This window comes from Callospermophilus lateralis, chromosome 12 (genome assembly GCF_048772815.1).
Source record: "Callospermophilus lateralis isolate mCalLat2 chromosome 12, mCalLat2.hap1, whole genome shotgun sequence".
Lineage (NCBI taxonomy): Eukaryota > Metazoa > Chordata > Mammalia > Rodentia > Sciuridae > Callospermophilus > Callospermophilus lateralis.
The window spans coordinates 64,945,351-65,233,708 of record NC_135316.1 but is presented as its reverse complement, the minus strand read 5'-3'; the positions used below and the strand labels follow the sequence as shown (position 1 = coordinate 65,233,708).

Sequence of the window (288,358 nt, the reverse complement as noted above, 5' to 3'; positions counted from 1 at the left end):
TGCTACGCTGCTGAGGTACCCTTGTCTGACTCATAGCACATTTCTCTTGAAGGCCTTGTGCCTCCCTGAGATTCTGTTCATCAGTAAGTACAGGACCCCTGCTCTGGGGCCCAGAAACATCCCTTGTGTCTTCCGTCTCTTTTGTGTTCCCTATCCCTAACCAGAAAAAAAAAAAAAATTCCATTCTTCAGGGAAATCTCTGTTCTTAAACTTCACCCCATGAGAACATTTAACCTATGCCAAAGGTCCTTCTGAGTCTTATAAGAACATTGAATTTTTGTAGTAGAATGCCAAAATATTCCTTTTTCTCCTTTTCTCTGCTTTCTACCTGTTTCATCGGCCCCCTAATGTGACGAGTATTGACTGGTCTAGCTGCTTGAATAGGGAGTAGTGAATAGGTGGAAAAAAGCAAACCACCCAGAGCAAAACAGAAAATCAATGAATAATTCCAAATATTATCCTGTCACACGGGGATAATAACATCCTCCCCGTAGCATTGTTGTAGAGTTCAGATGGGAATGTGAGATGCATGTACTGAGATACCAAATAATAGATAGGTGCCACTCGCTGTCCATGCCATCTCCACTTCCCCTTAGTTCCAAAGGAGTGTGAGAGGGAAGTTGGGTTCAGTGTCTCTCCTGCTTAAGCCTCCTTTCTCTTTTTGTTTTCCATATGTCAGTGTCCTTTATTTTTATGTCAGAAACTGGGGAATAATCTTGAACACCTTTCCTGGGCCTCCCTTTTTTCTAATCATCTCCCCAAATCCAATTAACTGCCAAATCTTGATCATTCAATCTCTTCTATATTTCTCTCTCTCTCCTATTTCCCTAGTCCTGGCTTCTACCATCTGTTTACAGAACTATCATCCCAGTCTCCCCAATGACATCCCAACCTCTGGTTTTGGCTCACCATTAATTTTTTTTCCTATATGGCATCAGAGAATGTTTCACAACAATAAAACCTCTCCCTGGCTTAGCTTCTTGTCCTCTGATAAGAATGAAAGTGTACTTCATGTCCTACATGGTCCTGTAGAACCTCGCCCTGGCTCTCTTTTGAGCCTTATTTTATTCCTGTCCAGCCCAGATGGAGGGCCCCTAGAGCTGATGCCTCACAGTGCCTATTGGTCACCCCCTCCCTGGTTGGCTTTCTCTTTCTCCCCATTTGATACTGTTTTCACCCTCCATCAGATGCCCATACTGACCTCTGACTTGCCCATACTCTGCAGACGACCTAACTTCCATCTTTGAGAAGGTAGGAGGCACGCTTTCCGAGCTCCTTGAATTGGTTTCGTGTTCTTCAAAGCTTTGTCTTCTCTGCTCTCTCTCTCTCCTCTCTTCCCAGAGCAGACATTTCTTACATCCTTTCCCAGACTTGTCCTTCTTCCTGGGCTCCTGGTCCTAGGAAGACACTTGGTTAAATTAGAATTTCAGATAAATGGTGGACTAGATTTTTATTCTAAGTGTGTCCTGAATCTCTCATGAGACATACTTATGCTAAATAATTACTTGTAATTTATCGGAAATTCAAATTTAATGGAGCATTCTATAGTTTGACAAACTTGACAACCTTACCACTCCTTCCTTGGAAGTTTTTCCTTCTCTTTCTCCCTTTCTACTGGGTGCTCCCATTCAGTTTTAAAATCTGGACAGAAAGCTAATCATTCCTTTCCTTCTGTTCTCCTTTAAGCTACTATCACAACTCTATCATCCACCCTCTATTTCAACTTCTTTACTTGTCTTTCATTCTTTAGGTGTTTTTTTGTTTTGTTTTGTTTTTGTACCAGGGATGAACTCAGGGGCACTTGACCACTGAGCTGCATGCATCCCTAGCCCTATTTTGTATTTTATTTAGAGACAGGGTCTCACTGAGTTCTTAGTGCCTTGTATTTGCTGAGGCTGGCTTTGAACTCACAATCCTCCTGCCTCTGCCTCCTGAGCTGCTGGGATTATAGGCATGTGTGTGCATTCTTTAAGTCTTTACAACAGGATTTCCAGTTTCCCACTCAGCTGTCATCTTACATATCACAGGTGTTTTCCAAATTCCTTCTTCAGTAATTTTTATATCTTATTAGATTTTTAATCTCTCCTGTCCATATTTCTCCTTATATACTCTGTGTTCCCAATGTCCAACAGTTACCTTCTAACTGTTCTCTTGCAATTTATCCCCCTTTTAGTATTCATTCCCTGGCAGAGATTGACTGACTTTTCTCTACCCTCAACCAAGGTCTAATTGCTATAATTCAAAAGCATCTACACAGATCTGGTCGCCCAGGCTAGAACCCATAGAGTTGTATTCAATTCCTTCCCCTTATCCATCGTTCCCAATACAGTAGGTCACCAGGTTTATGGAATCTTTCTCAGGAATAAGTCTTTCTTGGTGTTGTCCTCTTTACCTCTCTCTCCCACATTAGGTTAAGCCTCTATCATTTCTCCTCTTAATTAATACCATTGCTGAATCAAGGGCGATGCAACATTTTCTGTTTGATGTATATGCCAAATAAAACTTAGGATTTTGCCAAATTACATTCTTGTCATTAAGAGATACTATTGTTAATTTTAAAGAATTATTGCCAAGCTGAGCACTGTCTATAAAAACAACTTTGGCAATCTGTTAAGTAAAAAGACCATTTTGATGTTCTAATTGCATCACTAATAAGGTTGATTTTTGAAAAAGCCTCTAGTTCTTTTGGAAACTCAAATCTGGACCTGCATAAAAATCTTTCATTACCACGGGATGAAATATAAAATCCTTAGGATGGCATTTAAAAGTTTTCACTATTTAGCCCCAAATATTTTATCAAATTTTGTTACCCATTTTTTCCTCCCTGCCCCCACTGAGTGAAACAGAGTATAATAGTATAAAAGGGGAGTTAGATGGTAATTTCCCTGAGCCAGGGCCTGTGGCTTTTTTTTTTTTTGTGTGTGTGTGTGTGTGTGTGTGGTGCTGGGAATTGAACCCAGGGCCTTGTATATGGAAGGCAAGTACTCTACCAACTGAGCTATATCCCAAGCCCAAAATAGTAACTTCCATTGCCTACTCTGAGGTTCAAACTCAGAACCTTCAGATTATAAGACTGATGCGCTGCCTACTGCATAAGGAGACAACTTGTGCTTTTTCTTTATCTCCTACTGTGATTCTAGTTCTAGCACATAGTAGGTGCTTAATGAGTAGAAGGGTTACAGGTGAGAATGAGTTGAATGAAAGTTTCCATGAAGAGAAGCACAAAGAGGCAATAAGACCTGAAATAGCATGAAGCTGGTAGATGGGGTGTCAGACATATCCAGGGGTTTATGATTCCAAAATGTCCTTCATGAGGCTACTGTAACAGTTTGAATATGAAATGTCCTCCAAAGACTCATATGTTGAAGGCTTGGTCCCCAATGCAGCCATATTTTAGAGGTGGGCCTTTTGGGAAGGGATTGGATCATGAGGGCTCTGACCTCATCAGTGGATGGACCATTGATGCATCCCTAGCTGAATGGACTAGAGGGAGATGGCAGAAACTGTAGGAGGTGGGCCCTAGTTGAGGGGAGTCGGTCTTTGGAGGATTAGATCTTGTTCTCAGATCTTTTATTTTTCTTTCTTCTTCCCAGCTACCATGAACTGAGCAGTTTTCCTCTACCGTGCCCTTCTGCCATGATGTTCTGCCTTGCCTCAGGCCCAAAGCAATAGAATCAGCCAACCATGGACTAAAATCTCTGAAACCATGAGCCAAAATAAATCTTCCCTCCTTTAAATTGTTTTCCTCAGGTATTTTGTCACAGTGATAAAAACCTGACTAATACAGCTATCCATCCATGGAAGCTATGAGATAAAAGCAGATCGGTTAAGAAAATTCAAAAAATGCACACACAGTTGTACATAATAATATCTTTAGCAATATACCTGAAAAAGAGAGGGAGTTCCTTCCTGATTTTCTTACTTCCTTTCCTCTAGGACTAGGGATTGAAACTAGAACCTTGTACATGCTCTGCCAGCGCTCTGCCACTGAGCTACAAACCCAGACCTTCTTAAATTTTATTTTGAGAAAGCGTCTTGCTAAACTGCCAAGGCTGGACTGGATTCTCCTTCCTCAGCTTCATGAGTAGCTGGGATTACAGGTGTGTGCCACCTCACCTGGAATAAGTCATTTTCTTGGAGCTATAACATCAATCCCTTCACCAGTAATCTTAGGACAGGCCCTGTTAGCTGTCTGGACCACCACCCCTGCTTTCTGGGCCTTCAAACCTAGTCATTCCCTGGCAGAGATCTGCTGACTTTTCTCCATCTTCACCCAAGATGTGAGTGCCTAGGCACCATGCTTTGCACAGACCCCATTTACAGCTCTCCTTAATTGCTCCTCTTCATTCGGACCCCTGGACAGCTAGCTACCTTTCTGTCTCCTCCACCCATAGAGGGCAGCTCCTGGCATCGTCCCTGCTGCGCCCTCTAGTGGCCAGCAGGCTGTTGCACAACTGTTAAAGAACAGCTTTCCAGGATTGAAATCCCCAAATAACATGTGTAATCCTAAAATAACGCAAAGCATTAGCTCAGCTCATTTACTCTTCCCTGGACCAAGGCTCTTATTTCCTGTATGCCTCAGGTAGGATCTGAATCCCTTGTCATGGAGGCTTGGCAATAATACCTAATCCCCCCCTTCTTGTCTTAGGGCACCCTTATTTGCAAATCAATTCCAGGAACATCCTTACATATAATTCCATAAACAAGATGTGTGAATTCAAGTCTAACAATGATCTTGAATTCTATGGATGATTTATAATCTGTGATGAGATCACCAATTGGTACATATAGCTGTACCAATCACAATAGAAGGGAAACACCCAGAAATTCAAAATGGTAGGATTGCAACTGACAGTCCTGATTTTATGAAAACAAAAAGCAGCATGGAAAAGCCATCTAGCCAATAACCTTTGTATTCTGAGTCTGCTCCCATTTTTAGGCTGACTGACTCTCATGCTTCATGCTTATTTTACTTAGGGGAGGAAAGAACAACCCTGACATACTCAAAGAGTCTTTCCCTAAACTCCCAGCCTCGCTGCAGCACAACCCATGCTCAAACTGTCAGTCTGATGCCCAAGTTGTCATTTTCTTCCTGCTGCCTCTCTCCCCAGAGCCTGATGGAGTCTCCTTGAGGCAGCCGAAGGAGTGACAGATAGGCGTGTTGTAGAGCGGGGCCATTTGAGGCAGCCACGTGAGGTGTGGAAAATGTGATTTATAGGTATTTTTTCCCTAGGGGAAAATGGATTTCATTATTTTCCACCTCAGGTAAGGGGTAAACCTCTGGGCTTGACCTTGGAAGGTTGTGCAGCTATAATAGTGCTGGCTGAAATGCTGATATAGAGCAAAACCTCATTAAATCAATATTGGTTATTCAAAATCATGCTTGATTGGAGGCAACTGCTTTTCCTCAGCTGCCTGATGCCCCAATCTTCCTTGGGCAAAAACATGAGATACTCTAAAGCTGTTGAAGTTTTTTTTTGGTCCTTAGAGTTTCAAATTGATAAGGTTTTATTATTTTCTAAATTGAAGACAGTTCTAAAACACAAAGTCCAATATTGATGATAATCTCCCGCTGTCACATGTACATTTATTAATAAAAATCCTGTCTGTTCTAGTAAAAAAAGTCAGGCATTTTACTCTTTCCATTTACACAGGTGTACACTTTCAATTTATTGGAATAAATAAGCTTATGAACCCGTAGGCAGATAGAAGTTATGTAAATAAACAGCCAGTGGCTAATTATCCATGGCAACGGGCAACTGGGACTGCAGATGGATGAGTTCCGTCGTGGATCTTACCACCAACCCTCTTAGCCAGAGTGAGACGAGGCTGAAGGAACTGGAAGATGAGAAATCCCAGGTGATTTTGGATAGTTTTGTACTCTGTATTCTCACCAAACCAAACCAATTGGTAGTAGACAGTAGCACAGGTCACTTGGGTTTTCAGTAAAAAAATATAAAAAGTGCCTCAGAAGAGATTACACAGGCAGTAGAGGACTGGCTCATCCACAAATAAATAGATGTCAGGTGTGTATTTATCTTCATGATCATCCCAGAAAGTTTTGCTGGTGCCCGCAGAGTCCAGATCACCAGAATGCTAGGCACTCTGAGGCCTTTGGAGGTGATACTGCACATTTGTGTTTGTCACCCATTGACTAAAGAGTTTTTAGGGTTTAATTGAAGCAGGCCGTTGGATTGAGTGTCTCCTTCATATCATGACTTTCTTCTTCCTTTGTTCTTCTTCTGGTTGAAGCCAGGAAAGTATCTGCTATTTATATCTTTCATATACCTCTTTCTTCTTGAATCCCTCTGAATTCCCAGATCTCCACTGTGAGAAGTGGGAATGGGTCCACGTGGCATTAGGGAACTCTTCTGGGAGGTTATAAATTAGGTCTGTTTTCAGGGAAGTCTTAAAAATGGATTTCTGATTCTTTAGGGTCCTGGAATGGGAACCCTTGCTACCAGCCAGCAAACCGGACAGGGGAGGAGGGGCTGTCCGTGGTTGGGGATCATATCCTAAGTTGTTCCTCTTACTTCAGGGACAGTACGGTTATTATGAAAACAGGATATAGGGACAAAAGTAGGCACTTCTTCCCAGAAATGCAAATGCTTGGTGACCTCATATGACCAAGGGCCATGGCAAGGTATCTGACTTGCAGCCTCCCCTGGCCCCTGCCCCTTTATCCCAGCGGGGACTCTGGGCAATGAGACTCCTTTTGTTCATCCTGGGAAGGCTGCTGACTTGCCCATGTGGATGTGGCCTTAGAGGTAAAAATATAAAAGTGAATATAAAATAAAGACAAAACATACAAAATAAAAAATAAGCCTAATATTTTAAGAAAACCTGATACACGTAAAGTGGAGTTTATAAGACTACTTCCATGACGCAAGCCTCCCTTCCAGATTCCTATAAGGGATGAACTTCCCTAAGAGGTTCTCATTGTTCCTCAATCTGCTCACCACACTTTCCAGGAGCAAACAGGACAGAGTGAGCAGGGCAGCCCTCAAGACAGCACAAGGGGGAAGCTTGCCTAGGGAGAGTTCGAGGATCATTAGCCTGGTCAGGAAGCCCATGATTCAGGGTGACTGCGTTGGAAGAGCAATTGAGGACACTCAGCAAATTAAAGACATTTCTCTTTTATCCACTTCTTGCCCTCATTAATTTTCCCCAGTGCATTGTTTTCCCAGGATTGCAATGAAATGAACCTTGCTCATGATTTGTCTAGTCATAATTAGAATCTTCCTTTCTCTCGTTAGACAGTAATGCCAATAATGACTGCAAACATTTTGTCTCCTTTTAGAAAGGCAAAGAGCCAAAATCATTGTATCTGTGAGTTGATGTCAGATTTAAAAATGCAGAGATGCAGGCTTCACATGCCACATGTGTGCCAAATTTTCATTAAGCCTTTGGAAGGCTTAAACCGTGCATTAAGAAGAGATCCTGTTTTTTTTTTTTTTTTTTTTCCTGATGAATTTTTTTGTCCTATTTATTTGCACTGAAAAGCCAGAGATTTCTGTTTACCATGACTCATGTTCAGGGGAGGCGAGTGGGAGGAAAGAGATTCAGAAAAGAGGAAGGATGATAAGAGACGTGAAGAGAAAAGTGGGGGCAGGGAGGAATTGGAGGAGGATTATAAAAGAAAGTGAAGGAGAGATTAGAGGAGAAAGGAATAGAGATACAGAAACAAGGACAAAAGGTAGTGTGTGTGTGTGTGTGTGTGTGTGTGTGTGTCCGCGGGTATGTACATGTGCATAGGAGAAATAAAGAATGATTGCATAGAAAGAAGCTGACAAAGCAGAGGAAAAAGTTAACTTGATTGACTTGCTTTGGCTGGTTCTCCTCACCTGGGCTCACACTCAGACATGCTAGAAAGAATAGTTTAAAAATAGACTGAAGTTATCACATGTGGTTGAGCAGATTTCTCCCAAGGGAGTGTTTTCCTGGACCCAAATGGTAGGATCCCAACCATTTTGCACTGCAGAAGAGGTAATTTACTTCACACAAGTGAGCACCTGGCTCCCTGGGAGAGTATTTCTTCCTTTCTGGCTCACGACAGAATAGGGTCCAATGTTCCCAGCCTTGTTGGTGAGAACTACAACCGTATAAACCAAGGGAGGAAGATAATTCATGGATTTTGAAATCATCTGGATGAGAGAAAGGCAAGAGAATCTTTCCAAGATTCCCCATGTGGGCTCCTTAGTCCACCCCTGCGTGGCAACTCCAGAATATTTTAGAAAATGGTGCCCAAACGCTAAAGACAGATACATGTTTTCCTTCTCTCCTTGTCTCCCTTCCTCCCTCCTTTCCTCCCTCCCTCCCTCCCTCCCTCCCTCCTTTGCTTTTGTGATGATGATTATCTAGGTGTTTAATTTCCCCATGTTCACTCAAAATTGAAAATTTCTTACTTACCCCTCTGGGCTCTGGGAAAATAGGTTTGGAGTCTGATGAGCCGCCTGTTGCCAGCCCCTCTGTTTTCTTGGCACCGAGGTTTCTCAATAGTGGACTCAACAGTTGCATTTTTCACCTACAAAGAATTGCTATCAGAAAACCAGACAGCGGATAATTGTATTTTGTGAATTGACGGTGAAGCTACTCGGTTTCAGCCAAGGTCCGAAGGCTGATAATGTTCAACCAGGAGAAATGGTTTGTGTGAGAGAATTCATTTTTGGGTGCTCATTTTTACTGCTTGGATTTCTCTTTATTCTTCTCCGACATGCAGTCAGAGGTTCAGAATCCTTAATAGCTCTGGCAACCACTGCTGAATTAGTGGGAACCCAAAACTCCCAGGAAGACTGTGGGCTCTGGTTTTTAGGGGGATTCTCAAACTTCATCCATCTCCTCAAACCTGCTAGGGGAGAAAATAAAAAATATGCGCCTGTAAATATCCTCTCGGATGGGCAGCAAATGGGTTGGCATCTTGCCACCTGACTGTATTGGACATGGAAACATGAAGCGGATGAGTGTCCCCTGCAAGCACACGTGAGGCTGCCCCTGCCCCTGTCCAGAGCAGAACTAAGAAGCTTCTTTAGAAGTGTGCTAGCTGTCCATGGGGCCAGGTTTATCCATCCAACAGTTTTCTGGGACTATTTTGGCTATTTTTTTTTTTCATTTGAATTTGGGGAAGGAAGAAAGGAGAGACTTATATGCCCCTTCTTGCCTCACTAAGGGAAGGTGAGAAGGAAGACAATGCCCGTGAGTCTGTCTCTCACACGTGTTGGACCCAGTCCCACCTCTGTGTGTGCTGTTCAGCCGACTTGGAACACCCTTCTCGCTCCCATCAGTCACCAGTTACCTAGATTTTATTCACTCCTCAAGACTCATTAAATCCCATCTGCTTCATGAAGATTTTTCCGACTATGAGTCAGTCCTCTCCCTCGCCTGGTCTCCTACTGTACATACAATCTGTACTAGGATTTAATGTGAATGAGGCCATACCTTGGGTTTCTTCCCTTCTTCTTGCCTCTTTCCTGTGTCCAGAACAGTACTGGTCCTTAATAAGCTTCAGACAATGCTTCTTGGCCCACACGGCGAGGAGATGAGCTGCCCCTCATTCTCCCTCTGCATGAGGGAACAGGAGCTGAGGAAGTCAGTACATGCCTCACATGCAAAATTATCCCAGTGGATTTCTGGGTCTGGACTCTCTCTACAGGGGCAATATTAAGGACAAGAGAATTGTCCCTTGTCCCATATCTCTTTTTTTCTCTGTTCTATTATTTTATCAGATCAGGTGAAATGGGAAAGAAAGAGCGTGGAATTCTATTTGTTGAGCTTCTTGACAGTGGGGGTGCGTGTGAATATTTCTTGGGATCAGGTTTCTTTTTGGGAAGGGGGAAGTACTGGGGATTGAACTCAGGGGCATAGGGCCACTGAGCCACATCCCCAGCTCTAGTTTGTGTTTTATTTAAAGCCAGGGTCTCACTGAGTTGCTTAGTGCCTCACTTTTCCAAGGCTGGTTTTGAATTCACCATCCTTCTTCCTCAGCCTCCCGAGGCACTGGGATTACATGCGTGTGCCACCATGCCCGGCTGGGATCAGGCTTTTTTGAGGTCACTCTGCAGCCTCCTTGGAGACCTCTAAACAAATAATGTGAACACCATGAGAACTTGAATTGAGTCCCAGGAGGCCCCTGAGCAGAGGAGCCCACTGTGCTGATAAGATTGGTGATTGTGGGCTGTCATAGTTCACAGGGCAAGAGACCTTTGATTTTTGGCCTCAAAACTCTGTCACAGTCATAGTTCTTTAGCCTAGCCTTGGTAGGGAAGGGACCCTAAAAATCCCATAGAGGGCTGTTTGGATTCTAATGCCTTACATAGCAGCACACATGGATACCCACAGTACAAGTGCTCTCTCCTGGGCTGCCACAGACACAGTGGCTCAAAACAAGGTGGTGGAGTGTCCTGGTGATTTTGCCATCTACTCCCCAGACACACAGAGCTGGCTCAGGAAGAGTCTTCCAGCTGCTGGGCAATTGGGAGCCTGGGGATAAAGCTGGCAAAGGCTGGCTGGTGGTGACAGAGTAAGCCTTCCAGCGTTCTCTAATGGAGGAGGAGGGGAGGTGTCTGCTCTGAAGATTGAACCCAAATTGCAAGTGGTAGGGACAGAAGACTCAAACCCAGAGCATCTTTATCAGGGACGTCTGTCAGAAGGAAGATCCAAGTAGGCCAACCCTCTCTGGGAGTCACCAACACATTGTACATCAAGTCCCCGAGTGAGTCAGCTTGGTGGCAAGTGGCAGTGGCAGCTTGATCAGCATTGTGCCCGTCACCATTAATTTTCAAAAACTGGAATGTAGGTCCAGCTGGGATGCTTGCCAGCCCCAGTGCTTTTCAATGCTGCCTCCAGGATTTGCTGAGAACCTGTTTGGTTTGGTAGCCCTGGGGAGCAGTTGGGCAACTTGGTTTAAAAATGAAATGATCTGTAGTGAAACCAGAGGAGAGGTGACCCACTGCAGTGCACGTGCAGGCTGCCCTCTAGCCTTGGACACTGGTAAGCAAAAAGGCAAGAGGAGGAGGGAGCTCAGAGGTCCACGTCCTGTGTGTCCTGTGGGCAGTGAGGGAGAATCCCTGGGGTTGGGACAAACACTGTGGGGACAATCCCTACAGGTAATTTCCTGTGCCATGTTATCCTGCTCAGTTTGGAGGTTGATTATTATCGACCCATCCATCTCCCCATTCGAAAATCTTTATTGAATGTGTTGGATGTACAAGTCATGGACTAGGCATTGGTTCTTCAAATGTAGATTGTGTCCCTTTGGGGTCAGACTCCAATCATAACCATCGATCACTGAGCAATAGATTGGATGACTAGTGTGGATTGGATTTGGTTCAAGAGAATGACCAAAATAATTAGTCTGACAATTTGGTCCTTCATTCATTCAATCATTTTTCCATTGATTGGATTGAACCTGCATTCATTAAGTGATTCTAGTTGTCAGGAAGCGCTGGGACTTTTCTTTTGAGGAGCTCCATCTTTCCTGCAGGAGGTAGATGGATCCCCAAGGAAATAGTACTCGAGTGCCAGAAGGACACAGAGCAACCAGCTTGGCTGTTGGTATTGGTGATGGGCAACTAGGTCATTTGAATGGGCAGAAGACATTTGAACTGAGTCTAGAGAGAGGAGAATTGTCAGGAAAAGAAGAGGAAGGGGAATGGAAGCTAGAGGTAAGTTGGTTCAGTTGTGTGGGCAGAGGGACCTTTGAATTTGGCCTCAAAAGGTAAGGAAGGTAAGGAAGCAGGGGGCCTTAAGTGGCCAGAGTCTATGTGGGCAGTGGAGGGATGGAGGCCATCCCTTTTTCCCTGGGAAGCTGTGTGTGAATGTTGATTAGCATGCTGCTGAGATGAAATCTTAGCAGTTTCAAAATTATACATTCTGACTTTGAACTGCAGAAGTAAAAATGTAGGCAAGACATACTCAAATCTTCCAAATGCAAATTCATTTTCATACTTCAAACTAGAAGCCTAAATTAATGTTGTTTGTTTTTCTAAATCCTCTGCTTGTTATTGAGAAAAGCCTCCAAATTTCCTGGAGAGGTGATCATAGCAAGAATGCCTCGAATGTACTTTAAAACATCTGCTTCATCCTTCATTTGGTTCTGAGGATGAAAACAGTCTGCCCATCGGCCAGGATTCAGGGACAATGGTACTGTTTGGATTGGCTGGGTTACTAGGGCCACAAATTCCCATCCTGGAAAAAGGAGTTTTCATGAGAACTATTGCTATTCTGGATTTTTAGAAGGTAAAATTTCAGGGGTAATTTGTATGTTTTAACAGATTATGCTATTATGGACAAAACTGGAATTGCTTCTAATCACATTTCATAAAGGACATTTTAAAACTTGCAGACAGTTTTGCTATTTTGTCAATGTGGGAAGGGCCCATTTATACTTTCCAGTTATATTAATTTTTAATTTAAATTTAATGAAATTAATTCAAATTAAGGAGGTGACCAGTATCAATTTCCTTTCCTATTAGTTCCTTAATGCTTTGGCAAATTGCATTCTAAACTTCTCCTTCAATGAGCTGGATACATATTCATGGGTTTCCTAAGAAAAGATGAATTTGATCTTGATATGCTAATCCCATAGCTGTGGCAGCAATCAAGGAACAGCTAGGGAGAGAAGTGCATTCTGGTATTAATTATGAATCAGGCATTAAGAACTGGTAAATAATTAAAGCTTCGTGTGTCACAACACAAGTTAAGATCAGTGTGTTTTTCCATTACCAAATGCATTTTTGGGGCTATTTCTAGTTTCATTTTGAGTTGTTTGAACATAAACTGTGGTAGAAATAGGTAACTCTCATTCACAGTAAACTCACAGTACAAATTTTTGAACTTATTGAACTGTTGATGTAGTTCACATTCAATTTCAGGAGCTGAGGCTCTATATTTACAGGAGCTTCTGAGTCATCGCTCTTAGTCCCTTTCCCTGAAGTTTTCTCAGTCGTTGGGGATTCCGTGCAGAGTAATCATGCCCTGGGGGCAAAAGGTTGAACTAGATGTCCTCAAGGGTCTTGCTACTCAAACCATGGTCCACGGATTAGTAGTGCTTACATTTCCCAGGAGGTGGTTCAAAATACAGTCTCAGGTGCATCCAGATGCATTGAATCAGAGTCCATATTTGAAGAAGATTCCCAGATAATTCATATAATGAAGTTTGAGAAGCTCTGCGAAGGGAATTTCCAGCTTGTGGAATTTATGATTTTCCCAGTTCCTTAGTTTCCCCCTCTATGATGGAAAGGAGATTAGGATCTACTGTGACCTTCCTAGTCTTCTAAGTTGCCACTGCATACCATCAGACTGAAGCATCCGATTCCACTAAGGTTCATCTCAGTGTAGTTAAGGCGCTAGAAGCAATGGTCTTGGGTTTGAATCATGACTCTGTTCCTTGTGATCTTAAGCAACCGACTAACTTCCTGGAGGTTCAGCTCTAATGGAAATAGTGCTATCTTCCTCTTGGGGCTGTTGTGAAGAGTGAATGAAACAATGTGTGTAGGAAATTATGCTTGATAACACAGCATTCTGCAAGTGGAAGCCATAATGATGATGGTGATAATAATGGCATTGAAGAAAAGGTAACTTTTGGAAGAACTAATGCACCAGCAGGAGGTGATGGACTTAATGGATATTGGAATGATGCTTAACAAAGACTTTAAAGGTAGCCATGGACTATGCGTTATGTTGGTCTCTGCCTGACAGCCTAGAACGGAAGTCTGAAGGAGAGGTGTCTTGGCATGGATTTTGGGAGAGGAGGTAGTCTCAAGAGAGTGAAAGAGTATTTAAAGGGAAATCCCAGTGCTGTCCCATTTTGACTGTTTTTCCCTGACTTTCTTCATGTCAAAATACTGTAGCAATTCTACCAATTAAATGTTTGTCCTTTTGTGAGGATATCACCCTTTTTCTCTGGAGGAGAAAATAGGTACCCTTTTTTGTCTTTTCTGAAGTGTAAATTAATGAGGAAGGCAAATCAAATGCTTGAAGTCCTGAAGTCTAAAAAATCTTAATTAAAAATTTTCTATTTTGTAAAAGTAAAAGTTTATAAAAGTTTGTTCTTGAAGACTTCTGTTATGCCCCTCAAACACAGTGACTGGTTGTAATGAATTTAGTCGGTCTTATATTCCATCCTAGAGAATCTCCTTTCTTCAGGTTCCCTCAGTTATTCCTGCTCCCAAGAAGTATAAAAATGATATTTATGACAATAATAAATCTTGTCCTCTTCAAAGATAGAATGAGCCGTTAGTAAGTAGGATGGGGTTGAGGAGACCAGATGCCGTCCTTTGAAAATGCTGGGGCAGCCTGCTGCATAAGAACAAGTGAGAATGAGAAGGGTTTGGCGGTTCCCATTAGCAGCTGCAGGTCACAAGGTCACGGGCTCTGGCCCGCAGGAACAGATGAAAACCGAATCCGAAGGGTTACTTCTTCCTTATTCTCTAGAAGGCACACTGTGGAATTACCCATTATGGTCATGAATTGCCACTTTATTTCCAAAGCAATGAAAGACAAGAAAAGTCAAACATTAAAAAAACCCCTCATCTTAAACCTTTTCAATTTTTAAGACCATAAATATAGGGGTCAGGACAAGAGGACTTTCTTTTAAAAATATTTTATGTCAGGTTGTACCATATATAATATTTAGCAAGTTTATTTTTTCTCATCTGGGAGGTAAAGGATTTTTTTTTACCAGCTCCACTCACAGTGTAATTTATAAAGAAATGCTGAAATTTATTAGAATTAAGTCCTCAACTTTCCATTTAAATTTTGGGCACCAAGCTTGATTAGCTGTCTATTGGTACTGAAGTTTTGAACTTGGTTCCAAAATTAGTTGCTTGCAGAATCTCTGAGGTAGAGGAAGGACAGGCGTCTAGGCTAAGATTTGACCTTAGAAATTTACTCAAGGGGGCTGGATTTCTTCCTCCTCTCTCTCCGCACATGGTATACCTCACTTTAAGTTCCTGATGGGTGTCCTTGTACAACACATTGTCCTCATTTGGAGATTTAAGGAGCAGCATGGCAAAGTGGTTAAGGAGTTGGACTCAGGAGTCAACTGCTCTCTGCTTTTATCCTGCCTCTGCCATAAGCCTCTATGGAAGTTTAAGCAAGATACTCTGTCTTAGTGCCTTTTTTTTTGCAAAATGCAAAGAGTAGTACTACTTACCTTGTGGGGTGATAGTGAGACTTGAATAGGTGAGTTAATTCACATGATGCAATTAAAACTTGTACCTGCTGTATAGTAATTGGTATATATTTGCTGGATATTTCTCATCCACCTGCCTGACCTTGAGCTTGGGGAAAGAATCTGTGTTTATATTTTTATAGTGCCAGGTGGAGTATACATTCATTCATTTCACAAATATTTATTATATGCCCTACACTGGGCCTGGCCATGGCTGGGAGACATTATGCTCACCTTTCTGGAATGTTTGGTCTTGTTAGAGAGATTGGTGAGGACTGCAGGATTTCTGGGGTGCTTATCTCTACCTGTGTGCATGTGTGTGTTGGGGGGAAGTGATACCTGAGCAGAGAGTGGGTAGAGGAAAGTACAGGGGAGAAGTCATTCTACCAATAACTGTCAATTAAGTGAGAGAATGAAGAGAAATTTTGCTTGGCCTTTGAGAAGAGGAGGAAACCTCAACATTCTCCTAAACAGTTTTCGGTTAAATAAGGAATGCCCAGCCCCCTCTGGTTATCATGTTTTAATTCCCTGAGTAAGGATGAAGACGGAGAAAACCTTCCTGGAAGGTCTCCCTGGGTCAAGGGCTCTGTGCTGAAATGAGACTTGGGCACCTCCACATGCTTCATGAAGCATACTGCTCTCTTAATGGCTTTCTTACACGTGTATCGTAGAGCCCTCTTCCTCTGAATCCTGTGATGTCTCCGGCGACTTACCCTGGTAGTATTGGTAGGCATCTCCACTTCAGATAAGCAAATGACCTACTGTGAAGAAAATAGGTTGAGCTTCCTTCCTCTCCTGCCCAGAACCCAACATTTTGAAACTGTCCCATCTTCAGAGGGAGTTCTATTCCCACCTGAATAACTGTGGCCACCCCTGCACTCCCAAAGAGTTTTTGCTTCACCCATTTCTGTGTTTCTTACCACAAGGCATAAGCAGACTCTTAAGCTGGAAGTCAGTGGAATTAAATGAAAAAGAAAAATTGATTTTTGGCTACTCATTTACAAACTATAAAGAGCAAGAAGTAAAACTTGCCAAACTCGTCTTAGGGCCCCTCATTGGCAAGTTTTGGTATGGGGCAGACATGAGCTACCACCCTCCTTTCCTTTGAGAAGAATGAAAATAGCCCTTGTCAATACACAGCATCTTTCTCTGAAGAAGGATCCTTGATTGGGTTGGAAGGCTGGCTGCTTTTCCTGCCCCTTGATAGCAGGGTTCCCTTGACTCTCAGTAACCTTTTCAGCATTTCGCTCAACAAGATCAATAGCTTTCCATTAATGCTTCTGGGCCTGGAGGAAGCAGAATAGATGAGAAAAGGTGAGTGGGGTGATAGATACTTTAGAAACACCCAAAGGCAAATGGTTATTTCATATATTGAAGCCAGGAGGGAGATTCACTGCAAGTGTACATATTTTCCCAAGACAGGTGAGTGACTGCATAGCTCTCTGGAAGGGGTACTGAATTGCCCATCAGCATTTTGAGAGTTAGCCAATCTTTGCCTACCTTCCCATGAACAAGAAAATGTCTTTAGAACAAATCCCTCCCTAGAGAACTTTCTGTAACAACTGAACATGTGCAGTGACTTTCCTAAAAAAAGCCCACGTTTTTATTTTTAAGGGAACTTTGTCATTCTGCGAATGTGGGAGATAGAACCGGATTATATAATGATTTCTCATGAGAAGACAAGCAGTACGATAAGTGGCAGGTTTTACATGCTAGCCTCTCTATCGTGCCTGCTTGTGTTTTTCATGCTTGGAAAATGTTCTCAGAGTTGTTTAGGAAATGTGCAGAGCAGGCATACAATTATGGCAATGCAGCAGAGGAGCCAGGCCAAGAGCCTGGAGCCTGCAAAATCCCACCAGAGAGAGAGAGAGAGGAAAAAAAAAAATAGAGAGAGTGGAATGACACAGCTTGTTGTAGTTTGAATTTGGAATGTCCCCCATGGGGTCACATGTTAAAGGCTTGGTAGAATCTTTAAGGGGTGAGCCTAGTGGGGCGTACCTTTGAAGGGGATTATGGAACTCTAGGCTCTTCCTCTTCCTGGCCTCCATGAGATGAGCAGCCTGCTCTCCCACGAGTCCCCTGCTGTGATGTGCTGCCTCACCACAAGCCCCAAAGCAACAGGGTCAATGAGTCATGAACTGAAATCACTAAGATTGAGACAAAAACAAACCTTTCCTCCTTATAACTTGATTATCTCAGATATTTTATTAGGATAACAAAAAGTTGACTAACATGTGACTGTTGGTGCAATGGGAATGATTACATTTTAATGGGGGACCTGCTTGGGATGAGTTTTCAGAGTGATTTATGGATGCGTGCTTCCTTTTTTTCTTGTCTCTTATGTGTCTCTCTAATAAAGCCGCTATCACCTTGCATTGCTTATTTATTTATAGGCATCTTATAAGATTATATAGGCCTTGAATTGTAATAGTCTTTTTAAAAATAACGTTTACTTAAAAACGGTCAAAGTAATATGTGAACCTGATGAAAAACATCAAAGATTGCAAAGGGGCTTACAGTGGGAGGTAGTTGAGGCTGCTCCACTCATCACCATCTCCCAGAGGCATTGTTTTGAACTTTTCTGTTTTTTTTTGTACAGCAATTGTTATGTATTTGTTTATCAACTTGAGACCTCTTTTCATACTATAATTACTTAGCTCTCATACTTTACTTCCCACTCCTTCTCCCTCCATCCTTCAAAAAGAATTGTTTTTTTTTACATATAGCAACAAAGCAATTACATTACTGAGTATCTGAATATCTTACATTGTAGGGCCAGGAGGATATCCTGATTACATTTTGTTTCTTCGACAGCTATTGGTTTTTCTTCATGTTTCCAATTGTCTTTCTTTGTTCTGTGTATTGTTTGCTCTTAACACATCCTATGGAATTTCAAATCCTTCAGAAAACTTCAAACTTCAATAATCTTTACTCTTCTTCCGCCTTCCATGTGACCCTCCCTTTGCTGGATAACTCACTGTGAAGTAGCAAGTTTTTTTGAGGGGAATGGTGTATCTTTTCATCTGTCTCTACCTCCGGCCTCTTACCTTGTTGGGCACCTCCTGCATGTTTATTAAATATTTGATGAATGACTGAATGACTGTATTTCCAAGGAGCATTGAACAAATGAATTTAGCCTTTATGTGCTTGATTGAGCTTACTTTCAGATGTTAAATATGGTAATATAATTCTTTGAATCCCCCATTTCCTTTCTGGTTGTCTTTACATTATAACTCTTGAGTTCACCATGTAAATATTCATATGTTCCCAAGTATAACCTGAATTGAAACTGGAAGGTGGGTAGTGCAAGTATTGTCAATCACATACAAAGATTACTTATGAATACTGAAGTCTAGATAGGAAACAGCTGCTCTTTGTTCAATAATTTAGCACACTGTTTACTCACCTGAGCAGACTACTGTATACTTATTATTATTACCTTGTAGTTCTCTCTGTGGGATGAGTACTGACTATCATGCATGTGAATTCCTGCTATAAAGCTTTTTTTGCAATATCTTGTCTGCATGGAATTTTCCTCTCATTGCCTCCCCCTTACCCCTTCCCCACAATACACAATCTAGCTTGTGCCTAGTTTTCCTTTATAGCTCAACTTGGTTATTTTTTGATCAGAGAATTTTTATTTTAACTTGATTATCTCAAAGATATTTTGTTAGGGTAACAAAATATCTTTTTTTTGTTACCAGGTTTTCATCATTATAAGGTATATATTGCTTTTATATTTTAGCATCTCTTTAGTCAGGATCCATCTTACAATCAACAGTGTGTCACAATTTGTTAATATTTTTCTTTCTTAGTGTAGTACTTACAACTACTACAACTGAATTTTTTATTCTAATTTTTTAATTCATTTTTATTCTTTTTTTATTCATTAAACCTATATTGTTATATATGACAGCAGAATGCATGACTGTTCATATTACACATATAGAGCACAATTTTTCATATCTCTGGTTATATACAGAGCATATTCACACCATTCCTGTCTTTGGATATGTTCTTAGGGTAATGATGTCCATCTCATTCCACCTTCTTTCCTACCCCCATACCCCCTCCCTTCTCCTTCCACCACTTAGCTCTATCTACAATTGAATTTTTAAAAATTTATTTATTCTAATTAGGTATATATGACAGTAGAATGCATTTCGATTCATTGTATACAAATGGAACACAACTGTTCATTTCTCTGGTTGTACATGATGTAGTGTTGCCATAAGTGCAGTCATACTGGTACCTAGGGTAATGATGTCTGTATCATTCCACCATCTTTCCTGCCCCCATGCTTCCTCCCATAATGGTGGGACATGGGAAGAATGGAGGAACTATAACTGAATTTTTTTTTAAAGAGAGAGTGAGAGAGGGAGAGAGAGAGAGGGAGAGAGAGAGAGAGAGAGAGAGGGAATTTTAATATTTATTTATTTTTTTTAGTATTTGGCGGACACAACATCTCTGTTTGTATGTGGTACTGAGGATCGAACCCGGGCCGCACGCATGGCAGGTGAGCGCGCTACCGCTTGAGCCACATCCCCAGTCCCTATAACTGAATTTTGATCTAAGTGATTTCTTGACTAATGACTGCATCCTCCACTAGAGAGTAAGCTCCTATCATGTGGGACCCTGCCTGGTTGTGCCTTCCATTTCATCCCCAGCATTCTTTATGGAGCTTGATACTTAGTTGATGCTCAGTTATGTCATTAAAATTTCCTTATGATACACACACACACACACACACACACACACACACACACACATATTTAATAAGGATTGTATAACATTAGACTTCTGGGAAAATTCTTTTCTAAATATATTTGTCTGAATATTTATAGGCTATTCAAATGTTCTTTCTCCTGGGCTAGTGAGAGGAAAGAGTAAGGGTGAATCCCCCATTTCACTAGGAAATCTGGATTAGTGAGCTTTTGAGTGATCCAGGTAATTTCATTACAGAAAAAAAAAATGGTGTTTTTCCAAAGTGGAGGTTGGTTATGGTTTCCATTAGTTATGGAAAGAAAACATGAAAACGTCTATTCATAATGAGCTTACTTTAAATATAGTATACTATAACACTTCATCTGTCATCATGAATATTCAAGTCTTTCCACATCAGCGAATTTTTAAAATAACTAACACTTATCTTACTTAGCACCAAAACATTTTTTTATATGTACTATTTTAAAGAAAATATTTCCAGTATCTACATGGACCTTTCTGCCTTCTTTGAAGGAAAGAAAACTTAAAGCTTTTTCCTAGTGACTCTGTCATAGTTAGGGACTTTAGAAAATAAAATATACTCATGTTTGGTTTTCACCAGGGTTGTATAATATATTGGTCAAGAGATCTGAAGACCTTGATTTTTTTAAAAAAATATAAGACATCAAATATTGAGTTAATGCTAAGAACATTTGTAAAATATGTATAAAGTAAAAAGAATAAAAATACAAGGATTGTACAAGCACCTAGAACTCTGTTTTAAAAGCAGAATATTTTAATAACCTCTAAAATCTGGAGGCACTATTGTCTCGATTCTTCTTTCTCATTCTATCCTTAGGTACAATCAATTTTGTCTTCATGATTATCTTGCGTTTTATGGCTTCCAAATGTGCATTTGCAGCCTGAAGACTATATTATTTAATTTTGCACCTTTGTGATTGTTTATAAATGGAGTCATACTATAAATATTCAGCAACTTGCTTTTTTTTTTTTTGCTTAATATTATATTCATGCGGTCATTCCTTGATCTTGAGTATAGCTGTAATCCATTCATTTTCACTGACGTGTAATGTACCATTCTGAGACTGCCCCGCATTTATTTATCCATCCTGGTGGATTGTTTCCAGGTTTTGCAATTACAAACTGCCGCTATGAACATGCTTTGTATGTGTCCCCTGGGTGGGAACTTATCTTGAGGATGAATCTAGGATTGGAATTGCAGAGTCATGGGCTGTGCGCGTTTTAGACTGGATAAAACCAAAATGTTCTTCATAGTAATTGTACAGATTTATGCTCCCAGTGGCAAAGTGTAAGCATTTTAGTTCAACATTCTCCCTAGCACTTGGTGTTGTCAAACCTCTAATTTTTACCAAGCTGGCAAGTGTGAAGTGGTATTTCATTATAGTTTTAATTTGCATTTCTCTGATTACTAATGAAGCTGAGCATTTCCCCCACATATTTATAGGCTATTCAAATGTTCCTTCTGTGAAGTGCCTGTTCAAAAATCCTGCCCATTTTTATTGAGTTTTGTTTGCCTCTTTTGGTATCAATCTGCAGTTCTTTATAGCATATTTTATTGAATTAAGGAGACCTCTTACTGTAAGAGGTGCTGATAATTATCACTAAGAAAGAAAAATATTAACAAATTGTGACACATTGTTGGTTGTAAGATGGATCCTGATAAAGAGATGCTAAAATATAAAAGCAATATATACTTTATAATGATGAAACCCTGGATATTCTGGATATTAATCCTTTGCCAATTAAGTGTATTTTAAAGTGTAATCTCTCAATTTGTATTTTGTTTCCTTACTGTCTTATGCTGTCTCTTTATGCAAATGGGTTCTTCATTTATTTTTTTTTATTTTTTATTTTTTTTTTTAATTTTTATTGTTGGTTGTTCAAAACATTACATAGTTCTTGACATATCATATTTCACACTTTGATTCAAGTGGGTTATGAACTCCCATTTTTACCCCGTATACAGACTGCAGCATCACATCGGTTACACATCCACTGTTTTACATATTGCTATACTAGTGTCTGTTGTATTCTGCTGCCTTTCCTATCCTCTACTATCCCCCCTCCCCTCCCCTTCCCTCCCATCTTCTCTCTCTACCCCATCTACTGTAATTCATTTCTCCCCCTTGTTTTTTTTTCCCCTTTCCCCTCACTTCCTCTTGTATGTAATTTTGTATAACCGTGAGGGTCTCCTTCCATTTCCATGCAATTTCCCTTCTCTCTCCTTTTCCCTCCCACCTCTCGTCCCTGTTTAATGTTAATCTTCTTCTCATGCTCTTCCTCCCAACTCTGTTCTTGGTTACTCTCCTTATATCAAAGAAGACATTTGGCATTTGTTTTTTAGGGATTGGCTAGCTTCCCTTAGCATAATCTGCTCTAATGCCATCCATTTCCCTGCAAATTCTATGATTTTGTCATTTTTTAATGCAGAGTAAGACTCCATTGTGTATAAATGCCACATTTTTTTTTATCCATTTGTCTATTGAAGGGCATGTAAGTTGGTTCCACAGTCTTGCTATTGTGAATTGTGCTGCTATGAACATCGATGTAGCAGTGTCCCTGTAGTATGCTCTTTTTAGGTCTTTAGGGAATAGACCGAGAAGGGGAATAGCTGGGTCAAATGGTGGTTCCATTCCCAGCTTTCCAAGGAATCTCCATACTGCTTTCCAAATTGGCTGCACCAATTTGCAGTCCCACCAGCAATGTACAAGTGTACCCTTTTCCCCACATCATTGCCAGCACTTGTTGTTGTTTGACTTCATAATGGCTGCCAATCTTACTGGAGTGAGATGGTGTCTTAGGGTGGTTTTGATTTGCATTTCTCTGACTGCTAGAGAGGGTGAGCATTTTTTCATGTACTTGTTGATTGATTGTATGTCCTCCTCTGAGAAGTGTCTGTTCAGGTCCTTGGCCCATTTGTTGATTGGGTTATTTGTTTTTTATTGTTTAATTTTTTGAGTTCTTTGTATATTCTGGATATTAGGGCTCTGTCTGAAGTGTGAGGAGTAAAGATTTGTTCCCAGGACGTAGGCTCCCTATTTACCTCTCTTATTGTTTCTTTTGCTGAGAAAAAACTTTTTAGTTTGAGTAAGTCCCATTTGTTGATTCTAGTTGTTAACTCTTGTGCTATGGGTGTCCTATTGAGGAATTTGGAGCCTGACCCCACAGTATGTAGATCGTAGCCAACTTTTTCTTCTATCAGACGCCATGTCTCTGATTTGATATCAAGCTCCTTGATCCATTTTGAGTTAACTTTTTTGCATGGCGAGAGAAAAGGATTCAGCTTCATTTTGTTACATATGGATTTCCAGTTTTCCCAGCACCATTTGTTGAAGATGCTATCCTTCCTCCATTTCAAGCTTTTAGCCCCTTTATCAAATATAAGATAGTTGTAGTTTTGTGGATTGATTTCTGTGTCCTCTATTCTGTACCATTGGTCCACCCGCCTGTTTTGGTACCAGTACCATGCTGTTTTTGTTACTATTGCTCTGTAGTATAGTTTGAGGTCAGGTATCGATATACCACCTGATTCATACTTCCTGCTTAGAGTTGTTTTTGCTATTCTGGGTCTTTTATTTTTCCATATGAATTTCATGATTGCTTTATCTATTTCTACAAGAAATGCCTTTGGGATTTTGATTGGCATTGCATTAAACCTATAGAGAACTTTTAGTAATATCTCCATTTTGATGATGTTAGTTCTGCCTATCCATGAACAGGGTATATTTTTCCATCTTCTAAGATCTTCTTCTATTTCTCTCTTTAGGGTTCTGTAGTTTTCATTGTATAAGTCTTTCACCTCTTTTGTTAGGTTGATTCCCAAGTATTTTTTTTTTTTTTTTTTGAGGATATTGTGAATGGAGTGATTGTCCTCATTTCCATTTCAGAGGATTTGTTGCTGATATACAGGAATGCCTTTGATTTATGCATGTTGATTTTATATCCTGCCACTTTGCTGAATTCATTTATTAGCTCTAATAGTTTCTTTGTAGACCCTTTTGGGTCTGCTAGGTATAGAATCATGTCATTTGCAAATAGTGATAATTTAAGTTCTTCTTTTCCTATTTTTATGCCTTTAATTTCTTTCGTCTATCTAATTGCTCTGGCCAGTGTTTCGAGAACTATGTTGAACAGAAGTGGTAAGAGAGGGCATCCCTGTCTTGTTCCAGATTTTAGAGGGAATGCCTTCAATTTTTCTCCATTCAGAATGATGCTAGCCTGAGGTTTAGCATAGATTGCTTTTACAATATTGAGGTATGTTCCTGTTTTCCCTAGTTTTTCTAGAGTTTTGAGCATAAAGGGATGCTGTACTTTGTCGAATGCTTTTTCTGCATCTATCGAGATGATCATATGGTTCTTATCTTTAAGTCTATTGATGTGGTGAATAACATTTATTGATTTCTGTATATTGAACCAGCCTTGCATCCCAGGGATGAATCCTACTTGATCATGGTGCACAATTTTTTTGATATGTTTTTGTATCTGATTCGCCAGAATTTTATTGAGGATTTTTGCATCTAGGTTCATTAGCGGTATTGGTCTGTATTTTTCTTTCTTTGAAGTGTCTTTGTCTGGTTTAGGAATCAGGGTCATGTTGGCCTCGTAGAATGAATTTGGAAGTTCTCCCTCTTTTTCTATTTCCTGAAATAGCTTGAAAAATATTGGTATTAGTTCCTCTTTAAAGGTTTTTTAAAACTCTGCTGTATACCCATCCGGTCCTGGGCTTCTCTTGGTTGGTAGTCTTTTGATGGTTTCTTCTATTTCCTCAATTGATATTGGTCTGTTTAGGTTGTCAGTATCCTCCTGACTCAATCTGGGCAGATCATATGACTTAAGAAATTTATCGATGCCTTCACTATCTTCTATTTTATTGGAGTATAAGGATTCAAAATAATTTCTGATAATCTTCTGTATTTCTGAAGTGTCTGTTGTGATATTGCCTTTTTCATCCCGTATGCTAGTAATTTGAGTTCTCTCTCTTCTTCTCTTCGTTAGCGTGGCTAAGGGTCTGTCGATCTTATTTATTTTTTCAAAGAACCAACTTTTAGTTTTGTCAATTTTTTCAATTGTTTCTTTTGTTTCGATTTCATTAATTTCAGCTCTGATTTTAATAATTTCTTGCCTTCTACTTCTTTTGCTGTTGTTTTGTTCTTCTTTTTCTAGGATTTTGAGATGAAATATGAGGTCATTTATTTGTTGGTTTTTTCTTTTTTTAAGGAATGTACTCTAAGCAATGAATTTTCCTCTTAGAACTGCTTTCAATGTGTCCCATGGATTCCGATATGTTGTGTCTGTGTTTTCATTTATCTCTAAGAATTTTTTAATTTCCTCCTTGATGTCTTCTATAACCCATTGATCATTCAGTAACCTATTGTTTATTCTCCAAGTGATGCATGATTTTTCCTTCCTTCTTTTATCGTTGATTTTCAGTTTCATTCCATTATGATCAGATAAGATGCATGGTATTATCTCTACTCCTTTATACTGTCTAAGAGTTGCCCTGAGACATAATATATGATCTATTTTTGAGAAGAATCCATGTGCTGCTGAGAAAGAAGTGTAACTGCTTGATGTTGGGTGGTATATTCTATATATGTCAATTAAGTCTAGGTTATTAATTGTGTTATTGAGTTCTATAGTTTCTTTATTCAACTTTTGTTTGGAAGATCTGTCCAGTGGTGAGAGAGGTGTGTTGAAGTCTCCCATGATTATTGTATGGTGGTCTATTAGGCTCTTGAACTTGAGAAGAGTTTGTTTGATGAACATAGCTGCACCATTGTTTGGGGCATATATATTTATGATTGTTATGTCTTGTTGGTGTATGGTTCCCTTGAGAAGTATGTAGTGTCCCTCTTTATCCCTTTTGATTAACTTTGGCTTGAAATCTATTTTATTTGATATGAGTATGGACACTCCTGCTTGTTTCCGAAGTCCATATGAGTGATATGATTTTTCCCAACCTTTCACCTTCAGTCTATGTATGTCTTTTCCTATCAAATGCGTCTCCTGTAGGCAGCATATTGTTGGGTCTTTTTTTGTGATCCATTCTACTAACCTGTGTCTCTTAATTGGTGAGTTTAAGCCATTAACATTTAGGGTTATTATTGATATATGGATTGTTCTTCCAGCCATATTTGTTTATTTATGTTACTTAACATGGTTTGTTTTTCCTCTTTGGTTATTTTTCCCCCTTTACTGTACTACCTCCCACTGTTGGTTTTCATTGTTATTTTTCATTTCCTCTTCTTGTAATGTTTTGCCGAGGATGTTTTGAAGAGATGGTTTTCTAGCTGCAAATTCTTTTAACTTTTGTTTATCATGGAAGATTTTAATTTCATCTTCCATCCTGAAGCTTAATTTCGCTGGATACACAATTCTTGGTTGGAACCCATTTTCTTTCAGCGTTTGAAATATGTTATTCCAGGATCTTCTAGCTTTCAGAGTCTGTGTTGAAAGATCAGCTGTTATCTTGATTGGTTTACCCCTAAATGTAATCTGCTTCCTTTCTCTTGTAGCTTTTAAAATTCTCTCCTTATTCTGTATGTTGGGCATCTTCATTATAATATGTCTAGGTGTGGGTCTCTTATGATTTTGCATATTCGGCATCCTGTAGGCTTCTAGGATTTGGGATTCTGTCTCATTTTTCAAGTCTGGGAAGTTTTCTCATATTATTTCATTGAACAGATTGCTCATTCCTTTGGTTTGGACCTCTATACCTTCCTGTATCCCAATGACTCTTAAGTTTGGTCTCTTTATGTTATCCCATATTTCTTGGATGTTCTGCTCATGGTTTCTTAACAGTCTTGCTGTGCTGTCTATGTTCTTTTCAAGTTGAAATACTTTGTCTTCATTGTCTGATGTTCTATCTTCTAAGTGTTCTACTCTGCTGGTAGTATTCTCAATTGAGTTTTTAAGTTGGTTTATTGCTTCCTGCCTTTCTAGGATTTCTGTTTGTTTGTTTTTTATAACCTCTATCTCTCTGTATAGTTGATCTTTTGCTTCTTGGATTTGTTTATGTAATTCATTGTCGAAATGATCTTTCATTGTCTGATTTTGCTGTCTAATGTCTTCCTTGAGACTCCAGATCATCTGAAGCATGTATATCCTGAATTCTTTATCTGACATTCCATCTGCTGCAGCTATTACCTCTTCTAAGTTGAGTTGACCTGCATTGCTTGTGGTCCTTTCTTTCCTTGTCTTTTCATACTGCTCGCATTTCTTTCTGCTTGGTGAAACTGTTGTGTTATCGAATTTTCCCCCTATATATTTATATTGCTTTTGTATAGTTGCAAATCTCCCTCGCAGGCGCAGGTGGCGGCTCTGCCCCTCCTCCAATTGGGGCAATGTGCCTACCACGCTGGCAGGCCGCTGGGCCTGTTCTGCCGGTCGGTAGCAGGTCCGCCTACCTTGCAGGCACTGCCGGGGGCTCTGCCCCTCCGCGGGCCACTGGGCCTGTTCTGTCTGTAGGACGCAGGTCTGCCTACCTTGCAGGCGCGGGCGGCGGCTCTGCCCCTCCCCCAACCATGGCGATGTGTCTACCACGCTGGCGGGCCGCTGGGCCTGTTCTGCCAGTGGGTCGCAGGTCCGCCTACCTTGCAGGCGCTGGCCACCGCTCTGCCCCTCCGCAGGCCGCTGGGCCTGTTCTGTCGGTGGTCACAGTTCCGCCCAGGTTCTTCATTTAATATAGTCCAATTTTTAAAAAATATTATTTTGTTGTCAATGGACCTTTATTTTATTTGTTTATTTGTATGTGGTGCTGAGAATTAAACCCAGTGCCTCAAACATGCTGGGCAAGCGCTCTACCACTGAGCTACAAATTCAGCCCCAATACAGTCCAGTTTTAACATCTTTTTTCTTCTATGATTTTTACCTTTTGTATTTTAACAAGTGTGCCCTACCCTTAGATAATAAAGATATTTTTTCAATAGTTTCCTCTGCATTTTATAGGTTTTCCTCCCATACTTAAATTCATAATTAACCTGGAATTGATTTTGGTTTATGATGTGAAGAGGACTCCTAAGTAATATTAATTAATTATTACAGTATGAAAATGTCCACCCTTTCTGGACTGATCTGCAATTTCATCTTAATCTCAAATAGTGTCCAAACATATGCCTGCATCTGTTTTGGGGCTCTCAGATCTGCTCCATTGGTGTTTGTTTCAACACCATCACCATGCAGGTGTGTGGGATCCCCCACGGAGCTGAAGAAGCTTGAACTTCAGCACCTGCTCATTTGTGGGGTACCTAACTTAGACTTTGTAATTTTCTACTATTTTCTGTAGAAGTGGGCCCAAATTACATACACTTAAGGCCTGTATACTCTAGATCCACCCTTGAATGCAATCTAAATGGTTAGTTTTACAAAATAATTCTTGATGTGTGTTACATCAAATCTCCCACTCTGTAATTGTGGAATGTCTTGCCTATTATTTTGGCGTTTGTTTTTCTGTAAGCATTTTAGAATCAGTTTGTCAAATTCCATAAATAAACTGCAGTGTTTTTCATGGGATTGTATTGCATCTGTACATTAATTTGGAAAACACTCACATTTTTGCAATATTAAGTTTCTTAACCCCTAAACATAGTATATCTTTGCACGTTTTAGCTCTCCTTTAATATCTCAGAATAGAGTTTATAATTTTTCATAAATATTTTGTGTATCTTTTATTAGGCTTACTTTTAGTACTCTGTAGTCCTTAGTGGAGGCTACTACAATGACTATATTTTTTAAATTGTATTTTCTGTCATTAATGATATATAAAAATTCAATTGGTCTTTGAGTACTAATTTTTGTACTCAGCAGCTTTGTTTAACTTTATTATTAATTCTTACAACTTGGATTCTTTCAGGCAATCATGTAATGTTAGCATTGTCAATTTTGTTTGTCTTTTTGCAATCTTTACTTCTTCTATCCCTCCATCCCCATATCACTTATTCTTCCCCTCCCTCCTTCACTCCCTGTTTTTTTTTTTTTTTTCTTTCCCTTTATTGCTTTACTCTACTGCTTAGGGTCTCCAGTACAATGTTGAACAGACGGTAGGTACCTTGTGTTCTTTTAAGAACAAATTTATTGAGATATTATTGATATGCATATAATCCACCCAATTAAAATGTATGATTCAATTTTTTTTGCATATTCACAAAATGATGTAGTCATCACCACGATTTAATTTTGGAGCATTTTTACTACCTCCCAAATAAATTCTATATCTATGAAAACCATTTACTCCCCAGACTAATACCACCCTCACCCCCTAGTCCCTAAGTACCCACTCATCTACTTTCTGTCTCTATAGATTTGCCAGTTCTAGACATTTTATACAAATGGAATATGTGGCCTTTTGTGATTGGCTTCCTCCACTTAGCATAATATTTTCAAGATTTTTCCATATTGTATATCAGTAATTTGTTTCTTTTTATTGCCAAATAATATTCTATTGTATGGATGGGCCATGTTTTACTTATCCATTCAACAGTTGGGGGAAATTTTGGTTATTTCCACTTTTGAGCTATTATGAATCATGCTGCTATATTCACGTATAAGTTTTTATGTGGGCAAATGTTTTCATATATATATGAATATATATCTAGGAGTGAAATGGATCATACATTAACTTTATATTTGCAATATTAAGTTTCTTAACCCCTAAACATAGTATATCTTTGCACGTTTTAGCTCTCCTTTAATATTTCAGAATAGAGTTCATAATTTTTCATAAATATTTTGTGTATCTTTTATTAGACTTACTTTTAGTACTCTGTGTACTTAGTGGCGGCTACTACAATGACTATATTCCTTTTGTGGACCTGCCAGACTGTTTTCTGAAGTGGCTGAGCTATTTTATGTTCCCACAAAGGTCCCAATTTCTCCATGTTTTTGCCAATACTTATTATTGTCAACCTTTTTGCTCTTTGTAATCCTAGAGGGTATGAAGTGTTATCTCATTGAAATTTTGCATTTCAATGACAACAAATGAATATTGAGCATCTTCACATGTGGTTATTGGCCATTTGCATATTTTCTTTGGAGAAATGCTTATCAGATCTTTTGTCTGTTCTTTAATTGGGTTATTTGTCTTTTTGCTATTGACTTGTGAGAGTTCTTTGTATAACCTACAAACAAGTCTTATCAGGTACATGATTAGCAAATTTTATCTCCCAGAAGGGCTGTCTTTTTCAATTTCTAGGTGGTTTTCTCTAAAGCCAAAAGCTTTTAATTTTGCTAAAGTCCACTTTATTATCTATTTTAATTCTATTGTGTGTGCTTTAGGTGTCATATTTAAGAAGGTTTTGCCTAACCCAAGATCATGAAGTTTTCTGGCTTTTCAGTAGATGCCCTTCTCAGGCTAAGAAATTTCCCTTCTACTCTGAAAATATTTGGGATACTATCAAAATCATTTTCTATATCTGTTGAAATTACTGTACTTTTCTTTATTTTATCTTTTAATATAGTGAAGTACATTAAATTGATTCTCTGATGTTCAACCATTTTCAATCCTGGTATAAATCCAACTTATTCATGAAATTCTAAAAATAGATTGCTTAGATTTGGTTTGATAATATTTTACTTAGCATTTTTGCATCTGTGTTCATGAATGAAATTGAGTATGTAATTTTCTTTTCTCCAACTGTCCCTTCCAGGCTTTAGAATTGAGGTTAGGCTGCCAACCTCATAAACTGAATTAAGGAGTATTCTTTCTTGCTCTTCTCTGGGCTAGCTTTTTATAAGACTGAGATTATTTGTACCTTGCATGTTTGGTAGAATTTGCTGAATAAACTCCCTGTGTTTTCTGCACAGGAAGATTTTAAACTACAGATTCAAGTTTTTAGATAAGTTTTTAAGATTATTCAGATTTTTTATTTCTAGGAATTTTGCTAGGAATTTATCTCCTTCAAGCTTTCAAATTTATTTGGCTTAGAGTTTTTTCATAATCTTCTTATTCTTTAAAAAATTGCTTACTGTATGTACTTATATCTTCTATACTTCAAAATATATATTTGTGTCTTGTTTTTTTCTTGATCAATATGGCTAGAGTTTTGTCAGTATTTTTTTTTTTAAATATGACTTTCGGCTTTACTAATAATCTATATTGTATCAGCTTTCCCAGCAATGAACTCCAGATGGTCCCAAATCCCAATGCTACCGTGTCCATCCTGAGAACTATGTGGTCATTCTCATTATGGAGCAGAATGGGATGTAGGGTTTGCATGCATCTAGTTTGAATAATTAGGAGTGATTTCTCTCACTGGTCTACAATTTCAGTGGATGGGGGTTCCTACATCCCCACCGATTTATCTACCTACCTCATTATGATAGTCCAATGTAAAGTGATAAGCATTTTTGTTTTAATTTGTGTTCTCTGATTATCAGTGTTTGGAGTCTTTTCTCATGTGCTTGTCGCCTTCCAGGGATATTCTTTTGTTATACTACCTGTTCATATACTGTTCCTGATTTTTTTTTTAAATTCTATTGTGGTTTCTGTCTTTTGCTCATTGACTGGATGGTGTTCCTTGGATATTCCACATATTAGTCTTTCTTTGGCTTTAGACATCACACATATCTTCTCAGATTTTGTTGTTTACTAATTGTGTTTTTTCCATGATGGGTTTGGCTAAACAGAAATCCTTAATTTTTATGCGATCAGATTTATCAATTGTTTTCCCTGATGGTTTATGCTTTGAAAGTGTTAAGAAGTCCTATCTAACATTTGATTACCAAAACCTACATATTTTTTTCTAGAAACCCTCTCCTCCTGCCCTTTATATTTATGGTCTAAATTTCTCTAGGGTTCATCTTTATACATATGTTGGAAAGGAATTGGTTTAGTTTCCTTTATGTAGCAAGGTAGTTTTCCTAATGGTATTTAATAAACCATCTGTTCTCCACCATTGATTTTGATGCTTTTTAGTGCATGATAGATTCTTATATACCTAAGAATCTGCCTCTGAGTTTCTTGAACCAAAATGTTGTTGTTGCTGTTGTTATTATTATTACTATTTTATTTAAAGAGTTTCCTAAGTCTGGTAGATCAAATGTTCTACCTCTTATTCAAGGTCAAATTAACTATGCTTAAAAATTTATTTCCTCGTGTAAATTGTATTTATTTTTAAATTTTATTTTATCAATTCTTTTTAGTTATATATGACAGCTGAATCCATTCTGATATATTTATACAAGCATGGAATATATCTTCTTCTCATTAGGATCCCAGTAACCCTTCTTCCTCTACACTTTCCCCACCCTCTTTGCCTTCCCTCAATCTTTCTGCCATTTACTTACAGTTTTTTATTTATTTATTTATTTATTTAAAATACATTTCTTGTGGATGTACACGATGGTGAGATTCACTGTGTTGTGTTCATATATGTACATAGGAAAGTTATATTAAATTCATTCCACTGTCTTTCCTTTCCCCCACATAAATTTTGGATTGTTGAGTGTCTCATAAAATCCAAATGGAGTTTTTATTGGAATTTCATTAAATTTATATATTTATGGAAAAATTGATTTCATCAAAATAAAAAATTTTATTCATCAGACTGCCTAAATCTGACAAAATAGTTATAATCCAAATATACAAAGAACTCCAATAAGTCAGCAATACAAAGAGAAATGATATAATAAAAATGGACAAAATACTTGAACAGATATTTCTTTTTATTTTATTTTTGTTTAAAGAAAATGAATATTCATAAAATTGATTCATAAAATTATAAAGTCCATGGTAGAGTCTAGTGAAACTAAAAATGACTCTAGAAATCACTTTCTCCCTCTCTGTATTTTTATTGCTTTCTCTTTGTTGTCTCCTGTTTCCACTGGTCTCAGTAAGATGGCTTGTTTCAGATAGCTAGCTTCATATTCTGTAAAGTTCAAGTCCAATGTCTTGTTTCTAGCAGTCTACATCAAAGACTCAGTGTCTGGGATCCATCCCTGAGTCAACACATGTAGGCAGGGAAACTCAATGCTCTGAATGCCTGTGTAGGTCCAGTGTTTACCTCTGAGTCCGGTACAGAGTTAACACTATTCAAATGTTGAACAGACATTTCTTAAAAGAAGATATGTGAATAGTTAATAAGCATGTAAAAATATTCTCTACATCATTAGTCATTAGGGAAATGCAAATCCAAACTACCCACTAGAATGGCTGAAGTAAGAAAAGCTGACAATATAAAGTGTTGGAGCATCAGGAACTCTCATACATTGCTTGGTAGAAGTACTTTGGAAAACTGTTTGGAAGTTATATATTTTCATAAACTTATGCTTACCAGATAACCCAATAAATTACACTACTATGTCTCTGCCCAAGATAAATTCTCATGTGTGTCTCCAAAACTTGTACAAGAATGTTCACAGTGGCCTTATTTATAATAATTCCAACATGGAAATAACCCAGATATCTACCTATAGGAAACAGATAAATAAGTTATGTTTATGGTCATATAAGGTGATATTCCTTAGCAATAAAAACAACACATTATTGATATATAACAGAGATGAATCTCAAAAACATGTTGAGCAACAGAATCCAAATAGAAAAGAATTGTTCATATGATTCCATTTATATGAAGTTCAGGAGTAGTAGGCACAACTAATCTAGGGTTATAGAAATCAGAACAATGGTTGTCTTTAGGGGAGGAATATTGATGAGGGAACTCACTGAGGTGAGGGAAATATTCTTTTATCTTGTTTGGGTGATGGTTACAAGATTGTATACAATTATCCAAACTGGTTCCATTGAATATTTAAGATTATGTGCATTTTATTACATATAAATTTTCCCTTAATTTCCTTCTCCCTCATTTACCCACAATATTTTGGGAAAAAATAATCAAGGATATGGATCAAAGACTGAGTGTTGTAAGATACCAAAGACTCAGGCTGTATCTTAGCTACACCAGGAAGAAAGATAGTTCATGTTTTTATGCATTTTATATGGTCAATGTGTGTTTAGACTTCTGCATAGTTTCTATTTTGTTTTCTCATCATTTTTTCTTCCACATAAGATAATTTGCAATATTTTTTTTCCAGATCGAATTACATCCTTTAGGATTTATTTTTGAGTGTATTATGGCACATGATCTTTTCTGTTTTTTCTAAAAAATTTCACTTTTGTCTTGAGAGACAGTTTACTGGGTACACAATTCTAGGATGCTTATCATTTCCTCTTGGTGCATTTTGATAGTATCCAGTTGTCTTCTTGGTTGCTGTTGAGAGGTCAGCTAATTGTTGTTCCTCTGCAGGGGACATTTCTATTCTCTCATCTTTTTGTTTTGTGTCACTCTGTAGTTTCCCCGTTGTGTGTTTAGGTGTGGATATATATTTTTAAAATTTACTCTGCTGCTTGGGAATCTTTATAGATCCTAAATTTGAGGCTTTCTTTCATCAGTTCAGGAAAATCCACTACTTTTTCGGGATTATTATCTTCTCTTTTCTTCTGCAAGTCCAATTTGCTAAAGATTTCTTCAATAATAATGATCTTACTAGCCAGGCCTGCTGTTAAAGCTATTGACTGGGTTTTAGTTTCAAATATATTTTTCATTTCTAAGAGTTCTACAAGAAACTTTCCCCCTCCTAAAAGAGTTTGATCACTTAATTTCCTGCTCCTTACATATTTTTTTGTCCTTCTTTTATTTCTTTGAAAATAATATATATTTTTATTTTGTATTCTGATTATTTTAGTATTTCAAGTTCTTCCAAGACTTGGAAAGACAACAATTATTTCTATAGTCTCTTGCCTTGTTTTCTTATGTATTTTGTGATTTTTTTAAAAATTTCTTTTTATAAGTTTTTAATCCTGAGGGCCCTATTTCTTAAATGTTTTGTCAATTGGAAGGCTTGAGTCAAAGGCAGGTTCTTCCAGAGAACACTTGGATTTGTTTTTAGCAGACTCCTTGAATATCCCCTGCCTGGGACCACTTCAGACTTGTCTTGGTGGAGGGACAGTGAACAGGGACTGAAAAGCTATGTGAGGGTAAACTCTTGGGTACACATTCTGAAGGGACTTTTCTTCTCTACCTCCAGTCAAAGTGTAAAACAAGCAAATTCTTCTGAGTTTACTTTCATTTTATCTCTACAGAGATGGTGTGTCCCCCAGGGGTAATCTTTTTAAGTGGGATCTCAGATGATACTCTCTGCATTTGGAGAGGTCTTGCTCCTTATCTCCCATACCCTCCAGCCCACCAGGTATAAGCTGAAGCTCCAATTCACCGATTAAGCAGGTGCCCTCAGGTGGAAGCTGCTTCTATGCTCTGTTGGACCTTTCTGGGTTCAATCTTTCAGGTAGTTTTGGGCCTCTGAAAATTTCTTACTTTCTTGCCAGTTCATCCTCATATTTATAAAGGTTTAAAAAGAAAAAATCTGCCTTGCATCTTTGTTTTCACCAAAAAGGGTTGATTGAGATAGTTTGTCATAGGACTCCTACATTTATGTTTTATCTCTTTGTTAGAGTCTATTTTGTGTATAAATTTATATTTCTTCATTTATAAATTTAAAATGTGTATATTAATATAGTAGTATTTGCATACCACTTACAAATGAATAAATGTAAAGTTACCAGGTGTCATATCTAAGTCGTCACCGCATGGATTATCACTTTTCCCTTGGTGCCTGTGATGTGACTATGGCAGACAGGATGCTTGCAAGGCCTCCAGCCTCCTGGGATCTCTAGGCTTCTTTCTTGGCTTCTTATAATGGGGAGGGGTCTAGGAAAATTATGCAAATGTGACTGGTGATTTTTAACTTCCTGAGTCTTCAAAGCTTCCCAGGAGGCATTTTACTTCCTCTTGGAGGTGATGGCTGGTTGGTGCATTTTGTCTGGTGTATCCAGTATCACAGGGAGCCCTATGATACTGGCTATAGGTGATCTGTCCACTCAGTACTGATACTCTCCATACAGCATCTCAAGTAGTTGTGTCCTGCCCCTTTTCTAATGTGCTACTCCTGGCTGGTTGTAGTTGAGACAAACCTCTTTCACTTTAAGAATTTTTTTTTTTTTTTTAATGTTGGAGATGAGGCTTGAGATAGAGAAACTCTTGCTTTTGTTTGACTGATAGAACCTTGGCAAAGGAGACCCATTTTGCCAGTTGCTGGCTAATGTCCTGGCTGGGAAGACCAATAACCTCATTAATGAATTATCTCTTACTTACAAGACAAATTCGATTCATTTCTTTCCTTAAAAAGATGGTGTCATTGATTAAAGGTGGCCATTAGTAACCATGAATAAATGCATCTGGCAAAAGGAAGATGTTTAACATTTGCATTTTCTGCAAGGAAGCAAGATAGACAGACAGGTCTTTGGAGTTATCTTTAGGGTAGCCTCACATTTTTAAATTATTATAATAATCAGAAGAGAAAATTATTTAAATATACCTGAATTTAATAAATAGATATAAGGATACACACTTATAACCCTTAAGTAGGGAGCTGTGCTAACTCTAGGCTAAATTATATGCAGAATCTACTGGGAGTGAGTTTGCTATTGAGGATGCAATTCACAAGCATGGTGATATCCAAGATAATGAGTCTGACTGTAGCAAAGCACTTAACTAAAGCTCTAAAGCCAAAAATGGAATCTATTGCACCAATTTAGTAACCCCAAACCAAAGCCAAATGTTAATTTTTTACAAAAAAGGCATCAAAGTTTCATTTTTTTAAAAGTCGACTGAACTAGGACGGATTGAAACCTGAGCCCATGCATTATTAAAATAATTGAATTGGGCTATCAAAATATCAGACTGAAGTTGAATCAGAATTCCATATGTTCTTGATTATAGATAACAGGTTTCTCGTTTATAAGCTAAATTGGGCTTTTTGAGAGGGAATGGCAGTTACGCTATCAGACAATGAAGTGATGGGACTCACATGATCAGCCTTCGGAGGGAAGGTATAGATGTGCTGAGAATAACAACGTGCAGCCTGACCCTCCCATGGTGACCACAAGCTGTCAGTTCTTTCGCAGGCCACACACATGTCCATCAAATCATTCTGTAAGACATCTTCTGGCTGAACTTTGGATTGGTCATGGTAGCCTGGCTGGGACTGACCATAGAGGGGACAAGATGGACTGGGCTGGCAGTGTCACAGCCTACTTTTTTGGGGGGCTCAGAGCCACATCCTGCTAGTTGTGCTTTTCATGAATGACTGAGGGAACATTTGCAAATGACACAGCTCCAGAGCCCCCACCAGCTGCACCGTTTTTTCCTGGGTGAGCCTGATTGCTTTTGGCTCTCCTAGTGCAGTGTTTTCCATCAAATCAGTCTTTGCTCCGCAGGGGTATTTATTATGTGCCATTTTGAAAATAAAAGGGACGCGGAGCAATCATCCAGCAAAACCATAAAACATTTTATTATCCGAGACGGTGAGGGGACAGGTTTGACATACAACACTGGGAGCGGCAATGGCCGAACAATGTGGTACTAAAGCGTGATTTAATGAGGCTTGGAGGATTTAGTTCAGTCAGAAAAGTTCCACTCTGTCTTGGGCACAGGAGAAGCTGAGCTGGCATGGACACCTGACTGAGCGACACCTCACCAGGTAGGCCTCAGCCAGCAGCTGCTATCTGTCCTGCTGTCCTGGACAACCATGGTCAGGGAGACTCTAGCTCTGGAAACTTCTGACTGATTTAGTGGACCTCAAACTTGGCATAGCTTCCTAGTGGCTTCCGTTTTACAAGGCCAGCAGTTAATCCAACAAAAGCCTGAATTCATTTCCCTCTATACCCATTGATTGCCAGCTGAGAGCTGGATGCTGTCAACTTGCCTTTCTTTCTTTTTTTTTTTTTATAAAAAAAAATCCATTTCACTGGAATTGAGGTCCTTTGCCCTCTGATAAATGGCAGTGTGCCATCTTGGGATACATTTTTGGTTTCCTACTTTATTCAGAAGAAAAACTCATTAGCAGATGGTGGCTGGTCATGGAGTCAATCATTGTCTTTGGATTTAATCATACACATCTTTTGGATCCAGCTGAATTAAATCTACCTGTTATACTTCATTATTGTGTTGGCACAACCTCATCCTTCGAGTCATGAACACAAGACATTCCTGGACAAGTTCAAGCATCACTTAGTTATCTTCTTCATTGAAGTAGTCGTGTTCATTGAGTACTTCTTCAGTAACTGGGATGCCTGGTACGATGGGGATCAAAGAGGAGTGTGGAAGAGTTAAAATCCCTGGTTCCTGTTCCAAAGTCGCTGATGATCTAGAATGTAGGATGGGACACAAACATGGAGAGAAAATCAACATTGCCTTATTACATAAGCTAAGGACTACCATGGAGGAGGCCTTGGCCTAGACTGATACAGTGGTTCACAACTGATACTGCATCACTGAATTAGCTGAGAAACTCTCAAGAAGATAAATGTTTAGGCCTGCACACCAGAGACCCTGATACAATTGATCTGTGGGAGGTCCTTAGCCATAGTACTTGGAAAAGCTCTCAATGTGCAGCCAGGGCTGAGAACCACTGGTTTAGGAGAAAGACACCTAGTTTTTTGGTTTGTTTGCTCTGTTTTTTTTTTTTTTTTTTAAGATTTAGATTTTGTTTCTCTCCAGGTGAATGGGAACTTTATTCTCTGTACTCCAAAAGCTCTTGTGCATCTCAATTAGAGCGTTGCCACTTCCCTGTGACAATCTCATTAGGAATCCAGTTATCCTCTTTGAGGATAGGGGAAAAGGTTCAGGTATCCTTTTATTCTCAGAAGATGATCCATCAATGTTGGTTGGATAAAGGAATGAAGGAATTAGCTGTTGACCTTGAGCAAGATGCATGAACTCTCTGCTTAGGAGCCTTTGTCTCCATATTCACAAATGCGGAGAAGGAGGAATTATGTTATTTTCCCCTTGTCTTATAAGTGATCTTCATGACTCTATTAGATGTAGATGTCTTTCCCTGATGGCTTTGAAGTCCTTTTGGAACAAAGGTGTAATGCAAATGCTAGGCATTCTCATGGACAATTGACCCTGGAGTAATACCTTTGTTCTCCTAGTTTGTATCAAGACACAGGTGAATTTTGATGAGAATATAGCAGAGCTGCTGCTCGTACAACACATCTACTCAGGTCATCTAAAAGAGATATATGACTTTTAAAATATTTGGAGCATAGACCCAGAGTCTGAGAAGGACTATGACCTTCTTGATGAATCAGGGTTGCAGGCTGCGGGCGGGGGGTGGGGGTGGGGGTGAGTGATCTCTCCACAGCCTTCTATCCCACCAGCACCACTGATCTCTAAGAGACTCCTTTTTTTTTTTTTTTTAATTAAAGCACTCTTCTCAAACCTTATTTGCAAGTGCATTCATTTGTTTGGGGAGGAGACTCAGGGATGAGGAGGAGATTAGTATGTCCAGGGGACCTCTACAATGACAAATGAACTATTGAGGTCTTTTACTTTTCCGTGAAGTAGTTTAACTGCTTTTACAAATTTCTTCTTTGCTTTTGTCATATGGTAGCTTCAGTGTGATAAAAATTAGCACTCAAAGCTCTGAGTCACATATTCTAGATTACAGGAAGTCTTCTGCTTCTCAGAAAACATGTTGCTCATTTAGGTGCTGTAAATGTTGTGCTATGAGTTTCTGAAATCCAGGCTCATTTGTTGATTTGGGTCTAGAGATAGCTATGGGCATTGTCTCCATCTCGCTTCTGCTCTCTGAAGGCTGAGCTGAGAGCTGAACTCCCTTGACTGTTGCTGAGAAGCGACTGGCCTTCTGCCTTATATTTAATTAGCTGATTTTCTCTTTTGAGATCAAAATGTCTTTTTGAAAAATTTCAAGGCCCAAGGACATCAGAGGTCACCCTTTAAGTTTTGTCTCTCTAGAGTAGGTCTTTTCCCATGGTGCCCCTTGCCTATTTATTTTTTATTTATTTTTTTAGGGGGAACAAAAAGGAGTTCAGACTGTCATTAGGGAAATTAGTATCATTTAAAGGTGAATTAAGTATTCCCTTCTTCTCAACTGCTCTGGGAGAGAACAAAGAACTGTTACATGATGGTGGTTGACACAAGGGTATTTTTTTTTCTTTTTTTGGTGTAAATGGTAACTGTGTCATGACAAAATAGGTTTTGTCAAGACAACAGGGCACAACCAGCTACAGTAATTTGAAGGATTTTGCAGGGAGCTGTGTGGTTAGGTGCAAGTCAGTCCCCAAAGCATCAGGCTAGAGTCAGCTCCTAACATCAGGGCACTTCAACTTCTACCTTTAGAGCAGGGCCATTCGGCATGTCAAATCCTGAATTTAAATGAGTGTGAAGCTCTGTTGGAGAAACCTCACTCCTCTTTGCTGCCACAGCTGGGCAGCCACCAGAGAGTTTTCAGGCTAGACATGTTTTTCCCCAACATCTGTCAGCTTAGCTAAATCAGAGCTCCAAATGAACAGTGTAATACCCAAGATCATTATCTGGATTTGTGACACTCCCTCCCACTTCTCCCTGGAGGATTTGGGATTCGAAATGAAAAACAACATTTGTAAGGGATCAGGAGATGGAGGATTTTCATCTTTATTATTATTACTACTAATAATGCATTTTCATTAACATGGTTTTAATAGTATGGAACAAGAGAAATGAAACATACTCCCTCCACGTCAACATGCTCTCCAGTGCCTTTTGCATAAGGTACTGTATCTGTGACTCACACAATCCAAGATAAGCCTATTAATTAAGCTTGAGTCTACAGGTGCGGTCTACACAGCTGTAATTTTCTGCTCCGAGCTAAGCGCAAACTTGCAGATGGTCTCTGGGTTTAGCACGTTTTTCACAACATCGTAAAGACACGGTCTGTGCTCCAGGTAGAAGGAGAGAGTTAATCCACTAATCAAGTCAACAAATATTTATTGAGTGCCTACTTGATGCTCAGCTAGGTGCTGGTGTTGTAGGAGATGCATGATGAGGAGCGCTTTCACCTTTAATGAGGAAACATGACTCACATTTATAAGCAGCGAGGCAGGGTGAACAGAGCTGCATTTGGAATCAAGCTGACCTGATTTGCAAATCCAGTTCCACAGTTTATAAGTGATCTGACCTTGGAAAATTTCTTTCATTCATGGTGTAGACACCTATTTATATTAAAATAGGGATTTTAACACCTTCAGGAGTGTTGAAAACATTAGTAATAACATACATAGAGCACCTGCCACATTGGAGACGCTCCAAAAATGTTGTTCTAAGACGCTATACTATATAATATATCATAATTTAGCTCTTAATAATAATTATACAAATGCTCAGAGGCTGAAGAGAATAGTGCCAGATGGAATAGATGGGTAAATGTTGAGCAGAACTAAGGTAGTACTTAGAAATGACAGAAGTAAATTGCTAGAAGGAATCCTGGAGATTAATTGGTCCAACCAACTCATTTTACCAATGCAGAAACTGAAACTCCAGATACGTTGACTTGCTCAAATTATTCAATAAATTGGGAGCAGGTGCCAGATTGGTCTATATATGTAACCTTGCTTTGGGAGATTGTGCTGTGTAACACAGAAGCTCCTAAACCTGGTTGAGTATTAGGGTACATGGTGAAAATTTTAAAATGTAGACTTCCAAGAGAGTCTGATTTGGGAGGCTTGAAGTGAGGCCTAGAAATAAATTTTCTCAATGAGTTCCAGGCTTGCAAATCAGCCCACTGGTATAGCCTAAATAGCCCTGAACTTGGAGTCTGTTCCAGCAATTGCCCTGCTTGGCTGCGTGACTGGGGCAAGCCAACCTTTCTGTTCTTAGTTGTCTGTCTCTTGAATGGGTTGCTTTGGCTGAGATTCTAGTCTCTTTCATGTCTCATAATCACCCAATCACATCATTTCAGCTCAAGCTGGGATTGAAGTTTGAACAGGATCTGGCTTGTTGGTGAGGGGAGGGCTGGCGTGAGTGACTGGAGAGACAGTGATATGGCCTGGCTGGGAGGAGCTTTCCTGTAGGGAAGGGGAGAGGGGAGCAGTTACAAGGTTAGGGAAGGCTTTCAGTAAGGAGAGTCCTGCCAGGTGGGCATAGGTGTAGACATCTGTGGAGCACTTGGAACGTTAGAGCTCAGATATGCTCTGAAAGAAATATCTGTGTTTTCCAGGCATGGTGGTGCACACCTATAATCCCAGCAGTTCAGAAGGTTCAGGCAGGAAGATTGTGAGTTCAAAGCCAGTCTCGGCAAAAGTGAAGCGCTAAGCAACTCAGTGAGACCCTGTCTCTAAATAAAAACAAAATAGGGCTGGGGAATGTGGCTCAGTGGTTGAGTGCCCCTGAGTTCAATCTCCAGTACACACACACACACACACACACACACACACAGAGGTCTCCGTATTAATTAGTTTGGGAGATGCTGTATACTATATCATGGTCTAAGAGATTCATAATGCATATTGAGGGCTCTGAGGAGTCTGATTAACCTTACTTAGTCTGGAACGTTTAACATTTATTTGGTCATGGAACGCTTAAAAACAATAATTATTAATTAATGTTCCATGGAACATGTTTGCGAAACACTGTTATAGAAAACAGGGAGACATTATGAGTTTTGTGGTAGGTTTTAGAGAACTTAGAAGAAGCTTAGGAAAGTGATCATTAGAAAGAACATTTAAGAAGAGCAGGGAATGAAGTGAAATTTTTCATTTTCTTGGTAAAGAGAAGAGAAGCCTTACAACATCCATTTTTAGTTGTGTGAATTGGTATAATGAGGAATATGATTGATTGTTCTTCATATTTGCTGCGCATAAAGCCAGAAGGAATGGGCTTAAGAGTTAGGCCTAGAGATTTAGGAGGAAGAAAACAGAAATCTTTCAGATAAGGGATATTTACTAGAATAGTTTATCTAGGGAAATAATGTAATTTCCAGAGTCTCATCCATTTCATATAATAAAATCAGAAGGATAGACTAGAGAATGAGTCAAGTTGCCTGTGCTTTTGTGCCTGTCTTTTGACACTCAGGGACCTGTGTGCTAATATGGGAGCCACAGAGCACCCCAGCCATTCCAGCAAAGATTCAGCAGCTTACAGAACCTTTGATTTGGAAAGGACCCAATATCTGTTCCCAGAAAACTTCCCACCAAAGTAGGAGAATTTTCTGCAGTACTTCTGCCCCGAGGCCTCTAGGAATATGCTGGCAACAACTCCAGTGCTTGGGAAATCATTACTTTTCCAGGCAGCTCATTTCATTTATGGATAGCTTTAATTGTTAGGAAGCTCTGCCTTACCAAGAATCAAAATATATTTCATTGTCTCTTCTACATTTTAAACCCACTTATTTGTATTGGAGCTCTACAAAATATCCTTGCCATTTTTTTTCCCCTCTGGGAAACCCATTTAGATATTTGGAGACAAATTGCATATCTATACTAATCTTTCTCCAAGACAAATAGTCCAAGTCCTTCAACATACATTTTCTAGAACATACAGTTTCTAGAACTTTCACTATTGTCTGTAAATATTTCAGTTGCAAGCATGCTTATAACACTGTGACCAGAGAATAGGGGTTGATCATCATGAACTACACCTGAGTTTTGATCTCTTTTTATCTGGGTACCTTAATGCAAAGAGGCCACATGTGCAGGACAAGTCCCCCAAGAGTTCCTAACCTGAGCACACAAATTTAGCATAGGGGGGTTGGGCTGGAGGTCCACTTGGTCTATTTACAGGTGGAATGAAGAGACTACAGAAAGCCAGGTATGGTGGCACATATCTGTAATCCCAGTGACTCTGGAGGCTGAGGCAGGAGGATCATAAGTTCAAAGCCAGCCTCAGCAATTTAGCGAGGCTCTAAGTAACTTAGTGAGACCCTGTCTCAAAATAAAAAATAAAAAGAAGAGCTGGGAATGTGGTTCAGTGGTTAAGTGCCCTAGGTTCAATCCCTGGCACCAAAAACAAACCAACAAAACCAAAACAAAAACCCCAACCAACCAAACAAACAAAAGGCCAGGGAGAGACCTATCCTGGTGTAAAAAAAAAAAAAAAACTGTTTATGAACACCAGTTTCAGGATAATAGTCTCAGGAAAGGGCACTGTGGGAGGGTAGGACTTAGAAAGGGTTGGACCTGTAATTTCTCTAAGTTACTGAGTGCTGTACCCAAAGCTGTTTCCTCAGCCATATCAGTGGAGCGAAAGGGGAAGATTCAGGAGATGTCACAGCACTTCCTGCAGCACATCCTCCCAGGAGTTATAGAGCCATTATTAGAAATGACTGAGGAGGTCTCAGGGGTCACTGTACTTCAGAGTGTATGCTGAGTTATCCTGCAGGGAGGAGCAGGGGCAAGCTGGCACCTCAAAGGAACACTACTTCGTGACCTCTCCTTGGATCATCCAAAACTTCCTTACACCTCACTAGCCTGGAAATAAGTGCCAGATTTTATTAATTTGTTCAATTCTTTACTATTTCTAGTAAAGATCTGCTTCAGTCAGTTTTTATTTAGCAATCATATCACTCAGTTAACAAAACTACATTTTTTTTAACATACAAACCACTATGAATTAAGTTCTTCCACCTATTGCAGTAACCTCTTTGAGGCTAAATGTAGGAATTTACATTTGTTCATGCTACATCTAATTTTATTTCTATGATGTTATTGATGTTTTTATGCTTCTTTTTTTTTTTTCTTCTGAAGTGCATGGTGTCCTTCCTAACTTAGCATCATCCTCACTCTTAATAAATCAGCCGTCCATTTCTTCCTCGAAACACTTGAACATGCCCATCAGAAAAGGACCCAGGAGAAAGTTCTGTGGTACGATACCAGAGACTTCCTTGGAGTAAAATACTAGCCCTTTAATCAGCTCTTCGAGTGAAAATGTTCAGCTAGATATTTATTCATTCACAACCTAGGAATTATTTTCCAAACCTCTTTTTATGTTTTATTTGCCAGGAAATCAAAGACTATCAAAATGGTTTACTAAAATCAAGATATGTTATGCAGCCTGGCGTGGTGGTGCATGCCTGTAATCCTAAGTGGCTTGAGAGGCTGAGGCAGGAGGATCGAGAGAGTTCAAAGCCAGCCTCGGCAACTTAGCAAGACCGTAAGAAACTCGGTGAGATTCTGTTTCTACATAAAATATAAAAATGGGCTGGGGATGTGGGTCAGAGATTAAGTGATGTGGGTTTAATCTCTACCAAAAGAAAAAAAGAGATAACACTGTGCAATGGCTTGATAATTTCTTTCTATTGGTAATTTGGGTTTGAAGTGAAACCGGAAGTATCCTGTACCAGACAAAGACATTGCTGTCTCTGGGTCATGTCCATTTGCCCTTCCAGTCACAGGCATGTCCCATAGCACATTGTGTAACAAGCAACAGCTGCCCCTGACAGCACTGGTTCCAAACTCCTAATGCAGTTTACAGGGCTTTTTAGCTTTGTTTTTCTTTGTTTTCCCCCAGGGCTGAATTAGGTATCCTATCTACACACTCCCTCTGGCTTAGGTTTACCTCTGTGGCAGCACCTGCCACTCAGGTGTCCTTGCCTACAGACAGTTTCTTTCCCACTTGGTTGTAAGCTTGTGAGCGGGGAGTGTGGTCTGGCACACAGTAGACTCTCAATGAGCCAATTCAAGATCGACAGGCTGTGAGCTCATAGGACACTGAGACACATTACAGGACTTTGAAGTTCTCAAAGTCCTCTGTCAATATTTGGAGCATGGCTTTAGAATAGGTCATTACCTTTTGGGGGGCTTCAGTTTCCCTATCCGTGAAATAAAGATGATCTCTAAGTCTCCAGGCTAATGTAAAGAGCATTAAACTGGAAACACGTAGCTCCTCTGACCTAGATCTGCCAAGAGATTTGGGGAAGGTGTTTAACCAACCCATTTACTTCTCTGAGTCTTTAGTTTTTGTTTTGTTTTGTTTTTTTTTAATTAGATAAAGAGGCTGAACTTTGTGTAGTGGATGAGCATGGAGCCAGAGACAGGTGACTATTGGAAAATTCACGTCATGCCTTCTTTATTTACAAATTCCTCATTAGTTGGCAATACTCTGGTGAGGATTAGGTGAACTAACTTCAATAATTAGGATAAAAGATAAAAATGTATTGAATATTGAATTTTTTTCATCATTGTGAGCAAAACACCTGACAATAACAACTTGAAAGGGGAAAAGTTTATTTTGGCTTATAGTTTCAGTCCATGTTTGGCTACTCTACTGCTGTCGACCTGAGATGTAGCAGAACATCATGATGGAAGGGTGTGGCAGAGGAAGGCTGCTCAGCTCATTGGAGTTGGGAAGCAGAATGAGATAGGGAAGGGGCAGGGATAAAGTATAGTCCCAAGGACCTTCCCATAGTGACCTACTTCTTCCAACCACGCATCACCTGACTATAGTTTCCACCATCTCCCTGTAGTCCATTCAAATTATTAATCCATTGCATGGATTAATCCACTGATGAGGTCAGAGCCCTTGTGATCCAATTATTTCCTAAAAGCTCCACGTGTGAACATTGCTGCCTTTGGGATCAAGCCTTCAACACAGAAGACATTCCAGATCCAAACCACAACAAGTACCAACTGCGTGTTCAGTTCGTTCACGATGTCATGGCACTTCATCCTCCGGACAACCTGTAATGATAGGTTTTATAAGTCTCCATTTTTCTAGACGGAGGACCTGGTTCAAGGTCACGCTGTTTATAAATGGCAGACCTGGCTTCCCCACGTGGCTGCAAACCATGCCAGGCCCATTTCACTCTGCAGCTCCTCCTTTGTTCAACACCTGGCTGGGGTCCAGATGCAAAGGCTCTCGGCACCTCTCCAGGTCTAGGTCTGGCCCTAGGACGTCCTCAGCCCCAGGATGAGAGTTGGTGCTCATATGAGGCTCCCTGGCCTGCAGATGGAGAGAGGCCTAGCTGGAGCCTGCTGGCGCCGCTGGCACAGCTGGCTTGAAGCCCTGCTTACGCACTCTCTCCGGAGCGGGAGGAGCAGGCACCGAGGCGTCCAGGCAGCGTGCATGGTTTATAAAAAGCCATCAGGAGCACTGTCCTGGGACTGCAGTCATTTATCCGCACTTTTTCCTTGTAAAATGTTACTGACTGTTTTACACCAAGGGCAGTTTATCCTGAATGGGATGTACAGGCATTCAATTCACCTCTACTTTTTGCCAACTCTGCTTTTTTTCCCCCCTTGCTTCTGAAGTTATATATGGTTCGGAAGGAGGAAGCCATTTTCTATCTGAGGGGGAAAAAAAGAGCTGATGGCTGTAAGGAGAAACCCTCCATCATAGGAAAGAACATTTGGTTTGAGAAGATAATGCCTTTGTTTTTAAAAAACAGGATCCTGCTTCAGTGCTATTAAGGTCTTAAAAATTGACCCCATTTCCGGTCAGATGCTAAGAAGTTTACAGAGATGATCCCTATCAGTGTACCTTGCCAGGGTAAAATGGAAGATAGATATGATCAGCCCTGTTTTTCAAATGGGAAAATTGAAACTCAAAGAGGTTAAATCACTTGTTTCAGACCACAATGGAAGGGTGCTGGGGCAAGCAATTGGCCCTAGCAGTCAGGTTAATGATGGAGAGTCAGGTTAATAATGGGAAGGTGTGTGTGTGTGTATGTGTGTGTGTGTGTGTGTGTGTGTGTGTGTGTGAGAGAGAGAGAGAGAGAGAGAGAGAGAGAGAGAGAGAGAGAGAGTCTCCTTTCTGCTAGGTGCCCCCCTTTCTTACCCCCACTTCCCAGATCTCCCATGTGCTTCTCCCCCAGTTCGTGAAAAGGATATCCTTTTGCAGATGAGTCTGAGTTTCTGTGACATTAAGCAATTGCCTGAAAGTCACACTTAGTTATTGCAAAACAGGTCTCCAACCCAAACCTTCTGAGTCCGAGCTCGTTCTCCTCCCCAGACCCTCCAGCTGCCTTCATTAGTACCCGTCACTCGCCTGCCCTGGCTTTTGCAGAGAATCTAAATATAATGGATTGCTGCTGCAGAATGCCAGGATATTTTAATTTATAGAAAAGAATAATGGGGTTCAGGTGAATGCCCTCTTCGGTATATTCTCTTTGGAACGAGGCTTAGCTTTATTGTCCTTTCACTTCCCGTTAGTTCTAGCTAAAGTGATTCCATAATGACATATAAACCCAAACATGAGTAATTGATGGCAGCCTCAGGAGCTTGAGCAGGATAAAACCAGACTGACTAGAATCTCCAGGGTGAAGAATTAACATTTATTGGTTTAGTGAAATGAATTTATGTCCCAATAAAGCCAGTTACGGACTAGACAGTGATTTAATGAGGTGCCTTTTGTAAAAAGAACAAATATGAACTTCTGGGCCTGGGTTAGATGGTAACTAATATGTCACCTACTAAACCATTTTACAGATATATTCAGAAAAATCTGTGACATTTCCTTAATCCATGCCATTTGTGTTTAACCCGTTCTGTCTATAGAGTTGAAAGTTGGAGGGGAACAAAATCCACATCTCTGAAACCATGAACGGTACATTTGTTCTTCAGTTCCCAAAGATCGGAGCTCCAAGGACTCCTGGAAGCTTGAAGAATAAAGACTAACATAAATGCCACCATTAAGGAAAAGAAAAGAAATACTGAATTTAGATATGCATGACACCCTTTAAGTCTAGGGTCCCCTAAGCCTTCAGGAAGAAGGGGAAGAGATAATAAAAATCTACCTTCTTTAAAGTGCCTCGCTGCAGTGAGGCTGCAGGCAGAACAGGACCAGCTTGGTCACCCTGTTTGGTTCCTGGACATCCCATTGTCACCATTACATCTGTCTTCCACGACTTTCCTTGATTCTTTATTCAAAGAACTGAGGAGCTTGTTGGCTTTGATAATGCTCAGGTGAAACATCTCAGAGTTATTCTGGACTCCTTTTGTATCCCAGATCTAATACATCAGGAAATCTCATCAACTCTACATTCAAAATTATCTCCAGAATCTGGTTATATCTCACCATCCCCACCTCCCTAGCCCAGTCACTACCCTCTCTTTGCCTGAGTGACTTCAATCCAAATTGGTCTTCTGTTCCTGATTCTGCCCCAAACTTGAACTCCCCCTTACCTCACATATACAATCTGGTTTTCACACAGCAGCCAGAGGGAGATCCTCTTAATAGAAAAGTCACACCCTTCCTCCAACCTACCAATGGCTTCCCATTTCACAGAGAGGAGAGCAAAAGCCAATAAACAGCCTCAGAACCCTGCACTGCCAGGCCCTTCCTAAGCATCCCCAACCTCCACTACCACATCCCTGGTCCATTCATTCTTCCTCTCTGTTTCTCAAAGGCAGCAGAACAGGCATGCTTCTTCTACCTCAGAGCTTCTGTCTGTATCCCTCCCTCCGAGATACCCTTTTGGTGCACTCCTTTACCAATTTTTCCTTTGTGCTCCCTCTCACCTTCTCAGTGAAGTCCACTTTGATTGTCCTATTTAAAACTAACTCCCAATTTCCCAGTTATCTTGACCTCCTTGTCTTACTCAGTTTTTTATCCAGAGTACTTATCTGACATTTAATTCCCTCATTTATTTTGTATGTGTGTGTGTGTGTGTGTGTGTGTGTGTGTGTGTATGTGTGTATGCGTGTTGGTTTTTGTTTATTTTCTGACCCTTTCATGGTATATAACCTCTGCAAGGGCTGGTATCTGCCTGTTTTGTTCATGGAGGCAGCCTAGGTGCTTGGCACATAGGAACTGCTCAGGAAATATTTGTTGAATGAATGAATGAACAAATAAACAAGAAGTTGGCTAAAAGCAATTGTAAATAGATTTAAAACTGAGGTGAATCAAGACTAATTCAATTTTGTTCTCATAGTCTAATCTTTTCATAGCCTGATTTTTGTTATATGTTGTTTTGTGTCTAAGTCTGGAAAAGAAGATCTATCAAATTGGATTAAAACTATATTTTCTGTCTATGAAGTTTTGAGATCTTGTGAAAAAGATTTTCAATCAGATGAAGAGGGTTTTTATTTGAATAATTATTACTGAGTCCTCTTATTGGATCATAGTGGACATTTTGAATTAGAAATTAAGTGAAACAGTATTAGGAAGAATACAACCTCTTGTAATGTCACCATTGACACTGACAAAATATTTGAGCAGCCACTGGGTGCAGAGCACTGGAAAACAAAACAAAACAAAACCCATGAAATGCATGGCACACCCATCTGTGCTGCTGTGAGGCCAGATGTTCTAGTTGTGGGAGTTTTATGTTTTCAGTACTTCTAAGCAGGGGTGTCAGATTTCATGCATTTAAATTAACTTTGTGAGGAGTGGCTGGTAAGTATAAAATGTGGTCAGCAGCCAATAAAGCAAAAAGCAGTTTGGCTCAACTAGAAATATCCTGCAGCACTGGGGTTGGTTTTTTAAAATTATACCTTATCAGGCAAAACGTAGACCCTAGTTGTCATCCTAATTCACATTTGTACAGCACTGTGCAGCTTACAAAGCACTTGCTTATAATAGATCATCCCAAGCGTATAGTTTCTGGGAAATGATTTGCCAAAACCATTGTCTCTCCTGGTGCAATGAGTATAGAGGGTTTGGTTTTAAAGCCAGAGGCTCATGGTTCAAGGTTGCCTGGGTGAAGAGGAGCCACTAGGAGGAGCCTTCAGCCGTGGGGCAGGCAGCTAGACAGACAGTCACATGCTCCGTGCTGGGGTCCACTAGCCAAGAGCTTGGACTCTTAAAGCCAGGCTGCTGAGTTTCAAATCCAGGCCTGTTTCTTACTCGATTTGACTCTTGGTGCCTCAGTTTCATCATCTGTAAAATGGGCTTTATTTTAGTAGTTCTTTGTGTAGCAATTAGGAGAATTGTAGGAGTTTATCAAAGGAGAGTCCTTAGAGCAATTCCTGGCCTTTGGGAAGCCTCCCATGCATGTGCACTTTTAGTGTTAAGGGACAGCTTAAGAGCTTGCTTGTCCCTCATCTCTCTCTCAATTTTCTGGGATGATTTTTGGAATATTTCTCCTTAGAGTCACTCCTCTGGGTTAGGTAGTTCTTAATATTTTTGAGGGGCAGAGCCTTATGAGAATCAGATGAAAACTGTGAACCTTTTAACAATGTACATGTGAATACAGTTTTGCCTGTCGTTTCAGGGAGCTGATAAATTTCTGAAGTCCAGATCAAGAATCTCCAGATTAGGAAGGAGATCTGTGTTTCCAGGAGGCCCAGATTAAATTGTCCCTTGTTGGACCATCGCATCGAGCCTCTGACAACTGTGACCACACTGGGATGAGTTATCCGACCTGTCCCATCTAGAGCATGGCAGGGCAGTCAGGTGATTGTGGTGTATTCCCAGAGGGACCTTGGAGGGGTAGCTTGCTGCAGCTAGCGGAGACACAGACAGGGGAACAGGTGTCTCCAGGCACGGGCTTTCTGGTATAATCGCTCTCCTGGGGCACCTGTCCTCCCCAGCTTCCTGATATTCTCTCCCCTTCTGTCTCCTCCCATGCTCCGTCATCCTCCCCGGGGGCAGCGAGCTTCTGAGAAGTCCTGAGGGGGAGAGAGACTTCCCAGTGAAAAGGAAGCTGCTTAGGAGCAGATCAGAGCCGGGACTGGGGAGGGATCTGACATAGAAGCGGCACCACGGAAGCAGAGCTGTATAATTGGTTGTCAATATATGTATTTCGTAACACAGTCTCCAGGTATCCCACGTTCCCAGGGAGATAAAAAAGAATCTTTCAGTATGAAAGCTTGTTCCGTCTCAAAGAAAGCAGGCTGATGCTTTCCAAGGACAGAATGACAAGGCAGAGTCATAAGCTGCACGACATGGGACTTCTTTGACACCTTGTCCCATCGCAGCTGGAAGGTCTTTAGATTTCTGCCTTCTGTCCCTTGCTCTTCAGCAGCCTCCCAGAGCAGTGCATCGTGGTCTGGTGGGTAGGGTTTTCTTGTGGGTTTAGCAGCCTCATAGTTTGGGTCCATATCCACTCTAAGGAGGAAAATGCTAATTGTGTGTGTGCGTGTGTGTGTGTGTGTGTGTGTGTGTGTGTGTGTGTGTGTTTTCTAATGCTAGAAGAGGATGATAGCTTTTTCTTTTCTTTTTTAACCTCTTAGGGACTTGGGGAAGATTAATCAGATGTTGTCTATGGAGTTTGTTTTAAGTGCTGGTGAAAGAAGGTGGTAAGCATTCTTTCCTAAGTTAGACTCTTTAACTCATTTTGTTGTTAGTGGATATCTCCACCCCTTAGCCAGAGTCTGGATGGGAGATCTCCTGTTCTGCAAAGTAAAATGGATATAGGGTGTGCTGGTAATGGTGTCTCATGATGAAAATAGCAACCAACTTAATTGGCTCACTTTGGGAACACACTGGAAAGGGAGAGAGATGCTGCCCAGGCCAGAGTGGGATGGCCCCTCTCAAAAGCTTCTTGTCTCAGGAGTTGGTGAGAATGAAATGGGGCATCATGATATTCTGAGATGGCAGTTTCTACCTGACTTACTAGAAGGCAGAGAGAGAGAGATTGGGACCCTTGGCTTGGGAAAGGAAGTCAATTTTCTTTCTTGACCAGGTCAGGTTTCCAAGGTCAAAAGTCAGCTTGTGAGTGGAGCAATGGTGCCCCTCTTCTCCCAGCATGAGTTGAAGACCAGGTAGGAGAGGTCTTCTCATGGGTTTCTCCTTGGATGAGCTTCTATTCTTTTAGAGCAAAGTGCAATCAGATTGCCTTCTAAACAAAGGACAAAGTTAGTCTTGGCTCAAGAACTTTCTTTCTTTTATTCACTTAATAAATATTTATTGGGCATCAACAAATAGTCATAGTTCTAGTACAGGAGACATACCTGTGATCAAGATGGTCAAGATCTCTATTCCCAAGGAACTAACATTTTAGCAGGAAAGATAGTCAATAAACAAATAGATGAATTCCTCTATCTACATTAGAATGTGTTTTATTCAGCTTTTTTTTCTGCAATAACTGAAAGATCAGACAAGAACAATCAGAGGAGGAAAAGTTTATTTGAGGGCTCATAGTTTCGGAAGTCTCAGCGCATAGAAAGCCAGCTCTATTCCTTGGGACCCGAGATGAGGCAGACCATCATGGCAGAACATGGCAGAAGAGTGTGGTGGAGGAAAGCAGCTGGGAACATGGCACCAGGAAGAAGAGAGGCAGAGAGAGAGAGAGAGAGAGAGAGAGAGAGAGAGAGAGAGAGAGAGAGATCTACCTACTAGGACAAAATACGAAAGGCACGTCCCCAATGACCCACCTCCTCCAGCTACACTCTACCTACTTTTAGTTACCACTCAGTTAGTCCCTATCAGGGAATTAATTCACAGATAGGGTTAAGACTCTCATAACCCAATCATTTTATCTCTAGACCTTCTTGCATTGTCTCACATATGAGGTTTTGGGGGACACCTCAAATCTAAACCATAAGAGAATGTAAGCTCTACAAGGGCAAGTTCTGTTTGCTTGTTTGTTTTTAAATCTGTTTTGTTCATTAGTGTAGTCCCAGGACTTAGGCAAGGCCCTAATCACTTGATAGTAGGTGCTTAATAAGTATTTGCTGAATAAATGAATGGAAAGGATAATTTCAGATGGTGGTGAGTTCAATGAAGGAAGTGGATTGGAGTGTGGGTGGGAGTTGAAGAGTGGATGACAGAACTACTTAGGACACATTGCTCTTACCCAAACTCTTACCAAAGCCCGCAAGACTGGAGAGGGTAAGAGCAATGGGTTCTAAGCACAGGAAGTATGTGATTCAGTTTACACTTTGAAACTACCACTCCAACAGCAGGGGGAGAACAGATGGGAAAAGGGAGCAGGTAGAAGCAGGGAAATTGTTAGAAAGGTTTTTCATGGTCTAGAACAGAGGTAGTGATGGTGCCCCAAGCAAATGGCCAGAAGAGTAGGGAAGGTGGGCAGGTTCCAGATGTGTTTTGGAGACAGAACCAGTGGGATTTGTTAATGGACTGAAGGTGGGGGTCTAGGAGACAGAGGAGTCCAGGATGACTCTGTTGACCTAAGCCAATAGATGGATAATGGTGCTGTTAATGAAGAGGTGAATGTAGGGGCTCTGAAATGCTGACTAGACTGTAAAAATTTCACCAAACAGGTTGATAGCAAAAACCAGGCAGACCAGAAATAGCCAAGAACAAAAAAGGGGAAATTCACTTACTGAGCTTCAGAGTCTTTAACCACAAAATGAGGATAAGAACATTTCTTATTTAGCTCACGTTCTTTATTATGGACATCAAATTACTTTTAAATTGTTATATATTATTCTGTAACATAAAAGCTAAGTGCCTCTGGAGTCAGGGGTAGACAAATAACATAACTCTGTGGATTAGGGTCAAGTGTAAGGTAATAGAGAATGGGGAGGCCTGTGGCAAACTGAAACATGCACTTGGTAAAATTCAAATTTTAGGAAACCATGTGGAGCCTTGTGAGTCCTCTGTGAGTTATGTGGCTTTTGGCCTAGAAGTCTAGTTTCCTGAAAAATGTAAAACAGAATACTTTACTTGCTATTATGTGGTGAGTCTGGATGGGACAATTGGTCAATTTTTTTTTTAAATGACATTAGAGAAGAAAACTTTTAATGTAGTATGACTGAAGGGGCTTCTCCTTCAAGAGCCTCCTTCTGAAGATTCCAGAAACTAATATCCTTACACCAGGGTTTGAGGAGGAGTAAGGATAGAGAGTGAGTTTTATGGGATAGTGGTTTTCATTAAGATATAAATATATTATCTACAATGGAAAACGTATTGATTTTCTTTTGACCATTAATACTTTAAGACAGTAATCGAAAACCTCTGTAAATTGTAATTAATTCACTCTTTAGCTTTAATATTGCTATTTCACAGCTAATATGTATAAGGCCCTTTAAAAGGGGACCAAAATGACATAGACAAATGCAGCTTTGAAGGCACTTACAATCCACTGGAAGACTGGAAGGGCCAAGGTGGTGCCTTTTGTTCACCACTATCTACCTGGCACCCCACAGTGCCCAGAGCATAGTGGAGACTCAAACATAGATGGAGACAGGCATGGCCACCACCCTCTGCAATGTGTAAGTGCTGAAAGTGAGGTGTAGCAGAGGTTGTGAGTTTCTCAGATTAGCTCTAGAAGGAAGAAGAGACTGGGGAGATGGATGCAGCAGAGAGGAGCAAGGTACTGAGAATAGATGAGGAAAGAAGAGGATCTTTCTGGAACCCTCCAGCAGGTCGGTCTAGGAAGTATGGTGCATGGAGTCTCCAGGAGACAAGGATATCAAAAGAGCAGGGGAGCTGGGGAAGAGCCAGAACCAGTTGGAACAGAGCCAGTAGCAAGACAGCTTTTGAGGGTCCTGTGGGGCTTGTGGGGTGGACGAGAAGACAGCCAGGTGGGCACTTAGGCTGGCTGCCAGCAGGCTCCTGGCCTGGGAAGGCTTCCCATGGGATCTTACTAGACAGGTGGAAGGGCAGTGTCCCAGCTAGCTGGGATGACTGCAGATGGCTCCATGATATGCCCGCAGATGGTCTCCTGAGAACCTTGCTTGGGTGCAATTCCCAGGTCCTGTCCTAAACCCAGTGGTCTCATTCTTTTCCTGGCACCTGCTGCAGTCAGTTATCTCACAATCCTCTCCCAGACTTAAGTGATAATTTTAATAACTGCAGGGTTTTATGTTGGTAATTCGCCCCTGATAAGAGAACTCTTAATTGAGGCTCTTATCCACAGCTGTGAGCACAAGCTGGTTTGAAGTGAAAACAATGCCCCCAGGTGTAGGTTGGACTTCCTCAGCATCACTGTGTTCAAGGTCGAACATATGGGTAGTCTGGAGGTAAGGGTTGACCCTGACTCATGTTTTTGGGTAGCATTAGTGGTCTTTCCTGGTCCCTACAATTTCACCTACAGCATTTCAGCCTCATCTCCTGCCCTGACAACACTCAACATACTCAAGGCACTGCACATACCTGATGTCCTCATACCTGCAACCATTGAGTGATTCTGCCTCTTTATTCTCTGACATCCTTGATTTGCTCATCTTAAAAGTGAGGTGTTCCTATCTGACTCAGAAGATTGCCGTGAAGAAGTATGGTAAGGTTGAAAGATGGGTTTTGGTGTCAGATAACAACTGCTTGAATTTCTTCTCTCCCATCTACAGCATTACTGTGTGGCCTTGAGTTATTAATGACTTTTTAAGAGTCTCAATTTCCTTGACTGTAAAATACATACAATCATACTGACTTTCATTTGGCATGCAGAAGTCAATCTTAGATGACAGTCCCCTCCCTTTCTTCCTCATCTGTATAGCTCATCCTTAAAAACTTAGCTTGCTTATGGACATGTATTGGAGGCCTATTTGGAATCTCTTTTTTGGTTACTTACTTCATTTTTTTAGAATCATTTTTCACAGATATATGAAAACATAAAAATTGAATATACAAGTGGGCTGTCATGTGATATTTTGATACATGTAGATTTTGTATAATTTTAAAATCAGGGTAAACGTACCCATCCTCAAACTTTTATCATTTCTTTATGGTGAAAACATTTAAAATGTGTTCTTCTGAGTTTTTGAGATACACAGTACATAATTGTTATATATTGTTGCCTTTCTGTGCAATAGTGCAATAGTGCAATAGTACAGGGAAACTTCTTGCTCCATTGATCAGTGTTTCCCCATCCATCTCCCCCAGCCTCTGGTAACCACCATTCTATTTCCACATATGAGTGACATCATGTGGAAATAAGGGTACTTATTTCTCTTAACATAATCATCCCCCAGTTCCATTCATGTTGCAAATGACAGGATTTCATCCTTTTTATGGTGGAATAATATTCTATTGTGATGGACACCATGTTTTTCTTTATTCACTTATCAGTCAATTGGCATCTTACAGAGTCTTATGCTGTCACATTTCCTGGGCTCTCCAATACTCCTGTACTGGGCCATACTCTGGCCGGTCTACGTTTTTTGCCTGCTATTACCCTTTGCTGCAAAGAACCACTCTTCTCCCTCATCCCCCGCCCCCCCCCCCAAAGATGCTGGCCTCAATGAGGTCTAGGGAGGAAAGCAACTGGATTAAAGAGATTCATATAAATGTGCCAATGAATGATCAACCTTTACCCTTAGCAGGAATATTTCTCTTACAGGAACATTTGCATTTTCTAATTGAATTCTTAATCAATGATAGAGTCACCCTGGTGGAATTTCTGGCTGGAGGACAAAGGTAAGTGTAGAATTTCAGGCATTATGGGGGAGGCAATAGTGTTAAAGTTGAAAAGGCAGAATGATATTCCCTTGGTCAGTTACACCTGGCCCTATGTAAGCTCTGTTGCTTGGAGCACTAGTACCTGAAGCTACCTCTGAGCAGTGTGTGAACAAAGAACACAGTCCTTGCAGGTCTAAATCCAGAGGGAGATGCTATCTGTCTTCACCCAAATGTTATTCCTTCAGAGGTCTGAAGGATTAAGATCTGGCCTGTTGCTAAAATTATTGTTTAGAATTTGCATGGCCCTTTGTATTTTCAGGATTCTTTTAATTCATTAATTAGTTATTCATTTATTTAATGCAGTTTTTAATTGTGTGCTTATTCCATCTTGCAAAGGTGGAATTATTCAGAAGAACATTTAAAAGAAATTAACAGTATGACAGAGCTTATAATTGTGCTTTAATCTTAAATTAATATCCCTCCTGTTTTCACGTTACCAGGACAATTATCCTGAATGGTACCAGAAGCAGGAAATTATGTATTGCCCTATATATGGCATTCCCTCCCGGAGAGCACACCATTTATCACGGCTTTTTAATCTCCTCCATGTGCAAAGGAAGATAAAACATCTCAACAATATTTCAGTATTTGGAGAAGATTAAAGCACCCGAAAACATTCGTGTTTATTTTGTCCACTCCCTGAGCTGCATCTAACTGGGTCAGAGTTTAGGTGGGTTTGGATACACCTTCAAGAATAGAGACAGGCATCCATTCAGAGTTTCTGGGGATTCTCTGAAAAGTCACGCAGTACCCCTAGCAGGAAAACCTGGGAATGTGCCGGTTTCTATCAGTATCTCCTTCTCTGAGGACTTACCCTTTTTTATACTGGTGTTAGCTAGCATGTGCCTGTTGACATAAGCTGAGTTGAAAGTATAGAGGACAAAGCCAGCATTTACCTCCTTGGACTGGCTGTGGATTTCATTTCCCTTAGAGAAGAGCCCTTGACTTTAGGCTTCAGCCCTCAAACTAATGTGCCGCCCATTCCTTGCCTGCTCTCAGGGGAGGCCTGAGAAAGATGCTTTGGCTCCTGGAGAAACAGCCTATTGGAAATTACTCAGGGTTTTCAAGTGAAAGAGAATCAATAGGATATATATGCAACCATTTTTTAAAAGGAATTAGTTCACATGATTGTGGGGACTGCCACATTCATAATCTGTAGGGGGAGTTGGAAATTCTGGTAAGAGTGGTCCTGAGTCTGAAGCATGGAAACCCAGGCAAAATTTCTATGTTGCTCTCTGGAAGGTGGAATTCCTTCCTTTTTAGGAAACCCCAGTCTTTGCTCTTAAAGCCTTCCATGGATTGGATCGGGCCTATCCACATAATGGAAAGTAATCTGCTTTACTTCAAGACAACTGATTTTTAAATCAGAATCCCATGTAAAAAATAACCTGCACGGCAACATCTAGATTCATATTTGACCAAACAAATGGGCATCATATCTAGCCAAGTAGAAACATGAAATTGACCTTTACAGAGACCAAGCGTCCTGCTAATTATGGGATCCATTGGATCTTTTTCCAGGGCAGGCAGTGGGGTTCAGGATGCAACTCTTATTCTGAAAATGCCTCACCCCTTTGGAGAGAAGCTCACTGTGATGTTTGAAGGATGATCGAGGTCTTTCTCTCTTTTGACATCCTTCTCTATCTTCCTATCCTAGCTTTTGACCTCTCACTCAGGCACAATGGGCCCTCTCCTGCACCAGTATTTTTTGAAGTTGTTTTAAATTGCAATACTGGGGATTGAACCCAGGCCTCACACATGCCAGGCAAGCATTCTACCACTGAGCTATATCCCCAGCCCCCAAAGGAAATTATTTAATAGAAGTATAAGATACATACAGAAAAATTCACAAACAGAAGAATGCAGCTTGATGAATTTTCACTAGATTCATTATAAGCTTCCTCATATAACCAACCCTAGACCGAGAAATGATATTAGCCCTTCTCAGCCCCAAGGGCCACCTCTACCCTGACTCCTAGCACCCAAAATTAATTCAACCTTTGTTTAAAAAATTATATAATGAGACAACACAATATGTTTTCTTTCCATATTGCAGTTTTGTGTAGAGGAAACTCATGCTGGAGAACACTCTGAATGGCCCTATCGCTTCCTTCTGTCTATGCTTGCAAGCAGCAGGTGCGGCTGGTCTGTTACACATGGGACATTGTGCCAGAGAGTGCAGACATACCAGTTGCTCAAGAGATGTTGCAGAACCTCAACTGGTGGCTCTGTGGGGAAGGTGGGGAGGCACCCTGCCCTGAGCCTGCTGGGACTGTGGCGGTTCTCAGCCAGCTGGCTCAGTCCCCTTGGCTTCCCTCTCAGGGAGCCCCACCAAGGGACAGCAACACTCCTGATTTGCCTTTTGAAGAAATGGTGCCAGCTGCTTCGGCTTTGCTTGAACTCTCCCTCCTTGGAAGAGCCCCAGGCTGTGCCCATCTGCCATCAGTTTATCAGTTACAGCCTCTGAGCACCTTCCCTGCACTCAGTGAGTGATTGGCTTGATAGTCTGGTGACTGATAAGCATTGTGGTCCATAACAATTCACAGCCTTACATTCTCCTGATAAGCAGCTTGTACTTTAATGATGCCACAAGCCACCAACAGTTGCCCATGGGCTTATCTGCCCCCATTTCCTCAATGTCTTTGTTTTTCCCCAGAACCTAAGTGTACATACCCAGAGGTGGTATTATCAACACTGCTGTCCTTTGTTAAATTATTCTTGATCACAGCTATTAGTTCCTTGTAGACTGCCAGCCCCTGACACTAGCCCAGGTCAGCCTGCATGGTTCCAGTGGGACTGTTCTTCACTGGGATCCTGCTGAGACCTCAGACTCTTGCTCCTGTTTCCTCCTTGCCATCAAATGTCCCTCTCCTTGCCCAGCTTCCCGCAACCCACCTATCACCAGTTTTCTTCATTCTGCCTGCAAGATGCCTGTGCCTGGCCCACCATCCCCACCCCTCCATTTACCTGTCTGCATTTCTGGGGCTGCTGTCCTGACTGCCTCATTACTCTCTGGCCCCTCATCCATGCATCAGCATCCTATGCAGTTTTTGATCCATCTTTGTTACCGTCTGGGGCTCAGGAGATAAAGCCATACGTTGGGAATCCCAAACCTTCTGTGGCTTGTCCCTAGCAGCGCATCTCAGTGGAGAGTCCATGATCTCCCCAGGCACCCTCCATCCCAGCTCAGCCTATTCCACTTCTGTTGCAGTGGCTGCTGCTAACTCTGTGGGACATAACGTGTTAAGAGCGGACAGATGAGAGACATCACAAAGGCCAATCCCTCCTTCATGGGTTACCCTGGTATCTGCTGTGTGCTGCACAGCCTGTCATCTTGCCAAGTTGTTCCCATGGCCCTGGCAGGAGGTGATCTTTTCTTTCTGAACTTGACTGCACTTATGATCCACATAATTTTTTCCTTATGTTAGAGTTAATTTTGTATCTAACTCTTTAACCTTCCTATGATAAGCAGAATAATGACTACCTCCTCCCCTCAAAAAAAGAAAGAAATGATGTTTATTATCAATTCCTGGAACCTGGGAACATGCTATGCTACATGCAAAGGAAAACAGGAATTGTAGAAGGATTTAAGGTTGCTAATCAATGAAGACACGAGGAGAGGACCCTGGTTGTTTTCATGGACCCAGTAAAATCATATTTTCCTTAAAAATGATAAGCAAAACAGAAGAGTCAGTGTCAGACTAATGTGATGTGAAGTCCCTATTAGCCAGTCTGGCCTTGAAGATGCAGGAAGGGTCACAAGCCAGGAGATGCAGGTGGCCTCTAGAATATAGAAAAAGCAAGAAACAGATTCTCTTCTAGGGACTCCAGAAGGGAATGCAGCTCTGATAAATCTTCATTTTAGCTCAGTGAGACTGTCAGACTTCTGGCCTCCAGGACCCGAGGTAATAAATTTATGTTGTTTTAAACTACTAATTTTGTGGTAATTTGTTATAGCAGCAATGGAAAACTAATACACTCCCCTACTAGATTTTAAGTATCTAGAAGACAGAGACATCTCTTCTACTTCTTCATGTATCCCTCAAGCTGAGGCATTGTGCTTGGTATACATTAAGAGCTCAGTAAGTTCTTGCTTTATGGACTCAGACTTGGTTCCAGCAAACTCCTTGAGGAGGACAAAACTGGCCTTTGTGCCCCCTTCTACTCCCTCAGAGCTCTTCATGGCCTCCTGGGCTTTCGTTCTTGGCCTCTGGTCATCAACCTTTTCTGTGTTCCCTTCCTGATCTTATTTGATTTCTGTTGATGGATAGTATTCAAAGTTGGAACTTTCCTGGATATATTTCACTTAGTAGGAAATTCTCAGGGTTATAAAATCATCCACAAGTCATAATGCCTGAACATTATGAGGGGAATAGATGGCCTGCACCAGTTCTGACCACCTGCCTGATAATGGTGTTTTTTTTTTTTTTTTTTTTTTTTTTAGTGTTGTTAGTGATTGAACCTGGATGTGCATGCTAGGCAAGCACTCTACCAACTGAGCTATTTCCCCAGGCCCCTGGTGATGGTGGATTTTAACAAGGATACCAACTGGTTCCCCATCTGGTCAGTTAGCTCTTGTTGCCCACTTGCACTTGGGTCCTAAACTTGGCTTCTCCACCAATGTCCTGGATTTCAATAGAGAAATCATATAACCTCCTTGAGCCTGAGAAATAGGTCAATCAGCTCTCCCCACCTCACAGCGTGGCTAAGCTGAGCACCCCAGGCTGGATTACTCTTGTCTCCAATGTACCAGGGAGTGTTGAAAGCCCCAGGATATACATGGTGCCCCTCCTGGTCATGTCCATTTAAAATATTATTTTCATATCAAAACAATTGTGGGCATGTTCCAGACTCATGGTCTCACTCGTCGAATTTCTGGGGAAGGATGCTGCTTTTCCCATTTTCTGAGGTGGCCTAGAGTTATAGTCTGCAGGTCCTGAGGCTGCTGATCCTGCTGGCATTTGTATTTTCTCTTCTCAGCAGAGATAGGACTTGTCCCTTTACTCCCACCTGGGCTCAGGCAGGTGGTCAGAACTGGTGCAGGCCATCCATTCCCCTCATCTTCCTTATTGTCTTGATTCACCTCCTGGTGTGATCAGCTTTGAGCCTCCATCTGATGTGTGGAAAGCAATGGCTTTGCCCTTTCTCCTCAGGCACACTTGTGTCCTGCCAGGCAGGCAACGGGGGTCACCATCTATGTTCTTAGCTCTGCGGCCAGTCCCTTGGGAACCCTAAGCAGCTCAGTCTCCTAGACACGCTCTTCAGAAGGGCTTGGAGAAGATTGGTTGAGAAATTGGGCCCACCAAAAATTCCTGCTCAGCATTTCCCAAGGACAATCCTTACCTTCAAGAGGAATCCCAACTTCCTTGGCATGGTTCACAAAGTCCCCCATGGTCTGGACCCTCTTTACTTGAGGGCTTAGACTTTTACTCTTCTTCTCAGATCACACTGCTTGGCAATAATGCACAATGTGAAGGTCTTGGATCTTACTGTATTCTCTCTTATTCCCAGGACTTTGCAGGCACTGGTCCTCTATTGTCCCCTCCTTTTATGCCTCTCAATCCCTTAGATGCTTACTTTAAGGGCCTCAGCTAAGACTCCACTTCTTGAAGTAGCTTTCTGAAGCTACTTCAGAAAGATAAGATGCTATCCAATCTTCTGTGAGGTTCTATTTTCTTCCATGCCACTAACGTGCTGCCTTTAACTCTGTTTTGGTTTGATTCTAACCACTGGTTTCCTGAGTTCTCTTTACCCTTAATGATCTAAGGCTTCTTGAAGGCAAGACATGTGGTTTGCTCCTGTGAGATTCCTGTGCCTAGAGCTGCAGCATCTAGTACAGTCACCGCTAGCCACAGGTGGCTAGTGAGCATCTGAAATGTGGCTCCTCTGAATTGAGATGTGCTGGAAGTGTAAAATACACACTGGATTTCAAAGACACTGCAGAAATAGTTAAAAAAATTTGCTTTCACATTCATAATTTTTAATATTGACTACTTGTTGGAAAGACAAATCTTAGGATATAGGGTGTTAAATAAAATATATTATTAATATTAATTCCACCTGTTTCTTTTTACTTTTTCATTTTCTTATTTATTTATTTATTTATACCAGGGATTAGATCCAGGGATGTTTAACCACTGAGCCATATCCCCAGCCCTTTTTAAATCTGAGATGGGATCTGACTAAGTTGTTTAGGGCCTGGCTCAGTTGCTGAGGCTGGCTCTGAACTCGAGAGCCTCTTCCCTCAGCCTTCTTGAGTCACTGGGATTACAGGCATGAAACACCACTCCTGGCTTTGCTTTTAAAAATATGGCTACTAAAATATTTTAAGTCACATAGAAGGCTTGTATTTTTGGCTCACAATTTATTTTTATTGGACTGCCTAAGCCTACAGTGTATTGCCTGCCACATCTGTTAAATGAATGAATTGGTGAATGGATCTATGTTAAAGGGTAGGTGTCCTTCATTCCCCCCAGCTTCAGCTCATGTTCTTTGCTTCAGGTGTGACCCCACAGTCCTATGATGCTTAGGTCTCTGAATTGGTCAGCATGGCTGTCAGCAGTCTATGAGGCTGAGTCCCTTAGGGATGGACAACCTGGGATGGAACACTTAACTATCAGCCCATGAACTCTGTCTTGCAGGCACTTTGTACACCTGTGTTCACATTTCCAGGACAAAAAAAAAATAACACAATATCCTAACTTGAGCAAGGCAGAGGCAATTACAACATCCTTTGATACTGTGGAGGCATTCATTTTTACTAGCAGTGGATGAGGGCACTTTAATTCTCCATTTAGTACTATCTTTTTAAAATTAATTAATTAATTCTAATTAGGTATATATGACAGAAGAAAGCATTTTGACACATTGTACACAAATGAAGCACAACTTTTCATTTCTCTGGTTGTACACGATGTAGCGTTACACCATATGTGCAGTCATACATATACCTAGGGTAATGACGTCCATTTCATTCCATCATCTTTCCTGCCCCTGTGACCCCTCCCCTCTCTCCCCTTTGCCTAAAGTTCCTCCATTCTTCCCATGACCCTCCCTTCCCCCATATGGATCAGGATCCACTTATCAGAGAGAACACTGGGCCTTTGTTTTTTTGTCTTGATAGTGTAGTAAAACAACATGTACTGATTACCTTGGGGGTTTTCCAAAGAAAGCTCTGCAAACTTGAGGAACAAAGAACCCTTTTTAAAAAAGAGTAACTGTAGCTTTTCTTTGTGTGTAGAACTATGGATTTTTCCTCATCTTGTACTTCCTGGGCGGATAGTGTGACCAGGTTGGGAGGAAAAGTTTAATAGACACTGTCTCTTAACTGTCAGGAGTCTTTGAAGTGGGATTTCCTGAGGATTGGTGATGGCTTAGCATAGCCATGGGCGTAGTAAGCACATAGTCTTTGGGGTGCTAAATCTCTGATAGGGCACAACTTTTTAAATGGAACAAAAGTTAATGAATCATTAAATGAAGCTTGCTTTCTCTCTCTCTCTCTCTCTCTCTTTCTCTTTCTCCCTTTCTCTCTCTCTCTCCCTTTCTCCCTCCCCCCTTTCTTTTCTTTCTTTCATTGAACTAGGGATTGAATCCAGGGATGCTTAACCACTAAGCCACATTTCCAGCCCTTTTATTTTTTATTTTGAGAAAGGGTCTTGCTAAATTGCTTAGGGCCTTGCTAAATTGCTGAGGCTGGCTTTGAACTTGTGACCTATCTGCCTCAGCTTCCTGAGGCCCTGGGATTACAGGTGTATACCACAGCGCCTAGTAGGCCACACAATTCTTGAGTCTAGCTGACAAGTTCAAAGCCATATTTTTTAGTACACAGTAGGTCTTAGTTCTTAAAATCATACCCAGAATTTACATCATGCTTTTACAATTTTCAAAAGTGCTTCCAGACACTCATTTATTTTGTGCTTTTTAAAACTATAGTCTTCTCAGAGTTGCCTGTAGTTGAGGTGTACAATTTTCTTCTCTTCACTCAATATCAAACGGCCTTATCACATCACTCTCATTAAGGGCCACTATGTCCAGGTGTCAATTCTCAGTCTGCCCATCTCACGTGACCCATTTCAGCCATTTGACACAGTTGACTGCTCTCTCCTCCTTGAAATCCTTTCTTCAATTGGCTTCAAGGACGTCTCACTTGCCTGGCTTTCTTCTGACCTTACAGGCAGCTCCTCTTCATCTGCTTTGCTATTATATCCACATCTCCCTGACTTTTAATCTTAGAACATCCCAGATCTCAGATGTCTTTTCTATCTACACTCGCTTCATTACTGATTTCACTGAGTCTCATGATTTTACATATCATTGATATGCTAACAATTTTTAAATATTCATCACCAGCCTACACCGCTCCTGAATTCCAGAGTCATATATACAACTACCTCAACGTCAGCTACTTGGATGTCTAGAAACCATCACCAATTTTACATTCCCAAACTGAGCCTCTGGATCTCCCTTCTGAACGTGTTCCGTCCATGGTTATCTCCATTTCAGTTAATAACAGCTTCACCCTTCTACTCTCTGAGAACAAAGATCCCAGAGCTACTCTCAAGTCCTCTCTTTCACAGCCCCTAGCCCATGTTTTCATCTCAGATATCAAGTGTCACCCAGAATGTGGTCATGTCTCATCATCTCCACTGCTGGTGTTCACCCTGGTTGGAACCCCCTTCATCTCCTGCTTGGATTGGTTCAGCTGTCTCAACTCCAGAAATAGTTTCCCATTTCTGCTTTTGCTCAGCACAATCTGATCTCAACAGTGTGGGCAGAGTGGTGATGTTAAAATATAAATCAGGCCATGTTGCTTCTTTACTCAGAAGACTCCCACTTATCCAGAGTAAAGTCCAAAATTCTTCTAATAAGGCCCTATGCAATCGGACATTCCCCCCGACCTCAGATTACGTTTCTCCATCTCATTTTGTGACTGCCATTCTGGCTTCCTTGCCGTGTCATTGAATCTCAGGTGATATGCCAGCTCCAGGACTTTGCATTTTTCCTTCAGATAGTCCCATGTCTTTCTCCCTTACCTTTGGTCTACTGTCACTCAAGAGTCTTCTTCTCACTGAAGCCTTCCCTAATCACCCTACTTCAACATGCATCCCCTGCCGTCTGCATTTCCCTACTTCCCTTTCTATTTTATTTCCCATGGTGCTTAGTACACCCAGAATACTGTATATTTTACCCAGTCACATTGTCTATTGTCTATCTTGATGAAACTTTCAGATCCACAGGGGTAGAGATTCTTAGCTCCATTGCTATATCCCAAAGCACCTAGGACAGTACCTGACCTACAGGGCACACTTATTAAATATTTGTAAATAAATGAAGAAACAGTTCTATCAAATGAGCCTATTATTCTATTTTTTTCCATTCTATAAATAAAGGTATTGGGAACCCAGTAAGACCCAAACACAAACTCACACATTCACATATACTCACATATACCTACACCTATAATACAAAACATAGCCAAACACATACACAGCAAAAATAACATGTTTGTCTCTGGGAGGGAGGGCTACTGGGTCAAGATGGGGTAAAGACTATTTATATTTGGTAATGGTGGTCTGATCACCAGAGGGTTGTAACTAAGCAATAAACTTTAAAAATTCAGGTTAATGTTTTACAAGTACATTTATTTTAAAATAATCTTGTAAACTTTTCATTAAATATTAATTTTCATGATGACATCAAAGCAATAGTCATTCTAACTCTAAGTACAGTAGCAGGATTTGCATACACTAAGGAAATCTGAAACTGTATAATATCGGTACGTAGCAACCGAAGTGCACAATTCTTAAAAGTGCAATTAAATTAGAGAAGCCTCAGGTCCTCTCATCACAATAGTTCTGAGTCCTTGGGGTTCTACCAGTTGGTTGCCACTTGCTGCTTGATGGGCAAAGGTGACAGCTCTAAGAGTACTTCTTCCACCCTCATGCTGCCAAGCCCAGTTTTAAAAAGGTGATTTAGATCAGAAAATAATGTATCAGGTCTCAATTTAGGATTTTTCCTCTTGCGGGAAGACTTTCTTAACCACTGCTTACATTGGAATTGATTAGATGCCCTTCACTGTAGTTAAGGTGAGCTTCATGGGCATGCAGCCTCCGAATCACATAGGACCCCATATCCAGAAGGATCCCACACTTGGCTTAATGGTTTGCTATCACTGTCTTAAAATTCTTACATCATGTTTGAACAAGGGCTCCACATTTTCATTTTGCTCTGTGCCCTATAGGGGCCAAATCATAGCTGGGCAAGGTGAAGAGCATTAAATGAGGACCTGGAAGGACAAGCCAATAGCCCACTTTAATTATGTTCCTATGATCGTAGATAAGGTTGAGTTATTTGGTAATTTTGTGAAATTTATTTGCATAAATTTCCTGCACATGTTTGGCCATTGCTTCATTTAATGATTCATTAACTTTTGTTCCATTTAAATAGCAGATTCAAAATTTGTTTCATTGTGTTCCTGATTGTTTTCTAGAACTCATAAATCTAAGTTTAGTGATATAGCATGTTATCCTTGGTAATGCATTTTAACATTATGCTGCTCTCCAGATAAAAGAGGGGGAAATTCGCTACCTAAATTGCTATAGTCTTTTATTTTTTTCCTTAAAGAAAATTTTCTTTGCTTCTGAAAAGCAGGTTCTTCAAATTTGAAATTTTAAAATGATAATTGCCTACCATAAGGCCTATATAGACTAGGTAGGCCACTATATAAAGGAAAGAAACCAGGTGTGAGTGGTGGAGACTGTGCCAATCTGGGCAGCATGTGCTTCTCAGCCCAGCTAGTGTTGATCCTGGAGAGTAGAGGGGTTGCAGGTATGAGGGGTTGACTTTTTTTCCTCTGCTAAAGTATCCCCAAATTTATGTGAAACCTTTCATTTTTTAAATATGTGGGCTCAAATAAATCGCCATGTGTCTGCTCTTGGACAAGTAATCTTTTTTTAAAAAAATATCTTATTTACACATTGATGGACCTTTATTTTATTCATTTATTTGTATGAGGTGCTGAGGATTGAACCCAATGCCTCACACATGCAAGGCAAGTGCCCTACCACTGAGCCACAATCCCAGCCCTGGATAGGTAATCTTGACATGACTTTCACTCTGTCTCATATAGCATTGATATACTTTTCATTTCTCATATGATAAACCTTTTAAGATAGATAAAAAATTCTCTAGTTTTATCTTGTATTTATTTAGAGAAAATTTCTATAATATTTAACACTCATGAAGCAATATTAAATTTAAAATCTAGTGACAGTAAACCACCTGGTTAGCTAACTTCCGGTGAGTAAAAAGACATTTGGTACAACTTCCTGTGTTTTGGTAATCTCCAGAAGTTTCTCCATCATAGCTAATCATGCTGTTTGCTCTAGCGTATGCAGCACCATGCAATAGAAATACACTGTAAGCGAGAAATCTAATAAAAAAGGTTTAGTAGCCATGGAAAAAAAAAAGAAATTAATTTTAGTAAAATATTGTATTTAACTCAATATAACTAAAGTATTATCATTTCAGGCTAGGGATGAAGCTCAGTGGTAGAGTGCTTACCTGGATTCAATCCTCAGACTGCCAAAAAAAAGAAAATATCAATGGGTGATCAATTTAAAAGCCATTAATGAGATATTTAAAATTACTTTATTTTGTACTAAATCTTTGAAATCCAGTACATATTTTTTTTTACTTAAAACATATCTCAGTTTGGCTTAGCCATATTTCAAGTGTTCAATCGTTATATTTGTCCAGTAGTTACCATAGTGGAAAGCTCAGGTCTGACATGGTGTGCTGTATTTTTGTGCCCAAAGTCACTTAGCTTAGAAGTTGGTAGATCCAACAGTTTTTCTCAGTATTTTAGACTTTTTGCCCCACTCACTACATTGACCTCCTTCTAAGTATTAAGTATTGCATTTTGATGTCAATTCTAAGCCTTGGCTTAGAATTTGCAGGGTGTCTTAGCTAGAGCTGCTAAACTAAAGTACCATAGAGTTGGTGGCTTGATAACAACAGAAATTTACTTTTCACACTTCTGGATGCTCACAGTCCAAGATCAAGGGGTCAGTCTGGTCAGATTCTGGTAAGGGTCCTCTTCTGGTTGCTGCCGACTTTGCTTTGTGTCCTTACATGGTGGATGAGGGTGTAAGAGCTCTCTGGGGTCCTTTCTGTAAAGGTACTAATTTCATCCTAAAAGCTTTGCCCTCATGACCCAGTTATCTCTCAAAGACCCCACCTCCTAATGCCATTATATTGGGGATATTAGGAGGTGGGGTCTTTGGGCATATGAATTTTGAGGGTACAGACATTCAGTCAGTAACATAAGGTTTGAGAAGATTTGGTTGGGGAAATAGAAAAGTACCAGGCATGTGCTACAGTTTGGATCTGGAATGTTCCCCAAGGCCATGTGCTAAATGCTTGGTCCTCAGCTTGGCACTATTGGAAGATGGTGAGATTTTAAGAGATGGAGCTGAGTGGGAGGTGCTAGGTCATTGAAGGTGAGCTCTCAAAGGGGATAGTGAGATGCTGGTCCTTTTCTCACTCTCATGATCCCCAGCTGCCATGTGGGTTGCTTTAACACATGCTCCCTGCCATGATGTGCTGCCTAACCACAGGCCCCAAAACTATGGAACCATCTAACCATGAAACAAAACCTTTGAAATAAACTTTTCCTCTTTTAAAGTTGTTTATTTCAGATAGTTTGTTATAGTAATGGAAAAATGATTAACACAGCCTGACTGAGTCCAAAAATGCTACAGGAATTGAAGTGGTTACCCTAAGAATTACCAGGTGACAACATCTCACAGATGTAGCAAGAGTTTCTCCTCTTTCTCACAGTGAGAGGTATATGGGGCTAGACATGTGCAACTAACTATGGAGAAAACACATCTTGCTAAGAACCCAGATATTATAATAAGGTGTGGTAATGTGGGGCAAGCAGACTCTGGCAAAGGAATAAATAAGCAATAAGAGAAAACACTTCACCTCTGGTTGGAGAAACCAACTCACCATGCCTTTGAGGGATAACTAGATGATTTACAATATTTAGGATATATCTAAAAATATTAGAAATTGAATGGATCTAACCAACATCTATAGACTATTTCATCCATTAACAGCCAAATTCACTTTCTTCTCAGCTGCTCATGAAATCCTCTTCAAAAGAGAACCTATTTTAAACCACAGAATACCTCTTAGCAAATACAAAAAATAAATATAATTTCTTGTGTATTATCTAATCTTAATGGAATAATATTAGAAACCAACACACACACACACACACACACACACACACACACACACCTACAGAAGCTATACAAACACATGGAGATTGAAAAACATGCTTTTGAATGATGAATGGCTTATAAAAAGAAATCAGGGGAGAAATTTAAACATTCTTAGACTCAAACAAGGGTAATGATACAACATACCAGAATATCTGAGACATAAGAAATTTGGTTCTAAATAAAAAGTTCATAGCTATGAGTACCTACAGAAGAAAATCAGAAAGATCTTTTTATAAAAATATATTTTTAGTTGTTGGTAGACCTTTATTTTACTTATTCATATGTGGTGCTGAGAATCGAACCCAGTGCCTCACACATGCCAGGCAAATGCGCTACCACCGAGCCACAGCTCCAGCCCCCAGAAAGATCTTAAATAAACAACTTAATAATGCATATCAAGTTTCTTGAGAAACAAGAAAAAAATTCCAAAACCAGCCTAAGAAAGGAAATAATTAAGATTGGAGCCAAAATCAATGAGAGAATTAAAAAAAAAATGTAGTATAAAGAATCGATGAAAAAAATTGTTTTTTTTTTAAAGATAAGCAAGACTGATAAACTATTAGCCAAGCTAAACAAAAGAAAAAGAGAGAAGACCCAAATTAATAAAATTAGATATAAAAGTAGAAATCACAATGGTCATCACAGAAATCCAGGGATTTAACCCTTTCAAATTCATTCTGCGAAGCCATTAGGAACTACTTTGAAAACTCATACTCCAATAAATTAGAAAACCCATAAGAAATGGATACATTTCTAGACACATATGGCATGCCTAAATTGAATCAAGAGGACAAAAAGAACCTGAACAGACTAATAACTACAACTGATATAAAAGCAATAAATAACAATAATAATAATAAACATAAACTTCCAACAAAGACCAGAACCAGATGAATTCTCAGGTGAATTCTACAAGACCTTTAAATAAGAAATAAAGCCAATAATCCTCAACTTATTCCATTAAATAGAAAGGGATTTAACCCTTTCAAATTCATTCTGTGAAGCCAGTATTGCCCTCATACTAAAGTCAGTTAAGGACACATCAAAGAAAGAAAACTACAGACCAATATCTCTGGTGAACTTAGGTGAAAAAATACTTAATAAATATGAGCAAATTGTATTCAGCAACATATTAGGATTATACATAATGACCAAGTTGGTTTTATTCCAGGGTTGCAAGAATGGTTTAACATACACAAATCAATGTAATGTACCCCATAAATAGAATTAACGATGAAAATCATATAGTCAACACAATAGATGCAGAGAAAGCCTTTGACAAAATTCATCACTCATTCATGGTTAAAAACTCTCCAGAAACTAGGGATAGAAGGAACTTACCTTTAACATCAAAAATATGATATATGATAAACCTGAAGCCAACATCATAGTGCATGGTTTAAAACTGAAAGCATTTCCTTATGAAATCTGGAATAAGACAAGGATGTCCACTCCCACCACTTCTATTCAATATAATATTAGAAATTCTAGCCAGGGCAGTTAGGCAAGAGAAGGAAATAAAAGGGATAAAAATAGGAAGGAAGAAGTCTGCACTGTTTGCAGATGATATCATCATGCACTTAGAAGAAACAAAAGCTTCACCCAGAAGACTGCTAGAGCTGATAAACAAATTAATCAACTTACAAAAATCAAGAGCTTTCCCACACACCAAAATGAACCTGCTGAGAAAGAAATCAAGAAAACAATCCCATTTGCAATAGCAAATAGTAAATTTAAGCAGAGGTAAAAGACTTCTGAACACTGAAGAAAGAAACTGAAGAAGACACAAGAAGATTGAAGGGAAAAAACCTTCCATATTCATGGAAAGGCAGAATTGCTATTGTTAAAATGGTCATATTAGTGATCTACAGATTCAGTCTAATCACCGTCTTATCACCATCAAAATAGAAAATCTTCACAGAACAACAACAACAACAACAACAACAGAAACCAGTCCTAAAGTTCATTTGGAAGAATAAAAGTCCCAGAATAGCCGAAGCATTCTAAGCCAAAAAAGCAATGCTGGAGGCATCAAGATTTCTGATTTCAAATTATACTATGGAGCTATAGTAACAAAAACTGCATGGTACTGGCATAAAAATGAACCTATAGACCAATAATATAGAATAGAAGATACAGAACAAACTCATATAGATACAATTGTCTCATCACTGACTAAGGTGCCAAAAAATAGACATTGGAGAAAAGAAAGTCCTTTTAACAGATGGTGGTGGGAAAGCTATTTATCCATATGTAGAAGATCCTCATCTCACCCTGCACAAAGTCAATTCAAAATGGACCAAAGATCTAGGAATTGCACCAGAAACTCTGCAACTGCTAGAAGAAAATGTAGGGTCAACACTCCAACATATACTCACAGGCAATGACTTTCTCAATAGGATCCCTAAAGCTCAGGAAATAATGTCAAGAGTTAATAATGTGGTGACATCAAATTAAAAAACTTCTTCACAGCCAAAGAAACAATTAAAAATTTGAAGGGTTAGTCTACAGAATGGAAAAAAATCTTTCCAAGCTATTCTTCTGACAGAGAATTAATATCTGGAATATATAAAGTACTCAAAAAACTTATTACCAAAAATCCAAATAACTCATCAATAAATGGACAACTGAACTGAACAGACAATTCTCAAAAGAAGAAATACAAATGGCCATAAAATATATATATAAAAAATCCAACGTATTTGAACAATCAAGGAAATGTAAATTAAAACTACCCTGAGATTTCATTTCACTCCAGTTAGATTGGCAGCCATCAAGAATACAAATAAATGCTGAAGAGGATTGTGGAGGAAAAGGAATACTTATACACTGTGGGATTGTAAACTAGTACAAACACTATGGAAATCAGTATGGTGGTTCCTCAAAAGACTAGGAATGGAACCACCACATGACCCAGCTATACCACTCCTTAGTGTTTATCCTAATGAATTAAAATCATCATACTATAGTGATACATGCATATCTATTTTTTTAGCAACACAATAGCCAAACTAGAATCAGCATAGGTATTTGTTAATGGATGAATGAATAATTATATATATATATATATACATATATATATCCCACATGATATATATGCATATGTATATGCATATATATTCATATATATGATCATATATTCATATATATATTCATCTATATATATTATATATAATTCATATCATATATATATATATATATATATATATATATATATATATAATTGAAGTTTTATTCAGCCACCAAGAAGAATGAAATTTTGTCATTTTCAGGAAAATGGATGGAACTTGAGAATGTTGTGTTAAGCAAAATAAGCCAAACTCAGAAAGTCAAGGGTTGTGTGTTTTCTTTCATATGTGAAAGTTAGAGAGGAAAAAGGAAAAGAAAGGTGGGGTGTTAAGGATCTCATGAAAATCGTTGAGAGATAAATAGAGTAGAGGAAAGGAAACTGGGAGAGGAGGAGGAGAGGAAAAGGGGAAATACTGGGAAATGGTCAAATCATATTGTTATATCATGTGCATACATGAGTAGGAAACAATGAATCCCACCATTGTGTATAATTAGAATGCCTCAATAAAACAGAATAAAAAGAAGCATGGAAAACTCTGATGTTTTGTGGGAGTGAAATGAAGGAGTGTCTCAATGCAGTAGTTAGGAGAATTCAGGGGCAGCCATCTGCTGTGATACTGGGATGAGCCTGAGGGATGTTGTCCATCCACCACTGGTGATGGTGGTGTGTGTTGGGTGTTTCTTGACTGAAGGAAATACTTGTGAGCACCATTGCAGCTCGTTAGACTCAACTTCCTCTCTGAAGGATGTGAACTTTCACTGTCTCCTAAAAAATTAGCATTTGCCACCTTTCAGCATTTCTGTTGTGGTTGCTTTTCAGTATTTGCCCAGAAGTTTGCACTGGTTTCTATTAGTTTCCCTTGTTACTAGTTGAGTTTTCATTTTATCCATATTGATGATTTTTCGGCAGATTGAAAACACAAGTATTTGGCTGAAAATTCTGTAATTTTGAGGTTTGACTATTCCAAACCTTGATGGGATGGCTGAATTTAGGTAGTTCCTGATTTAGGAAGTGCTTAGATAATTAGAATGTTAATTTGGGGATTTGAGTCTGGCAGAGGAGCAACCCTGGGAGCTCTGATCCAAGGATAAGTTACTTGGGTTGGCTACATGAGATTGCAAGGGAATGAGTATGATCATGACCCTGGAAAGGATTCAGTTTGCTTGAGTTCTCTTAGCTAACTTTTTTGCTTGGCACTCACTTTTCTCCCATGCTAATTTAAACAGTATTTTCTTCAATAGTTATTTAAGCACTTCCTTCCCAATTCTTGTAAATCATTCACTCATGTAGGAATGCATTTATTCACTTCTTAAATATATTCCTCAGTGTGCTACTATTTATTGGGCCTCAAGTACCAGACACTGGACCAGGTGCCAGAGATTACATGGGGTCATAGTCTCCATCCTCAGGAACTTCTCCAGCTAGCAAGTTCTTCACACATTGACCTACCTGGGTTGGTTCACCATCCAGTCTTTCCTTAGTATTCAAGCAATTGGTGTTGTGTTCAATTTGTTGTCTAGTATATTCCCCAATGTGGCCTGTCACCCCTAAATAACTGGACACTTCTTTATCAAATTTATGCTTTCTTCTTTCCTTATAACTTACTGTAGGGCTTGATATTTTCATGGAATAGGTGCTAATACACAGTGTTAATGAGGGGACTGTTTTTCACAGTGAATGAATGGTATCAATTGGGTATTATTTTTACATGTGATTACTGGTCTTGCTGACAGATTTGAGGGTTGTTTCATGTCAATTGCAGTCAACTGGCATGAAAAAAGTCACAGCCACACAGCTTTGAGTGTCAGTTTATGGACTAAGTGTGGCCTCTGATGTCCTTTTTACACCAGGACCCTAATGTGCACTCTTCTGAAAGTAACAAAATATGTTTGGCATTGATTTTTTAATGATAGGAGGATTAAGTTAAAATGATGTGTGTATGGGTATTTTCCCTGTACAATCGTACAGGAAGTAGTGCTTTGGGGAAATTCCCCTAACAAAGGACATAAATAGTAACTTTCTTCCAAGCTGTCAGTGAGGAATCTGTTACTCAAGTGAATTTCAGTGACCCCATACTCTAGAGAGAGCCCAGGGTTGGAATACATTTTTATAAATAAAACAGTGTTTGCTTTGCAGCCCTGATAATTTTCTCCTGTCTTTGAGGCTGAAAAATAACAGGAGGTTTGCTGTTTCTGAGGACAAAGGTATTTGCGGAGGAACTGATCAAACAATTATTATTAATAATCTCATTACTGAGGCATCACCAATGCTTTTGTGCATTTGAGGTAACCAAATAGATTAAAGTTTTATTCTGAAAACTATGGAAGCATACAGGAATCAAGCAGCTTATGAGCACAGTGGGGAGGTGATTTTCCTGGCTAAGACACCTTTGTGTGGGGGGAAAACTGATGCCCCATTTCTGCAGGAATATAACCCCTCTGGTAAGGGGTCTTCTAAAGAATTGGCCATAGAAGCCCTCAAAGGTAGTCATGACGACGGGCGGCCATTGTTAATGAGATTTTTTCCCCCTGACAAGGGCACCAACGTGCTCTTTGAAAAAAGGGACAAGGAAGGCTCATTATAGTCTCAGGCAGAGGCTACTAGCAAATGAGAACACATTTGCCCTTTGCTTTGGTGGGAATCAGGAGGAAGAGGGAAATCGAGATGGAAGGTAGAGACACGCTCTTCTCCATATTCATAGCATTCAACCTCAGAATAATGGATTCAGTGGGCTGATTTTCATTCTCACACATGCTCTGTGCTTTCTCTTTCTTAGACTGTGCATGGATGATGCTAGAACTTTGGGCTAAAGAAGCCAAGACGGAATTGCTTGCAATAGAGAACAATGAATTTCATAGTCAATATTCTGCTCCAAAATTCGTGTTCCCAGATAAATACAGGATAATCTTGTTTAATTTGAATGTTAAATAGACAACATGTATTTTAATATAAGTATGACCCAAATATTGCATGGGACATACAATATTAAAACTTGTAATTTATCGGGAACTCAAATTGAAACTGGGGATCTCTATTTTTATTTGCTAAATCTGACAATCCTACATAGGGCAGAATATGAGAGGTGTTTGCTTAAAAATACAGGTCTTTCCCGCTGAAAGCTGACCATAGTCACCAGTTGCTGACCTTGATCTTCACCACAGATGGCCTTTGGGGCAGATAATATCGATAGACCCTACAGTTTCCAAGGAAGCTTCGGAGAAAATGCTCCTATCCTTGCCTCTAATCCCCATACCCACATGAAATAAGAAGACACTCTTGGGTGGCTCAACAAGTGTGCCTCAAAGTGGGCCTTATAGAACTTAGTCTAGAAGCAGACACTGCAATGGTCAGAGACAACCTGGACAGTGAACACTGAAGAGGGAAGCTTCAGGCATACTGGGAGGGACTCGGGGTCTCTAAAGTGAGTGCCCTCACCTTCTCTGGAAACAGCATTCAGTGAAGTGTGAGATCACACCTAGAAGTGGCTTCCAGACAAAGGACCCAGAGTTGCTTTTCCTTCCTGGAACTTGTATACTCTGTCTTATTCACAGAGATTATCTTTGACCCCATCTCTTTAAAGGGCATACCGAGTTGGTAAGCAGATATTGGGCTTGAAAAAGCACAATTGAGTTAATATTTGTCAAGGGATAATCTGGATCTAAGGGCAGGTTATAGAGTAGGGCTCGGTGAGATGTGGATATGACTCAGGTTACTGGGCATCCTGACCCTCCTGGGTCAAGTGTTCCCTGGCTGCTTCCTCTTTCCCCACACACTTGCCATGGGGAAATCCCCACTGGGCACTATAAGAGATCCCTGAGCTCTGGGCAGAAGCCAGTGGATCCTGTCAAGAGGACAAGATGAGGTGGGGCCTTGCTTTCCTGCTACCCCATCTATTCGTTCTCAGCTCTGCTGTTGGAGGATTGGAGAATCGGAGACTCCGGACCTCTGACTTTCCGGAGGCTTTGTCTGTAGCTCCAACTTCAGTTTTAACTGAACTTGGAGACCCGGTTACGGCTTCTTGGGTAGCGCCAGCAGCCACAGCTTGGCCAAAAGGCCATGCTGCACCGCAGGTAAGGGGGCCCCAGAGTCTGAGTGAGTTGTGTTCATTCCCTTCCTTTAGCTTTTTGGGGACCTAAATACAATTTCATGGATGGATAGACCTGGGCACTCTAAAAGATTTATGGCTCTTGCTGTTCACTATAGGTGCCCTGGAAATGAATTAAAACCTGGGTGAAATAATTAAATTGTTAGCAAGAGAGAACATCCTAGTTCTCCAGCTGGAGGCTTTGGGGAAAGAATCTATGCTTTAAAGAGGTTCTTAAACCAGTCTGCACATTAGGACCAGTGGCCATGAGACTCCCAAGGCCCAAATGTGTGGGTTCTATCCTACTTAGATATTTAAATATCAGATATTTTTAAAAAATCCCCAGGTGATTCTCACATGCAGTCTGGGGTAGGAATCCTTATGGAAGGGACCCTGTAAGTAGCAGCTCCAGGAAAGTTTGTTAAATTGATTTGCTGGCAAGAAGGGACCCCTAGCATGGTAAAAAGTAACCCTCAAGGGAGTTACCGTGATGCTCCAGGAGGAGTCCAGGCAGTTTCTCTGCCCTTAGTTTGTAAAGAAGAGAGAAGTAAGGGGAGGAATTTTTGGTTTTTAGCAAGTGCCTCTACATGTGGACATTTCCTGAGGAATGTTAACTCTTTTGGATCTTCTTTATAGGGAATCCTTAAGACCATTTCCAGTGCCAAACAACTACAGTAAAAAAATAAATAAACCAACAAAACCCCCAGGTACTAAAAAGGGATTGGTCTGGCTAGGCTGCCTATGTAGGACACATGGTGAGCCCAGCCCCTTGGAGGATGAGTCTTCTTTAGATCTCCTTTAAAGAAAGGAGACCAGGCAAGGAGGGGTGAGAGATTGGGAGCAAAAAAACAAAACAGTTATCTGTGTCTTCTTTTTTTTTTTTTAATAAATTTTTGAGAGAGAGAGAGAGAGAGAGAGAGAGAGAGAGAGAGAGAGAGAGAATTTTTTTTAATATTTATTGTTTTAGTTTTTGGCAGACACAACATCTTTATTTGTATGTGGTGCTGAGGATCAAACCCAGCGCTGCGCGCACGCCAAGCAAGCACACTACCGCTTGAGCCACATCCCCAGCCCTATCTGTGACTTCTTTGAGCCTTTCTGTAAGAGGCCTACACTATAAAACTTCCTAGGCTAAGCTTGCTTCATTAAAACTTGGGGTTGGAGGTCCAGATTCCATCAAACCTCCTCCTTCTGCACTTCTAGGATCTTCATTCACAAATTAGGTTGCTACTTATATAAGCACTTCTGAATGAAGGGGTGAATGGGAGAAGGGGTGAAGGGGATACTGTTTGCTTGCTTTCTTTGGCACCATCCAAATATGTAGACAATGAAAATGTGATGACTAGCAAATGGTTTGGAGAGATCCTAGAGGAAGACAATAGCAATAATTGTCACTGTGTACCTAAAAGACCAGGACCAGGTTAAGTACATAATATATATTATTTAACCCTAAGAGGCAGGTAAAATAAGTGATCTCGTTTTAGAGATGTTAAAGCAGAGGCTTAGTAAGGTAAAATCTTTGGCTTAAAGTCACTAAGTTGGCAAGTTATATAACTCAAAATCAGTTATTTCTCCCTGCTTTTAACTGATTTCAGGGTGTTTATAATGAATACCATCTCTCTGTACACAGCTTTCTCTATCTCTAGGGAGAATAGATGAAAATTCCTTATTTTAAAGAGGAGAAAGTTTTCAGAATCATGAATATGCACAAGCATTCTTTGTAGCCAGAAATCAGATGCATAATTTTATCCCATGATACTGAACAATTTCTGGGGACAATTAGAATTGGTTAGCATATTTTTCAAAGTGAGGTTAACAAACAATAATTTGTTATGAAGCTTTATCACGAATCAAAAACCAGCATTTGGGGAAGATCAGCTAAAATAATATAAAATAAAATATAGGTCAAGAAAAAAGAGAAATTAAAAATGCCTATTATCTGGTAAGAAGACAAATATTTAAAAGGAGATAAGAAATGGTGGTTAAATTGTATCTTGAGGTTCTAATTACCTTCTTAGTTTACTTATCTCCCTCTGGTGATTCAGTGTTACAACTCCAATCTCTTTTTTTTATAGTGGACTGGGTGTCAATTCCACTATCAACCTAATTTTCTGGGGCTGGCTGTCAGCTTGATGAGCTCTTTGGAAAGTGGTGGAAAACCCTTTTATAACTGTCATTGAGCAAGTTCCAAACGTATCATTTTCTGTACGCTGAAAATGTTGAGTACCATTATTTTATGCCTTGAATCTTTGTGGGCACTTAGACTTGGCTACTAATTAGAGCCATTTGCAACCTTAAATCACAAATGTGAGTTGCACCTTCTGCCGTAGGGCTCAGAGCACTCTGCATGCCTCCAAAGAAGGGGCTGCTTCACAGCCTCATTTTATAGACAAGGAAAGGGCTTGATGCTTTGCTCTGTGCAGTAACTAGCAGAATCAGAACCACAATGAGTCAGGCTACTGGGATGGTTGGAAAACACACAAACCTTAAGAATTTCATAAAGATGGTGGTCCTGATTCCTGGCTGAAATTGGTCTTAATCATCTTATGCCAGAGTCTTACATATTGTATACATCAGTAAATGTTAATTGAACATGTCCTGAGTGGGAACCAAGCAGAACTGGGTGTTTTGTGGGTCACACAGGATCCTATTTGCCCTCTGCCAGGGGGATCACATATCTTTCCAAAGGCCAAAGGGACAAGTATCTGTCTTTGTCTCCCAGTCCTCACGTTACACTCAAGTAGAGTTTAAGCATTCACCACAGAGAGAGACTCATCACCATTAGCTTCATTGTCTTTGAATTCAAGGAGCAGAAATATCTCTAATGGGAGACACCGATCAAACTTATGGACCATTTTGATGTCAGCTGAGCATGCTGGGCTGATGATAAGCGGGAGAGAAGCCCGCAATGTTGGGACAGAGATGTTCAATAGAAACCAGTGGAATGGCTGTCAGCAAGACTCGTAATTATTTGTCTGTCTTTCAGGTGAACTTCAAGACTAAAAGTTGTTAGCTAGTGGTTCCTAGTTGAATGTCTGGAGACTGCTTGATGATATCTGCTGTCTCCTGAGTTGACAGAGCTTTTCAGAGAAATCTAAGATGGTCCAACCCTGTCTTGGGCAGCTAATTAACCTCCTCTTGTCAATTGCAATGCAAGATTTTTTTTCTTTCTTTTCTTTTTTTTTTTTTTATTGCTAGACAGTTATTATAATAAGCTATTTCTTCAAAAGCCTGTGATTTGTTGGTCCTTCCTATAAAAGACCTGGCATGCTCGAATTGGAGTCTTTCTAATTTTAGACAGTGATAGAGCTGAGTTTGAGAGAGGCTGGCCTCTCTGACAGGCTGGTGTATCTCCTCCTGTCCTGATTCATCCCTGGCAAAGACTCCTCCCCTCCCCACCCCATCCCCTCTCCAATATTCAGCATTCTGCTTGTTCCTCTTCCTTACTGATTCTTACAGGTGTGGGGATGTGATTGGAAAAGAAAATTGAGGCCAATATCAAGAAATTACCTGGCAAGGAGAGTTTGAGACACGTACTTTTTGTTTTTTATTTTTTTTTCTCCCTTTCTGATTATCTTAAAGAAACTTAGGCTAAATTTAAAAAAAAAAAATAGTAAAACCACAATATCAACAACAAAAAAATCCCTTGGTTGCAAAAGTCTTAATTAGCCCAGAGGTCACAGCTGGGTTAGGCTGATGGCATACGCATCTAGGCCAGGCTTACTCAGGAGTCTTGGAGGTGGGTAGAGAACACACAGAGAATGCAGAGAGAACGCAACCTCAGCTGCAGCTGGCTGACTTGAACGTTGAGAGTCATGGCCTGAGTCTTCAGACTCTGAAAACCACTGCTCTCTCCTTCATAGTTCTATGAAAAGTCCCTTCAGGCTGATGCTCCACAGGTGAGCTTTGGGCTGGCCTTCAGATGAGATCATTAAAAGGCACAGACAGTCGGCTGCTGAGAGTCCCACTCTGTAAGGCAATGGTAGTAATAAAAAAAATGTTAATTGTGCCAGCATCCCCTTGGGGTAGTTCAAAGGGGACAAAAGAAAAACAGGATCTTTCAAACCTGTCATTTTAAAATATGCAGCAGCACCAAAGTGTGAGCCTGAATATCTTAAAGAAACATCAAATATTTTAAAATGACTTTCCTGCAAGTGGTAAGCTGGAGAACTCTTATTTAAAACATTTGCACAAAATCTCCAAAACTCATACACTGCTCAGTTTTTTAACCAATGGTGTATTTATTTCCATTTTGAAGAATGTTAATTATACAATTTCGCAGCTGAAGAGAGAAGATGAATTTGCATTGTATATTATCCCCAGCCCACACCCTTGGCGGCTTCCTCATCCCACTTGGGATGAATTAGATTGGGATTGGGATAAAAGGTGAGGGAAGGTCTTCCTTTTTGATGTTTAACAGAAGAGAAAATTGACAACAAATAGATCACCTACTAGGTACCAGGAACTTGGCTCACATTACTTGGTTAATCCTGAGGACAAATCCTGAGACAACCTCATCTCTGTTTTACAGATGAGGAAACTGAGACTTAAGTCACATCAGGAAGTGGTAGAATTGATATTTAAATTTAAGGATTCTCATCACTTCTTTCTTTCCCTTTCTTTGCTAAGTTGTGTATAGATGGTAATGATTTCCTTTAAGACTCCTCAAGAATGAAGAATCTTCTTTGGGTAAAGGCTGGGGACACAGTGGCGTAGTCCAACAGCTAGAGATGTGATTAAATGCTCTGTGAGGTCCCCACCTCATGACAACATCCCAGTTTCAGCTTGCTTCTGTGATCCTATTTGTTTATATATTGGACTCCACTTGCTTGCCTCCAAGCCCTCATTTGATAAGCCAATTTCTGTCACTCCTGTTGCCAAAAACCCCTCATTTTCCAGCTTATTATTGATGTCTACCTTATTATTATCTACAGTCATTTTCCAATTTCACCGGCTCTGTGGATGAACGTGGAACCTGCCAGTGCTCTGTTTCTCTGCCAGACACCACCTTTCCTGCGAATCGAGTGGAACGCTTGGAGTACATAGCTCACACCCTGTCTGTGAAGTTTGAGAAAGAGCTTTCTACAGTAAGCATTTTCTTTTAAGACAATATCTGTTAAGAACAAATAGCAAAGAAGCAAAACAAAGCACTTGGTTGTTTGGTATATTAGAAGCAATCATTCTTCACTGTACCAAAGATAGCACATTTATATCTTATGGCATCCTAGCATTTGTTCACAGTCCATCTCTGTAGTTCCTCATGGCAGGGTGAGAAGGCAGGATGGAGGGTGTCCACAGCAGGCTCGCTCCAGGGCTGTGGTTCTCATGAGTCATTAAGAGGCTGCAAGTTCTCCCTGCAAATGCCAGCTCTGCAGTTTTCGCTTGTCTGTTTCTTCTTTCCTTTGTTGTTCTTCTAGATCTTTCATCCAGCTTTGCCTTATTTTCTTTGCTCTCCTCTATCCTCTTTAGTTCTCTAGTCTATTTTCTCTTTCCTTCACTTTTCCTTCTATTTCTATTTCCTTCCTGCTTTTGTTTCTTGTTCCCTTTGCCTCAATCCTGTCTCTTGTCTATTCCTTCTAATCTTTCTGTTTTCTTCTTGATTCCTCCTCCTCCTCCTCCTCCTCCTCTTCTCTTTGACTCTTTTTGGTCTTCTCTTCCTTTTGGATGATTCTTTATTCTTTTCCTTTTTCCTCCCCTCTCCCTCCCCCAAATCTTCTCCCTCTCATTCCCCTTCCTTCCCTCTTTTCCCTTCTCTTGTGCTTGCACTCATGCATGTGTACACACACACACACACACACACACACACACACACACACACACGCACGTGTGCACACACACATACACATTTAAATCTTTACAGTTTGCTCTCTTCCTTCCTTTGTTTTTTGGTACTTGTCTTCTGTTGTTTCCACAAGAGCATTTCATTCTGGTCCAGCATTAGATCAGAATCCGAGGCTTCCTTGGGAATTTGAATCTATACTCACAGGTCTCTTAAAAACTTAACTGGAAGCCTCTGTTTCCTGCTTTTCTCTGGCCAGAGGAAGCTATCCTCAACACTTTGCATTTCTCCCAGCTGGCTGGAGCAATGTGACTTAGCCTTCCACTTTTGACCCCTTCCGGATTTTCATTCAAGTTACAAATCAATTAGAAAGCCTCCCATTTTCTGCACAGGTGAAGTCCAAGCTAGAGTATGATCATATTATGCATTATTTAATACAACTCCATTAATTTACAAGGAGCTCTGGGTTTACTGCAAGACTCAAAATAAGTTTTCTTCAGAAATTTAAGCTTCACCACCTTAACATCCAACATAGTTATCCTTTAAGACAAAAATTATGGTGAGGCTGAGACCTTGCTTTCAACCTGAATTGGTAGATAAATATTCTAAGTTTAAATGAGTGACCAAGAAAATGTGTTTGACTACTCCAGGAACCTAGCTTCTTAAGAAATAAAACGTCCTTGAATTAATCAGTAGAAAAGGCACAGCACTAAATTATAAATTCCAACCATTAATATTCATAGCCTTATTCCAGCATAATCAAGTACAGATAAGAAGTTATGCATAAAAACATAACAAGTAGAGGAAAATCCTAGGTAAAGATCTTTTCAGTTAGAGTCATTTGCTTTGAAATTGTGGAAGCCACTGATTTGCATGTCGTCGTTGCTGCCAGGAGTGTGAAGGGCAGTTTGAAACCTCTTGCTGCTCCAGGGAAAGTAGGTGGATTGCCAGGTTTATGAATATGGGACATTTCATTTCAATCCTGAAAGGTAGGTATGGGGGTGGTGGTGCAGGTGGCATCTGCTTTGCTAATAATTGACAGGGAAGAAAGGCAGAGTAGATAGGAAAACTTTTAGTCCCATAAGTATTAGTAACTGGTCCCTCTCCCCCCCCCCCCACAAAAAAAAAGATTGTGATTGAGACCCAAGGAAGAAACTTACCTGACAGTTGAGATTTACATAATTGATTTGATGTGACAGGTGATAACAGTAGCAGTTTTCATTTGTGTTTTTCCATATGCTTCCAATTCTATATTCCTCTTTAGCAAGTCCTTTAAGGAGAGAAGCCAGGGGTCCTTCCTCCCATTTTAGGGATAGAAACACTGAGGTTTATAGAGGTAAAGGAACTTGCCCAAGGTCATCTCTCTTGGCTGGTGAAGCCCTATCAGGAATTTGAGCGTTTACCATCATCAAAGTTCTCCTTCCTCCTGGCCAGGCTGTTACCCTTCAGTGCAGACTCAAGATGAGATGCAGTAGGTCAGTAACGCCTTTGAATTCAAAGTTATCTCTTCAGCTGAGGGCTTTTGAATTTCCAGGTGAATTATTATAGCTGTCCCTAGGTTGCCTTGGAAATCACCATTTATCTAGGAGCCTGGGGGAATGCCCGTTTGGGGCAGGCCAGCCGAAAAGGGTTTTGACGGCCTTACATTGATTCATTATGTGCCAGTACACAGAGAAGACAGGGAGCTGCCTCTGCATACGATGCTGAAAGCATTTTATACTTTTCTGTTGTTTATGACATGTCCTTTTGTGACTGTACTTAGGAAAGGGACAGCATAAAAGGCAGCTCAGGATTCTTTTCTTTCTCTGGAGGCTTATGGTCTTTGGGGCAAGTTATTTAATATGACACATTTGCTAATAGATCCTCATGCATGAGAAGGTTGAAGCAGCCTGGGAGACATTTGGGCAACCCATAAACAAACAACATTGATTGAGCAATGCTTTGTGCAGTGAAATATAATAAATTAAAAAGACAGATTGAAAAACACTGAGATCACTGTTTCTCTATTAATTTCTATAATGTATGGGGGCATCCATTAGCTAGGCACTTAATGCACATCATCTCTAGTCTTCACAATAATCTTGTAAGCTTGATAATATTACCTTCAGTTTTAGGAGGAAGCTAAAGCTTAGAGAAATTAAGTGATTTGCCCACTAAATACTGAAGGCAGATTTGAGCTCAGGTGGGCGTAGCATCCAAGTGCTCCATGTCTGATGGTCACATCAGCTTCAATTAACCTAGTTGTATTCATTTTTAAGGACTTATTGGAAATAACAGTATGTTGCAAAGAACATTTGCTTATTTCAAATAATCTGGCCATAGTTATGATCACAGGTTTTAAGGAATTGTGAAATTGTTACAAATATGAACCAGAGAAACTACTTAATAGCTAGCCACACTACATTTTTAATTATAAGATTTTAAGATACAATAGCAACCATGACAAAACAACTTCCAGACTTTGATTCTTCATTGATGACATAGTAAGTGCATAACAGACAAAATGAAGCAGAAGCTCTGAATGTTAGGCCGGTGGTTTGAAGGCTAGCACACACGAGTCTTCCATATTCAAATTTGGAGTAATTATAAATTTCAAGGTAAAGATTTTGACACAGATATGTGTCCTCTTAGGCTTAGATTCATATTCTTGATAGGATTGTTTTACAACACCCCTGGCCTCTAGATGCCAGTAACTTCCATCTACCCCCAGTTTTGTCTCCAGACACTGATAAATGTTCCTTGGACACAAAGTACCACCAGTGTCACCACCACCACTACCACCACCTTCTCTTTGTTTAGGAACACTGCTTTTAATATAACTATTTTCTAGAAGAGGAATAAATCCACTAAATGTATTAAGTGCCAGGAATGTAGGTTAGACACAGCTGGACTGCTTCTACTGAGCCTGCATCTCCCACGTAGAGCTGGATGTTCTCAGAATTGTCCAGGCTCTCTCAAACTACAAATCCATATATGTGCAAGGTCTATACTAATAATCTATTTAAATTAGTAAAGTTCATACTCTAGGTTTTTCTGATCCATCTTCAAAATTTCTCCTGCTTTCTGTAACTCTGAGGATCATTCCAATTTTCCTGAGCACCACTGAGCTTTCTTCATCAGCTTACAGAACCTCAAAAATAAAATTTTCCTCCAAAAGATTTTTAGAGACCCTACCTTTTGTATCAGAGGTAAGGCAGGCACAACCTACATTCTCGCAGGTTACAAACTCTAAGCTATGCCTTGGTTTTCTGTGAGAATCAGGGAGAGCCACATTTTATTTAGCAGAGATGACAGTTGAATCACTCATTTTTTTTGCAGAACAACAGCTGCGACATGCCACCAAAATGTTCCAGGAAAGCTAGGGGTGTTTCATTTGTTCCAAGAGCTGGCAAGACCAAATGCCAACAAGCATATTCATTTCTCAAACTTCCATTTCTGCAATGGCTTGGTGCTTTATTATTATTTTTGTATCACAGGCAAGGTTTTATGCCCAATTTGGTGGAAACTGAAACCTGGCCACTCTATATCTCTGGGTGTATTTTTGAGGGGGACTTGTTTAGTCTTACCCATATATATGCACACACACACACATAATTTTTTTTGAAAACCTTCTTATCAACCAAAATGTCACCAGCCTTTCAGCCTCTTAGGGATGGCACATCTGATGGCAGTGAGCGTCAGTTGCCTGAGGAGATACACTAGCAGTGCCAAGGGCTGCATCTTTAACTTTTCATTAAAATCCTCTTTGCTTGAAACCCTGGCCCTTTAGGTCTGTGGCCTCTGAGTCTACTCTAATTTGCACAGTGGGGTTAAGTGGAAAGGCTAAAATGACAGAAGTTAGGACTGCTTTTGGTATTAGAAGGATTAGAGGTCAACATCTGGCTCCGAATTCATCCAGGCATTTGACATTAGCACAGTTTGGGCAGAAGTATCACTTATGTTCATATTTTTTAAAAGAAAGTAAATCCAGCAACTTTTAATGAGCAGGTCCTTTAAAAAGCCATGACATTTCATTTAGAGATCAGATATGGAAAGTGCCACCAACAGTTTATTGAAATATCCATTTGGAGATTCCAATTATATACTAAACCACCAAGGGAATTTTTGGAAGTATTTTAACTTAATGATCAGACATTCAAATATATGCAACAAATGTGTAATTTAAAGGTCTGATTGCAATAATCAGTTCTTGGAATAAATGTGAGCGCACTTAATGAAATGTGCACTTTCCTGTTGCATATACACTCAGATATTGTGTGGTAAGCTGGGCCTTCATGGGACTTTGTAAAGGGCAGAGGGACTCATTGCTAAAACGGTACCAAAGAAGGAATGCTACTTAGTATATTTCTCCCTCTTCAAGAAAATACCTACATTTAGAGCAATGGTTCTAAACAAAGGGAGGGTGGTGGTGGTGGTAATTTCTCTCCAGAAAACATTTAGCAATGTCCAGAGATATTTCTGGATATCACAATGGAGAGTTGGGAGGCACTACTAGCATGTGTAGCAGCTGAATACCCCACAATCAGCACAGCAACCCCCCAGAAATAAATCTACTAAAATGTCAATAGCTCAGGTTCAGAAACCCTGATTAGAGCAAATGAATTGAGAGGAGGAGGGATGGCAAGAGACTCTGATCCAGTTTGAGGAGTTAATATCTTCAAGCATTGAAATGGAGATTAAAAAATATATACATGAATAATGACTTTGAGGCAAATTATTTTTAGTATAAGTGCAAAATCGCCTGCAATTAAATTTTTTAGTTTGCATTTGGATTAACAAAAAAGAATCTAGTTAAATACATTTTTGATTCATTTCCTTACCAAGAAACAAAAACAAACAAACAACAACAACAACAAAACACAACGAAAACCCATAGTGATTGACAGGAATCAAATAGTTGCAAATAGCCTTCCAGGATTTGGAAGTGGAGGAATAATATTTTATATTACTTTGGGAACTGACTTTTGATTCCTCTTCAGGTGAAGAAATATGTTCAATTAATCAGTGTGTATGAAAAGAAACTCTTAAACCTAACTGTCCGAGTAGAGATCATGGAGAAGGATAGCATTTCTTACACAGAACTGGACTTTGAGCTGATCAAGATAGAAGTGAGCGAGATGAAGAAACTGATCATACGGCTGAAGGAGAATTTTGTTGGAAGCACAGAAATTGTTGACCAGTTGGAAGAGGAGGTAAGGAAGGATCTCCCTTTACAGTGGGTCAATACTAAATTATCTTCAGTGACTATGAACAAATGTGAGGACTTGGATACCAACATCTCCCCAGTTCTAAGTCTGCTCCTTTCTCACAATCATGCCACACATTCTATGTTTGGGCCTATTTTTTTTTTTTTTTTTGTACAGTTAGTTGAGCACACTGGGAACACATTGACTGAGAGACAGGTCATTTAATGATCAGAACCCTGCTCCAGGGCCTTGGAGTTCTTTAGAAAGGAGGTGACATAAATCTGAGCAACTGTCCATATGATGGTTAGAGTGGGTGTGTTTTCTGCTCTGGATTTATCTTCATGGTAGTAGAAATCCACAGTCTACTTGACTGTGGACACATTAGGTCTGTTCTTCCTTTTGTACAGCCTTCTAATCCTTGGTCCTTCTTGGAATTCTTCTCACATACTGGCAACCTCCTTTAAGAATATTGTGTGTGTGTGTGTGTGTGTGTGTGTGTGTGTGTGTGTGTGAGAGTATGTGTTAGTGAAGGCTTTTAAGATATGTGGATAAAGACCATCACATTAATGTTACGGTTGGGTAATTTATATCAACGAGAATTTACTAGCACAGTCATGACATGGGCTATAATTGACAAATTCTAGTTACGTATTTTGAATTTAAGTTTTCTCTGGCCCTCATCATTCATTAGAAACTTAATTATAAGACAACATGAGTAAACACGAGTTTATAGGGGAAGGTTATTAGAAATGAACTTTAATGGACATTTGTAGATGCCTAGAATGAGTCCGTGCTCTATTATTAAAGCTGTTAAAAATCTTTGCCATTTTCTTCTTGTCACACACATCTGCCTGAGATCTGACAGGCATTCACACTAAACCATAAAATGTATTCTTCCAAATGAAACCATTCAGAAGAATCTCTGGTGTATTCTGTAGCGATGTCTCACTAAATGACAAATTCAGCCCTGGAATGTTTATGAAAGAAATTGCACAATAACATAAAGTCACTCTGAATTTTTATTTCCTTAGATAAGGAATATGTCTCTCCTGGTAGAGGATCTGGAGACACTAGACAAAAACAATGTCCTTGTCATTCGCCGAGAAATCGCGGCCCTAAAGAACAAGCTGAAGGAATGTGAGACCTCTAAAGAGGAAAACTATCCAGTCATCCTGCCTCCTGCTCCGGGTAAGCAGGCCATATTTTTGCTACAAAAGCCAGGTCCTATCATGTGTGTGTGTGGGGGGGTGGGGGTGGGGGGGGGATTGTAATAGTGGAAGGATAGTATTTTTGCAGTTCTAAGCTTATGCTTCCATGTTTTAAATCCCTTTACCCCAAGTAGTTCTACTGACATATTCTGGGGTTCACAGAGAAAAAGCACAATGAGTTGATTTAAAACAAAATCCCACGAGTTACATGTGTTCCCTCTGTATTTACTGATAGGAAAACCATCTCTATGGTGATAGAGGAGCTATCAGGGGCCCAGGGGAGAGCTTCTGGAATCTATGTGTGACATCTGCTTTCCTGTGGATTATGAGTGCTGATTGGCTTATTTATCTGGTGAATTAGTATATGCCTTGGATTTGGCTGCTTTCCCATTCTCCTTCCCTCTCTTCCCTGTCCTCTTCACATTTCCCTTTATTCTTCCCTGTTGAGCATTTACTACAATCTATGTCCTGAGATTTCGTGAGAATTGAACGGTTGGGCCCACAGGTTGTGGTACTTGGGGGGATACCATGCCGTCCCTCCAGGACTGTGAGCTCTGGAGGGTCGTGTGGCATCTCATTCTCTCACCATCCTCTTTGGGGTTAAGTACAGCATCCAGTGGGAAGCTCTATAAATGCCTCTGTGAATGGAGGTAGTGGAGGGGAAGCTCAAGGGCATAGCTTTGGCATCCCAAAGACCAGAGCTTCCCAGCTATGTGGCTGGGGGGAAAAGATCCTTAATCTCTTCATTTGTAAAATGGGAGAGTAATAATACATACCTTGTAAGGTTGCCATGGGGATTAATGAGCCAACACCTGGGAAGCTCAGGGCTCTGTAATCAGCACGCACACACTGGCAATGGATATTATTAGTAATAATGATAATTGGAATGAAAACCTTGCTGCGAACAGCAGCAGGGCCAGATCCTTGTGCACTGCAGTGCCCCCTGCCAGGTGAACTAAAGACAACCTCTCAGCTGCAGTGTTCATCCCTGTCCTTTAGGGACACCATGTCACAGGGAGCGTCTCTCAGCGGGCTGTAAGATTCTTAGCCCAAATGGGTACCGTCTCTTTTCATCAAATCAGACAGGCTTTGTTATCTGTATTAATTCCAACCCTCACAACCTGTTTCCTTTTGGACTGCGAGTTTCTGGATCTTTGTTAATGGAACTGATTTCTTTAAGGCCTCAATTAGATATGACCATGGTGACAAGCCTCTTGGTCTTATTCAGGGGACACTTTTCTCTCCTCCTGTAGTGGGGACTCTGTCCTAGTCTGACATACAGAGGATGTTTAAGGCAAAGACAGCGGTCTGTCTTCTGTAACAAACTAAGGCTAAGTTTGGCCTGGGACCAACATGTAAACATGTTTTGGAAATGAGAGCAGGCTCCAGTGGTCCATGAAGGTTCACTGAGGCCAGAGTGGAAGCAATGTGACAACCTCTGTTGATAACGGAACGAGTACCCCGTTTCCCCAGCAAACAGTCCTTCTTTTCTGGCAGAGTTTTCTATGCAGATTTCAGAATGAGGACATTTTAGAGTAAAGAGGGACATTCAGGAACACCTGTCTCAGCCCCTTCATGTCTCAGAGGAGGGGACTTGAGTAGCAAGGATGCTGCTTTCCCTGAGGTCACACAGCAGGTAGTGACAGAGCTGAAGGTAAAACACAAAGGTCTTCCCTCTCTGGTCATCTCAGAGTGTCAGGTGTCAGAAACCCAAAGATGGTTTGGGGGGGAGAAAATACATGGCTCAGTATTTGGGGGTGGGGAGGAAAACAAGTAAGTCCATTGGACTATTTTTGTTGGATTTTTTTTCCAGAACTTTCCCTCAGGCCCTCACACTTAGACTTTTGAGAACCATCTCAGCCCAGCTGTGTTGTTTAAGCAAATTGAACCCAGATTTCCACTCACTTTCCCACAACCTTGCCTGTACCTGGATCCCTGCCAAGCCACTTGGCCCTCCTCCAGCTTTGTTCATATTATATTTATGATGTTTATATTAAACTGACTTTTTGTCATGTTTTTAAATCAATTTCTTTCACTTGCTCTCTCTTTCTGTTCGGATTGGTTGATAATGCAGAGTTGAAAAATCCCCAGGCACCACAAAGTTGTGAGCCTGTGGAGACTTTAATTAAAGTTACTCACTATTATGGGACTTTAAAATCTGGCCCGTCTGCTTTTTTTCACTGCAGAGTTGCACAGAACAAAAAAGACTGTATGCAAGTCTCAGCTATAAAGTAGTTCTGTGCTCTCAGGGCTCCTCCCTTGCGGCTGCAGTTTGCTAACCCTATGGTCAACTTGAACTTAGAACTGCTACGTGTGTTTTGAGTTCAGTAAAATGCACTTTGTATTTGCTTTTGCTACAAATAACATCCTTTTCTGCTTCATTTCATATATCTTTCTAATTTAAAGTAATTGACCTTCACTTCATTAACATTTTTCCTTAAAACAACTGACTTTGCCCTCCCTCTGTTTTTCCTCCGAGTTCAAATGACTCTGCATTGGCAAAATGTGATGGAAATGCACAGGGATCTTGCCTGGGGGATGCCAGGCTTTGCTGGTATATAGTAGGTGCTCAGTAAATGGCTGGTGATTGAACAGGGTATGAAAGAAATGGGGCGACTTGCTTAAATCCAAAGCTCAGAAAAGGTCAATATTGAGTAGCAACATCAGAATCAACATAGTCTCAGTGTTTTAGGGTTATGACCATTTTCCTTGCCTATTTCTTACAAGTCAATGGCATTCTTCTCCTTGGGATTCAAATAAAATTTAGTTTCCCAGTTGCAAGAATGCATTGATAGATCCAAGATTAAGTTTCTCTTCAGGCAAAAATATTTGACATTTTAATGTTTGACACTACTAACCATGATAATTTTAAAAAGCCAGATGAGAATATTTGAAAGTCTCATGACTGTGACTTTCCTGGGTATTTCCAGAATTCTGCTAAATTGCCTGATGAATATACAGGCCAACCAAAGATTCACTGGTGCAAGGGGCATCTTGTATCATGTTCTATGGAATAAATGCCAGGCTCTTTTGAAAAGTCAGATATGTGGCAGGGTGAAGGGTAAGTCCTTTAGGATAAGTTGAGTTTAAGTGATTTGATCAATCTTTTTTCCTTTATTCCACAATCATAATTTGGTCTTCTGTGTGGCTGATCCTGTTCTGAGACCTGGGGTTACCAGGATGGGTAAAGCCACCTCCAGAACCACTCACTACTCAAGAGGGGAGACAGTCATGTGAACTCTCCCTGTAATATGACATAATTATAATGATAGTTATCATTTATTTACATTTATAAGACTTCATTCTGTCCAAAGGTCTTGCAGAATATTATTATTTTTCTTTTATCATAAGGAAATTGAAATTCAAAAGGTTAAATAGCTTGCTAGGGATGCACAGCTCTGAGTATGGCAGTTGGGATTTGGATTGGAAGCTGTCTGTTAATATTGTCACTGAACAGGCTGCCTTGCAAGGTGCTCCAATAGCGGAGTACACCCGGGACTGATGGAATCACACACAGTTCCAACAGCTCACCTACCTGATTGAACACCCCATATTCTTTGCTTCCGTGCTTTTGGAGTAGTTAAAAGAGTATTTTTGCTCCTGAAAGCTCTGTGGTATGTTTTCTTCCACCAGAAAGTGCAAATGGTCCACTGATCCTTCACAGTTCTTGGACCATGGCTGGGATGGGAGATGGGTAAGAAGGGAATGAAGTGTATTTAAGACTTTGACCCAAAGGAAGGGGCTGGGAGGGGTGTGAGACCAGGAATGGTGGTGAGAAGCTCAGGGTATATGGGTTTGGGAGGATGAGCAGCAGGTGCAATGATGGCTGTCAGGTTCATTGTTGTTTCCATGTTGGTTTGATGCTGGGAATTGGCAAAACCCCTCATAATCTTTTCACTGGTCTGTCACTAATGTCACCACATATGCAGCATTGACAGCGATATAACTTAGTTCTTGTCCCTATTGCTACTTCTGTTTGACCATAGCCAAGAGCCCTAAAAATGGCCCAAAGGGGCTGGAGGATAAAGGGGGAATAACAAAATGGACAGGAGAGGGTTTAGGATTGGTTGGGAAGGTGAAGAAACCATTATTATTACCATTATGAACCATTATTATTACCATTAGCAGTAATAGTATTAATACTATTGCCAGTATTTAATACTATTATACTACCAATAATAGGACTACCACTATAATAGTACAAGTAATAATGATATTTTTGACAGGTTTATGTTGGTTCCTTTATTTTTAAAAAAGTTTTTTTTTTTAGTTGTAGATGGACACAAAACCTTTATTTTATTTATTTATTTTTATATGGTACTGAGGATTGAACCCAGTGCCTCACATATGCTAGGCAAGCACTTTACCACTGAGCTACACCCTCAGCCTATGTTGGTTCCTTTATATCTGAAGATTTCTACATCTAGAGACAGATGGTTTATCTTTAACCCCATGATAATGCTTGAGTAAGTTATATGCATCATAAATTTTTCTAAAATATTTTGTTGCTGCTGGTGGGGTATTTTCGTTCTAGAAAGGTAAGATTCAATGAAGCAAACCATTCTTAAGTTTCCCAATCTGAAAGAAAAAAAAGTGATTTTCTTTCATTGCCTCACAGTGAAATGTAGTTGAATAATAAGTTTTTAGGAAGATATTTTAACTAAAAAATCCAGTTTGTAGCATATGGAAACTGGAACAGTTTTTGTTATCACTAAACTGAACACACCACTAACTTTATTTTAATAATTCATGCATTGTTTCATAAACAAAAGCAAACAAGCATTCATCTGAGAGATCACTTTGAGGAGAAGAAATAATAATTTATAATTTTATTTATTATTTCTTTAGTGGAGAACAGTCTCTTGGTTGAACACACGTTGCTTTTTTATTTATGAAATGGTGCATGCATTATTAAAATAAACCTGTGACTGTGTTCTGTTTAATGATATGCAAAATTATTTGAGGTTGGGTACAGAGTGGTTTCATTTCTCTACCTGTTGTATGGTTGGCTGGTTTTCTCACCAACTGTGTATTTATGAGAGCATTTAAAGAGCACGTATTTAATTCTGGGACCAAAACGTCCCAGCAGATTGGAAAAAATAAAAGCAGGATTTCTAGTAATGGTTTCCCCTCTGAGCAGTCAGTCCTTGAGTGAAGAAGGTAGAGGGGGAAGCATTCAGCAAGGAAAGGAATGAGTCTCTCCATATTGGGCAGAGGCAGAGGCTCAGAGACCAGTGCCTGGCTCCCCTAAACCCCTCAGTGCTCATCTCAGGCAATTCTTTGGAGCTCTGCCTTTGGTTCCAGCTCACTCATGTGTTCTCCATAGCTCTCCTAATTCCCTCCAAGCATTTAAAGCCAGATCCAGTGATTCAGGTTCTGTTCCCTTCTTCCTCACCTGCTCTGCTCTGAGCAGCAGAATGAAGGAAAATGACCTTAAATATACCTGAAGTTGAATTTGAGTTTTCTTTTTTTTGTCTTGTAAACAACCTTACTGTTTTTTTAAAGAGTATTTGTTAAGACCCCCCAAAATATGCCTTCAACTCTTTGGATAGATATTATTAAAACCTGGGAGGAATTTTTTTTCATTTTTTATGCATTTATTTATATGCTTCATTTATAAGCACTTTGGGTTGGCAGGCATTTCAGAGGGAGTTCAATGTTAGGGGCCGGTTGCCCAGGCTGAGTCATTTACACACGTGTTTCAGGGAATGCAGATTCAATGGACCAGTGCATCTGGTCCCACTTGATTGTACACATTGTGACAATGACCGTGTCAGAATGGGAAGGATGAAATACTTGCCTGTCATGCTGTGGCACAGCAGCATATGGGTTACGAACAGCAGGACTCGCCTCATAACTCTGCAGCAAGATGATCACCAAGCGATTTATGCGATGGGCTATATGGTGGGCACAAAGCAGGTAATGCTGTCTTGAAAATAGCTTCATGGCTTCTCTAGGCTGAAACCCCACCATTCTAGACCATCTTTTTGGATCAATAAAATACTGTATTTAAAACTTCCTCTCCTGAGATTGGCTTGGAGCAGGATTGATGTGGATATTCACTTGGGGGTCATAGAGAAGGCAGACATGGAGACGAGGCAAAGATCATCTTCTCCTTCATCACAATTCTCCCAGGGGTTGACCCTGGAAAAGTAGCACCTTCTGATTTTATGAAAACAGGGCAAGCTTTGAGATGGTTGTACCTTCTTGATTCTGCTATAAGAAAATGAAAAAAAAAGATAATTTTGCAATTTTCTTTTTTTTTTTTTTTTTTGGTAGAAGACAATATATTAAATTTGTCAAGTTCCCCTTTTCTCTCTCTGGATTCCTCCAAACTTTTAGATATGGCTCTTGGCAGTTTCATTATCTCCATTTCCCTGATGGAAAAGCCCATTCATGGAAGCAGAAAGTTGTTCTCTGTAGATGTGACAGTGGATTCACTTTGAGACTGAAACTGAAGTGAAGTTTGGTTCTGCGACATCAGAGCCACTGTTGTCACTGAACCTTGACAGGGAAAATACTGATGGATGCCTTTGGTTCTTAGAATATTAAACGGTTTGTATGCTGTCATTCATTGTCTCTAAGAAAGCCTTTTTCCTTTTCTCATTCTACAGGAAGCTGTAGTCACGGTGGTGTGATGAACATCAGCAAACCGTCTGTGGTTCAGCTCAACTGGAGAGGGTTTTCCTTTCTTTATGGTGCCTGGGGTCGGGATTATTCTCCCCAGAATCCAAAGAAAGGGCAGTATTGGGTGGCGCCTTTGGAGACGAATGGGAGGACATTGCAATATTACAGACTCCATAACACTCTGGATGATTTGCTATTGTACTCAAATGCTCGAAGCTCTCAGATTGGCTATGGCCAAGGCAGTGGTACAGCAGTTTACAACAACAACATGTATGTTAATTGGTACAACACTGGGAATATTGCCAAAATTAACCTGACCACTAACAGTGTTGCTGTGACTCGAGCGTTGCCTAATGCTGCCTATAATAACCGTTTTTCATACGCTAATGTTGCTTGGCAAGATATTGACTTTGCTGTGGATGAGCATGGACTGTGGGTGATTTATGCCACGGAAGCCAGCACTGGTAACATAGTGATAAGCAAACTCAATGACACCACCCTCGAGGTGCTGAATACTTGGTTTACGAAGCAGTACAAACCGTCTGTTTCTAATGCCTTCATGGTTTGTGGGGTTCTCTATGCCACCCGTACTTTGAACACCAGAACAGAAGAGATTTTTTACTACTATGACACAAACACAGGGAAAGAAGGGCATATGAGCATTACAGTGAATAAGGTGAAGGAAAGAGTGCAGAGCATCAATTACCACCCCTTTGACCAAAAACTCTATGTCTATAATGATGGCTACCTTCTGAATTATAATCTTATCTTCCAACCACAACCCCAGGAAACTGCTAGGCATTAGGATGAAAGAGAAATACAGTGTTTGTTGAAAATGATCTCCACTTTTTACATATCTGCAGAGGAATCTAGAAGTGTGTTTCTTTAGTAGTGATATTTAGGTGCATAGTTCTACCACTCTAGGGACTTAGGATATTTGCCCTCATTTGATGATGATTTCTCTTGAGAGTCATCTGTGTTTTGGGATGCACTTCCCAACTAAAATAAAGTTCTTCTAGGGTGGGATTGTCAGAGGTCTGGGGTACCATGGGTCCAATAAAACCTATAGTGAGGTGACATCTGGAAATTACAGAGAACTCAGTATGGATTCTAGGGATGACAATGAAAAAATGATGGCATTCCTGGTTCTAAAATAGTGACCTAGGAGCATACATGAGGCATTCACTGACTTCAACTGTTTCATGTGACTTTTGTCTTTGTGGGGAACTCGTAAGAAAACAAAATTTTAAAGTTTTTTTTTTTTTTTCTAGGAAGGGATGTAGAAAATGTAAGAAATCTGTGCAGTGGTTTAAAGCCTTGTGGGCTGGGTACTTCCATGCTTTTGGATGGCTTTATCATCTGGTTGTGGCTATTTTCTATCTATGTTCAAGTTCTTGTCTATAGAATTGGATTAAACACTGTACTTCTCCTTTTTAAGTAAGTGATTAAAGTGTGCTTTGAAAAATTCATCTTTTGTTTGCTTACTTTTTTTAATTAAAAAAATCAAACTCTTAACAAGGTGGTCCACATCTTGCTGTGGGGTACAGGGAATGGCTACCTCCCCAACACCTGTGACCAGGAGGTCATCTACCTAGCAGCAGAAAATATCAATAATTTTTAAGAGTCCAAAGTGGTTCTGGCTCTTTAGTTTTCATTTCCCTTTAAAATCCATTCATTCTGGCAGCTTTTATTGTGGAAGACTGCCCCCTATTATCTTTTGGGAGATGACCTTATGTACTTATTAATTTTTGCATGACTTATCTGATTATTACCAATGCTAGACTATATTTGTGTGGCTTATGTTCCTTTCCAATTGAGCTATTAACATGGGTCAGAAGCCTCTGGATATTCCCTAAACAGAAAGTCTTGGACAGAAAGCAAAGGCTCTGACTGGCTGTATAAAATTGAGAAGTACCTTTACCAAAGAGAACATTGTGGGGGGTGGGGGTGGGGAACAAGTGACCTAGAACTGGAAGGACAGATAGACTAGGCTCATGTGGTTCTTCTTGCTGAAATGCTCATTTTACATCCATACCACGCTTTCTGAGGCAGCCGGAAGCTACAATGCTTAGTATTTTTAGCAAGATTTTTCTCCTGTCTTTTCAGGGCTGAGCGTAGAGACAGGTATGGCCTTCAAAATGCAGCAAGATATGAAGATAAAGACATGTATGCCATGTGAGATATAGGTTAAAAACAGTGATGTTATATTTAATCTGGCTTAAGGCAATTTTCCAGATGAGTGCTTCTTGGCTAGTACACAGTATGACCTCTGAAGGTTCGGGAGAGAAGGCAGGAAGCTGAGGTAACCCTAGCAATCAGCTTCTTATTCGAACTGCTACAGAGGCATTTGCCTGGAAATTCCCTTCAGATCCTCCTTCCCCCTGGACCTGGTGAATCAGCTGGCAGTGGCTGCCTGCGGGAAATTTCCCTGCTGAGAAGGTGGACCCACTCAGGGGTTCAGACTCAGGTTGACTGCAATGCAGTTACACAATGGAAATTTTAGTTCCAGATTTATCAGCTAGTGCCTATTTGAAATATGTATATATGTATGTGTGGGTAGATATAAATAAATATATGCACATATATTTATCTAATCTTTTTTGAGGTGTAATTTACACATGGTAAAATTTGCCAATTTTAAGTGTACAAGTCAATGAGTATTGACAAATGTATGGTTATGTAAAGTCTACCATAATTAGAGAAAAAAGACATTTTCATCATACCTAAAAAAAAAAAAAAAGTTTTCTCATGCCCTTTCACAGTTAATTCCTAATGCTTGCCCTCCAGCATCTGGTAACCACTGATGTGGTTTTTCAGACGGCCACATATATGGAATAACAGTGTGTAGCTTTTTGAGTCTGGCTTCTTCAGTTTTCATTTTGAAGAAAACCAGTGGATTCAAATCACCTCGTAGGGTAACTGGGCATTATCAAGAAGCCCCTGAGGCTTCCTGCATTTTTTATTATTTTTCTTAGGGTTGGACAGGAGATTGTGGAGCCCTGTAGTAACCTGCAGGTGTTCCCTGGTGGCCTGGAGTTGCCATTACAGGGGAGGGGATCTGGATCTTGGCATCAGTCAAACCTACCTGGCAGCACTCTCAAAGCATGAATGCTTCCTTGCTACTAGCTATGTTCAAGGTTTGTTCTCCACTTCTTTACCTCATCCTTGTCCAGGTGAGTCCTGATATTAATTAATGATGCAAGGAAGGAGTGGTTGTGAGTGCAGGATTCAGAGTCACGCAAAACTGGGTTTGACTTTTCCTATCGCTCACAGGTGGTATGGTTATAAGCAGGTACACTTAACTTTTCTGAGACCCAACTTTCTGAATCACTTTTCTGTTTTTTTTTTTTTTCTTTTCTTCTGTAAGATAGAACAAAACCCACCTCACTCAGAGTCCTATTGGGTGAATTAAATAATATTAAGTATATAGTGTCTAGTAAAAAATTTTTTGGTCCATGTTCATCCCTCAGAGTTATCTTTGATTCCCATTTCAAATTTTAGGTTCAGAGGGGTTATTGGGTTGACGAGGAATAAAGATGATTGCAACTGGAGTGTACATTTCCCCCATAAGGGTTGTTGCACTAGAGACTCCTCGAAGAAGACTGAAAGAATTCCAAAGAAACCTCCTCTCTTTGTCCTCACCTTCGGATTGGTCTGTCTTCACCTTGCAATGCTCTGACTCCAAAACAGAGACCAACAGGAGCAGCAGAGCCTGCTGTCCTTCTCCTTTCAAGCCCAAGTGAAGGTTTTCATCAAGCTCTATGGTTAACACTAAAACGGGCGCATACATTTTTCTGCTCTTCTCTAGTATCAGTCTTCAGACCAGAGATACTTACTCGGTACCCCACTTTCAGTAAAATATATTTACCTCTTAGGGTTTGTTTACATCACTAACCTCTAGAGTGTGCTTTTCTCCTCTTCTTGATTCCTGAACCACTGAAAAGGAAAGCCTGGCAAAGGAGGGACTGAGGGTCGCTCTGTGGCCACCTTCAGGATGACAGAGGGAGGGACGTTCTGGATCTGAGCCTTTACTCATCTCAAATAGATGTCACCCTACGAAGGGTAATTAGCCTTCTGTGCTCCACTATGTTCCGGAACAATGAAAGGGTGAATTTGACACATCAGAAAATAAAAGGCAGGCATGTTTCTAAGGCACGATCCTGAGCAGTGGAACAGACCAGCTGGCCTGGCTCATCTGGGAGGGATGCTATTTGAGTTGTCGGTTCAGTGGCCAGGCCCCACATCTGTAGCTTGGGATGCGCCCACTTGTCTCTGAGTCTGCATCTGTTCCTGGAACTCCTTCCCGGGGAACAAAGCCCTCAGAATCAAGGTCCACAGTGAGAAAGAGGACCTTCAATCTATCCAAAGGGGAGACTTTTTCTTGGGTGCCACCCTGGACCTCTTAGAGCAAGGAGTTCTGCTGTGAAGAGTTTCCCAGACCTCAGGTCCCCTGATGAGGACCTGTTGTGTAGTTGAGAACTTCCAAGTAGCTCGACTGGAGCTTAGTGGATGTGGAAGGTGGCAGAGATTGAGGTTAGACTAATGGCCAGGGCTTATCTGCCAACTGTCATGGTTTGGAGATGAGGTGTCCCACCAAAACACCTGTGTTAATGCAGGAATATTGAGGGGTGAAATTATTGCATTATGAGATCTGTAACCTAATCTGTCCATCCCGATTTGAATGGACTGTCTAGACGGTAACTACAGGAAGGTGGGGCATGGCTAGAGGAGGTGGATCGCTGGAGGAGTGTTCCAGAAGGGTGCATCTTCCCTTCAGCCCCTTTCCCCAGCTTCTCTTTCCTGAAACTGCCATAAGTTGAGCAGCTTTCCTCTGCTGGGCCCTTCCCCTACGATGTGCTGCATCACCTTGGGCCCAGAGCAATGAAACTGACCATCTGTGGACTGACACTTCTGAAAGCCATCAGTCCCAAATAAATGTTTCCTCCTCTAAGTTGTTCTTGTCTGGTATTTTCATCTCAGCAATGCAAAAGCTAACCAAAACACCATCTAAGGAATTTGGATTCCTATATTTCCATTTAGGAAATGTACATGACTCCAAGTATCTCAAATCTCCATTCCTTTCTTTTTAGCTTTATTGGAAAAAAATAAATAAATATTATATATATTCAAAGTATACAACTTTGATTACATATACATTGTGAAATGATGGACACAAGTAAGCTAACTGACACATTGATTGCCCCACAGAGGTGCCAAATCTCGTTGTTTTTTTTTTTTTTTTTTTTTTGATCGGATCCTGCCAACTCATGCATTCTTTTTGTTTATGGATAATACTTTTTTTTTTAATTTCTAAATTTTACTTATTTATTTTTTTTGCAGTGCTGTGGATCCAGGACCTTGCACTTGCTAGGCAAGTGGTCTACCACTGTGTTACACCCCAGATCCCCCAAATGTTCTTTACATCTGTATTATTGGTGACTTTCTCTTTCATCCTTGGCGGCTGTTGTAAGTCAGGGTTCCAAGTAGGAGATAAAAGCAGAAACAGTCTTAACTGGGGTGCTACTAACTGCTTTAGTAAATATACCTAATTATCTCAGGGCCTTAGCACAGTAGCCTACTTTTCTTTCTCCCTTACTTCAATGACCACTGGCTTTACCATTTTGTCTTTGTTGTTGCTTCTAACATTTCCCACATTTCCAACACTTTTTTTTTTTTTTTTTACCCCTTCACATTCAGTCATGGTTTTGTATGGTATCACTGTGTAGAAGAATGCTTCTTTTCAAAGGTGATCTCTTCCAAGCAGTGATTCAGGAAACCAGGCTCATTCCCCTGTGACTTCCAAGGTCACTGTGCTTGTTTCCACAGAGCAGCTAGAAGGGAAAAAGAGCATGGAGGACCTTACATGGGAGGTTGGTCTGAAAGAGATGCCCAGTGTTTCTGCTCACAATCCATTACCATAGGACCACAGCTAAGCTGTAAGGGAGACTGGGGAAACGTACAGTCTTGTGGATACAGAGCAGAACAGAAAACAGGTTGGTGAGCAGCCAGTCAGTCTGCTGCACCATTCTAGGTATTATAAGGAAAAGATTTAACATGGAGAATAGGGGTCTACAAAATCATTAGAAAGGTTTGAGATGCAGCAGTGAACATTGGGCTTCGAGGTCACACCACTAACTAGAATCCAGAAATCAAGAACCTGAATCTGTGTCTACCATTGGTGTCATCCTCACATCTTCAAGCTGGTAACAGATGATGGAACATGGAGTCACAAACATTCATGAACATAGGTCATGAACATTCACCTCTGCTGGTGCCTACTTATCTCCCTGTATCTGCAGAGAGCAAGCCTTCCACCTTCCAAATCTAACATAAGTGATCTCATTGATTGAATCTAAAATGCACCCAGAACTGTATCTGTAAAAAAGAGTTGTAAATAGAGTTTTAATCTTTCTTCCATTGTATTAGGGGAGACGATAAGAGAGATTGAAATTGGTGACAGTGCCAATAGAAAATAGCTGACACCACAATCATTATTACTGATGCTCACATTTTGTTTTTGGTGATTGCTTCTTTTAGCCCTGCTTTATTCCCTGGTCATCCATCACTTTCGATGCTCCTCAACTTATTATGATAGTGCTATATCTGGATGAGCCTATTGTTATGTTTAAAATCTCAAGTGGTAAATGCATTGAATACATCTAACCTACCAAACATCACAGCTTAGCAGCACAGTACACTGTAGAGGATCAGTTGTTTCCTCCTGTGATCACATGGCTGGTTGGGAGCTGCAGCATGCTGCCATCGCCCAGCATCTTGAGAGAGTATTGTACTGAATATCGCTAGCCTGGGAAAAGATCCAAATTCAAAATTTGAAGTATGATTTCTACTGAATTTGAATTGCTTTTGTGCCATCATAAAGTTGAAAAATTGAACATCAAACTCTCTTAACTTGGGGCCATCTGTGCATGTGTTTATATATACATATATATGTGTGTGTAAGTGTGTGTCTGTTATGTGTGTATACACATATGCACAGATTTAATGTTCACACCTCAGTAGAATCTTTGCCTGCTGCCAACACCGTGGGAGAGAGTTTCCCCTCCAACAGCAATGACTCTGAATGAGCTTTCGATGGGGAGCTGACTTTTGCAACTTTAAAGACCCTCTGTCAGACTCCATCAGAGACAAATATTGCCATGTAGTGAGTCACTCTCAGGTGACCCACCAGTGTCCCAGGAGATGTTCAGGCATCTCAATTCTATTTTTTTGTTTGTTTGTTTGTTTCTTGCTTGTGGATAAGAATCTCTTCTACTTGTAGAACCACCCAGAAACTTTCAGCATTTCCATATCCCTTATGTTTCCTCTTTTAATCTTTTCTGAGCCTGGCTAACCTATGGGGTCATTTGGCCGACAAGCTGCTGCTCTCAGGAGATTTTGCCCAGAATTCCAAGGTGACATTGCAGTTGGGGACCATCCAAGGCCTTCGACAGTCTTTATCTCTACCTGGAGAGAATCCAGGTAAGTCATGGAAGCATCGTGTGTTTTCAGATGACCCCGCATTGGCTTTCTCAGACCCACCCCAGGCAGGGCTGTAGCACAAGGAGCCCTGAAGCCCCACTGAGACCATCAGCTGTATTCTGTGCCTGGGTGGCAGATTTCCTAGCAGGATCTGAGAAGTCAATGAGTGAAGGCAAAACTGCCGTGGAGAGGAGGAATTCTGGCAGCATAAGCTCAGGGAATTAGTTTGGGAAAGAAAGTTTGTAATAACAGTGTTCTAGTTCCTGCTGAATAAAACATTCAGAGAGCTCTTCTTCTCCCAGCAGAAAAATAAAGTACAGTGCTCTGGTGGTAACAGGATGTTTGTTCTTTTTAAATGTTGTTTTTAATAAAAATCAGACGGTTGCAGTCATCTGACCTTGGCAGTGCTCTCCTTCCTGGTCCTGCACTGGGCATTCTGTGTGTGTGCCTGTGAGAGAATATGTCCCCAGGCTGTGTCACACTTCTCTCATTTAAGCAGATGGGAAAACAGCCATTTGAATGAATGGGGCATGAGCCCAGAGAAGGTACAACCAGCTGCAAACAGACCAGTAAATATGGTTGTTACACATCTGGTAGGTAGTTCTACAGCGAAGCAGCTAATGGGGCTGGTATTTAAATGGCCATTAGACTCTGGATTCCGTGCACCCAATTAAGAAATACCCTGGAAGCTCTCTCTTGGTGTTACTCTGTTGTCATTCGGCTGCAGACTGGGCCAGCAGTAGACCTCTGGTCTGCATGTCTGTCATTCCCTGGAGGGAGAGAAACTTCATTTTTGTCAACAGGAGATAGGAGATTCTAGAGCAGGCTTCTGCATCCACAGGGCAATGCAGAGGCAAGGCGTGCATCCCCAGCGTCTGTCTCTCATTAACCTTGTATCGACAAAGCCTAGGATCAGTTAATCCTAGGGATTCAATATGCATGAGGGCCAGGTTATTCCCTTTAAACCCCTCCAGCAAACTTAAGAAGGTAGAGGGGCTTTTTCATTATGAAGGGTCCTCACAAGAGAATGGAGTAGCTTCTGATTACCTGGTCTAGATCCCAGTGCTGCTGAGAGCCACTCTTGCCTTAGGAATTTGTTCATAGTTAAAATGCAAATATCTTTGGCGGAGAATTTATTCACAGTGGTTTGGATTTTTAAACCTTGCTTGGAAACTTTGAATGGTGGGGAGCCTAAGGATTTTGAGGATGGTGGGCTGTGTGGATGAGCCACATCTGGACAGTTTAAGGGATAAGAAAGGATACAGACAGCAATGACACACGTTTCCTACCTTTGCTGGTCCCTGTCTCCACTGCCTCCCTAGTGGGAGGGGCTCTTGGATTTTTTTCTTGTTCTTCATAGGTATTATTATTAAAAACATGGACCCTGCTGTCTGAAGCTTACTTTCTGGCTAGAGAAGCGATGTATTGGCTTGGGTGGGACAGTTTGGTTTATGTTCATTGTCCTGATGTATATATTGAATAATAAATCATATAGTCACCCTAGCCATGGACCCTTCATAGGAGAAGGTCATTTGTTTTGTCTCTTTGTTTATCTTTTCACTTTTTTTGGTCTTGTTTCAGGGAAGCTGCCAGGAAACCCATGGCTTCTAGTGACATGCAAACACATGAGTCAATTGAAAAAAAAAAAAAAAACAAAAACCACCAAGTCAGATTGAAGAGACATCAGGCTATGCAAAAAAATGTGATTGAAATGGAACACCTGGTTCCTGGGTCCCGATTCCTTCATGGGCCCCTGATGCTGGCTGAGACTTCTGCTCAACATTGAAGCTCCTGCACTGTGGCAACAGGAAGAGTTTTGGGAAAATGGCTTAGTGAGTTTGGTTATTTATGGCCCAGTGGCCTGAATGGAAAATTTTGGGGACAATATGCTGTAGACTCAGCGATGTGGTCAGGGAATCATGTGAAAGAGGTCAAAGTGGGGGAGGAGGATGCAGTAACATCTGCTCCTAGCTCCAGCTGTCAAACGAAGGCTGATTAAACACATATTGGGTCCTTCTCTAGGAAAGGGTCTCTTGGAGGTAGGAAAATGTGGACAGACCATGGGCCTGGGCAGTTTGCACTGCTATACTGACCTGTTCTTAAACCCCAAGGCATTTGGAGATATGGGGACACACAGAGACAATCACAATGCGACAGGCACTTGGCATATGGATGTGAGATGACAGTGAGGTTTAATGCAAACAGACCAGGTTTGGGGGACAATTCGAAGCTGAATTCAAACACTGGAAGCTCCACAATTTATTACCTGTGCTTACTCATTCCGGCTTCTTAAACTCTGAGTGTCAGTTTTCTCAATATGAAATATAGTAGTTGTGAGGATTCACAGGTAAAATATATTCCCAATTTTGGCATCTTGTCTAACCCATAAGATTAGTCACCAGTTTGTTCTCAACCTGTCTTCCAATTGTAGTGTTAAGAACCTGGTACTGGAGCTGGGGGAGACTGAGGAAAGTAAAACCTACTCTCTTGTGGCTAAGGGAGCATGTTCACAGTCAATGTTTTATTTAGTTTCAATTTTCGTGTTCCTTATGGGCAGCATCTAATCCTGACCCAACTTATCCAATCTCATATACCAACAAGTGCTGGTTCCTGGCTCACTAAATGTGTTATTTGCTTTTACTGCTATTGAATGGAGGAATAAGGGTGTGTGGTTTCCCAGAGGTTGTACCACTCAGTGATGCTTTGGTTCTCTGAAGTTCTGACAGGCATGGGTGTTTGTTCTTCAAACAACACTGTTGAGGATCTGCTCCTCTGTCTATTTTTTTGCTATCCCAAAGCAGTAGGAGAGTAAGTGACAGGACCCATCCCCTGGAAGAAAGGCCTGCTCTTGGCCTGTTTCTAGTGCGTCATCTCTGTTTGGCCTCGACTCCTGTGTGCTGCGCTGTGAGCAGAATATCAATTGGTGTTCAGGAGGAGCAAGCCAGGCGCCGCCAGCCCTGTGCGTGCACTGTCAAGGGGGAAATTGTGCTACACACACAGAAAATAGCTTCCTTTTCTCATTGGATAAATTAGCTTAGTGGTCCTTGGGATTATAAACCCTTAGTCCCATAGAAGGTGCTTAAAAAGAGTCGGGAGTGGGGTTCAGAATACAGTGCTTATAGCAGCTCTGAAAGGGAAACATGGGTAGATGGGCAACCCCAATTTTTCTCCTTATCATCAGCCCCCATTTTGGATGCTTTGTTGTGATCTCATCATTGGCCTGTGATCTCATTTGGGGCTTCTAGTCTGGTGTCCTGATTTCTAGAGGACAAAGGCCCTGCAATGTGTTGCATTTCTATTCCTGGGAGTCTCTTAACCTTTTCAGATATAGGTTTATCATCCACGCTGATTTTATCATTCAAACAGAAGTCACCAGAGCTAGAAACATCATCTAGACCCCTTTATTCTATAGATAAGGAAATTGAAACCAGGGAGGGGTAAGTGACTCCCCAGGGTCCTCACACAGCTGACCAGTGACTGGGCTGGACCCAGAGTCAGGAGCCCAGGTATGCGTCCCCTTTGATTCCGCCTATCAAAGAAACAGACTTGAGGTCTCCAAGGGGAAAAAATGGAAAGATCTTTCTCATTGTATTTTATTTTGAAATGAAAAACACATTCTTACTTGTTCTTAACCTATTTGTAAATCCTAACGACAGGTTCTGTGTTAATTACTTAACATAACTTTGTTTACTTAATGAGCTAAATTGTTAACTATGGAAAGCAGTTTTTCTTGACCTTTTATAATCTATATTCCTCCCACTGCAAAGAAGTTCCTATCATTGGTGTTGTGGCACTGCCTTTGAAGGTGAATTTCTTGGCAGAAAACCAGAGTGTAGCTCCTGAAGGTTGTACTTTCCTCTTCTGAACATCCCATACTTCCTTAAAAATATAATGTAGAGAAAATAAGAGCACTTTTGAATTAAAAGCACTACACACACATATACTTATCATCCGGGAGAATTAATGTAATAAGCATAGAAAGACTGGAGTCATTGGATTTGACTTCAAGTTTGACTTCTAGTCTTTCTTACCTAAAGGTGGCTTTGAGCAAATAACCTTTCTAAGTCTTTGTTTCTTTATCTGTAAAATGGGTGTGATCATTGTTTCTATTTTTTTGAGTGGGGTGATAGACCTGTTAAGTTTGTGGTTTCTTACCCAAAATACAAGTAAGTCTTTAAGAAAAGTTTATTATGATGATTATTGTTAATACATTCTTACCAGAGAAAAACTTTGAAAGTTTATAGAAGCATGAAGAAGGAAACAAAATCTGTCTCAGTTCCATCTCTCCGACATCACTACTCTTCCTATGGTGGACAGACTGATGGAAGATAAAACCATATATGCATATTCTATCATGGTATCCTAATGTTTTAGTCGGATTTTTTTTTTTTTTTTTACTGCTGTGACTGAAAGATCCAACCAACACAACTGTAGAGGAAGAAAAGTTTATTTGAAGGCTCATGGTTTCAGAGGTCTTAGTCCTTAGAAGGTCATTTCCATTTCTTTGGGCTCAGGCTGAACACCAGGGAGGGAGAGTGTGGCTGAGGGAAGCAGCTCATAGGGTTTCCAGGAAGCAGGGAGACTGCACTCACCACATACAAACATATACACCAACTTGCCATGCCCTAATTCCCACCTCCTCCAGCCACACACTATCACTTCGGTTGCCACTCAATTAATCCCTCTCAGGGGATTAAATCACCGATTGGGTTAAGACTCTTACAACCCCATCATTTCTCCTCTGAACCTTCTTGCATTGTTTCACACCTGAGCTTTTGGGGGACACCACATCTAAATCATAACACCTGATGTAGGTTTAATTTAGTAGATGGCTAAATTAAATTGATCAGGATCTTAAGCCACTTTTGCCAAGTTGCTTTGCAAAAAAAAAAAAAAAAAACCCAGCAGCTCTTTTATTTTGGAAAGCTCATTCTCTGAAGCTGCATGCAACAAGGTTTCCCACTGGGATGTTTTTGTGAAAGGAGTAGTCAAATTCCTAATTAACCTCCTTGGTCAATTTCCTCCTCCTTCTGCTCTAGGGCTGCATATGACACAGCTGGGAATGTCCCTGATTTAGGGATGCTTTGGAATCTCCTAAGGAGACCCTGAGTGTGCTGGTAAGAGTTACTGGAGCCCCAGCTTGATCTCAGATAATCGAATCTGCAGTCTTCAGGCTAGTGCAATGGCCTCCTCCATCCTGCCCATCTTTAAGATCTTTCAAAGTAGTCCAGCCCAGGAATTCTTTGCTTAGTTTGTATGGAAAAATCCATCCTTTTCTGGAAAGTGACTGCTTAAGTCATTCTCAAATCTTTGACCAATTTGGCTCTGGTGAGCAAAGGTCTCAGGTATGTCCCCTCTCCATAGTGAGTGGGTTATGACTCAGTCCCAGGGGTGCTTGGCTGATGTCCTCTCTGGGTCTGGTACAGAGAATGCTTGCTACACAGCTTGGGTACTATTGAGTTTCTCAAGTTTCTCCTCCTTGGATTCAGAATCTTTATCTTTTGGGAATCAACCTTTCTATTCCAATGCTTCTACCCTGAATTCAGGGCTTCTATGTATTCTTCATGTCTGGAATGCTGGATGCTTACTTACTTGATCTCCCTGCTGCCAACTTCTTACTGGGACCTGTTCTACACACAGTTGCCACATTAATCTTCCTTCAGTATAGTCTGGAGCCTCTTTTCATTGACAACCACATTAAACCCTTGTTCAAGACCACCCATTGTGTGGATTGCTTCCTGGCTACTTCATCAGTTTCCAGCTGAACTGCATTACTTGCTTCCCCCAAACCTTGTCAGACTGACTACCTTCCTTTTGTCTTAACTGCCCTCCTCTCCCCCATGCCTCTCTATGCATATTTCCTCTGTCAGTGCCTACCCCAAATATCCACCTTACTTCCTTCACCAAAACGAAAGCTCACCCTCCAGGAACACCTATTGCCTATTCTTCTCTTTTCTCAGCTTGCCTCATATCACAGTGATTTATGTGGTTGCCTAATCCTCTCTTTGTCTCATTCTCTACAGATAATAAACACCTAGAAGACAGAGCTGAGCCTGCCCCACCTCTGTATCCACCATTGCCACACACTGAGTGCTTTGTGCATGGTGGACATTTGTATGTTCTGAGAGAGAAATCTTTGGACACAGCCCTCCTCTGGCTGCCAAAGTGTGGGAGCAGCACAGCTGCCTACATTTATTACTTTTCCCAGGAGAGGCAATTATAAAACTTTATCTTCCCCCTTTGGCTTTTAGCCAGTGACTCTGCCCCTAATCTCTAATTTTCTTTTTGTTTAAAGGGTTGTTCACTCTATCCAGCCAAAGCCAAAGGATGATGATAATAATGTGGATTGCTGTGATTTATTAAAAGCCTACTATGTGCTAGATACTGTTTTATGTATTAATCTTCATGGGGATTTTATAAATTAGATATTACTATGCTACTTTATTGGAAGAGAAAATGAAAGCTCAGAGCAGTTAAAGAAAAGTGCACAAAAATGACTAAAGAAGTGAGTGAGAATTGGAGTCAAGAGTTGACCCCAGCTCTCTCAGCCCGTCTTTCTAGCATGCCTCACTAGAAAGGGGGACTTAGGTGGGGAATGGATATGAGGCTCTGGGCTTAGTTCCTGGAATCTAACACCCTGAGGTTTTGCAGTGTGTGGGAAGTGCGCATCTTTATTGCAGCTTAGTGATGCTAAGCCTCTGGCTCCTCTTCATCTATGCTGTGTCCTGGAGAAGCAGGGAAATAGAGTTAAGCCCATGCCCGAGTCTGAGTGCTGTCAGTGAGCAGCAAGTACAGGACTGCAAACATCTCTGACTATACACATATTCTGTTTCCTCCAGAGATGGCCAAAGTTCTTAGACTACCTGTACCAAAAGGAAAATATACTGGATATTAAGTTGTGAAAAGTCTGACTCATTGCTACACTATCCAGATCATCTGCTTGCTGGGTGAAGGCAAATGAAAATGGGTATAGTATGTGCAAGTTTAAAATAATCTTATATGCCTTACTTTAAACATTAAAGCTGGTTGTTAAGAGAACTCAATGCTGATTTTTAAAGAATACTAGAAAATAGCACCCTTCCATAGTGCTTGAAGTAGTTGCTTGGTAGACATTAACTGAATAAATGAGTGCTTGAGTTCAGGAATGTATAAACAAATAAGTGATACTTGAAGAATTTTTTTTTCCCTTGGCAAGCAATGGAAAATAGTGGAAAAATGAGATCTGCCAACTATTAATGGGGTCACCTTGGGTAATATTCTCTTTGAGGCTCAGTTTTATCAAGTGTAAAATGGCAATGCTCACACCCACTGTGAAGAACAGTGAAAGTCTGAGATTTTACCCACCGCCCAGCTAACATATTAGTGCATCATGATTTCAAAGGTGCTGGCAGAAGACATGAAACCTTTGGATCAGAAACACGGACTCTATTACCATGGTACAGCAGAACATGAACATCACTGTATTTGTGTAAGTTCCTCTTTGCAGTTGGCTCAGATGGATGCCTATATACACAGTGAGCAGGGTTCAAAGAAAGGAATACTTTAGGTATCCTGAGTTTAGAATGTCCAGTGAGAATCTTTGTCTTTTTCTGTGGAAGGAGATATTTCTTCTATTTTTCCATGAATTCAGCTCTACAAACATCCTTGGGACAATATTCTGAAACAAAGGCAATTAGTGCCTTGCTTGAAAAATATAGGATGCTTGAGACCCATCAATAATTATCTCCCCACTTTTATACCATTGGACCATTGGTGGGATTGTAAATTAGTACAACCACTCTGGAGATCAGGGCAGAGGTTCCTCAAAAGGCTAGGCATGGAACCACCATATGACTCAGCTATACCACTCCTTAGTATTTATATTGAAGAATTAAAATTATCATACTGTAGTGATACAGGCATAGTTATGTTTATAGCAGCACAATTCACAATAGCCAAACTGGGGAACCTGTCCAGGTATCCATCAATGAATGAATGGATAAAGAAAAGGTGGTATATATACACAAGGACATTTTCCTTGGCCATCAAGAAGAATGAAATTATTTCATTTACAGGGAAATGTATGGAATTTTAGACCTTATGTTAAGCAAAATAAGCCAAACTCAGAAGGTCAAGAGTCATACATTTTTTATCTCATATTGGAAGCTAGAGAAGAAAAAAAGGAAAAGAAAGGGGTATATTGTGGGAGGAGAATGGGAAATCTCATGAAAATAAAAGGGTGATCAGTAGAGGAAGGGGACCAAGAGGTAAGAGGTGGGGAGGTAGCAGGGAAGTGATATTCGCTGGGGAGTGATATTCACCAAATTATATTGGTATATTGTGTACAGGTACAAATATGTAACAACAAATCCCATCATTATGTACAACTACAATGCATCAATAAAAATGTGGAAAAAAAGAGAATTGTCTTTCAATACCCATTGCATATATATTTTTTTTAAATGAGAATTCAATGAAGTAACATATTTTATCAATTAGGATAGAATATGCTATGCTGCAGCAACAAATCACCTGCTCAAATCTCAGAGCCTTAGACCATCAAATATTTAATTACTGATGATAGTACGTATTCATGGGGAGTCATCTGGGGGCTCTGTTTCACATCATTCTCACTCTAAGACCCAGGCTACAGGAAGCTCCAACATGTGGCACATTGCCATGGTAGAGGAAAAGTTAGCATGCAAAATAGCAGCTGGTTATTTAAACTTTAACTCAGAAGTGACACACATCACTTATGCTCACATTTCATTGTCCAAAGCAAGTCATGTGACTACACTTAACTTCAAAGGGGAAGGGAAATTTCAAGAACTTGAAACTTTCACTTGATGGGCAGCACAACTTACTGCTACACAAATACGAAGTCCCTGCATGGGGCAGAGCATTAAAAATAGTCACTTCCCTCTTCCTTTTTATTTCTAGAGCCCTGAGTTTAGGCAGTGTCTGAAATGTGGGTCTTTGGTTTAGACGAAACTCAGCATGATCATGGATTCAGATGGTTGTCTGTCTATTTTTGCCTGTGGTCAAGAAAACCCACAAAATTCCCAGCACAGAGCTATGTGCCCAAGTTTGTAAATCAAGTTAATCGATACTAATTATTACTATGCATTCAAGATCATGAGTTTGTTGGTCAACATGAAAAAAGAAGGAACACAGAAGTTCTCCCAATCCCCAATTATGGCACAGAGATAATAACTAGGCTGAGGAAAAAAAAGAAAAATGTTGATTTATTTTTATTCATAATACAATGCAATCACAGATTCAATAGCTGAAATATGTCCTGCCTTAAACTGGTCACCACATCTGACTAGAAATCATTGAATGCCAATAGAATGGAATAAACATTACTGATCATCATAGCTTCTATGCACATGAGTTTACAAAACGCTGAACAGGTCATTAATTCCATTCTTCATTCAATGGGACTCCTCTCTCTGTCAGGCACTGTATTGAAGCGTGAATAAAGAGTTAGAGGCAAAACTCACACATTTCCTGACCCTAAGGTGCTAGAGTCTAGAGAGGAAAAAAGATAATTGTAAAAATAAAAGCTAACCTTTATTCATGTCTTGCTTACTAGGGGCTGAGTGCAGGGTTGTGCAATATGTTCACATTTCATTGAGTCACGGTTTTGTGTAGTTTATTATTCAAAATAATCCTGTGGAGAGGGTGGGAGCCATGGCTTTGACCCTGTGTAGTTGAAGCTCTGAGAAGTTATTTAGCATATTCTTGGGTGCCAGAGAAGGTAGGTCAGAACTGAGGTCTCTGTATCCCAGATTATAGATGCATCAGCACCTAAGCAGTTTCACTAATATGCATCACAAAAGAACCAGGCTTCTAATAGGCTGTGCATTCCTCCTATCCAGGCTGTGCCTTTTCTTAGTTAATATTCTTCATCAACACATGAATAATTCAATGAATTGATTGCACACATCTTTGGTACCAGACACTGTGCAAAGTGCCCACTTGTATCACGGATTTCACACATATTACATACTATTTGTACAATTATGTGCAAGGATAGAAATGATTATCATCAGAATCATCACTTTAGATGAAGAAAATAGGGCCTGAGACTTGTCTGTTATATCAAACCTCAAAAGCTAGCACTGTGCCAAGCCGTGTCTGAGCCAGAACTTTCTTGAAGCATGAAGCTGCCAATCTGGCCAGTGGATACTCTCAGACCTATAACCACGGCTCTTACCAGACATCCCTAAGTCCCCCTGCAATAACAATGGGTTATGAAAGCCAGGAAGCTAGGAGAAACAGACTCATTTCTAGAGCACCTGCCTCTTCTCACTGCGGCAGAGCAACATGCTGTTTTTTCTCACCTATTCTGATGAATTCAATAAAATGACCAAACAACCTCAATATGGCAGGCCCTGGAGGCTAGCAGAGTGAGTCCAACATATCTCTGCTCTCTGAGGGCTGAAAATCAAGAGTGGGACAGGAACTCAAAGCCACAACAACTTTAATACAAACAGACTTAACTCGGGGTTATAGCCAATAAAATGCAGTGGGAGAACAAGGAGAAGGAGAGAGAGAATCCTGCTGTGGGAAGACATTTGGGGGGAATGTAATGTGTCAGGGCCTTGAAGAATTGCTAAGAGCACTCAAATGCTAGAGATGGTGCAGGAAGGGAATGGAGGGAGAGAGTGAGTGTGGAGGAGCCATGTCACACAGGCAGAAGAAGCTGCCATCTTCCAGAGACTGTAACTTGGAGAAGTTCTTCTTCCAGAACTTATAAAGTCTGACTTATTTTTACAGAGCCCCTTGGGGAGGAGCAGCTGGTAGGAGCCAGGTGCAGTTGGAGAAGGAGCTGTCTCAAAGGTTAGCTGAGAAGAAAGGATGCTGTGGACACTTAAGGTCTTGTCTGAAAGGGAGCCATCTGGTGCTTAGGACCAAGCAAACTTCTATTTTTTTCCAGGCTTCTGGGTTTGGATGTCTGATGTACATTCCCCCTGGGCTTTGGGAGGGCGGGGGATGGGTGATAACTCCCTGGGCTGGTGAAGGGCTTCGTCTCATTCCTGAAGCTGCCTGGTCTCAGCCTCTGCACCTCTGCAGAGTGAGGTCCCCACGGTGAGCTGATGAGCTGACAGCTGTGTCTTTAGGGGCCCCTGGTGTCTCCTCTGCCTCCCCTGTGAGTGTCCCTTTGCAGGAGAAATATGGTGGGTTTTTAATCCTGGCAAGTCACATCTGGGAGAAACAATCCAAATGTTAATCCATCTGGAGAGAGAACTAATCCATATCTTCTGTTGTCTGTATCTTTTGTTTTTCATCTCTGAATCTTTAAATCTAATTATGAAGGCAGAATGAACCCCCTGCAAGCCTGTCTCCTACCCTTCAGGCAGCCATTTAAACATTTCTTTGTGCTTGGTCTCCTTATGCTCTCAACCAACAGAGCTCCTTTCATCTGAATGTGGCACAGATCTTTAAATAGCTAAACAAAGCCTCACTACACCCCCATGAGGAAAGAAGTGATCATAACTTGCTTTCCCCATGCCTGAGAGGAGATGAAGCAATGGATGGTGACTTGGGTAAGGAGTCCTAGCTACGGCAGCCACTCCAAACAAGAACACCAGCCACAACATCTGCTCTTATCTATTTTCACAGGAGTAGCTTGTTGGGTTCAAAAGGAACTCCGTGCATCGCTTCCTAAACTGGTTCCTCCTCTTGTATGCTGGGTTTGGAAAATTTGTATCAACCAATAACTCAAGCCTGGAGCACCCAACTGTCCCAGAAGGTAGAGACTTAACCTATCTCTCAGTTGTCATGCCTGTTCTCTCTCTTTCCGATCTCTGACACTTCAGGGAATCCTACTTGCCTGGATAACTCCCACAGCTTCCCCTCCTTGATTCTACTATATTTTCCTCCTAATCTACCCTCCAGGCTGCTGTCAGAATAATTTTTCTAAAGGACAAACTTAGTTAGGTTTTTCTGTGCTTAAAACCCATCTCTTATAGGATAAGACAATCTCTTAAGCCTGGTATAAAAGCTCCGTGTTCCATGCCGGAGTCTACCTGTCCAACCTCATTTTCCACTGGTACCCCATCATGCTGTGTAACCAGCCCTCACGAGCCCCTTTCTGTTTCCCAGATGTGATGTGTTACACCTCTGCCTGAAACCCTACAAGTCACCATAAACCAGCTTCAGTCATCTCCACTCCAAACATTAGATTGAACTGATTTCTTGCTCCTTTGTGTCATGTTGTATCTTCGTTGTCATGTTGTTTTCTTTTGGATCACATAGTAAGACAGTCATATTTACTACTAATCTCCAAAGGAAGGCTTCAGTAATATTGTATATAGTCTATTTGTGTCTCCTATACAAGTGCCATGTCTTATTCATCTTGGCCAGTACCGAGGATAGCACCTTGCAGATAGTAGTCATTTAATATGGTTTCCTGAGTGAGCAGGATCATGGGAAGTGGGAAAGGCAACATTAACATACAGGGAAACTGAGGCTGTGAATTTTCCTAGACTCATGCTGTTAAAGTACCAGTGCAAGTACCAAAACCCAAGTCTTTAGTTTATAGTCCATTCCATTCCCTTTAGCACCTCCAACCAAAAAAAAAAAAAAAAAAAAAAAAAAAAAAAAAAAAAAAATCTAGGAAGCTGTTTTAGAAGAGAGTTTATATTCATCTACATGTCACAGAAAACATTCATTTATGCAGTTAACTAATATTTTTGGATGTTTAGTATAAGCCAGGCAGTGTGCTAGATGTTGGAGTAATAGAAATAAACAAGACAGGAAATATCCTTTCCCCGAACAAATATTCTACTTGGGAAAACAGACATACAACAGGTAAAGAAGTACATAAATAACATATTAGGGAGCAAGTAGGGGCCAGATCAAGCGGAAACTTGGTAAGTCATCATGAGGAGTCAGATTCTAAAGAGTAAAGAGAAGCCATTGGTGGCTTTCAAGAGTGAGTTTGATGGTTGCATGGATGAGGTTTGGAATAGAGTGAATGAGGGGACTTAAGTTTAGAGTTACTGCAGTGCTTCCAGGGAGATATGAGAGCAGTGTGGACCAGTGGAAGTGGAAGAAATTGGACTGACTTGTTTTAGAGATGACCTGTTAGTACTTGCTGATGGTTTAGTGGTGGTTAGAATCCTTGGGCTGGAGGTATGGGCTTTATTTCCCCTCATCTTGCAGTCAAACTGAAGACTGAGAGGCATTGGGTGAGCATTCTGAAGTCAACAACAGATTCCAGCATTTGGTCTTCACCAGGTATATTGGTGAACCTCCCTACAACACTTTAATGTCATTCACATATGTGAACAACATTATGGAGCCCTCCTTTGGAGATCTAACTTTTTCTTGTACCCTTCTATGGCCAAGTTCAATAGCAACAGGGCCCTGATCCTGGGCTAATCTGGGTTTGAATAAGGCCTTGAAGGGTTTGTCATGGGGCCAGAAAGGTATAAGAAGAGCTTGGGATTACAAGTTAAGTAGTCGTGGTTTCAAGTCCTCATTCAACTATTCAGCTACTTATTAACCTTGTGTCTTTGGGAAAAAAATTTTTTTGGGGGGATACCTAGAATTGAACTCAGGGGCACTCACCACTGAGCCATAACCCAGCCCTATTTTGTATTTTATTTAGAGACAGGGTCTCACTGAATTGTTTAGTGCCTTGCTGTTGCTGAGACTGGCTTTGAATTTGTGATCCTCCTGCCTCAGCCTCCTGAGCCTCTAGGATTACAGGAGTGCACCACTGCACTTGGCTTGAGAAAAGATTTTTAACTTCTCTGAACATCAATTGTCATTTCTGTACAAGGGGCATCAAGAATACATACCTTAGAGTTGATGTAAAAAGTAATGTCATAAATAAAGCACTTACAGGTACTCTCCTTCCCAGAAGAAGTAAGGGGGCAAACAGAAAGTTCCAGAAAAAGAGAGGGCAGTCTTTACATTTCTGATTTCTAAGAATCACATTCTTCATATTTCTAGGTGAGTGCCGACCTAATTTTAGGGATGAAAACTTTCCCTCTTTGCTTGTGGAACTCTGTAGAAGTGTAGTATGGAGCACAAAGTAAGTCTTTTAATCTGCTAGTGGCTTGCACTTTCCTTATTCTCAGTGAGGATCACCATAGAGTAGAATTATGGCAGTGTTATGATGCAGATGTCCATCTTTAGCCAATACTGTGGTATCCCTTAGTGTAGATTCTGGGTTGAATCATGAGTGGACACACCCATAATGACTCTTCTTTTATTGACTTTCACATGAATCCATGTGAAAACAGGGACTCCTCTGTAGGTAGGTGTTGGCTCCCATGACATAAGTCTTTCCAGGGAGATAGAGCAATTGAAGACTAGTTAATCTTCAGAAAGGACAATAAAACCCAGAGGATGGGCCTTAGGCAGGCATGCAGCAAAGGAATTCCCTAGCCTTCTCTGAGCTTTTTTTTTTTTTTTTTTTTTTTTAATAATGACTGATGAATCTGAAGCAAGAATCACAGTTTGGTTTAACTTTGTGGATTTGTAGTTGATACCTGAATATCAACAAAGTCCTCATTCAATGAGGAAGAGTGGTGTGGTTGATTAGTGATGTCTGCCATAAGCAAGGTAGAGAAGGCTGGCAACATATAAGCTATGGCTTGGCCAGCCCTAGTGTGAAGATTCAGGGCAGCCCCTTAGGATGGCTGGGGCTAAACATGACCACACCACCTGGAGGCAGGCAGAAGGGCATCCAGAGAGGGAGGCCTCCTCATAGGGGGTCACTTACTGAAGATGGAAAAAAACTGCTTTGTATAAACCAGATGATCTGGTTGCTTGCTGTTTTCTGTTTATTTTTTTGAACGCTTAGATATTAGCGTAATCTTCTAAAATGTTGGGCTAGGTCTCTGTTTTGTACTCCAGGACTGGTGAAGGGTAATTATCTGGGCTGGAGTACAAAGGAGTATGGTACATGGAACAGTGATGCTGGCAGTGGGTATCACCCAAAGGACCCAAGAAGAAGGCAAGCAAGCCCATCTACCCACTTCTCACATGTGGATTTTCCCTCTCTTTCTAGCTGTGGGTGAGCTGGCATCTAATTCTCTGTAGGTAATATTTCGCTCTTCTTTTAACTACATGTTTTCTTTTTTCAGAAGTTTGCTTAAACTGTTGTTAATCAACCATTTCAATTTTTAATTCTATTAGGAAAACAAGAGAAAATACATAGAAGGAAACCCAACCCCAAAGTCCTAATTGAATTTCAAAATTTTGGGGTGTGTTTTATCTCACAATAGTCCTATGAAGTAAGTTCTATTGTCACCATCTAATAGATGACAACACTGAGGTTCAGAGAGGCCCAGGAACAGGCTCCAAGTCGCCAGCCCAGCAAAGGGCAGAACCATACGAGTCCTTCCCACATGTGTGTGCATGCTCTTTTTTTCTGCCATGGGACCTTGGCAGAGAATACAGGTTGGTGGTCCTGAAGGAGACTCCGAGAGTGGCGGGCTCCCAGAGGACAGAACTTGAGCAGATTTTTCTGTGCAGGCCAGGAATGGAGAGCTTCCCTGTGGTATAGAAGGGCCACTAGGGAGACTAGATAGGGATAAGATGCTCTTGTGCTCTCTGGGCAACCTAAGGGAGCAGTTTCCCTGCTGAGTGGGGTTGCTGTAAACCATGGTGCTCACAGCACTAGCAGAACTGCTGAGCCTGCAGGAGACTAGGGTCTGAATGACAATGGGTTCAGCAGACCCCTCCGGCCTCCAGTCTGAGCTGTGTGCTCAAAAATGCTTTTAACCACAAGATTTGCTCTATGGATGTTTTTGTTAATAAAAATTTCAAAGCATTGCATTGAAGGTTAGCTATGACTTTCACTAAGTTTGAATGGGAATTGTGTAGCTTAATCTCTGAACAAGGATTCCTTATGTTGTGTGTGTGTGTGTGTGTGTGTGTGTGTGTGTGTGTGTGGTGGGGGAGGATGCTGAGGGACATGCAGATTTAACTTGATGTCACTGAATATTTTGAGAGACCTATTGAATACTCTGTAATTAACTATCTGTATTTTTGGGCTTAGTGTTATTGTTTGGTTTATAAAATAGTCACTCCTAATTATAACAAACAAAAGGTTTCATTTTTCTTAAAGGAACAAAAAAGGCTCTGCTTAAAGCAGCCTAGAATATTACCAGATTTTTTTTTTTTTAAATGTCTAAGACAGGCACACCCAAGATAATTTTTTATCACAATTACATCTGTATAGCTTGAAAACAAGGGGCCTCTCTTTACTCCTTCTGTCTGAATGTGGTGGCAGAGAGATTAGAAGGGTTTTGTGTCAAAGTTTAAACTGAAGCTTGGATTTTGTGCAGCTAAATAGCAATGCCTACTCCAGCATTGTTCCCTCAGGTTTCAGTGTGTAGACGGAAGCCTGGGGATTTTTGCATGAGTCAGTGAGAAAGGAGGTAAGATTTGCAGTCTCCCTCTTCATGGATCAGCAGGAAGGGGGTTAGGGGAAGAGTAGCAGGAAACCACCAGGTGCCTGCCAACCCTGTGGGGTTGGGGGCTAAATTCTTTGGCACTGGGAAATGATAGAGTAGTTAAAAGCAGAGCTATGGTACTGGAGGAGATTTAGCTCTGCCATACATTGTGCCACCAGAGGCATGTTGCCTTACCTTCTCTGAGCCTCATGTGCACAATGTAAAGTATAACATTATCTCTCTTAGTGTTGTTGTGAATGAAGGGGAAGCACTTAGCTCAGCATTTACACAGAATTTATGCAGCTTTGGCTATTATTTTTAAAATGTGCTCAATAAATACGTGATGAATGAATGAAGAATATTTGTTCTGATCACAAGATGCTTGGGGCAGCCTTTTCAATTTTAAGTTATGCCAGTAAGAAAGCCTAATGAAGTGCTAGGCTCCCCCGGGAACCCTGTAACTTCTGATTGTCTCCAAAAAGAATGCCTGCTAATCTTCCAGTTTAACTGTAGGCATCTGCACACTGCGGAGACAGCAGCCAGGAGCTCTTACTGGAGCGGAAGTGGAATTAGGATGGGGCTGAGATAGCAGGACCTGAGAGGCCTGGTAGGCCCTTCTATTGCTATATATAGCTGGTGCTCAGGGAACTGTTGCCATGCATCAGCACTTCATGATTAGAACACCCACCCCACCAACAGGCACCTTTACTATTCCCATTTTACAGATGATAAGCCCTGGACAAAGAGGTTTGCCTAGTACCACCGCTTGTAGGTTGCAGGACTGGGAAAGAAGCCCAACCCCATTCCAGTCTGACTCCAACATTCTCCCTTAACCATGGGGCTCTTTTGCCTTCCCTAAGCCTACACATCTGAGGGTTGCCCTGCATATGACTTAGGTTAGGAGTCAGGACTTTGGTTCTCTGCTCCACAGGGACATGGAGACATCCCAGAGCGGGCAATCCAACTGACCTGGTTAAATGACACACTCAGGAGTGTGCTCTTCTCATTGTGTGTGCACACACACACACACCACATGCACTCACCTGTTTGTGGATCTTCTGAAATATTTCACAGGGCTTGGACAGGCAGGCAAGAAACAGCACTAAGACCACAGGGAAACACTGTGAAACTAAAATATGGAATTTTGAAGAAAAGGAAAGAAAGGTATATCCAAATATTTGTGCTTGTTAGAAGGGCTCTCTCACAGAGTCATCTTATTTTCATTTACCCTTAAGCATTTTTTTTTAAAGAGAGAGTGAGAGAGGGAGAGAGAGAGAGAATTTTTCTATATTTATTTTTTAGTTATCAGCGGACACAACATCTTTGTTTGTATGCGGTGCTGAGGATCGAACCCGGGCCACACGCATGCCAGGCGAGCGCGCTACCGCTTGAGCCACATCCCCAGCCCCCCTTACACATTTTTTTAGGCTTGCCTCTCTGGGCTGAAGATAAAGTCACAGTCTTTCCTAATGGGTCTGGTTCCCTTAGGAACTCTTTCTCTACTTTGGTGAAGACAGCTGACAGTCACAGACATGGTAATGGGCAGTCAGATGCCGGAATGCACCCTGGGTCTACACCTGCCTGCATTTCTCTCCAGTGAATCCAGGACTGTGTAAATCAGCTGTGAGAACGGCTTGGCAATTAAGGAACCTGACACCTGGGGGATTGCTTCATCCTCCATGGTTGCCAAACTGTTTGGAGCCACGAATCTCTTTGTTCAATCAAAATCCCACCCAGACAACCCGTGTGTGAAGCAGCTAAAAGCAGAGACGCTCTGGTGGATATCAGGGGGTCCCTGGCACTGCCCCCTCTCCCACAAGGAAATACAGGGGATAGAGAAACGGGTTTTAAAGCCCCAGGGAGAAGCTCTCGCAGTTTCCCTTTATCACTCAGAAGACCAGCTTGCCCCTGCTCGGTCTCTTTCATCTCTTCTGGGTACCTGGGACTCACTGGGTACACACAGACACAGCTCAAGTGCAGACAGACTCCAGAGGCACTTGAAGGGGGCAGCTTTAACGTTTCATTCTGCTCCAGTCTTCTCTAAAGGAGGCCTGGTAATGGTAAATTAGGTTTTGAAAGGTAGAATAGTTTAGAGGCTGGGAACATGAATTTTGGAGTCAGGTTGTCCAAAGCCCAGACACTTATTACCTAAACCATGTGACCTTGAATGCTTTTCCTATCCTTTCTGCATCTCAATTTTTCATCTGTAAAATGAAAATTAAATAATAGCAAAGTATCTCACTGGACCTTTGTGAGACCTAAATAAATTAATATATATGGTGTACCTAGCACAGTCCCTGGCACAGGATAAATATTCAGTTGGTGTTATTAGTATTTAAATAGTCTTGTTGTCTCTTCCCATAAGTGAATTCCAAGGCACCCTAATCTCCTAAGTGGCCTTTGCTTTGAGGGGAAAAAGGACAGAGTAGCATAGAAGGAGAGCCAAAGGGGTTTCTGGAGGGCAGAAAAACCACACAAAGAGGAGCCCACAGCCTGCGGAAGACATGACCCCCTATTATTCCAGACCACTTGCTACTGGGGTTTGAACAGTGGAAGAAACAGGGCTGTGTCTTACACGAACCCAAGGGAACAAAAAGACTGGCTGGAATTTTATACAATAGTTTTGCTTTATGAGCCAACACTACCTCGTCCAGTCATTTTATGGTAAGTCGTTTTCTTTCTTTTCCTTTTGGACTCTGACTCCCTTTCATTATGCGAGATGCTGAGATATTTTGGGCCCATAGCTGTGCTCCAGGTGCTGGGCTGGCAGAGCATCACATGTCCTGGCCAGGAGACTTCCTGAGGTGTTGAGGAAGGCTGCAGGGCAGAAATGCCAGGTTACTCTGGAAATCTAGCCTGCTAAATATAGCAGGTGATTATGCAGTTATTCCGTTGATTTTTTTTCTAGTCACAGTTTACTGGAGGCCTTAACCTTTAGAATTCTTAACAGCAGGAGGCTTGGAAAAGCTATTTTGGTGTCCTTTCATTATAAACACCTTCAAAGAGTAATTAAGGCAACTTATTGTTGCCTTGGTTACACAGAACCATCCCAGAGTGTGACCCCATGGTGTCCAGAGCCAGTGGGTCAGGAAACAAGTGGTCATAGGTGGAGCTGAAGCAGAACACAGGTTGGGCCCCAGAACCTGGAGTGTAAGACTGGGAGCTAGGTTAGAGGAAAATATTCCTTAATCCTTCAATTTTTTAAAATGCTCAAAGTGACAAGGGTTAATAAATGTAACAGGATCTAGTGTTGGAGTCAAAGAAAATATCAGGCTTATATATAGGACATATCCAAAGAAAAACCAATACAGGCATCTTAGGAAAACTTGTAGTTGAGGGAATGATGATACTATAAAAATATATATATGCTGGCTTGGAGCCTCTAATTCCTCACAATTTTGATTTTTTGAAAGCATTTTGATTCCAGAGTCTGGAGCCAAATTATTTAGTTTTTTGAAGACATTGGCCCCCCGGGTGTGGTGGGCTGTAGCTACACATATGGTTTTGTAGATACTGCCTCTATTTATTATCTCATTCCTGGGCCTGCAGCAGGAGGGGTCTAATGTCAAGTTCACCCTGAGTCGGTAGTGGATCCCAGAGGTACCAAATAGTAGGACAGATGTTGGATCTCTGAAGAAGCCTGAGAGGAGTCCAAAAGGATACTCTTCCCCTTTCAGACCCAAAATTTCTGGGTCAATTGAAGGAGAGTAAAATTTGGAAGGGGCTTAAGGCTGATCTGAGGCCCCTCTGAAAATTTCTGAGTTTGTAGATTTTTAAAGTTTAACAATTATTTATTGCGGTTCTAAGACATTGTTTTGTGGCTGAAGAATAGGGAGTAGGAAAACAAATATAAATTCATTCTCTGGCCTTACTTGAATCCTAAGGAGCAATGTAGTAGCTGTATGCACCGATGATATAAGGCAGCCATGGGGAAGTGGGCATAATTTAAAATTATCCAGCTTTACAATTTTAAATTGGAGCACTGGGGAGGGGTCCCTTTTCTAAATTCCACTGTGGTCCCATGACCCATGTTGGTATGTTTACCCTTTTCTCAGGGTAGGGAACAAGTTGATAGAGGGATCACCATTAAACCTTATCTATCTATCTATCTATCTATCTATCTATCTACTATCTATCTATCTATCTATCTATCTATCTATCTATCTATCTATCTATTTCTTATTGCAGGAAATTCTACCTGGGTCTGGGGGACTTCAATTTTTGTAATCATTTGCTATATTTTTTTGCTCTAGTGCCCTAGAATGGACTTGTCAGCATTTTTATTCTTGTCCCTTTGGGGGAAGAGAGCTAGAGAGAGCAGAAGGGCATTCAGAAGCCCAACTGCCCATTTAGCCCCTCTCAGCATTTGTTCTTGGGAAAAGGCAGCCGGCCCAGATAATTAGAGTCAGAATCCTGACGGAGGTACTTTGTTCAAAGTTCAGTCACAGTCTGGGATGGAGAACTCTGCATGCCCACTTCCCTTGTTAATAGCTTTGCTGACCTTCTCCAAAGAAAAAGTCATTAGAATGTTGAGTTATGATCTGTTTCTTGTAAAATCACGCCAGTCCCCCATTTATAGCCCTGTATTTCAACCAATTCTAATTACCTTTTAGAATATACTTCTAGCTCATGGAGAATATTTTAAACCCTGATCCAGGCAATCAAGCATATTTCTTGGCTAGAAAGCTGATTGTGACCTGACTCACACAAGTCTCAATGTATGCCCCCCTCCCCATTCCCAGTGGCCGCATAATCCTTACCTATAGGACTCTCCAGGGCTGTACGGAGCAGATGCCGCTTGGTTACTTAACCTTGGAAGATGACCTTTCATGGAGGTTGTTCAGTATTGGGAAGCTAACAAGGGAGAGCAAAAACCTCTTATGTCTCTTATAAGCATTTTCTGCATCTCTCCCTCCTTCCCACTAACAGACCTCCTTTGAATTGTGTGGCCATCTTATTCCTCCAGCTCTGGAGAGTCTGGTTAGTTCACAATCCACTGGGGGTCCTGGGTAATGGAGTTCTTGCATGGCTTCTTCTTTATCCCCATATAATACAGTTTTTAACAACAACAACAACAACAACAAACTGTCCCTGCTGACTTATGAAGTCAAGAGCCCCGAGGAGTATCTTGAACTTGGCTGTGTCCCATGGATTTCCCCACCCCACTCACTTTCATGTACATATTAGCCTCTACCGTTTCAGACAATTCAAGGGACTAAAAGATATTTGGAGGTCTCTGTTCCTTTTATGCTTTGAATGGGACTAAAATCACCAGCACTACTGAGAGGAAACATTTTATAGACTTTCTAAATCTCTCCACTGCTGAGAAGAATTAAAAAAAAAAAGAAGAAGAAGAAGCTGCAGCATTTCTCTTGTCTCTTTATTTCTAATCACTTTTTCCTTCTAACGGGACTGAAGCACCATGAGAAATGGCACTCTTTTATGGCAAGGACTCATTTGCCCATAACGAACACTGAGTACAAAAGCAAATTAAAAAAAAAAAAACCCAACCCTATGCTTAGAGAGACCATTAGGAACGATTTGACATTTATTGAACAACAGATGGCGATTAAAAGCATAAAAGCTAGATTGCCTTGCTAGAAACAAAGGGTAGTTCTACTGAGGAAGTCTAACGTTTCAATTAAAATACCTCTCAATGTCAATTAAATCATATGAAGATAAGACTGAAAATGGTTTCTAGATGCACTATAATCAATAGTGCAGTTAAAATCCTCATCAAGAAGCACCCAAGTTTTTAGTTTGACAGTTTGCTGAAAGATTAGCCAAAGCTTCAGGAAACCATTTCCTTCAGTATAGGGTTCAAAAGGTAAACATTTAACCAGGAGTGCTTCATATGTATTAAACAGATTTATTTCAACGATGTGAAGGAAGCCTCATTGCCTTTGCTTTGTTTCAAATCTCATCCACTTTTCAGTATGGATTAGGCATTAGTGAGGGGTGGAAAAATAACCCCATTATTTCCACAGCAAAGATTTCATTTTAATGAGGTTCATATTCTTTTGGGAAGCAGCAAGTTGGAGTAGAGAGAGAGAGAGAGAGAGAGACAGACCTTGGTTTGAATCACAGCATGGTCACTTTGAGCAAGTGTCTTTCATGACCACAATCTGTTTTCTCACCTGTAAAAGTGATACCACCAGCGTATCACCTGTCTTACATTATTGGTGCATCCTTGACATTCAATAATGCAGGGTCCTACCTTAGCCCTCTGTTGACTGAACCTCATGCTATATGATCTATTGGTAAGATGGGCAGATCTGACCAAAACTGGGTTCAGTGGCACAACGGTTCTACACACTCCACACCAAATGGTTATTGTGTGTTACGGGTAGAATTCTTCACCTCCCAAATTCATATGTTGAAGTCCTAACCCCCAGTATCTCAGGATGAGATTTCATCTGAAAGTAGATTTTTTGGAGAGGTAATTAGTCAATTACTAGAGTAGGGTGGGCCTAGGCAAATTAGTGAGATCTCATTTCAAAATAAAAAGGGCTGGAGACATAGCTCTCTGGTAGAATGCTTGACTAATATATGTGAGGCCCAGCACTACAAGAAACACACACACACACACACACACACACATACACAAACACCCAAATGGAACCCAAACTGATGACACCTTGATGTTAGACTTCTAGCTTCCAGAACTATAGGACAGTAATATTCTATTGTTTAAGCCCTTGTGTTTGTGATACTTTGTTACAGCAGCCCTAGCTAACTAACATATCATGTCAAATACATTTGGTAAAAATTGGTCCTGCTTTATGCTTTTGAAGATTCATACATCACTTCACCAAATTCAAGTCTCTGAGAAACCTTGCTATTTACAATGATCTCTACCTTTATTTAATTTAGTGTTTCCAAAACATTTTTTTTTGCCATGAAAAGCTTTTCTTTCCTATATTAATATCTACCTTTTTATTGGGAAAGAATGATCCAGAAATTTTGCCTTTGAATGCACCTCTTTACTTACATCATCTCCATCCTGGGACCCCAACCCCAGGACTTCTGCTCCAGCTCTGGCTCCCTCATCTGCAATCAGTCACTAACCCTGTGCTCAGCACCACTCCCGAGTGACGCCAGTTCCTTATTCACTCCATCCTTAGGTAACTGCCCTGGGGGCTCTTAACTCTTTTTTCCATTTTTGCTTTCCTGAAGCAGAAAGTAAAGGAACCAAGTTAAACCCCATGGCAGTAGAATGAAGTACTTTTTAAGCTAACTCTGTGCCATGACTGCTGCTCAGCCATCTCTGTGCTCAGGCGGTGCTTCTTCACTGTTGCAAGTTCTCTGTGCATCCATCCCTCACCTGGTGCCTGGTCCACGGTGAGCAAGCACTGAGCTAGTCCCTGGGCAGGTAGGTCAGTAGGGGAAGGCACTTATGAGAGAAAAGCACCAATACAAGTACTGTCATGTTGGATCAGAAAGGGTGAAGGTAGGTTAGTAGCTGGGAGAACAGGATGTCAAGCTAGGGAGGAGATGATGTAAATACTGTGTGCTAAGGCATTAGCAAGGCTGCTTTCCTGTTGAAATACATTACGGAGCCTCCAAGGTTTATTACTAGAAGAAGAGGTTTCTGGTAAAGAAGTCCCTAGCCTAAACTAAGGTTTTGACTTTGACAGTAGCAAAGGTGACTAAGGGAAGAGAGTGTCAAATTGAGGGATCTATAGGAACAGAATAAGTAGGAATTTGTAACTTATTCCCTGGAGGTCAGGGTAAGAGTGAGTGTGATTCCCATGCTTCCAACCTTGGTGACATTAAACAGGAATTTCCTGGGTAAGAGGGTGGATTGAACAACATACTAAAATATGCTCTTCAAATTAAATTCATAGGAATGATTGCTAAAACATTTTAAAACTATAAATAAATAAATAAAAGTAAAAAACCAAAACCAAAAAACAAACAAACAAAAAAAAAACTCAAGCTGGTGAGTAGGAGGCAAAAGTTACCCTTCTCAGGGTGGGTGGAGCCAACAGGGGCATTAGCATCTATGTTTTCACATCACCCTGGAGACACTGTTAAGTTCACAAGCTCTGGGTTGCAGTGGGGGTGGGAGCAAAAATTGGATGCACTGTGTGAGGCTTTGGGCTAGAAATTGCTTCCCTTCCTTTCATAGGAAAAAAAAAAAAAAATCACCCCCCACAGGACAGGAGTTGTAGCCTAAAGCAAGCTCTTGCCTCAGACTAGTGGTGGAAACAGTCATCCCAGGCTAGTTCAGGACTCCGGGCTGTGTCTGTACAGGGCTGGGACCCAGATTTATGCTATTTGTGTAAAGCAAGAACTCTGAGACTGTACCTAAGTTAAATTTGAGTTGGGGCTGGTCAAGTTCATTCAGATGCAGAGCAACTGTAAAATTGGCCAACTGGGGAGCTAAGAGGTAGAAAAATATAGATGCAGAAATTCATAGATGAAATCCACACCTAAATACTTAATAGTGCCAGCACAGAATATCAAGTATAATGAAAAATCCTAAAAGCCAATGGAGGGGAAAAATAAAGTTAAATGTGATCTCACAATAATAAGAATGACAGCTTATTTCTTAACAGCCTAATTGTCATTAGGTAGTGAAATACATTTTCTAAGTCATAAGGACAAAAAATTGGGACTCTAGAAATCTCTAATGAGCCAATCTATCATTTAGGAGTGAGGATATTTTGTGCTTCTAGAGTATGAATCATGTGCTTATTTGAACTATTCAAATAATTAAATAGAAGAGTGATGGTAAGATGTTTTAGGCCTACTAGGACTTAGAAAATCTTCTATCTCCTGTGACATTAATGGATTCCACTCACTAAAATGATTACTAAATGTTGGACTTTGGTTTGAATAAAAAGCTATTCAGAAGGAAAAAGTGATATAGACAAAGCAAAGAAAACGTCTAAGCTATTATGGGAAGTCTTAATTTACATAAAAATCAAGGAGGATAATAAGAAACTGTGCATAATATGAGTTTAAGACAAAATGGAAACAAACTACCAAACAAGAACAAAATGTAAGAGCACAATGTCAGGAGAGCTGGATGAGGGAATTCTGAAGGGACATCCAGTACACAGTAGTCACAGAAGTTCTAACTTGCTTTGCAAGGAAGACAGATCTATGAATTAACTTATGGCTTTGATAGACAATTTAAAGTTTTCTCTTTCTTTCTCTCTCCAAACTTCCTAACTTCTAGTAGACCTAAAATGTCTTTATCACACCTTCACTCTTCAATTTTATTTTTTGAATAGGTAAAATAAACACATAATTCATCTTCAGGAAGTACAAAATATTCTCACTCTTAAATGATAGGTTGGCTCATTGTAGATTTCTAAATCTCAAAGTATATACACACTCACAAACACATACACATATATATGATGAAAAATATAGGTTTAATTACCAAAGGAATTAACATGGACTATACAACATTAAATGGATGAAGAAAAGTAAATCTAAAGAAAATATGGTTATGTAATGGAGAAATTGAGGTGGACTCTGCATATCACTGTCAGCTTTATGCAGATGACAGGCACAGGCCGCACGCAATGTCGCCATCCTGACAACTCTGGGGTGTGTGAGGATGAGGGTGATGCCTGTTCTAAATGGGCCTCCAACTGAAGGGAATAATTTCTCCTGCCTGGTTAGGATGAGGTTTTGCTTATTTATTCACTTTTTTTCAGGTGATGATGGATCTTTTTTTATTCATTTATTTATATGCGGTGCTGAGGATGGAACCCAGTGCCTCACACATGCTAGGCAGGTGCTCTACCGCTGAGCCATGATCCCAGTCCAGGGATGAGAGTTTTCTTCATGCTGCTAGAAGCATGTAGCTCCTCCTGACTCTGGCAGCTTTCCTAAAGCCCTGGGGAATTAGTCTTGGATGAAACCAAGGGTGGCAAAGTAAAGAAGTGGGCACTCCTGGCTCCTTGGTGACATTGGTGACATGTTGAGTCATTGATCATATTGCACCAGGAATCTGCCCTCCTTCTGGACTGGAAGTTATGAAAGAATATGGATATCCTTACTGTTAAAGACAGGAACAGCTGGGAAGTTTTAGTACCTGAAACTGAAAATGTTCTAATAGCTACAACAAGTAGTTGGTAATCAAAACCAAAACCAGGAGAACACACTCACTTATTAAAAGGCAGGATCTTAGATGGGGATATAGCTCAATGATAAACTTGCTTGCCTAGTATGCAGGAGGCTCTGGGTTTAATCCTCAGCACAGCAAAAAAGCCAACCAAAACAAAAGGCAGGATCTTAAAGGTTAACAAATAAACAGCAACAACCAAAAAACCCAAATTAAACAACTCCTCCCACCTTTCTGGAATTCACCTACACTTTACCAATGTGCAAATTTGCAACTTGGAAGAAATATGTGTAAAATAAAAGAGCATGGAAAGACTAAAATTAAATGAAGAAACAAAGATATACCAGATAATAACTAACCAGCAAGGTAGCTAACATAACAATAATAATGTCAGACAGAATGTAAGATGAATAAACTTAGAGAAACACAGAGAAAAATGTTACGCAAATAAAAGGAACAGTCCACAGAAAACACAAGCCTAACAACATAGACCTAAATTAAAGCAAAAACTGAAAGTTGCATGGAAAAACTAATACGTTTATATATCAAAAAACATATTTTGTGATTTAAAAATTATTTTATTTATAACTAATATATTTTATTTAACAATAAAATAAAAATAACAGAACAAAATGTTATTTATGAATTAATAAAAACCAAAACATACCCGAGGAAAAAACATAATAAAATATGCAGGATCTTTGGGGAGCAAATAAAATAACATTGATGATCACAGAAGAATAAATGAGAGCGATGTCATGCTCATGGACGGGAAGGCTACACATTAAAGATGAAAGTTCTTCTCTAATTTCTCTATAAATGCAATACAATTTCAATCCCCATTGAAATGGCTGTACACTGTTTTTGATACCTTCCAATGTGATCTCAAACTAATACGGATAAAATATGGTGCATTGTAGGCTAAGATAATTTTGAAAAGGAAGAACAATAGGGGGCAACCACTTTCCAGATATTTACTGCAAAGCTATCATATTGAAAACAACATGAAGTTGGGAGAGGAATTTAAAAGTAAATCAGTGGAATAGCATGGTGACCCCAGAAACTGACTTAGACATGGAACTTGGTTTGTTACTGACGTGACATCAAAAGCAGTGGGGGAAAAAATATCCTATAAAACACATGGTGTTAAGACAAATTACTTTCTGCAGGAAAAAACCAAATGGAAATTAGATGATTAATTCTCACACCATACACAAACAAATTCCATACAAAAATGTGAAAAATGAAACTTTAAAACTACCAGAAAAAAAAAAAAAACATGTTGGAAAGAAATTGTAGAAAAATATGAACTTGGATAAGGAAGGAATGCTTTAAAAAGATCAAAAAGCACAATCCATTGAGGAAATGGTAGATAAAATTGACTTCATCAAGACAAAATCCTCCATAAACAAGGTCTAAGAACAAACTCTGGATTAGAAGATTTTTTTGTTGTTGGCATAATAAAGGATCATCGTCAAGAATAAACCAAGGGGCTGGGGATGTGGCTTAAGTGGTAGTGCGCTCGCCTTGCATGCGTGCGGCCCGGGTTCGATTCTCAGCACCACGTATAAAGATGTTGTGTCCGCCAATAACTAAAAAATAGATATTAAATCTCTCTCTCTCCCTCTCTCTCTCTCTCTCTCTCTCTCTCTCTCTCTCTCTCTCTCTCTCTCCTCTCTCTCTTCCCACAAAGGTATGAAAAATGGACAGAAAATAGAAAAAATTTTTTTTTCCAAGGAGAGAGAAAGCAAATCACAGTAGAGATGTGAATGAACAATAATTAAAGCACACAGTGGGCTGGAGGGTGTGGCCCAGTGAATTATAACATGATGCTTAGAACATGACCCTGGGCTCAGTCCCAGCACCCAGAGCAAAACAAAGCCCAACAATGAAAAATTCTCAATTTCACTAGTTACTTGGACAATATGAATTTAAATAGTTAACAACACGTTTTCCTTTCTGTTTGTCAAAAAATAAAGTCTGGCACTCACACATAATAGTGAGCACCTGGGAAAGGTATGTAATAAGCCACCAAAAGGAAAAAAAATCTTCCTTTTGAGCTGATACTTTATTATTTTTCATTTTTGCTTGTTTTGTTCATTGCTGTGAACAGTCTAGCATAAGATGTGGCCCCTGGGCAGAGTGAGTGACATGATTTTTGAATGAATAAATGGATTCCCCCAAGAAAACAAGAATTGCTTCTCCTTTCTTGACATCTTATCTCATTTTGTTTGTATCGTTTTATGGCCCTTACATTATTTTTGCCTCTGCTGGAATCATTTGTTAATGTGTGTACTTGTCTTCCTTTATTCTCCGTTCTCTTCCCCATGGTAAATTTTTTTGAAGGCTGGGGCTGTTTTATATCTGACTTCCTTATAACTCATAGCATACCACCTTGGAAATTGAGAGTGCTCAATAAATAATTGTTAGATGCAATTTAATAAAGATAAGAATCTTTTAATCTTCGCTGGAAAAATGTGCTGGCTATGAGAGTCTTTGTTTGCCAGAGAATCTCCCAGAATTTTCATGTTTTGATTTAAAGGGCTTCATGGTCTATGAAGGAAAGTGATATTTTTATACCATCTCACTTTTTAAAGGTTTTCCTGTGGAAGAGGAGGGAAAAGATAATTGGATTTATTTATTTATTTTAGGAAAGTTGTGATGGGAGGAAATGAGTTATGGTAATAATCCAGGCATTCTGAAAATCCTCAACATTGGATTTGCCCTTCTTCAGACCACAGATGAGCTCTGAGCACTTTGGTTACTAAATACAACAGGAGCAAGGAGTGATTTGGGGGTTCCCCAGAAAGTGAGTGTTGGTTTAATTAGGTTTCTCTGTATGAACTGCAAATTGATGCACACTGTGGAAAGAGGGAAACAGGAAAAGAGTGATTCTGCTCCATTTTCTCTGCCCATTTCTTCCCAATATGTCTCCCTAAACACCATCTCTCATTTTCCATCTATAGTCTTCCTTCTTACACTTTTTGTTCTCTTAGGTTGTTCAATTATTACTTAGCACCACTTATTAAAAATCTCCTTCTGAGGTTGATATATATTTCCCCCTTTCCTTGTCTGCACACAATTTGTCTTTCTCAGGGATGAGGAAAGAATTCATGTGGTATATTAAAGACACATATTCTGTAAAATATCCTAGAAAGGACTATTGCTATTCAGTGAATGTACTCTAGTGGTTTAGGAAATAAAATACTCACCTAGACAAGGGGAGAATTTAGCAGCAGCCTAGGATGCCTGGGCAGAAATAATTGCTAATTAGTACCCGAATAGCTTGGGAACATTAATTGGCTTTGGGGGATCTGCTTTCTGGACCCAAAGTGTATTTTGTTCATTTTAGTTTGCTCTATAGGATGAGAGGAGAATGACAATTACTGGAATAGTTTCATTTCAGTAATTCAACCTAATGGAGACTTGTCATTTGAATGATTATCCAGGAGCTGGTCCTCGTTTTTCTGCCAAGTTTTCAGAAAAACAAACTTAGATATTCCTCAAGCCTGAGAAAACACAGCCCTTCCTTCAAAATAATTGAGAGATTTTTATTCCTCAGTACAGGAATGCTCACAAAAGGACTGTCATCCTATGTGACTATGTAAGCAGAGAGGAAAAGGAAAGAAGATATCTTTCCTAACATTTAATTTTCACTTCAGAACACATCAAGCAATAATATGAAATAAAGTGCTTCAAATTGATATCTTTAATTTTCTCCCAGATAGAAAATTTCTCAGCTATTTTATGATTTATTCAGGCTAAAGGCATATGTGAGAACAAGTTTTATGATTAATTAAATGAAATTACTTGAGCATAATACCCATAATGATATTATCTTTGAATTAAAATTCACTCGAATAAGATTGATGACATTTTCAATCAGGAGATTAATTAAACCCTTTTGTTAATTACACATAAGTCAATATGTTTGGATTCTATTTCAATCAATATACTGAAGCCACATCCACTTTCTGTGCTCTAGGAAAACTGCTTTGCTGATATTTTTCTAGCAGTTTATTTTAGAAGCTGGAGTTCTTGCATTTTCTTTATATCAAGAGTCTCAATGTTGAGCAGCATGAGCCGTGGAAATAACTATTACAATAATTTATTTTTTGCTTCTATTTTCCTTCATTATGAAAGCCTTTCTTGGTTTTGGATGACTCCTTCAGTAATTATTCTTGTGACTGAATTCCCACTTTGCCATGCTCAGATCTTTTTGTTAGAGAGATGATGGAACCAGAGCTGACAAACTCTGCAGCTGGTGGGCTCTGCCTGGCGCCTGTCTGATTTGAATTGTTCTCTGGGCTTCTGCTTCCCATGTGCAAGCAGGGCAGCCGCTAAAATGGAATGTATCGTGTTTAACGTTTAGTGTTTAGACATCTTACTCTTCCTTTGACTTTACCCCAAATCCCATTTGTAGAGAGTTAATTCCTGATGAATTCATCTTTGTCTTTGTGGGTTGAGGTTGGAGGGAAGTGAATAGTGCCTTTTGACACAAAATAGAAAGATGAATTTTCTTACGTCTTGGTGTGCTTGTGGGCCTGTGGTGGCCCACACTCTGCCAACTTTTTGTTTTGAGTGCCTCTGCTCAGGGCAGTAGACCAAATGGTGTGGTTGCACGATCAATCCAGAATCTCTCTTCCTCCTACTGTCTCTGAGCATTTATTTTCTATATTTTTATTCACGGGGCCAAATTCTCTTCTGAGTCTGGCAAGAGTTTACAAGCTACAAATAGCTACCCTTGAATGAGGGGGAGTTTTCTAGGCTCTCATCAGAGAATCCAATTTGGGGCTGTCATTTAGCTCCTGTCAAAGCCTGCCTGAGACAATTGATGTTTAAGAAATGGAGTTTAGAGGTGTGCAGTCTCTCCTCTATGTGTATTTTTTTGATCGCCAGAGAACTCCTAAATGTGGTGTTCATTAGCTTAGCCTTTCCCCATGAAAACTCTTTTATGAATCATGTTTCAGTGCTAGATCTTTATTATTTTTTTAAAAAGGCATTAATCCTGGGAACAGTGAAGTGAAGAATATTTCTGTAGCTTCTATAAAAACTGCTTAAAGATACTGCCCATTATGTTGTTCAATGTTCCTTGTGCAAGAATTCATGCAATGAATTCTTTTTTAAAGTTTATTGTCAGGAAAAAGTTTGCTTTGATTGAAGGAGTGAAAGTTTTGCTTGCTTTGGACAATGAATATGATTTCTTTATTGTTTCTCTTTGTGCATTGGCCGTCAGGAAGCTCCAAATGAAAACAAACATTGTATCATGAGAAGAGGGTGCGAGAAGTCACAGGTAGTTTCCAGTGGGAGCATAAGAGCGACTCTGTCTTCTTATCTGTTCACTTAGTGACTCCATTGACATCTGTCAGGGCTAAGCTCTGCCTGGACACATCACATTCTCCTCCATGAATCATGAAGACTAAGTCCTGGGTGGACAGGATTGGCATGGAGGGCAACACTCCAAGGCATACAGGGAAAAGTAAAGAAGCAGTCTCAGCATCATGTGGGTTATGAAATGAAGCTGGAGCCAGGGCAAGACCCAAACCCCAGAAACCTCAGTGCCTTGCCTAGCAGTCTGTGGTTTGTCCTTTGGAGGATATGGATTTGTAAGTGATTCAAACAGGGTGACAGCATGCCCGAATTTGCATTTTAGAAAGCTTATTGGCAACCTAGCAGAAGACAATTTGGGAAGGGGGCCAGCTGAGCAGCAGAGGGTCTGGGTAGAAGTGGTGGAACAAGTGAAGGCAAAACCGAAATGACTTACATGAAGATTGGGGATGTGGGAGGAAGGAAAGTGAAGCAAAAAGAGGAACAGGAATTAGAATCCATAAGACTTGGCATCTAGTTATATATTGGGCATGAGGGGAGGGATTGGCAAGGATGTCATCCCAGGTTTCTGTCTCAGGAGACTGTGGATCAAGATGGAAGGAGAGACTATGGAAAGAGAAGCAGGTGCCTTCATATGGGTTGGGAGATGATTAATTAAATTTTGGTTGTGTGGAGTTGAGGTGCGTGAGAGCCAGATGATGAAGATGCTTTGTAAGCAGCTAGGTGGAAAGGTCTGGACCTTGGTAGAGACATCTGAACTCAAGATCTGGGAGCTGATAAGATCCCCGAGGAGAAGTGCAAAGTGGGAGTACAGAAAAGGAATGAGGAGATGGAGGTGACCTATACAGTGGAATGGGCAGAAATGCAGGAGACCTTAGGGGGACCTTCAGGAGGCATGGGCAGAAAGGAAGGGAGGGACTTGTAGCAGCTTTGGCCTTTGCATCCCATTGTCCCTGTGCTTGGGTGAGGAGGTTAGCCTACAGCCCTCTTCAACTCAGTGCACCAGATGCCGGGCTCCTCCTGCTCCCATGTGCCCTCCTTCTCTGTTCTTCCTTCCAAGTGGACATCTACCCATTTCACAAGCAAGATTCCAAGGAGTCACCCTGGAGTCCTCCCAAGCAGTCACCCAGCCTTGTAGGAAACTCTCAGTTTCTTATTAAGCCATTCCTCTGCCCATGTTCTTGTTGCCACCACAGTCAAACCTCAGTCATGGTTGGTATCGTCCCCCAGGAGTCCTTGGCTACAGTCTTGCTGTCAAATTCAAATTTGGTCACATCACCTCCTTGCTGAAAAATGATCCAGTGGATTCCCTTTTTCCTGCTGGATAAACTCTAAAGGCTTGACTTGATATACAAGACCTACTTAAACATGAGGTGGGAAAGCCATTTTGATGGGTTTTTTTTTTTGTTTGTTTGTTTGTTTGTTTGCAAATTATAGAGAAGTGTCACCCTAGCCCCATTCCTCGGTGTCACTTCATTGCCCTGTCTTTCTCCATTCAACCTGTTCTTAATCTAGGGATGGCAGAGGAGACTCCACTGATCCCAGGTCAGGAGCAAATAATTAATGGCCCCCTGATTCCTGGCATTGTGAAGTTTCACCGTCTCAGTTCCATCTTGGGTGAATTTCCTGATACCGAGCTGCAGTATTTTCCTTTCAGCACCAAGCTTTTGCACATTATTTCTTTCAGCTGGAATGACTTCCCCTTCTTCATTTTTGATAGGTTTATATAAGAAATAATGTAGAGGTAGTGAATTCTGTACGATAAGGGACACTTTGTTCAGGTTACAGTTAATCTGGATGTTGTTTTCTTACCACTGCCCCTCCCACCCAAGCCAGGATTTATTAAATCCTTCCCTTTGCCACAGTGCAGTTCAAAGAGACAGAGATTAGAAGAAAGAAAGAAAAGTTACCACTGAGCGACTATTAGAGGCAGCCTCTATTTGTAGAGAGTGTACTTGAGAGGTAACGAAATCTCCACAGAAGTGAGCCTGATGACTTAAAGGTAAATTTTGGACAATTGTTGACTGAGATGCTGGAGATTCTCTGTCATTTGAATCAATGCTCTGATAGAAAGAAGGATTCTTTGCAGAGCACAGTGGTGTTAGATGTCGAATTTTGTAAAGCAAAGAAGAAGATCAGCAAATAATGTAGCTCCAGGGCAAAGGAAAAAAAGAGAATTTGCACAGTATCTGTGGAGAGACGTTTTTCTTAGCAACGGCTGGGCTCTGAGTTCACCAATTCTGAGGTCAGAGGAATGAGTAGTTTACCGTGTTTTCAGTGCCTGAGCTCATCATTTAATAATCCATATCCGATCTATTCCAAAGTGAGCATTGATTTAGTCATTCTCAGCTGGGAAAACAAAAATTATAAACCTAAAAACTATGGTTAATATTAAAAGCAACCATAAGTCATCATGCTATTTGATAAACCCAGGAAGAAAAGGAATCCTATATGTCAAAGCACTTTGAATTTTGAAAGTGCTTCACTGATGAGATAAGGATATTTACATTCTGTGACCATAGCGACAGAGCCAGAAAGAACGCAGTTAAGAGAACAGACAGGAGGGGAAGGGCACTATTTAAATTTAAATTTACACAGGCTTTGTCTGTTATTAAGTTTATTGGAAAAGAGCTCGAAGCTTCTGGACAGATTCAGTAACTATAAATTTTTTCCTGAGATATCCATTTAATGTTAACTACAAGACTGCTGCTTAATATTCATGGAATGTAACCTTCCACTGCCCCGTGTACAGAAGATTCTATTATTTACTTAATCCATATTTGTTTTGTAGGAAATGGAATTTGTTTACTTAATTTTTAAGGAAGGCAACGGCCTGTGTTAATCTATATGAAAATCGTTTTTGCATTAGTTGGAAAATCCTCTTGTTTTCTTCTTTGCAAGTTGCAAGCAAATACATACATTTACCAGATTTAAACCCAAGTGCCACATGAGGCTTGGTTTGCATGACATGATAAATGCAATGTATTGAGCATTTGCTGTGTTCCAGGTGCTGTATTGCACAGAGTACCTGCTCTCTCCTGGTCTTCCTGTAGGTCAGGTAGGGAAGCAGAGCCACTGTAAGGGGAACAGGTTGAAGGGGTCCATCCTGTGGTGTCCCCTGAACTCCTGAAAGCACCTGTGTGCTTCTCTTCTCAAATCCACCTTCAGTGACCTAATGTTGGTAGCTTGAGAGTTGGAAGCATTTATACCACAGAAATCAGCAAAAGCTATTTAACAGCCTTTCCCTGGAAAGCAGGATTGTTATGTAATTATGGAAGGAGACATGGAAGTCAAAGTCTGGAAGAGGGTGTTGGAGGGTGAGAGGTCTCATGCACCAGTTCCCCTGAAGCACTCTCCCAGGTGGAAAACTTGGAGCTCAGAGAAATCTAAGGCAGCAAGTATATCTGGCTACCAAAAATGGATTGCAAAGAAGCAGCTCTTGGGGAGGCCCAGGGGAGGCTGCAACCTCTGTTAGCCACTGCCTCTGTGGTTTGTAGCCAAGCATCTGGTGATGGTCCTGCGGATGCTCTTGATTAACAGAGTCAGCAACAGGAAGACACGCTCAATGGGCAGGACACGAAAGTCGTACTATTGGGATCCACCAAGCACCACTGACTTTTTCCATCACCATAATCTGACTGCGGAAAACGACTTTTGAGCTTTCTTTTCTGTGTTATCTCACTGTCACCTCCCAAATCTTATGTGAATTCCTCTTTTGGCCAATCCTAAACTCAAATGATACAGGAAGCAGGTGTCTGGGAAACATAGGTTCCAACCTAACCACATTGACATAGCAACTCTAAAACACTTCCTAAGAGGGTAATGATAAATATCATTGCCCCTATTCTTCAGAAAAGAAAAACAAGATCTGGTGTGGTAGCTTGTTTGAGGTGACACAAATATATCACTAGGTCCAAAGCCTGTCTACTTAACTAGTACAGTATACAGGGTATTTTTTTTTAAAAAAATAATTTCTTGCTTTTTCTAAAAAATAATGACTCAAAAATAATAATTTTATCTAAAAATACAAAGGTGAACATTTGAGATGGACGTGCCCCTTTGACAATTATAGTCAACACTCTAGTGCACTGAATGGCCAGACCCGGTGAGCACTTACACAAATGCATCCTAACAAGACTTAGTGCAGAACATGTTATATGTTACCCTTACCTCCTGGGGCAACAGAGATGGATGATAAGACAGAATTCCTGCTAACAAGGAGCATGTTGTAAGAAGAGACATAGGAATAAGTTTAGTATTGGACCATTTTATGTGCTTTTCTGTGTTCGTTCAGCTCCTCCTGCCCACCGGGCCTGCATGGCTGCTCCCTGGCCATCCTGGCATCACCGTCAGAGTCTGAATCCTACTCGGTCATCATCTGGGCTTCAGCATGGGCTCCATTTTGGCTGCTGAGATAGGTACTTATGGCCTCTTGGCTCAGATCTGACCTGACTAACTCACAGGGAGAGATTGTGTGAGCCATGACTCCCCCACCACCTCTGACCCTTAGGAAGCCTCCTATCATTGACTATGGATCTGGGTTCTCCAGCAACTTCCAGGAGAGACTCAACATCATGACTCAGAATTGGGTGGGGTACTTGGAGCAACCTGGGAGCAATGATAAACCAGAGTTGGAGAACTCTGGCTGTTAACTCATCCTGCCTGTTTACTAAGGTCGATTCTGGGGTACTTTAGTTCCATGCAGTGGTCTACAGGTGGGGAGAGGTCATATGATTGAACAAATGACTGCATTTTCTAGAACAATGAGCCAGTTCATATACCACTTTGTTTATGCTTACTCTCCTTTCCTTCTTCTTCCTTCTCTTCTCCTCACTTGTTACCCTCAGACTGTACCTTCTGTAAAGACTTGACCTCTAATCTTTGCCTCATATTCTAATATCCAAGGAAACCAGACAAACTGTAACTACCTAACTATAAAAAAGTGTTAGAAAAACGCTACAGTAGCATGTATAAAATACTGTTGGGAAGGGTTGCTAAAAAATATAATTCCCTACTTCTATTGTGATCTTGTCTTATATTTCACTATTCAAAATCAAAGCCTTTGATCCCAAACTCATTAAGTTCTTAAACTAATCCCTAAGTATTCACATGCCATGCATGACAACACATTATGACCCTCAGTGAAAGTGTTTGCATTTTAAAAGATATTTCATTAAGCTAAAAAAAAAAGAAGAATATGCAGATTTCATATAGTATAGTAGGGAAGACAGGATAGAGGAAGGAGACACTAAAATCACATGCCATTGACAGTGAACTTCTAGTCCATCCCAATGTGACCATTTTATGAGTGAGACTTGCACAGTAGACATGGCTTTCTGCTGTAACACGTTAAATTTGCATGAATTACCAATTTTTGGAAGTAAAGAACTACACATTTTTTTTTCATGAAGCCAATACATGCTTTCTTTAGAAAAAATAAGCAATTATCATGGTTATGGAAAACAAATAAACAATAAATAAACAAAAACATTTTAGCCAGAAGATTTAGTCCAATTGTCCAGATCTCATTATAAAGAAATGTTGAAATTAATAGAATATGGAAAAATTATAGATACCTTATGTTAATGATGAACACATTTGGAAAGTTTAGGAATCACAGTTAAGCTGGGTGTGGTAGTTCACGCCTGTAAGCCCCGCAGCTTGGGAGGCTGAGGCAGGAGGATTAAGAGTTCAAAGCCAGCTTTAGCAAAAGTGAGGCTCTAAGCAAGTCAGTGAGATCCTGTCTCTAAATAAAATACAAAATAGGGCTGGGGATGTGGCTCAGTGGTTGGGTGCCCCTGGGTTCAATCCTCGGTATCTCCCCCTGCCAAAAATCACCATTAAGTCAGGTGTAGCAGCACGTGCCTGTAATCCCAGTGACTTGGGAGGCTGAGGCAGGAGGATCACAAGTTTGAGACCAGCCTCAGCAAATTAATGAGTCCCTAAGCAACTTAGTGAGACCCTCTCTCAAAATAAAAAAGAAAAAGGGCTGGGGATGTGGCTCAGTGTAAAGTACCCCTGGGTTCAACCCGTGGTTACCAAAACAAATAAAACCATGTTTCAAAGCTCAAGGATAACATGCATGTGTTTATATTCTTAAATGTGTTTGTCTAGCAACTGCAGAATGGGCAAATTAGCTTCTTTTATTAAAAGAGAAGAAGTCTTCCAAATTAACTTTGGAGACTAAATCCCAAACTGCAAATAATTGAAAATAAAGGTTAAAAATGAATATGCTGATACAGCAGTCTCCTAAAACAGAATGCACCATCACTATATAATTATAACTGGGTTTACCAAATGGAAGATTAAAAAAGAAAGCGTCAGTTACAACATTCTGGCTGTGAATGTGTTTAGCAAAACCTCCTAGTAAATATTAAGACAATGGTAAAATAGTGTTATGGATCTTAAGCTATTTGAGAGCCTTCACAATAATTAGAAAAAAGCTATTTTTTTTTCTATCAAGATTTTACCTTTTCTTTTCTTGGTTAGAGACAGAATCATCTCGATGGAAAATTAGCAGTCACAGAGTAATGTTCAATTTCACTAAATTACGGTACAATTCTGGTTCTGTGTGTTATGAGAAGCCTTTAATACCATTGCTGCAGGACAATCAGAGGTTTTTCCAGTTCTTGGTACTTGAATTGCAAAGGAGAATATTAATAAGATAAAATCCTAGGATGGAAAAATTTTTCAACTCTGAAACTCCATGCCTGGAAGAATCATAAGATAGCATTTTCTCATAAAGTCCCTTTGCTTTAGAAGATCCACAACCCTGATTATTATTCAAACCTAATTTCAGCTCAGAAAACTTAAGTAAAGGACAATCTTCAAGTTCTGAGGATTATAAAAGATGACAGGATGTATGTACTTTTGATAAAAAATGCACCAGGGGCAACAGCTGCCCACCAAAAGACGGCTCAGAGAGGCTGTCAGTCAGCATAAGAGGGAGGCAAGTCAGAGCAAGGCCCGTGTCAGACTCCCAGGCAATAAAGCCATTACTCCTTAAATGCTGTGCAGTTAGGGAATGGTGCTGTACCGTGAAAACGACATTATGCCACTCTTGGTTTATTTTTTCTCTTTAGTTTTCATTTTAATATTTATGTACTTGAAAAGGCAACCAAATTACACATTGTCCTTGTTAAGGTTTGAAACACAGCTTAACATACATTTCATTCCTTCAACAAATATTTAGTGAGTGGTGCTATTTACCAGGCACTAGGCTAGATTCTGGGACTACAAAAATGACTGGGTCTTGATCCTTGTTCTTTAGAAGCTTTGGGTCCAAATGGAAGATTGGCATGAAAGATCACCTAACTCAACAGATAAGGAATCTGGACCCATAGTGTGTTAGGAATCTTCCAAAGATGAGCTGACTTTCTAGAAATATAACTGAGGGGACTCATGACCTCTGATTACAGAGGCTCCCTTAGGTTCATTGTCCATTCATTTATTTATTCATTCAACAACCTGTTCTGGACCATTCACCTCCCTCTTCTCTTGGAGGTTACTCTTTAGTGGAGAAAATGAATATCAAAATAGTGAGGAAGGTAGCAAATTCCTTAAGCCATACACAAATATGTAGATAATGTTGCTTAATTTTTTAAGTAATTTTTTTTATAAGCATCCAGATCATTTAACATGATCAGTTCCAGGTGAATCATGTTTATACCAGTTTTTTCAATCTCCCCTTCTCCACTGGGTTGGTGTAAGTTGCCTCGGGAACTTATGGGTTATTGAGAAGGTCCATCTGGTCCTAGGTCATCATCTATCAATGCTGGAAATATTTGCTGAGATGTTTGATTTCTCCTGTCCTTGATCTTGTCATCAATCTCAGTGATATCTGCTCATCTATGGATCCCTCTGCTCTGTGCTGTCTGGGGTCTTCTCACGAAGCCTCTTCTCTGGGGGTACCTCAGGTCACCCAAACAATCTCTTTTTCCTGCAGGGAAAAATAAAAAGGTTTTGAATTTCTTATTGGAATGGAAAATTCACTCTTACATTTTGCCTTCTTTCTAATTTGTTGTTCAGGTCAAAAATATTATGCCTCTAATTCTTCAGGGCTCTGTCTTTTGAGAGTCAAATGCTAGGATTTTTAGACTCTGACTCTTCCTTTAATTCATTGTCACAGAGATGATTCTTGGAAAAAAAAAATGCTTTGAAACTCACTTGACACTTTTTCTTTTAACAACCTAACCTCAGGGCAGTGGTTAGGGGTAGGGTGGTGTGCTAGTTATCACTCAAAGCAATAATATGAATTTATTACAGTTTCTCATGGTTTCTGTGGATTAGACCTACAGACAAGGCACCATGATGACAAAAGTCATCTCTGCTCCTCTGTGTCAGGGACCTCAGCTGGAAATCATCAAAGATGAGGAGTTTAAATCATCTTGACACTTGTGAGTGTGGTGTCTAGAGGTTGCTGTTGGCCAGGGGCCTTGCTGGGGCGGTCATCTGGAAGAGCCCCACATGGACATTGCACCAGTGTGCTTTCTCACGACACAATGGCCAGATTCCAGAGAGCAGGGAGAGGGAGAGGGTTGAGGGTGGAGGTGGGGAGAACTAGGCAGAAGCCCTATTATCTTTTGTGACAGACCAGTAAATGTCAGAGTATTCATTAACAAGTGAGGTAGTTACAAAGTCCACTCATGTCCCACGGGAGGTATGTCTTCTGTTCTGTGGCCTCAACTCCACCTCTTGAGTGGGAAGGTGGGTCTGTGCCACATTGTACACATGTGGAGTGAGATGTACAATGGTGAAGCCACCTTTGGAAAATATAATATGTTTAGCAGGAAATATGAGGAATGAAAAGCAGGGGTGGCATGTCATGATATTATCCAGTCACATACAAAACTACAACTGGTATCAGTCACCTTCCAGGTTTGCAAGTGTGACCCAAAAGAAGTGACATGTGCATTGGTGGAAAATCAAGCTCTCTCTGTGTGCATGTGTGTGTGTTTAATCTGTCTTGTTGGGGTGAAGGGTATTTTTAATTATCTGTGTCCCACTAAGGAGCTGTAGGTCTGCCCAAATACATTTATAGGCAGCCCCAATAGTTTTGCTCCCTAGCCATTCTTTTTATTTATTGCCTGTTATAATTAATTTTATATGTTAAATTGATTGGACTATGTGATGCTCATATAGCTGGTAAAACACTCTTTCTAGCTGTGTCTGTGAGAATGACTCTCAAGAACTTAGTATTTGAATCAGCAGATTGAGTAAAGACAATTGCTCTCCCAATGGTGGGCAGATTTCACCCATCAATTCAAGGCTGGGACAGAACAAAAAGATGAAGGAAGGGCAAATTTTCTTTAAGCTGAGGCATTCACTTCTTCCTGCCCTTGGATATCAACACTGTTGGTCCTTAGTCCTTCAGACTGAGTTATACCACAGGCTTTCCTGTTTCTTTGGCTTTTCAGCCTCAGTAATTGTGCAAACTAATTCTTCTCCTCCTTCATACACACATCTATACATGTATCCTATTGATTCACTTTCTCTGGAAGCGAATATATTGTCCTTTTTCTACTTTCTCCAGGGAAGTTTGTTTATGCTGGATTTCCCCTGCCCCTACCCTATCACCAATTCATGTTCATTTCCCTTCTTTCTTTTTCCATAGGAGAATTTAAACAGTTAAGCCTTCTGCTGGGGAGTTAATTGGAATTACCATGTCTCCAACTAAAACTTTGCTCTGTTGTTATTTTTTTGCTTATGTATTTTAACAGCCACCTGATTGAAGTATTTAAAGAGAATAACTAGGAGTGAGAAACAGGCTTCTGAAGCTAGAATTTATTTTTAGATGAGACCAGAGAAGGGTAGGTAGAAGCAGCTCAATAGCTCCTAATTGTGCCCAGCTGATACCCACCTGTGTGGCCTGGGCCCAGCACCAGCCTGCTCTCAGTAGGCTAATTAACCGGCAGAGAGGAATCACCTTTCCATATTCAGGTGAAGGGCTGACAGAGCAGAAAAGAGGACCCAGCTAGTCCTGTCTATTTTAGCATATTTTCTTCAAAAAGAAATAATTTGACTAATTCATTCCAGTTATAAATTTAATGCATGCCTACTCTTAAAATTTTAAATAATACTGGAATATATAGAGTAAAAGGAAAAGTCATCTGCAATCTTACCATCCAGACTCAACTATTGTACTATTTTGCAAAAACCCTTCCATATATTTATGTATGCATGGGTACCTTCATCTACACCCCTCCATAACTTTGTATAAAAGAGTATTATACTATCATACAGGCCAGTGTCTTATTTTTTTCATTCATTAACAGGTAGTGGGAGGTTTTTCTTGTGTCAACAAATATAGACCCACACCATTATTTTTCTTGACTGTACACTATTCTTCTGTGGAACATACCATTGTTTATTTAACTAATCTCTATTGAACAATAATTATGTCAATTGTAATTTTTTGACACTATAATTAATGCTTTGATGAACTTTCTTGTATGTTCATTTCTTATGTACTTGTACAAAAATTATCCTTGGGATAAATTCCCAGGGGGGTGGGAATTACTGGAATTCTTTCTTTTAAAAAGTATAATAGAAAGCTATGGGGAAAAGAAAAATTTGGCAAGAAAACTAGCTCCAGAGAATTCATGTGACAAAAATGCCTAAAGCCTGTGCTGAGTCAAGAGTCTAATCACCACAGCTTGGGTTGCAAAGATAAAGAATCTTCAAAAGACTCCAGCCTAGTGGGAAAGAGAGAACAACACTTTAGCCAATAATTACTATAGTGAGATGAAATTCCCAATAAAGATGAGCAAAGCAACATGGAGGATAAAAGAAGACAATTATACCTGGGTAAGAGAGACGGGGGAGAATTAAGAGAGACAGTAGCTATTGAGCTGTTCCTTCATTAAAGAGGTGGTTTCTTATTTGCTTGGGCTGCCAAAATGAAGTACCACAGCACGGGCAGCTTAAACTACAAAAAATTATTTTCTCACAGTTCTGGAGGCCGATGTCTAAGATCAAGGTGTTGCCAGGCTTGGTTCTTTCTGAGGGAAGGATCTATTCTGGGCCTCTCTCCTTGACTGGTAGACGTCCAGCTTCCTGTTTCTTCATATGGTCTTCCTCTGGGAAGTCTGTGCCCTCGTTTCTTCTTACAAGACACCAGTCATATCAAGTGATGGCCTACCCAGATGACCTCATTTTAAGTTACCTCTCATAGACCGTATCTCCAAATACGGCCACATTCTGAGGTACTGGAGGTAGGACTTCACCCTGTGGATTCTGAGGTGGACACAGTTCAGCCCATAACCACGAGGGAAGGAAGAAAGGCTCATAGAAAGGCCTAGAATCAGGAGAAGGTGCTGTGTGGCTGGGGAAGACCCAAGAAGCCTTTGTGTGATGGGTGGTAAAGGGCAGAGGACTGGGAACGTGGGAAAGAAATGGTGGTGGAAGATGAGTCTGGTGGGAAGCAGGGGCTTATAAACAGCCCTAAGGAAAGTGTGCCTCCTTCTGCAGGGAGCGGGAAATCTTGGGTATTTTTGAACAGAGGAGCAGCAGGATCAGATTTGTCTTTCAATTAGATGTTGCTGTCAGAATACCAAATGTTGGTGGGGAAGTGGAGCACCTGGGATAATCATGAACAGCTGGTGGGAAGAGAAAAATGGAACAACTCTATTGGAAAATAAGTTGACAGTTCCTTTAAAGTTAACCGTACACCCATCATATGATCAAGCCTTCCTCTCCCAGGTATTTGTTCAAGAGAAATCAAAATACGTCTATACCCTGATTTGCATGCCTGCGAATTTCACTAGTAGCTTTATTCATAATTACAAGAAACTGGAAAACCATATAAATGTGCAACAACAGGTGAATAAATAAATTGTGAGAGATCCATTCCCTCTAATAACACTTAGCAATAAAGAGGAAAGAACTGCAGATTGATACCCACGGCACGGATGAATCTCAAGGTAGTTGTACTAAGTGAAAGAATCCAGGCCAAAGTGAAAATAAATAAAAAACAGTGCATAGAGTAGGTTTCCATTTACATGAAAAGAAAATGAAAAATAAAATGTGATCTGAGATTGGGGTTGGGGACAGGTGGAGCAAGGTAGCAGGGACAGTGTACTAGAGGAAAGCTTTGAGATGGTATAATTTTTTTTTGTCTTGATTGAGGTGATGACTTCATGGGTATATACTTAGGTCAAGATTCATCAAATGGTGCATTTTCAGTGTATGGAGTTCTTGGCATGTCAATTATCTCTCAATGGATGTCCAAGGTACCAAGAGGAAAAAAAAACTAAAAAACAAAATAAACAACAAAAGAAGTTTAGGGATGAGTAAAAAAAATTAAAACATAGACTTGAGGAAGGAAGACCAGTGAGGAGGCTCCTGAGCAAGAGATTATGGGAGTTGGAAGGAGGCTGGGTCATGGGTATCCATTTGATTTTGCTCTTCCTCTGCCCAGAGACTCAAGCTTTTAGGAATTGAACTGGAGGTTCAGAGAAAAGCCCTTGGTCCCATTGTGATGGTGGAGGACACTGGTCCTTCCTCCTGCCTTCTTCTATGCCAGGGATAATTTTAGGCATTCTTAGAAGTGGTGCATAGGATGGACAGACATCTATTCTACTCATAGGGCTTCTATTCTAGTGAAAGACAAAAATTAAGTAGTGTCAGGAAGTGCTGAGTGCTATGAAGAAAATTCAGGGCAAAGGACCAAGTGATGGATGGGGATTGGCTGTGGAAATGGTTTTGTATTCTAAGGAGGTGACATTTGAGCTTAGATCTGTTTTAAGTGGCTAAGGGGGGTTTGTTTAGATCAGGTACACAAATCTGAGACTGAGAGACTAGCAAGTGCAAAGATCTTGAGTTGACTATGAAAAGTAGCTCATCAAGAAAGAGGTCAGAGTGACTGGAAAGAGTAGGAACTCTGACAGAAGGGCCTTAGTAGGTTTCTGATTTTCCCCTAACATATACCTAGTCAAACTCCCAGCCATTCATGCTAGGCATTTACTTTTTTTTTTTTTTTTTTTAAGAGAGAGAGAGAGAGAGAGAGAGAGAGGAGAGAGAGAGAATTTTTTTTTAATATTTATTTTTTAGTTATCGGCGGACACAACATCTTTGTTTGTATGTGGTGCTGAGGATCGAACCCGGGCCGCACGCATGCCAGGCGAGCGCGCTACCGCCTGAGCCACATCCCCAGCCCGGCATTTACTCTTAAAAACAATGTTCAGGCTAGACTGTTGAAAGTGTTAAATACCGTGAAATACCATTTAAGTGATTATAGCTTAGATTCTTTTTCTTATATTCTTTCTCTTCCCCCATTTCTATTTTTCACTTTTGGTGACGTTGAGGTTGTCATGGGATTTAACCCTCATCTCATAGGATCCTAAGCTGTGAAAAGTCTTACAAAGTTACCTTTACTTGCCATCTATCTTAGTGCCAGGTACTGGGTGGAATCCCAAATTTAAACAAATTTGAGTAGGACCGAGAAATGGCTACTCACATAGGGTTGACCAATTAAGATCAGGGGTACTCCTCTAGAAATTCTGCCTCTGAAGACATAGTAATTGAGAGGAAGCAACAAGTATTCTTGGCTTCCCGTTAGGAGGTGAGCATTTTCAGAAGCCTAATGGATTCTGTCCATGACTTTGTTATTTAATACCACTTTGCAGCTATAAAAACTGAGTTTCAGAAGTATTAAGTCACCCGGTGAGGAAGTGTGGATTAGGACTTGGAGTCAGATCTGCTGCCTCCAGGTGCCTTCTCCACTTTCCACATTGAGCCTCAACCTGCACGGAGCCATCCTGTCCCAGAGTGAATAGAAAGAAGGTTCTCTTCAGAAAGCCAACAACTTCCTTGAGAAAAAGCCCTAAGGCTTTATTCTCTTGATTGTCAAACTTACTATCTGTCTGCACATTTGAGAGGAGCTTGTGCCTGGCCACAGCCCCTCCTCCTTTCCATCTAGAATTCTCCAAAGGGACCGGCGGCAGAAGGAAGCTGAAGGCAGTGGCCCAGTCAGTCAGACGTGATTGAACACTGTTCCTGTATCGAAGACCTGATAAAAATCCGAGGCCTGTGGGCACTCGATTTTTAAAGTAATCCTGTCAGTTTCCTAATAATAGTAATAAATTAACCAAACAGCAGATTCAGTGGTATTTTATGTCCTAAGGGTATTGCTTTCACACTTCAACTTGATAGCATGATTTATCAAGAGATAAATTACAGCTGGGAACGAATGGATTTACTGATGTCAGGGAGACGACAAGTATATTCCGAAGATGTTACCAGTGATGGGCACGTACCTGACAAGCATACCTGAAAAATCCCCAAACGAAAAGCTTCTCTTCAAAGGCCAAATAACTTTAATTTTTGCTTTGGATGGAGGTTATTGCAAGGACAGGAGGGTTTTGATGGTTCAAGTGTCCCTATACCCAAGTCACTGCGACCTAAAAGTATTGACGACATTGCTCTTGGGAAGTGGGGTTATGCAGCACCTCAAACCTTTTCTAAAACCAAGCAGGAGGATAAACAAATAAGGGAACGTGGGGTTATGTTACCACATACGAATGTGTATCTGCCTCTTCCCTCGTTCCTCCACTCCCAATTGGCCTTTGCTATGCATCTATTATTCTTGTTATGTCGGTGCACATTATATAACATTCTTGTTATATAAGTTGTCAGAATTAAAATGGAGTTGCTTTTGTCAAGTCCTATACCAAAAATAAGTAAATACAGCCATGATGTTCCAAAGGAGTGGATTTCATGCATATATGCCGGAAAGCAAGAACTATTCAGAAAAGACTACCAGAACTACAACCCTGTACAAAAAAAAAACCCAAAAAACAACTTCTTCTTTTTTTTTTTTTTTTTTTGGTACCAGAGATTGAACCTAGGGGTGCTTAACCACTGAGCAATATCCCCAGCCCTTTTTATTTTTTTTTTGAGACAGGGTTTTGCTAAATTGCTTAGGGCCTTGCTAAGTTGCTGAGGCTGGTTTTGAACTTGTGATCCTTCTGCCTCAGCATCCTGAGCAGCTGGGATTACAGGTGTGCAACACTGTGCCTGGCACACAAAAAATACTTCAGCAAGGACATCCACCCAGCTTCTGTCCATTTTACCTTAAACTGGTGCTATCTTTGCTATTAGTCCTTGTAGCCAAGGATTATTGTTTCAAAATGTCTGGTCTACTTAGGGCATGTGTTTTCAAAAAAGGACTAGTGAAAGAATTCTTGGTGAGCAATGGTTTAATGACAGAGTTCTTAAAGTCTTTTTAAGAAAAAAAAAAGAGTTTTTTTTGTTTTTGTTTTTTTTTTTAATATGTGCATAGTTTGCTATGGCAGGGGTTTTCAGATTGCAGCGTTCTGCTGTTCTCAAATAAATATCATTATTCTTTAGGGAATTTCCTCTGATTGTTATTTAGGTTGACATGCACATGACTGAGATGGAATTTAGCCGTTGGACCTGCTCACAGAACAAGACCTCCTGGTCCCTACATGTCAGGGCACTGGGGTTACTTCTGAGAGGTTGCTCAGAAATCAGAAAGCAGAACTGAGAGAGTTCAGGGAGAGACAGCGGGGGACTTTCAGGGTTGGAAGAGAGCTCTGTGGAGGTGTACGAAGATGATTCTTTTCATATAGACACAGACCTAGAAATGTGAGCTAAGGGTGGGTCCTGCCCGGAAAATCCATAGATGCTTCTGGTCTACCTATGGTGTGTACTTTCAAGAAAGTGCATAGTGGAACAATTCTTAGCAAGAAGTAGTTTAATGAAAGTGTTCTGAAGGTCTTTTTGAGCCTTCTAGAACAAGAAGAAGAGTTTTATTTTTTTGTGTGAACAGGGCATGCAAGGGTGAGGAGAGCTGGGAATAAGGTTGGGTATATGCTGTTAGTATTTAGCAGTATCTTCAAGGAAAAAAAAACTCAGCTTGGAACTTCTACCTTAAAAAAAAATGAGGCAAGTTTAGAGTGTCTTGAGCCTAAGACATTTAAAACATTTTTTAAAACAAAATCTGGGCAGTGTATAATTAACAAACCAACAAATCAAATTGTGCTCAACACATCAAAGCAAAAAAAAAAATATGTCATTAGAAAAAGTAGATGTAGAAATAAGATTTAGCTTCAGAAGCAACCAAGCAGTTAAGCTCATTAATGAATAGTCCACTCCTGGAACAAATAGGATTTAAAATGCTTCCAGCTTTTGGATGGTTTAAAGCCAGCCATAGCTAGACAACTATGTACACAGATTAAAAGAAAATGGTGCAATGCAGTTTCTTGTTAAATCTCTTTAAAGTTTACCAATAGCCTGAAGCATCTGTCAGAATCCCAGGGAGGTTCTATAAGGAACTATTTTAAACCTCCAAATTCAGGGCACCTGAAGAAGTAAAGGTGTGCGTCATTTTCCCTCTTGCAGATAAACAGCTTTACCATATATAAATTATAAAAACATAAAAACTATTATAAACATATACCCTTTCCTACCATAGGGTCTATATGGATTTCTCTTGGCTTGGCTAGTTTTTCTTTTGTAAAAGTATTTAAACTGCTTCATGTATCTTTTTTTTAAAATTTTTTTCCATGCCAAATTTTGTGCACATTTTTATAAGAATGAGTAAAGGGTTGGGCATGTGGCTCAAGCAGTAACTCGCTGACCTGGCATGCGCAGGGCGCTGGGTTCGATCCTCAGCACCACATAAAAATAAAATAAAGATGTTGTGTCCACCGAAAACTGAAAAATAAATATTAAAAAATTCTCTCTCTCTCTCTCTCTCTCTCTCTCTCTCTCTCTCTCTCTCTCTCTCTCTTTTTAAAAAAGAATGATTAAATATGAGCTGGATCTCCTGGATTCTGGGAGAAAGTGGGGATCTGGTTTTCAGGCTAAACTTTGAAGATAAAACCTCACGGTCTTGTCCACCTGACCTCCAGATAAATCCTCCAAAAATCAGGACCAGAGAAATCATCTTTTAACACATACACTTCATGTTCAGAGAAAATGTGCCCAGAGGATAATGGGAAAGGCAGAGCAGAACCAGAGAGAGAATTAAGTCTAACTGATGGTCAGTCTTAGGTGTGGAAATGAACTCTGATAGATACCAAGAGCAGCTGTTGGCTTTGATGTCTTCATCATCATCTACACTTCTAGTGGGCAACCCATGGTGGGGCTAACCTTGCAAACAAGGCAACCCAGTCCAACTCTGTTCAACTTAAGGCATACACCAAACCCAGATTGGCTACCTGCCAGCCTACTATATGATTTCACATTAAATCAGAAGTTAGAAAGTAGGGCAAAGGGTGAATTCTTCTGTCTCCTCTGTTACTGCCCCTCCTTTGAGGCTCAATTTAGCCCAAGCTGGATAAAAAAAAAAAAAAAAAAGTAAGGTCGACTGCTTATAATATTTCTTATGTTCTCAGAAATATATTACCCCAGTCTTTCATCTGCTTTGGGCCAATTGATCCAACTGTTGTCTTTTTGTTTGGTTGGGGTTCAAACAATCATTATCAATTCTTTTTTTTCTGCCTGTCGTTGGTTGAAGCAAAATTTGCTATGGATTACAAACTTTGCCTACTTCCTGTAACTATTTACATATATTACACATAAAAAAATTATACTACATGAAAAAGTGGGAAGAAATGGCACAATTTTAAAAGGATATGTAACATACTATGCATAGAAAACATACACCTGGTGAATTTTTACAAACTACAGAACTTTCCCAGGTGGGCCCTATCCAGGTGAAGAAATTGAAAATCGTCAGAACCCCAAAGACCTCTTATATTCCCTTTATTTATCTATTTATTTATTTATTGGTACCAGGGATTAAACCCAGGAGTGCTTATCCACTAAGCCACATACCCAGCCCTGTTTTTAACTTTATCTAGAGATAGGGTCTCACCGAGTTGCTGAGGGCCTCGCTAAGTTGCTGAGGGTGGCTTTGAACTCTAAATCCTCCCGCCTCAGCCTCCAGAGCCACTGGGATCATAGATGTGTGCCACTGCGCTCAGCTCTAACCCGCCCTTTTTTTTTTATCCCCCCTTTTTTTTTTTTTTTAACTTTGAGACAGGGTCTTGCTAAGTTGCTTAGGGCCTCACTAAGTTGCTGAGGCTGGCTTTGAAGTTGCAATCCTCCTGCCTCAGCCTCCTGAGCTACTGGGATTGCAGGCATGGGCCACTGCACTCAGCTCCTTGTATTCCCTTCTAATTCCTATTGTGACAAAGATAATCTACTAAATTGACTTCTATCCCAATAGATAGTTTTTAAAACATCTGCTTTAGGGATCCTGCAGTGTATGTCCTTTTGTGTCTGACTTCTGTCATTTCTCTCATTCAGCACTATGGTGTGAGAGCCAAAGCGTCGTTGCTGCAGTGTGTGTTCTTCATTCTCTGCTCTAGTATTTCAGTGAGTGAACACATCACAGTGCATTGTCCTTTCTTCTGTGGATGAGCATTTGGGCTGCTTACAGCTTTTGACTCTTATAAACAACATTGCTATGTACAATCTTCTACGTAACTACCTGAACACATGTACCATGATTGTTGCTTACATATTTGGAAGTGAAACTGATAGTTCAAAGAATAGGCTTATGTTCAGTACTGGTAAACACTGGTTCTCCAACGTGAGGATGGCAGTTGACGTTCTGATTTGAGGGTTTGTGTTGCTCTACATTCTCACCATTACTTGGTGTTGTACCTTTTGTATTTTAGCCCTTATTATAGTTTTATCAATGGTACTTTGTGGGATTTTTTGGAATATACATTGTAAAACAAGAGTTATGTTAAAAATGAAAGAACAGCTAGGCACAGTGGCACATGCCTGTATTTCCAGCCGCTGGAGAGACTGAGGTAGGGGGATCCCAAGTTCAAAGCCAGCCTCAGCAACTCAGCGAGGCCCTAAGCAATTTAGCAAGACCCTGTCTCCAAATAAAATATTAAAAACGGCTGTGGATGAGGCTCAGTGGTTAAGCGCCCCTGGGTTCAATCCCCAGTACCAAGTAAACAAACCAACATTTTTGAGTTCTGAAGATTCAGTAAGACAAACATATGGATGTGACCTCACTGGTACTGGTGACAGATCACTTATGTATGAATAATGTTTTGAAGACAGATGGTCTTTATTCCATAAAAGACTGAAGAGTTGCTTTAAAATGTGATATCTTAGAATTTAGATATATAAAACACTTTAAATTTAATTCATGTTTTATGGACACTTTAAAGAATTCTAATCAATACCTGTTTGCAGGCAATTTGACCACCGGTTAATCTACATCAACACACACACACACACACACACACACACACACACACACACACAAATGTGCTGTGACAGGTAGTCTATTCATATGCTAAATACTCTGAAGCATTTTTCCCTGAGGAAATCTAAATTCTGCTATCATTTATTAATTCCCCTTCCATTATTTCTACAAACTAAGTTTTGGAATAAGTCTACATGTATTTCTTATTGCACTAGAGCTGTGTATATCGGTCATTCATTACTGACATTGAACATATTCAGTGCCTAGCTCTGCACCGACCATGTAGCAACATCTGATCCCAAATGTCAAGCCATTTGGTGAGGATAACAAGTTAATCTGGAGTAGAGTAGCTCAAAGTATTTTTCTCACTTAATGAGACATATTTGCTGATTTTAAGAAGTATTTGCTAGCTAGTTGATGATGTTTCAATGGATCATCAATGTCGTTAGTCATCTGGCTTTCAATCATGCAACTGCAAGCATCATTAATGCACCAGCTTTCACACCCCTTGTAGCCTCATGGTTGCAAAATGGCTGCTATACTTCAGGCGTCATATCTGCATTCAAGGAATATAGGAGAAAAAGAGGGAGTGATTCCAGCCCTATCTTTCCTGCTTATCAGAAAAGATGAAGAGCCTATAGAAGACTTCGGCTGACACCTCTGAATTAGCTAAGTATCTTGTGGAATAAACAAGCCTCAAAATTAATGGTAAAGCAATAACAATACTGCAGGGAATAAAATAAATTAATACAAAAACAAAAGATTTATTACTTTAGAGTTTCTATGGATCAAGAATTCCACAGCAGCTTAGCTAGGCAGGTCTGTCTGGCTCTGGGCCTCTTATAAAGTTTTGATTAGGAGGTTGGCAGTGGCTGCCTTCATCGGAAAGCATGACAAGGGCTAGGGGATCCACTTCTAAAACAATTCACTGCCAAGATGGCGGTTGGCAGGAAGCCTGTTACTGACCACATGGGCCTTCGTAAGGTCTCTCTGTTGCATTCTCACAACATGGCAGCTACCTTCCCCCAGCAAGTGACCTGGAAGACAGCAAGGCAGAAATCACATAACCTCACAAGCCTAATGCTATGGTTTGAATATGTCTCTTCCAAAATTCAAGCTTTGCTAATGCGATAGTTTTATAGGTAAGGCCTAGAAGAGGTGGTTAGTCTGTGATGGTTTCTCCTTAATTTCTCATTAGTGTGTGACTCCCTGTCACACACATAAATGGGTTCTTATAAAAGAGGCATCATGAAGTGTTCAGCTAGCTTGTTGGTTTGACCTTCTGCCTTCTGCCATGTGGAGATGCAGTCAGAAGGCCCTCCAGACAATCAATGTCAGTGCCTTGATCTTGGACTTCCAGTCTCCAGGACTTTGGGATACAAATTTCTTTTCTTTATAACTCCCCAGTTTGGGGTATTTTGTTATAGCAGAACAAAACAAACTAAGACAGTCAATTCCACCTTCTGGAGGGAGGACTACCAAAGAATTTGTGGACATATTCAAACCACTACTGCCTTATTGACCAAAATCGATTCACTTGCTCAGTCTAATTACATTAAAGATTAGAAAATCAACTTACAATTGGAGGCCATGGGTATTTTCCCCTCAGGACTCTTCTGATAGGAGAAAAGAGGAGAATAATACTGGCAAGTCAACTGGCTCAGAAATTTGTACACAATAGAATTTTTGAGAACTTGACCAAATAATTCTGAAGTTCTTCTGAAAAAATGAACAGTTTAATATATATATATATATATATATATATATATATATATATATATATATATTAAAAATTTCAAAATGTACAATGAGTCAATATTCAGGTTAATGAATGGGAAAAAAGATAGAATACTTATATACAACCTAATTTATAGTAAATGATGTTGAAAGAGATGAGTTTTTCATAAATGTTATTGAAAAATATGTTTAAAAAGATTCCATTTATATTCTTGTTCTACAGCAGAGTAAATTCTAGTTGAATTGGAAATTAAAATGTGAAAAATGTAACCATTTTAAGAAACTAGGAGAACCTTTAGGTAAATATTTACCTGCTCCTAAATGGGGAAGGATGAGGCATACAGACAATAGACTAAATAACAAAGGAAAAGATTGATTTTAATATTTAAAATTAAACACCCTATGTCAAAAACATCATAAAAATTTAAAAGCAAATGAGGAGATTATGCATTATTGATAGTTTGATGGAATATATTTATTAACAAGAAAAAAATTAGCTTTGCTTGAGGTCTGTGGCCCTTTTCTATGGAGCAAATATTTCAGAAATTAAAAATAAAACAGTGGGAGAGTATTAATATATAATGAGTTAATATAACTGATAATAAAACCTCTGTATCCTCAATAAAACAGGCAAAACATAAACCTACAATTCACAGAACAGATAGAACAAATGGCTAATAAACAGGAATAAATGCTTAACCTCATTAGTAATCATATGATGCAAATAAAAACAGAAATAAAATCTAATGTCTTACCTATCAGCTTAACAGATTGTTTAATGTAAATACACGAGGCTGGCCAGAGTGTATATAAACTGCTGGTTTATGCAAAACCATCTGACAATCTTCATCAAGAACCTTCCATGTGTTTTATTTTTTGTGTCTGATAATTTCACCTGTAAGATTTTAGCTTAAAGAAATCCCAGAAATGCACTTAAACATGTATGTGTGTGTGTGAGAGACAGAGAGAGGGAGAGAGCAGAGAGAGCCAGAGAGAGCAAGAGAGAGAGAGAGAGAGAGAGAGAGAGAGAGAGAGAGAGAGAGGGGAAATTTGTGAATTTGTATACTATAATTCTAGGGAACTTATGTATAAAAAATGCTAAAACTTGTTTTGTCAGGAAGTAGTAGATTAAATTCTACAATAATGCTTTAACTCTTTCAGGCCACTAAGGGACCAATTAGTGCATTATGCTAAGGGGCACTAAATTGTTTCCTACTAGCCTGGAGGAGACCAGGCATGTCCCGAAGCTCTAACTCATATCACCACTGGGAAGTGATTCAAGTCTGGGAAGAAGCTGGCTCATTGAATATTAATTGAATGGGTGAATAAATGAAGGCGAGGCAAGGAGGGAGCTAACAAGCTCACATGTATTGATTATTTACCGTGTGCCAGGGGCTTCCCATTCCTTATCTCAGTTAATTCTCATGGCAATCCTACGAGACCCCTATTATCATTACCACTTTACAGTAAAGGAAACCGAATTTAACCACAGACATGAATGGTTTCCTGCCCCTCCTGTGGGAAGATCCTGGTGCTGACCTTAGACGGTCACTTGTACACTGTGGTCAGAAGCACAAAGTCCCTCTTGGCCCCATGGGGTCTTCTTTCAGGCTGATTTATAAGATTCAGCAGTTCAAGATCCTCCTTTATAGAGTATGGTTTTTCTGAATATATTGCCAAGGCTTTAGTTATTCTAAAGGAGAGTTGGTTGGGGAGGCGTCTGGGCAGTGGGAAGCCCTTTTAGATATCATTCATTTACACTGAAATAAAGCTAAATTTCATATTACTTATTGAGAACCATTTTTAATTAAAAAAAAAAACTCAGTGAAATGGAGCAGAGGAGAGCAAAAGATTATTGTTGCCTAAGAAGCATGAAAAAGAGGGTCCTCCAGTTTAGAAAAAGAGACAGAACAGGGCTGGGGGATCACTACCTACTGCCTGTTGGTGTTACTAAGGCATCCTTCTTGAATCTCCTGAAGGCAAAGGGAAGACATTTGCAAGACAGTTGTCTGGGCTGCCTTGGTCCTTGGAGCGAAGGAAATTTGATTTGTAAAGGAAATGCATTCCTATCTTGTTTCATTAACAAGCAGCTATAGCCCAGTAAGTTGGCTAGTACAGACTTGTAAATGGTATGTGAAAATGTCATAAGAAAGCGGGATGTCAGAATCAAATCCTGAGCTATGGGAAGAGTTGGTTGTTCTGAATCATCCTAGATAGAAGACCTCTCTTTTCTTTTTTTCTTTTTGGTACTGGGGATTAAACTCAGGGGCACTCGACTATTGAGCCACATCCACAGTCCTATTTTGTATTTTATTTAGAGACAGGGTCTCACCGAGTTGCTTAGTGCCTCCTTTTGCTGAGGCTGGCTTTGAACTCACAATTCCCCTGTCTCAGCCTCCCAAGTTGCTGGGATTACAGGAGTGCACCACTGCTCCATCTAGAAGATCTCTTTGGCCGGAGACACGTTCCTGCATGGATGGTGAGAAACAGCTCTACCTTTCAGACAATTAAAAGTATTGAATACAGAGTTCTTCATCTCTATGATTTCATTTTAAAAAAAGAAACTTCAAGAAATAAGACGAAAATTCTCAAAGAAGTCTTTTTATTCTTTTTCGCTTCTTAGTTGAGGAACATTTATATTTAGGCTATCAAAGAATGAGGGGGTAAAGATTTTCTTTCTAGAAAGAAAATCCAAACTACTGATGTCTTTAAATAGATTTATACTCAAATTATACACTGTAAGTCTACAAGCAACTTTATAAAAAATCATCCACATAGCCTTTTGTATTGGGATTCTTTATGTGATACTGAAACTCCTGTAGGAGGGAGAAAATAATGATTAGGCTTAAGCAAAGTGAAAAGATATTTTCTCAGCTGGAAGCTGTTAATACTTCAGCTGATAGAGACTTGGAGAATAACTCCTCTGTTGTGTGTTTAAAAAATAAATATACAAGTACTGGAATAATTCACAGGATGAGAAATCACAGGAGGCAGATAACAACCAAGCAGATCTGAGACCGATCGTTTTTCTGCTCATGGGGATGTTGCTCTTTTGCCCTAAGTCTTGGACTGACAGCTCTTCTGGATGTTGTCTCTAGTCCTTTGGGTCTTGCTTGAGTAAATACTATGTTGCCAAGTCATCCAATGACTTTAAATTTTCATAGCAGACGGAGAATTATTGGAAACATAGGCAGAGAATTTAGAATTCTAAACCTCCCCCATTAAAAAATACTAAATATAGGTACTTTTTTTTGCTTACTGTAGAAGTAGTATATGTTCATGGAAAACTTGTCAAATACACACAGAAGGAAAGAGAAGAATCCATATTATAATTCTGCTAGTGAGAAATAATCACTAATTAGAAGTGGAGCATATCTTTTCTCTCTCTTTTTAATCCCATGGAATATTTTTTAACCCAAAAATTTCCTCCTATGATGCATATAGTTTTCCAATCTTCTTGGGTCTTCTCCCCTGCATTAGCTTTTTCACTGCTATGACTAAAGGATCTGACCAGAACAACTGTAGAGGAGGAAAAGTTTATTTGAGGGCTCATGGTTTCACTTAGTCCATAGGAGGTCGACTTCATTCCTCAAGGTTTGAGGTGAGGCTGAACACCATGGCAGGAGAGGGTGGCAGAGGGAAGTAGCTGACACCATGGCAATCAGGAAACAGGGAGAGAAACTCCATTGGCCAGAAACAAATGAATACGTCAAAGCCACGCCCTAATTCTAACCTCCTCCAGCCACACCCTCCCACTTCAGTTACCACTCTGTTAATCCCTATTAGGGGATGAATTCATTGATTGGGTTAAGATTATCACAACCCCATAATTTCTCCTCTGAACTTTCTTGCATTGCCTCACATGTGAGCTTTTGGGGGATATCACATCTAAACCATAACATCCCCCGAACAATCTGAGTAATAGTTTAAAGTCTGCACTTTGGAAATAGATCCAACAATGGGTAGAGGCTAAGCCTATTGCTAACCACCTTGGTGACAATTTCTTCCCCTGAAAAATGAAGGTCGTGTTACTTGGCTTGAATGGTGGCTGTGAGGATAGAGATAATGTATGCAAAATGCTTAGCACATAGTAAATTTTCAATAAATGGCAGCAATCACAATTTTTCTTTCTCCTTTTATCCACCTCTACCATATCAGTGATTTGCTTTATCTTTTGTTCTTTGTACTATTGCTAAAATTATATATGGCATTAAAAATGTATATTTCTTAAAATGTATTTTGACAGGTGAGGAAAAGAGAGAGGTTTTCCATCTGGGTATGATCCCTTGCAATAACTAAAAGCAGTACTGAATGTTTAGTTTTGGGTGCTGATTAAGTTTTACTTTGGAATATATAAAGACTGGGAAGTTTTGGACAGGTCAGAACATTCTGGCATTAAAATGAATTGATTCTCAAGCTTCACTATATCCAACTCCATCTCTTTAAGTGAGATAAAGACTTGAGCCCCTAATAATCAAGGTCACATTTAACCGGGAGGAATCTGGGGGCTAAGAGAAGAACACCCCTACTTCTACTTTAGTTTTAACAACCGTGGAGGAGAGGGGAATGTGAATATCAGGACAAGAACAGTGAAGTGACAGAAGACAGTTGGGCCCCATCATGGACTGCGATTGCTATGTTCAGATTCTCAGGATGTTCCCTGGGGTAAGCAAATGGAAGTGTCTGCCTAGAAACTGTGAAGTCATGGACTCAAAGTAACCATATGTATAAGCGTGTCTATGACCCCTTGCATGCACTTTCAGAGAATGCTGGGAACAGGAGTCTGTTCTCTCTGATCAGCAGCAGACAACAGGTGCAGGATGGGAAGTCACTGGCCCTTTCCTCTTTTCTTTGTTTGCTGCACCCAGTATGTGGATTTCCTTATCCCTGTGCCTGGTGTGAATGGCCTGCACCATTTAGTTGGCCAACGTGAGTGGGCCTGGGAGGACTTGAAAAGTTTTTGTAATGGCAATTTTCTAGCATCCACGAGCTGAGATAGAACAGTGTAATGAACTCATGAACCTACCACGTGACTTCAAGCAGATTTCACATTTTGCCAATTTCGTTTCATCTTTTGCCTTTCTGCTTTCCTTCTTTGCCTCACTTATTACTACAGTCTTTTAAAGTAAATCTTAGGGAAGAAATTCTCTAAATGCTTTAGTAGGTAGCTTTAAAAGATAGCGGCATTAAAAAAAACCCCATAATCATAGTACCATTCACACTGAACAAAATTAGTAGTAATTCCTTAATATCATCTGTCTATTTCAAGTTCAAATGTCCCTGATTATAAAAAAAAAAAAAAAGCATTGGTTTGTTCAAATCAGAATCCAATCAAAGCCTACACATTATACACGATTGTCAGTTCTCATAAAACCCTTATAATAAGAGTTCTCCTTTCCTCATCTCCTATTTTAATGCCATTTAGTTTTTGAAGAAACTGGATTATTTCTCCTTTGTAATCAGGGCTGACTTTGGATGAGCTGCCGCTTCAGGCTGTAAGATTTTTTTTTTTTTTTTGGCTAAGTTAGAGACCATGTGAAATGGTGTGTCGCTGAATATGTTAATATCTCCATGGGAGTGAGACCAAACGAGTGGGTGATTAATAGGACAAGGAAGAACAGCTTCAGTGCCAAGATAGAGATAGTTGGGAATCTTTGCTCAAAGGGACCTTTCTCATGCCGAGGAACTTACAAGGCAATCTAGTAGGCCAGCTGCCTTTGTGAATGACCCCTGGATGAAGAACCCCACCCTAGCCTCTGGGCTTGCAGGATCTGTAAGAACCAGCTTCACTTTTTTGTGCGTATCCACTACATTTTCTCCCAACCACCCTGGCTGGTTGGGTTTTATTGGTAATGCACTGGTTTTCCCATCTGTAGACTCTTTTTTATTTATCTTTTTATTGTTCTAATTAGTTATACATGACAGTAGAATGCACTTTGACATATCATACATAGATAAAGTATAACTTTTCATTCTTCTAGTTGTACATGATGTAGAATCACACTGGTTATGTAGTCACATGAGCACAAAGGGTAATAATGACTGATTCATTCTATTATTCTTCCTACCCTCACACCCCTCCCCTCCATTCACTCTCCTTTGCCTTATTTAAAGTAACTCTATTTTTCCCTAGTCACCCCCCCCCTTATTGTATTCATCCTTATCAGAGAAAACATTCAGCCTATGTTTTTTTGTGGATTGGCTTATTTCACTTAACATGATATTCTTCAGCTCCATCCATTTACCAGAAAATGCCATCATTTCATTCTTCTTTAAGGTTGAGTGATATTGCATTTTGTATATACACCACAGTTTCTTTATCCATTCATCTGTTGAAATGCTTCTAAATTGGTTCCATAGTTTGTCTATTGTGAATTGAGCTTCCATGAACAGTGATGTGGCTGTGTCACTGTAGTATGCTGATTTTAAGTCCTTTGGGTATAAACCAAGGAGTGGGATAGGTGGGTCAAATGGTGGTTCCATTTCAAGTTTTCTGAGGACTCTCCATACCCCTTTCCATAACGGTTGCACCAATTTGCAGTGCCACCAGCAATATATAAGTGTGTGCTTTCCCTTACATCCTCCCCAACATTTATTGTTGCTTGTATTCTTGATAATTGTCATTCTGACTGGAGTGAGATGTAGTTTTGATTTGCATTTCTATAATTGCTAGAGATGTTGCTGTAGACTCTTTTAGCACTTCTAGTCAAGGCCATTGGCAGTGGCTATTGATCCACCTACTATATGCTCTGTATAAGAAAAGAGGTGCAGGGATGCCATTGGAAAAGTCTCAGTTTTCTATGCCAAATTCAAACAAAAACAGATTAGCTCTCTAAAGTTTTAAGAAGTTACTTTGTTGATTCTTTGGTCTTTGAAGCCCCATGATCCTCTAGGAACTGGAAAAGATATTCTTTCTTGACATGACTGCTGGGTCAATCTCAGCTATCTTGCCATCTTTGGGAGTCTAAATGGACAAGAAGCTCTGGATTCTTCCATTGCCCATATCCACATGGAGTGCTCAATATTTCTTAAATGAACTCTAGGATTTCCCAGTGTCACATGTTGCCTTGTCTACCTCCACTGAAATTTCTTTAAGTTTCATTTAAAATGACAACAGCTCTGTGAGGCCATTTGTAAACTTCCCAATCAGGCTTATTTTTCTCTTTTTGAACTTCTGAAGTGCTAGCATTTAATGGACCTGCTTGGACTAGAACTTGTGCAGAGACCAGAGTTCTAACTTGTCCCTTTTCCTCTAAGTCTCTCTGAAGATTGTGGCCAGATATACAATCAAAGGAAAGAGGACATATCTTCAACTAGCCAAAAAGAAGCAAAAATCACTCAAGAATGACAGTAGAGATGATAAGCCCTTGAAAATTATCCTATGCCCTGTTTCTGGATGGAAATTTGAGTTTAGTTGCAAATTTTTCCTTGTACTATTTTCTACATGCTAAAGATTATGCTAGGAGAGTACAAAGAGTTACCTCTGAAATTTTATAATGCTTATCATGTAGCAGACCCTGTTACTCATTTTATCCTCAGGACAATGTTATAAGGTTGGTGCTGTTATTCTTTCCATCTTACTTTTCAGAGAAACAGAGGCATTTTGAGTTTAAGTAACTTGCCAAGGTTATACAAACTATAAGTAACAGAGCTGGGCTTTGAACAAAGACAGTCTGACTCAAGGAAAAATAAGATATAATCTTTTAGCCTTCGAATTTTGCAATCTGAAGGTTCTAACAAGAGGGGGAATATGGTGTGCTTTCATTCTCAGAATCCCAAACACATTCCACAGAAATATATATATTTATATATTATATAAAACGGGGCACAGAGTAAGTTTGGGGCTAGGACGCTGTAGGCCAAGTCTGTGACTGAGGTCAGTGTTGAGAATGGATTGGCTCCGCCTGTACCAGGAAGACAAGTGATCGTAAACAAGGGCTGAACTGAGGCCCCTGTTAAACCATAAAGGCTCACCCAGAAGGATTTATTAGGTATTGTCCATCGGAAGTGGCTGGGAGGATAACTGTATAAGGAGGCTGGCCTTTCCCTTGAAGGTCACGCTGTGTTCTGGTTTATTATCACCAATGCATCAAAATGTACAATGCCGTTTTTGTGGTACAGACTCACTGCCTATTATAAACATCTCTAAGGAGACCTAAACATATAAATAACCATTTTGATATTTTTTTCAGAATTTCCTTTCAAAGCAACAGATCATGTGGTAGCGATGACACTGTTGAACCAAAGCCATGTGGAATTGTAGCCAAATGTTGGGATGGCATAGAAACCTCCATAATCATTTCTGTGGGTATTCAGGAATGTTCTGAGTAACCCTCTATCTTAAACATGGCGTTTTCTTTTTTAGCCAAATAGGTTTTCTGAGAAAGAAGAGGTTTTAAGGGCTTCTCTGGAGATAAATGATCATATAATCATCTGCTCTAGGGGGAAATGGTTCCAAAGCTCTGGCATAAATCTGAGAAGTTGTTGCCTTAGAAACAACTAATGTTGTGTAACTCTCTTCCCTGGACAACCATTTAGGGTCTCTATAATTTGCTCACTTCTACACTCACTTTCTAAACCTTTAACCCCAGGTGAGAAATCTTAGTCTCTTTCTCCAACGAGGATGATAGCAAATAGCTCTTCTTATTTCCCCAGACATCAAGCACTTGGTGGGGACTGATCCTCTCCTTCTTAGGTGGGATTCTCTTGCAGTGATAGAGAGGAGTTAACCACGGAGGGACTACTGGGAGTTCGGTGGCATTTGTGCTGGTTTGCCCTTGATGGAGGGGTTTCCTAGGATGCAGGATTTTTAGTGCTAAAGTCTGAATGATTGTCTGTCCTATTAGGAACATGGGCAGCTCTCCAAGTGAGGACTCAGAACTCCATGGAACTCTGGGCTCTGGACAGCTCAGAGTTCCTCCCCCAGAATCATCTGTGGAAGGTCGACTCACAGCATGGTTCCAGTTACTGCTCTTTCAAAGATTCCCCTATGGCAGACAGAGTTACATCAGAGAAATTGCTGGAAATATTACACATGGCCAGATTCAGTTCAGCTCATTCAGTTTTACTCAATTTCTCCAGCCTCCATGGAGTTCCTACAAATACATGACAGTGCACTAGGAAGCCGGGAATACAAAGATAAATAAAGCACACTCCTGCTCACTGGGGGCTCGTAAGCTAAGGGGAGAGGTGAAGGTACAGACCAAGGGGCATCTTTCAGCTTGAGGGATGCTGTAATAGAAGTGGCAGACAAGGTGTGGGGGAGGGACATGAATGGAGTAGTTGACTGATTGAGGTCAAGAAAGCTTCACAGAGAAAGTGATGCTGCAGTGGAGGGTTGGAGGTTGAGTAGATGTTTGCCATTGGGAGGGGAAGAGCATTTCAGGGAGAGCTAAGGACATACAGCAAAAGCACAGAGACAGGAAATTATCTAGTCTGGTAGAAACTTCATGGTATACTAACGGAGCACCAGGTATGGTTGGAATGCAGGTGTTTTGTTTTGTTTTGTTTTTGATATAGAAAGAACAGTATGGGAGAAAGATAGAAGCAAGGGGCAAGAGACACACCAAGAAAAGCATTTTATGCCACTTTATTAATCCCTGTTGATGAATTCCAATACCTTTTCCCACTTTGCTGATTTTTTTTTTTCAGGTGATATTCCCCCACATAGTCAAGAATGTCTTTTTGTCAACAAAATGATCTCATTTCTCTTATCAGTAGCTTATTTAAGATTTTACTGTGTCAAAATTCTGGCCAAAGAAAGGTGTCTCTGTTGAGGGTCCTATAGGAAAGGATGTTCTATTCTGCCGGAAGTGGTCATGTCTACATGTGTGGCAGCCATCCTGTGACCATGAGGACTGCTGCCTTGAACACAAGCTGATTTACTGAGAATGTTAGAGCAGAAAAATGGAAAGTGCTTGGAGTCCTTGGTTCAGTTTTCCTTCAGAGTAGGTGAAATAAAAGAATTTCCTCATTGTACTTTAAATAGAGATTTCAGTTACAGGCAATTGAAAGTATTTAATTACATGGTATAGTATGCCAAAAAGTTGAGACATAGAGAAAAAGAAAAACGTCATGAGTTTTGTTGTAGAACATCAACCCCCTATTTCTCAGTAGCCATGTTTCTTGCTTTTGAGTCCTAGATGCAAAAATTCATTCAACTAGAATTTCTTGTGGAAATTTTCTCACTTCTAACCTTACTACCATTTTAGATACTAGAGATACAATGAGATATGATATCTACTCTTAGGGAACTTGCAATTTCCTGGTGGAGATAGGGGAGTAAATTGAGTTCACAGGCACTGTGGCAAGTGCTTTGTCAAAAGATCATCCAGGGTACTATAGTGGTGTTGTTGGGGCTCCTAAATCACTCTGATAAATTGAGAGCATTTACTAAGGAAATAACACTTGGACTGAATCAGTTGGAGACCCCTGAAGTGACTAGTCATCTGGAGAACTGCTTCTGGGTCCATGTACACACATGTATTTGCACCTCGTGTTTCTGCTGTGGTTCCTCTGACTTGAACCCATTTCTGGTTGTCAGAGACCTGTGTTTGGATTTCGCCCAGCCTCAGCTCTTCTAGATTTAATTTCTTGATCCTATCTCTTGAATGGACCAGTTCACCCATTATAATTTGTCTTTTTTTTTGGTTTTGTTTTCCTGGCTCTAGCTTCCAGATTGTGTGTGTGTGTGTGTGTGTGTGTGTGTGTGTGTGTGTGTGTATGTGTGTGATCATCTCATCTTGATTTTACTAGATCTTGGAATTTCCCCTCCACTCTTAGACATATTAGACATATCAGGAGGTAGTAGGTAGCACCTAACCTTTTTACCCTGTCTGGCGTCTCCTTATATTACTTTCAAATGGTCTCTAAATGTGGGTCATGGCATTAGTTGTCAGGGCACAAGGGTTCAGTGTACTAATAATGACTGTGGATCACACGCATGCAGTAAATTTAGGACAATGTAGAGGTCAGGTTGGTGGAAAGAAATGATTGCAGTAGGTAAAAATGGAACAAGAAATAGATGTCCTCTTCCTTTTCCATGTCTATTTTTGGGAGGTGGAAGGGACAGGGGGTCTGAAACTTTTCAAATGCATGTCAGAATAGTCTCTCACTTGCCACAATTGTTTGCATTATAAGTGATGTTGTGTAGTGTGGGAAGAGTATTAATAACTCCCTAACATTATGTAAAAGGCCTTTCTCTAGAGGGTGTAACTGAAGAGGAAGACTTTGGATAATGCAATCTTTCTAAGTCCATCAGCCCCAGAGGGGTAGGAACTTGGGAAGGGACACGACTTTTCAGAGAGTGTCCTGTGGGTTTAAAATACCTTATTCACCCTCTAGCATCATTGAGTTTGAAAATCAGCAGGTAGAAGAGGGTTAAGTAAACAGCAGGATAAGAAGTTACTTTTAAAAAATTAGAGGTGCCAAATAATTAAGCTTCTCTCAAGCATCGTATGTATTTTCAAAAAGAATAAGAGTTCTATTGATCTTTTAAAATAATATAGCTCATTATAAAGAAATCAAGCATCAAAGAAAGGTGCAGAAAGGAAAGAAAGTCCAAATCCCATCGTACAGAAATAGTCATCATTAACAACTGGCAATATTCCCCTCATCTCCTTGAAGAAATACAGGCAGAGGGAAACATATGGAAAAACGGAACAGGGAATATTGTGAAACCCTATTTAAATTTTAAAAATAACTTTACTTCAATTTAATTTTAAACCCCTAGAAAAGTGAAATGAATAAAATCCTTATATTTTAAATAAAAGAAATACTAGTAGTTTCCAAAACATTTTCTGAAGTTGAGAAAGTAAAAAGTTAAAAGAATATTGAAAAATTAGTATCATTGGATTTTTTTGAACTTCATGTGTCAAATGTGGGCTGTATTTATGGACGAAATGTTAAGAAAATATAGGGAAATTATTATATTACTGTTTTTATACTATGAACCTTTATTTAACGCTTATGTTCTGTTTAGACTGGTTATTGACACAGCTGTTTTGTCTTATTTTAAGTGCCTGTGAATTCAATCCTCACAACCAGCCCTTTCCCTGAGGGTTCTCTATTTTTTGAGATTTTCATTTGATCGACATCATGGTTGAATATCCTTAACAAGTAGAATTTCTGCCCTACTTTCCCGCCCTCATCCCAAAAGAATGTCTGTGAGTCTTTTTTTCCCTTCTTCCTCTTAGAACTCTGGGGATGTCACTCATTGCCTATTGTAACTGTGGTTAAGGCTGACCTGCATTTTTTTTTCCTTTTATATGTGTCTTGCTTCTTGGCTTGAATGCCCATATTATTTTTTTTTCCTTTTCTTTCAGAATGTAATAACCCCACTGCCATACATACATTTTTTTTCTAACATAAGAAACTCCCTTTGACTTTTTTTTTTTGCAGAATTTTTTCATGTACATATTTTATTTTGGGGAGAGAGTTACATTTGTTCTTTCTTCTTCAGAAACATCAATTATGAGTATGCTGCCTCTCCTTGATTGTCTTCCTTCTCTATTATCTTCTCTCTCTCTCTCTCTCTCTCTCTCTCTCTTTTTTTTTTGGTACTGAGGATTGGACTCAGAGGCACTTCACCACTGAGCTGCTTCCCCAGCCCTATTTTATATTTTATTTAGGGACAGGGTCTCACTGAATTGCTTAGCACCTTGCTGTTGCTGAGGCTGACTTTGAACTTGTGATCCTCCTGCCTCAGCCTCCTGAGCCACTGGGATTACAGGCATGTGCCACCCCTGCCTGGTTCTACCATCTTCTCTTAATGTTTATAGTTGTGTTATTTTTCAACTTTTAATCTTCTCTTCTGCCGCAGTCTGGCTGGGCACAAATAACCGAGCTGCCACGAAGCACTTGTAGGTTCAAACAGCAACTCTTTATTGCCTGAACTCCACTAGCACTCCACACACCCTCCCCAGGAACACTCTCCCTCCACCGGGCTCCGAGCACACTCTCTCTGGAACCCCTGGAGAACTCAAGCCGCCCTATTGCCGGGCAGTAAAGGTCTATCTACCATTGAATACACAGCTTAACTTAACCATCATCATCTCAATGGCTCGCTGGCATCACCTCTCAACCACTCCCTTTTGGCAAAACGCCATGCATCATCCCGACTGGCTGTGGCCCTCAACACTCTTCCTAGTTTCTCTTTCTCCAGTCAGGTGATGCTGTAGATAATGTTTCTGGTGTGGCTTTCCACCTACTAATTTTATTTTCATAGTTTCTGTAAGACTGTATCCTTACATCACTTCTCTAATGGGATATGTTTTTCACCTATTCTTTCCTCATTTTTAAAGTATCTATACTTTGACTTTTAAATTGCTGATTGATATTTAAGTGAGACTACTTACCTGGTAACAGGATTTTGTGATTGAGTTGTAGTAGGCACCAATTTGTTAGCTTGGGTGTGGGGGGACCGTCCCCACTTAGCTCAGAGTTCTAGGAGCAGCTGCTCCCCAGTGTTCCCCATGACACAGACTCCCCGTGCTGAAATCTGACTCTTCCTGCCTCCCCCTTTCCATCTGTACCATTACTCACTTTCTGTCTGTTGCTCTCTCAGGTGGATTGAGAAGTCCTACTCAGCTAGTTTCTCAAGGCTCTACCTCCTGTCACTGGAGTCAAACTGCATCTCTACAGGGCCATTCTCTCCTCATCTTGTGGCCTATTATGTCCTCAGATTTCACAGATGCAAACATGGATCTTGGGGCTGTATTTTGGGTTAGCCTACTCAAAATGGACCTGGCCAATATTTCAACAAAGAAATGATTATCATATTCTCTAATGCATAAGAACCAGGAATTTGACACACAAAAATATGGGTGTCTTGCTTCTCTTAAATAATCTGCTGACACTGGGCCCAGTGTACAGACATCTAGAAGTCGGATGCCCTATTCCAAAATGCTACAATCCCCATACCTTCTAATTCTCCCCAATACAGCCCTTGTCAGCCACTTACGGTATATGCTTGGCACCTGCTGGATTTGAGTGGGTAACCACTTCTTAATCAAAGGGTCCTTGAGTAAACCTTTTGAATGTAGGTTGCAATAAGGCTTTTAGGTGATCATTTATGAACATCTGGTAGTATCAGATGCTAGAGATATAATGACAATAAGATATAGTCTCTGCTCCTGTGGAGTACACAGCCCAGTGGTGGTGTGATGGGGGTGTGGTGGGGAGAAACACATCAATGGATAGGAATTGTGTCTCGTACCATGTACCTCTGATGTGTACATGAGCAGCAGTATGACAGCATCTGCTAGGTCGTTTGTGAGATATACAATTTATCCTGGAGCATGTTTCAGGAAGGAAAGAGTGATACCATTTTCGGGTCATCAGGGAGATATTTTACTTTGTTTTTCATATATTTTCAGGTTTTTAATTAACAGATATAGGTGAAAAGGGGGTCCCCAGAGGAGGCAAGGCCATCAGCAAACCAGAGCACAGAGCTGGACAAAAAAGAAGAGAAACTGGGCATTGCAATCATGCTGCCAGGGGTGCTCAATCTTCGTGTGGGGTGTGTGTGTGTGTGTGTGTGTGTGTGTGTGTGTGTGAGAGAGAGAGAGAGAGAGAGAGAGAGAGAGAGAGAGAGATAGATACAGGGAATTGAATCTAGGAGTGCTCTGCCACTGAGTTACATCCTCATTCCTTTTTATTTTGAGTCAGGGTCTCCCTAAGATGCCCAAGCTGGCCTTAAACTTGTGATTCTCCTGCTCTACTCTCTGGGGTTGTACCCTTTGGTGAGAAGTGACAGCAGGTTGAAGTGGGGTGGTGGTGACATGATCAAAGCAAGTTTTTTTGCTGGATTAGAGATTACTCTTGAGCAGGATGAATTAAAAGGAGAGAAATGCAAAGGAGATGGGATTTATAGACCACCCATTATGAACTGCAGTAGAGGGGGTAGAGAGAGAAGAGGGGAGGGGAGGGGGATAGGAAAGGATAGGAAAGGCAGCAGAATACAACAGACCCTAGTATGGCAATATATAAATCAATGGAAGTGTAACTGATGTGATTCTGCAATTTGTATACGGGGTAAAAATGGGAGTTCATAACCCACTTGAATCAAAGTGTGAAATATGATATATCAAGAACTATGTAATGTTTTGAACAACCAACAATAAAAAAAATAAAAAAAAAAATTGGGGTCCTTATGAGGATCACCCATCGGTTACTTAAATTTTTAAAGATGCAAACAAGATATGTCTTGATGGGTGTATTGGTCTATTCACTATGTAATACTCAGTGAGTCTTTGCTAATAAAAAGACTTGCATCTGTTTTACTTCAAGAATGACCTTTTAAAAGATTTGATTACTGATCTTTTGAATACTTTGATCTCTCTTTGGAATTTTTATTATACATAAATACTAGATTTCTGATCACCTCCCTGTGTTTCTCAACTTTTTAATACTTTATCATGTTTATCTTTTATACTCCTAGGTATGGGGATGAACCTAGTACTATAATTCTTGAACTGGTCCTATGATTAAATGATTCAATTTTATATAGAATCTATTTGTTTTATACTGCATTTGTGGCATTTTAAAAGGCATCTGTCATTTAAACATAACTAATCAATATTTCATAATGTTAAAAATAAAGAGACATTATAGTTTCTAAAAATGTTCTGTGAAGTCATCTCAGTCATTTTTCTTTTCATTTTAAGACTAAGAAAATGGAGATTCAAGGTTTATGAAACTTGCCCGCATTTCCGAATCCAACATGGGACAGCATTTGGAATAACTCTCATGACTGTCAGACTTCATGGGAAATCCATTGTCTGATCTCCTTCCTCCATATCATGGAGAGGAACTGGCATCATGGAGGGACCATAACCACTATTATGCTTGTACCCAATGTGTCACGATACTGCAGAGCTAAACATGCTCAATCCATTCATCCATTCGGGCCACAAGCCCCACTCTTTCACCTTTCTGAACTTGGAGAGAGTTTGATAGCCTTGGAGAAGCACTTACTCTGTCTTAGACCCTGAACCATGAAGCAGAACAGCAGGAATAAAATCTCTGAAAACAAATGTCATTGTAAAATTTTTTTTTTTTTTTTTTTTTTTATATATATATTTTTTTTTATTGTTGGTTGTTCAAAACATTACATAGTTCTTGATATATCATATTTCACACTTTGATTCAAGTGGGTTATGAACTCCCATTTTTACTCCGTTTACAAATTGCAGAATCACATCAGTTACACTTCCATTGATTTATATATTGCCATACTAGGGTCTGTTGTATTCTGCTGCCTTTCCTATCCGTTACTACCCCCCTCCCCTCCCCTCCCCTCCCCTCTTCTCTCTCTACCCACTCTACTGCAGTTCATATCTCCCCCTTGTATTATTTTTCCCTTTCCCCTCGTTACCTCTTGTATGTAATTTTGTATAACCCTGAGGGTCTCCTTCCATTTCCATGCAATTTCCCTTCTCCCTCCCTTTCCCTCCCACCTCTCGTCCCTGTTTAATGTTAATCTTCTTCTCATGCTCTTCGTCCCTACTCTGTTCTTAGTTACTCTCCTTATATCAAAGAAGACATTTGGCATTTGTTTTTTAGGGATTGGCTGGCTTCACTCAGCATAATCTGCTCTAATGCCATCCATTTCCCTCCAAATTCTATGATTTTGTCATTTCTTAATGCAGAGTAATATTCCATTGTGTATAAATGCCACATTTTTTTTATCCATTCGTCTATTGAAGGGCATCTAGGTTGGTTCCACAGTCTTGCTATTGTGAACTGTGCTGCTATGAACATCGATGTAGCAGTGTCCCTGTAGCATGCTCTATTTAGGTCTTTAGGGAATAGACCGAGAAGGGGAATAGTTGGGTCAAATGGTGGATCCATTCCCAACTTTCCAAGAAATCTCCATACTGCTTTCCAGATTGGCTGCACCAATTTGCAGTCCCACCAACAATGAACAAGTGTACCCTTTTCCCCACATCCTCGCCAGCACTTGTTGTTGTTTGACTTCCTAATGGCTGCCAATCTTACTGGAGTGAGATGGTATCTTAGGGTGGTTTTGATTTGCATTTCTCTGACTGCTAGGGATGGTGAGCATTTTTTCATGTACTTGTTGATTGATTGTATGTCCTCCTCTGAGAAGTGTCTGTTCATGTCTTTGGCCCATTTGTTGATTGGGTTATTTGTTATCTTGTTGTCTAATTTTTTGAGTTCTTTGTATACTCTGGATATTAGGGCTCTATCTGAAGTGTGAGGAGTAAAGATTTGTTCCCAGGATGTAGGCTCCCTATTTACCTCTCTTGTTGTTTCTTTTGCTGAGAAAAAACTTTTTAGTTTGAGTAAGTCCCATTTGTTGATTCTAGTTATTAACTGTTGTGCTATGGGTGTCCTATTGAGGAATTTGGAGCCCGACCCCACAGTATGTAGATCGTAGCCGACTTTTTCTTCTATCAGACGCCGTGTCTCTGATTTGATATCAAGCTCCTTGATCCATTTTGAGTTAACTTTAGTGCATGGCGAGAGAAAGGGATTCAGTTTCATTTTGTTGCATATGGATTTCCAGTTTTCCCAGCACCATTTGTTGAAGATGCTATCCTTCCTCCATTGCATGCTTTTAGCCCCTTTATCAAATATAAGATAGTTGTAGTTTTGTGGGTTGGTTTCTGTGTCCTCTATTCTGTACCATTGGTCCACCCGCCTGTTTTGGTACCAGTACCATGCTGTTTTTGTTACTATTGCTCTGTAGTATAGTTTGAAGTCTGGTATCGCTATACCGCCTGATTCACCCTTCCTGCTTAGCATTGTTTTTGCTATTCTGGGTCTTTTATTTTTCCATATGAATTTCATGATTACTTTCTCTATTTCTATAAGAAATGCCATTGGGATTTTGATTGGTATTGCATTAAACCTATAGAGAACTTTTGGTAATATTGTCATTTTGATGATGTTAGTTCTGCCTATCCATGAACAGGGTATATTTTTCCATCTTCTAAGATCCTCTTCTATTTCTCTCTTTAGGGTTCTGTAGTTTTCATTGTATAAGTCTTTCACCTCTTTTGTTAGGTTGATTCCTAAGTATTTTATTTTTTGGGGGGATATTGTGAATGGAGTGGTTGTCCTCATTTCCATTTCAGAGGATTTGTCGCTGATATACAGGAATGCCTTTGATTTATGTGTGTTGATTTTATATCCTGCCACTTTACTGAATTCATTTATTAGCTCTAATAGTTTCTTTGTAGACCCTTTTGGGTCTGCTAGGTATAGAATCATGTCATCTGCAAATAGTGATAATTTAAGTTCTTCTTTTCCTATTTTTATGCCTTTAATTTCTTTCGTCTGTCTAATTGCTCTGGCCAGTGATTCGATAACTATGTTGAACAGAAGTGGTGAGAGAGGGCATCCCTGTCTTGTTCCAGATTTTAGAGGGAATGCCTTCAATTTTTCTCCATTCAGAATGATGCTAGCCTGAGGTTTAGCATAGATTGCTTTTACAATGTTGAGGTAAGTTCCTGTTATCCCTAGTTTTTCTAGCGTTTTGAACATAAAGGGATGCTGTACTTTGTCGAATGCTTTTTCTGCATCTATCGAGATGATCATATGGTTCTTATTTTTAAGTCTATTGATGTGGTGAATAACATTAATTGATTTCCGTATATTGAACCAGCCTTGCATCCCAGGGATGAATCCTACTTGATCATGGTGCACAATTTTTTTGATATGTTTTTGAATCCGATTTGCCAAAATTTTATTGAGGATTTTTGCATCTAGGTTCATTAGAGATATTGGTCTGTAGTTTTCTTTCTTTGAAGTGTCTTTGTCTGGTTTAGGAATCAGGGTGATGTTGGCCTCGTAGAAAGAATTTGGAAGTTCTCCCTCTTTTTCTATTTCCTGAAATAGCTTGAAAAGTATTGGTGTTAGTTCCTCTTTAAAGGTTTTGTAAAACTCTGCTGTATACCCATCCGGTCCTGGGCTTTTCTTAGTTGGTAGTCTTTTGATGGTTTCTTCTATTTCCTCAATTGATATTGGTCTGTTTAGGTTGTCTATATCCTCCTGCCTTAATCTGGGCAGATCATATGACTTAAGAAATTTATCGATGCCTTCACTATCTTCTATTTTATTGGAGTATAAGGATTCAAAATAGTTTCTGATTATCTTCTGTATTTCTGAAGTGTCTGTTGTGATATTGCCTTTTTCATCCCGTATGCTAGTAATTTGATTTCTCTCTCTTCTTCTCTTCGTTAGCATGGCTAAGGGTCTGTCGATTTTATTTATTTTTTCAAAGAACCAACTTTTAGTTTTGTCAATCTTTTCAATTGTTTCTTTTGTTTCGATTTCATTAATTTCAGCTCTGATTTTAATAATTTCTTGCCTTCTACTTCTTTTGCTGTTGTTTTGCTCTTCTTTTTCTAGGATTTTGAGATGGAGTATGAGATCATTTATTTGTTGGTTTTTTCTTTTTTTAAGGAATGAACTCCAAGCAATGAATTTTCCTCTTAGAACTGCTTTTAATGTGTCCCATAGATTCCGATATGTTGTGTCTGTGCTTTCATTTATCTCTAAGAATTTTTTAATTTCCTCCTTGATGTCTTCTATAACCCATTGATCATTTAGTAACCAATTGTTCATTCTCCAAGTGATGCATGTTTTTTCCTTCCTTCTTTTATCATTGATTTCCAATTTCATTCCATTATGATCAGATAAGATGCATGGTATTATCTCCACTCCTTTATATTGTCTAAGAGTTGCCCTGTGACATAATATATGATCTATTTTTGAGAAGGATCCATGTGCTGCTGAGAAAAAAGTGTAACTGCTTGATGTTGGGTGGTATATTCTATATATATCAATTAAGTCTAGGTTATTAATTGTGTTATTGAGTTCTATAGTTTCCTTATTCAACTTTTGTTTGGAAGATCTGTCTAGTGGTGAGAGAGGTGTGTTGAAGTCTCCCATGATTATTGTATGTTGGTCTATTAGACTCTTAAACTTAAGAAGAGTTTGTTTGATGAACATAGCTGCACCATTGTTTGGGGCATATATATTTATGATAGTTATGTCTTGTTGGTGTATGGTTCCCTTGAGAAGTATGTAGTGTCCCTCTTTATCCCTTTTGATTAACTTTGGCTTGAAATCTATTTTATTTGATATGAGTATGGACACTCCTGCTTGTTTCCTAAGTCCATATGAGTGATATGATTTTTCCCAACCTTTCACCTTCAGTCTATGTATGTCTTTTCCTATCAAATGCGTCTCCTGTAGGCAGCATATTGTTGGGTCTTGTTTTGTGATCCATTCTACTAGTCTGTGTCTCTTGATTGGTGAGTTTAAGCCATTAACATTTAGGGTTATTATTGAGATATGGGTTGTTCTTCCAGCCATAATTGTTTATTTATGTTACTAAACATGGTTTGTTTTCCTTTTTTGATTATTTTCCCCCCCTTTACTGTCCTACCTCCCACTGTTGGTATTCATTGTTATTTTCCATTTCCTCTTCCTGTAATGTTTTGCCGAGGATGTTTTGAAGACATGGTTTTCTAGCTGCAAATTCTTTTAACTTTTGTTTATCGTGGAAGGTTTTAATTTCATCTTCCATCCTGAAGCTTAATTTCGCTGGATACATGATTCTTGGTTGGAACCCATTTTCTTTCAGTTTTTGAAATATGTGATTCCAGGATCTTCTAGCTTTCAGAGTCTGTGTTGAAAGATCAGCTGTTATCCTGATTGGTTTACCCCTAAATGTAATCTGCTTCCTTTCTCTTGTAGCTTTTAAAATTCTCTCCTTATTCTGTATGTTGGGCATCTTCATTATAATGTGTCTAGGTGTGGATCTCTTATGATTTTGCACATTCGGCGTCCTGTATGCTTCTAGGATTTGGGATTCTGTCTCATTCTTCAAGTCTGGGAAGTTTTCTCGTATTATTTCATTGAATAGGTGGTTCATTCCTTTGGTTTGGACCTCTATACCTTCCTGTATCCCAATGACTCTTAAGTTTGGTCTCTTTATATTATCCCATATTTCTTGGATGTTCTGCTCATGGTTTCTTAACAGTTTTGCTGAGCTATCTATGTTCTTTTCAAGTTGAAATACTTTGTCTTCATTGTCTGATGTTCTATCTTCTAAGTGTTCTACTCTGCTGGTAGTATTCTCAATTGAGTTTTTAAGTTGGTTTATTGCTTCCTGCATTTCTAGGATTTCTGTTTGTTTGTTTTTTATTACCTCTATCTCCCTGTATAGTTGATCTTTTGCTTCTTGGATTTGTTTATGTAATACATTGTCGAAGTGGTCGAAATGATCTTTCATTGTCTGATTTTGCTGTCTAATGTCTTCCTTGAGACTCCAGATCATTTGCAGCATGTATATCCTGAATTCTTTATCTGACATTCCATCTGCTGTAGCTATAACCTCTTCTAAAGTTGAGTTGACCTGCATTGCTTGTGGTCCTTTCTTTCCTTGTCTTTTCATATTGCTCGTGTTTCTTTCTGCTTAGTGAAACTATTGTGTTTTTGAAATTTTTCCCCCTATATATTTATATTGCTCTTGTATAGTTGAAAAGTCTCCCTTGCAGGGGCGGGCGGCAGCTCTGCTCCTCCTCCAATTGGGGTGATCTGTCTACCACGCTGGTGGGCCGCTGGGACTGTTCTGCCGGTCGGTCGCAGGTCTGCCTACCTTGGAGGTGCGGGCAGCGGCTCTGCTCTGCCCTTCCTCCTATTGGTGTGATGTGTCTACCACGTCACCACGTCCGTGAACCCCTGGGCCTGTTCCACCAGTTAGTCGCGGATCTGACTACCTTGCAGGCGTGGGCGGCGGCTCTGCTCTGCCCCTTCTCCAATTGGGTTGTCGTGACTACCACCCCGGCAGGTCGCTGTGCCTGTTCTGGGCGCGGGCTGCGGCTCTGCTCTGCCCCTACTCCAAATGGAGTGATGTGACTGCCATGCTGGCGGGCCGCTGGGCCTGATCCAGGCTCGGGGAGCGGCTCTGCTCTGCCCCTCCCCCAAGTGGTGTGACGTGTCTACCACGCCGGCAGGCCGCTGGGGCTGTTCTGCCAGACTGTCACAGGCCTGCTTACCTTGCGGACGTGGGTGGAGGATCTGCTTTCCCCCTACTCCAATTGGGGATTCTTGACAACCACGCCGGCGGGTCGCTGGGCCTATTCCGGGCTCTGGCAGCGGCTCTGTTCGGCCCCTGTTCGGCCCCTGCTCGAGCCGGAGCGATGCGACACCACGCCGGCGGGTCTCTGGACCTGCTCCGGGCGCAGGCGGTGGCTCTGTTCGGCCCCCGCTCTAGCCGGAGCGACGCGACACCACGCCGGCGGGTCGCTGGGCCTGTTCTGGGCTCTGGCGGCGGCTCTGTTCGGCCCCCGCTCTAGCCGGAGCGACGTGACACCACGCCGGCGGGTCGCTGGACCTGTTCCGGGCACAGGCGGTGGCTCTGATCGGCCCCCGCTCCAGCCGGAGCGACGTGACACCACGCCGGCGGGTCGCTGGGCCTGCTCCGGGCCCCGGCGGCGGCTCTGTTCGGCCCCTGCTCTAGCCAGAGTGACGCGACACCACGCCGGCGGGTCGCTGTGCCTGTTCCGGGCTCTGGCGGCGGCTCTGTTCGGCCCCTGCTCTAGCCGGAGTGACGCGACACCACGCCGGCGGGTCGCTGTGCCTGTTCCAGGCTCTGGCGGCGGCTCTGTTCGGCCCCTGCTCTAGCCGGAGCGACGCGACACCACGCCGGCGGGTCGCTGTGCCTGTTCCGGGCTCTGGCGGCGGCTCTGTTCGGCCCCTGCTCTAGCCGGAGCGACGCGACACCACGCCGGCGGGTCGCTGTGCCTGTTCCGGGCTCTGGCGGCGGCTCTGTTCGGCCCCTGCTCTAGCCGGAGCGACGCGACACCACGCCGGCGGGTCGCTGTGCCTGTTCCGGGCTCTGGCGGCGGCTCTGTTCGGCCCCTTCTCTAGCCAGAGTGACACGACACCACGCCGGCGGGTCGCTGTGCCTGTTCCGGGCTCTGGCGGCGGCTCTGTTCGGCCCCTGCTCTAGCCGGAGCGACGCGACACCACGCCGGCGGGTCGCTGTGCCTGTTCCGGGCTCTGGCGGCGGCTCTGTTCGGCCCCTGCTCTAGCCGGGGCGACGCGACACCACGCCGGCAGGTCGCTAGGCCTGTTCCGGGCTCTGGCGGCGGCTCTGCTCCGCCCCTCTGGCCTTCACAGTATTCAGCAGGACCCGGACCGAGAGACAGTTTCCGCGGGTTCTTTATCCCTGGGCCAGAGCAGTTCCGGGAGCCAGAATTCGGCCTCTCCGGACTTGGTGCATGCTCCGACAGGAGCAGGCTCCAAGAAGCAGTTTCCGCGGGTTCTATAGCCCTGGGCCAGAGCAGCTCCGGTAGCCGGAGCTCCGCCGCTCCGGGCTCGGTGCGTGTTCTGATAGGAGCAGGCTCCAAGAAGCAGTTTCCGCGTGTTATTTAGCACTAAGTCTGAGCAATTTGTCTGCGAGACGCAGACAATTGTCAGCCTGAAATTACCTGTTCTATAGCTGAAAGAGCTGCAATCAGTCAAAAACAAGGATGGTGACGTCAGCTCTCCAAGATGGTGGCCGCTGGCTTCCTCCGTGGTCTGACCGGTGTGGAGAACCGAACTGGACCGTTTCCTTCCCCGTCTCCAACCCAGAATTCAGCTCCGAGCTCAGCAAATGCCTAGCTGGCAGGAGCCCGCAGAATCAGCATCGCTGTATCTCTGCGCCACCAGCCCGTCGTTTCCCAGTGCGCTCCGCAGACTCCAGCCGCAGGGCGATCTGCCGAACAATAAGCGCTCCGTACGGACAAATCGCTCGCTTTTGAGCCCCTGAAGCTGATCCTCGTGCGATGAAAATCCTTCCACTAGGTTTTGGAGCACCCCAATTTTGCTGGAAATTCCTAACCAGATAGCTTTTAGCCGTTCTAACTCATCATTTTCCCTCACAGTGACGCAGTACTCGGAGTTACTGCACTCCCTTCGCGGCCATCTTCCCTTTCCCTCCATTGTAAAATTTTTATGTTTTACTTCTTCTTATTCCAAGAGAGTCTTTCAAATTTCCCGGGGAGGGGGGGCGGGGGGGCAAGTCATGATGGAATGTGAGAATCCTGCTCCAAGTTGCACAGGACACTTTAGCCACCTCCTCTGTCCACACTGTATACAGTGGCAGGTCCCAGTGGAGAGCAAAGGCAAAGTTGTGTGGAGTCTTGCTTCTCCCCTGCCTGCAAGGGTATGGGTGCACAGGCCTGGGCTACACTGGCAGAGCTGTTAGGATCAGCCAAAGTTTTCTTATCTCTCAGGAATATTTTTAAACTTCTCTAGCTCTCTAGCACCAGGCACATCTTTTTTTAAAGTAACAACAACAACAAAACAAGTCTGAAAATAGAAATATTGACTTCAGTGTCTTAGAAGTACTTTCAGTTTCAACAGAAAAAAAGGACAAGGTTTTAAAAAGCGACCTCATAGGTATTGTCAATGGACTTTAGAAAGGGAACTTTGACTTCTCCTAAATTTTATGAACTTAGGAAAGAAAGAGGGGGAAAGCCCCAGAGGATATTTGGGCCAGTAAACCACGGCACTTGCCTTGGATATCCCTGAATCTACCTGTGCTCACCCCCACGACATCCCTACAGCTGGCCCTGCTCTGCCAGAGATTGATCTGGGTCACCAGTGTCCTTAGAACACTTTCCCTGTTCCTTTGTGTTTCATCTTATGGAAAAGAAAAAGCCACGGCAGGCTTTAAGGCACCTGAGGGGGGGGTTGAAGACTTTCTCTTTCTAGTTGCTTCTTCAGTGTTCCTGGGCTTGGCAGCATCTAGCTTTGCAATTGGAACAGTTGGTAGATATTATTGCACTGACTATTACTCAACATTTATAGATCAAAATAATGATGATTAAAGCTCAGTGTGGACGACAGGTGGTGACACTTGGTTTCTACAGTATGAGACAGCAGCGTGACTAAATGCTAAAACAGCCTTAAGGGGTGATGGTTGGACAGGAGGGCGGCATCCTCCAAGTCACAGTCTTTGGTTACGTAATCATGGTTCTGACATCCCACCCCATGATCTGTTAGCTAGCAGCAAGTTGCTAGGTTCAGCCCCCACACAGGACAAAGGACCACACAGGAGTACAAACACCAGGACGTGGGGTGTTAGGGGCCATATTAGAAGCTTCCTACCACAAAGCCCCAGAGTGACCTCTTAAAATCGTAACTCATGTCATCTTGTACCCTCCTTAAAAACCTCCAGCTGGGTGTGGTGGCACATGCCTGTAAGCCCAGCAACTGGGGAGGCTGAGGCAGGAGGATCACAAGTTCAAAGCCAGTCTTCAGCAATTGTGAGGCACTAAGCAACTCAGTGAGACCCTGTCTTTAAATAAAATACAAAATAGGGCTGGTTTGATGTGGCTCAGTGGTAGAGTGCCCCTGAGTTCAATCCCTCATACTAAAAGGAAAACAACAACAACAAAACCCTCCAATGACTTTTGTTTTACTTTAGAGTGAAATCCACAAGAGTCCACTTGCCTGGGCCCTATTATTTCTTTCTTGCCTTCCCTCCCACAAGTTGAATGGATTAACCAGTTCTAGCTTTGGCTCATTCTCTCTGTATTTTCAGTAGCACTGATCTCTGTTTATAAAATTATCAGAGACTTTCTAATATACAATTTTCATGATCATGTTTATAAAATAGCTAATAGTTATGTGATACTTCTAAGGAGGCAAATATTGTTTTAAATGCTTTATAAACATCAACTCATTCAATCATCACAACACTCACATTCTTTGGATAAGGAAAGTAAGGCACAGAGAGGCTAGGTAAGTAGCCCATGATTACACAGGAGGAAAGTAGGAAAGTTGGATTTTGTCCTCACAGTCTAATGTTGTAGACTTTGCTCTTAATTAGAACATACTTCTCCCATAATTCTGCAAAACTTCTCCATCATTACTCAGCACTGTCGAATGCTGTTAGATTTGTGCAATCTCTATCATCCAGTATCAGGAATCCCCCCCTACCCCGGCACCCCTCACAAAAAAAAGGTTTGCAGAACTCATAGTCTCTCAATCTATTTATTATCTTCATTAACTATATTTCTACCTTTTTTAGTGAGTGTTTCAATTAACCAGGACAGAGAGAGAAATTTAAAGAAATGTCTTTTCCAAAGTGCTCTTTGAAGCTACCATTTTACCCAGGGAACAGATTATGTCTAAATCTCTCTCAAATCTGCTCTGGCCTATAGTTGTGGAATGGCTTTCAGAAGTTTTTCTGGCAGGAAGAGAACAACTGTTAGCTGGGTTATGACCTAAAAAATGCTCCCTTGTTCCAAAGATGTTATTGACTCCATGATACTTCCTGTGTTACACCATCAAAAATCCCCTCTGGCTGGAACAATGCAGGGCGTTACTGTGTAATGGCTTAATTCTCTGTCTACGTGGAGCTATGCCTACCAGTACACCTACCCCATCTTATTCCTTGCAAACTTCTCTCCGTACACATTTTGAAATTTAGCTGGTAATTTTCCAGCAGAGAAATTTCTCTTGCCCAGATAATGATAATCAAATGGCAAAGAACAGGGGCAGCCTCTGTTGCCAAGTCCTGAGATGGAATAAACATCACTCAGCTTCCTATTCCTTCCCTTCTGAGAAGGAGCAGAAATGTCTTGAGAGTAAGGAAGAAAACAGTGACCAGATAAAAATGATTTATTGAGAAATATCCCGTTTTCCTCTGGGAGGTCTGTCTCTGATGTCGACTCCACAGGGGAGCCAGCCTCTCCTGCTGGCTGCACACCCCAGACCTGCTGGTGCAATTTTCTTGATACTTCTTGTCTCCGGGTGGGAAGAATGCTATTTTTTTGTTTAAGCTGAACATTCACCTGAACAAATAGCAGATGTTGATGAATATTAATTTGTGCTTAGATTAATGCTTCAAAGTGTCAATTTAATTTCTGTTTTACTATTCAGACCTTGATTGTAATGAGCTACTTCAGGATGTGGGGAGCATACACCTGGCTCAGGGGCGGGCTTCAGGTCTCCAGGGAGTGGAGCAGGGTCCTTGGGCTTTTATCTCTCTACAATGAGACAATTGGGGGGGGGGCAGCTATGTACTGTCCCAGTGGAGGGCTGGTGGGAGCAGGAAGGAGAGAGAGAGAGAGAGATAGAGAGAGAGAGAATATCGTTTGACCTAGAAAGCAAGCTGTATTCCAAAATCCAAAATCCAAGTGAGCTGAGCTGCTATGGTGACCCCTGCATCATCCATCTCCTTTTAACCTATTCCAGTCTATTTCTGTTATTGGCTTTTGTATTTTGAATTTCATTCTGATTTTTACTCTCATAGGTCCTCAGGTGTGGGGAAGAGAACAGGCCTTTGCAGTCAGACATATTGGAGTTTAAATCTCAGTCCTGGACTTCTCTAGCATAGGATCATTTCTTCAGCTTTCCAAGTCTCAGTTTACTCACTTGTAAAACAGAGCCTTCAGGAAGACTCAGGGAAGGACCTATATTCCAGGCTTACTAAGGGCCTGACCGGCAAAAATTACCACTCAATACATAGAGTTCCCCTCCCTCATCCCTTCCGATGGATAAGCTCATTCTCAAATAATGCAAAAATTTAACTTCTTCTCTATTGAGTTTTGAAGTCTCTCTCTGTTATGTTTATTTTTCTATGCTGTCCAATTTTCTAATCCTCTGTCTGCTTTAGTAACGTGATAAGTAAATGTGACATAAATGTTTCTATTTTGAGTTTTTCTGCCAGGATAATGTAAATACTTTGTGTTTTAGCCAGCTTTTCAGCTGTGACTAAAAGACCCAACCAGAACAAAAGAAAGGTTTATTTGAAGGCTCATGGTTTTAGAGGTCCCAGTCCATAGAAGGCCAGCTCTAGTCTTTGTGGCTTGAGATGAGGCAGAACATCATGGCAGAAGAGTACGGCAGAGGAAAGCAGCTCAGATGGTGATCAGGAAGCAGAGAGGGAGGTTTCCACTTGCCAGATACAAATATATACCCCAAAGCCACGCCCTAATTCCCACCTCCTCCAGTCACACCCTGCACTTCAGTTACCACTCAGTAAGTCCTAAGTCCTAATCAGGGGATTAATTCACTGATTGTGTTAAGGTTCTTATAACCCAATCATTTCTCCTCTGAACCTTCTTGCATTGTCTCACACATGAGCTTTTGAGGGACAGCTCACATCCAAACCATAACACTTTGCCTTTTTTTTTTCTTTTAAAAAGGGATACTGATGGCACCATATTCCACATTTCTCTTGTTCCTCATTGACCTATGTTGTTGCTTTGTCAGATGCAAAAGCAGAAAGGTTTCTCTCTTATAGAAAATTACCCTCTGCAGCCCAACTCTGCCTGGCCTTGGCCTGGCCTTGCCATTTTACTCTCTCTCTCTCTCTTATGCAGCCCACTCATCCCACAGACCACAGGCAAGCAGAACATTATTAACCGCAGTGTGTAGGATGGCAAAGTCTAGTTATCCTGTTGCTGAAACTGATGAGGGCAGGTTTCAGCACACCCTGTGGATTCCCCTGTCTCTCTATGGGTTAGCTTCCTAGGGCTACCACTGAAGCCAGATTTAAAGATAGGTAGTTAGTGTAGTTAGGTAAATTGGGTCTAATATCGAGTAGGATCCAACATGGAGGCCATGTTGAGAATGAAGTCCGGGAAAAGCAGAACAACTCTTAGAATGTTAATGTCCCCAAGGCCCAGAGTCCATCCCCAAGAAGTGTTAATGAAACAGCTCCCAGCAAACTTGAAGATGCTGACCCAAAAGTCCTTCCTGCCCAGATTACTCCTTTGGCCCACCTGTGCCCTACCCTTAACAGAACAAAGGACAGGAATGTGACAGGAATGCGGGAAAGCTAAAAGAAGACCTTAGCTATAAAAAGGGGAGACAACCTCCCTTCCATGGATTCCACCTCTTGGGTCCCCTTCTTCCTCCGGGAGAATCTTTTCTGCTGTCCTTTAATAAAGACTCTACTTTCCACTCTGACCTTGCCTCGGCGTGCTTCTCTGGTGTTATTCTTCAACATTGGGGAAGCAAGGACTCGTCACCGGTAAACAGTGGTAACACCAAGATAAGGTACCCAAAACCGGGTGGCCTAGGATAACTGAAATGTATGACCTCCTAGTTTGGGAAAACCAGAACTAGAAGTCCAAAATGAAGCTGTGTGCAGGGGCATGCTCCTTCTGGAGTCTCTGGGGGTAGGAGAATTCTTTGCCTCTTCCATTTCCAGTCGTGTCCATCAATCCTTAACATCTCTGGGCTTCTGACAGCATAATTCCAATCTCTGCCTTTGTCCTTACATGGCATTCACCTTGTGTCTTCCCAGGATCTTTTCTCTGTGCTCATCTGTGTCCAAATTTCCCCTTTGCATAAAGATACTATTCAGATTGGATTAGATCCCATCCTAATGACCTCATCTTAAATTGATTGAGTTTACCAAGACCTTACTTTCAAATAAGGTCACACTGAGATTTTGTACTGGGGCTCAGAACTTTAACATGTAATTTTTTCCAACCGACATCCGATGACAATTATGTCTCCTTTCTTTCCCACTAAGGTTGCTGATCAGGCCTCTTGGTTTTAATTTGAATTTCAACTGAAAGCAGCAACACTCTTTGCAATCTGGCCTGTATTCGTTTATGTTCTTTTTTCATTCATTAAAAAAATATTCAGCTTTTACAATATGCATGGCCTGATACTTTCATATCTTATTGAATTTTCACAAAACCTAGAAAGATAGCTATTATGATTCCCATTTTAAAAATCAGTAAAATGAAAACTTCTTAAATAAATTAAGAAGCTTGCCTATCACTTCATAGTATAAGTGCCAGAGTTTGTGTCTGAGCTCGGGGTTCTTACTTGGAGTTGATTCATCAGGTCAAAACTGTATTGATTTGACAACAACCTTTATTTTTACTTCAACTGCTTCACCTCTGCCCTTGACCCTAAGAAATCCCATTTACCCTTGAACTCTTCCCTCTCTCACCATTCTCGGGTCACTCTCTTTTTCTCGTTGGCTATTTCAGTGACTTTGGCCTCCGCCCTCACTCTCAGACCAGTAATTTTGTCTCCTACTGGCTGCTTTGTTTCCTGGACTTCTGTTCTGTTGCCCGTCTCCTTTCTGTCTCTGTCTCTCTTTGTTCTCATATTTTTTTAAACACGGCAGCAATCCTGACCCTTGATGTCATTCACCCACACCCAAACCTAGCAGTCAGTTTTCATCCTTTGTGTTCATATTTTCTGGGCATCAACATAGCTGCTTACCACTTCTTGACACTTTTCTGGTTTTTTATTTTTTTGTTTTCAAAAGCCATGCTCACACAGCTTTGAGTGGCCTTAAAACACCCCTTGATGCTGGAGCACAGCCCCGTCCTCTACCTCTACCACTTTCTCCAAAGACGACACCTTTGCCCGGCAGACATAGCATGTTCCTTCCCTAGCTCTCAGAGGTGGACTCTTGCTGACGTTATTATATGGTGCTTTTTTCAACCAAACCCAAGGAGTCTAGATGTCCGGCTGCTCTTTTAAGAAGCTTAATGCCCTGCTTGGGAGAGCTACTTCAAGTCATTTGAAAAATTAAGCTGAGAGTTCTGCTTGAAAGAATGGCCAACCTAAAAGGTGAAAATGTAGCCTGTATCGAAAACCTCCTGACAAACAATCTCCACTTTAGGGTCCCATATTTCCTTCTGCCTGTGTTATCCCTGCTCATGTTCTGATCTTGTTTCTTACTCCGTAGGTACTATTTATATGCTGGAAAAAGTCAAGTCTAATTCTCTTGTTTTGATGCCTTGCCCAGGTACCAGGTCTGTATTTTTAGCTACCTGCTATCTACCTGGGTGTCCTGCAAGCACCTTCCACTTACCTGCCCCCATTCCTGCTTTCCTCTTGCTTTTCGAGTCTGGATTTTGTTACTGACTTTGGTCATATCCTCCATCTCCCAGGTGATGAGCCATTGTCTGTGGTTCTGTGTCCTCTCAGTAAACAAGTGCGCCATTTTAGCTCAGAAATACTCACATATTATTACTATTTTTTTTAAAAAAAATCCTTGTCCTCAGCATTTCTCACTGAGCACTGGCCTTTTAGCTTTACTTTTTTCTCTAACCTCTTTTCATTCTATTCCAAATATACCTCTTCAGAAAAATTAAAGTTGGCCACCTGGCTGACTTGTTTTGAAATTGCTGCTGGTTTCTCTGCCGGGGACCAATCTTGACACTCTGTATGTTGTCATTCTGGGCCTTCTCAGATCTGCCCTGCCCCAGTCCACTCTCTCAGCTCCCAAGCCTACCCAAATCCTGCCAAATGGGGTCTCTAATCACGTCTTGGAAACAACGTACCCTCTTATGCCTTTGTACTTTTGCACATATTATTTCCCCTGTAAGACCCTTTCCTCCCTTTTTTACCTGACAGATTCTTTCTTACCTTTGAGAATGAGAGTGATGAAGTTGACAGTAAATCCCTAAGCCAGAGCTGGTGACTATTTGCCAGTCTGTTACTATTACAAATATCTGAGATAATCAGCCTACGAAGCAAAAAGGTTTTCTTTGACTCAGAGTTTTGGTGGTTGTAGTCCATGGTTGATAGGCCTTGATGCTTTTGGACCTGTGGTGAGTCAACACATCATGGTGATGGTGTGTAGTAGAGCAAAACTGCTTACCTTGTGGTAAAGTGGATGTCGAGAGAAAAGGGAGGATGAAGCTAATGTCCCACAATCTCCTCCAAGGGCATGCCCCCAATGACCTAAAAATCTTCCACCAGACCACAGCTCTTAAAGTTTCCACCGCCTTCCCGCATGCCATTCTGGGGACCAAATCTTCAACATATGGTTCTTTGGGGACATTCAAGATCCAAACTATAGCAGTGGCACTCTCTGCTTCACTCAGTGGTACTCTCGGTTGTACTCCTTTGGTGCTTTGTTTGTAGTTGCATAGTGTGACTCTGTGATAATTTCCCATCCCTCTTACCTTTAGACTGTGATCTCTCCAATAGTCAGTGTGGTAGCTGAATTCAACAGGAAAGCTTGGAATGTTTTTGAAAAACTGGATATTTTAGAACATCTCAACCAGTTCCATCTCTTTTTATCTCTCCTCACTTTTTTTTTTTCCTTTTTAGGGTGGCATACAAAAATCCACATGCATAAGCTAAAATGAACAAAGAAGCTGAGGTTTAAAACAAGACTGTAGAATATTATTCAGCCATAAAAAGGAATGAAACCTTGTCTTGCAGCACATGGATGGAATTGGAGGTTCTTATATCAAGTGAATTAAGTGAGACACAGACAACTACATAATCTCACTTATAGAAGCTAAAAAGTTAATAGAGAATAGAATAATAGTTCCTAGAAGTCAGAAAGAAGAAGGGTAAAAGGGGAGAGGGGGAGAATTGGGGTTAGAATTGGGTAGCAAAATATAGTTAGAGAGGAAGAATAAGTTCTAATTTCATACAACCAGTAGGATGATTACAATTTATGAAATTCATTACATGTTTTAAGGGGTATTAAAAGAATGGAGTTCAAAGTATTTCAACACAAAAGAAATGATAAATGTTTATGGAGATGGAAATGCTAATAACCCTGATTTGACTGTTATATACTGAACACATGTATTGAATTACTACACTGTATCCCATAAATATGTAATCAATAAAATAATTTTAAAGGTGATGGGGTCAAGTCAGGGATGGTATTAGTATATCATCTACCCACCTGCACAGGGGCTAAAGGATGGCCACCGACTTTTTTTCTGAGCTCCTTAGCATCCCAAAGCAAGATAAAGATCAGCTGATACAATTATTAGTGACCACATAACAAAGTAACTCCTTGATCTGGAAAAGAACTACAAGTCTTGAGACCAGGGAGAATTCTCACACAAGGGTGGACTTGTAAACAGCACCCTCCTGTTTCTCTGATAGAATATTCAGCAAGGCAGGGAGATTCTTGGCTGGTCCATGTGAAGGGGGTATCCTATTTGTCCAGTGTCTACATGAATGAATTTTAATTATGCAACAAATATGCACCATTTCTTCTCGGTCTGTCTGATAGACACAAGTAAAAGAAGGATGACGGGAGGGTCCCCTTCTTCAGACTAAAAACTCTGGCAGATTTATTCATTCATTCATTTGTAATAATTCTTAATTGAAAGTCTATTTTATAGCCAGCTTCCTGGGGGATCTCCCTCCCACCTCCTATTGTGCAATCTCTCCGACACTAAGTTCTACTGGAAATGATCTTACCATATATCAGCTCTTTCAAATCAAAGGCCAGAGGATGCATCTGCCTAAAATTGCTTTGCACAGGATTCAGCTCTCAAGCTGGAGGTTTTTCAGTGGCAGCTAATGGTTGTCATAGAGAGGAACAAAAAGGGCTCTTGGACATGCTTCTTTTTAAGCGTCCAGGGAACATTTTCTGGCTCGGGAAAGATTGCTTTCACAGAGCAATTTTAGCCATTATCAACTGAGAATAAAACCTACTTTACAAAATTAAATTAGCCAGACTTCCCTCCCAGATTCATTTTTTTTCCTGCTTTAGTGTGGTGAAAGCCATCTCTATTGAGCAGGCCATGTAACCTCTCCTACCTCGTTGTTCAAATCATTTAGTAAAATAAAAAGGCTTTAAAAAAGGAGGTTGCAAATATAAACACGAGTGCAATTAAGATCTCAACTCCATTACATTAATATAACTACTTTGCATGGAGTTCATTATGATGCGCATCAGGGTTTTAGTGTTTTCTCCAGTTTAGTGCCATCCTTAGTTAGAAGGAAACATTGTGCTATAGGAAACAATTGCCTCTTGGGTTGGAAAAAAGCTTGAATAGGATTCCATTGTGATTAATTAAACTCACACATGATAAAGTAGAAAGAACCAAACAGTTGTTCTTCAAATTGACAGCATATTCAGTGAACAAAAAAAGATTTATAACACTAAATTTAAATTTTCCTGATATAATAGTATATTATGGAAATTACCTCATCCCTTTTTTTCCTTTTTGCTAGAAACATGGTGAGTCTTTTTTTTTTCCCTATGCAAAAAATAGAGGCACAAACAAGAATAGGGGAAATAGAAGAAAAAAGGACTTAATGAGCAAGCACAGGCATGATAATATGGATAAAAGCCTTTATTTTCTCTCCATTACCCTCAAATTATTTCCCTCAAACATTTTATCAGACAATTCTTCTTTGCAGTCAGCTCTAAATGTGTGCTGCCTTGGCGAGGAGGGGGTCGTACATCTTTCTCCCTGGAAAACAGCCTTCCTTCCTGGAAATCTTTTTCCAAATTGAAAAGCTGCTCCCATCTCCTTTCAGTTCATCTGCTGGCCTCACCCATACCTCTACTCCCCTCAGCGGGTCTCTCAGGAAATAACCACTGTCAGTCCTTAGTCTATGAGGCGAGCCACATGGGTGGCGTTAGAAACCTACAATAACGTGTCTGAAAAGAGAAGAATGAGCTCTACTTTAAAAAATGTTTCCACCCAGCCTCTCTGTCTCTATTTTATCTTTGCCTCATTGTTCTGCCTGCCTACATCTCTCTTTGTATCTGTTTTCCTGGGTGTCTGTCCATCCCTCCTCAATCAGTTCATCCATTTCTTCTCCCTGACCACCACTTCTTCCTCCTTCTCTGCTAGCTTCCTGCCCATTCTGTCTTCTAAATTCTGAGTCTTTGTGTTATAATCAAGATCCTGGAAGCCAAATAAGGAGTGATGGAGCATGTCTCTGGAGAGTGTCTTAGATTAACTGGCGAGATTCAGGAACTGCTATTAATGAACACAGGCAGCTCCCTGGGGTTGGCTGGTGCTCCTAGGGCAGCACATTCAAATACTTTTTGTCATTGAAAAATTCATTTGGGCCTCAAGTGCTCATTCCTTGTCTGATGAAATGGGGATTCCAAGGCTGCAGCAGGATCAGTGTGATGCTTAAAATTTTGCCTCTCTTGTTGTCCTTTGTCCAGGTTATGTGATGTAGCTTGCAATGAGCTGGCCCAGTGTGTAGTCAAGATGGGCCTGAGGTGGATGGGGACGCTATTGAAACTTTCTTTAGCATCATGAGCCACGGAAGGAATGTCCCCCTTAAACGCCATCTTGGTTTTAGAAGGAAGTGACTTCTTCCAGGGAGATGGTAGCTTCTGATCAAGAGCCTAATGGGCTAAGACAGCCATAATCATCCCCGTTTGCTCAAGATGTGCAGACATGAGAAACAGAATTACCAAATCATTCTTGAGATCCAAAGTGATGAAACACTACAGAAAGTTTATTGATTTGACAACTTGGTTTGCCCTTTCTGAGTTTTTAATGGATGTCTAGAATGAATGTATAACAAATACCCAAAGTCCAAGCGCTACCTCTTGATATCTGATTCTTTCTTCCTCTGTGGCCTCATAGGCCTTGTTTTACAGAATTTCTGAGAAAGTAGGAATAATTGATTTTTAAAAATAATTCATAAAATGAGATTTAAACCCAGGCTTTAGCCTTGTCCATCTACCAAGGATAGAGAAAAATAGTTTAAAAATACGTTTTTAAAAAAAAATTTTTTTTGTTGTTATAGATGGATAACATGTCTTTATTTCATTTATTTATTTTTATGTGGTGCCGAGGATCGAACCTAGTGCCTCACATGTGCAAGGCAAGCGCTCTGCCACTGAGCTACAGCCCCAGCTCTAAAAATACTTTTGAAGTTAGGCTATTAGGAAATTTAGTAATACTTAAGGGTTTACTTCTAATTTTTTATGGTTTTTCAGTTTGGGGTGCCATCTAAAAAGTTAGAAAAAATAAGTGTTGAAAAACCTCAGTTCAGTTCAGTTTAAAATATATTAATTAAGTATTATATACCAGATGCTAAAGAAAGGTGGGGATCCTGTGATGAGTATGACATGGTTCTTGCCCTCAAAGAACTTACCAGCCTTCAGAAACCTCACAGGGATTTAACAAGGAAAATGCTGAATGCTACTTTCTGACTAATAACAAATACCCCAACTCTCACTTCCCCCTTGATTAAGGACTTTCTAAATAGGGTGAACAAGCACCACTGGAATCCTTTCTTATCGTATTCAGTTTCTTTCTACTCATTTGCATTCTCCTTGACACAGTAGTTGCCACTTTGTACTCTTGTACCCTTTGCATACATGATTTTATATGTGACCAAGGGATGGTTATTGAATGAATAAATGAATGAGGGTCTGAATTGTTGGTTCTTTCTTTCTTTCTTTTTTTTTTTTTTTTTTGACTAGGGATTGAACCCTGAGCCATGTCCCCAGCTCTTTTTTCACTAAGTTGCTTAGAGCCTTGCTAAATTACTCAGGTTGGCTTTGGACTTGCAATCCTCCTACCTCAGCCTCTGGAGCTGCTGGAATTAGACCACCACCCCTGGTGCTGAATTATTCTTTAATGACTTTTATCAACATGTCTCTTACTTTGGACTCTTCTAGAAGGGAGGCCTATTTTTTCCCCATCTTTGTGTCCCTAAATAATGTGCTCACAAAAAATCTTGGAGTTTTAATAAATTCCTTTCCTGTCTTTTTGTAGAAGGGGAATATAGTTGATTTTCTGTATCTGTGGGTTTCACATTCATGGATCTAATCAACTGCAGATTGAAGATATTTGGGAAAAAAATTTGCCTCTGTATTGATACACATATATTTTTTTCTTATTATTATTTTCTAAACAATACAGCATAACAACTATTTACACAGCATTTATATTGTTTCAGGTTTTATAAGTAATCTAGAGATGACTTAAAGTATATGGAAGGATTAGCATAGGTTACAAATAAATACTATGTCATTTTATATCCAGGATTTAAGAATCCTCAGATTTTGGTATCCCTCCACCCCTTAGATATTTGGTTCAAGAGAAATGGCAATCTCAAGGACAAAAATAGCAAGAACTAAGGGTTGGAGGAGTAGTTGCCAGGCTTGGCTTTGTCATACCTTCTCATTTTCCAGGTCTCTTCTTAGACCTTGAGGAACCCTTCTTAATGCTAGTGCTCAGAACATTTCAGGGCCCATGTCTGTGAGACCAAGCAGCTCTGTGTATGCCTGGTGCCTCTAACAGAGACAGCACAAGCATTTAGTGAGGGTGTGGAAAATGGGCAACCTACTCTGCTCATTTAGCTCATTATGCTCATTAGCTCATTGTGCTAAATGAGCAGAGGAGGTTGCCCATTTTCAGCCTGGGATACCACTCTTGAAAACGCTTGCCACCTCTAACTGTCTCCCAGGTAACTATGTGCCCAGACTATGCCTGGGGCTTATTGATTTTGGAGTTAATTCTTTGTTCCATAATTCCTAGGCAAACTCTGCGCATGAGCGCTGCACGTTCTTGTGGATTTATCCTACCTCGTAGCAAAGGCAAGTCTTCAATGAGTGTCATTTTCCTTTTGATTACATGTAAACAACCCTGAAATAAGTGACATTTTATACTGCCCAACTAGAATTAAACAACAATTAATCTGGAGAAATTTGTGGTGAAGGTTGATGTACCAGGAGAAAGCACAAAGGGGATTAAATGAGTTAATGTATGAAAAGCACATAATCAACACGTATAAATGCTTTTTAAATGAAGAGATGAAATATTACTGCTGTAATTATCATTATTAGACCTGAAGACATTATGCAGACTGAAACATTATTTCCTAAGTCACTGAAGTTCTGATATTTTAAAGAAAAAAAGTGTATTTCACATTTTGGAAGTCCCCAAAATAAAATATGGAAGTACTCTTGGCTCGAGGTTTATTCTATTTAACACCTTTCAATAGGGCAACATCTGGATGTTATCATGGCTTGGCAAGATGAGATGCCGAAATTACAAATTCTGGAAATGCTGTGCATTAGGCACTCTTGTCTTTGCCTGTAATTGCCTTAAAGATATAAAAGAGCCTGATTGTAATAACTCCCCTAGTGTAGCTATTCTTCATTTCTATTCCACAAGAGAAGATAGCAGGAAGTGGTATCACTCTAAGGGTATAAGTAAGGAGAGAGGGAGCTAATCCTTAAATATGTGTGCCCTGCATCTCAAGTAAGTACCGAACAACAGTGTGAAAGGATTACCGGTAATCTTATATATATATCCCTTAACCTATTAACTGGAATAATTGTTGCACTAAGATAAGAACCCCCTAAGTATTCCAAGCTAGGTGGCCCTAGGTCGGAAAGCATTTATTATTTATTTCCTAAAGTCCTGTTCTGCAGCGATAGGGATGGAAATTTGGCAGACCAGGTCTCACCTTGTCAAGCAAGTGAAATGGTTGTTTCATTTTTAATCTGGATCCTTTGCCCTGACAGATAAATCTGAAGAGTGCTGTTAAGAATGTGATGTATTGGGCTCCTGGTGATGTCTGTGGGAAAGAGAGGCAGATATGGCAGCCTGGAACTACATTCATTGCCACATGACTTTAAAGTGAAATACGTAGAACAGACCATTTCTGAGAAGACTTAAGCAGGAGGAAAGTTTGTCTGAAGCGTAACTTGAATACTTTCAGTGAACTTCATCTCATTTTAGGGAACATATTGAAAGCCTTCATACTGTGCTGGAATGATGGCAAAAAATACTATTGTGGCTGGGTTTGTTTTATCTCTGGGTAAGATTAAAAAAATAGTAAGATTAAAAAAAATCAGAGCTTTTTGAGCAGTGAATTGGGAACATTTGTGTTGTAGTCCAACAGCTCTAATGTAAGCTGGTAAATGAGAGAGTGGGGCATGTTTGAGTCACCCTTGGTATCATGTGGCTAAATATCATGTCTGTCAAGCACGAAGATAAGAATTGCAATTCCTTATTAGGATCATTTGGTCCACAAGGATAGTCAAACTATGGGATTTTAGTTCCCAGCTGGACTTTGGTTTTGGATTTAAATATGCTTTAGTTTGAATGCTATATATGATTAGAAGTCATTACAGATTTTTAGCAAGAGTTGGTATGATTTGATTTACATTTAGAAAGAATAAAAGTGATGAAACATCAGGATTTAGGAGATAGAAACCACAATAGTCATTTGAATAAGGGAAATTTAATACTGCATAAAAATTATGAACTCATTGAAAGGTATTTCCTACAAGAAGTATGAAGGAAATTTTCACGAAACCAGGAATTCAATGTAGGGAGCAGTCACTACTTACAGGGCTGAAAGAGAATATGCAAAGAAGGAACAAACTTAGAGGAAGTCCTTACTTTCAATTCAAGGAAGTGATTCCTCTAATGTGATCCAGGGGATGACAGAGTTCATTGAGGTGGTGCAGGCTGGGCTGTGGAGCAGGAAGCCACCAGCTAGGATGAGAGGAAAATTCCTCATGTGCAAGGGAGGGGGTTCGTGTCACTGAATCCCTTGTGCACCACAGGCAAAGGAGTTGTCAGTTGTCAAGGAAGCTGCCCAGCACTTTGTAGGAAGAACAGATTAGGAATCCAGAAGTAAAGAGCTTTCTTAGTGCATTTTCCCTCTGGCGCCCTCTACTGAAAGCTTATCTTGGTGCCCGCTCACAAAGATGTTTATTGGGTTCAGCTCCAGGATCACGAAGCAGGCAGATAAGGGTGTAACTGGGGCTTAAAGACACTAAATCCATTATTGTTAGTGGTGGTGAAATAAAAGTTGGAGTGGAGAGGAATGAGTTCAAAAAATTCGCAGGGGGTGGAACAGTAGGTAAAGGAGGAGGAGATGGTGGGGGGCGGGGATGCACTGACCATGGTCCTGAAATGTGGCTGAGACTGGGGATGAAGAGGAAGGAATTAGAGCAGGATCCAGGAGGTAGAATAGATAGGACTCCATGGCTGAGCAGTGTGAGTAGGAAAAGAAAGGGATTTATGCTAGTCTTCGTGTCCTTCACAGCTAAGAAAAATAATATGTTTCAGAGGAAAATAATTTCTGTTTTAGAAAATTATGTCAATATCCTGTTCTGACAAGAAATGTCCTGGCAAAATTAAAAATTTTCCTGGAAAAAAAACCCAAAAGACTCAAATGTGCAGTGTTATGGGTTGCTGTAACTTTTTAAAAAAGTTTTAATTTAGGATAAGGGCTAGCATTGAAGTTCAGTGTATACTGTGTGTGTGTGTGTGTGTGTGTGTGTGTGTGTGTGTGTCTGTGTTTGTGTATGTGTGTCTGCATGTATTTTTGAACAGAAAAAACTTCTTCTATCTATGCAATTCCCAAATAAATGAATTTTCTACAGTTAGAAGACTAGGAAATGCACTGTAACATTTTATTTAAGGCTGGTTGGATATATAGAAATCTAAAGGAAGAAGATAGAATTAATGGTTTGAGAAGACAACAAAGACAAAGCAAATATAATTTTCTACTAGCACACATTTCTTGTACCACATAGAATAGCACTTAATTGTATTTTGTATTTTGTGTCTAGTTGTTTTGTACTAATTCCCTAGAAAGCAGCACAAATACAAAATATTATTTATTCTTCACAGTTTAATAACAATTGATCCATTAGTACCTCATTTTTATTTTCCCTAAATGCTTATCAAGCATCACTATGGACCAGCACAATCCTAGAAGATCCTTGGAACTAACATGAAAAATACACAGCTCCTGCTCTTGAGCAGTTCATGATTAAAGTGAAGAAAAATATAGAAAGAGTCCATTTTAATAAAATATGGTTGGATGCTTAGAGTGATTATTCATTCTCTACTTAGATCCTTCAATTTTGAGGGGATCTTTGAACTAAGGGTCTAGGAAGTGCCATCCATTTCCCCCCAAAGTTTGTGAGCTTACTGGATATCAGTCACTCTGCAGGCTAATCAGAACTAGTAGATTTGTAGGCAAAACATCAAATGAATGTTCATATATTATATGGAATTGTACTGGAGGAAATGTCAGAAGAGTCTAAAGCTTTATAAACTTGACAAGAATGTTGGGAGGAATAACAAGTTAATCTTTCACAAAATGCTTTGAAGATAAAAAAGTGCCAACATAAGTGCTAATTATTATTATTAGCCCCGTGACCTTTTTCCTTTTGCCTTTACCGTTAGATCTATCATAAACCTTCTTAACTTTAAGGGATATTATTTTTCTTTAGATGAGCATTTTATAAAGTAAAATGTTAATATATGCATGTATGGAAAAAATCTCTTCTTTCATGATTCTTTTTATCCTCCCTAGAGGGCAGAGATTGTGTCATTTATCTATGATGCCTAGAAAAGCAGTGCACATTTTGCCACTTTATAAGTATGTCAGCAGTGGCTGAATTGCCTTTTAGAAAAAACAAAATATATATTTAGAATCCTAACTTGAACTAAAAATTTTAGTAAGATTAAAAAAAAAATCAGAACTAGGTAACTAAAGAGAATAGCATTTTAAAGTGGTCACCAGGGACTCTGTAGAAATCTACTCTACCAGAGATGCTGACATTATCCCCAAATATTTTGGTTCTCTTCATTTGGAATTGCTTTCAGAAGCACTTGTCCAAACCATATTAAGAACTGGTTTCATTACTTCATGTCACATCTTATACATAGAAGAGAGCACCAGAGACTGAAAGCGGGAAATAGGCCCAACGAGAGCTCTCTGTGTTGGTGTGTGTAACTCTGAGAGTCAATGAGTTAGAAGCCCATTGCTGTAATATGAAGCAAATCATCCCAATGCTACACACACCCACATAAACTTGAGAAAAATTGAAATGTATAAGAATATTTTCAAATTTAGAATTTCTGTTATAGTGTATTGCTTGGGAACAAATTGAATTCCTGTGTGAAAGATACTTACTGAAGAGGCAAAGAAAGCAAATGGGAAGAAAAACAACACAGAGAGTCAGACAGACAGACAGAAAGACCCCTCCACACACCCACACCCACACAGTTCTACCTTTCTCTTCTTTTTGGTGTTTTTGGTAGCCTAATCAAATGTTTTGGAAAAAATGATATCTCTACCCCTGCCTCCGATTCACCATTTCCTTCTTCCTTTCTTCTACCACAGGCAATAATAATCAAGGAGTTTTGCTTACTTCCCACTCTTTTCTAATCAACCAAAATTGTTGCCAGTGAAGAGAAAGAAGGAAGAACTAGATAATGGGCAGTTGGAACTCGGAGTTGGCTAAAGACGCCCAGGCTCTTATTTCTCTATCTCATACATCTATGTAAGTCTTGTATTGATTTACTAAAGCTTCTGCAACCAAGTACCACAAGCGAGACACCTTAATCAACAGCGATTTATTGTCTTATATTTCTGGAAGCTAAGAGTCCAAGATCAAAGTGTCTGCAGGATCATTTTTTTCTGAGGGCAATGAGGGAGACTGTTCCATGAGAGCTAGCTTCTGGTAGTTTGCTGGCAATTGTTGGAGTTCCATTACCTTGATGTTCATGTGCTATTCCCTCCATGTGCTTGTCTGCCTCCAAACTTCAAGTTTTATTAGGACACCAGTCTAATGGATTAAGGCCCACTCTAATGATCTCATTTTAACTTTAATATCTTTATAATCCTATCTCTAGATAATGTTGCATTCTGAGGTCCTGGGGATTAGAAAGTTAACATAAAATTTGGGGAGGCATAATTCAAGCCATAATAAGCCAAGAGGCAAAGTATACACAGAAATGAGAATGGGAAAACAGAAAACTAACAGCTGGCATTTTGCACTATGGCACGTGTGAACAAGTCATTTCTCTTACTTTCATAAGTTGTCATGTTAATAAGGGTCTGTGCTAAGAAATCTTTATCATATTCATCTCAGGCAGATTCATAGCACCTTACTTGTACCTCTGTTATGACACAGTTTTCTACCTTAAACTATAGTTCTTTATGCACATAATTTATCTCTCTTATCAATCTAGAAACTGAAAGTAGTGACCAATTAATCTTTGTTTCTATCCTTTGACAGCACCTTGTATATCATAGATATCCAGTAATTACCATTGAATCTATGAATTGCTGTCCAGACTTTATAGTGACAATGTTCAAAAAGTACACAAAGTCATTGTTGGTGATGAGTCAGTCGGGATAAGTCAGTTTGTGCTTCAGGATGGAGCAGCTCCAAACTCTCAGTGACTTAATACAATAAGGTTTATTTCTTGCTCAAACTCTTGCAGATTCTGGCAGTTCCCCATAGTTGTCAACCTCCACATGGGAATGAAACATCCCAGGTAAACCCATCTTATAGCATTAAGCATCAGGTTTTTGCAGGGTGGGGGAAGAGATAAAGAAGTCTGCACTGGATCCTTAATGCTTTAATGGTAAAATGATAGAAGTCACTCTACTCCCAGGCTGTTGGCTTGAACTGCTTACATGACCCTAGCCAACTGTAGGCAGGATGAGACAAGTTGTCTTCCATGTGTCAGGAAAGGAGAAAGACTAGAAATGGGGCTGAACTCTAATAATATCTATTTGAAGCACATTTCCCCCCTATAAATTTATCTTACATTAGCATTGTAGTGATCCAGTATTTATTGAGTCCTTATTGTGTGCAGGCAGTGCTCTAGCTACTGGGATCCAGTGAAAAAAGATAGACCAGAGGTGACATTTCTGTGTGGGGGCAAGAACAACACAGGAATGACCAAATAAATGGACTTTTTAATTCTCATATGTAAAAATGAGATATTTACATGTAAGAATAAATGTCATAAAAATAGAACAGGAAAATATGACAAAGAATAACTTTCCTGTGATCTCAGTGTCAATGTCTTCTAAGACTCTTTGTCTTCTAATATAAAGTTAGTGCCGTTTTCTGCTTTCTCATGTAATTTAACATAATATCATCATTCTTATGTTAACTGGAAACTAATTGAACAGAATCTTGAAATAACTGGAATTGAGAACTTTCCAACAAACACTTATAGGTTTTAAAGTCAAGTCTTGAGAAAATTAACTCACAGAATATTTTTTTTTTGTCTGAAACAAATTTATGAAGAAACATCTCAGAAGAATGGGAGAAAAGACAGAGGAGCAGGATAGGAGGAGTGTCCCAGGGAGAACAGTCTCTGATGTCTTCTGCAGGTGGAGGCAGAGGAGACTCCTGATGTCCAGGTGGATGCAGAAGTGCTCTTGGCTATAACCCTGGCAGAGGGACCTGAGGTAGTTGGCACACGTTTCTCCTGTAGCTGTTCAGAGGCCACATGACTGATGCCCAAGCAAGGTGTCAGGATCCACAGAAGAATTTAGAAAAGAAAAATAATTTTTAAATGGAAAAAGGAAATGTACACACTCTGTTTCTGTGTGTCTCTTATTGCACAACCAATCACCTTAAAATGTAATGATTTAAGACAACGTCGATCATTTAACTTGCTCATGAACTGTGATTTGGGCAAGGCTTGGTGAGGAGAGTTCATCTGTGCTCCCTGCCTGTGGGCTGGAATGTCCAAGATGTCTTTTTCATTCACTTGACTGATGACTCAGCTTGGTGTCTATATTTGCTGAGGCCATCTGTTTCCATGTGTCTTCTCCAAGTGGCTTGCTTGTGCCTCCTCACAGTAGGACAGCTGGGTTTCAAGATGGAGTGTTTCAAAAGAAGGCGGCCAAATGGGTAAGTGCTTAGGGAAAATTTGCTTGTATCACACTTGCTAATTTCCCATAGCCCAAGCTGGTCACATGGTTAAGCTCAGAGCAAATTTGAGGCAGAATTATGTAAGAATACGATAGGAGACATGGCTCATTGGAAGCTACCAAAATATCTGCTTACTATTGTCTACCCTATGGCTTCCAATAATCCCCATTACTCTTACAGAGACAATACACTCTGCTTTCAGTGAGACCTCTGAAGTCTTATTCCATGATAGCATCAGGCTCAGGATTGAAGTCTAGCTTCTTGTCACTTCAGTCAAGCCCAGGTGAAGATGAGGCTCCTCAAACACTAAGGAGTTTTATTTTTGACCCAAAGTGCTTTGTATTTTCTTCAAACTGCTGGAAAATGAAATAGTTGATTTTGGAACTCATCTCATTCCCATAACTTACCTTGGGCAGATGAAAGTTGCCTGGTGTCACCTTCAATGTTTTGCATGGATGTCACTATAGCTGGAGCCATGAGTTAATTAGGGTTCCTGTTACTTTAGGTGATGGTTCTGCTAATTAGTCTGCCCCTATATAACCTGAGTTTTCAGCTTCTGTTTTCAGAAACTGGTTCCTTACCACCCTTCTCATTTCTTTACCACTGGGCCTTTTTGAGTTTCATCAGGTTTCTGCCCACTGCACAATTCTAAATCCCGCATGTTTTAGGCTTTGTTTATTACTCCACTTTTGGATATTAATTCCTAACTCCCAAGTTACTCCGAGGACTATTTTACTAATTGTTCTGCCAGTACATAAGTCAGATCCCCCTTTCTCTAGTTTCCAGTGATTGTCTCTTTCATGCCTTTTCCATTCTCCTCTAGTACTGAAACTCAAACGAAAATCTCTTCCAAGTTATATCCTTAGAGCAGTAAGTACACATTTAATTTGGTCCCCTATATCTTCCAGATCAACATTTGCAGTACTGAATAGTCATAATTGCAGTTATTAAAATTTCTCAACTGCTAAAGGTTCAGTTGTCATATATTTAAAAAGTATAATCAATAGCTTCATCCTGGAATTCCTTCCACATTTACTGAATACTTTCTGTGATTCAGGTATATGATATGTAGCATAGGGCATATAAATAAATAAAAGCAATTCTTACCTTGCATGAAGCTTATCTTCTAGGGAGAAACTTAATCTTTCTTTTTCCTAAAATTCAAATGAACCAAAACCTATTCTGATTATTTGATAACCCAAAGAAATATTTCAAAGTAAATAAAACTTGTCTTTGGTTCACCTCACTTCATGTGTTGGTTAACTTCTCCCACTTTTGGAAGTCCTATCCCTGGAGTGCAATGTCGTTAAATTTTTCCTTTGTTTTCTTTGTTTAGAAAGCCTTTGGTTCTCCCCAGAAAGAACCTCAAGATATATCCAGTTTTCCTGTTATATGTACATGAGCATGTGCACATGCGCGCGCACACACACACACACACACACACACACGCACATGCTTACTTTCAGTAATATGATATTGATAGTCATTTCTTTCTCTGATAAAATGGTAGCATTTAGATAAGGAATTTTCAGGAGGTGTAATGTTCAATGCAAAGAATGTCTAAAATTATGGCTAAGCTTGTAGTGAAGATAATGTAGGGGTAAGTTGGCCTTTTAGACTTCCATGTTGCCATGACAACTCCATGTGGCTTCTCTACCTCTTGAGATTCTCCATGTGACCAGGTTCTTGTGCTGGAGAAGGCCAGCTTTCACATGTGGATAGAAACAGAGGCTATGCAATTAAATGTATCCAAGTGCTTTGGAGATCAGAGAGGTTTGCTGACTTTATAACTTCCCTTTATACCTTATGGCTCCTCAAGATGCTAAGGGAATCTAATTAGCCAAATGGTAAAATCTATGCTCCAGGGCCACCAGAACTTTGCAAGAATTAAGTAACTGTGACCAGCATTTGCTTTGACATTGACTTGAAATTAATTTATGTTATCTTTTTTGAATGTTTAACATCTGGGATTTCTAACTCCACCCCCACTTTTTCCTTGGTACAATTTTCTTTTGTGATTGTTTATATCATAGTTTGCAACAGCTGGTCTGGACATCAGGAGAGATGACAAGCAGCAAGAATGGCCACTGGCAGAGTTTTAGCTCTTTGCCCACAATGAGGTTTTCTCAGAGGATTAAGCAGAGGTTCAGAAGCCAAGAAAGGCTGTTGGCTGGGGGAATAGTCAAAAGGCTGGCTCCCAATGAGGAGGTAGAAAGCAGAACTGCTATAGTCCTTCTCACCTGTGGGACCTGTCAAGTTTGGAAATTGCTACATTTCTATAAATGTGAAATGTTCTCAAGTGAAGACAATAAAGAGAGAAATGCAACCCCTTCAAATGATAGTTTCTTTCTTTTTTTCTTTTTTTTTAGTTGTAGATGGACACAATACCTTTATTTTATTATTATTGTTTTTATGTAGTGCTGAGAATTGAACCCAGTGCCTTACACATGCTAGGCAAGTGCTCCACCACTGAGCTGCATACCCAGTCCAAATAAATGTTTCTTAATGTACAAAAAAAGTAACATATGCCCAAGCCTTCACAGTTATATGTATAATTCTGGCCTTCTTGGGGATGGAGGAGTTCATACATTTATGAGAGTTTCTGCAAACCAATGCACAAATATATTCCTGTAAGGTGCAGGTCCAGCTGACTTTCTGATTCAACATGAGCTCTTCTTGGTGGTCAAACCAAGTTGCTTTTCTATGCCTCTTTGAGATCAAGTTAAAACCCAGAGACAGTGAGAGATACTCTTTTGTAGTTTTGCTGCTACCTAGAAGAATTTTCTTCTTCTTTCTTTCTTTTTATAGGATTAAAAATAGAATTTTAAAATGTTCCCTTTCTTTGGGGGTAGTTAGGTGTGAAACAGCTTAAAAACCACCATCTAAACAGTTATGACAAAACTACTTCTTTTTTCAGGGCGGAAGGTATAATCCTATTATCTTTGTGTGGTTATCAGCACCACTTGAAATTCCAATTAGTGCAGCTAATCACCATGAGTTCCTCTGGTACTTAGCTGGCAAACAGCTAATTCTAATTAATACTTTGGAGTGGTGGGTAAATGACATTTTGTTTATTCCTGTAGACACATTTTCCAAGTAAAATTCTGATTTGGGGGCATCTTGCATTTCATGGGCAGTTTATAAAAAAGGATAACGACAACAAAAAATAATTCTATTGAAATTAGCAAATAATATCCTCAAGTGATTTATGCAATCTGAAAGGACTTAGAGGTTCCAGGGAGAAAAGTAGGTTATTGGATGGGCCGTCAGAGGTTTATTTCTCATCTATTTATTGTGAAAAAAATAGATCTATAAAATAGGAGAACATTAAGATTCTTAGAGAGATTCATTACCATTTGACTCTTTAACAATGATCCATTTGGTTAAAAACTGGATAAAATGTCATTAAAAACCTGGGCTTCTGAGCTTTTTAATGCAAATGACAGAGCCAGGGGTCTCTGACAAGTTCATTATAATAACTTGGATGACCTAAAGGCAAAATAATATCTTCTTTGGGCCAGTAGGCATTTTATATGGGAATTGGAGCTTAGCCTAGGAGCTTAGCCAGCTCTTCATGAAAAAAAAAATTCTTTATTAGTACCTCCCCATTCCCCACATCTCTCCTAGTGAGGTGCTGAAGTTGATTTGGATGAAGGTTCACTTCAGGTGGGGAAGGCAGGCTTGACCACCTGTCTTGTGTTGAGCACATTGTCTATACCTTTGGGGAAGAGGTAGGCAGGTACTCAACTTTGTCAAACCCTTTATGACTATTGAAGAATCCAGTCTGATGGAGGATCATTAATGTCCCCTCAATGTCTGAAGACAAGTGCCACAATAGTCGTATTAATCAAGCAAGTAAGGAAAGTGTGAGTTTTCCTTCAAGGCTGTATATCCATAAGCCTGATGGGTTCCTATGCATGTGTCCTAGAATAACTAGTTTATAATTAAACAGTTGCTTTGTTCTTCTCCCTCGAAAAAAAGTTTGTATTTGCAGAGACTTCCAGAGTTTCTAGGCTGCAGAGAAGAATAATGAGTCTCAAAGAGTTGCAAATTTCTTTGGTTTTGAGCTCAAGCCTGCGACTGGGCCCTGGTCTGGGAAAAGGGGACACTTATTTTAAGACAAGATTTCTGTGTTTAATTTTTAGGAATATGAAAGAGCTGAATGTTTACTTGGGAAGGGATTTGAAACCTTTTGTAGGCTCTTTGAGTTTTGCAGATGAAGGCGATCCACACCGCTGTTCTTAGGCAAAGTCGTTCTGCAAGAAGCTCTCGCAGGAATGAGGAGTCGCTCCCCAAGTGTAAGCATTATTCTGTGTAATTATGGATATTTTCACTTCCAAAAATATTTTTTTCTAGAAGCTGCTGTTTCAAAGGCTTTCAATTCTGTGTGTCATTATCAAATAATCTTTTTTGTACTTGGGTGTTTATTATTGGATTGCAACAACGATAAAGCTCTAGGGGTTTTTGTCTCCTTTGGTATGCTAATTAGCCCGTTTCCTTTTGATCTTTTTCTTACTGCAAAGAGTGAAAAGCTATCTCGGTAGGGAATCTTAGTGCTGTACATTCATGTCCTCATCTCCATAATCTGAGGATCAGAGGAAGACAACAATTTCACTGCTGAATGAGAGCTACTAGGGGCTTTAGTTAGAGCTCGCTGCTGTCCAATAATCCCGCTGGCACCCGGAGATGGGCACCAAGGAGGAAGATGCAGACAGAAAAAAGGCACATTTCATGTGACAGAGTGAGCTCAGTTGTTTTTATTTCTTCTCCGAGTGAGCATTCAATCCATGCAAATCTATGTCATTTCGCCTAATTTTCAACTTTTAGATTTCTTTTCTCTATTCATGTTTTCAGTGACAATGACTGAATGCTTAGTTTGAAGAAAATGGTCTGAATAGTAGAGAAAAGATGCTGCTGACAAAATCTGTTAGACAACGAAGCTGCCTTTCAAAAGACACAGTAAACTCACATATGCAGAGAAACTGGGAAAATGCTCTGGTTCCTATGGACCGTGTTTGGGAATGGATGGAAGAAAGTAAGTTAGGTTTTAACTTTGAGGCTGAACTGTTGAATGGGAAACCTTGATATCTGTGTCATCACTACATTATTGAGGATGTCCTGGGAGGACAACATTGTATTATGAGGTCCAAGCAAGTTGCCATTTAAATATTGTGGCCACAGGATCTTTACCCAGCCAGTACAGGTACACACACTTAGGTTGAACCATATGAAATCTCTGCTTTTGCAAGTAATAAGCAGTTTTGCATGGTTCAATCTAATACAGTTTACTCTTTGGAAGGTGTGATCAAGATAATCAAGTTTTAATCAGGTATGGTGGTACATACCTATAATCCCATTAGCTCAGGAGGCTGAGGCAGGATGATTACAAGTTCAAAACCAGACTCAGCAACTTAGTGAGATCCTGTCTCAAAAACAACAACAACAATAACAACAACAACAACAACAAAACCCAAAAAACAAAAACTGGGCATGTGGCTCAGTGATTGAATACCCTTGGTTAAAACCCTGGTACCCTCCAACCTCTGCAAAAAAAAAAAAAAAAAAAAAAAAAAAAAATCATTTTTTATTTAAAAAAATCATTTACACATCCAAAACACTCCTTTAAAATCATCCAAATAGAGGCCTGATTCCAAAAATGCTGTCATGGTTTAGGGCATTTTTAAAATAGTCCTAAACATGAGGTTTTCATTTCCTTAGTGTTTAGAAATCAGTCTTTATCCTTTGAAGATAGGCTTGAATTTTGGATATAAGAACAGGTCATCCAAATCACTTTTGTGAGTAAAAATAATCTATACCAAATAAAACTATTTTGAATAAGAAAAACTTGAATATGAATAATGCAATGGCTTCCTTGTGTGCCATTGCCACCACCAGAGCCATACCATTTTCTATTTAGAAGATACTTAAGAGATCAGCTGGTCTAGCAGTCCTTCAGCTTTATTGAACTTAAAAGTCACCATGGGAATTAATAATACAGGCTTGGGCAGCTTGCCATAGAGATTCTGATTTATTTGGTTTAAGAAGAGGCCTAGCAATCTACATTTTTAATAAACTCTCCAGGTGATTCTGATGCAGGAAGTTGTTGACAATACTTGGAATGGTCACTCCTGACTATAGACATACAGAAGTTCATTGACCTGCTTGAAGTAACTCTGCTACACAGAAAGTGGCCCAGAACAGAATTCCAGGCTCCTGATTTCCTGGGGAGCCTTCAGGGACTTCTTGGATCTGAATCCAATTTCAGTACTCAGCCAGCTGAATGGCATTCAACCAATTTTAGAACCACTTTTAAAGTCCACGTTTTCTCATCTGTGAGGACAGCACTAATACCAAGCTCACAGTGTTGTGTCCTATTAATTGCCTTCTATAGTCCTTGGTAGATGGTAATTGCTTAGTAAATATCAGCTATTCTACTTTTATCTGAAGAGTACTATTGTGGCTCTTTGTAGCTGTTCCTTTTTCTATATTTGTCTCTTTTCATGGCTTCCAGTTCCTTTTTTTTTTTTTTTTTTTTTTTGCAGGCATCCCCTCTTGCATTCTTTCTTCACGACTCTGGTCACACCTAGGTTTCTGGTGCTGCCACCAGACTAGAGGGTCATTGTTGAAAGGTAGTGCTCAACCATAATAACTCTCTGGAATCATCCCTGAGAGGAGCAGCTGGGTCTTTTCACATTTTGTCTTTATGCCCAATTAACCCCTAACTACAGCCCTACTGAGTTGTTATTGTTGCAAAAAGAAAAAGAAAAAAATCTCAACTGTGAAACCAAAGTGTGTAGAGATGGAAGGAATTAGCACAGAAATTCCCTCTTCATGCTCTCTGAGTGAAGGGGATGGATCAGGATGTGGGTCGGGTGCTGGGCACAGCTGGTCTCATCTGCACTTGCCCATGGGCTCTTCAGACCTGGCTTTGAAGCCAGAGGCACTAATGATGGTTTCAGAGGGAGAACAACAGAGTGAAGCATCCATGCAAGGTGCCAATGAGGTACTTGTATCTCTTCCCCATCTGTTTCTGTCACCCTTGCACCCTCCCATTTGCTCACAAATGGATAGGCAATGGGTGACCAAATGCTGCCTGAGCTACCTGATGTTGTTAATTACTATGATTGTTTAGAGACAATTATCCGCACAAAAGCAAAACATCTTCATGTAACATGCTAAATGGATACTGTTTTAGTCTGGGGTGGAGACACTCTGATCATTTTGGCTTAGTTTAAGCTAAAAAGACTTCTTTGGCATAATTTTCAAAGGCATTTGCTTTCTTCTAATTTTTATTATTGTTTTGTGGACTAAAAGGCAACAATATGATTGAGACAGAGTCACTCTGGGTAGATAGGTTTGTGTCTTTTCATCTGGGTACTATATACAGTTATACACACACACACACACATACACACACACACATAAAAACACACAATGGATGCCAATTCTATATGGTCACTTTCACAAATCAATCAGATGTTATTCCTAGTTTGAATCCCCTAAGTATTTCTCTACTCATTCTCTCTCAATCTCAGTTTGGTTTAAAGACATCATGTCATCTATGTAGAACCTCCACGTAACACAATCGTACATATATTTCTTCAAACTTTCGCTGAGAATCTACCTCAGCACTTCATTTATTTAATACAAATGATTGGAGAGAAACATCTGAGTTAACTCTTACCTTTAGTAAAAGTGAAATGATGCCTATGTAAGACTAATGAGGTGTAAATCTGAAATAATTTTCTGATTTACTGGTCAAAACATTTCAACAAAGGAAAAATGTAGAAAATAAATTATACATAGCTTCTGCTGCTCTGATTAGCATCATTGGATGATTGCTTGGCTCTTCCCTCTTTGTTCATAGGTACGAGCTGAGTCATTTCTCTCCTGTGTCACTATTAGAAGGAATAAAGATAATTCTTAAGGAAAGTATGTGTATGATTTCTGTCTCTTCTTGACATGAAGGCAGCTCTCACAATTCAGTCAGGCACCCGGAGAAGAAGGAGGCTGATAAATGCATATCGGAGCTATGGAAACACCTGGAAAAGGCTGGATTTCCTGGCAATGCTTCTAATTGGTTCTTTGTTTCTGTGGAGGAGAGGACCATATGCCATGGCAGCATCCACGTGTTGAATAAGGTCAATGTGGTCTAGAAAGTTTTGTTACTCCTTTACCGCTGTGCAAACTATGGGCACTTGGCTGTAAGCAGGGCCCACAAGGACCCTGTCCCTGCAGAGTTTCAAGTAACCCCAAGGTGAAGCCTATGGGGAAAATCAGAAAGGGGGTTCATTCATTCACTGGAATTAGAGAAGGAAAACCAAGATACTTTGAGGCCTAAGAAAGGCTATTTGAAAAAGTCTGAATTTTGTGATTACAGTATATTTCTCTGAGATTTAAAAATATCAAAATTATTTTTGATAATGTTAAGAGCTACCAACTATCTTTAACATTTAGAAGAAATTTGGATGTGTGTGGTTGTATGTGTTAAGACCAAACAAGACTTCAATTTATAGATTGTGGTGCTACCACAAAATCCAGCTGTTGACCCAACTGAAATTCACTGGGTACCCTTTTTTCGACATGTTGAGCACCAGGTGGTAGTTATACTGGAAATGATCACTCTTCACTTTACTGCCTCCCAGTGAAGTATGTCTCTGTGTGTATGTGTAAGTATGAGGGAAAAGGGGTATATAGGTGAACATGTGTGTGAATTTGTGCATACGGGGGTGAATGTGCATGTGTGAGTGTATGTGTGTGTAAATGCACGCATTCATTGTGCATGTTCTATAAACTATCATGTAGGCCTCTTCATCTCTACAGGGAACAGAGACACCCCTGGAGAAAGTAATTCAAATTATATGGCACTTAAGTAGTTCTAGTAACCCAGTGCAGACCTAAATGTACATTTAAAAAGAAGTTTATTGAAAAGAAATAGACCCTTTTCAATAAGCTTTCAGTTGCTATCATACTATGAGGCAACATTTGGACAGTGTCCATGGTAATCTGTGCAGTGGTCCATGCAGCCTTCATTTAAAATTGGTCTTTTTTAAGTATAGCAGTAAGTGGCTGCTCATAAACAGGACTGAGCAGGGTCTGAGTGAGAAGAGGTTCTGCAGCTTCTTACCCATGGAATCTGTAAAACTGGCGTGGGTGTATTAACATTTCTGCCCAGAATATCATTATATAGCCCATGGTGATATTTCAGGATAAATACTTTCAATATTTTCTAGGATAAAAAAATGTGCCCATTGCTAAAATACTTTCAGAAAATGAAACAAAGGGGTAGATCATTATTTTTCATTTTTTTCCCCTTATGAATTCTTCTTTGAATTGTCTCCATTTCAGGTACCACTAGGGGTTGTGACTTCATGACTGCTGTGTCCTGGTGTGCCTCCCTAATGTCAGACTGGGAGACACATATGGCAAGTGGAGCTTTCTTAGCTGTCTGCTTTAAGTATGGGGGGCTTTTTTTGTGTTAGCCATTTAGACTGATTCAACATATACTTACTAAACAAATTTTTGTGTCTCCTAATGACAAGCTCTGGGGAGAAAATGATGGATCTAACCCAGGGCCTTCAAGTGCTCTCCGGGTGGTAGGGGAGGCATTCTCTGAAAAAAGGGGCCTGTTGGGATGGGAACACAAAGGAGTGAGGAAGGAATTCTTTGTAGAGTTTTAGGGAAGACTTCCAGCATAAATGATACATGAGCTGAGGCTTAAGTGACGTGTGCGAATTTGTCATGTGACAGCATAGTGGGGGTAGTGACAGAACATTCCAAGAAAATCCTGGATTTATAAAAATGAAACCCAATGTTGAATTTCCAACCTTAGAGATAAGCAGCCACAATTTGAGACCTATTCATTATTTTTGCTCCTTTGTCATTCACGGCTCTAGTCTTGCCATTTCCCCTCCTCTGCTATGCCTGTTTTTCTTCCAAAATCTGAAACTCAACACTTCACTTACTATCAAAACACAGGTCTAACAAAGAGCATCTCTATTCTGCATTGTGTTTATTATGCTACTTCCTTGGCTAGGAAAAACTGATTTATTGATTTAGAATTTTTTTTTTTTTTTGGCAGTGATGGCAGGGCAAATGGGAGGCCAAAACAACACTTTCCATTCCCCAGAGCTACCTCAGCCTCCATGCAGTGACCCCAGATCAGGAATGAACCCTCTATTCCCATAGAAAAGAAAGAGTTAGGGTGGCCCATAGGTCTAGCTAGAACTTCTTCTAGGCTGTTTTGCTTCAAGAAGCTCATGTTAAGTCAAGGCTAGTTTGAAACTGGTCTCTATCTGCTTTTTTATTTTGTTTCGTGTTTTTGAATTGTGAAGCATCAGGGTTTAGTGGCCTTTAGATAACTCAAGATGGACAAACAATAAAACCAGACCAAAACAAAAAGCAAAAACAATATGAGACAAAAAAAAAAAGCACCTTGTTTGATATTGCAGCAGACTTGGACCTTTTGTGTATAGGAATAGAAGCCACAAATGCTCCGTTTGTAAACAGAAAGTGAAGATTTATTGGAGTTAGGTAATGAAGGCATCAACAAGGGGCCAGAGCAAATATCCTTCTGAAAACATCAATGACATTCTGCTCCACTTCCTACTAGGTAGGCCTGTAAATCTGCAACGGTCAGAAAATGGCTTCCCTTTAGGCTCATCTGAAATGTTTAATGATGTTGGTTTGCACCAGTCAGATACAATGTTATACAGCAAACAAAGCTAGATTGTGATTTAATTCCTGCACATGTATTCTTGATATGTGTCAATTATTATGGAGCAAAGTATCGGGTTTGCAATCCTTGAGATTATCTCTTCTTGTATTAACACCTGTTTTTGTCCCTTACTTTGCATAAATAATAATCCTCTTTTGTCTAGGAGATGATATTTATATGGTATGAGAATAGAATTATCTCTATTCTTTTGATTGTAGAAACCTGCATCATTTTACCCTTCTTTTTCTCTAATTCCAGAGTATGAAGTATAATACAAGCATGGGAAGTTCAGTGTGATACCCTGAGTGGATTAATATTGTTTATTGTGATGCTTCTTTTGGTCAATTGCTGAGCAAGTGAGAGGCATCAGATCTCATTTGGAAAGAGGCAACAGGAGCCTATATCACCATTATTTTCCAGACTTTTGTTTTCTGCTTCCCTAGCGTAAGAAGATTCTGTGATGAGTAGAAAGTTCTGGCTAGTTCTACAGATATTCATCAAGTGTGTGTGCAAGATTCTGTATTGGGTATGTGGGATGCCGAAGGAGTGGGAAAAACAGAGTTATGTCTAAAGATAAATAAGGATCAATCCTTACCTGCAAGGACACTAACATCTTCAAGGGGAAAGGCCAACCTCTACAAAAGAAGAAATGAAATGAGCTATAAGAAAAAGCACAAGCACAATACTTTGGCAACCTGGAGAAAGGGAAATCTTTAGAAAAGCCAATTTCTCTCGAGCTGTAAAAATCCTTACAAACAGGAGCTCATTACTTCCAGCTTGATATATTCTCTGGAGCTGTGATATGAATAGATCCAACTCCATTTCACATGTATATTTCAAAATTGCCTCTGGTTTTGGATTTTTGTGGCGATGTGTTTTATAGACTCTATGGTTCCAAAGGCAGGTAGTATATAGTTAAAAAGTTATAAAAACCATGGTATTTAGTTTAGGAAAACCAATGTTCTCAACAATTTTTATTTTTCTGAATAGCTATGTTTTGCATGCTATCTTAAATATCAATATTGTTTTTATTGTGTCTCAGGAAGATTTGATGATCAATTCACTTTCCTTATTACAACTTGTGTTTTCTTAATCTGGAGTTTTCTTAGTCCAGGCTTCAGGAAATCACTTCTGGAACTGTAAATGTATGCAAGAAGTTCTCTCTTTGGACATTTTTTCTCCCCTGGAAGAGTCCATTCTTTCCATGAGATTCTCTAAAAGAGCCATGAATCAAACTATATGGAATTGCCATATGTTCCTCCTTCATGGTTTTATCTACTCTCAATATTTCAATACCAAATAAATATTGATGACTTTAAAACATATATTTCATAGCCTTCTATGAGTTTTATTTTGATTTATCAGAATGTTTGCCAGATCTTTCCTTCTTTGGACCAATAACACAAGCCCACCAATCCAAAGGTTAAATTCACGATCTTTCATTCTAAATCTTGCTTACAAGACACCATCCTCATTGGTACCATCAACATCTACTCAGTTAACCAAGATGGAAAACTGAAAATAATTTGGTTAACTCTTACTTGTCATTTAAGACAACTCAAGTAGCCCTTGCTTCAGGGAGCCCCTCTTGATCACCAGGCAAGGAGCTTGTTCTGTTTTGAGCTCTCATAGTACATATATCCATCATAACTCAGGCGTATGTAAATAATCTGCTTAATTTTTATTCCCTCATTATCCCTCAAGATCCTTGAGAGAAGTGACCATCTCTTATTTGGGTTTGTAAATTTAACATTGAGCCCAGAGGTCAATGCTCAGTAAATGCTTAGGAATCAATTAATCAAGAGGAGAAATGACGGCTATTCCATGAATATACATTATACATGGTTTCCTCAGGTTCAGATAGAGTGATAGTGGCTTGAAGTATTCTGATTTCATGGCCCATGAAAGTGTGGAGGAAAGAGAGTTTTGTCCATTGTGGCCTGCTAACATAAAATTATTTTAAAAGTCAGATCTTAATGTTGATTCTATGTCACTCAGTAGGAAGGGGATACCAACTGTGTAGTAATAGCCTACTGTCCTTTATAAACTTGAAAATCTTCCTGTCCAGAGGCGGGAAAATTCTATTAAGTTAAACATCTAAGTTTTAAAAAATAATGTTTTGCAGTCAAGTGATTAATAATTCACAGCATTTATGGCAGTTGGTGTTAGATACAGCATACAATTCCCGAGTTCTGATGGAAGCATAAAGAATAAGTAGAGCAATATTTTTTCCCCATTGTGTTCAAGACAAAAACACTTTTAAAATGGGGATTAATTGAAAAGTATAAAGAATATGCCTCTCTGCTATGCTCTGGATACACCTCTAAAAACGCATGAAACTTAATTCCAAAGTCATATGATAGTAGTATTTGGTGGTACAACCTTTCACAGGTAATTAGAATTAAATGAATTCGTGAGGGTGGTGTTCTCATGACGGTGTGAGTGGCTTTATAAGAAGAGGAAGAGAGACAAAGCCAGCAAACTTGTTCTGTCTCACAGTGTGATGTCCTGCGCTGCCTTGACACTCGGTAAGGAGTCACCATCAGCAAGAAGGTCACCAGATGTGGTCACCTGATTTTGAAGTTTCCAGACTTTAGATCCATGATCCAAATAAACCTGTATTTTTTTTTTTTAAATCACTGGGTCTGTGGTATTCAGTTGAGTCATAGCACCAGAAAATAGATGGAAACACCACTATACCTATTTTTAAGCCATTATAATTAGTTTTTCTGTACTTTGCAGTCAAATAAATGAGAATTTTGTATCAATTCCTTTCCTCATAGGTTAAGGGCAAGGGAGTACTTTCCCCTATTCTATGCAATGTAGAGGGCATTTTAGAAGAAGTCTGGTGTGGTCAGAAGGGGAGCCTGACATCTCACCCTGGCTGTGTGCTAAGCTGTAGACACTGTCTGTCTCTGTGCTACCATGAGAGCAGAGTTCAGTGCAGTCTAGGGAGAGGCTACCTGTGTCTTCTGGAGTCTGAAGGCAGAGATTGGGTCTTGGCTGTAGCATGGAAAATCCTAATGTCAAGAGGCTGTGTGGAGATGCCCCTGAAGATAGACCAGTGGAAGAGGCTACAGTGGGAGCGTCCTATACAGCTATATTTTGGAAATAGAGGCATAAACTTTTTCACTGGTTAACTGGACACTGTGATAAGAAGCAGTTTTAGAGGTTTCTTGTAAAAACAATGCCTAAGAAGTTTGAGATGAGTGATGATGCCCTACCCGCACAAGGCTGAATGGGATATAACAACAGAGGACAAAGGTGTCTGATGGGAATGGTGTTGGAGTTACCTTGTGTATGTTTCAGAGTGTGTTCTTTCCCTCTAATTTCTTCCTCACCCCCTACCCTGCTCTACTTGTTGAGAGTCTAGAAAAAACAAGTTAGCATCAGGGTTGGCAAAGGAATAAGGAAGACCTAGATAACAATTGAAAAACTAAAAGTTGCCATTTGTGCAACAAAATACTTCAGTCTAGTTAATTTTTGAATAATAGAAATTTATCTCTCCTAGTGGTGGTGTCCAAGATCATAATTTTATCGCAATCTAATTTGAACTATAATAAATATTACCGTGAATTCTTCATATAAGTGATCCCAGCCAGAACGTAGAGAAAATCAAAAACAATGCAAAGGATAAATAATCAGATAAGTCACAATATATAGGGAAAGTAGATGATAATGTTGCTTTATGGGATTTAAGTATCTAACAGACACATGACAAAAATGGAAAACTCTGGAGAATGAAATTACATTGTTCTAAAATCCTTGCATTGTGTCATGGTAAAATTCAAGGATATATGTTTTATTTTAGGATAACTTCTAAAAGAATAGTAAATATAATAAAAATATATGAGAGTAAATGAAATCATATAAGATAGTTAGCCAAAAAAAGGCAAGAAATAAGAGCAAAGGGAACATGGAGCTTGGGCAGGTGGAGAAAGGTACATGGCAAGACAGTAGATTTAAATCCATGTCTATCAATAGGGGCACTAAATGAAAAGACTACAATTAAAGACAAAAAATTGCAAGTCTTATTTTTTTTTGTAAGTATTATTTTTTCTAACTTTACAGATGACACCCCCAAACTGAAGAACCATAAAAAAGGAAAGAAGTCAAAACCTTTATGTTGTTTATAGTAAACCACTTAAAAAATGAAAATGTAGAAAGGTTTACAGGGAAAGGACCACAAAGATATTCTCTGTGAACATTAACCCAAAGAAAGCAGTGGACCAAGCAAATCTTAATGGCAAAAAGAATTGGTAGAGAGAGATTTTAGTGATAAAATGGTTAACCTGTAAGGAAGTAACACTGACAAATTTGCATAGATATAATACATCTTTTTTAAAAAAGTAAAAACTGATAGATCCCAAAAGAGAAATAGACAAATCTAATATAGTTTTAGGTAATTTTATTTATTTATCTTTTGGGAGTACTGAGGATTGAACTCAGGGGCACTTGACCACTGAGCCACATCCCCAGCCCTATTTTGTATTTTATTTAGAGAAGGGGTCACACTGAGTTGCTTAGCGCTTCACTTTTGCTGGGGTGGCTTTGAACTCGCGGCCCCCTGCCTCAGCCTCCTGAGCAGCTGGAATTACAGGCGTGCACGACAGCACCCAGCAGTTTTAGTTAATTTTAATATACCTTTTTGGTAGCATAGAATAAGCAGGAAAAAAAAATGAAGTCTATAGAAGAATTGAAAGGCAGGTTTAATATATCTGACCCAATTGACATACACAGAACACTACATCCAATAACTGCAGTGGATTCCAAAAACAACAATGGAGTCTCAATAAACTTCCAAATTTTAAATTCATCTAGGGCATGTTCTCTGACCACAGAGGAACTAAAGTTAAAAATCAGTTATCAACAGATAACTTCAAAGTCCCCAAATGTTTGGAAATTAAGCAATACGGTTCCAAATAAACCAAGGGTTAATGAAGAAGTCACAATGAAAATTAGAACTTAGGCTTTAGAAGGAGAATAACTATGATTGTGCTCATATAATAACTGTAGAAGTCAAAGTCAAGTAGCCAGTCCAAGGAAATGGAGTAGAATCTTTCTTTTTCATTCTGTATTACTGTTTCAAGAAATTTTATATCTGTGACACAGAAATGTTGTGGTATTGCTTTTTAAGTGTTTTGAAATTCGGTGTATTAATCTTGTAGGTCAAATGGTCAATTTAGAGATGCTTTCTGGGACAATAATGGATGATGTCGGAAACACTGAACACTGTGCTCAGAAGTGGCAGTGATATTTCTACCAACCAAAAGATCTGTCAAATGGCCTCAGTCCTCCTCTTTTCTCATTTATGTAAAATGTTACTCTTCCCTGGATGAAATCTGGCAGATGTTTAGGAGCACGGGAAAGCACTGCAAACCAGTATTTAACCAACCATACTGTGCAAAGTAATTAAGAATCCTGCTATCTGTTTCCTTGAATATGAAGGAAAGGGATAGATAAACAAAATGAGACAAACTAGACGTTTTTGTGTTCCAAATAAGGGTAAAGATGGTCTTTTAATGAAAACAATTTTTTTAAATGTGCCAATTTTCAAGAGATTGTTTCTTCATAGGGAATATTACATTATTAAATAATAATAATTATGTCAGTAGATAAAGAAATGGAAGGTGGTGTTCTCTGCTTCTCCTTCTATCCCTCTGTGGAAGATCATAAACTCCCAATCCCACAAGCACTCAAAGCTTCTCACATTGGAGACCCTAAGAAGCCCAAAAGGTCAAGTAATTTTAAGGCTGTATGTCACGGTGCTCCGAGGGCCACAGTCTCCTGTCCCAGATTGTCACAAATTAAGTGCCATAGATTAATCAAAGAGCTAATTTAAATGAGTCAAGGAGCTCAGTTTTATTTTTTTTTTTCCTTCCAGAGCCCCACAGCTTTAACCTTAGAAGCAAACTACCAACCCATCAGCTGCAAAACACTCTGGCTTATATTGGAAATGTAAAATTCTTCCTTGATGTTAGGATGAAGGGGCTCATAAAACAAACTTCATTCTTTCTCGAGTAATTGGCTTCCTGCTGACAGGAGCTCTAAAGAGATGTCTGACAAGTGTTGGAATTGGCGTCTGAGTCCCCTTCCTGTGTGCTCTCCCATGCTCTGTTTGTATTTCCTCTTGTTAGCATACCCTTCACTAGCTCAAGACAAATTTGGATTTTCAATGTCTCCTTGTACAGACCTGGAAGTGATTTGTAGTTGTACAGAGTTCTCGTGCTTTTGTCACTGTAAAATTTATGGCTAGGCCAGGACACATGAGACTGTGAGGTCCCCCAGTTCTGGGTAGCCCCCCGGGGCCTCAGGTTTTTGACCTTTTCCTGTTCTGTTGATCTTTGGAATGCTCTGAAAGACTCACTTGGATTTTATAAGAGGTAAAGGGTAGTTTTAATTTCAGTGATCTGCCTCGTAGCCTGTAATAGAGCACACTTTCATTCTTCTCTCAGAGTACAGTTCAAACCTTCTTGAAGTGATTACTAGAGGGGTGGATATCCCATATCCCCATGGGCTGAAACAGAAGCATCTCTCTCAGGCATTTACTAATAGGTAACTAAGTCAAAATAAAAACATTTCTGAGGAAGACTGCCATGTGAAAGCAATAATGGGAAGTTTTCAAATTCTTGGGTATCCCATCTCCCTGGATAGAGTCAGGGATCAGGATGCCCTGGCTGAAGTCATGGGTGGGAGAGAACTGTCTGTGCATCTATCCTTATAATAGCACACATTCCTGATTCTTGCCTAAGCCTAAACTGTCAGGATTATGGGGATGAAATGGGTTCCTATCAAATGCCATGAAGAGTTAAGGGGGAGGAAATTACAAATACCTTCTTTCTTTAACTCGTCAATTGAGAAAGTTTTCATTTAAAATCTGTGACCAGAATGCAGATATTAAAGATATAATGTAAGGTGGCAAGTGTAGGAGACTCTATTCCATCAAGGCAGGATTGAATCTCATGCAAATCGGTTGGGATACTTTATTAACAGCTTAGTTCTCCAGTCTTCTTGTCCTATGACCTAATTAAAAGAAGTCACTCGATCTTTCTGCTCCTGTTTCTCCATGTGTAACCTGAAAGGTTTGGGTAAATGTTAAGGAATCCAGGAGCTTGTGAATTATTCCTAGAGCACTTAACAGACTTGGATTAGTGAGTTGCAAGTAGCCAACATATATGGGTAGGGTTGATATTCTAAATATTTAGCAACCCTATGGCAGTAGAGGCTTGGTATAATAACTGGTAGTTTTGTACTTGTGTATGCTAGGTAAATAGCAACTACACCCATGGGAAAGGAGCCTTGGACTTAAATTGCCAAAGCAGGAAAGACCTTAGAAATCACCAATTTTCTTGATTTTACAGGTTGTTGAGTTTTTGTTTGAAATAGCACTTTATGTTATTGAAAAAAAAATGCTGCAGAAAGAGGACACAAATGCATAAGCCTTAGGACCCAACTGTGATAGATTGTCATAGCGATGGCACCAATGAGTTCAACTTCCCTCTTTCCACACACTTTCTTAGTCCCTTCCACATTGACTCTGGGCTTGGCTCTGTGATTTGTTTTAGTAATGAGACATTAGCATATGTGATAGAAGCAGAAGCTTAACAAATGCTTGCTCATTAGGGCTTGTCCCATCTTTTGCTACCTTTGGAATACAGTCACTATGTGAAGAGGGCTTCTGGCCTGTTGGTGATGCGTGGCCTAGCTGACAGCCAGCACTCTTCACCAGACTCAAGAGTGAGGCTGAGACAAACAAGTTGCATTTGAGCTGACAGATGACTATAGCAACAAGAGCAACCTCAGATGAGACCAGAAAAGGTACCACCCATCTAAGCTCAGCCCACATTGCTGATCCACAGAATCAGAGAAGGTAAAATGGTGGTTATTTGAGCTACTAAGTATTGGATTGGGTTAATAAATAGCAGGAGACGCTTGAGACATTGAGAAAAAGAACTCCAAATTGGAAAAGGGCATTCTGAGGGGTGGGGTAGTTGATGGGAGGACAGAGTGGTGGTCTCCTCTGCTTTCCTCCTTGAAGGAAGGATTGAGGACTTGGATATAGTCTCTATAAACTGATCCCTTGCCTCCAAGATGGTTCAAGGTTGCAACTTCTTTCTTGTCTTTTTGTTCAAGCATGCCTAATTTCAGGAAACAAACAAACAAACAAACATGGTTTGTCCTAATCTCTCTCAGTGAGGCCTACAGGTGGGTTTTCCTGCCTGTCCAAGCTTCTGCCATCATTTTTCTTTCCAGAATGTAATGAGGAACAGTTGATCTGGCCTTTTCTTGTTAATTCAGTAAATGGCTGCTAGAGAGTAATTTTATGGAATATTATGAGAATAAAAAGGTGAGAAGATTAGATTTTTAAAATGACTCGAGAAACACTGATCTTTATGTCCAAATAGAACCTGCAACCATCTTGCTTACAATGCTGCTTTGAGACAATAAAAAAAAAATTCATTTTGTCATTGCCCTGCAGTTGATATCTTCCCTCTGGCAGCCACGAGTCAAAGAATTTATATAAAACAAAGCCCTGCAGACTTCTGTTTTTTGTCATAAATGACGCTAAAACTGGAAGATATGGGAAGCAACTGTTTTCAGGTATTGAACAACAAGCAGCACAATCCCCAAGGGAAGAGAAAATCTCCTTCAGTATTCATCCAACTCTCAGCCTAAGTTTTCAATGTGGAAAGCTGGAGTCCATACCAAACTGAAGAGGAGAAATAAGGGTCCAGGGTTACTTAAGTGATTGGAAATTGTGCTAAAAGGAATTGTGCTGGGTGGTAAGAGATGGAAGGAAGAAGTCTCTATTTGGGTTCCTATGAGCTCATGACTGAGGACTGGGTATGTATGTGCAGACAAGGTCACAGAGGCTTGCTGCTGTGGGACTCTGTTAGATTGGAGATGCCAGAGATGGAACATTGCTAGAAGATGATGAGGTTTTGACTCAACATGAAGACAGTTCTTCTTAACACCCCAGACTCTGCATTTGAGCCTCCCAAAAGGTTGCCCCATAGAAGAAAGAACTATGTCTTGTGTTAAGATCTATTATAAACCCGCTCTGATAAAGCCTAAAAAAATAAAAAGTTTTGACAAGATCTACAGAGGCAACAAGAGTATGGGGATGAATCCACTCGAATGAGAAAAAACTATGGCATCTCACAGCCTAAAATCCACAGCAAACAAGTTCAAATTTTCAGTAATTTCAAATTTGAAATTTCAGTCAGTAATTTAATTGCCTTTCAAAAACATCATGAGAAAAGAAAGTTATAAATAATGACCCTACTTAACATAAATGCATGCCCCCCCCAATTTTAGCAAATAAAACCCAGTAATATTTTTAAAAAGATAGTAAACATATCATGACTATGTGGGGTTGATCCTAGGAATACAAGGCTGGTTTAACATTTACAAATGGTATAATTTATCACTCTACAAAATAAAGGAGAAAAATCATATGATAATCTCAATGAAGAAAGAAAAAAATTCTCAGCAAATTAGAAACAAAAGGAAACTTTCCAAAATCAATAAACATCATCGTATTGGATGTATCTATAGCAAATATCATAGTTATTAGTGAAATACCAAATGATTTCCTCTAAGACCAGGATATGGCAATGATGTCTGCTTTCACCACCTTTTCCAATATTATACTGGAGAGGCTAGCTAGTGAAATAAAGGAAGACAATGGAAAAAAGAGATAAATATTGAGAGGGAAGAAATAAGATTATCTCTAATCACAAATGGCATATTATCTATATAGAAAAGCCTAAGAAGTCTATAAAATACAATAAACAAGCCAAATTAGTGTATAAATTTAATAATGTCTTAGGCTACACTTAAGTTAAAAAAAAACTTTATTTCCATATGTTAGCAACAACCAACCATGAAATAAAAAATTTAAAAAGACATTTAGCATAGTATCAAAAACATAAAGTACTTTTAAATAAATATAACAAAAACCTAAAATTCTTGTGTATTTAAAACAGTAAATTCCTGTAGGAAAACATTTCAGTATTCTAAATAAACAAAGAGATATACCATATTTACAGATTGGCTGTCACAATATTGTTTAGATGTTCATTTTCTCCAATTTGGAACACAGACTCAAGGCAATCCTTTCCCAAATCTCCAGAGTCATTTTCTAGAAATTGAGAAGCTGACTTTAACATTTACACAGAAATCCAACAAATCAAACAAACAAACAAACAAACAAAATACCCTAGATTAGTCAAACCAATTTTGAAAAGAAATGTTGGAGGATCTATACTATCTGGTTTCATGATTTTCTAAGAATGCTACAGCAATCAAGACAATATGGAATTATCAGAAGTTTAGCCTAGAATCAGTGAAACAAAATAGAAGATTCAGGAACAGACTCACACATATATGATCAATCAATTTTGAGAAAGACAACAGGATAGTTTAATAGGAAAGAGAATTTTTAACAAACAGAACTGTAACAACAGATATCCATAAGGGAAAGAATTAGCCTTGATCCCCTACCCTGTATCACATAAAAAATTAATTTAAAATGGGTCACAGATAGAAAAGTCCAAACTAAAAATTTCAAGTCTCTAGGAAATAAGGCAGAAAAATATATCTCTGTAATCTTAGAATAGGGAAAGATTTCTTAGGATAAAAAAAGTACTAATAATCAACTTCAAAGATGATAATTTGAACTTCATCAAAATAAAGATTTTTTTCAAATTACACCATTAAAAAATGAAAAGGCAATCCATAGTCCAGGACAAATATTCACAATGCATATATCTGACAAAAAAACCTTGTAATCAGAATATACAAAGAACTCCTACAACTCAACAATAAGAATACAAAAACCCTATTAAAATGGGGAGAAGATTTAACACTTCACAAAAAAATACAAAGAACTTTTGCACCTTAATAAGAAATCAATAAGAAGGCAATCTATTAAAAGGGAAACACACACACACACACACACACTCACACAGAATTCAGAATGGTCCACGATGACATGAAAAGATGCTCAATAGTTTTATTCATCAGGGAACTGAAAATTAAAATCATAGCAATATATCATTTCACACTTATCTGAATGTGAAGCATTAGGAAAAAAAAAAACCTCTAAGTATCAAACGTAGTTAAGATTGTGGAGCAACAGGAGGGTTCAGACATGGATGGTGGAACATGAAATGTCACACCATTATGGAAAATATTCTAGTAGTTACAAAATTAAGCATATGTGATTTACCCAGCAATTGCACTTATTGGTATTTATCCTCCCTCTCTTCAAGATCAAAAACATGTTCACCAAAGTGTTGAATGCTAATGTTCACAGACACCTTATTCATAAGAGTCTAAAATTGTAAACAGCTCAAATATTCACACAGATGAATGGGAAAGGATGGTATAGTCATATGGTAGAATAATGCCCAACAACAAATGAACAACATACAAGCAGAGGAAAGGGAAACACACCGAACATCATGGATGCATCTAAAAAGTATGGTACAGCAAGGAAGAAGACAGATACAGAGAACTTGTTCGATTTTATTTACATAAAAATTGAAAACAGGTCAAACCAATGTATAGTGATAACATTCAGATCAGGGGTTTCCTAGAGTGGGATGGATGCAGATTAGCATTGAGGGCACTTTCTGGGGGTGATAGAATTATTCTAAATCTTGATTAAGGCGAAAATTTTATGGAAATACATACTTGCCATACTCCATTGAGCTGTACCCTGATAATATATGCCTTTTATGCTATGTAAAACTTGATTAAAAATGAATAGCCTTTAATAGTAAAAATTACCAAACAACAACAAAAATAAAGCCTAGGGGAATTCCTCTTTGAATGAGTCTTTTTATTGAAGGAAAATAATTTATTACTTACCTCCAAATAGTTATAGAGAATATAAAATATTGAATAGTAATATCATAAAATTTAAGGAGAGGGCAAGTTTCAATTCAAATACAACTATGATTAAACCTTTTCACATTAGCAAATTTAAACTTCACAAAAGCAGGAGACAGGCATTAACTGCCTCATTTCTATATTAAAGAAAATGAGCCTCAGAGAGGTTGAATAGCTTGCCTAGAGTCATCATAAATTAGAAGATGGGAGTCAAACCCAGATATTTTGGCACTAAATTCAATGATTTCCTCTGTACTATGTTGTTTCTCTTCTCATGCATCCCTTTTAAAATATTTTCACGAATCAAAGATAACAATGTCCTTTCCGTTTCTAGGCCTTAAATTGCATTTCCTTTGATGTTATTAGATTGAAAAAGGCACTGAGTTTTTGTTTTTTTTTTCCCCTGAAATCTTCTCAATCTCTGGCTTTCCAGAGGTGCTGGGATCTTTATCTTCCTTGCAGGAGGTATGGAATCTTTGAACAATCAAATTAGGTTGAATCTCATGTTAGCATTTTCTCTTCCCAACCTGCATTGCTGACAAAGGTAGAAATTGGTACAATATTTCTGCAGAGCAATTCAGCAATACATATTAAAACTCTTAAAATGTGGCATATCCTTAGATTGAGTAATTCACCTTCTGGCAATCTATTCCTAGGAAAGCATTAGAGATGTGTATATGGATATGTCTATAAGAATGTTCATCCTAGCATTACTAACAATAACAAAAATTAGAAACAAGCTAAATGACTGCCCCCGCCCCCCATTATTCTGTCTCTTCTTTCTCAGCAACAAAAATCCTGGTTTGTGAATAGGTATGTGGCCAGTGACTAAAGCATTAGATGTCTCTGTCCTCCCTTATAACTATTTTGTGGCTATTAGAAATATATGTGAATTCTAGAAATCTCCTTGCAGGGCCACACTTTTCTTTGACATGTTTCCTTCCAGATTCCTAGATTGTGGATGTGATGGTTGGGTATAAAGCACACACATTTTGGAACATGAGTTATCACACATGTGGGACAGTGAGATACAAAGAGTCTAAGTCCTTGCACTATGAGAATCACCCCACAAAAGCCTTAATTAAGTTTGCATGACTGAAAATAAACTTTAAACTAGCTGAATCACATATAGTATCTGCATGTGAATTTTCTGTCCCCCCACCCAAAATTGAATCCTAACACTTAAACTGTTCAGTAGCAAAGGGATGGTTAAATGTATATGGGCTATGCATAAAAAAATTCTAAGGAACTTTTCAAATGACCCTATACAAGAGCATTTATTTATCTATTTTTGTTCTAATTAGTTATACATGACAGTAGAGTGCATTTTGAAATATCATACATAAATGGAGTATTTATTAACATGAAAGAGCTTACTATAGGACTAAGAAAAAAAGAACAGGCCACATTCAAAAGCAAGGATAAGTTCTTTGCAGGTATATGCAAAAACAAATACTTTGTTAAATACGTAGGTATATTTGTGTGCATGTATGTATCTCTATAAATGCATATTGTGCATACACATATGTTTATGTATTTATAAAATGTTCCTCCCTAATATATATGACCAAAATGTTGACAGCTATTATGTTTTAGTGTGGAATTTTAGATATATCTATGTTTTTAATATGAGGTTTTCTTTTTCATATTAGGCATGTATTAAATTAGTTATAAAAATGAAAGAATACTTCTCCAAAATAATGCAAGTTTAATTGTGATTCACCAATTTCTAAAGAAAAAGCTATGCTAACATTTGCAAAGAAAGAAGAAATTAATATGGAATGAGTCTCGTCCCTTTACCGTGTGCATTTCATAATATATGCTGCGATTGCATATTTTCTTATGTCGATGCATGAATACTTATGATTACTCTTTAAAACTCTAGGCAAGGCAATTATTTAGAGTATATACTTTATAACTCCTTTTCCAACAGAATGTGAAGCCGAGGGACATTCTAAAGATGACATCTAGCGGTTGCTGTGGTAACCTTACAGACTGCATTTTAGAAATCTTTTATGTAAGTTTATAGCATTGGAATTGACTCTACAACTCAGGAAGAAGGCAGTAACTGGTGGCTGTTAACCCTTACAAACTGTATTTGTGATTATACTCAGCTTTAAAGAGAACGGTGGAGTCACCATGGAGGTGTGTAAGAATAGCTCTAAAATGATTAAAGGAATCTAAAACCTGTGTTAGAATTTTCCTGACAATCTTAAAGAACTGTCATGCCAGCTAATAATTAAAGCTCATATTTATTCTAGATCACTTGCTGTGCAGCAGGCATCATGCTGAATCCTCCATAAACACTGTCTTGTTTACTTCTGATCTCCAACTGAAACCTTAGAATAATCCTGCTAAGTCATACTATTGCTATTTGACAAAAGACAACAAAACTGAGACTTAGAGAATTTAGGAGAATTGTCTGAACCCACATTGTTAGGACATGATTAGAACTCACGTCATCTGTCTTCACTCTTAACCACTGCTTTATCCAGGCGCTTTCCCTGATACCCGGTCTGGGTCTGTTTTACACGTGCCCTTTGAAGGGAGACACAACAATCATTCAGGTTTATCTGGTCTCATCTCAATCAGTGACACTTATTAAATAACAACCACATTGAACATGACGCTGTTGTGATTTCTGAAAGTCCGATGTCTCCTTCTTATGAAATTATGGTATACAATCAAGCTTACAAGAATAATTGTGCACACCACACATTTATTTGAAGCCTACCTATAAGATAAGGTAGAGGTCTAATAAGTGCAGTAGGAGAGTTGCATCAGCAGTGAGTGGACACTTCCCAAAGACCTGGCCTTCAAATAACATCTAAATTCTAGCTGTTGGGAGGGCAGAATTGGAGATGCTACAGTGCTGTATAGCACTGTTTAAAATGCAGATCTGGGGCTGGGGATGTGGCTCAAGTGGTAGCATGCTGGCCTGGCATGCGTGCGGCCTGGGTTCGATCCTCAGCACCACATACAGACAAAGATGATGTGTCCGTCAAATACTAAAAAATAAATATTAAAAAAATTCTCTCTCTCTCCCTCTTTCTCACTCTCTCTCACTCTTTCTTTAAAAAAAAAATTAAAATGCAGATCTAAGACCCTATTCCAACAGACTGGATCAGAATCTTCATTTTAAGAAGATCCTCAGGTGATTTCAGGCACATTAAGGTTTGAAAAACACTGTTTTAAAGACTGTTTTTGTACAGCACTCAACAGCATTTGTGGCAGGAATTGCACTGAGGTCACAGGACAGCATGAGCTAAGACACAGTGGTGGGAATGAATGATGCAGTTCCAGGGAAATGTGGATCGTCTGGTGGAACCATACCTTAAATCAGAAGAAGGAGAGTTGTGGGAAGATAGGGCTGAATTCATGGAGGGGCTCTTCTTGTTCTAGAAGTAATGAGGATAACTTAAAGTTTTTGATCTGGAAATGATGCAATGGTATTTTTTATCTAACAGCCCCTTAAGATTTATAAAGTATTTAAAGTTTGTGATAAATTTGGAATTTAACCTTTGATTTAGTAAAGGGCTGCTCTACAGTCTTCACATCACCAAAAGGAAAAAAAAATCTATTATTAATAGGTATTCAGTTTATGGCGGTTATTAAAAGAGAATGGCGCAGACGCTGAAAGCAATCAGAATCACTTGAGAATTCTACACCTATCACCATTCCCCGACAGGGGTTTGATAGTTAAATTGATCTAGGAGATTTAAAAGCCCACATGGCCTTGTCCTTCATGAGAAGATGGAACAAGAGATGACGTATTGGCTCACTGTTTTTTGGATGGGTCAGGCTCTCCTTTGCTCTCTCAGTCTGAGAAGGGCCCCAAATCCCTTCCCTCGGGCTCTTTTGATGAGGAATCGGTGAGAGACAGAAGCTATTTTGTAAACCTGTCAGCTGTCCTGAATAAGGGAGCCAAGAACAAGAGAAACCAGATAAGAGGTGCATCTCAGGCTTGAGGGGGGGCCTTGTCTGCCTTGAATTAAAGGACAAGGGAAGAGGATTTTGGAAGGGCAGGTGAGTCAACTGAATGGAATCTTCATCTGCAGGCTGACAGCAGTGTTACAGACACAAAATGAGTCAGCAGAGACATCCAATGACTGGTTGAGAAACAAAGACAAGGGACGGATAAGTACCACTGGACACAGAATGCTTCAAATCAAGGGTGAGTGCATTTATCAGAACAAGTGTCTCAGAGGGAAAGGTAAATAATCCAGATTTCTGCTCCTGAACTTGGTCCTGGCTAACCAGGATATTTTTTTTTTTTTTTTTTTTTTTGCCACCAGTGGGCAACTTAACCAGTTTCCTGAAGGAAGCTCACAGACTGATGCAATCACTGAGTCCTGCAACAAGCCAGATCCTGGGAGGATTTGCACCATTATCTGTCAGGAGTAGGTGAGATTCCTCATGATCTGCCAACCTGTGTGATCCATTGAAACCTCACTCACACATCTAATCAGAGATAACTGCAAGTAAAAAAAAATGACACTTAAAAAAGGGAAACCTTCACCTAATGGTCATGATCCATAGCATGTCTTGTTGGCCAGGAGATGCAAGGACTTCCTACCCTGACTGAGGTACATGTTCTGAGGTCAGCCATTGTAGCCTCCCTAGATCCTGGTCATGGGGATGGTATTTCTTGACCTTTGTCCTGTGTGACCACATGGGAGCTGGGCATTAGGAACAATATTTCAGGGGTTTCACCAAGATCTCAGGCCATTTTAAAATTGGGGGTTCAGTGCTATGAGAGTCCCCCCATTTTTTTTTGGCCGGGTAAATGTTTAGTATTTGCACTTATCAACTCCACAATCAAAGCTGGGGGAAGGGTCTGGATTTACTCCTGGCCTAGGGATTCCTACTCTGAGCAACAAGTTTGAATTTTTTTCAGTTTAAACGACTTCCATCTGGGTCCTGTCAGAGACATTTAGAGCAATTTTTTTTTTTTTTTTTTAATGGGAATCACAGCGAATATGTCCCTTTGCTTCTAGCCTTCATTCCAAGGTATGGATTTTTACTGTGAGGCTATTGTCATTTTTCTTCAGTTAGCTATGCCGTACTTAGGGGAGTTTGGAAGTGAATGTGGGGAGTCTAGTCTTGTGAGGCCTCACTCTTCTTGATTATTTTTGTTTTTATTTTCTTGCACTCACTTGAGTTTGATGGAGAAATTTTTGCCTTATCTACCAAGATTCTCAACTCTTAGCCCTCGTGTTGACCTCTGTCAGAAGAGTCTATTTTAGTGATATTATATTTTTGTCTTTTTCTGTTTCAGAGGAACCAATGTTAAGTTGAAGACTATCTTTTTCTTGTAAATGTAGTCAAGCCCTCCTAATCTCTGACCCCCTGTTCTCTGGCTTTAATAGACACATGATCTGAGTCCCAGAATAGAAGTAGCAACTTCCCAGCAGCTGTGCAAACATATAGCAAGAATGCAGGTCAACCTTTCAACTTACCATCTGTAGGTCCCCACTGACCTCTTCCATGTATCCCTTTAACTGATTTACTCAGGCGAGGGTCTGTTACTGATAATTTCAGAGAAGCAACTAACTACTGATTGGCTTCAACATAATAGTGGAACTCATTGTTTTATGTCAATGAAAAGTTCAGTAAGTGATCAAGAATGGCTGGATATAAGTGCTCAATGCTATCTTGGCTTTTTTTTTTTTTTTTTTTTTTGCAGAACGTTGACTTTACTCTCAGTAAAGCACTCTAAATCTAGTGGTTTCACATCCCAGTTTATATTTTCTGATTTTGGCAACTCTCTGAATGACTTGAGTTGGGACACTTTGCATCTGCCTAAATCAATCACTGAAGCTAGTAGGATGAAATGTTCTAATTTGGCTAAGCGTGGGTCAGGTCACCTTCCTAGCATCAAGGGTGGGGAGTCTATCTATCCTACTTACATGGATGGACTTGGTGAACAGATGGCTTCTCAAAAGAAAACTGGAAGCTGAGCAGGCAAAAACAAGTGTCCTACATTTCTTGATTGGTCAGTATTGAAGCTAACCCAAGACACCAGTTTTGTAACATGTGGCAGGACCAAAGTCTCAAGTATATTATTCAATAAGTTTCATTTATTATAGAAGTCTCATATAACCATTCTAGACACCAAGCTTATGGTTCTTCAGTTTTGAATTCAAATGATCTTATGTGGTATTTCACAGAAATGGTATAAGCTGGGGGGATAATAAATACACCCTTAAAGAAATAGATCATAATATAATGTGCAAATGTCTATAACAAAGAACACAGTTGTCTTTTGAGATTCCACGAAGTGTTAAGCATTGAACTTCTTTTTCTTCCTATATTATTTAAATTTCAAAGCAACTCTTCAAAGAAGGTATTCTTACCTAAAGACATTGAGGTTTGGAAAGATGAAATTCTTCTGTCTTTGGTCATTTAGCTAATGAGCATAAGGAACCATTGGGAATTCTATTTGGAAATACTGCTTTTCTTTGTAATTAGGAGATTTGAGAAAGTGTGACCATTTTTTTTTTGTTTAAAATAACTTATTTGTTTCATCTTATCAACCCCTTAGAACTTATCTGTCTTGAAGTTCTACCAATTTTTCCACTGCAATGTTCCTCAGATCTTCTTGCAATACTTCTTCCAACTCTTTGTTCAGGCTTTTGACATCTTGTACCTAGATTGCCAAGAAACTTCACTGGTCATCTCTTTGCTTCCAGTCTCTCTAGTTCATCTGGCTGCCCAGTAAGTTTTGAGGTAAGCAGAAGGTGTATACCATACAATAATGGCTTAATAAGTCATTTAATAAATATTTATTCTGAGCCAATCATTGTGTTGGATGCTGATTTGAAGCTTTAAATAAAATGCAATTCCTTTTGAGAACTTCATCAATATTTAGGGAAGGCAATTAGATACATTATTTATTATAATAAAATACACATCAACAAGCTCTTGCTCCATAAACCACAGTGTTTTATCACTGCTGCTTTGGAAGTATTGACAATTTTTTACCTTAGCATCAAAGTCTTCCTCAATAGTGCCACACATTTAAACTTGTTCTACATAATGTCCTCCTTGAGCCATTCATTCTAGTCAACTGGTCTACTTGGTGCCTGTACTCCTCTGTGCCTGTACTTACTTCTCCATGTCTTATTCACATGACTCCCAGGTTCTTTCCATCCCTGGCAATTCTAAGACTATAGTCTAAACTTTTTAAACTCTGAGATCACTTCTCATTTGTACTTGATATAACTGTGTTGTTTGGCACTTGTGACCATCTCTGTATTCTGATGGTGAATGTTTAAGTTTTTCTTGTAACAAGGCTGTGTATTTTAGTGTATCATCAATATGTGATCAAATAGCTGTTGATAAAAGGCCTGAAAGTGCTGTAATTAGTGGTGGATACCAACATTTGTGCTGAGTAGAAAAAGAGGGGTTCAGCTTAGAGGACAGTAGAGGAGGATTAAAATAAGCACAGATAAAAATTGCTTCTCAGTCACTTCTCTTTATTTTTTCCTTGCTTTACTGTATTCTCTGGTGTGTATAGGTGTGTGGGGGACCCTCCTCCCTTCAGGGTGAGAGGGACACAAAGTTTGATCTTTTAGCTGATAACTGAAGGTCAAGGGGCAAAGTCAATCTCATTGCCTCACTTGGAATTTGAGGCATAGTTGGACCAAAACAGTAAAATGTTTTTCATTATTCATTTAATTTCCTTCATGCAGAGATATTAATAAAATCAGTAATTTAAATTAATAGTTTTATGTAGAATTTGGAGATTATATAGTTTTGATGATATCTTTATTAACATGATGATCCTTATGGGAAACTTTTTTTCTAAGTGAAGAGTACACCATTTGGATGCTTATTTTATGTTAAGGGGGAACTTGTGATTAGTGTTGATACTCTCTGGTGGATTTCTGTGATTTTTCTCTGGGATAAAGCACTTGAGTAGTTGATAAAATATCATTTGTTTCTATGCTATATTTGTAGATTTATTTTGGCTGACTGCAGGGCTGAATTATTTTTCCTAAAATGATTTTCCAAAAAAGACCAGCAATTTGCTAATATTTTTTCTTATAAATGGCTGCACAGTCAAGCCCTAAAAACAAACTGATTATGTAATGGGGTAACAGGAATATGAGCGAATGATACTTCTTATGAGATAATTTAAGACAGTTTCTCTGTTTTGGAGGGTTATACCACTAATGATTGACTTTAATTTTTTCAAGGTATGATTTTCAAAAAGAAAAATACAAGGCTGTTAGATTGATTTGTTTTCTTTCGAACAGATTTAATTGCTTCAATTTCTGGAACTTACTCCTTGAAGACAGCAGCATTGCTTTTGATAATACCTTACTCATTCCGCTTCAGAATGTTTGTTCAATTGAGAAACGAAAATGTGTATCAGCATAGAACATAGAATGATTTTTTTTTTTCTAAATGACACTAAAACTGTTTCTGGCCTAGGGAAGTATTAGTTCAGGATCCTGTAAAAGTTGGTGCTTTCTCTGACACATGGACACAATAAGCCAGCCAAATTTGCTCAAGAGCAATTTCCTATGGCTTAATTTTCCCCCAAACATATATTATTATGTAAACAGGAAAGAAGAAGGTTTCAAGGGCACAGACACTATTCTAAATTAGAAAGCTAATTTCCCCTCCATGTTATAGATGAAAGTAACTTTATATTCAAGGTTCTCTCATGTGTAAAGAGAGGCACATTGATGTTATGTGTTCAGCAAAATAGAAAACCTTTCATTTAAATTATCAGAATGTAAATCTTGTGTTATGCATCTGATATGTTGACATTTTGGGAATCCACTAGCACATTTTTTGCTCCCCCCACCCTCTGCCCCCAGGAACAAAGGTGAACTCTGGAGGGAGTTCACCAATTCCTCTCTTTATAAAAACGAACTGCACAAGAGGAACATATTGTTGCTTTATTTACATGTTGGTCTCCTCTTGACCCAGTTGTTTGTCTCACTTTATCTTTGACTCCAACAGAGATCAAAATATATTTTATGCACTTACAGTGTGGAAATATACTGGCAAATGGGAAAAAAGCAACATAAAGCAAATTTCTGCCACGGTGCCTTTAATATTGAGACAGATTTTTTATCTAACAGAACCAAGAGAATGGAACATGAGAGTACCAGCAGCTTGGGGCTGTAAACACAGCTTCCGGATGACACATCCCTAGGGGGACTGATCATACAGTTTCTATATTATTCAGCTTGTCACCCTACCAGCACATAACTGATTTTTGCCTCAGAAAATGTCTCTTTCCTGAAATCCCAGCTGTCCTTCATTCATAAAGCAATGTTTTAATAAGGTGGTTGTTTGCTACAAAACAATAATAGTCCTAATAATGAATCACTAACAGCATAGCATATTCCTCACCATGGATGGTCTACATGATGCTAAACAGCTGGAGGAAAAGTGGGGGAAAATGCAATCAAGCATTTAAACATCATCACTGGATGTTTCCAAACAGAAGCTTCCAGATGTTTAGCATTGTGGAAGTAATGTTTGATTGCCTGCCCTTTTCATATTTTATCTGGATCTTTTGATGTTCTTTAGATGGAGTCTTGGACTCTTCTTCCTTTTCAGTATCCTGAATAGTTTTTCTGATCATAAATGGCAACAGCAATGTTGAAAACTAGCAAAGGCCAAACCTGGCAGGAATTGTTTGAGATAAGGAAGAAGAGACTTGGACTGTGGTTAAATGGGTCCCTCTCCTGGCTAATGTATATGGAAGCATGCAATTTCTAAGGGAATATTTGAAGCAGTTTCAGTTTTCAGTTAAAAGATATGTACGAATTGAGATGCTTAGTAAAGGGACCTTATTTTCCCTGAGATACAGAGGCTGAATAATAAGGAACTTCCTTTGGATATTCAATTCAAAGAAAGAAAACAGTCTAATATGCTGTTGAGTATACAGGCTTAAAATGAATCTGATCTTTCTAGTGCTGAAGTAGAGCTGTTTCTTTTTTCAGATTGATGTTTTATCGTGCAAAATTAAAAGTCTGGAATAAACTGCGTTCTAGCCCCCCTCACCCATTTTTTAAGGATCTCAGAGTATCATACCAAAATTAACTCCTGCTTCCCACTGTACTTCTCTCACATATCAGTTATTGGAACTTAGCATGAAAGTGATTGCCAAATGCTCTGCTAATTTAAAACCGCTGAAAATTAATGATCTCATCAAAGATGGCTCAGTTTCAGAATGGGATTCATAGGTCTTGGTGCTAAAATAAAAACCAATTCCTACATAAGAGTGAAAGAAAAAAAATAGTCACTTACTGACATGTCCCTGCAAGAATGGAGGAGCCAAGAAAAACTTGGGAATGTTAATAACTCAGCCTGTTCACTGATTCAAGATGACTGGTTAAAGAGCACTGTGTACTGATGATGACTCTGTGGCATGAGGAACAATGTCATCATTAACACGTGGGACTGCTTAGCATTTAGAACACTTCACACATAAAGAGAAGTTAACACAGGACTATTTATGTGCTTTAGACAGATGGTTTAATGTTTCTTTAGCCTTCAGTCTATGAGGCCACCCGTGGTTTTCTTCAGCCAAAGGCTTTTAAAAAATAATTGGTCTGCAGCCATTTTCTAACAAGTCCGACTGCAATATATTTCCCTAAGTCTTTCTCTCACCCTTAACCATCTCTTACAATAGTTTGTGACTGACAAACCTCCCTGACACTGATTCCTCACATTTAAGTAGCTATGGACATAAAAGGAGATGAAGGGAATGAAATATCATCATTAATAGTTTGTTTGCTATAGAAAAGCTATTCAGATGATTACTTTGGAAATTGGTTCTCCCCTGATTAGACATTGCCTTGCTCTGGAGAAACTGTTGCCCCCAAAGCCTTCAATACACGCAATGACAACGCAGCATAGGTAGATAACTGTGTGGCAAGGATGCATTACACTGAGCATATATGTTCATCTCAAATAGTAAAGGAGAAGAGCAACTGTACCTCTGAAGAAGAGGTAAAAGGTACCAGCTTAGGAGGGAATAAAGAGGCTGCAGATCCCCTGATCTTACTATCAAAGCAATAGAGTAGTTACCTGGGTGAATCAAGCAGGACATATTTGTATAGTGCAAACTGTCTGTGGGCTCTTAATGACCCCCTACATGGCTCTAGCCTCTCTTCATCTCTCCAGGCCCTTTTGTGAGTCTTTTTAGGGGAGCAGTGTGACCCAGTAGTTTGGGGACTCCTGAGATTGGCCTGAACGGATGCTTATTTGCATTCTCTTGTCTATATAACCACCTCCATTGGGGTTCTACAGAAGCATGTTTAGGCCTGGGGCAGAGAAAAGCAATTACACAGCAGAGAGGATTTAATGATTAGATGTGTTTAAGGGAGCAAGTGTCTCCTGACTGCACATTCCCACTCAGGAGGGCTTGAGAGGTCTGAAGTCTAAGCACAGAACTTGCCATTGGCTTTTCTCTTTGAGGAACAAAGATGACTTTCTGGAGGCTCAGATTTCATGGTGACACTTTACAAGGGGTTGGACTGGAGTACTTGCTGCTTATCTTGCTGTTACTAGTGTAAGGCTCTTGCACCAAAACTGTCATTTCCTCACATATGACGAAGAAGCCCCGTGCACCTTCATCGATGTTTTCTTTTACCACGTTTTGTTTAATTCCCAGAGCAAGGTGCCTATCCAGTTCTGACTTACGAAGCAATTCAACAGCTCTCTGCTTTCGGTGCCCGAGGGTGACAGGCTGCTGACTGTCGGGGATGTAGGCCTGGACCATTAGCGACTATGTGGCCAGGCCCCTCGGTGTGTGCTGGTGTTCCATGTGGTCAGCTTCTCATAGGAGCAATTCTGGCTGGTGCACGTGGAGGTGGAGGTGAGGGACGTCAACGACCACGTGCTGTGCTTTCCCAGGGCCCAGATTCCAGTGGAGGTGTCAGAGGGAGCCGCGGTGGGCACACGCATCCCCCTGGAAGCGCCATTGGCTTGTACCATTGGACAAGGACGTGGCCATGACAATGCAGCATAGATGGATAACTGTGTGGCAAGTGTCATTGGACGAGAACGTGGGTGCCAATGGGCTGCAGAGTGTGCGACTAGCTGAGCCACACAGCCCGTTCCAAGTGGAGCTGCAGACGTGTGTTGGCGGTGCCCAATGCGAGGAAGTCAGGCTGCTTACAGCCTAGAGCCAGTGGCCTGGCCCAGGAGGGGGGCCGCTGGTTGAGGTCTGCCATTGCAACTCTTCAGTGTGAGTGTGCTGGACGCCAGTGACCACAGCCCAGCCTTCCCTCAGGGCGCGGTGGAGGACGCCCCTGTGGGCTTATTGTTTCTGGACCTGGACACGGCGGACCCCCACGAGTGCCCCAATGGCGGGTGTTCTCCTTCCGTGCTTGCAACCCACCCAAAGTGAGCTGCCTCTTGCGGCTCGACCCGGGCTCCGGTCGCCTCATCCTAGTGGGTCCCGTGGACTACGAATGCCAGGACACCCATGATCTGGACGTGCAGGTGCAGGACTGCAATCCTGGTCCTCGGGTCGCCACCTTCAAGGTCATCGTGCTCATCCGTGATGTCAATGACAACGCTCCAGACATCGCTATCACTCCGCTCGCCAACCGGAGAACCAGTCACCTCGTCTTTCACCGCTGCCGCGCTCCGGAAAGCAGCTGCGACCTTGTCAGAGGGGCTGGGGCTCTCCAGGCCTGCGCAGCAACCTCTTTGGCGCCTAAAGGGTGAGCGCGCGCGAGCTCAGTGGTTCTGGTCAGCACGTCGGACAGGGACTCGGGTTCTAACGGGCAGGTGCACTGCGCCCTCTATGGGCACAAGCACTTCCGACTGCAGCCGGCCCTCTGGGTAACTAGTCGGTGGTTACAAAGGCGTTGCTGGACAGAGTGCGCATCACAGAGTACTACCTGAGGCTGGTGGCAGAGGACCACGGCGCGCCCCCACTGTTCACCGTGAAGCCTTACAGCGTGCCTGTGGGCGACGAGAACCGACAGCGCGCCTGTCTTCACACAGCCAGTCTATGAGATGTGGGTGCTTGAGAACAACCCGCTTAGTGCCTACCTGGCTATGGTGATCGCCCGGGATCCGGACCTGGGCCACAACGGCCAGGTCACCTACCGCTGTTGGAAGACTAGATGGGCCGCGCCAAGGACTCCGTATCCACCCATGTCTCCTTGGACACAGTCACTGGAGAATTGCGTGCTCGAGGGTGCTTTGACAGCGAGGAGCTGGCTGAAATGAGGCGCTGGTACTGGAGGCGCTAGACGGCGGCTTTCCACCGCTACAGTAGTGCTGTTGCAGGTGGGAGACTAGAACGACCACGCGCTCCACCCGGTGGCCCTGATGCTCTTCGATGGCTCAGCCCAGCTACCTCTGCCCCGAGGCGTGCCTCTAGGCTACCTAGTGACAAAACTGCAGGCAGAAACCAGGACGAAGGCTTCAACGCCGAACTGGCTCACAACCTCCTCTGCAGTGACAGCAGTTTCCGGGTTTTAGCCCTGCACCTGGTTATCCGTGAACTGTCCCTGCAGCACCACCTGTCCTTTCAGCCCTCTGGCCCGCTGACCGCGGTCGTCGAGGTGAGATGGAAGCAGGCCTATCATATCACGCACCGCCACTCAACTTTTAGTGCCCACGGATCCAGTGCCACCTGGCGGAAAAGTGGTGCTGGTGCCGCCGCCGCCACTAGAGGGAGCGGAAGGAACAGTCTGGAGAAACACTGCTCAGGGAACAGCTAGGCAATCTGAGTTCTCCGTAGTGTGGGTCGGTGTTTGGGCCAGTGGCTGTGGCCTTTTGCTAGTGGCCATAGTCATTGTGACTTGTTTCTGCAAGGGAGAGGGTAGGACATGGAGGAATAGGCTTTGTGAACACTGCCCAAGTGGGTGTCAGGCGAGAAGAGACCAAGCTGGCCAAAGTTGCAGAGTATTAGGAGCTGACTCCCAGGGCTTCAAGTTGAGCTTCTTCATGGGGTCATGGCTGCCTTCCATTTCTTCAGAGGTCCAGGGTGTCGGGTCTGCAGGAATTTCCAGGAATAGGGATAGCGGAGCGTCTTGGTGTTCCTCTCTTGGGGAGAGGACCAGAATCTCACAGGCTCAGGTAGAGAGAGCACATTTCAGCTCTCTTATTGTCCTCATTAACTACCCCCACCCCTGATTTTGTTTTTTCTTTTTCTGTTTTATTGGTTCTTTATTTTTATTAGTTATACATGACAGTGGAATCCGTTTTTATAAAATTATGCAAGCATTGAATATATATTATTCTAATTAGAACCCCATTCTTGTAGGTGGGCACAATGGTGGGATTCACTTAGGTCTTTTTTACATGTGTACCTAGGAAAATTATCTCAGATTTTCCTACTATCTATTTTATTCCTATCCCCCATCCTCCTTTTCTTTCTCCTTTGTCTAATCTACTGAATTTCTCTTTTCATTCCTCTTCCCCCAACAATGTATGAGCATTCCCTTTCCCCACATCCTCCCCAACATTTTTTTTGTTACTTGTATTCTTGATAATTGCCATTCGGACTGGAGTAAGATGAAATCTCTCTGTAGTTTTAATTTGCATTTCTTTAATTGCTAGATATGTTGAACATTTATTTCATGTATTGGTTGACCATTTGTATTTCTTCTTTTGAGGACTGTCTGTTTAGTTTCTTTGCCCATTTATTTGATTGGGTTATTCATTTTATTTGGTGTTAACCTTTTTGAGTTCTTTGTATGTCCCGAAAATACATTCATGTGTGTGTGTGGGGGTCGTCTTATGAAAATTTAGTGCTGATCACATTTGGGACTTCAAATGGCTAATGGGGCGGGGGTTAAAGAAGAAAAGTGCTCCACAGATGAAAGCAGAAGGGGCCCTGACAGTCAGATGTTGGTGTAGGCCCATGTCTGTTCTCTTTTTTTGCCCATGACAATTTCCCTTGGGTTGAATGCAGTCCTCCCTCAGGGTTAATGCTGCCATCCTGAAGCATTTCAGATGAGGGATGCAGGGCCCTCTCTGTCAGTTTCCATATCTAAGGGTGAAATATTATTAACTGCTACTCTCCTCTCCTTTTAAATAGGGTTCAATCTCAGTTCCTTTTTATTCCCCAACCCTTTACGGAGACGATAAATCTGCTGCATGTTTAAGGTAATTTCAGAATATTTATCGTTATCTCTAAGCAGTGTGTTTGACAATTTTGAACACCCCTTTTTTATGGATAACAAAGTAATTCTTCCTTTTTCACTATCAGGACACATCCACATCCAGATGAATTTAGTGTGAAGGACAGTGGAGAAGGAGACAGAGGATTGAATGACAGCAGTTCTGATATCAGTAGAGAGGGCTTGGAGAAAGCATCCTACCAAATGATTGCAAAGCAAGGGGGTAAGTTCAAACCCGTGACTTCCAATCTCTTCCTCTCAAAGTCATTGTCATACTTATATGAAGCACAGAAAAATAAACTATACAAGTGGCCCATCTATACGTTCATAGAAGGCAGTGCCTCAGGCATTTCAGGTTACTGTAATAAGATACCCTAGACTGGGTAGCTTAAACAACAAACACCTATTTCTCATAATAGATAAAGTTCATAGGGGTCAGGATTTCATTTGCTTGCAATATATGAATATATGGCTTTGTTTGGTTTTACTTTGCTTAGAGAATTCTGCACCAACACAGCCTCATGCTATTTGGTTTATCTGCTGTCTTATTTTGAGGTTTTGTTCCCTGGAAATGCATGTTCTGTAAATGGTCAAATTCTCTCTGATGGTGTCTGGTTCTGGGATGGGGCTTCTTAGGGAAAGGCGTTATCAATTATGAGTTTTTGTGTTACTTTGCATGACAATGCAACCTGTTCTCTGTGTAAGAACTGGCCTTGATCCTCTTTGCAGATCAGCACCTGTGTCTCAACACTACAAAGTCTTCTCTTTTAAAACAAGACCCCTAATTCTTCTCAAGGTGTTCCAGTTACTACTGTTAGCCCCAAACATAGTGACTTAAAATAATAATTTTGTTATGCTCATGGATTCTGTGGGTCAACTTGGACAAGACTCAGAACTAAGATGGTTTGTCTCTATACTCCAATGTGTTTGGGGACTTAGCTGAGAAAATTTGATGGCTGGAGCTAGAGTCATCTGAAGGTTTGTTTCATTACATAATGGGTATGTGAACTGAGATGACTCAAAGTCTAAAAAAGTGGATGAGGGAGAGGAAGGGAGGATCATGTTCTATTTACTTGACTTCCAACTTACAACATGGCAGCCTCAGGAAAGTCACATGGCAGCTCAGGGCTGCAAATCTGAATGATCCATCCAATAAGACAGAAGTCACACATTCTTTAATGACTCAGATCCTGAAATGACACTGTCATTTCCATTAATTTCCATCATATTCTACTGGTCCAAGGAATCTTTTTTTTTGGTTTGTTTTTGTACCAGGGATTGAACCTCAGGGTGCTTAACCTCTGAGACATATTCCCAACCCTTTTAAAATATTTTATTTAAAGACAGGGTCTCACTGCTTTGCTTAGTGCCTTGCTAAGTTGCTGAAGCTGTCTCTGAATTTGAGATCATCCTGCCTCAGTCTTTTGAGCAGCGGGGATTACAGGCATGTCCACAGTGCCCGAGTTGGTCCAAGCAATCTTAAACCCATCCCGGATTTGACCCTATCTTTATATTGAAAACTTTTCAAAGAATTTTGGGGAGTGTTTGTAAATCAATCAAACATGACCTAGAAAGTCCCACATTATCTAGTCCCTGGTTGCTTCTCACACCTGATTTGTTCTCACTCTTTCCCTTGATAATTTATATCAACGTTTTGACTTTCTTGTCTGTTGAATACACCAAGTTTTATCTCTATCTCAGACCTAAGGGCCTTGCTGTTCCCTTAGCTTTCCCACATATCCACATTGTTTATCCCCTGCCTTTGTTTAGGCCTTTGATCAAATGTCTATCTACTCAAAGAGATCTTCCATACCTCAGATTTCCTGTCCTCCTGACACTCTCCATCCTCTTTATCCAGCTTTGTTTTCCTTCATAACATTTATCATTATTGACATCAAATATATACTCAAAATAAAACAAAATCAACACATTTATTGGATGGATGAATGAAAGGTGCATGCTAACCAGCAACTCGAATGACAACTTTGTAGGATCATAATTGTATTTTAGGTTAGGGTAGCCTTGTGTTGGTGTCTTTCTTTGTTTTTTGAAATGCCATTGGACTCCCGTACTTTCTGGAAAACTTTAGTGTCACCTTAAAAACGTTTTAAAATGTTTTTAAAAGATTTTAAAATGAATATATTATCCTGGATTGTTTAATGTTAAATTAACTATTTTAGAATATTAAATAACTGGAACTCCTACTGTTTATTATTGTCTTAACTTACCAACTTATTCTTGTCTTAATTCAGCTTCCTCTTCCTAACATTATAAGCAAACCTTCTGGGTCCATGATAGCTCAAGGTGCTTCAGTGGCAGACAATAATGTGGTCAAGGCAATGTGTTCAGTCTGAGAGGATATAGTTTCTTGGTAATAACAATCACATTTCCTCTTACTGACAGGAACCTTTTACTTATTTAATAATCATTTGCATATCACTTTCTGTATGCCAGGAATTGTTCTGGTTGCTTTTAAAATATTACCTTACTTAATTCCTACAACAATGCTGTTAGATAGGTACTATCATTGAATCCCATTTCACAAATGGGGAAACTGAGACACAGAGACGTTGGAGTAATTTGGTCAATGCTAGGGAAGCTGTAAAGGGGAAGAGCTTAGTTTATAACCTGGAAAGTTTGCAGTTCATACTTTTAATGTTCTGCTTTACATATTTTCAATAGGTTTTTAAAACCTTACTTTATGGGTCTTTTAAAAATTTAGGACCGATTTACATTCCTGAGGATGTTTCTATTTTTGAGCGTGAATGAGATGTTCTGCTTTATGGTTTGGTTTATCCTCCAACTCTTGGCTGCATTTTCTTATAAAACTTTTAGTAGGGTTATTGAAAAAATGACACATGGGTGATGGCAAGGCAATTGAATTAAGAGCTGATAGTTAGAAGATAAGTTTAATGAAGGTATTTTTTTTAATCATTTTTGCATCTCGCCCTTAATGGTTAACCCAGAAAATAAATGGATTATTAAACACACTGCTAATCCTTTGAAATTTCATTTTTGATTGTAACTTCCCTCATTCCTCTCACCAAACCTGTATTAAAGATTTCAGCAAATAATTTAATGGACTTGCTTGAATTTGATTTCCACTTCACTTCCTCAGTGTGCCAGCAGGTGGAGGTGCAAATCATTGGCAGAAAAACCAGAGAAAGAAAAAAGAAGCTAACAGCTGGAAAACTAGTTCCCTAATAATGAATGTTGTTTGCATTTTAAGCATATTGCCGTATAACATTTTGATTTTCCTCATTTTGGGTTTTAAACTCTGTTTTATTTCTAAGTTGTTTCAGATTATTCAGAACGGAAAGCATTTAAGGATCCTGAAAGATTAAACCAGGAATCTCAAACCAGTATGAATTCTTCATCACATCATGAAAATAGCTACAGGATTGAAATTTCTTCAAAGACCCTTTACCCTCGCATTTCCCAGCTGAAAAATATGAATTTCCATCCATAGCACTGAGAACTCAAACGATGTTATTTTCAAGTCTGTGCTTCCCAAAGTGAAGGGCTGCCAGATGTATATGACAGAGTTCAAAACCACAGGCCAGCATTGCCATCTCCCCCTTTTCTGGACAGAATGATGAATTAAATCATTCTTCCGGGGATGGATCACCTTGACATCCCTCAGAAATAGCCACTTCATCCTGAAATATTGCATCTCATATAGACAGTTATGTTTGGGGAATATATACATTTATATTTCTGAAAAATGTTTAATAAGCCAAGTTATACGTCTCCTGGTTTTAGTATACATTTCCTTAAATTATGTCAATGATGACCTTATATTACATGGGAAAGTTTATGAAAGAGTCTGAAAAGTGATCTTTATTGCTATGAATATAATGAATGAACATATATTTTATATTCTTATTTATGAATATAAATACATATTCAGGATAGTTGTTCATTTATTTTTCTTAAAATATTTTTTAAATTGTCAATAGGCCTTTATTTTATTTATTCAGATGCAGTGCTGGGAGTGATAGGCAAGCACTCTGCCACTGAGCCACAATCCCAGCCCTGTTCATTTACTTATGAATATGTATGTAATTCTATTTCAGAATAACCTTAAGGCTGGATTAAGATCCTAGTTTCCCAACCTTAATCATAAAGCTCAATGTGGAGCAATAGGAAGCTGTAGATAGGCAACAGTGAGGTGTGGGGTTTCATCTCTCTAGTCTGGCATCTAAGCCAGTTGCTGAGTGCTTCATGGGGATAATGGTGGCAGATTTTGGCAATGGGTTAAAATAAAATGGGAGTGGCTGGTGATGTTTCTTAGTACTAAGCCATTTGCAGCAGCAGCCTAGTCAGAGGCTAGGGCTATTGGCAGCAGGAGTGGCAAGAACTAGAGAAAAGCTCTTATGGTTTCTGCCATTTGGGTTAGAGTTCCTAGTGGGGTTCCTCTCCTAGGTGTAAACAGGAGGCTAGAAGGAAACTAAAGTAAAAGAACAGGGGCAAAGAAGGAGTTGGGCCCTGAACGCAGTGAATTGAGGGTCTTTGTGAGCAGCTGGGTCTTATTTTTGTCTGGCTGGCAATGGGACGGAGAATCCTGTCTTTTTTTTTTTCAAGATTGGTCCAGATTGTGGAAAGATTGGAGTCTCCACGTGCAGGTCCTTAATATCAACTGGCAGGCTCTGAGGTCATTAGATTCCAACAGGCAAGATCTGTGCTACCTGATATGATAACCATTATCCACAAGTGACTGTTTAAGTTTAAATGAATTAAAATTCAATACAATTAAAAATTCAGTTCCTTAGTCATAGTATCCACATTTCAGTTGCTCAATAGCCAGACATGGCTAGAGGCTCCAGAATTGGACAGAGAAGCTATAAACATTTCTATTGTCATGGAAAGCACTGATCTGGAAGAGGCAGACTGGAGGAATACCTCCATGGGCTGGGCTTGAGGGGAGCCACAAACCTTGCTCATGTATATGGGGGATGGTGTGGTTTTGTTTGTTCTCCACACTTCCCTGGTCCATGACAGTTAAGTCTTTTATCAGTTCATGTATTTACTTCAGAGTAGATTGGCATATTATATTATTTATAATATAAATATAATATAAAATCTTTGAAAAAGTCTAAGGATGATAATTTTCAGTAGCACAAGTTTCTCTAACAGAGAATTTCCAAAGGCTTTTCTGTGCTACCTAGCGTGTTAAATTTATAGTCCTCACCATTAGTCCTATAACCTTAGAGATTTTGTGGCAATAGTCATGACAGAACCTACCTGCTTACTCTTAAACTCTTCCAAGAAATAATTCAGGAGTTTTCAAGACAAGTTATTCATTTTTTTTAACTTATGCTAAGGCGAGGAGCTGGTAAGTGCTTTTAATTTCTTTGGTCACTGGATTCCTATATAATATTTCTGCTGTTGAAATTGGTCTCTGGGTCTCAGTGTCTTCAAAGTGTCAGTGTGCCATGGCGAGTTTCACCTTTCTGAGTAGGATTGGGTAGGCTCCAAAGAGATGGCAGGAAATGTGAATGTACCTTACTTTACCTAGTACAAAGCTAAAAAGTAACATGGACACCTGTCTTTTGGGTTGTACCTAATAATGCATAAAATACACTAGAATATAATCATCCCTTGGTATCCACAGGGGATTAGTTCCAAGACCTCCTAAAGATACAAAAATCTACAGATATCCAAGTCCTTTGTATATAATGGTGTAGTGTTTTTGTATAACCAATGTGCATCCTCTCATATTCTTTGAGTCATCCCTATATGACTTATCACATTTAATACAATGTAAATATTTTTATACTATATGGTTTAGGGAATAATGAGAAGAAAAATGTTGGTATGTATTCAGTATACAGTTTTAAAAATATTTCCATTTATAGTTAGTTGAATCTACAAATGCAGAACCCAGAGATATAGAGGGCCAACTGTAATTTTTCATGTGAATATATTCTGCAGAGAACAGTTTTTGAAAGCCAAGAATCTAAGATTTTCCCTCAAATTTATAAACATAGAATCAGATATTTACATTTTTTAAAATCAAATTCACATGTACTTTTGATATTAGCTTCTACCTTAATTATGATTCCTAAAGTAAATTATAGCTCCCTAAACCTGCCTATATGTGTGTTGAGAGCCACAGCCGAAGGGGCCCCAGCAATCTTCCAGCTGCCAGCAAACTTCCAGGTGCCAGCTGATGATTAGCTCACAGTGGCCCCAGCAAACTTCTAGCTGCCAACTGATTGGCTCCTCTGCGGTGATGCTCATTGGGCTGTTTCCCTGCCCTTTCAGACCACGGAGCTGCTCATTGGGGGACTTTTTTGGCTCCGCCCATGCGACCCAGCCAATCGGCCTCAAGAGCAGGAGGAGTGGGGGGAGGTTGAGAGGCTTGTGGGAAGCCAGTGGTGGCAGTTGGGCTCTGAGGGTTTTTCCTGAGGAGCTGTGTGGTGTGGTGTGTGTGTTCTAAAATTAAAGTTCGTTTCTTTTGACAAGTGGCTCCTGAATTGTGCCCAGCCAGACTGCGGCATTTGTGATTGCATTCTCAGAGTGAAATAATAATAGGTAACATTTATTACTCTCTATATGCAAGGCTCCTCTGCTAAAAGCTTTACATGAATTATTGTATTTATACCTAATAACAATTCTAGAAGGTAGTTACATTATTATCCCCATTTTATAGATGAGGAAATAGGTTTAGAGATGGTAATTTGTCTGAGGTCACAAAGTAAGTAAAGGAACTTAGAGTTTTTAAAATTATAGAGTTTTTAAAATTATGGCATATAACATTAAAGTGCATGACTTTTAGGTTTACAGCCAAGTGAAATTTTCTACATACGTATTCATGTCACCAGTACTTAGATTAACATATGGAATATTCCCAGTTCCCTGGAAGTTTCCCCCATGCACCTTCCCAGGCAATCCCTCTTCCAAAAGTAATCAGTATGCAGAATATAAACTGCTATAGCCATTGTGGAAAACAGTATAGAGGTTCCTCAAACAACAGAAAATAGAATCAACATAAATTCAATAAGTCCACTACTGGATATCCAAAGGAAATGTAATCAGTCCTTGAAGACATATCCATACCCCCATGTTCACTGAAGCAATATTCACAATAGCTAAGATAGGGAAATAACCAAATGTCTGCTAGTGGATGAATGGATAAAGCAATTGTAGTATATGTGAAATGCTTATTTGTCATAACCAGACACAGATATACCTATGTAGATGTTATATGGTCTTAAAAGAAGGAAATCTCAGAAGAATAGAGGTCCAGTGGATTAGACAAAAGGAACTGAAGAGAAGGAAGGGGAGATAGGAATAGGAAAGACAGCAGAATGAATCAGACATTACTTTCTTATGTTCATATATGAATACATCATAGTGAATCTCCACATCATGTACAACTACAAGAATGGGATCCTAATTAGAATAATATATACTCCATATGTATAATATGTCAAAATATACTCTAGTGTCAGGTGTATCTAAAAAGAACAAACTAAAAAAAGATTAAAAAATTTTAAAAGGAAATCTTACCATTTATAACAACATGGATGAAATTGGAGGACATTATACTAGTAGATAAACCAGAGGCAGAAATAAAAATACCACATAATCTTATCATTTGTGCAATCTAAAAAGTCGAATTCACAGAAGCCAGGAGTAGAATAGTGGTTAGCAGGGGTGGAGAGTAGAGAAAATGGGGAGATGTTGGTCCATCGGAGTTAGAATGGACTGACAGGGTGATAACTTCAGGCAGGTGGGGTATGGCTGGAAGAGGTAGGTCCCTAGGGGTATGCCCTGGAAGGATGCCTCTTCCCTGTGGCTCTCACCCCTTTTCTCTCTGCTTCCTTGCTGCCTGCCCTTTCCCATGATGTGCTGCCTCATCTTAGGCTCAGAGCAATGGCGTCAGTTGCCTATGAAGTGAGACCTCTGAAACCATTGTGCCCTAAATAAACTTTCCCTTCTCTAAGTTGTTCTTTTCAGGTATTTTGGTGTCATTAATGAAAAGTGGACTGAACCACTGTGTCATATACTTGAAATTTGCTAACAGAGTAGATCTTCAATGCTCTCACCTCAAAGAGAAAAGGCAACTGTGACCTTCAGCTCGTCTATAGTTATCAGTTACACAACTTAAATATATGCAATTTAAATTTTAAAATACTTAAAGATAGTGACTGTTTAAACTTTCACTATTTGTAACTCTTTCCTATACTTGAAATTTATATAAATGGAATCATAGAGGTTATACTATTTGGTGCCTAGCTCATAAAAGTTATGTCTATGAGCTTCATCCATGCTGCGTATATATCATTATATGAATATTTTGCCACTTATTTATAATACTATGGTTGATGCACATTGGAGTGATTTCTAGTTTTTGACTTTTGTGAATAATGAATGAATTCATTGATACTTTTTTTTTGTGTGTGTGGACTCATTTCTCTTGGTCATATGCCCAGGACTAGAACTGTTAGGCCAAGGGGTGACAGTGTTAGGATTTGAACCTCAGATTTTCTGAGTCCACTATTAGTCACTGAGCAATACCTATTATATCAATAACAGCTAATGAAGACTGAGAGCTCTCTAGATTTTATTTTCCTAATCAATCCCTTGATTCAGTTGAGAACCTTCTATAAGATTAACTAATAACAGCAGAGGAAGTTTTATATTTGTTTAACAAATAAGAGTCTTTTAAATTATCATTAAATTATTGATATATTACAATATATGTGGAACATTTAGCAGTCCCTCTTTTAAAAGACCATAATAATACCAATTTTTGACAGACATGTTTTGCTCATTGAAATGTATATAGTAAGAGTAGAGTTAGTAATTGATTATTCATTTAATTGTATACTGTAATTAGCTAAGGAAGAAACAAATCAATTTTAAACCAATTTCCATAGTCCACACGTGCATGGGAATTGATTGCAGACTTGAATTTGCTGAATAAAAAGTGAAACTAGCTAATCTCAATTTGTATTTCATCGAGTAAATGTCAGCTATTGATTTCTGTAGCTTACTACTGGTGAGGCAATATGTCTGTCATTCTTAGAAGTGGCACAGCACAATCACAATGCAGTTTAATTAGGTGTGGGCTAGTCATTTCACTTGCTTGAGGAAGATGAAATATTTAGCTATGGTGGAAGGAAAAACCTCAGCCAGCTGTCTGCTCTATCACCCTCTTTCAGACTCTTAACTCATCTTAATTTAATGCTCATTGATTCTTATTGTTGGATGTTGTACTGAGCAGCCCTTTTGTAATTTGGTGTTGGAAGATTGGCTAAAACTGTACAGGCCAACTCAATTCACTCAAGCTTTCTTGAACTCTTTTTTTTTTTTCCTTTTTCTTTCTTTAACTCTTGACAATGCAGCATTACATTTTCGGGGAATGATTTGACCTGTGTGTTACAGAACAGGTTTCTACAGTGTGCCTGGTTTTCTTAAAGAGTGATCCATGTTGTCATTGTCATACAGGATTTGTATACTGTTTGACAAGTTGCTTTGCCTTCTGCAATGGTGCAACATAGAATGGGTTATGTTGCACTGTTAATACCTATGTAAAAAGTGGCCTGAAATGGCAGAGAGAATAGTCTTTTTTTTTCCTCAAAAGAAATGCCATAATCTCTCCCTCTCTCCCCTTCATTCATTCGCTTGTTTGTTTTTGTGCCTGTAAAGTGGGGATAACAGTACCTATTTCACTGGGACTTTGGGATGGCTAAATGTGATAGTACATATAAAATGTTTAGAGCAGTGTGTCTTGCACTTAGTAATCACTTAATAAGCCTTTATTATTATTAACATCAGAAACATATTTTCACTGTTTTTTTTTCTTGTCTAAATCAATGTAGTTTCTTATTGCAAATATTCCTATCTTTTCGTTTGGTGAATTATTTTTTTCTCATCTCTTTGGGTTGGCCACCATTATTATTTTTAAAGTAACTTTTCAAATGGGTGAGAGATTATGATTTAAAACCCTAGAGAATGACGGTATTTTTGTCAGTGACATGAGAACAAAAGAGTTGTTATGAGAAACATTTTTAATGGTTCTTATAAAGTTAGAGAAATTATTTTGTCTATGTCTCTATTTCAAGGCAACCATGGTCTTGACAGACATACAGGACATTTAAATGGAAAGGCCAGGGTTCAGTGAAAAGTATAGCAATTCTTTGGTTCAAGAATTAAATAATAATCTCACAAACATGGAATCCCATTTTAACCTGCTTTGACATGTTCATGTACTTGGGGAATACCTGCTCTGCACCCTAAATAATCACATCAGGAGGCTGTTGTAATACCCGCAAGAGGCATGAAGTAACAAAATGGCAAAGGATCAGCCTCACACTCAGTCCTCTATAGCTGGGAGATGATTAGGGGGGAGGTATTACTAAATAATGGGACAGACTTCCAGAAAGGACTCAACATAAAAGGTATTCTCCCTCCAACTGGAAGCCAGGAAAACCTACAGAGTTTTTCCCATATAAGAACTCAAAGCCATTAGAGGCATAAATAATGCAGAAGATATTTTTATAAAAAGCAGATGCTCTGGTCCCTGATAACTTTTAAGCTCCATCTCTTGCCACCCCTCGTGCTGGCACTTTCTTCTCCAGTCTCACTGGTTTACCTCCTGTAGAGTGGAGATGGGACATAGACAGAAAGTCCAGGCTTTGATCCCAGGATCCAGAGCCACCGCTCAGATGGCCCTCCCAGGTCCTTTAGAGAAATGGTCCCCTGAAATGTGTTGGTCTGCTCACCTGAGTCCATGTCCCCAAGCAACCTTCCTCCTGCATTTGGTTTCTTCCCCACTGAGGTTTGTCTTCAGGGGAGAATGGTCTTCTGCATGCAAGGGCATACTTTCTGTCCTGTGCCAATTAAACCTTCACTATGAATTAATTAAATTATGATTTTGATTTTATCATCAGCATTTTGAGGATGAACTGATGTGATTCTGCTTTTCAGGGAAGGGCCTAGTTCACATTGTTGAACTGTTGGGTTTCTGAGTTTGTGTTTCTGAGTACTAGACCCTGTATTGTGACTAATTGATCAAGATAATTAATGCATGTACCTGAGGCATCTGAGAATAGCCCTATGGTCCTTCCCCAGATAAGACTTCACCCTAATTCCTGCACTAGATAAGCCAGAGCATGGAATGTTCTTTTAAAATTGAATGTCCACATCAGGCACCATGAGGGAGTAATAGCTAATGCCAGTGTAGCTTTTTGTGTGGACCGTGATATTTACTACAATCCTGAAAAGCAGGCACCATTATTATTTTTCTTCTCTGCATAAGAAAATTGAGGTTCAATTACTTATCCAAGTCACAGAACCAGTGTGCGGTGGAGCTTCAATGCCAGATTGTGTCTTCTGGGTTCAGTGCACGTACCACTTTGCCTTACTGCCTTTCCTTTAGCTTGTTAGTTCTTCATTTTATTAGGTCTATAGGTCTAGAAATCAAAGTACTTAAAAACCCATTTTGGTGGTTTCTTTGCTCAAATCACCAGGAGCAAATGAACAGTCTAAATGCATGTTCAACCACTGGAAGCCATGATGGGTTCCCTGGCTGAGTGTCCTTCATCCATCATGCCAGCTCCTGATGGACAGGACAGGTCTTGCACAAAGGGGAGTTTTTCTTCCTCTCAGTGGTGTTTCCTTTGAGGCATGCTACTGTTCAGGGCCTGTTGAGATTTTGATTAAAAAAGACAGATATTGTGCAACTTCTATTAATGTTCTATTTCTCCTGTAGCAAAACGTAGGTTCTTGCAACTTTCTCAAGGGAATTTAATTTTCCATGTCTGTTGGCAAATTCAATTTTGAGTTTTACATAAAATACTAGAAAACAGTAGCCTTGTCAGGGGTTATGCTTGTAATTCAATGATTCTTTGAGGTTACTTTAACCCTTTTGCAGCCTATTCTCCTATATTTCGTAAGCCATTAGCTTTCTAAAGTAAAATAAAACTTCTTTTTAAAATACGAAATGCCTAAGGTTTTTTTTTTTTTTTTTTCTCCCGTTGCCTGCCTCTCTCTGGTTATGGTAATGCCATTTGATTTTTTTTTTTCTTCAAAATGTTTTCCAAAGGGGGAAAAATTCTTTCTCTAGGCTAAAAATATATGAAGATCTGTTTTGAAAATGCTCAGCACACAGTAACTAATATTAAGACAGCACATTACACACCTGAATGGCTCTATAATACCTTCAGTGATACTGTGCCTCTCTCTGTGTGTGTGTGTGTGTGTGTGTGTGTGTGTGTGTGTGTGTATCTCAGTGTCCCAGTCTTTATCTAGCTCAATGTACATATAATTTACTTTTATTAATACTAGGACTTTGTGAATTACTAGAGTATTTTCCTTCTCTCTCTTTCTCCCCAGTTGTCTCTTCCACTTGAATACTATTTTGGTTTTTTTTGTCTCCATTGATGCTTTTCTGGTGTTGGAAAAGAATGGAGAACAAAGAAAGTTAAATATATGAATGTGATTTCTTTTATTTTTTGGCCACTTAAGTGTTAGAAAATGGTTAGATCAATCAAGCAATCAGTTCGCAGTTTGGAGCTACAGCTTCTACTAATATTTTTCTAGAAATCCAGAGTAAACGGGGGCAGGGAGTGATATAAACATGATTTCCTGCCACTAATAAGTACTCTAGAGATACTATTTTTTTCCTCTGGGATGTTACAGTCATATGTATGGAATCAATTGCTCATATTTCCATAGAAAGGCTAAGATAAAGCTTGAAGAATGATTAAGCTAGAAGTTCAAGTTTGTGTTTTAAAAGAGCCTCAAGTATTGTCTACAAGGGTCATATTTATAGACGCCATTGAACTGTGCATACACAGAAAACTGAAAAAATACAGTTTTATGGCATGAGGTTTTTTGTTCTTTAAATTGAAGTCTTTGCTATCACACATGGTTTCTAAGAAAACCAAAGAAGGGATTTAATTTTAAAAAGTTTCATAGACTAAGAGTCAGTAAATTTTCTTACTTGGATTACCCTGAGAAAAGGTCATAAAATGCATGTTCTACCAGCCCTAAAACTTGTCCACATCCGATCAGACTTGCGAATCCCCTATTCAGAGTTTTCCTTCTTGTTAAGAATCTGTTCTGCCTAGAGAGCTGAGCTTGGGGACAGATGGAGGCCCAGCTGTGTGTCAGAAGGGAACTTTTCTGCAGCCATCTGCTCTTTGCTTGGTGAGCTCCCATCAAATGCCTGAGTCCACAGCAGACTTTAAAGATGATGGATTTCCCACTGTCCCTAAGGTTGACACAACTTCCCTCCATTAATTGTACAGGGGCTGGGTTAGGGTGGTTTGGGAAACAGAAAATACATACTCTACTCTTATACATTCATATTTCTTTCTCCTTTTTCTCTTTTGACTTAAGATCTGATAAAGTTAGATGGTATCAAAAGTCTCATTTTCATGCAGCCCATCCAAAGAGAAAGTAGATCAACTGCCTTTTCATGCCTCCAGTGACTGAGGTTCTTTGGGATCATGGCCAGTTGTATTTTTAATGATTAAGTGTAAAAAATAACAAACAGGCAGACTTGTCTGTCAATAATCTCCCTGGCAAGCTGGATGTGGTTCATTTTCATATTTACATTTCTGCTTCCAGGGGATTATCTGATGGATATGTAGTCTGTGCATTCTTCTAGATACCCTAAATGGTATCTGTAGATCAAGCCAACCCATTATTGATCTGTGTACCTGGAATTAATTAACTGCCCTCCCAAGGTCTTGCTTTTACTGAACTTGGCTTTGGATTTATGCCAGAGGGCCAACGTGGGGGGAATAATAGAAGAGGTAGACTTATGAAACTCACAATTATATTTATGCTAAGAATCCTTTTCTAAAAGTTTCTCCTATTCTTCCAGTTTTTGGCTTATGTATTTTGAGGCTATGCCATGTTAGTTCAAATTTAGAATTGTTTTATCTTTCTGGTAGATCGATCATTTTGTCATTATACCTATTTATAACTAGAATGCTTCTTTTTTTGTTTAAAAATGAAAAAAATAACTAATTGTAGAAAATATGAGACAAAATTTGTAATCTTAACAATTTTTTAGTGTTCAACTCAGTGGTGTTAAGTATACTTACATGGCTATGCTCTAGTAATCCTCATTTGGTAAAATCTACTTTTTATGATATGAGTATAGCACCAGTTTTTTTATGGCATATCTATTTTCATTTTTAAAATTTCAGTATTTATGTGTCCATATATTAGAATATGTCTTTTATAAGTAGCATGGTTTTTAAAAATCTATTATAAAAATTTTACCCTAAGAATTTTTAGTTCATTACATTTATGTAATTGCCATTTCATATACTTAAATCTCCTATTTTGCTATTTGCTTTCTTTATTCTTTTTTCCTTCATTCCCTCCTTTGAACTAGTCAAGAATTTTATTTATTACTATTCCATTTTTCTCCTTTATTTGCCTTTGGTTAGAGATTACTCTACTCCTGTTAGCTGTTAGGCTAGACAGAACATTATGAACACTAGACTTTGAGAATCTACTGTAAATTAGAACTTTTCACCACTTTCTGAGAAATGTAAGACTGTGGAGCAGTTCACAGGACTCCTTTCTCACCTTCGGTCCATTGTCACCTGCTCTAGCTCTACATATGCTTTATACTTCATAAGAGAACATTTACTGTGCCATGCAGTCAGTATTCATTTAGTTTAATCCATTCACCACTGTTACTCTTAATAATATTCTGCATTTCCTTGCTACCATCTGGGATCATTTTCTTCTGCTTGAAGAACTCATTAAATAATTCTTTTACTTTGGACCTGCTGGCTATGAATTCCCTGTATTTATTGGTCTGAACAGATCTTTATCTCTTCTTCATTTAGAAATGAAATTTTATCTAACTATAATACACATCCAGAAAAGCGCACATGAAGCTCAATGAACTGAACACACTGTGTGACCAGTATCCATCTCAAGATCATGGATCACGTTTGCCTGTCTCTACATGGAATCATATATTTTCTTTTATGACTGACTTATAGGTTTATATTTGTGAGATTCTCTAATATTGGTGCATATAGTTATAGGGAGTTATGCTAATTTGCATAATATTCAACTCTGTGGCTATACAAATATTCATTTTATTACTGATACCTATTTGGGTAGTTGTCAATTTTGGTATATTACATACAGTACTGCTATGAATATTTCAGTATGAATTCATGTCCTTCTCACATGTAAAATATATTCACCCTATCCCTGTAGTCCCCATAAGAAAGCTCATTTGAGCATCAACTCCAGGTCCAAAGTCTCATTAAAATATTTAAATCAGATAGGGTGGGACTCAATGTATGGTTTATAATGAGGCAAAAAATAATCTCCAGCTTGGACTTTGTTAAGCCAGACAAATTATGTACTTCCAAAATTCTATGCCAAGACAGGCAGGAGACAGATATTCCCATTCTAATGGGGTGAAGTCAACACTTTAGAAAAGAATGATGGGTTCCTGTCAAGTCCAAAACCTAGCTGACAGTTGCATTAGATTTCAAGGTTAGAGAAAATCCTCTTGATACTCTGCCTTTCCAGGAGTACAGGAATGGCACTGTCACCTCCATGAACACAGGCAGGAGCCCCTTCCCCAAGACTCTAGGTGGCATCTTTAACCTCCAGGCATTGCATGGTGGCAGTCTGGCCAGTGAAACGAAAGAGGAGACAAGTATGCTCCCAAGACCTGTGTGCTCTGGACCTGAATGGCCTTCAGGGCCATTCACCATTTTTCTTAGAGGATAATTCATGTTTCCAGCCAAGTAGCTTTATGATCACATCCTATGGGATCCAAGAAGTTTAATACTTTTTCTACATTTTGTTGCATCTCTATCCCTTTTAGTCCAAGCTGGAAGTTTCTTTCCTGGTGCTTGCTGAAATTACTGCTTGGATCATGGATAATTTCTTTTCTTTTCTTATTTTTTTAAGCAGAGGCAGTTTTAATTTGTCAGATCAGCTAAGAAAGATTTCTATCATTGAGCTGAAAGTTTAAGTATTTATAAAATTGTGATTTTTTTTCATTTACATTGAACAGTGAACATTTAAGAATGTCACCTCCTTAATGAAAGGTTATTTGCAATCTTCAAAGTATTCTTATTAAGCTGGGTTTTTTTTCACTAATTGCGAATATTTATATACTTCTTTTCCAATAGATCCTTTAAGCATGTATCTAGCTTGAAGGGAATCAAGATTAGTTTTCAATATTTTAAAAAATACCAAGTAAATAAGTGTTTCTGTGAATAATCTTTATTTTTATTTATTTATTTATTTTGGAATGGTTTTTCAGCCACACTCTTGATGCTGTCTTTAGAACATTAGTATTAAAGTTGTTTTGTAAAATGAATAGGCTTGAGAATTTTCCAGAACTCTTCAATTTCTGTTTATTTTTTGATAAACAATTCATTCAACTGATCCTCTCACATTTTACTATAAGCACTAAGGAGAAATCAGGCCACATCTTCAACTCTTAGTTTAAAAGTCTCTTCAGAAAAATATCCAGTTTTATTGTTTGACAAGTTATCCCTTCTACAAAACACACACACACAAAAAAAACAATCCAGCCAAGTTCCTTGCCACTTTATAACAAGGATTGTTTGTTTTCTACTGTCTAAGAGCAAGTATTTATTTCCTCTGAGACTCCAGTAGGATCATTTTAATACTCATGTCCCTAATAGATCTCGAAACTCTTCCATCCTCTACCCATTATTCATTTCCAAAGCTGTTTCCGCATTTTTTAGATATTTTTAGAAGAATCCCACTTGATAGTACCAAAATGAATATTACTACCAAAACAAAATACCATGGATGGATGCCTTAGAATACAAAAATTGTGGATTTACATTCTGGAGGCTGGAAATTCAAAATCAATGTACCAGTAGGGTTGGTTTCTCTTGAGGCATCTCTCCTTGGCTTGTAGGTGGACCACCTTCTCACTGTCTTTATATGGACTTTCCTCCATGTACTCCTGTCTCTTTTTTTAAAGAAGGACCTCGATCCTACTGGATTAGGACCCATACTTACAACTCGACTCAATCTTTAATTTTTTTTTTTCCAGATCAGGTTCTCTTGCATATCAGGTAAGGGCTTTACCCCAAGCCAAACTCCTCCCGCCCTACAATTTAACCTTAATATCTCTTTAAGTGACCTATTACTAAATATAGTAACTTGGGGGTTAGACTTTCAAAATGTGAATTTTAGGAGGGTATAATTTAGTCCATAACAGGGATCAAGTTATATTTTTCCCCAAATGGTATCCAACAAACCCAGAACAATTTATTGAAAAGGTAAACATGTCCTCACTGAACTGAAGTTTTGCTATAATTATGGATCATTTACCATGTACCTATGGATCAGTTTCTGAGGTCTCTTTTCTGTTCTATAGGTCAGTTGTTTTTTTTACTGCATCATTACCAAACTGACTCAATAATAGGTTGATATATCCTAGACTAAGACTTGTTCTTCTTCTAGATTACCTTGTTTATTTTTATTTTGGTACCAGGGATTGAACCAGGGGTACTTAACCACTGAGCCACATCCTTAGCCCCTTTTATTTTTATTTTGAGATAGGATCTCACTAAGTTGCTTAGGGCCTTGCTAAGTTGCTGAGGCTGGCTTTGAACTTTCAATACTCTTGCCTCAGTCTCCCAAGCTCCTGGGATTACAGATTGTGCCATGGTGCCTGATACCCTGTTTATTTTCTACTCATTTCATTTTTATAAGATTAGTCAGTGAATTTTATAAAAGTATTATCTTGAATTTTGATTTTGACTACATTGAACCTATAGGTTTTGATTGGTGTCACATATCTCTCACGGGTGTAGAGGTTGATAACATTTCTTTGGATTTAATTCTAGGAATTTGTTGTTCTTTGATGCCATTGTAAAAGATCTTTTCACATTTTTCATTTTTTTGCAAGATGTTTCTGTTATATATAAATTTCTAGGTTGGGAGTATGTTCTTTCTACACTTCAAGCAGGTATTCCATTATCTTCTGGATGCCATTATCTTGTTTTTGAAAAGTTAATGTCCATCCTAGTGTTGCTCCTTTGAAGTTAATGTGTCATATTTCCTTTGGCTGCTTTTCAGAGTTTTGTCTTTGTTTTTCAATGGTTTTACTATTCTGGTGTCTAAAGATGTTCCTCTAGTGATTTATGCCTCCTAGTGCTTATGCCCTTATCATGTCCCTCTCCTTTAATATAAAAAGCCATGTGATTTACTTTGAGCAATAAAGAACATCATCTTTAACACTGCAGGATTCCTGAGGCCTGGGTTTAAGAAGTCTTGCTGTTTGCATGGCCTCTTGGAACCCTCACCCTGGATGTTCCCTTGGGAAGCTCACTGTTAAGAGTGCAATTACTTTGAGATCACTGTGTTATAGGAGGATCAAGTAACATGGAGAAGAAGCCCAGGAAAATTCTCCAAGATAAGTTTTCATTGGGGAAAGGGAGAGAAGGGAAGGTGCAGGAGGAGAGAGAAGGAACTCGAAGCTAAGTATAAAATAGAATTCATTTTGGAAATCCAGCCCAGATTTCCAAATCTGGAAATTTTCATATCACTATAGCTTTGCCAATATCTTACTGCAGCTGCAGGAGAGACCCCACCAAGAACTGAGTAAGCTAAAGTTAGTTAACCCACAGAAGTATGAGAACTAATAATAAATTATTTAGGAAACCAAATTATGGTGTGGTTAGTTACACAGTAATATAAAAATGGAACAGAAAATAATATCTAAAAGTTGGTTGTAACAAAACGCTAAGACATATATATGGCTTCAGCTTTAGGGTCAGTGGGCAGGAAGAGGTTGGAAGATCCTCAGGGTATTGTTGATGGTAACTGATGACAGGGAGGAGGCTATTAGTAATTAGATGCTGAAGGAAAGGAAACCCATGTTATGTATGGCAGAAATTTTAAGAAATCTTTTGTCTGAGACAAGATGGACAACAGAAAATGTCCCCAGTGGAGTCATTGGGGTAAAGAGATTTCCAGACAGAATGTCAAAGGTATAATTGGTTATTTTCAGCTATGTATGATTAATGTATATATACATAGAGAAAGGAGAGAGAGAGGTGCTAAGGGGTACGTTTTTTAGTTTAAAGCACAAATTAGAGAAGACACAAAGGACATAAGGTTTTCTAAGTTTAAAAGTAAAACTGTACCTGATTCCCAGCTTTTGTATATTGCAGAGATTATCTCAAGAGTACAACTGGAATAGAAGATTTCAGGAAGATTTAAGGGTGAGCCTTAGAGATTGTTTGAATTAGGTACATTTTTTTTCCCTAAGAATTTTAAGGGTGTTATTCCTTAGCACAAGGCAAAATTTGGGCCTGTACCAAATTTCTGAGTGAAGTTTTTGTCTGATGATGTATAGGAAACTGAAGCATTCTTTAAGAGAATTATATTGACAGAAGCATCATAATCTTGGACTGTGCAAAACGAGAAGAGTCTTCTGGGTCTCTGATCTCATATGAGTAGGAATCAGACTGAGACAGCTACTTAGCTGTAAGAATGATTTTTGTGGCAACGGAAATTTGGGATCGATAACCAAGAAGGAGGAGACAATCAGAGAGCAGAAATAAGAACTGTAGAAAACAATCCCCAGAACTGAGCCCCAATCAAAGAACTACTAGCAACACGTGATCAACAGATTTCAGAATTGTATGGATCAGTGACTGCCATGTAGTTCTTGTCTCCTTATCTCTCCTGCCTTCACCCACGCCCCATCCCCTTGAAAGCAAAGTCAACTGCAATTGTAATATCATGGTAATACCATTTTATGTGCAGTGTGCGCGCGTGCGTGTGCGTGTGTTTGTATGTGTGGCGGGGCGGGTGGGGCACTACTTTGTGTCTTTAGTTCAAAGTCTTCAGATTGAAAGAAACTATACTCAAGGGGCTACACCAGAGGAAAAATACTTGACGATCCTTATCAACATTGGGCTTGACTTAAATACTTCTGTTTGCTGACTTCTTTTCATGGGACATTTAAAAATCAGCAAAGCTTTTAGGGGAACCATGACACAAAATGTTGGCTCACTTCCCACAGTTTTCTTTTGTTCAGAATCTTGTTGTGTCTGATCCAATTGCTTTTGATGCCTACAAACAGATATTTTTTGTATTTTTCTATCTTATAACTGCCCTTAGTAGGAAGATTGGTCTAGTGCAAGCTACTCCCTCATAGTCCAAGCAATCCAAATCTTTATTTTAAGAACCTTTGTTCATTTACTCAGTGCTGTCTTTTAAAGGACCCCAAAATTTCTGTCTTCCCCTTCAGTAAAAGAAGAGTGCTTCTTATGAGCTAGAACATTTTATCAAATGCACAAGATAAAGCATATAATCGATTATGGTCTCTTCACATGTTTAAAAAATTTAAAACACATTTACAAGATTTTTTTTGAGGGGGTGGTGGTACCAGAGATTGAACTGAGGGGCACTCAAACACTGAGCCACATCCCCAGCCCTATTTTGCATTCCATTTAGAGACAAGGTCTCACTGAGTAGCTTAATACCTCACTTTTGCTGAGGCTGGTTTTGAACTCTCAATTCTCCTACCTCAGCCTCCCGAGTTTCTGGAATTATAGTGTATTTGCCACTGCACTGGGAACGTACAAGATTTTATTAGATAATTTTTCCTCTGGAGGTGAAGGAATCTTAGCCTCACATATGGGGATTCCTCATTTATTCATTCACTATACTGTATTCTTTTTTTGGAGTAAAGTTGTGTATAAATTAACAGATTTGGAAGTTGGCAAAACCAGAAGCTTAGCAATTACAGAGGACTCATTCTTAAAGGTCAACCAATGTGTCAAATTTAATGTTTATATAATAATCAGAAATCTTTCAAGTAAAATGAGAATAATGTTGGTCGGATCCTTTGATGAATGATCTACACTACTCCCTAAATGCAAACTGTGTATCCATGGGAGGTAAATAACTTAGATTTTCTAGGTAATAAATTATTTCTTCCAAGACCCCAAAGAGTTCACTGATGCCCTAGAAAATGGTATTTAAATATCAGGGACAAATATTCAATTTACTGACAAAAGTGATGTTTATGTTAGTCCTGGTACTCTACCATTTAGGTTTTTTGACAACTAGGAAATGTTATTAACACAATAAACATAGTATAGCCAGGATGAGAGCAAGATATTTTTAAATTCAGTCTATCTGTCTAAGGACTAGGCTCCTAAGCATGGTAACTCCAGAGCATGTTCATTTAAAAATCTAATTCATGTAATCTACATGTGATAAAGATAAATTAGTCACTAATTTACATAGGCCAGTAGTGATTCTCCTGATCCTTTTCTTCCTTTTCCTTCTTCTCTCCATTTCCATTACTCATGGTGTATTACTTTGTACTTGGGCCAAATAAACAAATCAGAAACCACAGTATTTCTATTGCTGAATGATAGGTGGGGGAAATAATATAACATTTCATGACAACACTACACAGGTGCCAATCAGTCAGAATAGCTGCCTGATTAATAAGAATGATGTTTGACCAATTAGAAAGACCACACAATCAATCAGAAAAGGGGCCAGCCCTGAGCAGCAGATTTGACTATGCCTAGCTACTGAATGCTAGCTCTGCTCATGCCATGATTTTTTAACAGGGAAAAGGAAGAAAGTAAGAAGCTAAAACTCAATTCTCCTCTTGAGGTCTGTTGCCTACTAGACCATATTATTATGGAATAGACTACTTTTATTCTTTATCTGAAGAGTTTTATTTTACTTTTTTTCCGCTGCAAGATGTTCAAAACAGAAGCTGCTGTAAGTGAAAGGCTGTCTTAGTGCAATTTATTTCCTTTCAAGTTAAAAAAGAATTTAGAAAGAAAACATTTCACCTTATCACACTCCCTGGTTTTCTTGAAGGAAGTCTCCAGAGTAATGAAACAGTTGGTGACTTTTGAGCAAGAGGAATAGGAGCAAGGAGATAATTTGGTGTTTTCCTTTATCATTTAAATTGAAACAAAGTATGTGGTTGTGTTAATGAAGAGAATGTGCTAGGCAAAAAAAAAAAATCCTTCTCAATGTAGAAAAATATTTCCCATTTAATAAGATAGTTTTTTCGAGAAAAATTTAAAATACTGAACTGAAAGGAGGAAAGAAAGTTAAATTATATTGTGTGATGGGGGCTGAGGTGGTGAGAGAGAGCAGAAACCATGTAATTTGGCATAGAATCAGGATTTTATGGTTGGGAGAAAAATTAGATGCCATCATACCCTGTCTCCTCCTTTTCACTTGAAGAAATAGAGATCTAGAGAAGTTCAGCGGCTTGCTCAGGATCACACATCTACATATTTACTCAGAAAAGCAGAAACGTCCCTCCTTACCACCCAGTTCTTGAACAAATTTACTCTGTGTGTGAGTGTACATGATACCAAAATAATTGATTGATTCTTAATTAGAAAAAAAAAAAACCGGACAACATGGGAACATTGTGTCCCTCCTCCCCAGGCCTCCTGCTGCCCCTGCATCTGCCCAGAATCTTTTGCCAGGACTCAGGAGCCTCTCCCTGACTATTGAAACACACCAGACCCTCATCCAGCTCTCCCAGGGCATCAAGAGATTTTTTTTTTTTTGCTACATAGTTGACAATGATTGGAATTTCAGAGATAGATTTTATTCCCTGTTGATAATTGATACACTCAATTTTTGTTTATGTTTTTAATTATGGCATAATTTCTATTATGTCATAACTACTCTTAAGCACACAGTTCAATAGCTTTAGGGACTTTGACATTGTTGTGCAACCAATCTGTGGAACACTTTTCATTTTGCAAAACTGAAACACTTTTTTCTTCTTCCTTCTCTGAATTTGATTGCTTTAGATTCAAACGAATGAAATCATATAGTATTGGTCTTTTGGTGACCGGCTTACTTCACATTCAGAATAATGTTCTGAAGATTCATCTACACTGAAGTGTGAATTTTCTTTCTTTTTAAGGCTGAATAACATTCTATTGTATGTTAAGACCACATTTTTCCCCATTCATCCATTGATTGACATTTGAAATGCTTCTAGCCTATCACTTTGTAATTAACCATTTGGGGTGTGCACGGGCAGTTCTGAAGTGTGATTCAAAACAAAAGATTGGAATCATGAGTGTTACACAGGGGACCCTAGTGTTAGAGAGGAGCAAACTGCTTATTACTTTACAAATGTAATATGGTAGGATATCTTGTCTTCTAGAATTTATACAACTGTGGGGTATGTAAAGGGACTGAAACTGGCCCAGCATATGGTGTTCAAGGCCACAGAGGTTTCTTAAAATTTATGAATTTTGCAAATGGAAGGCACTGTAAAGGACACAGAGGTAGCAATTGAGCATTTGGATTTTGGCATCGAGTATATCTAGGCTCAGGTCTTTAGAGCTTTATTAGTTTGTCTGTCCTTGAGTGGATGACATATTTAGAATCTGGAATATGAAATACAGTATCCAGCTCATGGGGTTACTGAGGATTTAATGAGACGATGCAATTAAAATGCTTAACAAAGTTCCCCGTGCAGAATGTGATTTCAATAAATTCTAGCTAACGGTTGAATTTTCTAGCTTTACAGATAAAGGTGAGCCTCAGAAGGGAAAGTGACTTTCCTAAGACCACACAGACAAAACTGTACAGTTGGAGTTAGATTTCGACTTGATTTATTTCCAACGAGTCATCTTTCTCTCGTTGGAACTTTCCTGGTCATTGATGGATGCTCACAGAAACTCATGCCAGGAAGAACCATGGCACATACTCTTTTCTCACTTCTTGTTAATTTGTTCTGTCACTGAATCACTCAATGAATTCCTTCATTCACTGAGGCCCTTCCATATGACAACTGGATGGTCATTGAGGGCATAACATTTATGTGGAGGGGACAGGCAGTGTGGTGTGCTGAGTGTTCTGATGGGGATAAGCCTACAGAGAACATGGGAGCTAACAGGGAAACTGCCTAACTCAGACCTGCTGGGTCAGGAGGAGTGAAAAGAACTGGAGGGGTTGGGGGACTGAGCCCCAATTTATCCTCTGTTGCCATACAATTGAGTTAGCCTGGTGTATGCCTTTCAGTAGTGGGAGAATAGCCACACATAGCGACAGAGAATATGACTGGAAAGCTCAACGTACCTACCAAGTGCTATTGGGCACAGCAGAGGGAGTGACTGGTTCTGCCTAAAGGGCATTTGGGAAGGATAATGCTAGGGATGAAGAAAGGGCTTAGTGGATGATTTGACAATGGAGATAAGCCTTGTAGGACGAGGATGACAACACCACCCAGAGAAGGAAGGGAAAGCATGCAAGTGCAGGGCTCCAGAGCCCTGGGACAAAGGTCCTCCACAAAGGCTGGGGATAAAGTGTAGATGGAGATGAGCCTGCTATGGGAATGCCCCAGGCCTTGACTGCTGGTGAGGATATGAGGTCATATTAGCATTTAATGTACTGATTCCACTACTGTTTAATCCTTCAGAGTATCCCATGCTCAGTCTCTCCCAGATATTTATGGGGTTACTCCCTGCCCCAACCCCAGAGGCATCTGTTTCACCTGGAATCAAGAGCGATGGTTTCTATGCTTCTGCTGTGGTGTCCTTAGTGAGGTTCCTTTAGCTCGTTACTGATGACAGTGCCCTCCACCAGAACAATCTCTGCCTAGCCCAGGGAACCTTGGCTAGTGGTCTCCATCAACTTCCAAAGTACCAAATCTGTCCTGTGGTCTGTGACTGGGAATGGGGTAGTGGGGATAAATTAGACTCTTTCCTTTATGGGAGAGAGAGGATGGGGGAGGGAGGGAGAGAGAAGGAGAAAATCCATGAGATTGTATTTCTCAAGACTCTCTTGAACACTCTTCACCTTTTATTCCAAACTCTTCCCTAATTAGGATTCCCAGGCCCAAAGGGATGCCTTTGCTATCTCATTCCTTCCTCTGACTTTACTCTTAAGCTATTACACAGGCACCATTATTAATGCACCATTTTCTTTCCTTTGTTTTGGTCAATTAAAAAAAAGTTCCATAAATGCCTACAGAATAAAAAAACAGATACTTGGTCAAAAGGTATTTGCCCCAATACCCTGTGTTTCTGATTCTCAGCACTGGTCCATCTAGTAGCTTTTGAATGTCTCTCATTGTCAAGTTGAGGAATTCTTGGCATTTATCTGAGAGATATTCAAGAAATAATTGCTGAACTTAACTGACTCTCCCGTTGGAAAGAAAGCCATCGAACCTGTATCTGTTTGTTAGAAGGTGAATTGCATGATCAAATTTGAGTCTTAGAGGGAACTGTGGATTTTAGAAGCAGAGAGCTATAGTAGGAAAACCAAAATGGAAGTTGTAGCAACTATCAGGGTCCACGTTGACAGGGGTTGTTAGGGAAAGGATTGTTAGGGATGAAGTGATGGGGACAGAATTGAAAAACAGTGGAAACAAGAGAAGTTGGAGATAGGTTAAATGTGGTAGATGCAGGAGAGCACAAGATGGTGGCCGTGAGGTTCGCCTCAGGAGAGTTGGTGGCTGGTGATAAGATTGGCATCAACCAACTCGTTTTACATAGAAGTTAAATGATTTGCCCAAGGTCAGTGAACATACTGATAGCAGCATTCAGTGTTCTTATTGTGCTAGAAACTCCAAACCAGAATAGTTTCTACTTCATTACCCCTGTGGCCTTTCCCCATTATACAAAAACTTCTACATACAGAACATACTGAAATAATTTTCTAAAATGTCATTAAAATTAAGAAGGTACTTAAAAGGACGTATGAGAAGCCACATTCAACAAGTACAGAAATAAATTAGAGATGAGAAAATATTAAAATACCTGACCTGCGTGGGTATCTGCATAATGTTTAAAATGATCTCATCCATTTAGTTCTAGTGTTTGGTGTCCTGATCTGAAATATGAAAAATGTTCTCACAGAGAGTCAGGCAAACTGAAGGAGGATATCTTAATATACAGTGAAATATAAATTAAAAAGCTCTCTAAAGCTATTAGTAAGAGTACTGAAATACATTAGCAGGTGCAGGGTTCAACTTTGGATGAATGTTCTTTGAAATCGGATTCATCACCAAAATTAATCTGAGAGGCGTCAAATCTGTGCTAGGTTAAAGAGGTGACAAATGGGAAGACTTCATAGAAGTTCCAAATTGTAAAGGGATCAGAATTAATAATCCTCTGTCAGGGATAATCTGAGCACATGAAGGTTTAAGAAACTCACATCTTGGAAAAGAATTGAAAAGGAACCTGGACTATCATTGTTGGAAGGAGAAGTCTGGTCATCAGTTGAATTGATTTGGCTTTGTGAATAATGTCAAATTGGTCACAGATAGCCATGAAGGTAGATTTCCATGACTTTTTCGTAAATGGGGTTTTGTATTTCAACAGGTTGGTCAAGCCATTCTCTTAGAGTGAGATAAATACAGCATTTTTCTTCCCATCCATCCTTCACACCTGTAACACCTGCCTTTTCCTTCTCCTCCCCATAGGCTCTACCCATTTAATTCAGAGCTTCTTGGATATCATGCACTGTAGAAGCATCAGTCTTCACCCTCCAATGCCTGCCATTATGTGCTGTTTGTTCATGTGGACTCACATCATAAAAATGATCATAAAGAGAAGATGGAGGTGGGGTGTCCTAAACCATTCCAAACATATATCTCTCTCCAAATACCTAAAATAAGGAATGCATTTCTTTTTTCTGGTTTTCAACTAAGTGGGAATACCAGGGACTACTTCTGAGGCAGTTCACTCATAACAAGAAACATCCCCCTAACAGGAAATTCTTGCTCTAGATTTTCTGTGGGTCAAGACTTTGTCAGGACTGCCTGACAGTCTGAGCCTCTCCTTACTGTTTCACCCCTTTCCCTTCTCAGGTCGGGCTGAAGACTTTCCCTGTTATAGCCTGCTTTGCTTGCCTTTTTTCTTTCATAGGCATGATCCCTCAATTAAACCTCCTGCATTTCAGCTTTGTCCTATTATCTGCTTCCCTGAGGATCTGTGCTTTTGTTGGAATTCAAATTTTAACGGGGCCACTGAGCCACTTGAGTGAGTAATGGAAAGAGGTTACTTGAAATCTTTTTGTTGCCTAAAGATCCTACATTATTATTATTATTTTTTTTTGGGTACAGGGGGCTGAACTCAGGGGCACTGGACCACTGAGCCACATACCCAGCTCTATTATTTTGTATTTTATTTAGAGACAGGGTCTCACTGAGTTGCTTAGTGCCTCACTTTTTCTGAGGCTGGCTTTGAACTCATGGTTCTCTTACGTTAACCTCCCGGGCCACTGGGATTACAGGCTTGAGCCACCATGCCTGGCTCCAAACTATCTTAAGGCATTCCTTGAGCCTAAGGGATTGTTTTTCTGTTAGGGATACCTTCGACCAGGGAGAGGTTTGATTCAGGTTTCATTTCATAAAGGATGCTGAATTCTATGGTGGTTTACTTGGGGCTACAGAACTTTTGTACAACTCTTAGTTGGGAATCCTCTGATAAACTGATAAAAGCAAGGATGGAGGAAAACATCCAAATGCTTAATGAGAACTTGCTGTATCCCAGACTATTAAAAAAATATATTTGCAAGATCTTCCTCATTAATTGCAATGACTTAGAAATGTGGGCAACAACATCTTCATTTTAACAGAAGAGGGAATAGAAATTTCAAAGGATTTAATTAAACAAAAACAAAAACAAAAACAAAAAACTGTCCTCCAGTTATACAAGTGCTAAAGCCAGGACTCAGAATTTCGATTTCCTGACTTGGAGGTCCTTATCTTTTCAAATTTACCATTCTGCCTGCATCTAGATGGGCACTTTCAATTTTTCAATTCAGAATCTTTTTTTTTTTTGCTACCAGGGATGGAACCCCAGGGCACTAACCCATTAAGCCACATCCCTATCCTTTTTTTAAAAAAAAAATTATTTAGAGACAGGGTCTCACTGATTGCTTAGGGCCTTGCTAAGTTGCTGAGGTTGGCTAAGAACTAGCGATCCTTCTGCCTCAGCCTCCTGAGGTGCTGGGATTACAGGCACGTGCCACTCACTGTGTCTGGCACAATTCAAATAGAATCTTATAAGGGCAGTACAAGAAGCACCGGAGAACGGATAAACCTAGAGAAAAAATTTTAGTTTGTAATAAAAAATCTAAACAAACTGAATACCACTGATAGTATGACTTTGTGTTATTTTTAATTCTTTTTCACTAACTGACAAGTGGAACTCTTAGCCAAATGTGGCTAAGAGAATCATAATCTTTTCACTTCTATTCATGAAAGGAAAGTGACCATGACACTTCAGTGACCAAGAGATGTTTATTGTGTTGGTGTCTGATCAACAGGAGAAAGAGAAGAGAGAGAGAGAGAGAGAGAGAGAGAGAGAGAGAGAGAGAGAGAGAGAGATTCCTTTTCCTTTTGCTGTGCTGTTTAAATCTAACAGGGTCTCTGGGTCTGCAAATTGCCTTGTTGTCATGCAATAATTGGAACATACAGTAGTTGTTAAGGGTGTCATCTTCTGCCCTCAGGCAGATAGGGCAGGGGTCCGATATGGGTTTCCCTTACACCAGACTGGTGGGGGCTGAGTGTTCAGCCTTGAGTGGGGTTGAGTGTTCAGCCTTAAGGCAAACAAGTGATAAGGAACCAGATGGATGGGGGTCCAGTGTTCAGCCCACCCTACAACTTGGGCCTCAGGACTGGTAGAGAATTTAAAGGCTGTCTTTTGCTTGAACTTATTCAGCCTGCGCTGCAGCAAACAACCCAGATCTTTGTCTCGTTTTGTGTTTTTAGTCAAGGACACTACGGATTAACCTATTCTACATCTGCTCCAACTCCCTTCTAGAATCACCTTCTTTTCTTAACAGTCATATCTCCTAGACTCCCTTGCAGCTGAGGCTCTGCACACAATGAGGTGATACTCTCAGGTGCGCTCATGTGAAGCTTTTATTTTTAACTGATCCACTTTTCTGTCATAGATCATGGCAGAGCCTATGTGGTTCGGGAGTGAGTTGATGTGGCTACAGCTTCCTTGGTGATCTCTATCTGAGCTGTGATTTCTGAGAGTAATTCTTGGAACCTATGTCAGAATCATCTATTTATCTGTTTCTTCAGCCTTCCGATGTTTTTTTTTTTCTTTCTCTTTCTCCCTGTTACACACATACACACACACACACACACACATACACACATACACACACAGACATATTTATTTATGTACACACACACTATATTCCACATTAATTAATGAATTAATTTATTTATTTTGAGGCAGGGTTTTGCCTAAGTTGCTGAGGCTGGCTCAAACTTGTGATCCTCCTGTGTCACTGGGATTACAGGCATGCACCATTGAGCCCAACTTATTTTTTCTTTAAACTTTTTAGATTATGTAGTTTCAGTTAAGAACATTGATCAATACAATTCACAATCCAAGGCCTGTTTTTAGAAGAATGATAACTTCCCTATATAAGTGAGGGCTAATTTACAAATCACAGAAGAATCTCAGTTTCTCTTGGTATTGCCCCAAACCTGCATCTCAAGTATGAATTTCCATGAATCATGTTGCTATAACTCTTGCCACTTTGCTATTCAGCTTTATTGTTGTACAGATTTATGAGCAATGTTAGACCTTAGGTCATTACTCTCCTATAGAGAACACACTGAAATATTCCAGTTATAGATGTTTATTGCAAAAAGTGACTTCTATATTTTGCCTTAATTTTTTTTTCTGGGTTGCTTTCTTAATTTGGGCTTCAGGACTGGAAGAGAATTTAAAGGCTTTGCTTGAACTCAAAGACTAATTCTTGAAGACATACTCTTCCTTCTGGGTGGAAGTTACAGGATGCTAATATTTGTCATGTTCCACCCTCAGCTTCTTCCCTCAGAACTCCAGCATCCTTCTCCCTTATCTCCATAATATCATGCTGGTTACAATATAATCATTTGAGACTTATCTGATTTAGGCTACCAAGAATGTGTCAGTATAAGCCACAGTACATGTTGGTCTGAACTCACACTGTAACATGCTGGTAGATAATATGTACCAACAGGAAGACTTTGCAGACTGCAAGATATTATGCACATATTGGTTTTTCTTATTGTCTTAATTCCTGGTAGAATTAGAATCACAGATTATAGAATTTTAGAGATCGTCCATGTCAGTTATTTTTATAAAGAATTTCATAGAGTAATAAAACTGCATATGGATTCCTTTGGGCCACATGGAGGGATCTAAGCATCCAACCTGTCTTTGCCCTGAGTAGTTTCACTATTATTTCTTTTACATTCTGCTACTAAAAACAGTTTTACAATCATTGATCTCATCAAATTGTTGACCCATGCATTATGCCCTGTGATCAACATCTCTCATAGCTGGTTGTCTAGGCTTTGGTTGAATGTTTTCAGTGACAGGGAGCTCATTACTTTGCAAGGTAGCTTATTCTATTTTAAGATTGTTCCTTTAGGTTGAGGGAGAAGAAATTCTATCTAACAGATTCCATTGTTGGGTTCTGGTTAATTAAGACTTTCTTCTGTAAATATTTTGTATACACAGATTTTCAGCGTTTTTTTCTTTTTTGCAGTTTATGTGCCTATTTGGTAGTCTATCTGGAGTGGAGATGGTATAGGAATGAGGATAGGCATGTTGCCCACCACTTTCATTTATGCATCTTGCTAATGAGAGATAAAATAGCTAGAAGGTGGCACCAAGTTGCCACAAGCAGCTCATCAGATAATAATGTTCTTCAGAAGATGTGAATCTTAGGTGGGTGGGCTGAGAAAGGAAGGGATAGGTGTGGATGTTGAAGGCCTCTTTTGCTTAAGTCCATCACATATTTTTTTCATATTCACTTCTTACAAAAATCATCCTTAGGTGTCATTACCTTTAAGCCCAGATACAGTGAGAAAATGGTATAAAATTTCACAGTGAGTAATGAGTTTATCCCAACTCTGTCTGACTTCTCTTTGCTGCTCCAGAAGGAAATTTCCAGTCCTATTCTGGTCTCTACCATGAGTCATGTTATTACTGCATTATTGGTTTTGAACTGTTGTAGTAATACACATAGTCCTAGAGTCAACAATGTCTGCTTAATCATTTCCTCTTCTTGTCTGAGTTTGCTCATCTACAAAATGGGCATAATAATCACAGCACGTTCATGAGGTTGTTATGAAGAAAAACGAAGCAATGACAAGTTGTGCACTTCATGTCTTCTTGGCACAGGGTTAGTTAGCATGGGACACAGGCTAACTTTGCATCATTATTGTTATTCTGTGCCATGCCCTTCACCAAGTAAATCAGAAAGCACAAGTTCATTCATACATATGTAGCTGACTAAAAAAATAAAAATTTTAAAAAGCATAATAAAATGCCTTCAATTTCTGTTATGCCTAGGAACTTGCTAAATTGGATTGTAATGTCAGGGGGCAAGAGCAGAAATGAGGGTAGGAGGCAGTGGAGATGGTAGAGGGGAAACTAGCTGTTTCCAGGCCAAGGGCTTTGCAGAATGTATGTATCCTGTAGTCCAGCACTCTCAAGCTGTGGATATAGGGAAGAGGAGAGCTCACTTGATAGGCACACCAGGCCGGTTCAAAGGCATCACCATGGCACTGTTTTTATCCCCTTTCTATTCGTGACCCTCTGATTCAGGAAACAAATCCATTAAACCAAACAGGATTAAGCTGCAAAGCTCAGCTGGGGATACTGTTGTTAGGCAGCCATTTCCCTGCTGGTGTTAATGGGCTGTGGTGCAGAATCCTAACCCCTGGCTATCCCACCACCCAGGCAAGTGTGAGGCCAAGGGCTGCAGAATACTATGCACTTTCCTAATGTGTCACAATTACAGAGACAACTGTGCTAAGTAACTTTTCATGGATCTGCTCTGAAAACTTGCAGTGTGTTCAATAACCCTCAGAATTTTTCATTTGGGACCTGTGGTGAGGTGGTGTGGTGGTGGTTATACTGAGCAGTGCTAGAATAGTCACCTCAAGAGATTCTTTTTCCCTTCCCCTTTGAAGTGTATAGCTTGTAAATGAGATTGGGCTCTTTTTAGCTTCATTTGTGTCTCAATTTAGCGTGTTGGAAGAGGAAAGAGACAAGGTTGCAAAGATAGTGCAGGTGCTCCTGGCTGCAGAACAGGATCTCACACATTGCTAAGAAGCAGGCGCCAGCCTCTCTGGGAACAATACTTTGTATTTACAAAGCAGCAGCCTGCCCAGGCATTCTGAGAGCACTGCATACAGGAGTTATCCCATTAGCGCTGTCCATGGTGCTGGGCGAGGTGCCCAGTGTCAAACACAGCCAGGGATGGATGTAGGGGGCGGGGGTGGGGTTGCTACTCATCTCTAGGGGCCCCCTGGGTAGGCCTCAAATATCTCCTACTTGTTTTCTCTAGTGAATGGAGCTCTGGAGCACAGACCACTGGAGAGAAGCACTAATTATTTACCCAGAAAAAAATCCAGAAGCTAACCCAGATCTGCAAAATGTTTCCCGTTATTATCAAGAGCACCACTTCTCAAGTCCCAGATTTGCACTTCAGAAATAGGTGAAAATGAGATCAGATGGAGGTGGTGGCTCTCAGGGCACACCCATGCTGGTTTTGTGGTTGTGATTCATCAATCCTCCAGGAGAATGCCTATCAGCACTTCTCTTTCAGGTGACAGGGAAGGGCTATTAATGATGGTCTTATTCTTTCTGGGAGACCCACACTCCAATTAATAAGGTGCAGCTAGGCAAAACCCAGAAGAGATGGCTGTGAATTAAGATTGGGTTGAACGGTAATGGGCAGGTGAGGAATTAGCTAACAGGAGTCCAGGCATAGACTGAGTTTCTCTAGTTTCCTTTTAGGAAAGCAAAGTTGTCTCCTCTTTATTTGGGTGCCAGAGTGATTGCTTTAGTATCAGGGCTGCTTTGGCCTTTGGAAGGCACCCTGGTTGGTTTATCCCAATGGGTAGTGGGACTTCACCCAGTGAGTTGGCATTGCCCTGACAGGCCATTTTCGGGTTGCCTTAATTTGAAGCTAAAGGGACAAGCACTGCTGTCACACAAGAACTTTTTCCAGCCTACTTTGAAGCAGACATTAGACCCCCAATAGCTATTTAACGACCAAAGTCATTCATCTTCTGATCTCAGTCTTCCTTTCCAGATGACTTACTGAGTGTGTCCTTCATTCAGTAGCCTATATTTGTTTCTTTTCATGGAGGCCCTGTTCTTAAAACCCTCAAATGTAGAGGGGGTGTGTGTGTGTGTGTGTGTGTGTGTGTGTGTGTGATGCGTTTGCCTGTGCAATTGTGTCTGCAGGCAGAGGCCCTCCTCTCTCCCCTTCCTAAGCTTCTGCAGTTGTCATCTCTGAGTCCTTCCCAACTCCACAGGCAGACTCAGCCATGGAAATGTTTTCTTAGCACTTTGAGCTTACCTGGATTGTGTTGCCTTTCACATTATTTTCAAATTATTTGTTCACTTGTCTATCTGATCTACAACCTTGTGAACTACACTTGAGAAGAACACAAGTCTCATTTATTTTTGCACGCTCAGGGCCTCAAGACAGTAGATACTTACTGAAAGTTTTCCCAAAGAAGAAATGAATGGGGCTGGGGTTGTGGCTCAGCGGTAGAGAGCTCACCTGGCATGTGTGAGGCCCTGGGTTCCATCCTCAGCACCACATATAAATAAAAAAATAAAGGTATTGTGTCAACTACAACTAAAAAATAAAAAAAAAAAAGAAGAAATGAATGGAGTAGCTTGGGTACTAGGTGTGGTTCCTGGCAGTGGTCCATTGTGCTATATGTATCTTCAATCAGGATATAATGTGTCTCTATTTTAGCTTCTCATCTGTTAAAGAGAAGCGAGTGTGAGAATAGTATATGCCTACCTTAGGGGACCATATATGGATTAGCAAACTAGAAAATTATGCAAATATCCATTTTGATGGCTGCCAAACCTTGAGATGTGGCTGAGCTTGTGATTGGGAGTGGCCAGGTTACTTTAGCCCATTTAGGCATGGATAATCGAATACACAGCTTTTCTGACAGCTGCTGATCACAGACACTACTAAAAAGGAAATGGTCATAATCCAGGTGACACAGAGAGAGGCAACCCTTCTGAGTGGCAAGGTGGTAGCACTAGGCAAGCAACCTTACCCAGAGTCCTTACTCCAAAGCACAGTGACTGCCTCCCTTTGCTGTGGGCAGGGGCCATTGGAAAAGAGAGGGCTTATGTAGACAATCATTTGCATTTTATTAAAAATAATTGGAGAAGTTTACAGACATTTCTTGCAAACATGCAACTGTCAGGCATGGATGGAAAAGAAACATTTTTTCCCCAATTGTGAGAAATTCTAATGTTGTAGCAAAAAAATCAGGAGTCTGATGATTAAATGTGGAGAGCTGTCATCTCGGCATTATATTAAAATAACTCGCCTCCAGCAAGTGCACAGTATTTCTTCCTTTAAATCTGTCATTTCTCGGGAGGCCGTAGCTCCGGTTGGCTGCACTGGTGGCTTTGTAGCCATGGCAGTTTAACAGCAACAGGGACCCTCTGAGGCTTTCTGGGGTTGTGTGTGTGTGTGTGTGTGTATGTGTGTGTGTGTGTGTGTGTGCTTATTAACCCCTGCATGCCTGCAGCAAACCATTTGCCTATCTATTTCTTTTTGACTTAGTGGGGGCTCTCTGGAATCTGAGACTTGAAGCAGAACACTTGCAAATAAATTATTTTCAGCAGTGCTCCTCAGATGGCGATGTCAGGCTGCGGGCAGAATGAACTGCATTTGTTTATGAAATCGGTTGCTTAATGGCACAATCAGTGTCTCATTTCAGCCTCTAGTCACGATACTTTTAATGATGTCCACACTGGGCTGCTTTTACATGCTAACCATGTGAGAGCAGAACAATGGAAAAGAGCTTAAATTGGCGGAAGAGAGGAGAGGGATGCTGTGTCAGGGACCAAGTCTCCTGCTTGGTTGAATTGAGCAGATGTGTCTCTGCACTTGTTTCTTTCCTTTGCTTTTGCTCAAGAGGCCATTTAACCTCATTCCCTACTCGAATGTTTCCTGTAGATCCCAGGGTAGCCCCTTCCTGTTTCTCTACTTTTCTGATTTATGCTGTATGATATAGCAAGTTTTTTTTTTTTCTACAATAACACTTCTGTTTGATGGCTTTTGAAAGTGCATTCTCATCTAAATCCTACATATTCCTAACTAAAACGAGGCAAAGAGGATTTCACAGCAGTGATGCTTTCTATTTGCCCAGCTGTAACAAGGTGAATAAGGTGTGAGTATCATATTGTATAGTTTGGTTTTGATTTTTTTTCAATGGTTGTGCCCATAATACAGATGAGCAAATAAGGCAGAGGAGATGGCCTGGCAATTTGTGAAGAACATGAGATTTTGGGCTCAAATTTGTTCTGTCATTCATTACTATGTGAACTTGGGCCTGCGATTTAACTTTCCAGTACTTCCATTTCTTCTGTAAAACAAGGACAATAGTCACTTCCATAGTGATTTTTACAAGGATTAGATGGGATGAGTATAGCATTTAAGGCTGAAGGGGTTTAATGGTTTGTAGCAATTATTAGTGACAGTGTTACAAAATTTAAAATCATGAATCTTAGTTAAAGGCACCATGAGTTTGGCTAGAATGACACACACACCTGGTCACTGGACAGCCAGGTCTCCCAAGTTCTTACCAGATCCTCCCTCACCCTTACTGCCTTTCTTAACACCTCAAGGGTGTACAGATTTTCCTGCTTTCAGCAATTCCAGATGCAGCCTGCAAGGATATAAAAAGCAAGTGAGGAGCCTGCAGAAATGCAGGTGCAGTTTGGGGTCCCTTAGCCAAAAGTGCAGCACTTCTTCAAAAGCCCTTAAATGTCACCTCTCCTTACTCAGCTTGGTTGGATACGCCCCCATCATTGCCTCTTCAGCTGAGGGGTGATATCGCCTGATCCATGTGAATCTGAAAGAGGGATTCACCTTGACCTTTTGCTTTCCCAGAAGAAGATACAACACAAAGGAGGCCATCAAAAGCATCACAGTTCCTCCCACTCGGCATGTCTCAAAGACCTCCCTCTGACCCCATCGATCGGCCATAAAACATAAAATCAACAGAGTTCTGCTTTTCCATCTCATGCAGAAAAATCAACATTGACCAGCCTCCTCAGCCAAGCTCACGGAAATATACAGTAAAAATGGGAGTGCCCATGAACTGCTCTTTCATATCCTCTTAAGCCTTTTCTTTGTCCTGGACCTGGAAGACAGCTGTGGAGCAGAGCAAAATCCTGCTGCTAAGTACTAAGTAGGAGAAGCATTCATCGTTGTCCCTGCACACGGGGTGCTTCGAGCAAATCGGTGACTGACAGCCTGAATAAGCAGTTATTTCTCCAGGCTCCGTTGCAAGAGGCACATGTAACCCAGTGCTTGACCTTATGCAGCTGAGCTTGGCATTCTGGGGCCAGCTTGCTGCCATCATTACCTGTTAAGGTTAAAATAGTGTTGAGTTGATTGACGATGAAGCTCTGATCATGGACTCTCCTGCTGAAATAACTTTTGACTGTGCTCCAAGTCCTGCAAAATCAGGTCCAAATTCCTTTCTCTGGCATTTGTGGCTTATGATGATCTGACCCCAATCTACCTCCCCAGTTTTGTCTCTTTTTAACAGAGTTCTTAAGTCCTGTAATGCAGACACATAGAAACATTCTCTAAATCTGCCCCACACTTTCCTGTCTTAAAGTTGCCCCTGATGTTCATTCCTCCAAATGCTCCTTTCCTTTGCTATTCCTGTCTAAATACTATTCACCCTTTGAGCCCCATTTAAAATCCATCCTTCTCCAAGAAGAGTTACTTATTTCCTCTAGTTATCAATAATTTTCCCTCTTCTTTATTCATGAAACTCTGTGCAAACCCCTTTTAAGACGTTTAATGCTTTCTACTCTGTATTGAGTTTTATATTTCTCTCTATCTAGATGCAGCTTCTTGAGGATGGGGGCCGTATCTTTTTGTTCTACAAATCACTAACATTTAGTCCAGGGTCTCTGATATTCATAGAATGCACTTAGTAAGAGCTTGTAACCAAATTAAAGGATGGTCCTGTCTGCAAGAGAGCCTCATGTGGGGTAGGGAAGGGTCATGTTCATGACAAGTGCGTTGATACAGCCAGAGTCCAATCAGATTGTTTCAGGCCCAGCTAGTTGCTACATACTATATTTTAAATATCACCCTTCTATGAGGAATTCACTCAGTGTGGTTTTCTATACTGTCATTTAAGGGAATAAATGCTTCCATATCATCAACAAATCCATTGGAGTCGGTCTCTCTCTCTCTCTCTCTCTCTCTCTCTCTCTCTCTCTCTCTCTCACACACACATCTGGAAATGCTTTGATCAAACTCCCTTTAAAATAATCTGCTTGTATTTCCTTGCTGTGGTTCATGTGAAAAGAATCCATAAACAACGTTTGGAAAGTATTCATAATTTCTGGTCTTTATACCAATTGTTGAACATACATTGAAATATAACATCGTACCATGGATCAAAAAGATCAAGAGGAAGTAGAATTCTTACAGGAGAACATGCTTGTTGCACAGTTTTCACTGGAACTGACTTTTCAGAACACATAAGGGATGGCTAATGATTGTCCCCTATTCCACCCTCGCCACACAAACAAGAGTGAGCATGTCTTTCCCCCAGTTGGGCTTCAATTAATAACTTTATGCACAACATCCATTCTCTTGGGTGTTGGGATTGAGGCTGAGAAGGCCAAGGTGCCTTAGATATTTTCTAATTTTTACTCTCAATGCTGTATGACCTGTGTGTTGTTATTTTCCAGAGTGATATTATTTATTAAAATATAAATTTTTTTTGTGGCAATCTATATATGTAACTTCATTTAAGAAAGATGAGCTCAGTATTTTCTGGGGCTGTGTTATTTGTGCCACTCCAGGGCTGCTCTTCATTGGCATGATTGTAAGCAGAGAGAGATGTTTAGCTGTGTGTTTAAATGATATCTATCTCCACTTAGTTCACGAAACATCAGTGAAGTTCAGGAGTGAACCTGACCACTGATTCTCTTGTCCCCCAAAGCAAGTGGAACATTCAGAGCTGCAGAGCTGACCTTTAGCAAGAGGGTTGCAAGTTATATATTCCTAGTCCTCACTGCTTAAAAGCACTAAGCACCAAGAAGCAGATAGAATACAGAAAAGAATCCTTCCCACCATCAAGCCACCACCACCTGAAGCATGAAGGAGAGATCAAGGAAGGATCGCCTCCTAAGCGTTGGTATTAGAACACCCGTCCCCCTCCTCCTTGCCCCAAAGCAGTGCTTTTTATTTTCATTTCCATGCTAACAAGGTAGACCTGTCCTAGCGTGTGTTCTGAAGAGGTTCTTTCATGCTCACGGCCTGGGGAGCTTTAACATAGTTAGATGTACTCTAACAGCAGGTTGCCATCAAAAAATTCTATAATAGGATTAAAATAAAAGAGAAATGCACTTGCAGTGGAATGGCCATGATTATTTAACACATTTCAAGTGCTGGGTGGGAAGGTGCAGCACAAACACAGCAGACAGACCTGCTGCGTGGGTGTGCCGCCTTCTCAACAATCAGGATTTTGTGCAGTGATTGTGGATTTTTGCAGTTCGGCATTGGAGAGAGTCCAAAAGCTAGACAGCAAGGCACTGGGAAAGGGCCTTAGCATTGTTGGAGATGATCATATCTATGTATGCCTGCTTATGAGCATGTGGCCCCTCCAGCCCCTTAGAATGTAGCTTCTGGGAGGGCTGGAAATCTGTCTGACTTATTCATTTCTCAATTCCCTGTGTCTGGAACTATACCTGGCACATAATAAATGCTCAAGGAATATGCTTTGTCTAAAAGAAGGGGTTCTAAGGATGGACTTGGGAGTCACATTGTTAAAGCATACTCTTAACAATCCCAAGCACCAGTTTTCTCATCTCTAGAAGAGGGAGGGCAATATAGTGCCTTCCTAGAGTTCTTGTGAAGGCACCTAAAGCAACTGCAGCTATTTCCATATCTGGCAGGCTGCTTTTCATGAACAGCTGTTTGGGATGGATGTGCTAGTAAAAACTCAACTTCAAGACCTGTGGTGGTAGTAACACTTTTGGAGGTCCGGAATTCTTGTCTTACTATAGTGATTCAGCACCTGAGACTTTAGAGAGTGGTAGCAGGTGGTGGTAGCATCAGGAGGAAGGAGAGCCCCTTAGAATATGCACAGAGGTGGCCCGGGAAGGAACCAGTTGATCCAAATCTCGGAAACTCACAGCATCAGTGTTGTTCTGGAAGACAGGAAAGGAGATTGCAAAGCAGTATCTATTTTTAGCATATAGAAAAGGGGCATTCAAGGTCATGGACTTGATTATTAGAATCTACCTTATCTTGAACTACCTGTCCTTATAAGGCAGTATTCTTTATTTCTACCTCTCAATATCTTAAAAGCCAGTGTTCTGCCACCTAATACACTTATTCTTGCACCTGCAAACTTTCTATTTCCTGGCTTTTTTGGAGGGTGGGGGTGGGAGGTCCATGTGCTGGTAATTCTTCATCTACCCCAGCCTATCAGATCCCCGTCTTTCCCTTCTAATCTACACCTCAGGACACTGGCTCCCTACCTTGTATCAGCTCGCTACCTTGCCCTTTGGTTTCCATCAAGAGATGAGAAGATGGAAGAAGAGAAAGATGAGCTTGTTTTTTTCCCCTACTGATTTCCTGTTCTGGAACTATGGTCTGGCAATGGCTTTATCCCTTTACAACTACAGCCTCTCCTTCAGAGCTTAAGCTCTCTCTGGGCTCTGGCAATACTGTTTCTTCCAACTGCCCTTTTAAACCTGGGGAGGATAGTGGCTTCCAATGATCACCAATCTCTGAAGCTGTCATTGCATCAGTTCACTGTCACTCGTTGTGGTGCCCTTGACTGCGTCTGTACCTCTGTACACAGTCGCTGATCTGTAGAGCCATGATTCCAGTTGCCCAAAAGATGTCCCCAGAGCCCCACAAACTCAGTGTATCTAAACCCCAGTCATTATGGTTGAATGCAAAATTGTTCTCTCTGCCTCTTCAGGTATGGTACCTTCACCCCTTAGTTTTACCTAAGTTAGTTATCCTTCCCCGTAGTCATTGTTTCTATTCAGATTCTTTCAATTTCACTTAAATTTTGTCTTCCAACCTTCTCTCTTATTCTCCATTTCTAATTCTCTGTCCACACTGAAGGATCAGAGAGCATCTTTCACCTGGACCTTTGAAGTAGGCTCTTATCTAGTCTTCCTGTCTCTAGCCTCTCTAATCTTCAATTATTTCTCATACTTCTGCCATAGTTAATCTCTAGTATACTTCCTTGCTTGAAAAATTCTGCCAGCACCCCAGAGCCACACATCTGATACAGACTACCCGACTTCTATAGCCCCCATGTTCCAAATCTACTTGGGCTTGTCTGCTTCAGTGCCCTGGGCCTGCAGGAGGGCCCTGACTTCCCTGATTTTCCTTAGGCAATTTTCCTGAATTGTTATCATCTCCCTTCTCCCAGACCCAAGTCTCTCTTTTTTTTTTTTGTTGTTATTCAAGGCCCTACTGAAGCCGCTTCCTCTGTGCAGTTTTCTCTGACCTTCCCAATGAAATGGATCACTCAGTCCTTTCCACTCCTATGCTCGTTTGCTCTTTCCACCTACTGTGTCATTCCATCAGTTATGTAAGTGCTCTTTTTCCTTCTAGCCTGAGAGCTCTTTGAATCCAGGAAATGTTTTGAATCCTTGGTATTTAGCACACAGTTTGGCAGAGAAGAATTATCAGGGCATATTTATTTCAGTATTTCTCTTTATCCATGGGGGATACATTACAAGATGCCCAGTGGATGCTTGAACACATAGATAGTACCAATTCCTGTATCTACTGTCTTCTTTTCTGCATACACATGCCTATAATGAAGTTTAATTTATAAACCTGGCACAGTAAGAGATTAGCAACAACAATGAGTAATAAAATAGAAGAACTATAATATTATACTGTAGTAAGAGTTATGCGAATGTAGTCTCTCTCAAAATACATTGTGCTGTACTCACATGTCTAGTGATGATGTGAGATGATAGAGTACCTATGTGAGGAGATGAAGGGAAATGAGTGACACAAGTACTGTGACAGTGTTAGGCGACTGTGTTGGGGTTAACTGAACACAGGCACTGTGATAGGGAAAAAGTCAATTTGATAATCCAGATGGCTACTCAGTGACTAATGAGAGGGTAGCCTATACAGCACAGATATGCTAGACCCACGATGATGATTTGCCTCCTAGGCAGGGTGGACTGAGATTGTAACACAGAGAACAATTTAAAATGTATGAATTGTTTCTTTCGGTAGCTTTCTGTTTAACATTTCTACCTGCCCAGGGATGATTGAAATATAAAAACCATAGAAAAGGGGAAATGACTAATACATTAGAAATAGATAACCCTCACTCTCATGCTGGCTCTCTAACAAAACTATCTTCTAAGTTCTCAACTCTTCTTTTGGCCACAAGCCTGCCCACTCTGGGTAACTGGTGCTGTGATATCTTATCCACAGAACATATTGATGCCTGCAGGTTGGGTTCCTAATGTCTGTTACAACAGCTAATTTATCCAATAGCTGTTAGGTAGAAAAGCATTCAAATGAAACAAACTGAAATAATCTTCCTGACTTGTTTTATGTTTTCCTTTTAGGAGGTAAGATAGGGGGATTCGTGAGGACACTGTTTATTGGCCCCAGAGACTGGCAAGCAAAAACCATTTCTGAGAGGACATCAGTGGGTAGGAACCTAAAACCCAAGCTTCATCTATGTGCAATCAAAAGGTGCAGAAGCCCTGGGGCCACTGGCCAATGTAGTGTCCCTTTCTCATCTTCCCACCTCCATCTGCTGGTGCTATTATACTCCTTCAAGACTAACCAGGGGATGGCTGTAGGGTGGCTCATCTGTGAAGGGGAGAGAGAAGAGAGGAGTTAATACCTTTGTGATCAATATCTACCTGGAGAGGGCCTTGCTCATCATACCCTGGCCAGAAGCATTACTGAATTTTTTTTTTCTTTTGTTCCCAAATGGATTGGGAGTTGAACCAGACCAGGCCTCTGCTTCCTGAATTTCCAAAATTTAAAATACTCTGAGGTTGGAATCTGGCTTCAAAAGCAGGTTTTCTTTTTCTGCGGCTGATCAGATCAACTTATTTTCTACCTTCCACTCCAACCCTTCTCCTCCCACAACAAATAACAACCAACCAACCAACAAACAAAATGAAACAAAGACAGATGAGATGGCACCAAAGGAAAGGATTTGTTCTCTGGCCGTCTGTGTGGGATTGACCCTGACCTGAAGTCACCTGTATACCCACAAAGGTGAGTCCATTTGTGCTCCCGCTACCAGTGTCACATGACCGCTGTGAAGAACAAGGTAATAGTTCAGGGCTGAGCCTGTGCAGGGATGAGGCGAATGAATGGCAAAGTGGAAGTGAAGAGGGATGAGCGTGGTGTGCTTCTCATTTCTCTTAGTTGGTAAAAACTTTAAGCTGATTTTGATTTTCTGAAATGAAATTTGGTACCAAATTGCAAAGATATAGCATATACTTTAATGTGTTTCGAGCACAAAGTAGATTTACAGCCGCTGAGATAGTTTGTCAAATTCCTGACAACTTCCCAAACTCAAGCAAACGATGCAGTGTGCTGCTTCTGTCACTGGGGGAATAGCTACCTCTCACCCTTTCTTCTTCCCAAAGGAGACTCCAGAGAGATTTCAAAACAAGGGGAGAAAGCAATGAAATTACATCCCAGACACATCATAAGTGGCGGCCATCTCATTCTACTGTCAGCTCTCAAGGCAGCTGAATTCCTGGGGATGAGACTGGGTAATGACCATGAAGTTAGATGTCACCAGTGTCCTGTGCTCTTCAAAATGGATTCTCCTCAGGCGCTGAGGAAATTCCAGAATGGGTTAAAGTGCAGAGCCTAGAAATTGTTAGAAGTGCAAAAGCATCAATCTTATTTTCATTGCAATATTAGATCTGAGTATCAGACAACCACAATATGATCTAATCTATTCCTCAGACAAAGGACATCAAAAGACTGAGAAATAGCCCGATTTCTTCATCTTCTTTTAGATGGGGGATAAAGTTGCTGTGGAGTTAATGTGGGTATTGTTCAATTTTTCCTGTCATTTTAAGTAAAAATGCATTTTTTTTCATATGAGGCTGCATCAATTTGCACATAAATATCCTTTTATTTTCATATTGCAAGCTAATTGCATAAATTTTGACTTTTAGGTTTAATTCTTAATACATTGTATACAAAGGGTTTTTTTGTGATGGTAATCTGAGTATGTTGCTCTAAATGAATATTTGCTTCACCTTAAAAAAAAAAAATTAGCCCTCATTCTTTCATTTATTTCTGCTGAATTAATAGCCTAGGAAATGTCCACAAGATGGCAGTGTCACTGCATAGCTAAAGAATATTTGAACTTCTGGTAAGAAAAGCGGGCTAGTTTGCTCGAGCTATCCTGCAAAATCCAGAAGGTGGCAGATTTTAGCTATTTATGAAAAGATAAGTACAGTTAGAACAATGTCTCCTTTTTTTTTAAAAAAAATATTTTTATTTATCTTTCCAGAAGGAGATTATGAGCTGAATAAAATTATCTGTGATATTTAAAATATTTGAAAATGTTTCACATTCTTAGAGCATGTAATACAAGCTGAAGGGCTAGCTAAGCGAACAGTGACACAAAATCAAGGTGAAATTGACCAATAAATTGAGAACTCCATTACAGGAACAATTTTTTTTTTGAGTCATAGTGTTTGAGTGATAACCTAAACCTGTCTAAACTTTGTGAAACATTCGAGGCAAAGATAGAAGGAGATAGCGAGGGACCCTGGAGGTAGGGGGGTGGGTGGTCGCTGCTGTGTGGGCACTGATGTTTATATTTTTCCCACCAACTTCTCCGGTCTCTCAGAGGACTTTTGGCAGACCTGTGCTGTAGAGTTCAGTTCTTTTCAAGGTTACTGATTACCTGAAGGGATCCTGGTTTAAAAAATGAAAAATGACAGCTTGAATACAATAGTCCAATTTAGAGGGATCACGTACCCTGTGCAGCTTTGCTAAGCTATGGGGAGCATTTGCAAGAATATAAGACCACATCCATTTTGTGAAAGATACTGCCGCAGTTTCAATTCCTCACCTCCAACCTTGGGTTAGTGTGTGCAAGCTTATTCTAAGGGAATACCTGGCTCTCAGTTGATTTTGACCGCAGGCAGTGTGGAGGGGTTTGCTTTCTTTCCTCCTGCAAGAAATACTTATTCTTATGAGGGTGCCGGGGTGGCAGAATGACAGGACAGCCGGATGGCAGCCTGGAAGTCATTCTTCTGAGTGACAGCACTACGTGACTCTCGGCACTCCAATATGTCAGAGAATTGGTGCACAGACCGGCATCATTTATCTCATTTAAATATTCCAAAGAGAGTAGCCTCTGTATTCCAGTTAGATTCATTTTCTTCTTCCCTGTTCTGAAGTGGCCTGGCAGCCTCTCTCAAATGGACGGGGTGGGAGCCAGAAAGGGAAAAGGATGGGAAGAAAAAATGGTAAGGAAATGCAGCAGGTGAGTGATATACAAGGTGAGAACAGAATTCAATATCCAGGACGAGGACACATATGTCTTGGACCCCAGATATATAGCTCAGAACTGATGGAGAAATGGGCAGGAAGAGAGATAATCTTTATCTCTGTTCCCAAGCCTTTAGAAATAGCTAAGGCTAAATCACCCTTAGAAGAAAGCAGGAAATGAAGACTGCTCTAAGTCACCCATGAGATTTCAGAGTGCAGGCCCCTGGCTGAGCTCATTTTTCCTTCTTCTGCTTTTTCTTTTCTTTTTTTTCCCTCAGAGTCACACCCTGAGTTCAGGGCCAGCTGGTATATGGGAAACCTCAGTAAAAAGTGTTGGGGTCTAGGCTAAGCGTTTGGATTTCGGTTTTAATTTAGGAAATATTGCTGGATTTTACTTGAACTTATCATCTGAAATATTTGCAAAAGGCAAAAGGGGGAGGGAGGAATTGTGGCATTTGCCACAGCCTAATTTGTTTCTTGGAAAATCTTGTGAGAATGTTCATTGTCTTTTCTGACATTTCAAATGCCCACTCATATATGTGAGAGTTTATTTACTTTGGGGCTACCTGTTTTTTTTTTCTTTTTAAATTTTAAGTTAGTTATAACTGCAAGTGGCTTTTAATAGTTTGCAATAATAATTTCAGGATGATGACATCTAAAACTTGGTGCTTGAAAGAAAGTGACCCATTCTATAAAACATGATGTTCTGTGTTCTGTATTCAGTTACTGCATATTCCTCCATATGGTATTTGAAACATCTTCCCCCACAAAGAGTCTGTGATCAAAGAAGTGGGGAAAAAAAGGAACTCAAAAAGTTCTTTGGTAGTCACTAATTTGTGAAGTGTGAGGTCTTTTATCTGCAATGGTCCTAGTAATACTCTGTGTCTCATCAATCTATTGAAACTGATGTTCTGTGAGTTTCCTTGAATTGTCTGGAAAATACCTCACTTGCTCCATCAGTTGGTTTAGTTAGCCGATGGTATTCACTAGCAAAATGCCGATATAGGGAATCCAATTGGGGTGATTTAGTTATCTTTGCAAATGCTCCATTCCAAACTCTGCAATTATCAGCAGAGAGGAAAATTCCAGTGAATTCCTTTCAGACTTATGAATCTGTAAAGAACCCACTTTTCTAACTGCTTTCATTCCTGGAGGATTCAGAACTTTCCCAGTGGCACTGTAGAACTTCAATTCATTAGCTGGTTCAGAGCTAGGGATTTCATCTTTGCGTGCGTATAGGCTGAAAGTACAGGGTACCTACACCAGTTATCTGTGCCATTGCTTGGGGACTTAGGAAAAAAGGGGCATCCTCCTCTATGTTGGAATTTGCCTTATGAGGTTGTGTTTACTTCTTTCTCTAGGTAGTTCTGAGATGGGATTGAAAAGGATACATCAACAGATAGGGACCAGTTCACCACTTTCAAATGGGAAGAAAGGGGCTTCTAAATCATCTCTCTTTTCTCTTCACTTTCCTTCTTGATCATATGGGCAGAATGTTGTTTTCACTCCCTCCAGGGGTGCCTCATAGTTAAGGTAAATTTGGGAAGCACTTTGATGAGAACAATTTGCTATACCCACCATGAGGGATGGCTGTTTTATAATGAAGGACTAGAAAAGAGAAAGGGGGTGGTGTTAATGTCACTATTGCAGCTCATTTTCTACATCATTTCCCTTCCAGTCTGTGGTAGATATGTTGTTTTTCTGCCTCTCGAAGTTAGGTGTAGTTATTTGATTTGTTTTGGCCCAGGAAATGGAAGCAAGTACATGTCACTTTCTGGTGTCAACTCAGGAGGCTGAGGCAGGAGAATCTCAAGTTCAAGGCTAGCCTTGGCACTTTAGCAAGGCCCTAAGCAACTTATCAAGACCCCATCTCAGAATTAAAAATTAAAAAGGGGTTGGAGATGTAACTCAGTGGTAAAGTGTTCCTGGGTTCAATCCCCAGAGACAAGAAAACAGACAACAAAAAAACCTGATATGAATGGATTGACCCTCTTCTCCTGCCTAGGTCACTCTGGAGAAATTTTGTAGATGAAACTTTTGTCAGCTCGAGTCTCTGAAATGATCTCACTATGCAAAGCCTCCTCCCTCCCATTCACATTGTGCATGCAGCTCCATGTTGAACATTTAGAAGAGATGAAGAATAAACTTTCGTTGTACCAAACTACTGAGGTTTGGGGATTGACTGATACTACTGCAAAACCAAGACTCTTCTGCTTTGCACATGAGAGTTGCATCTGATTTATTTGCTATAGACAGCACAGTGCTTGCTTTACAGGGCCCTCCATCATGCGGTCTTTATTATTTCTTATTCTTACTTCTTTGTCTTTGAATAATGAAATTCTCTCAGTTCCTCTGACAAGGAGAGCTTTTATTGGCCTGTTCATATATGCTCTGTCTGCCTGGCACACCTTATTCTCCATCTTGTCCTACTGTCTCCTATTGACCACGTGTATGCTGACTGAGACATGGCTATCACAGGAACATCTTCCTTGACTATTTGATCTTCCTTTCTTTATGCTTTCAAGCACCTTTATCAGGTAATTTAAATGCTGCATTGTAATTGCCTTTTCTGGTATCTCTTTCTCTCTCCTTGTATGTATAATATTTTCCTGTATTTTCACCTGGTGACTCTAGTGCACAACTAATAATAAACACCACAGTTAGACATGAGTGATAGAACAGGGCACCAGATGGATTGAATGGAGCCTGAATTTTTTTCACCTGTATCATGCTTCTTTGTTCCTCTGGGTTTCTTTCCTGTATATTGGTCACAATGAGAGAGTATTGGTGGGAGAAAAACAGCAACCAGGACATCATTGATTCATGGCCCGATGCAGGTGAGTCACGTCTTTGATCTTCCACCTGCAAATCTCTGCTCTGGGTCCTTTACTTAGGAGCTGAAGTGTTTCCTCTGCTGCTCCAGGTCCGCATTCCTCCAGGTTATGGCTTTCTTCCTGCATCCTGAATACTGATCCTTTACCCACAAGGGCCTCCTCCTATTGATTGTGTGTGTGTTTTTGTTTGTTTGTTTTTAGCATAGGTGATAGGGAGATAAGAATGGATAGTAAAAGGGACCTGGAGTAGAAATACCTAACCTCTGTTCCTGAAATGGTACTGACCATTTAGGCCATTTGAAACTTTAGGGATGGAAGGTATTTCCAACTAGTACCTCTGTTCTCTGAGCTTGACCTTCTGCCAACCCAGGAAGTTGTGCAGTGTATGAGACCTATAGGACCCCACATGTCTTTCTTGTTTAAAAGACACTTTATTGAGGTATGAAGGATGTGTAAAAAGCTGTACATGTTTAATATATATAACTTGATGAGCCTGGGGATAAGCATACATTCATGAAAACTTATTCTTAATCTCTTTACCTATAGACGAGGAGTCAAGGATTAACTTCTTATGCTACCTTGACTTATTTGTAATAACATTGATGCCATTACTATTAAAAGAGTTAACATTTTATAGATTGCTTATTATGACTTATGAACTTAGCTAGGGACTTTAGGAATGCAATGTCATTTAAAACTTACAACGTATTGACATGAAGTCTGTGCTATTGCTCTTGGTATATGAGAAAGTGGGTCTCAGCATGGTAAAACAGCTTTCCGGGGTCACACAACCAGTAACAGAGAAAAGAGACTTCAATCAATCAAAGTTCTTAGGTTCCCACCCTAGGCTATTGCTCCTTACATTCTATATCCAGGAGAATAAATAGCTTCACAATACAGAACAAGTGACTAAGTGGTCGTGGCAGTACATGCCTGTAATCCCAGCAACTCTGGAGGCTGAGGCAGAAGGATTGCAAATTTGAGGCCCTTAGTGAGATCTTGTCTCAAAATAAATAAAAAGGATGAGCTTCAAGTATAGTGGTAAAGCACACCTGTGTTTAGTTCCCAATATGACCACACACACACACACACACACACACACACACACACAAAACAAAACCCCAAACAAGTGACTATATAATTTCAGATCAATTTAAATGGCCACCTCCACAACACAGTGTAAGAAAGATTACTTGTTTTGCCTATTCTTAAAACCAGCCCTCGGCATTCCTTAAACCTGGAAGATAATCCCTGCCTTCAGAATTTTCCTCTTGGTATCATTTTGGGAGAAGAAATTTTCCCAGAAGATGATGATTCTAGCTGGCACAGAAGCAGCAAAGGGTCTTTAAATAGCATTGTGGTTCTTTGACATTATCATTCTGGGGTGCTGAGACATAATGAAGTAAGGCAGGCATTGGGAGCCAAGGCCATTATGAATAAAATTCAGATTTTAAATTGCTACTTGTGGCAAAGTATTGCTTAGGTCTGGTTGAACCAGGTTGAATCTCTACTGTGATTGTATTTACAGGTAATTACTTGGTCCCCTACTCCTTTTGCCTGTGTGGACACTGTAAGCTTTTTGAGTTAGTAGGCAGTAGGGCAATACATAAAAATGAAATATTGTTATTGCTCTCATTAAGAGAGACCCTGATTCTTTTAAGTCAGCTCTAACAAGAGCTTTTGGAAAAACAAGAGAAATTTTAGAATATCTGACTAATTTAGATTGAGCAATTAATGAAGTGACATAGCTAACAGTGCTGTTAGTATTACTCATTAGGGTGGCTGTGTGGGAGGCAGCCTTCGTCTTGGGAAGGAGGCCATTAGAATCAAGTGCACCGTGTATCTGCAAGTCAGCCCTAGCAATCAGGCTCCTGTCTTTGAGGCATACAGAGCTTGAAAAATCTACTTTTGGTGGTGTGTGGTGCTGTGCTGCTTTTTATTCTAGCAGAGGATGAAGTGGCTAGAGAAATAATGCCATTTTTAACAGTTCATGTTCAGAGCCTAAGCTATGCTAAGAGGGCTGATGCATGCCCTCTAGTCCTTTCTACATTGCTACCCTGGGCACAGGGTCTTGTGGTTTCAAGAGATCGTTGCTGGACCTCCTCACCTGAGTGCTCTTGGATGGGCCTCTTGCTGAGTTTACTTGGTGGCAGCAATCACTGAACTTGGATACTCCCCTGAGAGCTGAAGGACCAGTTAATATTAGACTAGAGTGACTATGTAAAACTGACCAGGTCACAGAGTTGCTTTGATTGTAATTGACTATTTGATGCATGATAGGTTGCCTAAAGACAAGGGAAACAACCATTTCGATTTTTTTTTTTTCTATCATAGTGGCAGGGAAAGGTAGCTAATGTGGTGGTAGTGCCA

The 288,358-nt window shown here is 40.1% G+C and overlaps 1 protein-coding gene and 1 pseudogene across 1 annotated transcript; both read left to right on the top strand.

The window, feature by feature from the left end:
• The first annotated feature begins 80,339 nt into the window (after positions 1 to 80,339).
• Positions 80,340 to 97,036, top strand: Olfm4 (olfactomedin 4). The gene is made up of 6 exons (XM_076872203.2): positions 80,340 to 80,417; positions 81,295 to 81,330; positions 82,366 to 82,518; positions 88,190 to 88,402; positions 89,428 to 89,584; positions 96,219 to 97,036. The coding sequence occupies exons 1-6, from the start codon at positions 80,340 to 80,342 to the stop codon at positions 97,034 to 97,036; spliced, it is 1,455 nt and encodes a 484-aa protein (XP_076728318.2).
• A 5,926-nt stretch (positions 97,037 to 102,962) lies between these two features.
• Positions 102,963 to 237,200, top strand: LOC143411409 (protocadherin-8-like; annotated as a pseudogene).
• Positions 237,201 to 288,358: the final 51,158 nt, after the last annotated feature.

What these genes read in the sequence shown, in the direction of transcription:
- Olfm4 (XM_076872203.2), top strand. Translation starts at nt 80,340, where the DNA reads ATGTTGGGACAGAGATGTTCAATAGAAACCAGTGGAATGGCTGTCAGC. An exon ending in ATTATTTGTCTGTCTTTCAG is followed by an intron (nt 80,418 to 81,294) that starts GTGAACTTCAAG and finishes TCTCCTTCATAG; the next exon opens with TTCTATGAAAAGTCCCTTCA. An exon ending in TTGAGAAAGAGCTTTCTACA is followed by an intron (nt 82,519 to 88,189) that starts GTAAGCATTTTC and finishes ATTCCTCTTCAG; the next exon opens with GTGAAGAAATATGTTCAATT.